At 39.6% G+C, this 241,403-nt stretch overlaps 1 protein-coding gene across 9 annotated transcripts; it reads right to left on the reverse strand.

Annotated features, from left to right (window-relative positions):
- Positions 1 to 49,772: 49,772 nt before the first annotated feature.
- On the reverse strand, positions 49,773 to 201,978 carry celf6 (CUGBP Elav-like family member 6). Of its 9 annotated transcripts, XR_015125278.1 has the most exons (14): positions 201,656 to 201,978; positions 190,793 to 190,875; positions 100,527 to 100,575; positions 86,498 to 86,626; positions 80,918 to 80,997; positions 71,850 to 72,023; positions 70,805 to 70,952; positions 68,222 to 68,371; positions 67,010 to 67,072; positions 66,362 to 66,442; positions 62,417 to 62,560; positions 56,829 to 56,978; positions 52,698 to 52,777; positions 49,773 to 50,395 (listed from the first exon to the last, which is right to left on the reverse strand). XR_015125278.1 is itself a non-coding variant. In XM_086265611.1 (13 exons), the coding sequence occupies exons 1-12, from the start codon at positions 201,903 to 201,905 to the stop codon at positions 56,851 to 56,853; spliced, it is 1,476 nt and encodes a 491-aa protein (XP_086121737.1). In that variant the 5' UTR covers positions 201,906 to 201,978; the 3' UTR covers positions 49,773 to 50,395; positions 56,829 to 56,850. The 9 variants fall into 9 exon arrangements, 8 of the variants coding, with proteins under 8 accessions (XP_086121737.1, XP_086121819.1, XP_086121897.1 ...); XM_086265611.1 differs by lacking the exon at positions 52,698 to 52,777 and having other exon boundaries at positions 86,498 to 86,623; XM_086265693.1 differs by lacking the exon at positions 52,698 to 52,777 and having other exon boundaries at positions 86,504 to 86,626.
- Positions 201,979 to 241,403: the final 39,425 nt, after the last annotated feature.

Below are 241,403 nucleotides of genomic sequence, written 5' to 3' on the forward strand. Positions count from 1 at the left end.
GTGAAGACAGCCCACTGAGGCTGAACCTATGAGGCAGAGAGAGAGCCAGACAAGTCCTAACTACTTTCAGCTCAGTGTATTCCATGGTGCACAGTAGTACACAGGCAGTATAAACTCACTGCGACTCACACAGGCTTTATGGTGAGGCTAATTCACAATGGCATGTGTATTATATTAGATCCCTATGGTAATCAAGGAAAAAATAAGGAACAACCAACCCCCACCCCCTCACCACCACCTCCACTACCACCACCACACCCCCCAATCCAACTTCAAAGTATCTTCTATTACATGGATATGAATCGTCACTGAAGTATCAATAGTTTGATTGTATCCATGGAATTAGATTATTGACTTTAAAAAATCCCACAAGGTGGTAGAGCTGTTTATCTTTGTAACCATTCCAGACAATGCAGGAGGCACGGTAGCAAATATCTTTCTTGCCTTTTTTGTAACCTAAAAAAAAAAAAAAGATGGGAGAAAGGGAAGACAGAGGGAGGAGGGAGGGTCTGTAGCGCTCACCACCAAAGTGATCATTCTGTTGTTTGGGAGAAATTACCCTCATCAGTCATACAGAGATGCACAGCTGCCTAAGGGGATCTGGTAATGTTACTGCATAATAAACTGTGTTTGTGTGTGTGCGCACATGTCCATGTTCAGTGAAAATGAGACGAGGCACGAAAGAAATGCAAGAGGGCATGGGGTAAAAGAAGTCTGATTTAACCACAGAGAGGTTAAAATTGATGATAAAAGCAGCTCTATAATCATCCCTCCTTACTACACGTTGTTGGCATATCATTTATTGCTTCTCAGTTTAGCTATAGGAACCCATTTTCTGGTGGGAATGTGATAGATTAAGCAACTCAGCTTCTGAGTAAAAAGGCAGGGTTCTGAGTAGTGTCTTCAGACACATATTAAAAACATTTTCGTCTCCATCGAAGAAAAAAAACCCCTCTTCTCTGGATGCCTAAATAAAACCATCAGAGCTTTGCAAAAGTGTTGTGTATTGACCTTTTTGAGCAGAGCATTTTTCCTTTAAGTGGCTTCATTTAATGATGGGTAGAGGCGATGTTCATGCTTGGTCACTCACTCCTTCACACCTCCTCCACAGAGCTGGCCTCTGCCCCTGTAGCTCTCCAAGCACTTACTCCTCACTTTATGTGACCTTGGCTGGCATCTGTGACAGTCCAGGAATTCTCCCCTGCACTCTATCCTCCCTGTCTTCGTTTGAACAACCACCCTCAGCTTTTTCTCCTGACCAACAGAATTTAAGTAAAGATAAACAAAGACTGTGACAAATGGTAGTGATTCTCCCACTTTTTATGTACTTCAGGTGTCGAAGTCGGTTGCTGTTACAAATTGTAGGGCTGTCTCTTTGTTGTTTGTTACAGCACTGCAGAGTCTAGTTGTAGAGAAGCTTGTTGTGCTGTTGTCAGGGCTGCACATAAGCGCAGTGTCTCGCTGTGACAGCCGGTCGCTCACTTTACGTTAACCGCAAGTGTTTTCACGGTCATCAACCAATGGTGGCCTGGAGGCTGTCATTTCACTCTGTGTGGAGCTCGCCCGCGGCTTGGTTCTGCCCCACAAACTCACAGCCAGCCCTGGTGGGGGGACAGAGCAACACACACTCATGCATATGTACACACTTAAAGACAGACACACACCCACTGGATAGACACACACACACGCACACACATACACACACACAAAAACTATATGCTCAGCATAAGGCAGGCTGCTGGAGCAATTACAGAAACATGGCAGAACACGATGAAGCAGGCCCCACTATCAGAAGGGAAATAGAGTGAGTAGAGGAAAAATGATGATGCCATTAATAATAGGGAGGCACAGAGGCTCACAGGGAGGTGGGGGTGGATGACCCCGTCTGTGATTTCCCTATGACAGCACTTTGAGATGCAAATGGTTGTGTTTGTATTAGATTTTGGCCGTTTAAATGGGCATGTTTTTGTGTCAAAGAAAAAAAAAAGAAGAGAAAAAAGTAAACTGGGATACTAAATGATGTTTGAAGTGATATTTTCCTTTCACTCATGCATCCATTATTTTTGTAAATGACAGATCACGCTTCCTTATTCTCTCTTTTTTCCTCTTTACACCTTGGTCTAAAGCTATTCATATGTACATTTCTTCTACTCCAGCCATCGCTTTCCCCTTGGTACTGCAATGCAGATGTGTCTCACACAGTGGCAGAAAACTTCCACTGAAGACAGTTATGAAAGAGGAACATGAGAGACTGGAAGGAAGACCATGAAAAAGATAGAAACAGCGGTGGAAGGAACAGAAGTTTACATATATATATACTTATTGTCAAGTTTAGAAGCAAAGCATTAAAATATGAACATTTTAATGGAACTGGGTGGAGCTGAACCCTATTGCTCTATGCTTTTAGGTGTACTGTTGTTAGGGAAAAAGCAGGCATGGCAACATTTGATTTATGAGGCCTGTCTACAAAAAAGGGGTGTCTTCAGCTTCATCAACTAAACAGCATTGCAAAGCTATCATGTCACCAAATAAATGCAATTTAGATGCTTTTGAAATACCACCATGATATAAACAGCTGCCTTTTCCCCCCAACATTTAATGGAACTGGGTGGAGCTGAACCCTATTGCTCTATGCTTTTAGGTGTACTGTTGCCCACAGTTTGATTAACAGCATTGTCGCCAATTTAAATTGGCAACAGCAGTTGAAAATAGCATTTGTGTTTGGTACTTCTGTTTTGTGTGGCCTCCGGGTAAAAATTAATGGATTTCATGGAAAAAAAAAGATCAATTACATCAAGAATTAATTGGCCATGTTGAAACAAATGCAAAACCCAAACAGATGCCTCAGAGGAAGTAGATTTTAATTTAGGATTCTTGTGCTGCTTACTGTATATATGTATACAAAACATTTGGAATGGGCGATGTATGAAGAATGGCACCTGAGTCGTCAACATCAGTACCAAAGATTGCTTGGGTTGATGATGTGTGGTGGTGTTTCTTTTTTGTCTAAAAATATGAACCGAAATGTTTCAACATGTGTACAAATTGTAATGTTTTCAGATTCATATAACCCCATATTAGTATCTACAGAATGTACAACAGTACAGCTGTAACTCAAGGTAAGTGAAAGATGCCTGTCCATGCTTGTATAACTCCTGTGCACGTATGTTAAAGTTTGTCTTTGAAAAGTAAAGTGAACATTTTCTAATCCTGATGGATTCAGTGAAAGAGCAGCCCAAAGGATTTAAGCCGACTGATGATAATTAATGGCCTGCTATAAGACCAAATGCTGCTTATCCATTAAAATCAAGACTCGCCAAATTTTATTTAATCAGTCGTATGTAGTATATTTATTGAAACTGCACTAGGATCTGTAAATTTAATTAATTTAATTAATTTACTTATTTTTATTATACAATTTTTTTGTGTGTTTCATGTTTTTTTTAGTGGTTTAGTGTTGAGAATATATTAAAGTTGAAGAGGACAGGCGTGAGTTTTTGAAATTATAACTGCAGTAGAAAGTGTCTGTGTGTCTTGTAGTAGTAGTAGTTTTGAAAAGACCAAAGTCCAGTGTTGGCTATCAAAAGCATCATATTTCAAACTGTTGTTGAAGGACACAATAGCTGCTGAGATTTAAATCTGCTGGCTAGTTTCATTTATTATCCATTTTGAATTTCTCTTAGTGTCTCTGGCTTCTTTTAGTTAAATACAACTTCAAAAAAAAGAAATTATAATTCTAACCAATACATAACAGCACAGTGGTCTGTACAACAGTGTCATTGACAATCAAAGAACTGCAAAGTTCGGACATAACCTTGATTAAACAGTGTTACTGAATGGTATAAAAGATCTCCATGGGATGAATGTGTTGTGTTATTACCATTGATGACCAAGGTAGCCAAATTAAAATTACTTTTAAAAAGGACTTCATATTCTCATTTCTAGCTCTGTACTAGAATAGCGTCGTGAGATTCACCGAAAAAATAAAAAATAAACAGGCAAACAACAAAGCATGTTTTTCTTAAACTGGTCCTTAAGGCCCCCTCTCTAAAAACTTGCTTCCTTCTGACTGGCTGCCCCTCAGTTGGCTCAGTTGGGTTTTAAATAAGCACACCTAGCTTCTCTGTCAGAAGAGTCAAGCCAGTGCCAAGTGCCTGAAAACCTACATTCTGCCTGAAGGCCACCAGATGGCAATGGCTATGGTTGCAAAAAATACTTGTATTTATGGTGTTATGGAAGTCTATAGGAGAAACGCTTACTGTCTTGGCCTGTGTAAACATTTTCCTGCTGAGTTTATGGGCTCCGTCATTCAGTTCTGGTCATATTGAATGAAAACTGAAGTTTAGTTTTCAAATGTTGGTCATACCAAGTTTGAAAATTGAGGTATAAAACTGTGCACTCATTGGCTAATACGTTATCAGTAACTGGCCATGGAGTCACTGGCTAATAAGTGTGCAGTTGCACATTCAAACCCGCCCTTCCTCATCACATTAAGGTTTTGCAACCAAGATGGCAATGGCAGAAAAGCACAACTGCCTTCAGAAATTTGACTTTAGGAACCACTGGGTCCAAGTTTTCCAATAAGTTTTAAACATATTGGAAAGAAGAATGTAAACATGTACATTTTATTCATTATTTCTGAATATTCACCCAGTTGTCTTTGGAAATCAGTTTTATTTGTTGTAAAAACTCCCTGAAAGGCCTTCAGTTGATCCAAAATGGTGCAGCACGAGTACTGACCGAGCCTAGAAAGAGAGAGCATATTTCTCCTATACTGGCTGGTCTTCATTGGTTCCCTGTTAAATCCTGTTCCTCACATACAATTTCTTGAATAATCAGGCTAATCTTAAAGACCTTATAGTACCATATCACCCCATTAGGGCTCTTTGCTCTCACACTGCAGGCTTACTTGTTGTTCCTAGAGTATTTAAAAGTAGAATGGGAGGGCGAGCCTCCAGTTTTCAGGCCACTCTTCATTATGTCTTTGTCCTGTCTTCATCCACTCACCCCCAACCGGTCACGGCAGATGCCGCGCCTCCCTCCCGGAGATTTCTTCCTGTTAAAAGGGAAGTTTTTCTTCCCACTGTTGGCGAAGTGCTTGCTCATAGGGGGTCATATGATTGTTAGGGTTTTCTCTGTTTTCTTTGTATTATAGTAGGGTCTTTACGTGACAACATAAGGCGCTTTGAGGCAACTGTTATTGTGATTTGGCACCACATAAATAAGACTGAATTGAATTGAATAAAATTTTGTGCTGTCTTGCATGTAGATCACATTTGCGATCTCCCGGAGATTTTTAAAGCTGTTCAATTTAGGGAAACATTGAACTTATTATTTGTAATTCTTGAAGTATTTCATGATGTGTTATTGCCGGTAGCAACAGTAATCATGGTTTCATATATTTCTGGACACATCTAATGTGGTTGGAACTACCACAAAGGCAGATTTAAGTACCTTGGCAGGTTTGCATATGTCTACTTGTCTATGGTGACACTGTACTAGTGAACTAGCATAATAACAAAATGCACTCAGTAGACATCAAAATGAAGGTAGTGTTTGATTTTGGTTGCAGTCTGAAGTCTCTTTAGTGTTGAGGCTGGTGTGAGACACGCTCCACCCTGGTTGAGTAGGTGTTCTTTCCTTATTCCTGCTTCTCATATTTGGTCATAATGACAAAAATTAATTTAAAAGAAAAATCAAGACTCTTATCATTTGTAGTCTGTAGATAATGATTTTTGTGATGAAGTTCTGGAAGGGCATCACTTTTTCAGCTCCTTTGGAATCATATGGATTTTCAATTTTTGCAGAAGACTGAGTGAAATGGGAGAAATAAGACAAAATTTTTGGGTTTTAATGAGCATGTTAAAATTTGATGTATCAAAAGGGGTATGCATCAGATTAAATGGAATGGTTTCCCCACTATTATGGGACTTGATTACAGTCCTTAAGATGATTTTCAAATCTCATGAGAAAAATTAATGATGATAAACTTTGATAAAGTTTAAAGATAAAGATAAAACTCTACAGATAATTTTAATGACTTCTTATGGAAGTTGAAAACTATGCTTATTACTTTAAGTGCAGCCAAACCCTTTGGAAGCAAAAATCTCATAAAAGTCCTATAACAAATGATCAACAAGGTATTTCTTCAGCTACTCCTAACCACCACTGGTATGACTTATAGAACCACAAACAGGCTACTGCCACAGTTCTTAAGCATATAAATTAAGAATGGGCTGAAATGAAAGCTGTCATGCTAGCTTAACATGCGTTCTGTCTTCAGACTTGCATGACTCTCTAAACTTAGCACCACTTGTAATCTAGCTGAGATTGAAACCACCCACTCTCTCTCTCTGGCAGCAAAACCGAGCTGTAAATCCACATCAGCAGCAGAGGTAGTGGAGTGTAGGATGAGATAACTGATAGCAAGTGATGTCTGTGTTCATCGTTCTTCTTAAACTTCACTCAGTTGTTTCATGCCAGCACATAGAAAAAATCCTGGATTCAGATATGTTGTTAATATTTAAACTTCAGATTTGTTTCGTCATTAAGATCATATTATTATTACTTAAACAGTGTTTTTGCACATTGCAGACTTTTGTCATTTCACACACATTCAATTTTAACTAAAACATTTTCTTGGTGATGCAGATCTTCTGTTAATTTTCTAGAGTTGTTTTTAACTGCCATCACCAAAAGACATTTCAGATTACAGAAACTGTAATCAGGCTTCTATTATACATGCATTTTCTTCTTTTCTTTTTCAAAACTTTTTGATTTAATCAGATGTACAAAATAACTTAATGTGCCACAGGTTTTTATGTTTAAATAAATTTTCTGTTTACAAATAATCTGAGAAGTGCTGCTTGGAAACCGTTTAGAAAATTGCAGGAAAACAAAAAGTCAGCTTATCAAATCAAACAAATCATCTGTCTGTTGCAGCTCAACTTTAAGTACTCATATCATAGTACAGCAACATTTTAAGTGCCGAAGAGGGAAAACAAGCTCTGAAAGTGCATAACCAATGTAGCTAGCTAGGTACATGGAATTTCAATAGATGATTATTAAAGTGCTTAAAAGTTGCCTGTACTCACTTTCAAACAATACTTGGCAGCAACTGGATAAATCAATCATAGTATTTGGTATTGATTTTAACTTACCTGTACACTCTCTTGGTCATTGCATTAAAAATCAGGAATTAAAACTATGGGAGGGATTTGAATTCTGGGATCATATTCCTATCCAACCCTAACTAGTCCTATTGCTTCTAACTGGGAACATTTTAATAGTATGAAGGTTTAAAAAAAAATTATTTAAAACGAGGTGAGAATCTTTTTTGACAGATTTTTGTGGACAAACCAGCTTTGACTTTATTACTGACTGGCCCAAACTGAAAGTGACACAGCTTGAAGCCTGGCAAGGTGGATTTTTTCATGATCACAATCATGAAAATACTGTTTCACAAGAATCCAGAGGCCTTGTGAGTGTTTGATAATTATCAAACACTTGTATATAAATGTAGCTCCGTGAAGGTTGTAATGGTCTGTGTTCTAGAGGAAAACCGTATTAGTCTTCAGTGGTGTTGATGTGTTGTATGGAGGGTTGCTTTTGTTTTTTCCTGCGCTGACATCCTAGTATTTACAGCTTTGCCTATTTCTTAAATGACACTAACCATTTTATTGAAGAGTTTTATATCGTCTTCTTTAGAGTCCCAAGCCAGCCTTTAAACAACCCTCCAGTGGCTCAGTGGCATCTGTACAACAAAATGAGACAAAGTAGACTGTGGATCCTTGTTCCCCCTAGTCTCTCATAAACACCTTCCTGTCACTGAGTTTCCAGATGGCCACGCTTCTTTGTATCTCACAGTTCATAGCGCTAAACTTCCTAGTGCAGACATTTGCATCGGGTCACTGCTCACTCTGACACACTAGAGGAAGAAAAGCACTATTCCTACCAGCATGCCTCCCTGGAAATGCCTTCATGGCACATGGTTGTTTTTTGTTATTTTTATTTTTGGCTTGTTGCAACCATGTGCATTCCTTAAGGGTATTGTTACACATATGGGGTTGGTGATCAAGAGGTATAGCTTTTTGGACAAGTGACCTCCTTAACAGACTTGGTTTAGATTTCGTGGCTGGTGGCTGGCTGTTAGGAAACAGAGCAGTGAACTTTAAAAAATCTGTTCACAGGTCTACACCAGCTTTATTCTGTATTTAATTGCGTCGCAGAGCAATCACTCTCTGCCCTACAAATCCTTGGTAAAGCTGTGCTTTACAATAGAGCCATAATTGCAGGAGTTTAATTGCCTGCCAATGTTCTGCTCCCACTGCCTGCTTACATTGAAGAGCCCAATAATTAGAAACAGGGAGAAATTAGGTGGCAATTTTGTCTTGGCAATTATCATAATGCAAAAGAAGTGCCATTAGTATTGTTAGCCCCACAGTACATAATCCTTTGACACTGTCAAGTCCCTCTCTTAGCTGCTGGGTACAACAACTCTTGATTTCCCCGTAGCCTTTGCACTTCCTCAGTCACTACTTTAGTCATCAGCTATCCAGGCCAGGCAGTCAGTCTAGCAGACTGAACACATCCACGCCTGGAGTGCTGGGGGGGATTAGAAGCTACAGCATTAGCAGTCTGTTTCCTTTAAAGGTATATAAATTGGATGTTAATCCTCTTCCACCATGTCAACCATAAAATTGTGTTTTATGTAACAGAAAAATTAACACAGTTGACATTTGTACCAAACTGACATTTCGTTTTGTTTCACTTGATTTTTTCACTTGAAGTTCTGCACCTGATAGTTTTAGCAAACGGGCAATAGCAAGGGAATATAAGACGTGAATAATAGCTCCTCTAAAATCAAAACTCAGATTATTTTTTAAGATTTGCATAAGAACTATGATTTTATGTTTCTTTGAAATGTATTTGAACAACTCACTATAATATAGTACAATAGAACACATTTCAAAATAAAGGTGGACTAATAACATTTAGTTATTAGTCCCCCCCCACCCCCCATGAATTTTCAAAAGTCATTTTGAAAACTTTACTTGATATTGTAAAACCAAAGCAGTAAAAAAAATGAACTTACTCTAATGCAATTACTTTCTTTTCTGTGTGGCATGCACTAGAGTTTGATTAAGACATTGGCCCAAAGCCCCAAGTATGTTGTACTAAATAAAAGAGGGGTTTATTAGTGTCATGGAAAGGACAGTACACCTGCACAGATGAAGGAAGAATGGAGGTACTGATCTCTTTGCCAGCAATTATATATAATATATACATATACAAATATATATTATATTTTATAATATATATTATATATTATATACAAATGCAGCTTTGGAACACCCTTGTACTACTTCTACATGTCTGGTACTGAAAGAACTTCGTTCCAAAAGTTATTCCTTGTTTGTTGTCGTAATGATGGTGGTAGAGAGCATTATGTTTGTGTTTTCACACTCACTTCAAGTGATCTTTCCAACTAAAGAGCAAGTCAGTTGAATTATTGTTTATTTTATTTACTTTGCACATTTAATGAGTCAATTTCGTTACATCAAGGCTTATTTTTCCACATCATGAGTTTTATTTTTTCTACTATGGAAGTAACAAATTAAAATCATCCTCAAAATCATTCTTAAATTATATTTGCCTAATTGGACCCTTGTTGGTGTTGAATATATATTTGGTGTCACAAAGAAGCAAGCAGCAAAGCAAGGTGGAGAGGATCGGAAAGACGTGAGCCAAATCTAAAGGGACTCTAGTAAAATAGTCCTTTAAATACCACTTGATGTGTCTTGGAGTCAGTGGAGGTATAAATAAATAAATAAATAAAAAAAGTGTCTCATGATTTCTTTTAAAAATCATTACAGCTCTCTATAAACCGGATGGGGTAAAACACACAAGGAGCCTTTGGCTCATTGTCCACTTCCTGCTGTGACAAAACAAATTTCCCACGTGTGGGACTAATAAAGGTTATCTTATCTTATCTTATTTACAGTAACCACTATGTTTGTAATTGAGTAGGCAACACACTGAAACATGTAATAATTAGAATCAGTGTTCATAATGCAATAGCAGCAATAAAATGTGCCAGAGATGCAAAATTAGGGCTTTCAAAGCAAACTGTTTCCCTGTGACTGGATATATTTGGCTAGCTTCTCCTGTCTAGCAATAGCATCTGTGTACTAAGATGTACAGTCTTATTGAAACTTTTTTTTTTAAAATCTATCCTTTCTCTAGGCCAGAAAATGATTTTCGGAAATAAAATAAAATAATGTCAAATATTGACAAAGTGAATAATTAAACATCATCATTTGTTATATAAAAAATATGTGATAACAACAAGAACCTTCCATTAAATTTTGACATAAAAATTCAGCCTAAATTTGAACCCAACATTATATTTGTGTCGTTGGGTGTCTTCTGCGATAACTGTGTTGTATGAGGCAGTTTAGTAGCAGGGTGTTATCGCTGCGTGGAAAACAAGAGGTACTAATACACGCCTGAATAATGAAGAGAAAATTACTTTGGGAATCAGGAAGTCCTTCACCATTAATGTTGAACAACTCTCAGTGGCTCTCAAGCAATCAAGCAATGGGATTTACAAAAGATTTTAATTTGGATGCATTATCCAAACTCCTTACAGACCAAAAGGCAGGCAATTGCTTTGACAAAAGATATGCATTGATAAGTTTGAAGGTCAACAAGCTGCTGCGGTGGAGATATCAGCAGCTGGTCTGTACAACTCGCAGTCAGTTGCTGTAAAATGCAATACACACTTAACGTATATGCACACATTAGAGGGTGACCAGGTGGTTAAACACCACTAAAGAGTATACAATTAGCCTTCTTCAGTTCTCATCAAAGTTTACGATGAGTGAAATGCTGCTTTTTCATCACATATCTGAAACTCACATGAAGCACAGCTTACAATATCCAAATGCTGGAAAGGAGAGCAGCTAATGAGTCCCCATGTAGAGAATAAAAGGGGGATTAATGAACAACGCAGTTTAGTGTGAAGAGACTAGGCACCCCTCACCCAAACCCTTTACAGTGTATGCATATACTAGGTGAGAATATTCCGAGGCTTTCACACGTTGCTTCAGTATTGAATGGTCTGTGCCTCGCTTGGAGGAGCATTCTGCTGATGGAATCAAAACCCCTTTCACAGATTCAAATGAGGTGCACTCAGCTGTGATTGGTATTGGAAAAGCATTTGTCGGAACAGAGGCTCACAGAAGGCTTCTTAAATACAAGGCAATCACAGTGTCTAACGCAGAGACGAGGCGAGAGGTGTGCCCGGACTGCAGAGTGGAAAACAGGACAAAGGATTATGATGGTAATAAGCAGTAAACCAAAACAAAGTCATCCCCTGATCCCTAATTCTCTCTCCCTGTCGCTCCCTGTCTGTCTATCTCCCTCACACCTAAATCCGCTAACATACTCTCTCCCTTCTTCTTTCCCTGCCTCGCACTCACCACATATTGACAAGGCCCATTTTTTTCACTGTGTCTGAGCTACAATTTAAAACTCATTTCTCATTATTTGCGGTGAATCCCTACACACACACAATTTCTAATCTGTCGAGGCCGTGATGGCTGTGCGCAGAAGCACAGGCTCTTTTGCAGATGCCTGACTGTACACCTATACGCGATGTCAACTCTTGCACACCCGGCTGGGCCTTATTTCATTACAGGCGTCAGCAAATGTGCATGCCGTCAACTGTGAACTTTTGTGCTAATGTCTTTTTTTGCCCTGCTTTAGCTGAGCTCGTGGTGTACACATTGAAGGCATCTTTAAATCCCAGTGACAATGTGCAAGTGCAAATTAGAAACTATTTCTTGCTCGCAAGTTTTAAAAGATGTGACAGAGCAGTGATCTAGAATCTGAAAGCCTGGGACACAAAGGATAAAAAAGAGGTGGATGAGTTCGGGTAGCTGGGTTGGGAGAGGTTTTACAAACCTCTAATTTGGCCTTGTTAATGAAAGGTTGTCAGGGCTATACTGTATCCCAAAGTGGCTCCCCTCCTGCTTTTCTTCATACCTTTGACGGACATTGGAAGGTTGTGTGTGTGTGTGTGTGTGTGTGTGTGTGTGTGTGTGTTTTGTGTGTACGTGCATGAAGACGAAACTGAGAGAGGCAGGGGATAGAAGGAGCCATTATTATGCCTGCAACAACAGGGGCTGGCAGCAGAGAAAAGAGAAGAAAAGAGAGGAGAAGATTGTGTTTGGAATTGTCCAAGTGTGGCAGTAGTGGTCCTCAGTCACTTTATCAGTGCCACAGCAGCACGTTTTCCTCCCATCTCTCTGCTCAGCGACTACTCTTCCACCCTCTTAGAGCAGGAAAAACACTCGCTCTCTCACCACGGATAGTGCAGCACAATAACCAACCTTTTCTTCCCCCACCTACCCTGCTCACGCTATCTCTTCACTCAACATCGCTCTTTGTCTAAATGCTTTTTTTTCTTTTTCCATTGCTCAGCCCCATCATATTTGTAGAAGTGCAGAGTACTGAAAAATTGCCACACTTCACTTCGTCTGCACATTCTATTTCTATCTGTTCACTTAACATCAGGGTTAGGGTGTAAATACCGCACCGTGTCTGGTTACTTGGAGGATTTCTTAGAAAGGGTTTAGGGATTTTACACACAATATAAAACTCTAGAATTTTATCTGGAAAACAGATTACGGTTTTGGGATGCTGCATCTGTCAAAAACTAAATTGTCTGACCAGCAGCGTTCTTCATCGTAACACTTCTTGATGTATGCTCAATCATCCAGGTAAGTAAATCTCCAAAAGTTGATTCTATTCATCTGGACGCAGCATTTTCAGTGGGAGAAACATTTCGTCACTCATCCAAGTGACTTCTTCAGTCTCAGCTGACTGCAGGTTTCCCCAATCTTATAAACAGAACATTTGCATATAGACTGAAACCAGCCCACTGAAGGAACTGGCCTGGGAGGTTCATCGTAACACGTTTGACTAATTGCTTTGCCTAAGAAGTTGTTGTTTTCTGTCAGTCTTTTCCTATCTGGACCTACTTGCCAACAAACAAGACAGCAATTGCAAACCAACTTCCTTCAGCACGGTGCCTTTTCTGTATTAGTTCTATATTTATTGAATTCGTTTAGCTGTTAATGATCATTTAAGTCACCACTGCCATGTGCTAATGTTTTTGATAAATTCAGAAAACCTCAATATCAACACCAGCTTTGTAGGGCAAAGTCAGTAAAGAATGAAATCCTAGTTTCTAATGTGTAGAAAATATGCTTAGCTTATCCACAAAAGAACAGAAGTGTAATGCTTGGGAACGCACATCAGATTATTAGAAAAAAGAAAATTCTAAAGGGGCTCACTTTTGATATTCGCTCTTCAATTAAGTGTTTTACTGTTAGATCAAATGAACCTTATAATCATATCAACACTGCATGTCTTAGGCATCTTTTAATTCAGACACCTCATTGTCACTTCATGTTTCTACGCTATAGCAGTGCTTGCATTATTATATATTGTGAGTAAATACTACTAACAGAAAAATATCAACATGCATATATAAATAAATGAATAAAGACCTCTGTATACACAGAATTTAAGAAGCTAAAGAGATTTTCAGTGCCAATCAGCATTCAACAGTTCAGTCATATATTATTGAATTTGTAGTACTATTTTTTTAGTACTATTAAGACTAAATACCAAATATCAAACCATTTTAACCAAGAAGCAGCCTGGTGGAGTCCATAATCACTATGATGCACCAATCCCACACTTAAATAGGATTTTAATCCTGTGATTCTTCATTGCTGTGAAATTCTTTTATAATATTACAGCCTTTGTGCTGGAATGAAACAGCAGAGCAATCTGCAGTTTTTGAGGGTTAAAGTTATACATCTTGCAGGGGATGCGAATGTAACGGTTCAAATATCTTGGATATTTGTGCTGACGTGTGGGTACGTGTAAGGTTTATAAGGTTGTGACTGTTTCCACAATCAAGTCTTCATTTTCCTGGGAGGTTTCATAACCCCAGGAAAATGAAGACTTGATTGAATGGTGTTGATGGTGTCATTATTCTATAGCCACTACACTGTGAAGTCAGCGTTTTCTTCGTCATAAATTCAAGTGAGAAAAAAAATGCATGTTGGCAGAAACAAGTGAGAAATATTATTTTTAAAACTTGTATTTATGATTAAATTGCAGTTATTGGCATAATGATTATGTTTAGAGGCATACTTTGCCTAGTCAAAGACCTATTTTGGCAAGATAAGAAACAAACAACCTGGTGGGAGGAAAAAAAAGGAAGTGACAGGTTTTTTTCCCCCAACACGCCATAGATGTTTGGACAAACACAAACAAATTATTCTCTAATCTCTGGATCACACATGAAAAGATGGGTGCTCTTTCTTTGTACTTTCTGAACACTGAAATACTCAAGAAACTTCAGAGTCTGAAGAATGATTTTATGGCCGTCATCAAAAGGTCACTTTAGAAAAAGAGAGACCAGCATACAGAACAGATAGGTGTGCTCATGTTATGGGAAAACGAGGACAAAGTCATTGCTGGCCAGAGAAAATATTCATCTTTGTTGGTTAGTATTGTGGTGCTGCTACTGCAGACATCTGCTAGTTTAGGTCATATAGAAATGTAGTGTATTTGTTAGCTTCAGATTTTTCTCCAAACAGTTTCAATGATATTTACTCATTAGCCAATCACCAATTCATACGAATTCACAAAGCAGAATGACTTTGAAAAGTGTGCAGTTTGACACATTATTCCAAATGTGACCCCAGAGATGTGTTGTTGGCCTAAAAGTGAGATTTGATCCCACCATATATATTTGTTTAATATGAAGTAGCAGCTATAGGAGTAGGCGATAGCAGCTGATTTGTATTGATAGTGCGATAAGCTATGTACCTTTTAGTATGGAATCAGATTTCTTTGTATATTTGTTTTTGTATGAAACAATTAAATCTAAAATAGCTGTTTTCCTCTGTTTCCAGTGTCCCTGCTAAGCTAACCTGCTAGTCACTGTAGCTTTGTATTGAAACAACAGCTATGAGAATGTAGTCAATTATATTAAAAGACCAGTTTAGTTAAAAATGTTCACAATAGGTATCCTTTGGGTTGTTTCTGCAAACATGTAGCACTTTTAACACTGCAAACGCTTAAATGCAAATGCAGGTAAGTTGCGGGTTTGAAAGTGTAAACGTGCAGAACTACTTGTAAAAATCTACCAAGCCACAGTAACTAGTTTGTCATTATTGCACACAGAGGCACACCAAAACAAACTAAACTGAGAGTGTGATAAGCTTCAGTGGATAATTGATCAGGTTGAAATTACTAATGGATTTCTGCAGAACTTTCCCCAGAAAATCTATTGTGCTTCAGGTCATCTATTGGGAATCATAGAGGTATGTAATACAGTGAAATGGCCACAGAACACAGCGCTAATAATTTGTTTACACTTCAACCCCATTCTTTCGATTTTCATTCACGGCACGAACCACCTGACAAGTACCACCTTCAGGGACTTTAGTTAGTTTAAAAAGCAGCACAGACACTACAAAAGGAACAATAAAACAAAACTTGTTATACTATTATATATTATACTTCATGTTAATGTGTACTGCATTTATTGATGGTTGTTTGTTTTATTGTTAGTATATAGTTTAAATGTAAATCTGAAATTTACTGTGCATGCATATACATATACCTTTACATCTGTTTTAGGGTCTACATATATCCACGATTTCATGTTTTTTGCATGAGTATCAGTAGTTGCAGTAGTAACGGAATGCTAATAATAAAAGTAGCAAGATAAAATAAGTATCCTTTATTTATCCTATCCTGGCAAGGAAGGGTTAGCAGGTGTGCGTGTGTGCATGCATTACTATCATATAATGATGTCACAAAAAAATGCTGTTTTTCAAATTAATACTTTGATCCTTCTTAGCACTGAGCAATGTATATTTGTAACATATGAAAAATATATCCTCTTTATAACTGAAAATAATGATTTGTGTATTTGTATTTGTTTTTAAACCAGTGAGGTGCGCAAAAAATGTTTTAGTAAGAAACAAACAAAGCATTAGTTTTGAAAGCAGCAAAATACACTGCTGTGGCCAACTATATATATATATATATATATATATATATATATATATATATACACATACACATATACACACACACACACACATATGTATGTATGTATGTATTTTATAAAAACATGAAGATACAGTCATCTGCTAATTTTTATATGTTAAATTATACACAGTAGTCAATCTTTTTTTTTTTTTTTGATAAAACCATCCCACCAATTATAATTAATTCACAATAAACTTGACGTTGAACTCTGTGTGTGTTTGTGTGTCTGTCACAGGCAAATTTTATATCTCTGCACACTTTACCTTCTTAGGTTCACCTACACCTTCTTTCATCCACAAGCAAGCCGGTGTGTATTTATGTGCTTGTGTGTGTGTGTGTGTGTGTGTGTGTGTGTGTGTGTGTGTGTGTGTGTGTGTGTGTGTGTATCTCGTTGCAGCTCTGTCTGTCTGCCTTTAAAGAGGCTGTGAATGATCTTATTTAGTGTGTACTGATTGCTGCTTTAACCTGGCGGCCACGCTGGCTGCTGCTGCATTAATAATCACGGGGAGCCAGGAGAGCTGGCGAGGCCCGCACCTTGTTCACCGCTCGCTCTCTTGCTATCTCCACGGTACCAAGGAAAAAGCCAGCAAACAGCAGGGGAAGTGTGGCGGAAAATTACAGTCTTCACATGCCAGCCAGGAAGGCTGCTGCTACTGCTCGGTGGGGGCCAGTGCTGTGTGAAGAAGACAGAGGAATTGGGAGGACGTTTTAGTCTATAATGCCTGTGTGGAGGCAGAGGGTTGGTTTGTGTGTGTCTGTGTGTGTGATTGTGTGTTCCTATACTTTTGTCTGCGCTTGAAGAACTTTTAGCATCTCATCTCGAGGGGACTGGTTTAGAATCATGTCTTTTCTTTCTGGTTTGAATTAAAATATGGATTCAAAATTTAGCAAGTGCATATGAGCATATGCATTTTCCAGCACATTATTATGTCTCTTCCATATTTATAAATTGATTTTATATGCTCTACTTTCTTCCAGCAATACAGAGATGTGCATGTTAGATGAACTGAAAACTGAAAATTGGCTGATGGTGTGAATGTGAGCATTTCTCAAAGACAGGTCCAGGATTGCTTATTCATGTTCTGGGACGAGCTCCAAATGACACAACCCTGTCCAGGGTAAACTCGGGAAAAGCACAGGTGAATGTTTTAATTGTTGGTTTGTGTTCGCGCTATTCAATATGTGGTGTTTGAAAGTGAGCAAGCAGGAAAGAAACACAGAAAAGCAGAGCATGGGAACACAACAGTCGACCATCAGATCTCCTTTATGTCAATATTAACTGAATGGGTTGAAACTGCTGCCCTTTTTATGTGTGGCCAACAAATTTCTCTTTCAGTCCAGTCCAGACGACATTTTGATTGGTTGTGTGAAGATTAAAGCTTCGCACTCTCTGCCAGGGAGAACAGTATAATTGATATTTCAGCTCTGGGCAAACTTGCTCTCGCAGGCCAGTGGCTGTTTCAGCAGAAAATTAATGTTAGCACAGCTCGGCGGCAGAACCGTCGGCATGTTTCAGGAAATATACTCTGAGTTGGGTCTCTCTGGTCCACTGGTTTCTGCTGCAAGTCTCAGTGCAAGTGTATAAAATGAACATCCTGTGCTAGGAAAGTGGGTGTTGGCTTTGCACACACCGACACACACACTCGCACACATAGACACGCACAAGATTATTGCAAACTAAAAATTTGTGCTAATGGTAACACTATGGGGGTTGGATACTATATTTCGTGTAATGACAGTTAAACATCTAGAAATGCTTCTTTCATGAGACTCACTTTCGCCCTTGATATTATGATGCCAAAATGTTGCCATAAATTTCAAGAAGTCAAGCACACTTCAGAAAAAAATGCTGCGAGAGCGTGAGCACAGTTTGATCGGTCCTAGTGCTTCTCAATGCTATCAACATGCTCAACAATGAGGAGAATCTCTTGTCTACTTCATTAGCACATGTATCATTCCGCTGGTGTGAAGAACATAAAAATTGACCTAGCATGAAACAACGCTGGAGTCATTGTACCGATAGCACCCGCATGGTGCACTTGTCCTGAATGGGCCATTTAAGTGGACACAGGGGATTAGGCAGATGATGGCAGCCAAGGTCCTCATACTGGTGCAGTGTGACTCGGACCACATTAGCACAACATTAGTCTCATTTCCATTCTGATGGCGTGTGCTTCCACACAACAGTGGAGAGTGCGACCAAAATCATTGTGACCCTCACGCTCCAGCCTTTCATTTCCTGTCGCCATTCAAACCATCCTTATCTCTCTCTCTCTCTCTCTTTCTGTTCTCTCGCTTTCATTTTTGCCCTTTCTTTGCTGTTTCCTTTTTTTCTGTCCTTGCCCCTGCACACCCCAGTCTCTCCCCTCCATTTCCTCTTTTTCTTTCTTTCCTTCTTGTTCCACATCAGCGCCTGGGTGAAGCTTCTCCTCGTCACGCTTGGCCGCACTCCCCTTAATTACCATGTATTCTTCTTTAGCTAATAAAAAACGCTGATGAAACTGATTACATGGCAGCAGGGCTTTGTGTGGTGTTGGATTTAGTCACGAATGGAGAGTGAGAGGAAGAATAGAGCAGGAAAAATATATTAAAGGACAGAAACACAAGGGTAAAGAAAATTCTAGACAAAGGAGTTTAGTGAGATGCGGAGAGAAGGATGACTAAAGAAGGAGAAATAGGACTGGCGGATGAAAACAAGAAAAAAAAAATAGCAACGGTTTGGGCAGTAACCCGTTTGTTGTCTTTGTTGTTGTTTGGGTCAGAGATGCTTTAAGCCCTAAGGGAACTTCCTCATCTTATCACAGAGAGCAGACGGCTGGCACATCTTTCTCATTACTAGCCTCTCAGTTATAGATTACTCCTGCCTTACTCCTCTCCCCAGCCACAGGCAGTCTCTGTTACAGTCTACAGAGCCATGCTTGCACCAAGCGTAGTTTGAACTCCTGAATATAGACTTTGCCTTTTTCATTTCCCTTTCATGAGAATTAAGTCACTCTCTCTGTCCATGTAATTGTAGTTTGAACTAAAACCAACTGTGGCATGGAGAAGAAAATGAATTAGGGATTCTTGTTTGATTGAAAAGCCTTCTAAGAGGAGTTGAGTAGCTGGGATATGATACACTCTTTCTGTTTGCTTTATATTGCATTCCTGCTCAGCTGGATGGAGTAGTGCTTGTTGAGTTTCACACTCAGTGTGTTAACACTTGATTGTAAGACTTTTAGTTATAGAAGTAAAACTGATGTGAACATTTTGTTTGTCATGTCAGTTAAGATACAGAGGATTTGGTAGATATCATTTATGAGCATGAAAACCTTTGTTTTACACATTTAAAGAGTTGTGTTTCAATATTGTGAGGCTGACTGTTACAGTAAATTTATCTCTTATGTTAAAAATGAATGCAAACATTTAGACACTTCCTGGGAAACTTCTGAGAAGTACATTATTCTGAGTGAATGGTAATAGGTGACTTTTTGTAATTATCTTTGTGAGAGAGAAAAACTCGGATTTTCCTAGTCAACAAGTTAGAACGTAAACTAAGACCTCTGTGCCTACCAAAAGTGCAATTTTCTGTATTACTATCTATGCCCATTAGCAACAGAATAGTGCTACACAACAGCTGTTGATGCACACAGATGCTTCGGAACAAGCTGTGCCATTACTGGTTTGTTGTCCTATTTCATGACCCCTTTTCAATAAATACGGAAGCCTGGTGAGCCATTCTCCACATTTACATGTTAATGTTTGCAATTTGTAAACATAAATTGAAAATGTCAGAAGCTCAATAGCTAAATGGAGATAAGTAAACACATTATTTAAACACTGTGGCCACTTAAAGTCGGACACCCATTCCATACAAAAGGAAAAAAAATTATCGGGAGGAAAGGGATGAGGAGGAGGAGGTGGAAGAAGACAAAGAGGAATAAGAAAGCGAAAAAGAGGGCAGGGGTGCTTTAATTCGCACAGCACGTACTTGCCGAGGGGGTGAGACGATTAGGTTTGTGATGAGAGGCAGCAGTGTGACGGAGAGGGCATGGGGGGTGTCAGGATGAGCGAGGATGAGGGAGATGAGAAAGAGAGAACTACTATCTCGCCGTGCTTTTAAAATCCCACACACACATTTACACAAGTACACATTTATATGTAATAAGTGATACGTACACAGGCAGTTACATCTACTTCTGCACTTATAATGTACCCATATGCACATAATGTCAGCCCTGTTTATCAGTTTCTGTGTCTCCCTTTCACAAACACACATACATGCACAAAGACAGTGGAGTGAGAGAGTCAGTGCAGTCAGCCCTGGTTCTCCTCACTGCACACACATTCATCACTCAGTCGCAGTCCTGACAGAACCCTCTGCCCCACAGGCCACGGGTCCACACATACACACAAGCATACACACACCTTTACACCTACATACAATCACAGACAAAAGAGGTAGAATGAAGAGACACCAGTGGTACCATGAAGTCCTAAAACTGCCCACAGGCTTCGACTTGCTTATAAACATGCTTACTGTGTTCTGCTCCTTTGGTACAGTGCAGTAGTGCTGTCACCTCGGTGAATGTACGGTATGACAAACTTTTGTAACTATCAAATAGAGGTGCTGAAAAGTTTGTGCTTATTGACATTTTGCTGAAGTGGTTAGGCACATAATTACACTAAGGTATCCGGTTGTTCAGTCTGACGTCACTAGCCATGTCTGGGTCTAAACTCCGCTGCAGGTCCATATATCAAACAATCACTGTGGCATTACTGAGAGTTGAAAAACTGTCTAAAGTCTTTCATCTTTAATAAAATGATCAGCGTTCTGCTCTACCAGGTGTAACAATTGAGTTTAACATCCAGGCATCCATGAAAACGGAATTTATGACATTTAACGGAGTTAGAAGTTAGCAGGGAGTTAGCTCGCTAGCTTCTATCTAAATACAATATAGCATGTCCTGACTGCGGGGTTTTGGAAACAAATTAAAACGTACAGCTTTCTTATCACTTCCAGCATAAATGAAGACAGAAAACTAAACAGCAGTGACGTTTGTAGGGTTACTGAAGTTGGGCTAGCTGGTATATAATGATGTGCTACGTGACCGCTAGCGACATAGCTATGTTAGCATAATATAAACAAGCTAACTTTTTTTTCCACTCGATAAAAGTTAACGTGAGTGTTCTCGGTGGTCAGAAACAAATGTAATCGCATGGCAGGATGCTGTAAAAGGACCAAACTTCAGCCAGGAGAACAACTGAGATAATCCATCCACAATACGAGGTTAGTCATTCATATACTGCTGCATGGGCTGGGCTGTAGTTACATCCTAAGGTTTTAAAAACTGAGCTTAAATAAATGATTAGCGGTAATAAAAGCCGAGGGAGGTCAACAGGGATCACTGACTGTTTTAGGAGCTTTTTGAGATCAAATAGAAGAAAATACATAACATTAAACATGTTAACAACACAAAAGCCATATTAAACGCAGACTACTTTAGACCCGGAAGTAGGATTCGTCGCGTCATCACTGAACAACCGGATAGTGGGTGCAGTATAGTATTTAGAGGTATGGTTCTGTTCATTTGATTAGTGTGACTCACTTTCCTCATTTGGAATTTTACTTTTAGTGACATCCACAATTTCCCAAACAATTTTCCAGTTTGTCTACAGCTGCCCATTCATAACTGTATCACCTTGGGGGGGGGGGTCATTTTTTAGTATTAAGCTTATGGATGTCAAATATGGTCTATTAAAAGGGGCTGTTCTGTGTTTGTTATTGTGTGTTTTGATAATAGTTGTGTTCTGTTAACCTTAATCTTTAGTGAAGTTGTGATGTGAGAAACATGGATTGCTATTTCTCATACAATTCTGAATGGATTAAAAAATGTGAATAATATATATATATATATATATATTAGGGGTGCAACGATACACAAAATTCACGGTTCGGTTCGGTTCGATACTTTGGTGTCACGGTTCGATATTTTTTCGATACAAAAAAAATGTTCATGCCTTTTTAATTTGTCATTTATTAAAATTATAAATATATCCGGTTGTTCAGTCTGACGTCACTAGCCGTGTCTGGGTCTAAACTCTGCTGCAGGTCCATATATCAAACGATCACTGTGGCATTACTGAGAGTTGAAAAACTGTCTAAAGTCTTTCATCTTTAATAAAATGATCAGCGTTCTGCTCTACCAGGTGTAACAATTGAGTTTAACATCCAGGCATCCATGAAAACGGAATTTATGACATTTAACGGAGTTAGAAGTTAGCAGGGAGTTAGCTCGCTAGCTTCTATCTAAATACAATATAGCATGTCCTGACTGCGGGTTTTGAAAACAAATTCAAACGTACAGCTCTGTTATCACTTCCAGCATAAATGAAGACAGAAAACTAAACAGCAGTGACGTTTGTAGGGTTACTGAAGTTGGGCTAGCTGGTATATAATGATGTGCTACGTGACCGCTAGCGACACAGCTATGTTAGCATAATATAAACAAGCTAACTTTTTTTCCACTCGATAAAAGTTAACGTGAGTGTTCTCAGTGGTCAGAAACAAATGTAATCGCATGGCAGGATGCTGTAAAAGGACCAAACTTCAGCCAGGAGAACAACTGAGATAATCCATCCACAATACGAGGTTAGTCATTCATATACTGCTGCATGGGCTGGGCTGTGGTTCCATCCTAAGGTTTTAAAAACTGAGCTTAAATAAATGATTAGTGGTAATAAAAGCCGAGGGAGGTCAACAGGGATCACTAACTGTTTTAGGAGCTTTTTAAGATCAAATAGAAGAAAATACATAACATTAAACATGTTAACAACACAAAAGCCATATTAAACGCAGACTACTTTAGACCCGGAAGTAGGATTCGTCGCGTCATCACTGAACAACCGGATATTTTAACTCAAAAGTACAGTTTTTAAATTTAACCCTAACCCTTGTGCGTGTTTTTTATTTGACAACGAATGCGCACCTGCGGACCACTTATGTGCAGCCCTGGTTATTTAGCTCGTCATATTGCAGCCACAGAAATTCTTTTGTCCATGAAACCATAAAGCTGCACTATTTTTTGCCTTATAGTCTGATTTGTCATAACTTCTCCGTTTTGTGGTAAGCTTTTCTTTGGCTGTCACTTCTTCACCCTGACCTGTCTTATTTGGCTCAGCAGAACTAAAATATATATCGTGCTGCTTTTACACACACACTCACATAAGCTCAGCGATTCTCTGCGCGATCAACCTCTCACATGTTTAAGCTTGCTGCAGGAGATTTCACTTGTCATGTTTGCATAGTAAGCTAACGATTAATAAGACGATGTCAGAGGAATTGGTGCACAAATTATCATCACACAGATCAGTGCTGTCGCTCTCTATACACAGTTAGCACGATTGCAAAGTGAAAGCAAAAAAACAAGCGCAAATTCAAACGTGATTTCAATATGTCACATATTGACAGTGGCTCACCGATGCCAATGACATAATTACCCAGCTACATTTCTGAAAGAATGCAAAAGCATTGACATATATTTTTCCTTCCTACAATACCCCGACGGGCAGGGCAGAGATAGATTTTGGTAGCCCGACTGAAAAAAATCGCTAGCCCCAGGACGTCGGGCTAACGATATTGCAAGCCCTGTATCTGATTGAGGAATCACTCATCTTTGGAAAAGAGAGTTTATTACAGAGAAATGTCTCTTTCCAAAATAAAAGCTATACTATCCGCTTCTTCTGGGCTATATTCTCAGCAGCATAAGGAGAATCATGTGCTAACAGCTGTCTAAATGACTCGGCTAAAGTTAGTAGCATGCTTGTTGTTTTTGTCTTTGCACTAGGATGATGTCGGCGTAAATGTGCAGTCATATTCGTTGTGTTCCCACTAGTGCTTTCAGGTTGATCTCGTTGAAATGACCTTAACGCCACAACACGGCAAATCTCCGTTAACGAGCTACCGCCGATCGCCCCGTGCATGGGGCTAGACGGCCAACACGTTAACGAGCTAACTGCGCTAACACACTAGTTCCCACCCATGTAATTGAGCATTGCGTGGCACATCCAACATACTGTTTTACTTTAGTTCATGACTCGCTTACCTTCAGGGTCATACGTCACATGAAAACCAAAATAATTCCAAACGCCAGATCTGAATGTTACAAGGAGAGCTTAACTTCTGTCTTGCTAGCTTGCCCTGCGCTCTTCCTTCTGACTATGCTGTCTGTGTTGAGCGCTCAGTGGATCTGCGCTCGACAGTGCAGCCTAGGCGGAGTAGTCGAACGCAGATTCACTGAGCGCTCAACACAGACAGCATCGTCAGAAGAAAAGTTGATAAAATAAATTACAAATGTTGTATTGTTCGATACATATGCGTACCGAACCGAAAGCACTGTATCGAACGGTTCAATATCGATACGAATATCGTTGCACCCCTAATATATATATATATATATATATATATATATATATATATATATATATATATATATATATATATATAGTCAATTTTGTTGTTATGTTACGCAAACAAAAAACATGCAAAAAATTAACATTAACAGCACTAACAGCAATAACTGGCTGACAAAAAAGGGCACTTTGCAAAACCGCTAGTGCATTCCATTTGTACGTCCACAATCTACTTCATTACAGTGGCTTTCATTGGTAACATTAAAGAAGAGAGACTGTTCTCTGCTACAACATTAATAATAACACAGCAGTGTCATTTCCATATAGACAATGGACTGTAACATGATTTTGACTTAATGCTTTCGCAATTTTACTTTTTGGTTAGAGTCACTAGGAAACTTTGTGGCCTTTGGTTTATTCAACTGAGAATAGATTCTGATTTAATAATTCGTTTTTTCATCTCCTCTTAGCAAGGAAAGGAGAAAGGGTAGTTTCTAAATTTTTAAATTACTCTTTTAGCTAGGATGTAAAGACTCGGATATAAAGGCAGAATACATGAATGCACTAAACTAAGCAATTAGCAGTAAAACAAAAAAGAAGAGTCTTAGCATTGTAGCAATACACAAAAGTTTGGTTTTCAATATACGTGAAAATGGCAGTGACCAGGGAATAACCATGACAGCAGATGTAATGTCTTTATTGTGCTGCACCAAACAACTAGGCACAGAGGTTTTTTGTGAGAAAGTGGCTGCAGACACTCAGCAGTCATCACAGGAGGCAAATGTCATTTCACAACAGAGAAAAGACAAGTTGTTATTACTCTGAAGACTGGAAGATTGTCTTATAGAGAAAAACTGTCAAAAAACAATATCGCTGGGCCTTGCACCATCAAAGGCCATCCAGAAAAAGGCAAGAAGTTTTACTTGAAAACATATTTTTCGTTAAAGATATTATTATCTAATATTAATATAAATATATGACAATGTGCATATTTTGAGTAATTGCAAAAACTAAATTGTAGTCATGGTAAAATAAAATAAAAAGTGCACCATGTTTTCAATTCTCAGGTTTTACATAGACATAATTAAATCCTTGCTAGGTCTTAAACTTGGCAAATATAACCTTAAATTAACAGATGACCTATTACGCTATGTCAGTGTGGAGTAATTTTGGCCCATTCTTATTTACAGTGTTACAGTTGAGGACTCGATTGAAAGACTTTGATTGTGCCATTTCAGCATCTTGATTCCCTTCTTTTTTTCACTTATTCTGTTACAAATTTGCTGGTGTGCAGATGGCTTCACATTTAACTCTAGAATATCTTTGTAAACAGAGGATATCATGGTCAATTCAGTCCAAGGTGCAAGGTGTCAAGCTTTCATGGCTGCAAAACAAGCCCTAAACAAGGCATATTTGTCCAGTCTTTTTTTCTATTTGTACTATCACCCCTAGTGGGGGACTATAGCAAAACATACAGGAATATCTGATATCTGAAGAGGTGGAATGCATTCATGAACCTAAAGAAGAAGTTCAGCTGCTTTCAACTCAAGTGCTAAAGACAGCCATGACTGAGACATGACTGCATGACTGAGAAGCTGCACAGACATTAGCAAACCTGGAGGAGGAATGGCTTACCTAATTTGAATTCAAGTGGTGATTGCTTATTGGACTTTTGTTTGAGTGTGTATGTCACCTGGGTGAAAAGATGATCTTACCTATCCACAACTTCATCAGCTCGCAGAAGAGGATGCTGGTTAGCTCTGGTGCACCCCAAACTCATGGAGAATCTTGAGGAGGTACAACACATCTTCAGCTATCTGACAGAACTTGAGGGAAGCTAGGAAAATCGAGTTCCATCAGTCCTTGTCCCATATCACTATTGCAGAAGTGACTCTATTCTGCAAGTCTACAGCTGTTGCCATAAGGTTGTTGGTGAAACATCCAACTGTGGCCATTACAGGTAAAGGGAGCTATCTAAATGTAGGGGGAGATGCATTAAGCTGATTAGCTTGTGGGATTCTGGAGGCAGCTGATATATATTGAAAGGTCCAGCAAAGTGTAGTTGTAGCAGTGGCTGAAGCAAAGGACAGGTGTGAGAAGAGTTAGAAAAATCTTCTAAATCTCAATACTATGTCTTCGATCACTAAGGCCTATCCTCCCCAGTGGCCCTGGGCTACCCAAGGCTTGGAGTTTTGGCTCAATTTGTCTGGATTGGACATCTGGGTGATGGTCACCATTTTTAAGAAGAGAAAGCTGAGGTTATATCCCCCTACTTCAGAGATATCATACTCCTCAACCTCCTTTTTGCCAGTGGTTTGGAGACGAGAGATGGCTTCTTAGTTGGATTCAGGAGGAAAAATGTGGTTTTCATTCTAGTTTTGATCCTAGTTCTCAGACAGCTGACCTTGGCCTTTACACTCTTGATGACACTTGAGGGAGCGTAGGAGTCTACATTCACTGTGGGTTATGAACTATTCCAACACAACCCTATCTATCTATCTATCTATCTATCTATCTATCTATCTATCTATCTATCTATCTATCTATCTATCTATCTATCTATCTATCTATCTATCTATCTATCTATCTATATTTACAGATTCATCAGTCAGTCTTTCTTGATTTATTGTTTTACAAGTGTAATTGATTTTCACTGATCAATCATTGTGGTTCTGGGGAAAAATTAAAGTCCTCAGTAAACTGTAAATTATTCATAGTATGATAGGTGCAGTGTACAAGCAAATTCCTGTTATTACACACTGCATTAGAATTGTTTACTATAAGGACATTTCTATGTAGAACAAATTCAAATTGTGTCACACTCTTATTATGCTGTATGTGCTAAAAGAAAATTAGTCTCCCTTTCATCATATTTTAGACCTTTTCTCAAAGAGCAACTTCAGAAAATTGGAAAATATATGTACAGAAAGCTTCGCCTAGAGAAATGCATACGCGTGTCTTTGAATGGGCCCATTTGAACGTGAGCTTGTGTGTGTGGATTGCAGTATTAATGGACGTTCCAGTACATTTGGTCTGACGCCAATGGGCCCAATTGCTTAGCATGCCTGCAGGACATTAATTGATGGCCGGGTTACGCTTCCTAATAAGTGTCATAAATAACGGTTTAGCAGGACGAGGGGAAAATCTCAAAAACATTAAACACTGCGTTGACATCTTAATGGAGATTCAACTGAGATGTGATCAAGTAGAATCCGTCAAGTAGGAATTCATTAATGTGGGGCCAAACCCTCCACTCTGGCAAACTTGTGACAGCAATGACAGGGATGGAACAGACCAGCTTTACCGCTGCTCATGTGTCACTTGCAGCTTTAATGGACAGTCTTGTCAACATCCTCATCCCCACTCACACATGGCCCTCCACCAACACAGCTGTTGAAGATCTGTCAAACCTCCGTGTCAGAGAACCACACACACACACAAGCACACTTTCCAAAGTCGCTGATGGAGCCAGTAAAAACCACAGGCCGTTCAATGGCAGCATCATTGATTTTATCCTCGAATTATTGTTGAGGACGCACCATGCCTTGCATACCAATGGCAGGCCTTTCACAGGCAGACAGGCAGGAGGGTCAAGTTAGCCCCAGATTGTCACAATTTTTGTTGAAGGAAGGAAGGTTGGAGAAAAGTACTGGCAGCTCTTTTTGGCGATTTGTTCTTGAGCTCATGTGCACACACACATACATAGATGCACATACAGAAAATATATTCATAAAAATTCACCCAGATGCATTTTGCCAGGTTTTCCCCCATTTTCGGTATGTAGCCAGGAAGCTCATCAGTGGAATTGCAGGTTTAGCCAAGTGAAGGTTTTTCTGTGTAACCAAGCCTCAAATGAATGGTAAGAAATCCCTCTGAGCTCTCACAATATACTGTAAGTGAAACTGTAGAGGTAAAAGTATTAGTCCATTGCTAGGGCTATGTTAGGAAGCAGTGTGTTTATTCGAATGCATGTGTGGGAGAGAGAATGCGCATATACACCGGGGAATGCTCTTTTGTGGGGGTGTTTAAACATGTGTGAATGGGATTCTAAATGTATGCAAATACAAGCTTATTTGAAAATACAAGGTTAGCATGTGTGTATGCCTGTCGACAAAAGCTCCATAGACGTCTTTTCCAAAAATGTCAAATTTATACATTTATTCCTTTTTTCAGTTTTCAGTGCAAAAGAAGACTAGCACTCAAACCAGTTGTACCTCAACAGAGAGTGTTTTAAATTAGATATATGAGAAAATTAGGTACTTTATTTAAAAAGGATTTTTACATTATACCTAATTACCATATATAAGATTACTCAAAGAGACAATGAGTTTACCTCAGTAAAATATTTTATTATCCTTGCTGTCAATCTGATTGACTAGAAACAAATGTACAATAGCACTGCATATGAAGTGCCATGCTCAGCTCTTTCAACAGAGTAGTGGATGTGGTCTATCATTAGCCTACATACTGTCTTGACAGTTGCTTTTGTTAAAGGAATCCCCTTAAGTGTATCAACTAGGTTCTCTGAAGTTTCTATTGTGAATGTGCCAGTTTTTCTGAGGTAAGTAGAACTGCTGCAGTGACAGCCACCGTGTGTAAATGTGTGCCTGACGGTGTGCATGTTTCTGTATGTGTGCTCGCATGTGCATGGAAATGTCTGCTGGGGCCTGTGGGGTGACAGTTCTGCTCTCGGCAAGTAGGTAATTAGCATGCATTATTCAAATGAAAGACGGAGGGAATGAGGGTGGGGACCTGTCCACCTGGTTGTCAGCATTGGAGCCCGTCTCGTTCAGCGCCACTTACTCCACACATTTAGAACATCAGAACGTCTCGTCAGTATATTACCCTCTTCCCTAGCTTGGATATAATACACTTTTACAAGGTCCCATTAAGAGTGAAGATGTGATAGAAGTAAAGCCAAAATTAAACAACATTTAATCTTTCGACTAAAACAGAAATGCCCATGTTAGACATTTGTATTTAAATCATATTACATCTATTACATTAGTACAGAAATGTCAGCAATTGTGAGCAAATTTCGGCAAAAAAAAGGCAATGTGACCCACTGTAGTTCCATTCAAAAGTGTACCATATGAAAAGGTCATAATTGCCTGAAATCAAGCTAAACTTCTTAAAAATAATATTTATGTTGTTTATCTTGTAATATAATGACCTTGAAATCAGTGACTTTGACTTTAATATACAAAGTCAGCTATTGAATTTTTTCCCTCTTGCCATGGCTGCTGTGGTGGTCTCACAAGGTATGCTACTTCACTTTCTTCAGGCCTGTCTGAACCTGCAGACATCCTATATCAATCCTATATCAATCCTATATATGTATATATGTGTGTGTATCTATCTATCTATCTATCTATCTATCTATCTATCTATCTATCTATCTATCTATCTATCTATCTATATATATATATATATATATATATATATATATATATATATATATATATATATATCATTCACATGAAGTAAGTCAATATGAAGATAGACACAGTGTAACAAATGCTTTAACTGTGAGGTTTAGATTGTGTCTGTCAGTTCAGCTGCATGAGGTGCTCCTGGCTGTTTCACTCTGTGTCATGAGTGATTATTAAAGTTGCAGCTATTTTTTGCCACATACTTAATTTTATCTAACATGACTTTAAAGCTTATGTTAAGTGTCTGTGGGAGCATTACACTTACATTACACAGCATTACATTACAGCATTACACAACATTACTAACTATGTTCTCCTTTTTTTGTTTTGTTTTTTTTAAGGGAAACATAGTGGAAAAAATATGAATAGGCTTGAAAGCAACATACACATTTTTAGTGATACTTTTGAAGGCATGTTATAATAAGCTACTCTATCATCTTGCTATTGCAATGTTAATTTTGTTGTTAGAATATAGTGGGAAAGATTTGAAGACTTATTGGACCGAGCCATCAAAATTATGACACCAGTGTGTAAATATTGTATTCTAGTTGTTGACTGATGATGGAGGATGCCATCCTTTGGACTGACATTTCGTATATTCCTGGCTAAATACAGGTCAGAATTAATTAACAAACAAACAAACAAATAAACAGAAATTTATATAGGAGTTTCCACTGCAGTTCAGTCTTTTGTAAAGGATAAAGCATTTGTATAAAAAAAAAAGTTTCTCTTTGTTAGTATGAATGAGCCAAATTACATTTCTGCAGGAAGTAAACTGGCAGTAATACAAGTTGAAACAATATGTCTTTGTGAAAACATAAGATGTAAAAACAAATCTATGGAATAAAAATCATAAAGCATCTCATATGTGCACCTAATGGACCAGTGCAGCATTTATACTCACATATGCAACATATCATGACTTTTAGCTTTGTTTCATATATTCACATATTATACCAGTCACCAGGTGTTTCTGTCTTACCACTGCCGTTTCTGTTGCATTATCATCTTCAAGCTGATATTTTAGGCACAGATGAGTCATTAGCACCTTATCATGCACCTATTCTCTAACCCCACCACACCACCCCTCCAGGAGTGGACTGTGTTTACTTAATTGATCAATTAGCTGCTTGAGAAGGCTTCTACTCCTCCACACGTCCCATTTAGCCAACATTTACATGTGCCAGTTTAATTGTGTCCCTATCTCCTCTCCCAAATTATTTACCTACTCACTCACCCACACTGCAAAACTCCCATTGTCCCCTGGTGACTGGTAGTCTGACTGGAATGGCAATGTGCTTCCTTCATCATAATTTTACCCTCTCACTGGAAAATGATAAACAAGGCAAGAAGTTAACTAGATACAAGTTTAACCTACACTACAACAATAGGTTTTGTGCTAAGTACACAGCACACAATTTTTATCTGTAAATGGCAGTGTGTTGTACAGTTGAAATGTTTAACACAGTACTGCAGTAAAATGAAAAGTCAGTAATAACCATCAGCAGACATAGAGCAAGAGTCCAATGAGATACTAAAATGAAACCTGTGTGACAAAACATTTTGCAGGAACAGTGACTTTGTGTTGGTGGTTGACTTTTTACAAAGGATTTGCCCCCCATAACAGTTCAGACATGGGGTCTGCTGGCCTGAGAACCATTTCCAGTGGGTTGACTGGGCATGAAATCAAACTGGCATAACCCTCCTCTTCCATAGTGGATTTGCACGATTTACATACGGCAGTCTTTTGATTGTGCTGGACCACCAACTAATCCTTTGTTCCCAGGAGGGCTTCAACCTAACATCACCCAATTTGGGTCTGTTATAGACTTGTACTGTCCTCCAGTGGCGGAAAAGCAAATTACATCTTGGTATAGAAAGTACACTATTCGTTGCGGCTGATTCACATTTATGTCAACTATGCAAATCATTTTTATTGCAGACTACTTAAAACAGCATAAAAGACAGACTTATTATTATTATTATTAGGATAATAATCATGCATGTATGCTATGTATAATACAAATAATTGAATTGCAAGATTTTTTTCTTGTCCTATGGAATGCCCTCCATTTCTATGAAACATGCATGGAAACATTTAGTTAGCATATTATCACTTTGAAACAGCATATTTGTTCAATAGGTATATGCATCTTTAGGTGTTTTTATGACAGTAAAATATATCTTAAGTTCTACCTCCAGTAACCACAAGGTGGTGATAAATCACTGACACCAATGTGCCTATTTCTTCTTTACAAAATAAGAATTCTGAAACATGTATTTTTTTTATTGAAATAGATTTTTTTAAAGCAACATTTAAATTTTCAGTCCACATGCACTATTTTATTTTTAGTGCTTCATCCTAATTTTAACTTGTCATTTGGGCTCTGTCTTCTCCATCAGCTTAACAGACAGGGGAGAAAAGATGAGTTGCTGTTATATTTTCTGGTAAAACAAAAAGCAAGCAAGTAAGAAAGAAACATTTAAAGAATTATTTTAAAAGCAAAATAAACAAAATGGTAAATACCTTTTTTTTGTATTTATATCCAATGAACAACAAAAACCAATAAGACTATATATTTAGGCTTCAGTGTTAGGCATTCTGCACTAACACTAACAGCTTAAACGAAAAACACTTCTTTTCACTTTGTGCTATGCTAAGAACAGTTTATCCTTTAAAATTGAGGAAATATGAATCTCTTGAATTGCACTGGCAAATAAAAAATAATGAAGAGCTATAAAATTTACTTTTTTATAAGCTTCGAAATCAAAAGAGTAAAGTGAACAACCAGTAAAACAGACCACTCAAATAACTTAAAACTAATTAAAGGAAAGTGTATTATAAATAAAAAAATAAATAAAAGATTAATAACAGTGTTAAAATAGTATGCATTTTTCTTTTTACTATACAATGTGATGGAAAGTTATATAGTTATAGAAAGTCATATAGTGAAAGGTTTATTTTCACTCTGTATTGTTAACATATATACAGTTCATCACTAATAATAGATGGTGTACAAAATAAGTACAACGAATAGTATGATTTGTATACGGGTTAGAATTTACTATGTGTCTGATGTGTGTAGATCTCTGTGTGCGTAAACAATTTACATAACATTCCCTCATATAGCTTTGGGAGATCAGTAAGGGCTTAAAACTTTATCTGCTTGGTATGCACTCAAGGCAGCAGTATGGCAAAAATTAGTGTGTGTGTGTGTGTGTGTGTGTGTATACATGCTCATACATGTGTTCATCAGTACTCTCTCTATCGAGAACACTGGTGAGCTAATGGTACAGACCTCTGTCAGATTCAGGACCCCATCACAAGCATCCAGCCATCAGGGTTCAACCTATCCGCCCATTAACACAGAGGCCTGAGGATGCTGACTAACCACACCAAAAGAGAGAGTGAGCCTGACATAGATCAGGCCTCTCTCCCACAGCGTGCTCACCAGCTTGCACTTTCCAAGGACATTACTGCTCCATTCCACCGGCTCTCCGGTGGCAGGCTATCATTAGTGCACTTGCGAGTGCCCAGAGAGGTGATAGCAGGGGAATTGTGGGCTTTCATATCCACAAGCTGGTCCACGGGATGCCAAGGAGAGTGTGGTAATTTAGCTCAGAGGTGATGGAAAATAGTGGGTTAGTTTAATGACAAGTTTGTGTGGCCATGTAAAAGCACTCATCAGAGAGTGGGTGATGGAGAGAATGGTTGAGAAGCACCAAAATGAAGAGGGGAAAGCGGAATTTTTCATAGAGTCACTGTGTTTGTGTGCTCATTTCTTATTGGTTTCTTTTTTCTTTACTAATAATGTGTCAACTTACATTTGCATGCAAACATTGGGGCAAACCTGGGAAAATGGTATATTTTGACATTTTAGGTGATAAGAACCAAATTATGTCCTAAACTGTCAATACATTGCTGTGCTAATATGGCACAAAAAATTTTAACATTGCACAATGTACATTTATTTCATTTACTTATTGTCTATGTCTTGCACAGTCAAAGGAGCAGTTCAGGACACATTTCTCTGTGTGTTGTACTCGTATGTGACAAATAAAAAATCTTAATTCTTGAATCTTGAAACAAATAGACATTAAAAACAGCCTGTCTTTGTGTTAATACACCGTAACCTTTTTTCATGAACTTTAAAAGTAGAAAAAACTAAAACTTGAATTGTAGCATAATTGAAAGAACCTTTCATCTTGTTCAGTCATGTAAATGCATTTTGCTTTACTGACCTGCTAAATTTCTACGGCAAATTCTATGGTTTTTACTCTAATGTTTTATTAGTTTGCAGATTCATCTAAACCTAAATCGCATGTATTCATTATAAAAACGGTTGACTAATAGTATAATTTATGCCTGTATTTAATTCTAGTCAAATTATCTTAAATACATGTATTGCCACCTTTAATATATACACAGTACATTAAATTGTCATTTGATGATTAAATAATTTTATGGTCAACAAAGCTCCATAATTTATCTATATTGTTATAAAATGAATAAATGAATGATGTTAATAGATAGTACTGACAGCATCGTCCATAAACAATTAGTGCAAGAGATCTACCAAAAATAATTTTACATGATAAAAATGTATTTGTTGCTCATCTGTTGCTAATCTTTATTGATCTATATCAAGGTAAAGCTCAAGGATTAAACTGTAAATGAATAATGTCACCATTCATAAATGTTAGTGTGCCTTGTCTGATGCATTTTTTATTCATGTATCTAATTCACTTTGAATTTTATCCCTTAAAAAAAGAAAAAAGGAAAACAAAATCAATCCTCCATCTCTGTCTCCCTTGGCAACAGGTTATAATCCATAGTTACGAGGAGCTGTTGCTAGGTGCGTTGCTGAGATACAGACCCTTCTCTCCACTGGCACTACGTAGGAGGCCACCGGGTCCTTGATGATGGCGGATAGATGAGGGACGGGTGAAAGGATGACAAGAGACAGGACAATGAGGATAGGAAATAGACGTACACACCTGACAGAGCCACAAAGAGAGCACAGAAGAAAGACTGAAAATGGGAGCAGAGAATAGAAAGTAAACACAAAAAAGATAATATAACAGTCTAAGTGGGCAATCTGCACACCTCCATTTGCCGCAGCTGCATTTTTGTCTCCATGTGTGTGTTTGCATCTGCTTCAGAGTGATCCGGGAAAAAAGGGAATTTGAGGAATGTATTTATATACATATATGGAACAAAAAAGAAAAAAGGAAGACAGAAAAAACCCCGAAACTTAAATATAAAACCAGATAGACGTGTTACACATCCTCTCATTTTCCCACAGATGTTGCATATGGATATGGAAACAGTTCTGTTTATTAGCGCTCACGGCCATATAACAACCTAAGTTAGCCAAGCTGTCATTTTTTCCTAAGGCTGATTCGATTAGTGTGGTGATGATAGAAACCCAGGGGAGTACTTCCTCCTCACGAGTTTCCTTGTTGGTGGATAGAAAGAGTGCTCTTTGGTGCTGAAGCTGCATGAGCCATCTGCCGCTCCCAGCTCCGATTATCCCTAGCTTCTCCCCCAGGGGGCAGTAGCACCGTGCACACAAACACTTGGTAGACTTAACTCTGCTCTTTCCCCGAGATCAAAGGCACAGCGCTTCTGCAAGCCAGAGGCAGCCACCACCATCCCGTCTGCTTTCTATTGTCTCGGAACAAGTTTTGATATACATATTTAAATTAATTTATTTATTTATTTTTAAGGATTTTAACATGATGTAATGGTATTAGAAAGCAACCTCGAATTCTAGGCTTCTTTTGAATAGGTATTGAGTGTTTGCCTAGCGAAAAAACACATTGCTTAACACTCCTGACTTTTGGTTTCAGGTCGGGTTACTTGGTGTGTTTTATTAATATTGTCTCATCTCCTGAGGGAGCAAATATCAGGGTTAGCTGGTTGTTAGGTCTTTGGTATATTTCGTGAATATTACATAAACTTTATATATATATATATATATGTATATATGTATGTGTGTGTGTGTGTGTATACTACTATATCACTAGTTGAAACATCAACAGTCTTCAGTTATTGACTTATAGTGCTTTGCAAGAAACAACCCCCCACCCAAACTATTATATTTTTACTTCACGACGACCTAACAAAACATCTTTTATTATAGTTTGTGAATTTCCCATCTGCACCCTCATGTCTGTGTTTTACCTAATTTTTTCCATGGCTTAAGTTCTTGGAAATCATAATAAAAGACTTGTAAGTAGTCCTTAAAATGCTCGGCAATTTATAATTAATGAAAATTAATAAATTTGAAATCTCAGTAGTTGGCTGCCTTGTGCGATTACTTTGATGTCTTGATGTACCCAAACAAAATCCAAACAAAAGAAAAATAAAAAAGAGAAATTAATTAAGTGCCTATTAGTTTTTATTTGTACCGAAATGATGAAGAAAATGTATACAAAAATACAAAGGTGTCAGAAGGCTGCGTCAATAAACTGGTTTTACTTTATATTCCTGTGTTACAATGCATCATATTGGTTTGGATTGGATTAAACAATAGATGGGCCTCTGGCACACTGTCTGTCCTTCAGTTTAGCAGCCTCTTCAGGCTTTGCGTTGAGGAGGGACTCCTGTTTGTTGATTGGAATGACTTTCCTAATTGGATTCAATTCCTAATTGAAATGTAATAAAAATGCATCAGTAGACGTGGTGCCAACAATTACCTCATGCAAATCTCTTGATGAATTGACGTGAGGGGCGTAATTGCAGCTGTAAAAAAAAAAAAAACACCAAGAAAAAAACTGCATTGATTTCTCCTGGAATAACATCAATTCAAATCAGTTCACACATGCTTCAACCTGTGTGTGGAAAACATTTGTCATCACTCAGTGCTCCTCTTAGCAGGTATACAGGAAAAAATGGAAACATCTGTATCCCTTCACAAATGTATGTCAGTTTGATTGGGCTTGCGAAACATATCCTGTGGAATACATCTATGCATATGCAATTAAGTATTCTCCACACTTCAAGAAGGAAAACAAAAGAAAAATAACTTTGCTATTGTTTTCATGGAGGTGGCGCATTGATTATTTGACTTCTTTTGGATAGAGCAAAAATATTCTGCTAGGGATATAGCAAAGAAAAACACAAGATCTCTTCTCCACACACATGCGCATGCAAAACTGTATACTTAGAAAAGCAATATGAATCCTCTGATTCTTAAATTCACCAAATGTTCTGAATATTATCTGCCTGTTGATTTGGCGTAGCAGTGTAGAGTGAAAGGGTTAAGGCATCTTCTGAGTTATTGCCTACTGCTGTAGTCATAGCAACAGGTTAATAAGTAGCTTCTGGATCGTCCTCTGTTGCTGCACAGGTTGCTAAGATACAAATAGCATTCTGGACTCAGTGGGCTGAACTACAAACATCTTTGATAAGAAAGAACTTTAAACATTTAAACGTAATATGTAAGGTAAATAGTCATATGTGCGCTCAGGGTTGCAAGAAAAGGTGTAAGACTCCACGATTTCACCTACAACCCCAGTGATTGCATCTACTTGATTTGACCTACCCATGCCAAAAAAAAGGAACACAGCAAAACAAAATTGAACACTTGCTAAATCCAGCTACCTCATACCTTGGAGGCGAGTGGTTGGCCCATGTCTAAAGGTAAACGGGCCAATCAGCTTTGGAACAGAGTGGCTGTTCCTAGACGCGTGTGCGAAACCAAGGGCAAATTAAAGCATTGCCTCCGAGTTGCATCATTCTCCCCTCACAGCTCTATTAGTAGGCTAGCCACAGTGTCTCTTTACGAGAGCTACTCTCAGAACAGAATTAGGCACACTTCCCTGCAGTGATATGTCTTTTTATGAACCACATTGGCATCATGTGTAACAGTTCTTACAGGAACAAACCAGTGTTGAATTAATGGGAGAAATACATGTCTGGATGCCTTTATTTCCAGAGAAGATGACATAACATGACATGACATTTTCTGACTTCTTTGGATTTAATTAATGTTTTGGATATTTTGGCCATCTGAATAGTGATTTTAAAAAATGACAAATAGGCAGTGTCCTCACCTCCTATTATTATCTTAACTTTTCCATCCTTGGCTCATCTCGTCTCCTTTTAATGGAAGCTGAAATAGCATTGATTGAAGAAGATGGACTATCCACACAAACACAATAAACAAACAACAACTTGACTGGAGGAAGCTGTGAGGCCACAGTAGGGAGTACTGGAGTCATTTTTGATAATAATGCTTGATCCTTCTGATCTCTCTGTCACCAGGCTTCATTCTTTCACTTTAGCTCAGCTATCATTCAGCAATAGCTACTCACTCAAGTGGTTTAGCACACATGTACCCTAGTACACACACACACACGCACACACACGCACACACACACTATACAAAGTTGCAGGCTTGTGTGCAGGCTTTGCATAATTATTCAAAAGACTAAGTGATGATTGTGTATCTGTGTGATTAAAATAATTATCAGAAAGTAATAATATATGTTATTTATGAGAAATTATGAAATTTCATATACTGAAAGGTGGCAGGTTGTCAAAAACTGAACTGTGAAAAACCAAGTAAGATTTAAACAAGTTCCAAAGTTAATGCTATGCAGAAACAAAGAGGCTGTATGTTGCACACCCACAGGTTTTTTGGATAGCATAAGAGACCTGGGGGTCATAAAACTTTAACAAAGGAAATTCACTTACTGTTAATAGGTAGAAAAAAAAGTACCCATCACAAGAACCTCTTGGTTTATTAAGATTTTACACTAGATTTTTTCACAGATTTTGACCTCACAAGGCTCATGAATAAATTTTCATTTCAAAGTGAGAAAAGCATCATCAAGTTTTCCATTGCGTGGTTTCAGCCACAGCAGTTTTATTCTGTGTACATCTACAGATGAAAGCAACACTCACTCCAATACTGATTAAAGGCTGATCTCTCCCACTGGGCTCCATGCTGGTTTTGGTTCATTCAATCTAGGCCTTGATTACTCGATTGGACTCATTGATTGAAGGGGAACTTTAATGACCTATTATCTCAAGTGTTAATCAGATGTTGACGGACAGCTCTCTGTGGGACTGGGCATAGCTGAGGACGAGAATGGACGGAACTTGCTGGACTGCTGCTGCTCAGACAAGTTAAGGGTCGAGCAGTAGACACGGTGCAGGCACAGCGCTTGACAAGCTTTCCTCTGGAGCACAAGCTGTGCAGTGCAGTGACATCATCTTCACTTTGCCCGGGTCAGCCATGACTCAGATGTTTTGATGCCTTCTTTAGCTGTACTTTTTCTTCCCTTAGAGTTATAGTTACAGTTTTACCACCCTATGAACCACGATGAAATGAGAGAGAAAGGGACACGGTATATAAAAGTCAAGGCCTGAGACTGTAATGGTGGTGTTCCAAGTTCCATGAATTCAAGAATTGTTAATCTGAAATGATGGAAAAGCCTGATGTTTGAACATGATTTAGGTTTTTACTGAGTTACTGATTTAGCTTAGTTTGAAGCTACTTTCCAAATGTGCATAATCCAGGCTTTCAGAATTTTTTCATAGGGGTGGCCAGCAGGTTTTGGGAGATGTGTTTCTCTACAGTGGCTTTATTAAGAAATACAATTAGATTTTAATTAATAATGAGGAATCTTGTGAAAAAAGCATTGATGAACCTTTAGGTGCTCTGTTGAGCAAGCGAGGTTTGTTCATTTGTCTCCCTTACTTCCTCACATTGCTTACATTTTTCTCCCAAACATAAATTTTGAACTTTGTATGTTAACTCGTATTTTCCAGGACTTTATCTGGACATTTAACAAACAGACTTAGCTGTTGTTGTTGGCCTTCTCAGGCTGCTCTCGGAAAACAAACTGAGAAAACTGTTAAAATAATCAATGTAATCAATGTTACTACCAACCTATTAATGTAAAAGAAAACTGTAAAAGTATAGATACGAATACATTACTCTTGGTTTAAAAGCTTCCTTTGATTCAGGAGAGATCACATGGACATGTGAGTAAATTATTTTAATGATGTTTTCGTGGAAAGCATTGTAGACAGAAGGCAACATACCCAAGTTTCCACCTTATATCTCCAACTTAAATCTCTTTTGTCTCCACCTTCGCCATGTCTCCCACTGCAGCTCTCTCTTTAATTATCTCCCTTTTCAATCCCAGCATCTTCAAGTCTCATCAATGCTTCTTAATTTCCATCAATAACGCTGCAGCCTAAGCTCTTCACACCTGTCCAGTCGCCATGGCAACCTCACCTCTAACAACAAAGAGCTCTGTAAGACATGGCATGCTGTATTCCCCTTGATTAGATATTGATTACGCTTTTGTAATACATAATAGGATCAAAGGGATTGTGCAGCTTTGCTTGCCCAGGTCTTCTTCACACTTTCAGTTAGTTTTAATCTTTTGTTATTTAAGAATCTGCATGTTAAGAGGGATGCAGCTGAAACTTGCCACACTTAGTCACAGCCAATGAGAGCCTCATTCAGAGGCTTGTAGATGCACGAAGAAAAAGAGGGAGAACAAATGTAAAACTACAATTTAAAAAGTGTTGACAACAGATTCAGCTTTCTGGGTGGCATAACTTGTGCCTAGTGTTTGCAGCATGTCTCCCATTAAGGGACATGCTAATAGGCCCATTGGAGTGTGCAGAGGCTCCTGGATGGTTGAGTGTCCCTAATGGATGCATTGATAGATTAATGGACGATAAAAGTCAGATGCTAAATGCATGGTAAGTGACAAGAGATAAGTCAATATGGTAAATATTTGTGTAGGGCATAGTTAAGACGTTGAAAGGCTGTTATTCACAATTACCTGCATATAAGCCTTTCCTTGGTATAATGTGACACATGACATAGATTTAAAAGCTTTTGAAAGTAATGGTCTGGAGTGCTTTTCTGTAAATTACATATTAGTGTCAGCTGCAAAACACACATGACGGAATTGTTTCAATTTATCATAAATCCATTAATTTTGTTTTAATGACATGTCCCACATGAGGAAAAAGGGCAGTCTTTTTTTATCTTAAGCTTTAACTGTAGTTTAAGGTGCATTTTGAAAAAAATAAATAAAAAGAACAACACAAACAAAAAATAAGCTTTATATATGCAATAGAATTTTGACTGTAATATCTGAAGCTTTGTTGTCATTCTTCGGTAAACTGCAAGAAAAAAAACCCCCGAACTGCATGTGCTGTCTGAAATAGCCAATTCAGTTGTACAAACTGCACTTCTCACTTATAGTGCATTTATTGATGTGAATGATGTGATACTCAAATCCTGAAGACACTTGCTTGAGGACACTAGAAAGATCGAGGCTAATCTTTTTAGCACCCGTTTTTTTTCTTATCTGTGCTTTTGCTGTCAGCAACGATATTTGAGCTTCATAAGACCACCCCATCTCAATCAGAATCACCAATAAAGTAAATACACAGAAGAAACACTCCAGCCAGACAGGAGGAGGTTGTGTGTTTGTCAAATTTACACTGAAGACTTAGAAGGATACAAGGCTGAGAGAAGTGCAAAAAACGATTTTTCTCTTTCCGTACTGAGAGAGAAGGGCAGTCAGAATTGAGGATAAACCAAAGAACTGCAAAGAGCCATGTTTGGAACAATCTGACCTTTTTTTTACAACTCAAACAAGGATAAAGACAACAAAACGTAATAACTTTCCCCTATCCAATCCATACTTCATGATTATCCCTCACTCCAAAACATTGGGGGAAAAAAATGGAACTGTCAAAAGGGTCTTGTTGTTCCATTTTCTTTCCCTTGGCCCCCCTCCTGGAGACAAACAAACAAACCCCTGTTAGCACATTTCATCAGCTTTAGGGGTTACAGAACAGATTGAGTATCGACAACGGTGGCTGTCGAGGCTTATGGCTCAAAGGCAACAGTGGAGGAAAATCTCAGGGGTAGGAGATGCAATCGAAAGGACCAAAATAATTCAGCAGGACTCACTCAAGGAACAATCCAGTTTGTCATGTGGAATCATGGAGTGTCTGCTGCACAATGAGTGCAAGTCCCTGGAGAATCAGCACGGGAGTCAGCATGTGAAAAGCCAAGAGTTAGTGCCCCAACTGGCCACTCTTTGCCTTTTTATCACCTGCAAATTTAGCAACCATAAATCTGTTTCCACATGAATGCTACTGCACAGACACAGCAAAGAGACCTATAAACAAGAAATGATGTTCGGTGTCATGGGATGGTTTGGTCATTGATGGCCCCTTGGGTGTCGTACTCTTTTCTAGGAACAATTACTGTCACAAAGTTTTGACGTTTTCCTTCTGCTGTGATGGACAGTTGTGGCTGCTGGAAATTGCTGAACCATGTTGATCTGCAAAGATCTATAGTCCACTGGGGGGTTCAAGTTAGTTGCAATATTGTGTGGTATTTTCATTTCATTGTTATAGGTTCTGAGGCACCTGGTGACTGCTGGGTAACTCTGACAGAGGAGGGGCCTCTGAGTCATAGAATGGACCCTGGCCATATTCTTTGTCAATAAAAAAAAGTAGCATGAGAAAAGCCTCTGATTAATGGAATGACCACCTGCTTCTTATTCACAGATGATAACTGGTACCACAAATTGCACCTGATTTTGTTTCTACTGTAACACCTCCATAAGACAAGGACTGAATATCCATTTCCTTTTAATCAATTCACAATTTATTCCTCTCCCTATTCCAATCTCCCTTTCATTTATTATGCATTATTCGCCCTTTTTAAAACGATTTTCTACTAACCGTCTCATCTAATTTGGTATTCGGATATGGTTAGTGCTGTTAGCTCAATTAATACAATGACATGTCCTAAATGCATTCTCTCCACAATCCAAGTGACAAGACGACACCGAACACTTCACATCTTTGCAAACGGGGTCATGCATTCACATCATGCTAGATCCAAACATTTAGGAGTTATTTAATCGGGCTATGTATATGGATAAAAAAGACAAAGGAGCCTCAGTCTTCTACAGGACTGTGCTTTATTTTAGTCTAAGCAGAATATAATGAACTAGAGAACTACAGAGTTCAGGAGCACTATGGGAAATATCATCCTGAATCAGGGAAACGGACCAGAGCCAATGCTAATTCAAATTACATCTCTGTTTCAAACGAAAAGAAAGAAAACAGTAACTCAGATTGTTCAAGACAAAAAAAACCAACAAAATAAATGAGTTTTTTTTTTCATTCACTGTAAATTTAAATACTTAAATAGATTGTGAGTTTTTATGGCAATGAATAACAACAGTGAAATTAGACTGTGAAGCTGGGAATGCAATGATTCATGGTAAAAATCTTCATGGTGCAAAATTGCCTATGACTAAATACGAACACTTTAAAGGCTCTCATTTGAATGCTTGATTGGAGCAAACTTCTCAGTTATCTGAGTTTGTTTACATTTTGGTCCTTGTAACCAATGGAAATGGTAATGGATGACCGCATCCTTATTTGTGTCAGAATGAGCTTGAGGCAAAACTGATTCTGGCAGAGTGTTTGTTTCGAAGAACATTTGGCATCCCCAGAATACAGCGTGTCTGACCACTGTTCACAGGTAGTACTGTCAGAGAGAACAGGCTGGGTTTAAGGCAGAATTTCCTCCTCGCATAACAAACCAAAAAACTGGAGAAAAGCAGCGTGATCTACTTTTGGCACAATGTCTTCAGTGGATGGTGTCACATCAGATAACAACCTGTGGAAGAACTGTCCCATGAACAAAAAAAGATATGAAAATCAGGTCAATAAATGCAATTAACCCTTCAAAATACAAGGCAAGAAAAGGACATAGAGAGAACTTCATTACAGGAAAGCAACAATGGCTTAAACATAATGACATATGGCAGCATAAGTCCCCAAAACAATCTGATGGCAAAGTTTGATTTTTTTTTCTTAAAACAACAAAAGGTCCAAAAAATAAAATTGCGTTTGAACATACAATTCTGATCCTTTTAACCTCAGTTGTGCAAAGAACCCTTTTTTCTGAATCCACAAAACCAGTACCATCAATCATCCTTTTACAGTGCAGTTTGCTAATTCTTGTATTGATGTAAGAGCTTTCATTGAACAAAATCTCTTTGAACTTTCCAATCCACAAGGGATTTTACACAGGGATTGTGCAGCCAAAAAAATTAAATGGAAAAAAAAGAACAATGATCAAAGCACATCTGAATAAACCTCATGACAATGGGTCTATCCCAGCTTCAACCGATAATAACAAAACAAAAGAGAGAAAATAAAGACGTATTTTCAAACATGAGTATAAAATCCCATTTCTGAACATCCGTGCTTCACTCTACAAGAAATAAAATCATTTTATCTTCTGTTTTTGATAAATTATTTCATAGGTTCCTTTTCTTAGTTTCACTGAAATATATTAACTATTCTTTCTTTTTTTCTGTTTGAACATGATCTATTGTACGGCCTATAAAGAATGTTTAACAGAATTGAAAAATAAGCTATATTGTATGTACAGGTGTAATGCAGCTGTGTGGTCAGGAGAGCAGTGTCAGACTGGGTCAAGCAAGCAGGGGGTTCTGCTGGGATCAACATAGTTCTCTTGTTTGTCCCCTTCCTCTAAACCCAACCTAACTGTGTTCGTATATTTTAAACCATGTGTATTAAATGTTTGATTCCAAAATGGTTTATGTACATGTTGAACACGCTGTAACCTGGAGTTTTATTTTCTAAAACTAGCGTCTTAAATGCTGTAAAGCCTCAACTTTTACTTCCAAAGAATTTAAAAAAGAGTGGTGCTGGCTGATGGTTTTTTTCACACTGTCAAGCGGAAAGCATGCAGATGGATGAACTCTACTGTCAGTGTCATATCTGTTCATCAGCCCCAACTGGACTAATCCAATTACGGCACAGGCAATCTTTCTTCTGTCAGAAAAATCATGACATGTCGGTGTACACAGAATCTTAATTACCGGATCACTTCAGGGCCATGGCTTAGGTTTGACACTAAGTCAAATACTCTCTAAGCCTTGGCCAGACACTTAGAGTTGTAGGATGCATGTTCACAGCCCAAACCGAAGGGGCTTATAAGGACTAAAACTCTCCTAAATCCCTGCACTGCTGTGGATACATTTTATATTGACATCATTGTCCCACAGAGTTGGACTTCTCAACACAAGTTGCTGTACACCCTTCCTCTGTTTTTTTGTATTTTATAGTCTATTTACATTAAGAAATTAAAAAAAGTCTTTGTCTTCATTTCTTTCAGACATGTTTCTGAACATAATTTCATACCTTCAGCAAACCACTGTGCAGTGTTGGGTTGATAATGGCATCTTTTGTGTTTCTTTGTTTCTCTTTGAATGGGATGGTAATACTATAAATCCAAAGCACAATATTAGGTGGTTCATCAGCCCTTCTGCTGGCTCAGGACACCCCACAGTGACATGTGATCGTACAGCTTCTGCTGTCCTCATATTTATCTACTCAAATGCCTTCAGGATAAGGGGTAAGGCAAGGCTCTGAACCTCTCCACTAATCATGACATCATAGTCCCTGATGCCCTGAGTATTGGGAGTGATTTTGTGGAGTTTCAGTTAAGCACACAGCACCCCCACCACCCAGTGCCTGCTTCCACTATTTCCATTGCTACCTTTTTCAATACAAAATCTCATTTCCACAGCAAACCCTCACTGCGTTAAACCAAGATGCTGAAAAAGCTTTCTCCCAAAGCAGCTATTAAATGAGAAGCATTAATTTCTTCCCTCCTGTCCAACAGGTTCCTTTAATTATCGCTCCACTTTCAGTCAATTACATTTCACTTCCTTTCCTTGACAATCACTGCTATTTTAGGGTGAGTGTTATGCACCCAGGGGTGGGAGATTCATTCTCAAACAGACTTGTGCTCTGCCCTGCCATTGGCTGGGAACCTCTAAGGATACATGCTCCTTAAGCAGACAGATCTTGTGAAAAGTGGTGTAGTGGCAACTGAGGAAAGGGGCTTACTTCATACTATATAACCTCCAAATTTTTAGGTGCATAAGCCAGAGGCAAATGGTTTAAATGCTCACAAAGAACTGACTATACCTAAGTATTACTTTTGCTCATCACTGATTGAAAAATGGCAAATAAAGGCAGTGCAGTATGAGAAGATAGAGAAGATAAGCTTTACCTCTTTGGAGATATTTATACTTTTTCATGTTCACATATATATTTTTTCTTTTGCCTAGCATGCTAAATATTATATTCTAAGAACTTATTCAAATCTTATGTATTTCTTTTGGCAAAAACGCTTAGTTGCATTTTCTTTTTGTAAGCTGGACGACAAATATCAAATCACAGTTTGGCAACAGCTTGGTAGTGTGCCTGCTGGGTTGACATTTGTCTGTGATTTTAGAGGTGAAACATAGCCTCAGTCTGCTCTTGTCTCCAGTCCAGGCTAAGGGCAAATCAGGCAAGAGCCTCTTTAATAAATGGTAATGAGAAGATCTATTTTCTTTCTATTTTTTTCCTCATTTTGGTAGTTTCAGTGCAATTCTAGTGTTTCACAGCTATTTCTGCTTTTAATGCACAACACTTCAGCAACATTCTCCCTGGAGTGTAAATGTAATAGGAGCACCCGTTTTAAAAATGTTGAAGTACTGATTTCACATTGCCTAATTTAGCCCTGGCATAGCAGATATGCTACATGATCGCTGCACTGTTAGCCAAGCAGACAGCAGGATACTAGGCTAGGCTGAGTTTTGGCTCACTGGGGACTCAACCTGCCATTAGTAGTGGGAACTAGTACAGCATCTGGTATAAGACAGAAAAGATTACAGGATCAACCATGCAAGGTTCGTGTTGGAAATGTATTCTAGAGATGGCCAAGACAAGCAGAGGATATTGCATTGCTCATGGAACATTAGATTTCCCATTGATTAGTTCAGCTTCACTTAAATAATGAGCATAAATGGTTTGTAGAACATGGCTTTGTTTTTACTTACTTCACATTAATTCACAAAGCTCCTTCTATCAGTAACACATGTCAAATGAAATGACAGAGGGAGGGCTGGGTTTTATCTTACAGTATTTAAAGGCAATCCTTAAGAAGTCCTTAAGAGCTGATATATATTCAACCATACCTCATTCAACCATCTATATAGATTATATATATATCTATATATATATATCTATATCTATATATATAGATATAGATATATATATGAATGAGGCTATAACTTGCAGGCATCATCTTCTGAGATGCAGTGTTGCTGCTGAAAGAAAATTCACAACAACAGGCCTCACTGCAGCTGAACAGTAACAGAATTGAGGATTTCTAGTAAAAAATGTTGGATTTGACCCAGTTTTAAGCAACTATTGCTGCAATGTTTGTGATAGAAAACAAAAACTAAATCAATTTTGCTACCTGCCCTTCTCTTTTAGTTTTTGGTCAAATTACTCTGGAACATTAAAACCTTGCTATGATATGGAAGGTTTTATCCCTCATCCTGCATTGCCTCTTCGGTAAATTCGGCTACATTATTGGTGCCAGGTCAGCTGTCACCAGCCTTGCCAGGGAGTAGGCGCAAACATAATTCTCCCTAATCTTCCTTCTGTCATCCATGTGCATGCAGGGGACCATCTCTCCCGTCATTTGGTCCAAGTGATTATCCCAGTGATTTTTCACTTGGTTGCTGCTAATGTATAGAGGCTGATGATTACAGTGTGATTAGGGAGAAAGGTGAAATAGCATGTCTAATGTGGTGCAAGAGATAATTGAAGGGTAGTGAGCACAGGCATTAGGTAGGTTCGAAAATGCTGCTCCAACGGGAGAGCCGCTAAACAATTGTGCCGTGATTTAGAAAGGCATGGCTGCTCTAAGGACGGGAGAAAAGGAAGTGCTACGTGGAATGTTAATATCAAGGGCTGAAATTAGTACCTTCAGCTTTTTTTTAAGTGGCAAAGGCAGTATATTAAAAACTATGAAATCTGCTGGCACATTTAATCAGTCCCTTCTTTAGTGATTTGGACCAATTCTGGTCTGATTTTCTAGTTCAACAAAAAAGAGGGAGAAGAAGACTCTCATTACTTAACATGAGCTCGTTGGACTGGTGCCTAAAGTATTAACTTGAGGTCCTACTTGACTGTTTAATCTGCTTTTGAAAGCATATAACACAGATTATGATTAGATTATGTATACTGTTTGCCACCAGAGCTTGATTAGGGTTTCTATTTTTTTTTTGGTTAAATCATGTGGCATCACCTACCAGCATCAGCTTAAAGGATCTCGGTGTGATGAGTTCTTGACTTCCCCTCTTCTCCCCACTCTCTCCTTGCTTCTGTCTAGCCTTGCCAGCTGTCAGTGCTTAGAGGGCTGGTATATGGATTTGAGCTGGTGTTTGGCGGAGAAAATTGGGAAGTGCTCGTGGTGACTGAAACAGCATCGCTCCTCCCCCTAGACTCACTCGAAACATATTGATCTGGTTTTAGAGAGGAGCCTGCTTCCAGAGCTGTAAATTGTTAAAAAACAGAGGCTACAGGACTCTAAATCAAGACACGACACTACTGGAGTGCCTGGCATCAGTGTCAGTGTAGCTAAAGATGAGTTGAATGATTTTAAGAGTGACTGTTAGAATTATCTTAGATCGAGGCCATTAAGCTCTACTTTTTTTTTACCGTGGACTTTATGAATAATGTGTACATTACGCAGGTCAGGGAGCATGTTAACAGTGGAATTAACATTACACAGGTAAATGTGCTCTAAAAGCCGGCACTCCTTTCCTGCAATACAGAAGTAAATTGAATTCATCTTTAGAGAAATTTGCCAACAGACAAGAATGAATTTTTCTCAGTCTAGAGTTTTGCAGCAGCTTCAGTGGACACACACATATCCTTGACATGTCATTCAAATTTGTGACTGCTTATGATGGGCATACTTTGTTTTTTTGAGAGAATGCTGATACCACAAGAGCCAATTCATTACTAAACCAAATACATTCTGCTGGCAGTTACAATAGCTATCACTTTTTTCTCCTTCCCTCTTTACTCTTTCGGTCATGACCATCCATTTGTCCATCTCACTTTTAATCATCTCCTTTTAGAAGTTTGTGGCTTCATATTTCACACTTCATGTAGCAATACAAAAAGGCCAACAACAAAAAAAAAGACACCCCATGTCCATTTTACTTGGTCTTTACAGTGGATTGTCGCTTGAACACAAAGGCCAGTGAAGCCTTAAACATCTGCACCCCGTCCAGCACAGACATCAGTAAAGTCAGTCTTTTTTTTCTTCTTATTCTTTTGTTTTCTTCCAGAAGATCATCTCCATATCTGTCAGAGAGTGCGGTGACTTGTACATAATGATGAGCGCGATATCCAGTGGCTGATACGTTAACATCCAAGAGAAAGAGAGTTGTTGCGTTTAGGGGCAGATGAATGCTTCCCCCCACACCATCCCACCCCTCTTTTGCCCCATTTTCATTACAACTTCAAGTATTTTTTTAAACAACAGCAAAAGTTAGCAAATCTACACTTTTTTTTTTCTAGTCTACTCTACTACTCTACAACCTGGTGCTAAATCAGCATCCAGAGCAAAAGATCAGCCCCTATACTACGTTTCCATGTCTTTTTTTATACATTATTTCCATGTTCTTTTATTCATACTTACAGTAGGCCACTGGATATTGATTTAATGTTTTTGTTTTTTTGTTTTTTTACTACGAGTAAATTGTAATACTTGCAGCTACAAGGTATGAGTTTTTAAATATATATTTATATATTTATATATTTATATTCTTTTAAAAAGCGTTTAGTCCTTTGGTCCCTATTTCCTAAGGAATGATGCATGTAAATTATCCTGGATTCTCCACTTTTCTCCTTTTCTTCTTGTTTTCTTCTTCGATCCAGAGCTTGCCCTGTCACAGAGCACAACACCTGTGTAGGCACAAAAACCAAAATGGCAGCAGGCTGGTGTGTGTGTTTGTATGTTTTGTGTGTGTGTGTGTGCGCACACGCATGAGTTTGCTTCAGTTCTTGTGTTGGCATTTGCACTTATTTATACATGTACAAAGTTTTTTTTTTCCTTTTTTTTTCTTTAAGTGTAGCATTTTTGAAATGTGTATGTTTGATTTGTTTTCTGTGTTTATCTATATCCTGTGTCAGTATGCATGCTTTGAGCATAATGAGTCTATAAAGGTTTTTTTTTTTCCATCATGTCTAAAAAACAGCAGCAAAAAGTTGGTCTCTGCAAAAAATCTTCTTCCACAGACGCCAAAGCAAAAGAGGAAAAAAAGAGGCATTTGCGAAGAAAAACGAAAATAAATAAACAAACAAAAAAACCCGACAACTCTGGGATCCTTCTCTCAGTCACCCAATCTTTCAGCGGCTTTCCAGGAGGATCAAGGGACCACCCTTCCTTCATGATATGTAGCAGAGCAAGAAGTCTTTGTACTTTTACTGCACTTGTGGAAATAAGGTGTTGTGGCCCTTCATCCTGTGACACAGAGAAAGAGAGAAAGGAAGAGAAAAAGACAGGAGAGAATAAGGAGAGTGGATTCAGTGGGGCTGTGGCAAACATGCTCAGGGTTGCTGGCTCCTGGTTATCACACAGACTGACAGGCACAGCCAACAGCATGAGAAACAGACGGGGAAGAGGAAAAAAAAAGAGGAGCGTGTCAATCACAACCAGAAATAAGTGGGCTAGAGGTGGGGTGGGAAATTTGTGTTTTAACCATATGGAACAGACATCTACACTGTGACAGCACTAATCCAGCGAAGGCCTAATTTAAACTGACTGCATCTCCCTGATTGGAAAAAAAAAGTTGCCCGAGATGTTGCTGCCATTCATCTTTTTGTTAATTCATTACAAACAGGCTACTAAGGAACAAGAAGGAAACATAAAGAAAACGAGACAAGTGTGTGTGCAAGTTCTAATATTGCAATAATTAGAATCACGTAATAACTGACAGTTGTCCATTATGAAAAAGATACATATTTCAAGAACTAACCTCTAATTAGGATAGCATGAAAAACAACTCCCTTGCCTTTGTGCTGGATTGATATGCTGCACTGTTACTAAATGTGTCTGTGCTGTCGAGCTTTGGGTTGATAAAAGATCTAGTTTACAGCCTATCATCCCTAATATGTTGTGAGCTATGATGTGGGTGAAGAAAGGCTATGAAATCACAGCAAATCACTCTCTGAGAGTGAACATGAAAGGGTCTGACTTTGTGACGAGAACATGCGCCCAGACGCTCTTTGTTCTACCTTTCCATTCCTGTAAATGAGCTTGTTACCATTTCATAATAGATCTGCTTTTTAGATGGGGGAGCAGCGATTCAAACTTATTTCTTATGTGTGCCAAAGCGAGCCCGGCCATTAGCAACATAAAGCACTAACAGTCCCAATTACAGATGCCCTATTTTATAAGCCATTCGCAATTCTCCCTATACATGTAGCTGAGTAGAAACACACAGTGGCTTTCAAATTGATCATTTTTTCCCCAAGTAAACAGCTTCTTTGAAAACATCACAACTGTTTCATGCAGTAACTTTGTCCAGTAACAAAGAATTCCTTTCTTTCTTTTCCCTTCACAAGCTTTTAGTCCTAATATTATGCCTCCGCACACCACCACCTACTTGGATGGCTCCATAAATGACACCTGGCAGTTAGGAGGCATAGCTGATGCCAGAAAAACCTTATGCCCCCTGGCGTGCCTGGCTAGACACCCCCTGAGTTCACTGGATAGACTAAGGTTGGGAGAGTCACCTGCAGGGCTTCTGAAATAATAGGGTAGAATGTGCTCAATGAAAACTACTAACGCTTATCAGTCTTGGCCTTGAGGGTTGGAAACAAACTCACTTGCAAAGAAAGGACCTTTTCACTATTAATTTGTATGCTGCTTTTTTGTACACAGAGCAAAAATTGTACTACATACAAGCAGCAAAACCGAATACCTAAATTATGCGGAGCTAGAATCACACTAAAAATATAACAAGCAACAGGCAGCCACAAATAATCAATCCAGGTATTTGTATTTCATTCTATCTTTTGTACCCTACTTACACCTCTCTGTACAGTATGGTGTATGGTGGACGGATTTTGGGTACGCGGGTCTGTAGTGCCGCCAGCAGCTTTTCTATCACTGTGTAATTGGTTTGCACCCTCATAAATAAATAAATGGGAAGTGATTCTCGTGTTAGGCAAACAAAACAATCTTGCTGAAGTACTCCCTGTGCAGATGGAAGTAGACTGTCAACATTTGCCTGTGCTCTCTGTGTGAACGTTAGAGATTTAATTGGCTTCACAAACATAGGGTCATCTTGGCCATCTCTCAACTAAACAGCTGTCGAACAGAGAGAGAAATAGGTCCTTTTTGAAAATAAGTAGACTTAAAGAATAAAAGTTTTCTGGAAGAAAAAACGCTTCGTGATGTGAATGTGAAGAGATAGAGAAATCGAAAATACAGTACATCCATACACATGAACCCCACAAGAGAAAGTAAAACATCACAAGGGCACACATTACAATAGCACAAAGGGTTAAAGGCCACTTCCAATTATAATCAACCAACAAGTCAGCACGTCAGTTACAGGTACCAGCCATGAAAGGCATCGATTACTGCACTCCACAAACTGCCAATATACAATATACAGTATATATAAATATATATAAAAGTAGGGCAGAATATAAAGAGAGAGTTTAGAGATATCAATCAACGCCACGTCATGCAACGCAGTCACAGGCCCACCACATGACGTCATCCAAAAGAAAATGACACCATGGGTTCAACTTACAGCTGAGGGAACTTGGCCCCATGACAGGTGTGGGGGTGTGTGGCTATAGCGGAGAAAGGCCACCTCACACTGTGATTGGCCTTGTCAGGTTGCCAGGTTGGTAAGGGTGCAAAAGAAGGAAAGAAACAATGGGATTTTCTTTTCCTCAAGTCAGAATTCAAAGCACCCCATCTATTTGTTCCATACTCACTTATTCTGCCTGACAAATCAAATGAGGTCATTATAGTTATTACCATAAAACTGAAAAAAAAAAGACAAGTAAAACAGAAATAACAGAGCAAATAATCTTCAGTGCAGCACAGAAAAAAGCCTCTTTGTACTTTAGTGTGGTGGTGAAATATTATTGGGTTGACAACATCTGCAGGTTAAAGGTTTGAATTGATGTTTTTATATTCGCAAAGATAACCCTTACGGCAAAAATGCATATTTCAGAAACTTGTCCTGTCTACAGTAATTGGATTTGCCTTGCATTGTTTGCTATGAGGGTACAGTGAGTGCTTCAGGTTTTTTGCATTAAGTTTATCTTTAAGACACAGAACGCAATTTCAGAGTAGCAGGGCTCCTGAGACCAGAAAAGGAGAATGCTGTCTGATCGTGTTTTTAATTCAACTTCAAAGCAAAAATTTTCAGTGTTACAGAAAAAAGGCCTTCTGAAGTTATCTACATATTAAAGTTTTTACCTATAAGGAACACACACATGCACACACAGAAAATCATCATTCAAGTTTCATCAAAGTTTTTCATCATAATAACGCATTAGGGTTGGAATTTAGAAAATTAAACAGTTGAACTTTATTTACTTTAAGCCCAACAAGCCAATGTACTCTCTCCTGCTATAAATAAATGTTTGTGCAATAATTTAAAAGAACATACCTAGAAAATATACACTTTGTTTTTATCGGCCATGATTTTTAGGAATATATTAACCTAATTGCTCAAATTGACTTCAAAAAGTTAATGCATTTATTTCCTTAATATTTCAATGCTTATTATTGGTCTGTCTATTAGTTTAAAACAACCAAAGTGGTGTAATTACATAAGCAAAACACAAAGATGGCACAATGACAGAGGGATACATTGAAAAAACAAGTACGCACACATACTGATTAAGTGACATAATGTCATTATGGGAAACGTGTTTTCTTGGAGCCATTCTGAAAATATTTCAATGACTGTCATGTCATTCAGTGCTGTTGTATTTTCCATTTGCTCCTAAATCAAATTCACTCACTCCTTTTCTCTTCTTATGGTATCTTCTTAATTAGCGAGGATAGCTCTATTCAAATTATATCAGAGAACTGATAAAGGGAGCTGTATCAGTATAGGATACCACCTTCTATGAATGCTTTTTAGTAGAATAGAATAGAATACCAGAATAGAATACGTGCCTGTGTAATTGTAATACAAAAGTTTCCAGGCAATTGGTTTACGATGTATTTATATTGTCTTTTCACTGACAACTGTAGTTTGTATTAGATAATTATTTGAGACTAGATGCACTAATCTAACTTTTTCCAGGTACAATAGGTATCACCCAATACAGCAGTCCTATCTAAAATAAAGAACTTTATTCCACCTAATTTTCTTTTAATTAAAATGTAACAAATAAATGTATGTCATTTTACTGACTTTATGACCATGGATTAATTTGCACTAGTCTAGTTTCAGCAAGAGTTATTAGACTGTTGCACGCTAGTTTCTCCTAATCTCAGGACAGTACATTACACCTCTGTAAATGCAATAAAAGCTTTCCAATAAGTGTAAAATCAAATATAACAAGACAGAGAGAGACTGAAAAGCTTAAAGCATTCTTATTAAGGATTGGCAGTCATGTAAACACATTTGACTACAGTTTACATTGAAGTAAAAGCCAACCTTCAAACTTCAAACCTTTGGTTGTTAGGTTCCTCAATGTTATATAACCTCCTATGTTTGTAACTATTGCCATTCTGCTGAAAAGGGGAATAATGAACACAGGCTAATAGAGGACTGAACTGAATAGATGAGCCTCACAGATCTGCTTGTTGTGACTAATACCTGATCCAGACTTTCAGTCAGGATTGGCCCAGTACCCAATTTAAATATCAGATCGATGCATCCCTATATGTTACAATGGAGAATTATTCTATTGAGGCATGTTGCTACCTTAAGCAATCTGTATTTTTATTGATTTTTATTGAAGCTCTCACATTTTAAGGTACCTAATAGGGAGCTGTTGACAGAAGATTTCTTGCGGCAGATACACTAAGTGTGAAGACAGTGGCACAATTTTTTTTTTTTACATTTTGCCTCTATACACAAACACAGTGGACCTAAAATCAAAAAATGAGGTGTGTTTTCAAAACAAACTAACATATACTTTAATAAAAGTATTGTTTGTAATACTTGGATGACTTGGATAAAACTTGGACATTATCAAATTCTGTGTTTCCTTCCTTGAGATGCTCTGCCAGGCCTTTAATAATTTCAATGGCCTCTTTCACTTCCAGTGACAATGACGCTCTAGACCTTTTATTGGGAGTTCAAGTTACCAAGTGGAAGTTCGGCACTTATAATCAACTACACAAATACTTAATTTTTTATGCAATAGCAGGAGAATAGGCCTCATCTGGCCAAGTGTTTGTCAATCAGCTGTCTTTTGAGCCTTTGAAATTGGGGGACTATGTAAAAGAATGTCATAACAGTGTTACTATGCATGCAACTATGCATCCGTGTTGTTGTGGAAGCATTAAAAATGACATTTCCATGTATGTTAATTTCATAATAAAATATACAACACTATTTTCACTTCATAAAACATCTCTATAACCCTTGGTTACAACTAAATAGTTACAATAGAGCAGGATTAAGCTAAAAAACAAAAACGATATCTTAGATTAATAATTGTTTATAAGTACAAGTCTTTGAGTGAACAAAGGCTTTTACATTATGGTTGTCCCATACATGCTGATGGCATGAATCACTGATATCTATGGATATATAGAAAGGCCAGTTTTCTGTATCCTTTAACACTGAACACAGTGTTGCATTCTAGTGCACCAAATGCAGAATGCCACAATGGGACTGACAAATACTGATAAATATAGAGCACAAACATTTAAACATGCTGCACTTACTCTTAATACTCATTAGATGTCTGAATTGACTGTATAATTTTTTTTTCTTCGATAAAGGATCAGCTTGTATATTGCCAAATAGCTGACATAAGTCTAACGCTATTTGAGGAGATAAATTATTGCTTTTGGAAATTTGTTGCTAAACAACTTGTATCGATTTCCAGTGGAGTATCCAGTAGACAGGTAATTATGCACAGCTAGGTATTGATGATGTCATTTATTTGCCCTAAAGCATCCTGCAGGTCCAAGTTAGGCTAGGCTAGACTAGACTCCCAGAAGTAGACATAAAACAAATCTGTGCAGCAGGGAAACCTGGCAGAAATCACCAGAGGTTTTTGTGAAAAGGTCCTGTAAAATCTAGAAACATTGACACTTCTTGATTATCTTGATTATAGAACTATGTTTTTCTGACTGTAAGTAGTTGACACATTTTGTGGACTAATTTGTCTGGCATATAGATGACTCTGTAAATTTCAGTATTTTATTCAATGATGGGATTTTTATTTGGTGGAATAACGGAAGGTTGAGAGTTTATTTTCTTTTTGCTAATCTCAGTACAATAACCCCCCTGTAAAAAGCAGCCCACACTTTCACATTTTTTAATATTTGAAATGAGCAGAGAAATTCACAAAAGCGAGCTTGGGAAATGTTATTGTGTAGCTCATTTCATTACATTCGCAGTTCTTTATTTATACAATTTTTTAATTCATTTCTGCATTTCTGCATTGAAAGTATACAGTATTACTTTATAGTTGCTCAGATAATAAGTTTGAATTTTAGGAGCAATCAACATTTTCATTAGAAGTTACAATGAGATTTGCAGGAGTAAGTTCACAAACATTCTAGTCTTCTGTATTGTGTCCTATGTACTGCACTGATAATATTGTAAATTCAATTCAATTTTGTATAGCGCCAAATCACAACAGGAGTTACCTCAAGGCGCATCCATACCTTTTTGAGTGAAGTAAAACGCTTTTGAATGGCATGGTACATTATAGCATGGGTGTTACTGTACCTGGGTATGAATAGCAGACGAGTCAGTAAGGTCGGTTGGCATCTTTTGGCCGCTTTAGCTGCACCTTCAGCCTCTTCATGCCTATCTGAAAGCCATTCATGGCCTGGATAGCGGCTTGAGCACTGGATGGGTTATCAAAACTCACAAAGCCTGGGACAAGTACACAGAACAGGAGAGAGATGGGGGCAGAAAATGGGAAAATGAAAAAAGAAGGAAGGAAGAAAGAAGAATAGGGAATATGAGAGAGACATGAAAAAGAGAAAGGGATCGGTTAAGGAACAAAGAGGAAGACAGGTGAGATGAAAGAAGCAAGAGAAGGAAAAAATACCCTTTTTAACTCCCAACAATGGCAAAACAATAGGTCTTTGTTTTCGCTTTTCAGGCGATTAATTGAAAATCTCCGAATTAAAAAAGAAGATTAAACAAAATACCAGAAAGGCTAATAACGTAATAACACAGATATAAAAAAAGCAAAGGAGTACCATTAGAAACTGGGTGTTCAACTTGAACAGAGAACAAAAAAGAAAAAAAAGGTGTTCAGAGATATGAAAGAGAGAAAAGGAGTCTTCTATTATGTGTAACGCAAATGTTGCGCCTGTAAAAGTAAACTGTGTGTTGAGCCATACAACTACACCAGTGGTGTGTGTGTGTCTGTGTGCATGTGTATACATATTTTCATGTATGTGACTGCATCTAAGTAAGGAGCAAAGGGCATCGGGGACGTGACGAGATGCTAGGAGCAAGGTGTATAGGACAGAGGTGCCTGCTGCTCTGAGTTATCACCTGGGTGTCGAGGCGGAATGAGCCCACAGCTTTCCACACTGGGACTCCTTGCCTGGTCTTATCAGACACCTATGTGATTGACGGCCGGAATTTTCCGCCTGCCAACTGATTTGATCACACTGCTATGGGTCCAATTTAATTTGGGGGGAGAGGGCAGGCTTTTGTCAGTACGGGTGAGATAAGGCTGCTGCTTTTACAAACCCTTTAAACAAACTGAGCAGGGAAGGGCCTGTCAGTTGGTAGTGATCCCCCTCCCAATCCTACAAACACATCCATGCCTACACTATCCCTGGCTTTAATGAATCTCCATACCTCACATTTACATCCACATGCCAAATAGGTGATAGGATTCTAGGGGTCAAAGTAAAGTATAAAAGGACAAAGACTACCCTGCAAACTCTTGAATTCAGGCACATAAAATAAACAAGGATAAACAATATTTGAGTGTGCTCCTGATTTAAACTGTTTTCTTGAGGTTGATGTTTCATTCCTGTGATGTGGCATGGAGTGTGTGTTGCAGTACAACTCAAACCCCAAACACTTCTACCGCTTGAAGTACAGTTCTTCCCACAACCATCCATATCAGCAGAATGCTGCAAGCTTTGTAATGTTATACATTTCTAATAAAAACACACATTGAGGAGCAACAGGGAAAATCTAAGTCGAGGTGCCAGGTTGAACAGATTAGATTACTGCAGGAGTGAAGTCTTACATTCCCCCCCTACCCCCCACCCACCCAAAATACTGAGATGACCAGTAGACTCACACACAGTTGTGGCGTGCAGTATGCAGTAATGATTTTTTGGTAAATTAGTTTATTTGCTTATTTGCTGTGATGATTAGTTTATGTTCTTAGGTACTGACAAACTATCTATATGTCCTTTTATTGAACATATAACATAGCTGTTTATGGATGTAAATGTACTATATGTGCACTTTCGAAGCAAACAACAAACATGCAGAGGCAACTCGTCTTGATTTAAAAATAGAAAAGAGGTATTAAAAGGCAAAATAAAATGGCAAAAAACAAACATGTAGAAAGGGTAAGATGTTTCCGGTGTTCTCTAGGTTAGCTGCATCTCCTTGTTTTCATTTTTGCACCGTATTTAACGTGCTTCCTGTGCGTATGTGTTACGCCATTCTGAGAAGACCTTTTGAAATGTATTTTTAAGCTAATTCCGCCTAATTCCACTTAACAAGGTAAGCTTTGATCACATTTTAAAAGTCAACAGCGAGTGACTGAATGCAGAGGATTAAGACTAATTTTGTATCAGAGCCCAGGGTTAAAACCAAACATAATAATAACCATAATAATAATATAGCTCTTCATCAGTGGATATATATGGAGTTTACAGATTACCCTTAATATATGTTTTATTAATTTCTGAGACTCAATAATTCATTAATGATTTAAAAAAAGCTTGGTAAAATTATGTATTTTATAGTTAACAATTATACCAAAGTATATTACAAAAGACTGCACATGCAACTGTAGCATGCATCTGTTGCGATTTCTTGTCATCTTATTGTTTTAATTGTTTTGAGGTGAAATATTCCATCTCACCTGCACAAGTGTTTAATATCACACCACATTGCACATTGATATCCATTTTTTCATACTGCAAATAAATGCACTAAACTAAATAGACTAAATTTACAGTTATAAATCCCTTACGAGTATACTGTTCCAGGTTACATCCTTTAGAAGTAAGCATATTCTTTGAGTGTGCCTCCAGTGACCTCCTTTTTTATCACATTCAAATTCTCAAGCTTCTCTGTAAACACTTGGGTAAGAGGACGATCTGTGATTATCTTCTCACAATATGCCAAAACAAAAAAATAAGGTAACACATGAATACATATGGTATTTCTGTTCATTTGCTTACAAGTAGCCTTCTGCCCTGACGAGCACTTGGAGAGAAAAAAAAACAGGAAAAAATCTTGGCTAACTAAATGTCATCTTACAGACTGCTTTATTTAAATGTTACATATATAAATAATTAGCCTGCCAAAATTTGAATACACACCACAGTGCTTTGAACATTTTCTGTTTAATTAACAGTAAGGTCACCTAGTTTAGATGAGCGCTTCTTATTTGGTAGCCACTGTAATTGTGCTTTGCATAATTAGATAGCTAAGTATATTTTCTTCTTCATTCAATAGACTTCATCAGACAATCAATCTATTCACTGTGATACAGCTGTGTACAGTGTGTAGATGCACATATAATGTATTTACACATTTCCAATCATTAACCACACTATCAAGACTAAACTCACACATTTTTAAGATTAAGTGTTCCAAGTTCTTAGATGCATAATAACGTATCTCCCCTAATGCACAGCATCTTCTGCCTAATTTGTTAATGTCCTACAAAAGAGCCTTGGGGCTCCTGCTATAAAAAGGAGGGAGAAATTACTTTTTTTTAAAAAGCCACAAAAGAATCATGGGTTGAATTGATATTTTTCAGCTAAAATCTTAATTACTTGCTATGAAAAAGAAGCTGGGGAGGCTGATGAAGTTGCCGCCCCTTTGTCCTTCTCCCTTGTTGACTGACAGATAGTGATAGTGAGAGGCATATGTTTATAGGAGAAGACACACAGGGAGCTAGTCTAACAAAGAGGGAGAGATGAGAGAAGAGAGGAAAGAGGAGGAAGCCTCACAGACATGCCATGGTGAAGTGAAACTGAAAGAAAGCCAATGCTGGAAATCTCTCTCTCTCTCTCTGTCTCTCTTGCTCTCTTTCTCTCTCTCTCTTTCCCTGTCTCCTGAGTGCTGCTGTCCAACTGAATCAACAGCAAGGCCCACACCAGTCTATTATTATCTCTTTAAGCCCATGGATTCCACCTGCACCGCCTCCACCCTGATGAACTGGTTTGCTGTGTGGGAGGCGAGAGAGGCAAGCGAGGGGTGGCATGATGCTGCTGGGTTGCCCAGCTGGAGGATTGTGGGAGTCTGGGAAAATGCTTTTCTCTTGGGTAAAGGAGGCTTGTAATTGTAAGAAGGGGAAATAGATACTAATTGTCTCAGTAATGGTGTGATAGAGAGGGTGATGAGCAATGTTGGGCAAGTTACTTTGAAAAAGTAATTAATTATAGTTACTAGTTATTTCTTCAAAAAAGTAACTGAGTTAGTAACTGAGTTACAAGATTCTAAAAGTAATTAGTTACTTGAAAAGTAACCATTGCGTTACTTAAAAAAAAACAAAAACAGTTTAACCCTCTGGGGTCCAGGGTATAATTGGCCATTTTTTAACTACTTTTGATGTTTCCTCTACATTTCACCTTTAAAAACGATTTACTTTGCCTTGTTTGGTATCATCAGCACAACCTCATGTGTCTGAATTTACAGCTATGTTTTCATTTTTACATACTGTATTAACACAATTGATCTAAAACATAAAATCAGTGTAGAAAAAGTTAAAATTTTACTGTAACAACCACAAACATGTTTAATGAATCATATTTCATAACTTGAAATGCAAATATAAATTGACAATTTTAAAATGATATGCACAAGTTTTGCAAACAATACAGTTATTTGCAGCCATTTACCTTTTACCCCTTTTTAAATAACCATTTCAAACTATTTACGCAACAATCACATGTTCTGCATTAAATAAGATGCCACACAAATTATTTGTGCCACTCCAAAAATATCTGTCCACTATAAAGGAGAACATCATAGCCTGACCTGCACAGCCTGCAGGTCTGACAGCAGCAGGTGTATCACTCCTGTTTCTACCTGGAGACAGTGGTCGCCTCATTGTTCTGACACACAACACAAAACTATCCACAACACTACACACTAACTACACAAGACAACACATTAACTACACATTCCAAACACGCTAAACGTCACAAATCTCTCCCATCTTAAAACTCGCTCTCTCTCTCTCTGTTGTCTTTCTTTCTCTCTCTCTCTCTCTCGCCATCACTCTTAAAACTTCCCCCTCTTCCTAAACAACCAAATGTCCTGTTGCCGTATCATTTTTTGATTGGTTGAAATGGTGCATTTTTCCACCAACACGAACGGGCTGTTTTTTATTTTAGTTTTTTGGTCATAAGCAGAGAGTGCTTGCTAGCTCTATCCTTAGACAGTAAACGTGACGAAAGTATTCAGAAAAAAACACCGCTTATATATTGTTTATCATGACTCTGGTTTTAGTTGCCCTCTTAGCACAATTTAAAAACTGGTATATATCACTTTATTGCTTTGTCATCTTGAAGTGGTCATGTGATTGGCTTACCACGACTACTATATTCTTCCTCAGCCAAACAGCAGCACTCATGCCATTGTTTTCCCCCCTTAGCTCCAGGTGTTGTGCCAAAAACTCATCGTTTGCCAGAAAGTGATTGCCGTCCGTGGGAGCTTGTAACGCTGTTATTCCCATCACTGATGACACGTAATGTTGTGATCAACAGTGTGATGGATACATGTGTGAATGAAATGCCAGCTGTGGAGAGACACTTGGGTCAGTGGCTAGCTCACCAATTCTAGTGAGCTTTTGGCTTTTCTATTACTAAGACCACTATCTTTTTATGTCTGTGTGGTAGACTCAGGGAGCACTGTTCCTTGATCTCCCTCTCTGCTCCCCTGTGCAGTGGCATGTAACGACACTTTTAAAATGTTAATTGCAGCTTGATTAGTTCAGACAGTGGGAATAAAAGCAAAAGCATACACTAATTGCAGGGAAGCAACAAGAGAAATGAGAATATTACCAAACACAGCCACCTTGCAACATTCATTTCATTGGATCATTGGAATTCTTTTTCCCTTCTCTTCATAAGTGATTTTTGACTCACCGAAACATTTGCTCTGATTAGTCGCTCGGTCCACAAACACTTTGGCGGAGATGACGTTGCCAAAAGGTAGGAACATTTGCATGAGCTCAGCATCTCCAAACTCCTGGGGCAGGTGATAAATAAACAGGTTGCAACCTTCTGGCCCTGGTGATGAGAGAAAGACAACAGAAGGGTTATGTGGGAGTGTAATGTGCCCGGTGAGAGAAAGACTGACCATAATAACATGGGTGGAAAAAAATAACTATAAGGCAGTCTTGACAATAATCCAGTAATGCAGGAACCTTGGAAGCACTTCACTCTGTTTATTTTATCGGTGGCACAAATATTGGCTTTGTTAAACCTGGTTATTGTGGCATTTGCGGCGTACACAAAGCCTAATCCCATTTTTTCTAGTGTTATAAGGTCAAACTGTATGTTCAGGTTGTTTTTGTGGTTTCCATTTGAATCTTTCTAAGAGCCCCATTTCATACAATAACTGCATAAAGAGGGGACACTTCACTGAATCAGATTATAACGGTTAAATTTGACTTTTGTGTGAGTACATGTGCTGAAAATAGCAACACACAGACAGGTAGAAGCAAAAATAGGAGAATGAAAAGAAAAGAAAATAGCCAGATTTAACAACATAACCCCAAAAGAAGTTGAATTAAAGTAAAAGACTTAGACAGCTATACTGGGAAAAGTGAAGCACTGAGACACAGAAAAACAGAGAAGAGACAGAGCACACATTAAGACATAAGCCAAGTTTTTGCCCCAATTACTGTGTGACAGTAGGACTGTGTTCCAATCTCTCTCCATCCTTCACACTCATCCAACCAGCTGCCACATATTGTACAGGCCAATCTGGATAAAGGAAGGAATGAACTGGAAAGAGAGTGAGAGAGGGAGCCATGGACACATAGAAAGAAAGAGAAATGTGATGGACTCAGGGACAGTAAGCTTGCAGCTGGCTGCCTGGCTAGGTTTCTTCCCTGTCTCATTGCTCAGGGTGATAGCATGACGAGATGAGACTTGGTCTGGTGAGAAGGCTGATAAGAGGGCTGCAGTGGTGGCTGGCTGCAGTGCTACTATGCCTCGTTGAGATAGAGAACACACACACACATATTGGTTGACAGAGTGAGAATTTTTTTAAGCAGTTATACACTGTATCTCAGTTCTCTCTGTACAGATTTAGGTGCTTCACATAATGTTCACATTAAATTCTTGCTTGCTTGAAAAGCTTTTTGTTTGAAAGAATAAAATACTAGTGCATGAGGACTTTTTTCACATTTGCCTTACAAATATAATCCCCCGTTGTTTTTGTTATAATCAACTTCAGTATGCTACTGCATGAGCATGTAACTAATGAATCTTTATGTTATAAAGAATACACTTAAACATTAAGGCCTTTTTTTATGCTTTAGCACTACGAAGTGAAGATTAATTGCACAATGCACCGACTAGAGAATAATGGCACCATCAGGATTTACACTTGTTTCATACGAGCCTGGCTCTTACTCTGCCATTCTTTCTAGCACTAGGTACAAAATCTCCTCTGAAAGTAAAGGTTAACTGTGCACAAAACAGGAAGGTGATAGCACATTTATTTTACCCAGAACAATTGAAGTACCTCTACCTGGCAACAGAAAAACAGCCAAGTTGTCTGAAGGTGGCAAAGTAGGTATATAGAGAGGGATATAGGAAGCGCAAACTTCACATTCACTTCATAGAGAGAGCTATGGGACTTCAGTTGGTAATATTTCGGCTAGATCAGTGGGTAACAAAACATGCCAGATTATTAGCTTAAGAAAAATGAGTGTTTTAAAATAGAGAGCAAGTATCTGTGACAGCAGATAAAGGTGGCGGTGTGTCTGTGCCTTGGTGTCTATGTTGTTCTTCGTGTCCAAAGTATAAGATGATGATAAAAAGGAACATGCCAGTCTCCTGTGGTGATCTAATACTCCTTAGTACTGTCTCATACACAGTTTCTAAAGGTTCACATTCCAAGGATGCCTAATAAAGTACTCCACGATCCAAGACACCAGAGTAACATTAGAATGTGTGGCAATCACCTAGGTGTTTGAATGGTGGATTAGGTATATGATGGAGAAGTTGGGGGTGTCCAGTAAAGACCTAACTAGTGCCTTCATGATGCTATATAAATAAAATGCCATAACCTGTAGCCACTGACTTCCAAGGGCCATAAATTTGAGGTGTGGTTGCTTCTGGGTTACTGGCCATCAGTGTTTTCATTTTGAAACTATTGGTAAAACAACTGGGACATGGAGCCATGGACATGTTGATGTTCCCATCTACTGTTTGATGGCTAGGCATGTAACCAGTAACTTTCCTCATGCCTCTCCAGACCTCCCTGGTGTCACTCTGCTTGTCCCTCTTCAGGTTCAGGGGAGTAGTGTTGTAAAATAAGGAACGACTTCAATTGACGTCACTTAAAGCATTATTGTTTAGGCTGAACAACAGGAGTTAGTTGTCATTTCACACTGATGTTTTGCACACAATTGGTAGTTAAAGATGCATTAAGTGTTATGTAGGTACCAGGTGTTTGGATAAGTATGTGGAACTAATCGATATCATGTTGGTAATACTGAAAATCAATGATATTTCTAGAGAAACATATACCACAAAATAAACCACTTTAACGTTCTAATTTTGTCAGATTGATGCACCAAACTCTGGAATATAAAACAAAACAACAACAACAACAAATCTCTTGTTTTGACATAATAGAGAATTAGTTGTATACTGTGGTTAAAATTTGAGGCATTTTTATTTATCCTTGTGGTTGATTTAACAGCAGTGTAACAGTGTATTGACATAACATATATTACTGTCAGTGTGTTTTGCAATACTGAATTAAATAAAATACAATACTGTGGTGCCTAACAGGCTAGTGTTGATATTGCTGGATAAAATTATAATTTTGAATTTTGAAGGACTATTACTGTTGACATATCACACACACACAGCTAGACTGAATCCAAATTGCTAGCCTTCAGAGGAAGGATGAAGCTGAAGTTTGACTCTGCCTGTGTATTCAGGTTTAAATGTATCTTGTTAAATGGAAGGGCTGCAGACTGTGGCAGTGGCCCGAGACAGGCTGGGACACCAGCCAAAACCCACAGGAGACCAGAACTCAGACAGGCCACTGGCTAAACCGAGAAGAGCTGTGTGATAGTGTGCCTATGAGTCTGGCTGTCTGTATTTGCATTAATGTGACTTCTATGATTCTTGCTAATTATTAAAATGTTCAAATGCATCACTGGGAGATGTTAAGTAATTGCCTTAACGATTCTATGTTTCTTCTATACTGTGGAATTATGCCAGCATGCAACTTGTGTGGATAAGTATGCCTGCATTCATTTTCATTTGTACAGTTCTCCACAGTGACCCTGTCATGCGCACACACTAGTGACAAAATATGAACATAAACTAACTTTTCCTCCAGGCAATGCTGGAAACACTCAGTTTCAAGTCCATATATTGATTATTCATACCACTCTACGCTGTCTCATATAATCATATAGATGAATAATTGAGACTGACAAATGGTGCCAAAAAGAGTGATTTACCGTCACAGTATATCCTATACTTTATTATATCTGATGCTGTGCCATAAGAACGAACACTACACTAGGAATGGTAATAAATGATTATGCATGCAGCTAATTAATCTGATGAATATTTATAACCACTTAAACACATTGTAATGGACTGATTAAGCAGTCCAGCACTGCGAGTTTGAATTAGTGCAGTTTTTGAATAATGACAGAGTAACTTTCCATCTCACTGCTAATGTTCTTCTCTTTAAATGGGGAGCCTTTTTCTCATATTTTCCCCAGCCAGCTTTTTCCCTCCCTCGCTAATTCAAAGCAGCGCAGCTACATTAGAATGGAACATGGCAATTATCACCTTTTATCTTGGGTGGGCGCGCTTGCTCGCTCTTACCTTCCCTCTGTTGCTGGGGAATGATGGTTGGTTGCTGGGGGAACGCTTGGCTGATTGGCGCATAGGCGGCAGGGTAGGCTGCTGTTGCAAAGGGAGAACCAGAGTGGAGTTTTTCACATCTCCATTTTCATATTTGACACAACAAAACTCAAATCATTATTCCATTGTTCATTTGTGTCCTCTAGACATTGCATAAATAAATTGCATGATGACTGGGAGCCTGGGCTCATTTGGCTGGCAGATCACTTCACAAAGAGAATGGTAAAAGGGGAAGTTCAAGTAAGCAGACGCATAAAGAAAGGGAGTAAGACTAACACCATGTTAATGAGAGCTGATGTCATGCACAAAGCAGTGCTCACGACAGGTCTGTGTCATCTCTCATCCAGGAGCCTTAGGGTAGGTTAAAAATCTCAGCTCTTGGTGTACTTTTAGAATTAGGGTTTTTGTGTGGGTGTATATCAAGTCAATTAAAAATCTTCTTTGCAGTTCTAATGTAATGTAGCCTGATCCAAGAGGAAACTGGCAAGTCATCTGGCAATCGCTACCTGTCATGTGCCTGCTGATGTGACAAACCGAATGGGAGAGGGAAGAGGCAAAGGGACAGATGGAGGAAGTGAGGGAGTAGTGAAGGTAGGAGAGACAGCTCACCTGCGTAGTGCTGGACACCAGCATAAGCCTGTTGGAGAGGGTCGGTCACTGTTGGACTCTGTGCTGCACAGAGACGAAAAGAAAGACAGACAACAAAGAGCAAAATTAAAGTAAATGAGACAAAGAGAGGATAGATGGCGGTCAAGACGGACACAGACAAAGAGAAATAGAGAGAATGTTAAACAGCACGACAGAAATTGTGGTTAGTTGCAGAGAAACATCGGGGGGTAAGGTCACACAGGGAGTGAGAGAAATTTGGGTTGTCATGTCTTTCAGTTCTTCAAAATGCCTGTTCGTCCCAGATGTTTGCATCAAATATTAACTACATGCCAAACAAACCACTTTGTAGTTCATTACAATTGCAGCTGCCTTTGCATAATGCAAAAGTGGAGAGTGAATGTCTGTCAATTTTTCAGGAATCAGTCCAAGGCAACATTAAGAAGCTGAGAACAGACTGAGACATATCAAATTAGCCATAATTGACTGATGGATGAACTGATGGATTCATCATGATACTGGGATGGCTTCTCAGAAATCTGTCAAAGATACTGTTGATTGACCCTCAAGCCTTAAATGCTTCAATTCAGTTGAAAAAAATATGATCAGAAAGTGAAGTTTAAAAGAGCCTTTTGAAGTTTTAGTTTTACATGAACTAATATAAGTTGTTACAGCTGACAACTTGCATTGTAGCTCTAGTATGCACCAACATGAATATTTTTTTCTGTGGTAAATCTGGTGAGCTGGCCAAGGACTTTAAGAAAATTCCAAAATCGTGGCTGATCACAACTTTGAGCAAAATTGAATGCTCAAAACTTATAACAAAATTTGGTTGATGAGTGAAAGGTAGAGAATTTCAGGACATTGGCAAGGCTAAAGAAGACAACATCTGGTTAAAAAGAGTATATATAAGCGGATATATCTATTAATAGATATCTGTTTAAGAGGTATTTCTGTTTATTTCAAAAATGCATATACACACACAGAAGGTGCTTGGTTTGAATTTTATCTGAGGTGTGTCCTTTTACTTTTCAACCAATCTTCAACCAGTAATTGTTAACATTGTTTAGATGTTTAGGCAAATTTGTTTTCAGCTGTTGCTGGGTGAATGTACAACAGAAGCATAATAAAAAATAACACACTGTCAGTGCTAACAGCTAACAGTGTCCAGGCCCAGAACAGACTCAAGACTCAGCTAAACCTAGATATTCTCACCTGGGTAAGGGTGAATACCATTGGTGTAAATGGGCTCGGATGTGGGCTGCCCATTGCTTTGAGGTGGGAGGGCACTGAATCCATTGACCCCAATAGGAGTGGCTATGCTGGGCACGGCTGTGGCAGAGATGCCTGGGGGTGTGCTGGTGCCTGCAAATAGATACAGAGTCATTATGAAAACTGCAGGGTGTAGGCAACAAGCTTAAAATTTGGTCCAAGAAAAGTATATTCTTGTAGTGAAAAATACATGTTCTCACCTGTACTACAATATAACATGCATCGAATGGGTACAGATGTGTACATTTTGACTAGGGCTGGGTATCGTCACTGATTTCTAGAATCGATTCAATCCGATTCGATTTGAATCGGGTAAATTTTGCCTCAGACAGTCAGAAATATTATAATTCTAATCACGTATCAGTACATTTCCATATTTTTATTTCTATGAAAAGAAAGCTGACACTTGCGAGACTTTATCAAAGGTGTAAGCATCACAGCAGATACCTTTGTGTCAAAGTAGCCGAGGAGAAAACACAGAAAAGCATGAAGGCGACTTTCCTGGCCTGGGATTTTATAGCAGATAACCTTAAAAATATTCTCCAGTAGATCAAAAACAAAACAAAACGTAATCAACATATTAACATTACCTAATGCTGCTGAAGTGAAGCAAAGCAAAGTTACAGAGGTTTTATTAGAGACACGGCTAAGCCTTTTGCAATTTTGCATAATTTTAAAAAGTTTAAATTTGTTCAGTAGCCTATTGAACAGCAGCAATGAGGCTTGTGTCAGTCAGTACCATAACATTGACTCCGCCATGCTCAACAGATGATGTAGTATGACTTCCTGGCACTTTTCTCTTTCCATCATTCTGGTAATCTTAGTTAATCTAAGATTTTTTGCAGAGCTGTGTAGGCTCTTCTAAATGTTTTCTGACAAAGTCAAATCTGGTCTTTTTGTTCATGAGTGTCAACAGTGTTTGATAAAGGTGTCTCTTTATTGTAGACTTAATTATATGGCTCCTTCTTTAAGAGCGTTCCTGACTGTACAAGATGATGTCAGTGTTTTCCTTTATCAAGGAAGGTTTGGCTTGGTTTGACTGAACATTCAGTTTTCAATTTAAAAAAAGCACTTAGTCTAGATGCACGCTCAATCATCCAGGTAAGGAAATCCCAGAAAGTTGTTTCTGTTTATGTGGACTTTGTGTTTCAGTGGGAGAAAATGCAACATTTGCCACTGAAAAAACAATGTTCAGCACAGAGTCATATCCTTCTGGGAATGACTGTTGATTTGGCCACTCCTAAAGTTTTGCTGTATCAGTTTGTTTTGGGAGTTTTTCAGATTAGTGAGTATTCCTTTGATTGCAATGTCCCTTTGGACCTTATTTTTGGATTTCTAGTAAACAGTTGCCAAAAGCAACTTTAAAACTTGGACTCAATCACAGATCTTTCGTCTGTGTAATTTTTCATAGAAAAACAAGGAAATATTCTCACCTGGCCACGAAACTGCTTGTTAGTCAATTATCCACTTACATTTGAGCCTTTGGAAATGGGGGGCTTTGTATACAGAATGGCTGTAATTCATAAACAGTCATTTAACAATATTTTAATACAAATTCAAATTTGTATCAAAGCTGAAATTCTGTATTTCACTCACATCTTGTTTTTTTTTTTTATTTGTGTACAGATGCAAAATGACAAAAACTGTTTTTGTCCAGATACATATAAACCTGCAAGTCTACTGGATGTAGAGACCTGTGTCTTTTTTTTCATACCAACTTTCCTCCTTGCGATGATATTCCAAGTTTGTCACCTTGTCGGTGCATTTTTATGCTGATGGATTTTTATTATTTTTCTTATCTAGGTGAAGGGCATTTAAGTCATGTAGGATTATGTTTTATAGGCATTACCTGGAATATGTAGGCCTTGTGGATTACAAATGCCAGGTACAGTGTCAAGCCACTTTATTTAATACATTTGCAATGACCCTGTCTTCAGGCAGCCTGCCTACTTAGTGTCGAGCCATCAAAGCTCCTCATGACAAGGGCCAAAATGATAGTTCAGACTGGGGTCCAGGATTATCTCACACAAATCTTTGCTCTTATATTGTATAAGCCAAGGACTCTGCATCCAAAGTCATCGGATTGGCTGAGTTCCCAGAAAACACTGTCATAGAGACACAGAAGGAAGGAGTGACAGACAGAAAGAAAATGAAAGATAATGTGAGAGAAGAGGAGAAAGAGACTCTATAATGTGGCTGCCAATGAGTGTAAAGGAATGCTGTACATCTTCTCCCATCATGCCTCACTCAGTACAAGGCTCTTCTTCCTTTAATTCAACAATGACAGTGTCTGCCTTAACCCAGAAAATGGGACCTATATCTTAAAAAATGTAACAAGGGCAAAACTAGAAAGGCCTTGAATGAATATATTACTACTGCTTCTATAATTCTTGCTAATGATGAAAATGTTCCAGGGCAGGAGTGAAAAATGAAAAGAAAAGTCCTGAATGGCTGTATATGTGTGCTTTTGCACATGCCTCTGCTCTTGCACCCTTACCAGCTAGTAGTGTGTGTGTTAATGTATACCTGAGGAAGGTGTCATGGGAGTAGCCACCAGGCCGTTGACATTGAAAGCTGCCATTTGCTGCATTTGTGCGGCAGCGATGGCTGCCATAGGGTTCAGGTAGGACCCTTGTGTTGCTGCCATCAGGGCTGCTTGCTGTTGCATCATCTGCTGTAGGATTAAAGAGCAGTGGGGAGAGGGCGAATGGTGGGAGGGATGGAAGGAAGGACAGAAAAGGAAAGTAGGGTGAAATAGCCGCAGGATCAGAGCATGTTTACTCTCACATCTCTGTTTGCTTGGCCAATGCCTTGTTCTTGAACAGAGTGGTTTGTGTTGCCCTGCAGCTTTGCTTCCCAGCTCCTGTAAAACTGCATTGGCCTTGTGCTTATTATACAGAAACAAAAGGGTATGTGGTGAAATGAGTTTGAGAATATGTATTTGTATATGTACTGTATATGTATAAGTGTGTGAGAGGAAAAGAGGGACAACAGTGGCAGAGTTAGAGGAAAGATAGTGAGTGGGCGATTCTCACCTGTCAGGGTGAGCTGTTAGCTACTGTGTGAGTGTAAAATCTCACAGACTCCTAACTCAGGCTGTGACTTTCATGTGTGAATATGAAATGGGGGTGGGAAGGGCTGACAGAGAAAGGGGTGGGGTGGGGGGAATCGATGTGGGATGTTAGTAATAACGTGCACCTCTGTCTGGGTAAAAAGAAATGTGTAAGAAGACGAAAATGTTAAAAAGGCAAGCTCGCATTTGCAGTCTAGATTCACAGGCTGAGTCAGAAAATGCAGGAATGAAAAATGAATATGTATGCAAGTAAAACAGTGTAGTGCTGGGCATATGTGATTAACAGCTTCCCTGGACAAACAAGGGGATAAAAAGACAATATAAAAAGCAGCGCTGGATTTTTTCTTAAGCCACTTTAATTTGGGATTCTTAACAGCTATTTGATAGTGTAAATCACTTAAGGAACCATTCACTGGGAGTGCCACATGCCTAGTGGGAGAGAGTGTGAGTTCAAACCTCAAATCACAACAGTTTTTGTTTTCTTTTTTTAAAGCTCACCGTCTCCTCCCCCGCCGGGCTGAGACTTACAGCATGAGAGTAGGCGCCATAGGCCCCAAACTGGATGGTCATAGGACTGAAGATGCCGAGCTGGCCTGCCATCTGGTGCATTCTGCGCAGGGTTCTCTCCTTATCAGTGTCGGCAAATTTGACCACCAGGCTCGACGAGGCACCCTAGAGGGGAGATTTACAAGGTTGATTAAATAGTCAACTTTGAAATTAAAAATACTTTTGTAGCTATGCTTTGATTTTTTTTACATTTTATTTTGGTATGCACCCTATTGTTAGCCAAAACTCGCTGTATAAATGTTATAAATTCATGATAAACTTGAAAAGACAAAAAGAACTGCAATTTTTTATATAACTACAGCAGTTCAAGAAGTCGTTGAACTGCAGTTGTTTTTAACCTGGAACAGTTTTTACCTGGAACAGTTTAAATATGATCTGGGAACATCTGGCAACCCTTAAAAACAAAGTTTTCAATCCCATATATTGCATTGTCATAGTTCATGATACTTTTTTAACAGTATTTGTTTCCCATGGGGAAATACCTAAAAATAAAAAGTACATTTTAATAAATGTCCAAACCTTTTTTCAATTAAAACACGAGTGTGGATTCCCTGTGTGAAACAAGAGAACTGGTGCAACTCATTTCTGTCATTTAATGTCCAGTGCACATCATACTCAAGCCTTTAAGAACTCATATCTCTAAACCAAGGAGGCCACTGGAATTAAAAATTCCCCTCATATGACTGCAGTCATTTAGCTGTCAGCATTAAATGGAAAAGAATAGTGAGTGATATTTGCTTTTGTGAACTTTCTAACTCTGCTGTATACACTGAAAGTGAACTGTGATCCTAACCAGATCCCACAGGAGTCCAAGTCCCCCACTGGTGAAGCTCCACTGAATACAGCACCGGGTAATTAGGTCTGACAAAAGCCTTCGGCATGTGGAGGGCGAAGTATTGACTAATGGCTCTGCCTTATGGCAGATATAGTTCTGTATTGATGTCCGCGCTCCTGAGTTTGCATCCAATTAAATCATTTGAGAAACAGAGACCAGAGTCAGTTCCTCATGCGACACTCAGGCAAGAAGAGAGAGAGAGACTGGGGAGGGGGGGTATGTCAGGCAAAGAAAACAGCCACATACACTGTCAAGAGAACTAGTCTCCTATTTAATTACAGGCAGTGCATGCTGGGAAAGAGCACGGAGTACCACCAGGACAGAAGGACAGAGACAGCCAGGGGGCAGTCAGGATATGATTAGTAAGATCATAAAAGCAAAGTCGCGGTGAGAAAAGGACTCCATAATCACAACTTGGATTCATCTTTCACAAAATGTCTCATCCTGACAGGGTCAGTACAAATTCGGGCTTTGATTTAAATTTCCATATTTTCTTGAGTTATAGAAATCAAAAATGTGAGCTGCATAGGACACACAAAGATAAGGTTGATCAGGGTGAGTGATGCTGCGTACACCCGTTTCTTGTAAATGATTTCATGGGACTTTTTGTATCATATACTGAAGTTGACAAAGGTAGACCAAACTGTTCTAAAGATTCAAATTTAAGCTTAAGGTACCATTTACAAAAGGAATGTTTCCAAAGCAGAGCTACACCAACAGATAATCATAGAAATAAACAAAATTCCATCTCGTGTAGGTGAATTTTGCAACTATATAGTACAAAAATGTTTATCTTGCTGTAGTTGAGCTTTACTCTATGCTATTTCAAAGCAATTCATGCAAAAAGTGTGTCCTATTTTTGTAAGTGCCTCATGAAATTTTAAACAGTAACAGATAAGCGATAGTGCCATTGAGAGGGCAGTTTGCCAGGGTTTTCACATGCTTTCTTTGGTCAGTTATGACTGCTGAAATAAATCTTGCATAATGCGAAGTTCATATATTTATCCAGCCTACACGCAACATTTATTATTGATTTTGTGCAATTCCCTAAAGTCAGTCACCGTTTTCTTAAACGCTATCCTCCCCTCGGCACTATTTCTTGCCTTTGTAAGTCTATAATTTTCTGTATAAAATATAACTAATATGTACTGTAAATATCTATTTAGGAAATGCAAAATGAAATAAGTTCTTTTTTTTGTTTGTTTTCTTTGCAAACTATTTGAGGATGTTAACATTTTCCTATAAACATTGTACAAACACATCCAGGAGAAAATGTTGGCTCCAGCTAACTGTGAGAAAGAGGCTGGAATGGTGGAAGGAATCAGCATGGACCCCAGGGACAGTACATCTCAGATGGGATCCTATCAGAGCCAGCCAGCACCCTACCTCAGGCCAGAGGAGACCCATCTGGTGTTTCTCCCTTGATGCCATTTCAATTAGTTAAATCAATACGCCGACATGGCGCCGTTAACGGCACAGTTTTTCCCTTTCTAATTGCATTTCATTCCACCTTCTGACCTCTTTCTGTTCTTTCTCAACTTTGTGGGCCAATTGAAGGGACTGGGCTGTTGGATTTAATGAGGCTGGCACTAAGCAAACATCTTCCTCGAGCGTTGTTGCTCAAGTTTGCCTACAGCACAGGGGCTTGGCATTTAGATTACATTCATTTTCTGCTTTGTGTATCTGTGTATTCTTATATTCATTTAATACCTCATGAAGAATGCATTGTGATCATCGGGACTGTGAAAGCCCGAGGCTCCCTGTACTCACTGCGCCGTGACTCAAGATGAGGCGAGTTTGGCCTGGTCTCGTTTCACCCAGCACAGTGTTTTGTTATAGACGACAGCACGGGAGGAGAACCACTCTGCAACGTCTGCATAGTCTGCGCGTAGCCTTGGCACTGGCGTTAAAGCAGTACAACAGCCTCTGCAGGTGTTTTCATTTCTGCCGCTCATGTCAGAGCCAAGCATTTCCGACTTTCATAGTATAAAAGCCAAGGAAAAAAAAAATCTTACCCTCACCTCTGAACAGGAGAATTACATATCCTCACATCTCAAGGCAACTAGATCCAAGATCTAATCAAAAAGGCAGATTTCAGTGTGATCCCTTACAGATTAAGAGTGTCTGTCTACATGAAGAAAGAATAGTATCTGGCCAGGTAATGAAGGAACAGGTGGTGGCAAGCAACAAGCACTGGATGCAAAGCAGCTACTCCTCACTGGTTGCAGAAAATCACAAGCTGACAAACAAACAGAATAATAACCTCGACCAGCATGACTCCTTTACCTGGAGAGAAAATGAATTTTCCGAATTTGATAAGGGCCAACAGGGAGCCTTCACTTTTGACAGGTACAACTAAGGAATTTGTCACAGGTTCAAAAACGAATCTAATTTCTTGAACAATGCACTTGACTTGTGAAAATCTCCTATATTGGATTTTGTATAGGTCACAAAATGTGTAGATGGAAAAATACACAATGGTAATTGAGGGATTAGAATGCAACTACACCGGTGAAATCGCATTATGCTTTTATCTCTGCATTATTGTGATACAAAGACGCCAGTGTTAAGTGTCTACAAAAATGGAAAAAGACACATATCGTCAATCCTTTACAGACACTTGAAAACAACAATAATAACAATGCAGTATAAAAACAGTTTCAATAAAGGGAAAACTGGAATTTCAAAAAGCACTGTAATGATTGGCCACTAACTCACTAAGAACCATTTTTTCTTCACATTATTCACTAATTTTGAATAATAAGTAAGACTTTCACAGTTGTCTCAGCTTTCTACACTTGTAACTGACTCAAAATTATGAATTGTGTATGTAAAAAAAAAATGAGAATAAAAATAAGTAAAAACGCTAAAAGAAGCTTGTTTGGTAATTGGATGGACCTCTGTGGGCTTTACTGTATGTGGCTGGATCGGTATGCACATTTTGTCCATAAATAACAATTTTTACCTTTCATTTGTAAGGAGCACAAAACAAAACTGCACCAAATGTGGTACAGTATGTCAGTTACAAGGGTTTTTACTGTGGATTTTTGTTTCAAGCTTTCTGTGTCGCAGGGACAGTGTTTTCTGGCTTGGTCTTATCTCTCATTAATCCAGAACTACATTATAATATCATACACATGCACACTCTTGTTTCTGCCAACAGTACCGAGCTCCACAGGTTCTGTCAGCCACACTGTGATACCAAACATGACAATGTCTGCAATTTGCTGGGTGTTGTTTGCCTGCCCCTGGCTTTGCCATTTGAAGTTTTGCCACCTGTGTCTCTGCAGCCTTCTAGTAATTCAACAGCTGAACCGACGAGAATGCCAGTTCTGTGCTCAGTCATATTTTAACTTAATTTTGAGAGCACCTGCAATCTGCAATGAACATCAATTAAAGCTATGATCCAATCTATCGGCAGATGCCCTTAGGTGACATCCCTTGCCCTTAAGCTTCATTAAAGCCATTTGTTTTGGGCCAGTGTTTTTTGGTATTATTTATAGCACGCGTGTGTGTGCCAGGTAACACAGATGCTGTAGTGAGAACATTAAGAGGAAAAGGGAGACAGAGTGAGAGAAAAATCTTTGTTCAAGGTTCATCCAGACCTCACAGCTGGCAGGAGGCAGTGAGCATAGCAACCCACTCTCTGAATCCTACCTCCTGTTAGTTAGTTGTTGACGACATGTGGCAGTAATATTATCCAAATTAACTGCATCCCCCATTGGTACCAAAGCCTTAGTTGGATACTAATGGCCACCTTGCCTATTAATCTGAGAGGAAGCTGGATTTGGGCAGAGGCGGACAACAGGTGCAGGGATAGAGGGAGAAAGATATGGATAATATAGATTATTAATGAACAATTGGATCTCTTGATCTGCCCCAGGTTTATTTGGGGCTCCATATGTTGCCTTGGACAGTTTATCTGCAACAGAGCTCAGGTTTGTTATTGACATGGTCTAATGCGGCTGCATTTGTGAAACAAAGTAGACATCACACACAAACTGTGCAAAGGTAGCCAGCACGAGTTAAACTTGTTGAAAAAGAAAGAAAAAAAAAACATCCTATTGCTACAGTCAATTATGTAAACTTTCTAGTTTCTCTACAAGATATTTTAAGTAAAGACAAATATTTTGATTAGAATCAAATTTCAAAAACAGTCCCAATATAAGTGCAATTGATCAATACGCAACATGACTTTTTTTGGCTCTCGACCCGCAACCCAGTGAATTTTGACACTCGATATATATATGCCACAATGTTGGTTGCAAACTATATTCTCACGCAAAGTTAAAACATCTCCTCCACTTATTTCCCTTTTTCACTACTTCAATGTAATGCAAAATGAGGATGCATCAAAAAGATGTGTAAATTAAATCTGGCTTCCAAGACACTATCTGGCTGCCAGGAAGCATCCGTAAATATTTATGGCGGAACATCAGTGAAGTGTGTGAAAGTGCGGATGTCTGCCAGAAAGTGTGTGCATGCTCATGTGTGTGTCCAGCTGTGTAGTACCCAACACACACAGCACTGGCAGGGAGGTGCTTTGTAATTCGTCATTTCTTTTACTTAAGCGTTTTTTGGTAACGTTGTTCAAACCTAACAGAAGCGTATCCAATTCATAATGAACTGCTGTTTGACAAGAGTTACAGGTTTAGTGGTCTCATTCTTCAGCTAAAGAAATAAACACCAACTAATGCTATTTCAGACATTCATCAAACCAGTCTCCCACATTTTACCCAGTATTTACAATTCCTCGCATAGTCACATACGTGGTAATCTATATTTCAGATTACTTTCTATCCGAAGGATGCAAGGTCTTGCATTTGATGTCAGCAACTGTTGTTCTTTGTAATGAGTCAATGGGTGTATTGAGTGTTATACTTATGTAGTTTTCCTATTTCTGTATAATTTTCAACATCAAGTTTTTTTTGATGATTTGATATAAATGAGCTTTTATAAACCTACACAAAAAATAATCTCTCTCTATCCTCATTTATGACCCACAAGACGTTTAGGCAGTTTAGTCTGAAACTGTAGTTAGCCAGCAGTGCATAAAGTGTGATTGCGGGACTCTATAAAAGCATAGAGACCAGTTATAATGCTGTCTCTTATTACATGTCATGTTAAGCCAATGTAATTCAGTTTTGTTTTTACAGCAGTACCTCACAACAACAGTTGCTTCAAGGCATTTCATACGTTCAAGGTAAAGACCCTACAATATTAGACAGAAAATCCCAGCAATGAAGTGTTCCTCTACAAGCACTGGACAACAGTGGGAAGGAAAAACTCCCTTTTAAAAGGAAAAAGGAATCCCTTTAAAAAAAAGTTCTAAGAACCACAAGACTGCACCTGAGAGCAAAATGCTCTATTAGTATAATATGATGCTGTGAAGTCCTTAAGATATGATGGGGCCTGATTATACAAGACTTTGAATGTGAGGATTAACTTCTGGATTTAACAGGGAGACAGTGAATATGAGTGAATATGAGAGAAATATGATGCCTCTTTCTGCTCCCTGTTAGTACTCTAGCTTCAATATTTTGGATCAACTCAAGCCTTTTCAGGGATAAGGAACTACAAAAGTTTGATGTATAATTAACAAATGCATGGGTTAGTTTTTTGGAATCACTCTGACACATAGTGTTTAGAATTCTAATGATAATGTCTAGATGAAAGAAAGCAGTGCCACATATTTGTTTAATGTGCATGTTAAAGGATACATGATGATCAAAAGTTACTCTAAGATGACTTGCAGTGAAACTTAGTTTCTTGGTTTATTTGGTGATTTGCGTCATGTGACTTTATATATCAATATAAATGGATATCGTCTGTATAGCTACGGAAATGTATGCAAAGTTTTCTAGTACTATTACCCTAGAGAAGCATATATAACATAAAAATGCTTCAGTCCCAGCACAAAACCCTGTTGAACTCCATGTCATTTTATGTGTGAGAAAAAAACTCCTCGTAACACATTGCTTTTAATGCCAACAGTGTATTGTAGTCAATGTAGAAAAATAATGCGAACACCAGTACTGAATACTGCACTGAGATCTAGCAGGACAAGCACTGAGACAAACTCTAAATCCTTACTGAAGCTCTTCAGATAAACTGTTACCCTGCAAATGATCACTTAGTTAATTTAAAACAAATCTTTTGAGAGCTTTCAAAATGAAAGAAAGACTGGAAATCAGCCCATAATTAGCTAATTCAGCAGGATCAAGTAAGTTTAAAAAAAAAAATTAATTCAATTACAGCAACTGTGATGCATAGCCTGTTAATAAAGATAAATTGATCATATGTAAAATCAAAGTACTAATTAATAGCCAGCAATTGTCAGCTGAGGATTGGACTGCCAGGGCTCCGTCTCAATCACTACTGGGATCATCTGGAAACCTAAACCCCTCCAGAATTATAAGGTGGTGATTTAGAGAGATTGGGTGAAGGGCTTGGCCATTTCAGAGGGCTCATCCAAATCGAACGGTGCCATTTAAGGTGGTTTAGGAATCTGACTGAAACTATTAATACTAAGAACTAAAGGAACACAAGGCTCAACATGAAAAGACACTGAAAAGACACAGTACAGAAAAGCAGAATGGCTCCTGGTTTCTTGGAATGACAAATAGTAAAATTTCCTGCCTTTATGGAAGTAGCAGTCTATTTTTGCAGGCAATATAAACTAGTGGAATGTCATTTCCTCTTTAACATATGTGTTGTGTCCTTTAAGGAACAGGTTTTCTAAATAATAATAATAATAATAATAATAATAATAATAATAATAATAATAATAACTTTATATATTTATTAACAATATGTTTTATTTATTTTAGCTTCTGCAGATAAGCATGGCTACATAATTGTACCTTAAAATGTAATGCTGCTTCCGTTACTCTCTAGATCTCACAGCCACTGCTGCTCCTCTTTGTCTCATGCTGGTTGAGAGAGGAGGGACCAAATTTAAGTATTATTTTACAAAAGTAACCAAATATATTTCTGCTTTTTACATCTTTAGGCAATTTGATCTATAAATAAGCTTGGAAGGTGTATTATTATTGACAATGTAACGTGTCCGCAACCCTGTACTTTGATAGATAATACCCGGGGTTTGATGAGGAAATGTAAAGCCAAAAGTTAATGGAGGGGTGATAAACTGTAAGTGTCTCACAATATTATAAAGGACTTAATGCTGAAATGTCAGGAAGCAGTTAAGGAAGCAAAAGCAGCTTATTAATCTGACCTCATTTTGAAGATCCATCCTAACTCTAGGGTGCTTTTCAATATTATTGACTTACTTGTTAACCTCCCTTCTAGTCTCTGTAATGAGGCTTTCCATGATAAGTGTTTTCAAGTGTTTTAAATATTTAATATTCTTTAACAAAAAGTAGTCCCATGACAGGGACCAAGCTATCACTGTTAATAATTTGAGTTTGATGAGATGTTTTCAAGACATTTCTCCAACACCGTTTAAAGAAACGGACTTTAATCTGTCCTGTTCATATTACAAATGATTCCGTAATCGGTGCATGCGTTACATTTTTGCGGGCAGTTTAACCCTCTCAAGGCAGGCATTGCAGATTTGCAACAGTTAAAAGCTAACAACCTGATTACCCCACATACATATTTTATGAGGTTTTTTTTACTCAGAAGTACCACTGCAGGTATTCTTTTGTGCATTAGCAACAAAAACTTAATTTGAGCCTGAGAGGGTTAACTTGTGTAGTTTTTTTCCCCTTTGACTACAAAATGTTCACTAGCACCTTAATAATGGTCCGTGTTTTTTGAATGCATGATAGAGTTTACTACTATATAAAAAAAGAAAATGGAAATATGCTCGGAATTGAGTTTCAAAAGAGGTGCACATTATGCAGTGGGAGTAGTCATGTGGAAAAGAAAAAAACACTTAGTCAGTGGCTGCCTCTTGGCAGGGTAGAAAGTGTCAACAAGTTTACCAGTGTTGTTGTTTTAGACTAGTCTGCCTCAGTGATTTTATAGAACTCAGACCATAGGCAAAACAGAAAAGAGTAAATATGAACAACCTTTGGAAAACTTTCACAGAAAACTGCTCACATCAAGTGTAAAACACAATTGCATGCAACTGTAGTAAATGAACATGACAACTCATGGCAGCAATTATGACAGTACTTGTTATGAGCTTGTTACTCACAGGCATAGTCTGACCACCATGCAAGCTGTTGATGGCGGCCTGTGCTTCTGCATGGCTGGAGAACTTGACAAAGGCACAGCCTGCACAGATAGAAAGAGAGAAAGAGAGGAGAGGCGGGAGATCAGCAGGATGGCCTTGAATACCATCGTTTTCATGTTATCTGGTTTGTAAATATATTCTGCCACTTGTGTGTTGAGTGCATAACTGAATAAATCAAGCTAATTGTACTAAAGGCATTAGCTGCTTGGAACACCCTGTCTCTTGCCCATTTCTAATTTGACCCCCACCACTTTAGAGCATGGAGCCAAGGCATTTACTATCATGACTTGTTTGTGATTATTAATCTGTTTAATATTTACACATTGTGATTTGTGTGCAGTCACTCATAAAAGAGATTATGATGACAAAGGCATAGCATTATAATCTGCCTATCTAACCGAATCTTTCCTCGAATATAATTTCAGATGAGGGGGTGCTTTGCTCAAGGGACATTCAAATCATCTTAAATCTGTTTTGTAGTTAATACACAAAAGAAAAGTCAACAAAAAAGCTGGCCAGAAGACAAGGAAGCAGGCTTTGGTAGCATTACTCTGGAGCCACATTGCATTAAAAAGTCAAATAATATTAAAAATAATTGAAGTAGATAATATTGCATAGTATTACAACGTGAGTTTTGGAACGCTGCACGACTAAAGCGTATCTGTTAGTATGGTCTCAGTAAGGACACGCATTATATTAATATCATAAAGGGAAAGATGGTGAGCTGAAATGCAGTGGAACTGAAATGTGGTAATTTTGCAGAAAGCCATTAAATGAAACAAGAGCTATTTCTCTAAGCTTTATGGTTGTCATAGACTGCACAGGGTATTCTGTTATGTCCTATTCTTATCCTTGCCTTCAGGTAGCTCATGTGTTAAGTCAAGAGATACCTAATTAACAAACTCATGGATTAATTCTCCCCATTTTTTATTAATTGAGTAGCAGCAGTGTCAAAGAACCAGTCAGGCTTTTCCTGGGTTCAATCCCTGGTTTCTTGTGAACTGCAGATATCGGTTTTAAAATAGTTACACACATTCATATATTCATTCTACATGACCAAAGGAGTGATGATTCTTTTAAACTACAAACACTAATAGGTAGGCTCAGGAGCTTTTTTGTGTCTGGCAGCAATCCATTCACTTCTACCTCTCAGGAGTCAGCTTTGCTTTCCCAACAAACAAATTAATAATTTACTGACAAAATCAAATAGATAGAACTGTGGCAGGACAATTTCCACGTTTACCTCAGGCTTTGCACACACTTTCAAGCCATACAATAAATTGTTAGCACGTGAAACTGTTATGTGTGAAAATGTGGTGAGTAGTAAAGGCCATGTGTTCTGTACAGTCAGTGTCCTCAAAGCTGTATAGATCTACAGAGGCAAAGTGATAAGTCAAACAAGCCCTTGATTCTGTCATAGCATTCTAGCACCCTTTTATTTCACTTGAACCCCCCTCCGGGAAGTGGCAGGAAAGGTCTTCATTTGTCCAGCTGAAATACATCAACTTACTGTGTACCATTTGACTGTAGCTCTGTCTTTTGGAAGAATAAACACATTTAACCTTTGTAGCTTAAATAAAAAGGGATCAGTTTTTTCTCGAAAAAGCCTTCTAGTTTTCTAAGGCAAGATAACTCGCTGCTTGTTCCCTAACAAGGCCAGCATATATTGTGCCAGGGTCACAGTGATCCCGGCAACGTAGCCCAGACAGACCAGACTCTTAACTGCGGGGCTTGCATACACCATCACCAAAGTCATGCTGAACATACAATGTTGTCAAAATTTCCCATCAAAAAATAGTCTGTAGCTTTGCTTTTGCTGACCTAAAAAAAAGTAAAGGGACACGGAGCACAACAACTCGAAAGAACTGGGAAGTGCTACAGCCTCAGAAATTATAGTGCACTGTTGGGTTTTTGAATTTGATGGCTCAGAATGAGTTGGAGAAAAGGGAAAAAGAGAGATTGTATTGCTTTCAAGCGAGAGGATCTGCACTGCCTTTTGAATTCCCGGGGTAATAATATGTATGCATGAATTCCATCCCTCTGGATGGGTGACATTTATAACACAACTTAATTATAGACCTAAAAGCCATCTCTCTATTATTCCTGACAATTCGGGGCTCTATTCAACTCTGGCAGCAAGTGTTGCACTTTGAAAGTACTTTGAGGAGCAGCGCCATAGAGAGATGGATGTTAAACTTCTCGGCCTTTTTATTGGGTGAAGAGGGGTGCTGAAAAGCCTCTGAGTAGCATAAATTTACATCAACAGGGGACAAAGCCTCTACCATGGAACAGATAGCACTGTCAATTTCAAGGTCTGTCTCATTCAAATTACGGGAACCTCATCCCGAGCGAGGCGCCTGGCAAAATAATTTGCCGTAACATCCCGTAATGATTGCATAGGACTGTTGCACGGTGACTGATAGGCCCAGATACCTATATATGAGACCTTTGTCTGGTGGTGGCATTCATAGTTAACATTACTTTACAGTTTCCATTTCATAGCAGTGAAACTTGAAGAGAAATGAATGATCAAGTCTGTGATAATAGAGACAAATAACAAAGCGGGAAAGTATGGCATGTGAAGAGAGACAAAGAAAGAGTTGAGGTGTGGGGTGCAGGAGGGTGAAAAGAAGTGAAAGCACGAATGAGGGAGAAAACTAGCTCCTGTCTGACACAGCAGCACCGGCCTTATTTCATTTTATGTGCTGTCAATCAGCTTGAGGCATCTGAGCAGACAGAAAGAGAGGGAGTCAGATAAGAAGAAAGAGACAGCAAAAGAGGAAACAAGGCAGGGAGAAGGAAAGGTACTGGGCTGCTGGGGCAATGCAGAGCAATAGACCCGGGATTAACAGTGAGGGGAACAGATGTAGACACAGATAGGTGTGTGGTTCAGTATAGCCAGGCTTTCTCTTTGATATACTCAGAAGGCGTTGCAAGATTATCATCCTCTCTCTTTTGCCTTCCCACACATCTCTCACACACATTCAGAAGCTTCATGTAGAAGAATAAATCACAGTCAACAAAAAGAAAAGATGGTAGAGGTTCAGCGCAATATCGTGGGCTTTATTGCTCCAAATTTGGCTGTGAGAGCGAGAGAGACCCATCAAAATTTGATTAGGAGCCTTTTGCACTCTGTGAACAATCACACCTTCATCACATATTTTACAGCCATCTTTAATTTGAACATGCTCTGTTAACCAAATATCATATAAGCCACGGACAAAAATGCATAAGCTGTTCCCGAATACAGGCAAATTTGCCGCACAGTGAGTGACGGCAGCAAAACCCAGAGCCTGGCTGCTTTATTTACAGTAGGGCATTATTGTCCAATGGTGTCTCTGGGGAGGGATGATGGGAATGTGGGAAACAAACATGATTACACCCCTCTGCTTTTCAGATAACAGGACGAACGGGAGGAGGAGAGGGGTGAGCAGAAAGACGAGGTGTTGTGTGATGTATTTGTTGAGTACAAGCACAGGGTGGAGGGAAGCTGCCGTGATGAAGAGACAACATGAGAAGAAGTTCGGGGAGGAAAGAAAAAAGAAGCGAAAGGTGACATGAGGACAAAAGAAAACAAAATACAAAAAGTAGTGAGAAAAAGAACGTGGGAGGAAGGATGTGTTGAGGCACAGTGACAATGATGCATGAAAGGTACGCTTGCGCGACATATAAGAGAGTGGGGAAAAAAACCAAAAAGGGAGGATTATAGACAATGTCAATGAGTGCACCATGGGTGAAGCATGGTGCTAAAAATGTAAAGAGCAGAGGTGTGGACTCGAGTCACATGACTTGGACTCGAGTCAGACTCGAGTCATTAATTTTATGACTTTAGACTTGACTTGAAAAAATGTTCTAAGACTTGTGACTTGACTTGGACTTTTACACCAATGACTTGGGACTTGAATTGGACTTGAACCGGTTTACTTGAAAAGACTTGATATTTTACCCCAAATATAAAATTTAACATGCATATTATATAGAGATTGAAAATGTGACGTCATTCACGGGTAGAACCGCAAAGGATTCTGGGAACTCGTGGCAAGAGGTACTAGCGCACGCAGGCTTTCAATTAAAATCAGTTACACAGCGATAAAAAGAAACACAAAAATGGCAAGAAGCTGTTGTATCATTAACTGCAATAGCCGGTCGCATGACAGCCACGGGAAGCCGACGGGTAAAGAGATCGGTTGTTATCGGATTACGTCGTTGAAGAGAAATTGTTCGAGCCATGTTTCCGAAGTAACAAAGACGCGACTGGATTGCAGCCATTCAAAGATCAAATATAACGTCCCAGAACCCTCCAGCTCACAGGTTAGTCTGCTCCAAGCATTTACACGAAGGTCAGTGTTTTTTAGTAGTTAATACGTCATTTTCATAACATAATTAGTGATATAGGTTACAAGCAAGTCTGGCGCTGAACAGAAATTGTCGCGCTATGCTCCTTTATTTATTGTGCATAAATAGTGAATTGTCCTGACACAATATTGCGTTTCGCTTCTGTTATTATGGTACATTGACAAAAACATATACTTTTATTCACAGGATAAAACAGGTTTTTTGTATCACTAATTGCCCAGTACGATTACAGCATACAATATTATTGTCACTGCTACATTTCTGTGATGGGTACCAGAAATTATTTCCACTGCTAATTAATTACCGTTGAGCTCAAAGGTCCTATTAATAAACGGTTAATGAATGTGTATTTATGAAGACGATTTGTGAGACTGGTAAACTTATGATACGTACGATGGTCTTTCGTTCTACACGGTGCATTTCAAGGTCCTGTACCCATCCGTCGGTAAACTGTACCTGGGCTTGTTGCAGTGACCTGAAGTTACTAAACTTCATGAGTGTATGCACTCACTCCAAGAAGCGTATGATTATAAATATGCATATAAATATGCTACGATGAGATAGCTGACTTCATCTAACTAGCAAATGTTTTCCAGGCTACGTTGGTGATACAGTTTTTTTTAATGTGTATGATATTTTTGTCATGCGATTTTAAAGCTGGTCCTACAACCGCATCCAAGAATAACATGCAGCTTATCTCAGAACTGTCGGTGAAAATTATTCTTGGAGCTAGGTTTAATTGAGCTGCATTTTAAAGAGGTGCAATTTCACAATTTGTGTATATTTTCTAAGTTCACTTTTGTCATGTGTTGAGAAAAACACAGATTTAAAATTACAAAATTACATGGTCTAATATTTACATTTAGCATATAACTGCAACATTATTTTTTTGTTGTTTTTTTTTTTAAAGACTCGAAAGGACTTGAAATTCAAAGTTTCAGACTTGTGACTTGACTCGGACTTTTACACCAGTGACTTGAGACTCGACTCTGACTTGCCTGACATTACTTGAGACTTGACTTGAGACTTGAGGATAAAGACTTGAGACTTACTTGAGACTTGCAAAACAATGACTTGGTCCCACCTCTGGTAAAGAGTAGAAAGTGAAATAGAACACAAAGACAGAAGGACTAAGAAAAACGGAAGAAGGGGGTAAAAAAGAGTTGGAGGTGTGTGGGCTCTGACCCTTACTGGCCCCATCAGGCCCTCGGAGGACGGTGCACTCCTCAATCTGGCCGAAGGTCTCGAACAGCCGCCGGACATCATCCTCACTTTGCTGCTTGCCGAGCATCCCAACAAACAGCTTCCTGTCTTCTAGATAGGAAGAGAGAAAAGGGAAGGAAGAGGGTCGAGGGAGGGTGGAATAGAGGAGAGAAGAGAGATATGGTACAGCTGATGGCACCGTTCTGCAGAGCTGAAAGGAACTTGTGAAACTCAAACCCCCCTTTTATCAGCAGTCTGCCGTGTTGTTGTGGCTGCTGCTGCTGTTGTTATTGTTGTTGATCTTATTGTTCTGTGGTGTGCTACCCCACCCTGGTATGAATGAGATATATTCTTGTTTCCAGTGAGCTATTCAAGTCTGCCACAGTGATGCTTGATACAGATGACGCTTGGAGCGGTGTGGGTTTCAGGTAGAGGTAGAAAGAGAGCAGGAATGTTTTGCTCAGCTAGAGAAACTGTCAGATCGCCTGGTTGCAAACTTGAAAGGGAACACGGAGCAAGAACACGTTATTACATTTTCTCATCACCAAAGCCATAAGAATTATATTACACATGAGTAAACTATGTCAAGGGTCGCCAATGAATAATATGAAATTTTTTTTATATTTTAAAGGTCTTTCTTGAAATCCAGTGTATTAAAAAAAAGTGTTTTTCATTGTGCACTATTCATTGTTTTCTCTACCAGTTCCTGTTTATTTGTACTATACTTAAAAGAAAAAAAATGACAATTCAGCTCATGATATTTTATCACCATGAACGATTCTTAAGTTTGGGAAGCTAAAGCTATGAGACATTAAGAATTAAAAAGAATTAAATGAATAAATAAGATCACATTCAGTGATAGTGCCCATTAAAACAATGGCAGGTGTGATTTAGTAGGATTTTATTGTGAATAATTTGAATCACAGGTTCCTATATTTGCCATTTTTTAATTTCATTTAATTTCCCACAAATAAGAACTAGTACAAGATAAATTAATATAGCACAATATATAGACAGAATTGGTCTCCTTAAAATGAATGAACACAGTACTAAACACAGCAGAAAGTACTGAAAAATATTTCTGTTGATGCTGTTGTGGTGCAATTAAATAGTCTCCTTCATATTACTGCCCAGCGTCAGCTGGGATAGACTCCAGCCCCCCACGATCCTGAACTGGATAAATGGTTGAGAAAATGGATGGATGAATGGAAAATTAGGAAACTCAAAAAGACCTATGCCAACTGCAGAAAAAATCAAGCTATCATATCAGCACTAGACATGAATCCTGGAAAGATCAGGGCATCAGATCTATCAAACTGTTTGTACAAAGTCAGAAAAAAGTCCTGTGTGAATGATAATAATAATAATAATGTGAAACAATCCTGACTGTACAGTCAAAACCTTAAATCAAGCACGATTTAACATCTTTATCATCAAACATTTCCTCAGCAAATTTATTGGATTCTCCTTATTACATTTGAAGGGCAACTTCACCTAGCAGTCTCACTGTGCCCTAGCTGATATCCAGAAGGAGGCACTCACATTCACATGTATAGGCTCTATACCACTAAACTTTAGCCAGTCAGAAAGCTGGATTTTTCTAATTAATCTTCCTGGTGCCCTGGCATTAGACAGAGCATTCATCTTCTTTACATCTTTTACATTATGCATCTCCTATTCCACCGTGTTGTGGAATGAAATGGCTACTAGCAAGAACCTATCGCCAGAACTGATGGAAAGTGGCAGGAAGAGGAAAACGAGTTTATTGGAAATGACACTGTTGATCTTCAACGTGAGTCATTTGACTGGTAGGGGGCGGGTGAGGAGCGAGGAGGAGTGGAGGGTGAGAGCATCACCTGGGCCTCAACAGATGTGACGCCTCCTGTACCTGCCAGGCCCCATTAGACGCAGCTGTTCTAAAAATAAAGCACCAGGGCTTCCTTTTTGCAGCGGGGAAATCGGATCCTGTTCCATTCCTGTAAAGTTCAAATGAGACACATGCCTGCTAGCCGCTTGGCCACACAAATGAGCACCTGCATAATCAATAAGGCTACGGTAGCTGGTCTCCACTGCTGGTGTTGTAGCAATGGTGCCAGTTCATGTTCCTATAGTCACGCCTTGCACAGTAGGATTTCTTAAACCCACCAGCTGAGTCTGATTTTTTTTACTGTTCATTAATGTGTCTCCCCTGTTGGACCTCTAGGGTCGGAAATGAGAGACAGCCCTGAGGAGATCACCACAACGACTTACATCAACTGAAATTTAGCAATGACCAAAAGGCGTAAAGACGTCTATGGTTCTGGGAATCAGTCAGTCATTGCTGAACAGGTGGTAGAGAGTGAAATGGGGTCAACTCCTGTCAATGGCACCAAAGGTGAAAGTGGTACACGTCCAAGAGACTTTGCCATGTGTGTCCCCTCCATCTTTCAGGTTTTTACTGAGGTGTCACTGTTACAACTTAAATGGGCAGAGTGCAGTTTTACAGGCCTCCTGCAGTGTGTTAATGTTTTGGGACAAAAGTCTCATCTCGGCCCTGGCCCGAGGAGATCTAATGGCGGCTTTACAAGGCTAATTAACAAGCCATGAGCGAGGTAATGAACTTTCCAAATGTGCTGGCAAACGCAAAAATAAATTACACCCCAGTGAAGGCATTAAAGGAAGTGTGAGTGTACTTCTGAGCCTTCCTTTGGGAGAGCCACAGTGAGAAAATGAATTTGGAGCTGCTATCTTTTCATTGCCTGACCTAAGTGTGTCTCAGTCGGCCCACTGCATGCCCTGGCCAGTGTATAGATTGCTATTAATTAGTCCACTTTGCACCTGTCTCCAAAGCAGCTCTTATTGGATTTTGCAAGTTCCCACTCATCTCCTATGGCCACTCGCAAGCCTTAAATTGGCATTTTATGAATATGAATAAATATCTCGTAATGCACCCTCTGCACAAGGAGATGATTCCATGACTCTAAATGAGTCCAATGAGTTATCTGTTAAAAGGGGCAAGCGGAGGAAAAAAAAATACTCCTGTGTAGTAGTCATGTATTTGCATTAAGAGGGTCAAGGACTTTCCTATGGAATTGACTGAGATGACAAAAGTGGGGGGAAAAAATCATTACACTGACTGACCTCTTTGTATTATCTCTCATTGAGAGTGGCTCATCTTATCCTTCTAACGGAGATGAGCCACACAGCTGGAGAACATTTGTGCTCTACAACACTTCTCTGCTCTTCTATGAAGAGACCTTTGTAATCTGTTCTTTAAACAACTACTTTAATATCTTGTACAAATGCATGCATTGTTATTAAGACATGTATTTACATAATTTAAATCACATTTAAATAATATTAAAACACGTCTTAAATGGAAAACTAGATTCACAGATACATATTTAGCACTTTTCCACATGCTTGTTAGCATTCTTGCCCTTTTGGCGTATGTGTATACTTGTTGTCATGTGATCAGAGGTAAATTGATGTTTAAATGAGTCCACTATGAGTGCTTACTTGTGTCCTCTAACACACACTGTCATTCCATACATTTCTGTTTTCCTTTTTCACCCCAACACTTGACTGGAAGTGGGAGCAATTGTGTGGAAAATGGCTCCATGTCAGTCTCCAGCCATGTCCACAGTAAGGTGGCATGTGGACAGCTCCATTTCATGAATGCAAATAAAAAGGGAGATGAAAAAAAGTTATCAAAACACTACTGACATCTGACAATTGCTTGTCTCAGGAAGCCTTTTCATTTCAGCACCCGGTATATTAAAAATTAATGGATTTTGCACAGATGCCATATGCTGTCAGGACTGATGCTTCTCTCTCAGGAATAAAGTGCTACTTGTGTTGTAGGCTGCAGTATATGCATATAGATTTTGTCTTTTCCCCCTTTGTCTCTGTTGCTCTCCGTATATATTTCTCTTTACCCTTTATTGTCATCCCTCACCCTTGCCTGTCTCCCCAGGCAAAGAATCAGTTGCTCTGAAGTCTACTTTTCAAAAGTTTCTGCTTTTGTTTGCCAATAACGTGAATATTCTCTTTAAAGAATTACTCTCTTGCTCCTGTGTAGTGGTAAATATTTCTTTTTTTTCCACAGTTCTATCACTTATTGCCCGTTGGCAGTATAGTCAGGGAAGCTTGCTAGTTGTAAGTGTTCAGAAAGCATGGACAGCTGCATCCAACGATAAAAGATGCATGCTAGTCCGCTGGGTGCATTTCAAATGCAGAGTAATGTTCCAGGCAGCACAACAAAGAAGTTGTGCTTCTTATGGACTCATTAGAAAAGCCTGATGCTGGTACGCTGCTGCCTGGGAGGCCTGCCACCAGACACGCTCGCATATGTAGGCGTGCAGACTGGGTGCACAAAATGTTGGGAACTGCTGCTTAGTATAGAGTTAGACTTGGTTTGTAATCATCTGTGTATTTCCCTGTTGTGTAAATGCTACTGGGGCATGCCTGAAATCAAAATTGGCCATTTGCTTTCAGAATAAGCATTTTAGATTATTAACATTAAATATTTATAGAACATGGAGGGAAAAAAATCCTAAATAGTGACTTGTTAGATACATTCACTGTTGTTAAAGGTACCATTTTCTTATGTAGCGGTGTTTTAACTCTCTAATAATACTTTTATACCCTTAAAAGACTGAATTTCCCTTGAAGTTACATAAGGGACTAATACAAATTCACCTTCTACAACTTTTCTAGTTACTTAGTAGACCTGTTATTAAAGAAAAATGTATAACTTGCAATCTTATAGAGATAAATCAACGTAAGTAAATAGGCATGAATTTTAAAAAAATACAGGCGAAATTGCTACACATCTTAGAGCTACAGCTAGATCTTCCTATAACATGCTGCCAGGTGATATAAGGCAATGTAACTTCCCCCACCCAAGATTACAATTACTAGTCTTGCTGACATTCCAAATGTTTTTCAGTGTTATGGATATACTTGCATTTTAATAACTTCCTATTTTTTAGATGTTACATACTTTGCCTTGCCCTCTTCTGGATTTCTTGTTATGGCCGTTCATCCAGGTCCCGAAGCAGCAAAGAAGCCCCAGACCATCTTATTACCGCCACAATGTTTGAGTTGGTTTGGTGTTCTTTTTATGAAACCCTGGGTTAGTTTTATGCCAGACATACTGTAACCAGACACAAACCTTACAAAAAGTTCAGCTTTTGTTTCATTAGTCATCAGAAGATTTTTCCAAAACTCTTCGAGCTCATGAAGATCATGATGTGTTTTGGCAATTGTGACAAATGTTTGTGTTTTTTGTCAATTCTTTAGATGTTGTTATGGATTCTTTTGTGACCTCCTAGATGGGCCGTCAGTGCAGTCTTGGAGTAATTCCTGGGAAGGTTCACCACTGTTCTGAGTTTTCTCTGTTTGTTCATAATGGCTCTCACCGTGGTTCACTGGAGCCCCAAAGCCTTAGAAATGGCTTTGTGACCCCAGATGTCAATGACTTTCTTTCTCAGCTTTTTGTTTTAGATTGTGGCTTGATGTGTTTTTTGGGGTCTTTTTTTTTTAGATCTTTTAACCTACTTCAATTTGTCAGATGGGTTTTATTTAAGTGCCTTCTTGATTCAAGAGATCTGGCAGTAAATGGGCCTAAGAGTAGCTGGGGAAAATGAACTCAGCCATGATTAAAATGTGGTTAATTGCAGTTAATTCATGATTTAACAAGGGGGGGGGCAGGCAATTACTTTTTCACATAGGTCACTTAGCGATGGTGGTGACTCTCAATGTGGACCCAGTGAAAGCCTAGTGAGAATCAATGAGTAATCAAACCAATAGGTGAAATCAATGATAGAATCAGAATTGCTCAATTCTGATCAGTTCTCATTCCTATTGTGCCACATAATATCATTAAGGAATTACATAAGATACTTTGCATTTAGAGGAACAAATTCAATTAGTTAAAAAAAATTATATACAAAATTAAAATTAATTTAGAAAAAAAAGAAGAAAAAAAGTGTTTTGTAATACCATAAAACGTGGAGGTCTGGAAATTTTAGATTTTAGCTGCTAAATAACTTATTTTAAATTAAAATGATTAATGAGTACCCAAAAAACAAGCAAAGTATTGAGTATTTTCTCCTGTTTAATGTGGTTGAAGGTATTAGATACTTCTAAAATGTTATTTCTCTGTTGTTAAGAGTCAAATTAGGTTGGCAAGGTTGCATAAACAAACACTAAAAACTTGGTTATTTTGCTTACAAGCACAACTTCTCCGTACACAGGTACTTAATATGTAGTTATGACAAAACAAAAAACTACATGCTATATATCATAAAATCTAATATGTGTTAAAGTTGACTTTTAACTCCTGCAGGTGCCTGATTTATCTCTGTAGATAGGAAAACTTTAGGCTAGTAATTAATTTTCTCCAATAATGTTGCTTTTGTTTGCTTTAAAGCAGGTTTCTGATGTCAATACCTTGGTTTTTTCAGACTGTTCCACAAAATCACCTAGTAGTGCTTTGTATTCCTCCAAATGTCACTTATATGTCCAGTCATTGCAGAAGAATCAGATTATTTATGTAGGTGGCATAACCCAGAGTTGCACTGAAAGTCTGAGGTGTATAACAGGAACAGCACAGTCCCTTGTGGAGCTGCTGTACTACACATCACTAAATCAGACAAAACACTGGCCAGTCTCACATACTGGGGCCTGTCTGTCAGGTAGTCAGTAATCCACAAGATGTGGGGAAGGTTGCTTGACATTTCATGTTGCTTCCCCCTCAGTAGCTGCTACTGTAGGAGAAGATACAAAAGTTACATAAAATGTGTTGAACACACACACACACACACACACACACACACACACACACACACACACACACACACACACACACACACACACACACACACACACACACACACATATATATACGCTTCTTCTGGGCTATACTCTCAGCAGCATATTAAACATATCAGGTCCCCATAAGGAGAATCATGTGCTAACAGCTGTCTAAATGACTCGGGTAAAGTTTGTAGCATGCATGCTTGTTGTTTTTGTCTGCTTCCATTTGTCTTTGCACTAGGATGATGTCGGTGTAAATGTGCAGTCATATTTGTTCCCATCAATTGAGCATTGCGTGGCACATCCGACATACTGTTTTACTTTTGTCCATGACGCGCTTACCATCAGGGTCATGCTTCACATGAAAACCAAGATAGTTCCAAACGCCAGATCTGAATGAGGGTGGGGGTGTGTGTGTGTGTGTATGTGTGTGTGTGTATTACCTTGCCTGTGACATAGATCCAGTAATGTTGCTACCTAAGCCTTCCTCTTAATGTGAGTGAGAGATACATAACTGAAGCCCATGTTGACGTGGATGTTTGGGCCATTAAGGAATCAAGATATACTGATAAAAAGTAGACTACTGGAAGAACGCAAACATGTACAAGGACTGTCAACATGGACTTGATAGAATGCTAGCATGCCAGCTGATCCAGTGAGACAGGTTATAAGGAACACATGTGAGAACAACGAATGAGCAGAGAATTAACACTGACACTTAAAATACCAAGAAACACTTGGAAGCTCAGTGTAATATTATCATTCAATGAATGTTAATATCAGAGCTGGAGATCCAGGGGCTACAGTGCAGTGGGAACAACAGACAGCTTAGTAGAAGAGAGCAGTGGAAGTGAACTAGATGATGCCCAGCCCCTTGCAATGACAGATGCATCTACTGAGCTGAGGATGAAGATCATTGCAGAATTCAAAGCTATCAACTCAACCTCAAAATATCCACCCAACTAAGAGTACAACACCCCTGTCTCACTAACAAAGTCCCATCAGAGGAAAAACTTGCAGATGTGAATACTCCCCTATGCACCATCTCCACTACCAGTATCAGTGAAACCAATGGAGCTCATATATTCGTCTCCCACGGTAATCTTAGGAGCACTTGGAGCACTTACACTCATTAAGGATGTATGTAGGAGAAAGCAACCATAGAGGGGGAAAAAAGGCTGCATGCCAAAATCAGGAAAGGCTGGAGGAAGAATGTTAGAGGGTTAACTGAGGTGCAGAAAGCCACCATGAGTGACAGATCCCTAATGAAAAAAGAGGTACCACACGATTGGAGGCTCTGGAAACTACCAAACAAAGGCTCAAAGTCCACTAGACGGAAGAGATTCACCAGAAAAGAAGAGGCCAAGAGAATAAATGACCTGTTCTCCAAAGAGCCATCCAGGGTGTATTCTCAGCTATAAGGGAATAACATAACAAGTGTAGACCCACCCACCAGTACTGTTGAAACTGTATAAGCAATACAGAAAGAAAATCTGTGCGAAAGAGATGGCACACAACACTAACACCAAGTGGCTGGTGGATCTAAGAGCAGACTTAAGAGCACACCACAACAACCTGCCAGAACAAGAGCCAGTCCACATAACAAAGAATCCTGATCCAAAGGATCCCAACAAGGGCATGATACCATCAAACTGGCCATTTAATTGTCTCTGTACAATATGGAAGCTCCGCATTGACCAGGCTGAGTTGGCACTTGAGTCAATTGGCCACCCACCAAAGTTTGCTGCCCCCCACGTCCACGGATAAAACTGTTTTGCATAAATGTGATGGCGAATGATTATTTTTGTTTTGTACCTGCAAATAGTTGGTTTTGAAAAAAAGGAAGGTATCTGTGTGGTATTTGAAATTTCAAAAATCTTATTTCCAGTGAAAGGACTACTGACCTAATTACTTGGTAATATTTGTTTACCATATTATTTACACGTATTTGATCCATATCATGTTGCAGAATTGGGCTGGTGCCAATCCCTGGACAGATCACTGGTGCATCTCATGGGCAACATAGAGACAGGCAACAGTTCACAATCTTACAATATATAATTGTTACTTGTCTTTCTTCATTAAGTTTGCTGTTAAAGTTAACTCCATTCTAGGAAAGTGAATCTTAAGCTACTTCTGCTCAGCTCTGCTGAGAATCATTACAGCGATGGTTGGGACTTCCAGTCAAGGAAATTAACTACGTACATAATTAACTATGTACATATTTATCTTCTTTCTGTCTCTTTGCCATATTCTTCAAGTAACCTATATTTGACAACAGCATAATAAAACTGGAAATTCTGTTTTTGGTGTGCCACCCCAGTGTTTTTGGGGACCCCTATAAGGCCACCCATATGAAAGGAATTCTGGAGGAGCTCCTGCCTGGATTGACTACAGGAAAGCCTACGACACAATCCCCATACATGGATACTTTAGAGGCTTGGGACTGTACAAGGCTAATGCACTGATAACATTCACCAGGACCTTAATGGGACTGTGGAAGACAACACTGGAGGCTAACTCTAGAGCAATTGCACAAGTTATCATTAAGTATGAATACAGATATAGATTCAGGAGTGGAGTAACCATAACCCAAATCCGGTACATGACCCATGCTTTACACCAGAAGTGAGACAGTCATCAACTCACTGATGCACCTCACCAGGCAGGATCAGTGATATATGGACACACCTGAAGCCCATACATTTCTCTTAACTAACTTTAGGACATAATAATCTTTAAGGTAAGGTTATGTTAGACTAGATGTAATTTCCTGTATTATTATATTGCAAGAAATTTAAATATTTAATGTGTGAATATCAATATGTGAATCATATTCTGATTGTACATTAAGATTTTTGTCAGACTTCTAATCAGCAGAAAAATTTGGGGTTTGGGGATTTTGCATAAAGGGATATACATAAAGTATTAATATATAGAATGTCAACAACCTGAAAATGATTCATTTCACCTTTCGCATTTCAATGTTGATGATGTGTATGGAAAAAATGTCTTTCTGAGGTTTTTGTTTGATGGGATTTGATCATATTTCTATGTCAGCATTAGGGTTAAATGTATTTAGTTGTTTTTTGTTTTGGTTTGCCTATTTGATATGCCTATCTTAAGATTAACTTGGACCAAATCTAACAGCCTAAGCACAGCCCAATTTTCAGAAACCATAAAAACATCCATGGATATCTGGCACTTAATGGGAAAAACTCAAAAATAAATTGAACAGCCAAAAATAGCAATCCCACATGAGGCTTGAATTTCTCCTCTTTGGGCATATTTCTTAATTTAACAACATAATATTCTGAAATGGTACTCTCCACATTGGAAAACGATGCTAAATGGATACCCAGTATGTCACAAATATCACAACAAACATTTCTAACCAAGCATCGGTGTCTGTTGAGATAGGGAATATGCATGCGTTTACTTCAAAGGCCTCATTCTATTTCTGACACGTTTCATTCCTACCCGGTTACCAGACATAGTTAGACCCCATTCCAGAGCAAAATAATGTGGAACCACACACTAAACCTCTCTGCTGTTGGTCCCTATTTGATGTGTACAAGTGGATTATCCAGTATAGTGAGGTACTAAATGGAATAATCAGGGGAGAACAAACATCTAAATTGTCAGCATATCAGGCATGATGGTACATGATACAGGCTTTGTATTTGTGAACACATTACTTATGCCACTGGAGCTGTCACATCTATTTAACTGATGGGGGTAGGGAGGGTAGCTTTAAATGCCATTATGCATGTTCAAAAAATAACACAGAAAACCTGAGAGAAATTAACTGTATGCAGTATCCTAAAAGCTAGGCCATTCAGTTGGTGCCTTGAAACCTAAAATTAAAACAGAATAACTGACTTTGATGGAAATCCCACACATTAACTGCTAACAGGAATCTTTTTTTTGGCACAATTCTTTCCAGAGGCACAGGGGGATCTTTTGGGTTCATTTGCATGTAAAGTGGTGCATGTTCCGTCTGTGGGTTTGAGGTGCCTCCAGACTCCCCCTCCCTTGTAGCCTGCCCGACTGACTCAGTGAGCAGCCCTCACTCTTCCAAACCTGCTGGGCTGGGGCACAACAGCGCAGCACAAAATATCTTAAGGTCCTGTCAATCTCTCCACTGGCCAACTGAGGACAGCCTTCTGAAGAGCAGCAGGTTGGCAAAGACAAACACGAGCCATTCACAAAGACTCCCCTCAGCCAGACAGACAAAAGGCATGGACAAGATATTAAAAAGGTTCACATAGGGTTGCTGAGTATTAAGTGCAGGGGTGGAAATTATTCTGACACTGTATAAGTTTCCAATATGAGAAAAGTATGGAGAGCTAAGATGTGTAGACAAATGTACTGAGTGGCACTTTGTGAAAAAGTCGATGTTGATGGATGTTGATGGAGGTTGCTGGGCATTTCAAGAGAGTGTTGAAACCATCTTATCAGAGTTAATAAAAGGAGAGGGTGTCGCTGGATGACCCATCATCTTTCTTCTCATCAGTGTGGTCTCCAGTCTCACAGCAGTGGCTAGAGGAGTGGGACCTGGCTCGAAGATTGTGTTTAGATAATGGCCATCTCCAATCATAGATAATCTGGCCCCATCTTTTCTTCACAGACACAGCAGCAGACAAGGTCAGGGGGAAAAAGATTCCTGGCGAGGCAAGGCGGAGATAGGGATGGGGCGGCTCTGAGATGATTTACTGCTGAGATTCACTCAGCTGCCTCCATCACCCTCCGTTAACTTTCTCATCCTGTCGTCTCTTCCCCTCTTGCTCTTTTTGTCTTCCATCTCTCACTCTCTTGCATTTCTCTGTGGGCCTTGTACTGAATCCCCATTTCTGTATCACTTGCTTCTTCTCCTACTTTACTCTGTTTTGCAAATGGTAGATGGACAAAGAAAGGGTAAAGTGGTTATATGGAAAGATCTATTGTAGAGATGCATTTTTCATTTTGGATTTTAAGTCAGTTTTCTTAGGTTTCAAGTGCCTTTTCCTCCAATGACCACAGACCAATTGACAAAAAAACAAACAAACAAAAAAACAGGGTGCCGAGTACATTCAAAGTACACTGAGTAAATGTTAAATTGTCATAGTTGTCATAAGAGACATATTAAAAGGCAGCTAAGCTCCCCTACAATGCTAAGTTCTTTCTTGAAAATCTAAGGAAAATATAAAGTAGGCATGAGCCATTGTAATAGACAGCCAGAGAATGTGCTCTATGATCCACAGCGGTAGCCTATTGGCACTATGGTGTGGTGCTATGGCCCCCTACCAGCCATTCTTTGAGCACTGATTTTTATTTCTCCTCCTGACACTCCCATATCCCCAGGGAGAGGACGTCTCTCAGGGACACTGTGCACAAAAGAAGTGCTACCAGAGTCTCCAAATGGAGTAATGGGCCCTAATGTCTGCACAGGCACGTAATCGAGACCCTTCCACAAGTTCCCATGACAGATAATTGCTGATGTCTTGGTAGTGATAAATGTGACTCCATTCTAGAGGTGCAAATGTCCTGGTTCAGCCCTGGATTTGACAGTCTAAAGGCCCCACTGGGATTGGTGTACCTGACTGGTCCTGAGCCTTCCACAGATGACTCCCTCGCTACTTTCTCACTTTTAGTCAGCCCTAGCAGGGCTGTCTTTTCCTTTAACCACAAGCCTTCATAGTAAATCTCATTTCATTGTCAGCCATGACTGTGGTTTACTTCCCTGGCCTGTCTGCTGACTTCCTGTTGCCATTAACGCTCAATATCTCTGTTGGGGCCTGTCTGCTCAGTCTTATTTCATTCTGTGCTGTGTCCTATCCTGTCCTCCTATATAGACAGACTAGCAGGGGCAGCGTAAAAGCCTTCTGTATTTCATTCAGACTACCTGTTCATCTCCCTTCTCTTTCTGCAGAGAAAAGGGTAGTAATTGATATTGGGACCCATCCATCCTCCCCTCTTAAGCCGAGAGATCCAATTTATCTTGGTAAGAATGCCGATTGGCTCTCTCCCAGGCCTTGTCGGTCAGACTTTTCCTGTTTTTAGATGGCCGTTAATTAAAGTGCTGCCATGACAAAAATAAGATCTGCATGGGGGGGTGTATGGCAATTGAAATGGCCCATCAGACTAACACTTGACCACATAAATCAGCAAAGTGACTCAGTGTAAACTGACCTAGGCAGTCTAAATCACCACTCTGAAATGAAAGCACGGGGCTGACACAGACCTGTTTGGTTAGATCAAATTCAGCCCACATAAATCTTTTTTTTTAACTTAATCTGCATTATTCTCAGTGATGTTAGTCAAAAGTGACATTAGAATGATCTAGTCAATCACCATGAAAGTCAAATTAGCGATGATAGGAAGCTGTGCAAAAGAATCTGCACAATGTTAAAGCAGAATGTGATGTTTTGATATCACAATTCGTTAATTCATACCACAATTCATACCTTTTTGTACTAAGCAAAAGACATATCCATTGAGTTCTACTGAAATGCTCACATCAAATAATGGAAATCATTGAAAATTACTTAATTTAACTTTACATGGTTCCATTTATCAGTGCTATTATATGCTATTAATGAGGCAGATAAATTGATAGGAATATAGACAAGTAAAAAGACAGGTTAGTGAATAGGTAGGTAGATAAGTCTATCTGAGGTAATGCAGAGTTTTCATAGAGTGATAGAAGGTGTTACTATCAACTACTGTAGTCATGCTCTTATTTTAGGATAAAACACATTATGGCTATACCACAAATGTTCCAAACGTCTTAGATCATGATACCTCAAAATGGTATTCGGTCGTAGTGCTGAGCCAGTTGACATGTTTTTAAGTTCTGACTCATCTATGTATGTTTGGACGATATTTTCCTCTTAATATTGACTTTAAAATCAGGAATAAAGATTATTCCCTCCCTATTCTTTTCTATTTTCTCAATATTTTATTTTGTTCCATGTCTTTCTATCTTGCCTTTGAACTGCTCCCAGTGACTATAAACCTGAGAAAGCCCCTCTGCTGGCACAGACTGGAAGTCAATAGAAGCAAGTGACCTATATTACAGGCTAGTCTACTAACTCCTGGTATTTTCTCAAGTGAGAACAGACTATTAGGGATTACATGAGTGCTATTTCAGTGTATTTGTGTTTTTACATGTGTGTGTTTTCTAATGGGGGGGTGGGGGTGCAACAGAGACCAAGAGAAGGTTAATTACCTCCTCGTCCTTCGCTGTCAGCAGGTTTCACCTGGATGGGCCGGTTCATCTGGAGAGAAAGGGAAAGAAGTAGATGGAGAGAAAGAAAGAGTGAGAAGAAAGAAAAGGGAAATCCCACGTTAGCTGGAAACCATATAAGGTGCAAGATGTTGCAATGTTCCTGGTGTTAATGTCCTGAGTTTGTCCTCCTCTGTTAGCTAAACACAAAAATCAAATGGTGAAGATGGCATAAAAAGAGATAAATCTGTCCAGTACTCCATGCCAGCATGTTTAATTAATCCAGGGCACTGCCTCTAGAGATGCCTGAATTCCCCTCACAGTTCAGCAGAATTAGCACTTTTCAATGACGGAGCCACACTGGGTGTCAGATGGCACTTGGAGATTAATGCTATTACATCAGCCACTCCCAGCCCCACCGGGAGAGGTCCTTTCTGGCTGGCCCTTGCTCTTCCTGTCCCCTCCTGGCTCCAGACTCCCAGTCACCAGCTATATCCTGCTCATTCCTGACCCTCAGCAATCCCTCTTTTCTGCCTGCATCCCCTCCTCCCCTTTCGCATCTCTACCCAGGAGCCCTTTTGTGACTTACAACCAATATGCTACTGGTCTGGTCAGCCAACTCCACCCTTCCCAAGCACCCTCCTTGTGCTAGAGCCTCCGAACGGCATAGCTATGAGCTTCTGAAAGGTTAACAGTAGGGAATTAATTTCATAGTGTGGTGAAAGTAAAACATTGCCAAGCTAACATGGGAATATAATATATATATATATATATATATATATATATATATATATATATATATATATACACACACACACACACACACACACACACACACACACACACACACACACACACACACACATATTAAAAGCTGCCTGCCATGAATAACCCCAGGTTTTTTTTCTCCCTGGAGTTTGAATACTAATACAGAAAATCACTTGATCTAGTGTTACAGATCTCTAAAATACAAATAACATCCCCCTATTCCTCTGTAAAAAAGGTGAGTGGTTTTAAGCCCTCGAAGACCCTTATTTATTGAGGCTACCTACGCACATAATATTTGGCATTGTATTGTATTTTTATTTTTGGCGTTGGGTTTTCTGTTTGTTTTTTTTGTTTTTTGTTTTTTTTCCAGACTTCAGTTGGCCATCTTTCTAACTAGGCCATGCAGACAGGTCCAACATGAGAGTGCCAGTGAATGGCACAGAGTACTGCCCACTCAGATCAGTCAGCTAGGGCAGGATAGTGGGTGTTGTGGCCCTCAGGCAACACAGCACTTGACAGCAGTTGACATGAGCTCAGACCTTGGTTGAATATAGACTTGGTGGACCCGTATAGACAACTGTATACATGGTGACACTCCTGGGACGTAATGTGCTCTCGAAGCAATATGTTGCGACACTGGAACAAAGCTTTGTAAAATGACAGAGCCATCACAAGGCTTGCCCATGGAGCTGTTCACAGATGCACACACAGAGAAAACAGAGAGTGAGCGAAAGACAGAGACCAGAGCAACCAAATAAATATGTTAAGTTGTTGCTAATTGGAATAACAAAATTTCATATTATATATTCATGGAGTATGCGTTCCTCCTGGAGCATAGCCATCCAGCAGATGGCCAGAAATGCAAAGATCAGTTTTTACTCACTGCCCTTATGCTTTGTACTCACTTTTTTCAAGTGTTGGTGTGAGATAATTTGATAAATCACTGAGATAATTTTCACTCTCTCTTCTGTTGACAAACGCAGTCCCTCAGCATAAATGTTCTCAACACAAAAAATATAATTTTCTTCTTCTTCTAGGCTACATCCATTGTTCTGTGGGAGCCTGGTTCACTGAGACTCTTCAGTGAAGGAATAAATTTGGAATCCTGCAATTTTGTGTGATAGGAGCCCATGTGAGTCCCCGTGATTACATTCACATGTAAATCTTACATAAAGTTCAGGAGAGGTAAAGTATTGATATGCGAGTCTGCTATTGCCAGAAAGTTATTTAGAGTTAAGATAAGGTGTGGTGTGTACATTTGTAAGTTGTTGGAGGTGAGGTTTTGGGTTTTTTTGAGGGCAGAAATGGTCTCATATAAGAGGTTTAGGGTAGCCTGAATTCCCAAGATCCACGCCCAGTGATCAGTCATCTTCCAGGTTTTAAATGGAAGCGACTGGTCAGGAGGCTTCATTAGTAGCCCCTGAGCCACTGCAGCAACAAGAGTCATTAAGCAGCCCAAAGTACACTTGGGGTTGCTAGGAAACCAAGTGGAGGTGGCCAGAAGGCAGGCAAGGCAAGCTGGCTGTTGGTCTGTAGGCATTTAGCCAACCAATTGGCACGCTTTTCTTTCTTCTTATTATTTTTTTTTACTTCATCCAAGGAGGTCACAGTAAGAAAGGAGGGGAAAAAAGAGATTTCTCAACCCCCACCTTCAAGCATGCCCCACTTTCATGTCCCTTTTTAGTGACTGTGACAATGAGTTTTCGAGGGAGTCTGTTGCAACTTCTGCTCCAGCTCCCTGCCAAATTATGGAATTCATTTTTTTTTTTGCCAAACTTTGGGGTTGTGAGTGGTGCTCACTTGCATATGGCTGGAGTTAAGATGTTTGCTTCTCTGAGCTACTTTATAGTGTCATCTGCATACATTTTCTTGAGGAAAAACAGAATGTTTCCAGCTTGCTACACAGAAATTGTAAAATTCAACTTTACTTTAATCTTCACTCTCTTTCTCTCACATACTGTGACACACACACAGGAGCACAAAAGTCTTGGGGCTCAATAACAGCAGGTGGCTTAGGTGACATTTTAATCCCTTATTACTGAGTGCAGGATTAGCCAACAGATCAAGGCAGAGTTAATTATATGAATTCATCAGAGGCTGGGCGAAGAGGCTGCCTGCTTTCCCCTTGGGCCAAGACCCACCCACCCCCACCCCACCACCCACCTTTTGCGTGCACACACACACACGCGCACACAGACACACTGAGAAAGATGACAAGTGACGTTCTGTATGTCTGAGAAGCTTGCTAGTTCCTTATTAGCATTGCAGTGGCAGGAAGCTAAGATAACACATACAGTGGAGCCTCCAGAGATGCTGTAAGACAAATGATATCTACTACCTTCCCATTGGGCCCTGTGAAATGAACTGCGTAGACTTTCGAGACAAAGACTACAAGCTTTCATCCTGCAGACATGTGGCTGCTGAGGCTGAAAGGAGTTCAACCACCCCCCGTCTTGCTTTATCTTTGTCTCTCCCTGCCCCTTTGGCCTCCAAAACCAATATGCTTCCCACCACAGCCCCTTAATGGGTTGATCAATGCTGACAAATAGGCAGCTCATGCTGACTTGCCTGGGAACTCACAGCTATGTGCCTGTGTGCTACTGCACTTAGAGAACCCATCTCTCTTTCTCTTCATCTCTCTTTTTTTGTCTTTTTCTGTTACTAACTTTTTTCTGTCCATATTTTCCCATTTGTCCATATTTTCTTTCTGTTCATATTTTCTTTATGCATAGAGATTCATTGTTTCAGTTCTAATCTCCAGGAGTGAGTCATACTGTTATGATGAGTAAAAGTCATCTGGAATCGCAAAGGGTTGGACCAAGTATGGAAGAGAGAAACTTTCTTACATTTTTTAACTAAAGGACAGTATATTTCAGAGTGTACACTTGTGTATTTGTGTGTACATTCACTTAAGAATACAGTATCTGTCTTTGGCCGGTGTGTCTGATTGATAACAGTGCAGTGGGAGAAAAGACAGACAAGGACACCACTGGCATTTGACCATGTTTCACTATGGTATGTGAATACCACAGCTCACAAAGCAGCCAAGAATAAATTCTATCTATCAGATGCTCTACATACAAATATTGCTCTCTTGGAATAAGTGCTCACACTTGTAATAAGTGCTCACACTTGGAATAGTGTGAACACTTAAACACTTCAGCCATTCTTGAGTCCCCTTGACTGATTCTTTAACTTCTTTCCTGGTTTTTAGATAACTAACATTACCAGATATTAAGAGGACGTCTGATGAACATCTCATCTGTAAGCTGAAATACTTTATCTCAGTTGTTACCTACAACTTAGGCTACTAAACAGCTGGAAAGTATCCAAATGATTAATCGTCCAACTTTGATAATTTGATAAAGACATTCTAATCAGCTACGAAAACCTAAACTTAAACATCAACATGATGTAAAACTTTGCGCACCAGACAGAATTAACTACTCAAGTCACAAATTTAATCAATTCCAATTCTTTCTAATGAAGAATGAGTGTTAGTGTTGGCTTAAACTCCCAAAAAACGTCCTTATAATGCAGCTGGTGTAATAAACAAAAAGTTGCTAAACAAAAGGCACTTTGCTGAATCCATAAAATGAAAGTTAATTCCAAACTATAGTTTCATAAGGCTGCAATGAAATATTTTCATATTGAGCTTAATTTTAATGATACATTTACAACACCCAGTGGAATCATTGCGTCATATACACATGATGCAAAATGAAACCAGATCCAGGCACACCTGCTCGTTTCGTTCTTCAGTAAGCATCCACGCTTGACAGTTGCTTTGGGTGAATTGGGATATTTATAGGAGAAGGTGTGGTGATGAATCATTACCTCTTCAGTCAGTTACATTACTCATCTCATAACTTTTAAACAGCTGTGCCAATCACGGTGGCACTGATGAAAGTGGCTCACCAAATGAAAGGAAGAGTCCAGACCGAAAAAGAAAAATCTTCTTGTCCAGAAGGTGCAGAGTGGCAACCTTATAATAAATGCAATTCATCTTCATATTCAGGGTGCAAAGCCCAGATGATAAACCTCTATTTGATTTTTTTTTTTACCCTTTATAGAGATATCGACTGACGGTTCATTATTTTTTCAATCTGTCATAAAAGCACAGTTGTATTGTAAAAGAGACACTGATCTGTTTTATAACCAACCTGTATATACAGTGTAAAATGACTTGCATTGTCATTCTGGTTCTTTTCACTTTGTTTGATTTAGAAAATTAACAAAGTTAGACTCATTTAGTTTTGACTGCTTCTGAATGTTCTAAAAAACCCACAACTGCCAAAAGTGTGATTGAGCATTGCCCCCTTTAAGCCGTACATAAACGAGCAATTTTCCACAAACTCCTGTTTGCATGACTTTTACTAGAAAATTGTGCAAATGTTTTCCTGTCTAAAACAAATAACTTACTTTGTTAACTAAAACAACAATTACACCCATACTTCTGCTCTACTACATTACATTGTTCATCACATCTACAAATCAAGCTCGATTGCGTTTTTAATGTGTTGTAAGTGCATAAACAAAAAGAAAAAACTGTAATACACACTGACCTGTTGAAACTGGAATAACTGTATCATTCAGGTATTGTCTCACTGTGACATGGTGGATTTAAAGGAAGATCTTTAAAGAGGATCAGTGAGAATTAATGTAGTGTCTTATGACACTTATGACTGAGTGTCTAAGTGTCTTAGTAAGATATTCGGCCAACATGTGCTGCCAAAAAAGATTCACTGTCTTGTCATTGATTCTGCACGTATATCAAAGTCTAATAGAGAGATGGAGCACCTTTATTCCAAAAGATAATTCCTCGTTTGGTTTGTTGATGAGTGCTGTCTGACACGTCAGTCCAAAAAGTAGTTTAATTAGAGATCTGTTGATTGGCAAAGACACGGCACACAATTCATAGATTTTTCATTTTTATCCACCCATTCAGTGAGGTCTCTTTGCCTATTAGAGAAGGTTATGCAAACCTGCAAGGGACCACTTCCATTAGGACAAAAATATTTGGGGTTGGCTTTTTTGGTCTTTTTTTTCCAGAGGACAAAGAGATTCACTCAGAACAGCTTTGTATTGATTTCTAAGCAGGAAATGAGTATAAACCATGCAAGCTAAAAGCTCCACATAGTATAACAGAGGCTGTACCAAGGTTTCAGGGTTTTCCTTAAATATGTCCCCAACATAGTGATTTTTTTGTTCTTGTTTTTGTTTTTACTATTGTTCATGCAACAACTGCATAATGTCAAACCTCACCACAGTCAAATGTTACAAATGAATAACAAAATAGAAAAAATAATATTGACACTGGTTAATTAATTTGTCCTTGCTGTTATTTCATCTCCATTCAAGTCATCAGGGATCATTATCTTGATAAGCTATCCATTGTTTGATGCCTCTCATTATCATTCAGCAGTTTCGCCGTCAGTGAATTCATTGGAGCTGTTGATGCCGTTTACAGCCTTTTAAGCTCAATTAAAGATGCTTAATGCAGACTGACTTTTCTTACAGAACCCACAAAGAGCCATAGGCACTGGTTGAGACAGAGGCTCTTGATTACAAAATGAAATGTACAGACCATTATTAGGCCGATATATATGCCCTGTCTTCTGTCATTAATATTAGTGCCTTTTGAGGTTCAGAGAATTGTGGTTAAGTAATCTGTTTCAGTGAGTGGAACTGACATCTCTGTCAACAGTGTGGTTTTGTTTGTTTGTATGTTTTCTGATTTTTAATAGATAATTTTTTCTTCCAGTATGTGCTCTGTGGAAGCCCTAATGAAAACTGATATTACACACAAGACAAAGCTAAAATTAAACGTCTACATATTTAATAGTTTTTACATTCTCGGTATGCATTATACTAACGTTCAAAGTCCTCTTCTTCACCTTGAATTACAAACATTATGTCACTGTAGGCCTCATTTTCAAACCAGATCTTGCACTGGCTGCACTATACCTGCCCAAATTACTGTTTCCATCATGCATCACTCACACGTCAGGACATTCTGTCTGTGTGGAGGGAAAACAGGCCCAGCACAGCGGGAATGATTCCTCTCTTAAATTGGAGTTCACAGTGACCTCCCCGTGAGGCCAGTGAGCCAAGAGAGGTTGGTTCTTCCTTGTGGGTTGGAGGGAGATGGGTTAGAGCTAAAGTGATCACACCCTGCCTGTCTCCCTTGAAAACACATGAAGGAGGGCTGTGTCTGCCTCACTGTGAGGACGAGGGAGAAAGGGTGCTGACAGCTGAGCAGAGGGTTGCTGGCGGTGAAATGTGGCCTATTTTTAGCTTTGAGTCTGAGCTCCTATTTAAAGACTAGGTACTGAGGGTCAGTTTGGGAAGAAAAGGGGGCATCAACGGCAAAAAAGTTTCTTCAATCTAGCTGACACAGTAATCCCTGGTGTTATGCTGCAGTATCTTAGGAAAACATCTTTGTATTTGTGTTTTGTCTCTGTAATCTCTCTCTAGTTCTCCATAATTACCTGGCAATTGATTCTCTCCTGGAGCGAGGTTTTTGCTTTTAATTTATCTCTATGAATCCGGTATTGGCTCTTTGGTCCTGTGAGAGGCCCGGCTGAACATCTGAACCAATCTATACCACACTTCCCTGCTTTGCCTGGTCCAACCCAATCTAGTCTTGGGGACTGTAGCCCTGACAGCATTCATAATAGATCTATTCTCCTATTCTGTTTTTATGTTTTACCGTATCAAAAGGCCTCCTCTGGAGCAGGGACAGAGGTAGACACAGACAGAAAGTGGATGAGAAATCGAGCTATCACACCATCCTCTGCTCCATAAAGCCACTGTTCTTCCTCTGACTGTAGATGGATTGCTGTGTAGATCACTCCAACCAATGGCCAGTACGCTATATTACATTTATTCCTCCACCTTTTTTCCTCTGCCCGTGGATTTAGGGGGGTGGAAAGAAGGACAGGGGGAGTTGGCTAGAGGTGCATCAGAAGGTGGGGAGTGGGGGGTGACAATTCAACACAGTGAGACAAGACTAACAAATTAGTCAAAGTGACAGGGAGTTTTATGAGGTCTGCTCTTGTGAGGCGACTGCTGCTCTCTCCCCTCTCTTTCCCTCTCTCTTTCACTGGGCTGCAGGGACATTACCGGGGCCATATGTATGTGTGTGTGTGTGTGTGTGTGTGTGTGTGTGTGTGTGTGGGTGGGTGGGTGGGTGGGTGGGTGTGGTACATACTGGAGCATTTCAGAAGGAAAACAGTAATGAAAAAAAAAATGGTGAATGAGGAGAAACTAGAAACATAAAAGTTAAAGAAAAAGAAAAAGTCAGAAATAACAGACTTCTAAAATACAAAAATACTTTCTGTTCTTTTGCATAAATAACTCATTGTTAGGCTTTAGAAATGTGATCATTTAAAGTCAAAACTGCAATTTTGCCAGCACATAAAACTACTGTGGTGTCAACATGAGGGAGTTTTAATATGTTGGGCTTTTAATCTGTTATTTTATAACAAAGAGGGAACTTGTGTTTGTCGAAAATGTAAGAAAAATTGTTCAACTTGTTATTATTGTATCCTTTGCATTGTAAAAATCTCATCAATTATTTTTTTTAATTAACTCAGTGTAATTAGAGAAGTTTGTCAGGTAACTAAATATCCAATGAATTACTTAAGTCATAATTAGGCTATTTAGAGACACTGTTTAATACTGTGTTTCTAAACACTGATTAATTGCTTATACTTCCCAATACGCATTGTATTAATGTGAAACCAACAATATGCACAGAAGAGTAAGATAGTGTTTTCTCTGACAAAAATGAAAACAATAACAACCATAATTTTAGCCATAATTATGTAAAGTGCCTTCATTTTCTGGAAATTATAATGATAAATATTTTTTCATAGCTTATTGTGACTTTGAGTTTTAAAAGCCCTGCCAATAAGGTTTGACACAGTTAATAGCATGATTAAAATAAACATAAATATAAACATTTCTGGATAAAGCTTGTAAATGTCTTCTCTCAGAAATTAGGAACAAGAAGGAGAAGTTTGGTTTCACTCTATGCTTTGCCGATCTTTTAGCGTCTCTTAATTTACCTGAGACTCTAAATTTACCTGACACTGTGACACTACTGATAACAAGATGCTGAGTTCTTTTTTCAACAGAAATATCTATTTGGAACTCCTAATTCAGTCAACATTTGTCTATGCACATGCACAATTGCAAAGTAGTACAATCTGATAACAGCACACATACTGCTGCCAGTACAGGCTCCAAAGCACGGAAGGTTAAATGCCCTGATTCAAGCACACAGAGCCAAGGCAAGAATCACAACAATAACCTGGTAGCTTCCCAGGAGCATCTGTCACTCTGCAAGGCCACAGCACAAATGTTTGTGAGCCAGCCTGGGAAAACAGCTAAAGTAGTTCACGGTATAAAGAGGAGCAAGAGAATAATAATAAGTGGAAGGTAATGACACACAATGCATCTGTCAGATTTATGAGTGTATATCCTACTCTGCTCCTCTCGTATACCTGCCGGTTGGCTCTGCACTTGAGGCCACACAGTCCACAATGCTGTTGAAAGAGTCGGCAGTGAGAAATCACAGAGCAGCAGGGAGAATAGTGCCGGACTCTTGCTCTGCTACAACATCCAACAATCAAGCCCCAGAGTGTGCATGGACACAAACATTTCAAAATGGTCTGTGGATTTTTTCAAAATAAAACAAAGGTTTCAACAAACAGGGAGTATCTCCAAAATTTTTGTTTATAGGGAATCCAAAGTTGAGCCAGAGGAGATGTTTCTCTTGTTCTTCATTCAGTCATGCTGAATTTCCAGGTTAGCTTTTGTTTTACTAGTGTGCAGTGAAAAGTTGACAAGAAAACACCAATATGAATGATGAGGAGTTCTAAATGATTTGCAGATGTGTGAGAAAGGTTATTGTGAACAAAACTCTCATATTTGTATAGTTATGGTTGCTTTGTGATTTACATGTTGAAAACCTTTTTTTTTCTTTTGTGCAGTATGTTTTTAGATAGTTATTTCATCATCGATATAAACCTAATATGAAGCACATGTGTCAATCAAACAAGTACATATGAAAGTAAATATATGTTTTAAATAAATAAAGCATGTTTAAATAAACAAAGCATGACATCTTAGCTACCGATATCTTCTAGGAGAGGTATTTCCAAATGGTGTTCCTTGAGGCAAGTCCAGGGGTGCCTTGGGATTTTGAGTTAATTATACAGTGCAAATGCACATTAAGTAATGAATAAGATTTAAATTTCCTATATTAGTTCACAATGAAATATATAATTGATGATTGACTGCTTTGCTGTGTAGTACAAGCTAATTAAATTGTAGGATACATGCTAGGTCTAAATGCTTCAGATGATAAATAGGCTATTTTCTGCAAATATGGATATAGGTATGAAGAAAAACTGATTCACATCAACAGTGACAGACAGAGCAGACAGACTCTGCTGATATAAACGTAAGAAAAGGGGCAACCATGTATCATGTAAAAATATAACAAAAAAAACCCCCAACAATATAGCGCATACAAGGAAATAATTTGGATTTATGATTTATAAAAACTACAAACACCCAAAACCCAAAATATGTATTTATTTTAGGCTAATAATATATATGTAAACATGTGTTTACCTAAAAAAGGATATCAGGTTTTGAGTATGGAAGAATAAAGTAGATCAGAGTAGAACAGAACAGAAACGGACAATAATGCTATCATCAGTCTTAAAAGCAGAGTAATATCGCCAATGAACACATTTATTTGTCTTCTTATTTTCACTATGTGGATACGGTGATGCATTGAGCTTAAAAGTCACAGGAAGCTTCCTTTGATTGTTTTGCTTTTAAGGATTTTCTTTTCAATAAAAATTAAAACAAAATGACAAATTATTGAATGCAGCAGGACTTTTAGCATTTTAAGATAAAATCCTATGCCATGCTTACACACAAGCTGCTTATGATGCATGCTTTACATTCAACCTATTCTCTTGTCAACACACAAAAGGGCACTGTGTATTCATGAAAATCCACTCACACTCACAGGCTGTGCATAATAATAGAAGACAAAAGCATGAGGTTGCCCATTATGCAGACACCCATATTTAAATGGTCTCATACACACAGAACAGAACAAACACAGAAAAAATAATACTAATAACGGAACAGAAGACCTATTGTTTTAATAATAAAGAGGAGTGTTATTACACAAACAAATGCATGCATGTGGATATCCATTTACATAGAAACACAGACACCAATATCTCCTTGTTCATTGCACACATTCATTTACACACGCTTATGCTAGCGGACTTCTTTAGAGATGCCTTTAGACACAGACTAGCGCACACACATAAGCACACAACCCTGTAAGTGTGTTTCAAGATGCCGTTAGGACAGAAGGTTGTTTGTGAAAATGATCACATCAATCGAAGTGATAGATAAAAGACTGGGAGCAATTGATAAAGTGCCACAATTATTTGGAAGATGAATGGCTGAATTTGCTTTTGAAATTGGACTGGATCTCAGTGCAATGGAACAGAACTCATCATCATCAATGAGCCTGCCGTTAGATTGCATTCTGTCACAACCCAATATCAGCCCGGACAATTGGATCCATCTGCCAAATGGGATCAAATAGACCTACTCACACAATATCAAAAGTGATGTATAGTGACCATGTGCAAACCATATTAGAGTGAAAATGCACAATGCATCACTGTGTATGCTGTTGCATGTGTTCACATATTACATTTGATATCACCACATGTGAGTATGCTCAATAGAAATTATTAGGAGAACACATGTACGACACGGAAGGAAATGATACAACCAGCAGTAGGGGGATGCTTGATGCTTAAATGCTCCAAACGAACCCATCAATTCATATAAAATGTGTGAGATGGTTATAAAGACAAGGTATAGAGTGAATAGCTTGAAAGTGATGTGCAGTTACAGGCCGCCTTTAACAGTTGGATGAAGTAGAAATCACTTTCTTTCATCTTCTAACTCCCCAGTTCCTGTTTTTTTTCTTTTATTGTTATTATTTAAAAGAATATTTGCAAAGTTGCAACTCATAAAACTTGCACTATCGGATCACATAATTTATTTAAGCCTATAAATCCTTTGGCTTTTGCAGTTATACGCCTCATAATGATGCATTGGTTAACACGGCCTGAATATTTGAGCCACATAAAAAAGGTAATAGATTAAACCAGGGGAGTGTGTAGAGCCGCAGCGTGTGTGTGACTGCGTGCGTGTGTGAGCAGAGCTATCGGTAAAGAAGTATTACTGCAGCTTACACAGGCCTTTGCATACAGAAGGGAACATCAGAATGCACTGTATCGCCACTGCATGGACACACACAAAGCAAAAGAAGAGGGACAAACCAAAAGGGGCTGGAGGGAAACACACTAAGTAATGTATTGTGCTAGGATGATAGGTGACACGGTCTGATGATAAAGAGGAAGCGTGTAAATGGGCCTCTATTAAGGGAGAGGAAGGTTGAAGGATTGTTTACAGCCACAAATCTGCCCAAAGAAAACATATTACACCTGAAATTAGTTCTTTAATTTTTCAGTCTGCGGTGTCTTCAGAGATATCTATAGCATCTAGTATGTCTAATTCGCAGGGACTATAAATCACATACACATCTGCTTCAACCTGTAAATCTGTCAGGTATAATGACATTGTAATTGTAATCTTTATTTGTTGTATTATTTAGTTCTTGGCTTATTTTTCTTCTTATTTTCATTGTTTTCTATTCTGTTGAAGTCCAGTCTCTGGGGAAACTATAAAGTAAAATATTGCTGTCTAGAGCACTCGCAGGCAAAAGTTAACTGAAAGGTAATTAAACTTTTCCGGAGACACACTCATACACAAATCTACACTGCACCTACGTTTGCAATAAAATGGTCTTCTTTCTGGTTGTATGTGAAGGAGTATGTGTACACTGCATCCTGACATAGCTTTCACCATTCCATCTTGTCTTTTTTCCTTTACCCTCGAGCACACAAAATACCCCCATGGAGTCAAAGAGAAAAGTACGCATACACCGTCATGTGCACTCATAGTCCCCCACACACACATTATTCCTGTGCGGTCAGTGTCTGGGGGAGCTGTGCTGTCAGAGAGCAGACCGTAGTGTTCCTGGTCCCTGCTCCACCTGCTGTGACAGCTAATTAGGCCTGGCCAAAAAGCCAAGCCTGTCTGGGTGCTGAAGTGGGTGTCATAGCATGACAATGCTATGGCAGGGCAGGGCAGGGCATGGCATGGGATGGCACAAGGATAGTGTCGCCAGCTGATAAGATGCCCTACCATGATGTCCAGGGACACACCTTACCTGGGAACACCCACGACCACAGTGATGTGTCCTCGTCTTCCTTAGTCTCCCCTTCAGTCATTAATTACAGTCACGCACTTCTATTAGTCCTCCATTTAGACTAATCAACAAGCAGGGTCTCCGCTGACATCATTAGCTCTCATAACAAGCACCAACACACTGGGAGGGGCATTCCAGAGCCTTTTGTGAGCATTAACCCTTCCTTGACAGTAATGAGTCTTCCTTATTTTGTGGGTACATCAGGGCCGTTTGTCCTCCTCCAGTTGTCCAACACCCCCGAGCCTGTTTCTCTCACACTACCCTGTCATTAGGAGACAGCAGAAGCTAGCACTAAAGCTGTGGATGCTCCAAGCAGACAAGGAAGCTTAAATAGCATGGCAGGATGTTACCACTGCAAGGGGTGTGTGTGCAATGTATTTTTGGGAGGGTTAGGGATCAAAGGCACTGAGGAAATGGGATGAGACAGGACAGCCTACGCCTCTTGGGTAAGTGTGTTTTTTTGAGTGTGTATGTAACTCATATTAGATATGAGGAAGAGAAGGAAACACAGGTTAGAGATGATGACAGGGAGCTCAGACATTCCCCTGGACCAGCAGGGGAGCATGGAAATAGAAAACAGTCCCCTGAGCGACAGCGCAGCCTCCTGAGATTTGAGCCATTTGGACATAATATTAAAAGCACAATACAGACATACGCATAATTCTAAATGCACAAACTGAGTATTAAATCCTGCTAGTTTTACAAAAGAAAAAGAAACAAACTTATTACTACCTTTTACTATATTACTATTTACTTTTTACTTGTCATGCATATGTACACAACTGTGCAGCAGATAGTGTTAATTGTCCTCCATATAGTCAAATTTCTCAAATGAATTAATATGTAAAAAGAAATAAAATCAGTTAGATGTGTCATGCAAGCCATGTGTGTGAGGTGTGGCTTAATGGAGCCAAAGAATTTATCATAATTCATCACAGTTTTTTAGAGCATGTACTTGGTGAGGAGCTTTCAATGGGTAAATGCAGAACGTATGTTTTAATATGTCATCCATTGCTTTAATATATCCATGGTAACTGATTGTCTGCAGGGTAAACATCAGAGCAAAGCACTTAGCAATCACAACCAGCTTTGCAAACCAAAGAACACATTCAATAATGTACTAGATGAGAACACTTGAGCCATACTGAAAATAAGCACAAAGGGTGAGAAAAATACAACAAAGTTAGAGAAATCTTCACGTGCACAGCTTCAAGTTGACTCCAAAGGCACAATCCTAGCCAATTACCACATTCCAACTTGCGCTGAGGGCAATGGGTAGGTCTTTCTGTTCTTTACTTATTAATCTCCACCAGACTGTCTGCATGGTGGTTTGACAGACTGTTCGCTGTGAAAATTCATGTAATCTCATCTTCTTCTTCTGTCTCATTCACCTTAGTTTCAACCATCACTGACCAGTAACTGAATTTTATTATTGGAATTTTCTAAACTGTACTTTATAAAGGCATGCATGCCCTTCTTCCCGCTGTGTGTTAATGAGCCTGAACCATGTGAAAAAAGAATTTAAAGTTGTTTTTTGAATACTGTAGCCATACTGGTAAATCCTATAACAGAACGATTGGAATAAAAAAAGTGTGGAGAAGGAAAAGAACAGCTAATGATCCAAAGCATGCCACTATATCCATCAAACATGGTGGAGGCAAACTTCGCATATTTGGCCGCCAATGGATATGAGTCACTTGTGTTTACTGACAATGCGACAGAATGAATTCTGAGGTGTATAGAACTATGCTCAGACTGAGGTATAGTTTGCAAAACTGATTGGTTCCAAAGGCAAATGTAGATACTGCAAAAGCAATAGTAGCAATAGTAACAAAACCTATCCGGTAGTTAAGTGATGACGTGACGAATCCTACTTCCGGGCCTAAAGTAGTCTGCGTTTAATATGGCTTTTGTGTTGTTAACAGGTTTAATGTTTTGTATTGTCTTCTATTTGATCTCAAAAAGCTCCTAAAACAGTCAGTGATCACTGTTGACCTGCCTCGGCTTTTATTACCGCTAATCATTTATTTAAGCTCAGTTTTTAAAACCTTAGGATGTAACTACAGCCCAGCCCATGCAGCAGTATATGAATGACTAACCTCGTATTGTGGATGGATTATCTCAGTTGTTCTCCTGGCTGAAGTTTGGTCCTTTTACAGCATCCTGCCAAGCGATTACATTTGTTCCTGACCACCGAGAACACTCACGTTAACTTTTATCGAGTGGAAAAAAGGTTAGCTTGTTTATATTATGCTAACATAGCTGTGTCGCTAGCGGTCACATAGCACATCATTATATACCAGCTAGCCCAACTTCAGTAACCCTACAAACGTCACTGCTGTTTAGCTTTCTGTCTTCATTTATGCTGGAAGTGATAACAGAGCTGTACGTTTTAATTTGGAATACTTTTCTTAAAACCCTTAAATTAAAACTGACAGAGTCAATTACATCATGATTGCTTGATTTAAAATCCAACATGACTGGCGCAGCAGGGGGCCGGCGGAGCTCACGGGCGCGTCACTGCAACTCCCCCTGACTTCTGCTCCGCGGCTGCTGGGCGAGCCCTCATCTGGGACTCTCCTCAGCTCTTACTGGAACAGTGGCGCGGCTGCCCCTCTGTTGGTCTTCCATGGTCTCTTGTGTTCTGGGGGCCTCTGGATGTCTGGAGTTTTGATCTCCTCCATACCCGCTTCACACTCTGGAGGACGGGGCTGTGGCCCCCCCACACTCCCTAGCAGATCATTACATGGAGAAACCTTTGGAATGCAAGCATGCTGATCCACACAGGTATGCACACATGGGTATTCACAGACGCGGACTAAAGCTTTCTTGGCTGCTGCCTCAAAGCACACTGTGCGCTGTCTATCTTGCGTGCTGCACAATATCGTTTATTATTTAGCTAGTTTATTGTGATGGTGCTTTGTTTTCTCTATTATTATGTTGCTCTTTGTTGTTTGCTGTCTCCTCTGTTTGTTTTTTTTGTTTGTTTTTTTTTTTTCTCCATACAGGTGACCCAGGAGTTCTTTTTTTTTTTCTCTCTCTTCCCCCCCCTTCTCACCGTCTCTTCTCCCCTTTGGTTTTCTTTCTTTCTCTCCCCCTCTTTCTCTCATTCATTCCCCCTGTCCTATTTATTAAAAAAAAAAAAAAAAAAAATGACAAAGGATGAACTGAAGCTCTGCCATCACGTAATGTCGCATACTGCTGTTTCTGATGTCATTTAGAAAAAAAGAAAAAAAAAAAAAAAAAAACTTTTATCGAGTGGAAAAAAGGTTAGCTTGTTTATATTATGCTAACATAGCTGTGTCGCTAGCGGTCACATAGCACATCATTATATACCAGCTAGCCAAACTTCAGTAACCCTACAAACGTCACTGCTGTTTAGCTTTCTGTCTTCATTTATGCTGGAAGTGATAACAGAGCTGTACGTTTTAATTTGTTTCCAAAACCCCGCAGTCAGGACATGCTATATTGTATTTAGATAGAAGCTAGCGAGCTAACTTCCTGCTAACTTCTAACTCCGTTAAATGTCATAAATTCCGTTTTCATGGATGCCTGGATGTTAAACTCAATTGTTACACCTGGTAGAGCAGAACGCTGATCATTTGATCGGATGAAAGACTTTAGACAGTTTTTCAACTCTCAGCAATGCCATAATGATCGTTTGATATATGGACCTGCAGCGGAGTTTAGGCCCAGACACGGCAAGTGACGTCAGACTTAACAACCGGATAGCTTCTCAAAGCAAAGATGTGTCATATTCTTCAATGGCCAAGTCAGTCACCCTGTCTCAGTCCAATTGAGCAGCCTTTTAAGTTGACAGTTAAGACAAAACTGAATGCAGAAAGTCTCAAAAACAAGCGCTAACTGAAGGTGGCTGCAGTAAAAGCCTGTGAAGTATCTCAAGGGAGGAAACACAGCATTTGGTGATGTCTACAAGTTTTAGATGTCAGGCAATCACTGGCTGACACAGATTTTGATCCAAGTTTTGAAAGCAAACCATATTGTTAGTTTGTCAAATTGTCCTTTTAAAAAATGGGGAACTATATGTTTGTATACTAATGTTTGTAATACCTAAACTCTTCAAGGAATACTTTTCTTAAAACCCTTAAATTAAAACTGACAGAGTCAATTACATCATGATTGCTTGATTTAAAATCCAACATGACTGCACATGGCCCATAAAATGTGGTGCAACTGTTAAGGGGTAAAGACATTTTAAAGTTGCTGGAACAGAACAATTATTCTACCATTATTCTGAAAATGTGACGCAGAACAGCAGAACACAGATGCCATAGTTAAATACATTAGTGCACCCCTATTTGTTTGTTTTCAAATGATTTTGTTGGTTAAATTTTCTCATTTGCAAACCAACAACAAACAAGCTCATGCACATCTAATTTATTTCAAGAGGGGTTTGGCATGAAAAGGGTTAACACACTATTTTCTAGCTCTTATCGGTGCTTGTAAAAGGATAAGGAGAGGAAAAGTGAGAGATAGAGGGAGGGGGAGCGAGAAAATGCCATTTGGGGGGAGAGCCAAGTGGGTCTGCTAAACGAGTGGATTCTTATGCAAATACATGCTAATTTATGCGCACAAGGCAGTGGCAGCGCCCGAGGCTGCTTTGATTGGCAGTTGCAGGTCTGTGTGTGCTGAGGAGGGACGCTTGGCTCCGAGTGCTTCTGTAAAGTTGGGCACGGCTGCCTCTCCATGTTCTACATGCTCTGGATCCACCGACTGCACACGGCTGTAGCCTAGCCTCTCCACCGGACTAGTCCCAGAGACCAGCAGGGCTCCCATCCAAAAAACTCTCTGCACACCAAGAGCTCAGCTCAGCCAGCTCCAATTCCTCCATGGCTGGAAGGAGCCAGGGCATCATTATAAAATCAATGCCCCAGCTTCATCTTGCCTGTCTCTGTGTGTATGTGGGCAGGAGGGATAGGATTGTTTGTGTTGATTCTAGGGGGTGTTTGTGAGTGGCAGAACAGCAGAGGTGCCGATGCAATGCTCTCCACACTCTCTAATGGGCTGACAGAGAGGCTCTAGGTCAGGGCCTCCCATTACTTCAGGAGGGAAACTGGCAAAATAAATAGGAACGTGCACCTAGCTACCACCCAGAGGAAATGTAAATGCCATTTGTTTCTGTGGCAAGGTGTTGTCATGCAGAGCAGTGGTACATCTTGATAATGTAAACATAAATTCCTGAATACAGCGATGCCAGAGTAATTGGGTAGCTGCTATTTATCATTTTTTTGGCAGTTTTTTTTTTCTGTTTTTGTATTTGCAAGACACAAGGAAGAAAAACACATTTAGCCAGGCGACGATGAAGCCATTACTCTGTCTATTACTCATTCACACAGGCCCCCAAGCCAATAGAAAAACACTTGGAAATCACCAACATAAAATAGAATATGTGCCCAAAAAATATAGTGCATTTTATTATACCTCATAAATATACTCTGTTGTGATGAGGTTTCTTGGAATGAAACAATGGAAACATGTTTTTCATTACTGTTCCTCCACATTAATATATATATGTATTGTAGTATTCATGCTACTGTGTTATGAGCTCTCGCATTCTGTTCAACCATGCTTGTCTCACACACGTAAACACATGCAAGCCACATGTTTGCATACCCCCGTGACTGGTAATTTTTACCCTCCCCCTTAAGCTTTTCACACATGCCAGAGCAGAATGGGTATTTTAAGGTCTGCAATTATACCCTCTGCAGAGAGCAGACAGTGAAATTACTCAGTTGGCACCCCCAGCACCCCAATCCCACACTCCCTGTGCACCCCATCTCAATGGGAAATAAAGCAAAACCAGTTAGACAGATCTGGAACAAAACATCCAAACCTTTTGTTTGTCACACCTGGGGACTGCAAATGGATTCTCATCATACAGTAGATTGAAAATGTATGCTTATTTACACCACCATTCCTCTCTTTCTAAGTATTACACTCATTTTCCCAGCAGCAAAGTGGCCCCCAAACTGCCCATGCTTTCCTCTCTCAACTAATCTGCCACTGCCAGCTTTTGATGACACAAGAGTCACGATGTGACGTTCACTCATCACCCGTCAAACGTCGACCAACATTGGCTTTTTGAAATAGCACACGCGCCCTATGCATATTTCATCCACCCCTCCGAAACTGTAGAACCAATGAATAATACATCTTTTATTATATTATTGCAAGAGATTTGTAACACTTGAAACAGAATGCAATATGCAGTTTATCTCTATGCATGGCGAACACAAGGTGCTTCCGTAGTGTCTGTATGTGTCACGAGGCAAGAGGGGAAGAAAAGAGAACAGAGGAAACAAGCTCATGTGACTCCTGACAGTCCATCAATGTCCCAGAACAATTATTCTCCCAGCTGAGGAGTTGGATGTTGACGCTGGTGACGTCCTTTGTGTGTGTCTACACAGAAACTGTGAAGAATGTCTCATTTTTAAACATGCCTTTGTGCTTTATGTTACCTTTCAGCACAGCATACTGTATGCTGTTATGAGCTCATGGTTGCACAGATGTAATATTAAAATCAGTGGCCAAAAGCCTAATAAGCTTATGTTACAGTATCTTGTGTGTTCTCATACACAACAACAAAGCATCAAAAGACATTGGATGATGGTAGCTTCAATAACTCCAGATAGCATCAGTGAAAAAGTTTATGCTCCATACTTTTTGGGGCTTTTTGTTCAATTCTCTAACCTTTCGAGACCTGGATATTATTACATTCATTTACCATATACTCCAGACCTGCGTAGAAAATCTGGCATTATTAAAATCCACCCTTAATCATCAAGTGCCTTTGTTTTGCTGCCGTAACCACGGTCCATTTTGAAATTTAATTTCCTGAAGTAGAGGGTCGAGAGTTGATGCCATTTTATATGGAATAATTGAAGTGGTTTTTCCCCTGCATGTGTGCGCAGTGGTGTTTGTCATCAGCCTGCCTTGTCCTCTTACAGATGGAAGGGTGAAAGCATGCCGAAGGCTCGCAGAAAGCCCTCCAGTCTCTATCGTTTAATTTGACGAGGAGGCGTTAGGTGAGCTGGAAGAGGAAATACGTCTCGCTGATGCTGTTTGCCACTTGAGAGCTCATTCACTGCCTGGGGCTGTTGACCACACCATGTCAGGTTCTATGCTAGAAACACGTCCCCACACAACACTTAAATTACATTCGGACCTTGGCTGGGGTGAGCAAATGCCTGGCCGGAAATCAATGGGAGGATACAAGCCTCAGTGGACATGGCAGGGCGTTAGCTTTCATTTCAACTATTGATCAGTGCCAGGTACATTTCATCAAACTACTGTAGCTGACTGAGTTTTGTACACATGCAGAATTTGAGCTAGAGTAGTTGCTTTGAGAGATGATAAGTATTCATAAAGATAGACGTTTATTGTCAACACACAGGTTGTGACTTCAGTGTTCTTCTTTCAGTAGCCAAGCACTCATCAGTCTAAGAAGAAACTTGAAGGGGAGCGCGGTAATGTTATAAAAGAATAAGTAGATGGATAAATAAATATTGTGTCCCAGTTTTGCTTCGTTGATCTGTGACTAAATGGATAGCCATTAAGGTTTAAAAATCTCACAGTGTGAAACAGACTGGAACACATTGAGCTTCGGCTCAGCAGAATAGATTTTCATTTCCTTAATCAACTTCCTTATTCATCCTTTTTTCCAAGGAATTAATATAGATCAGTGTTAATGGGAGCCAAATACGTGAGTGGCAGCATGTGGGGAGCAGGCTCAGTGGAGGAGAGCAGGCTTTTCTCCTTCACCAGGAGCAGCATCTGTTGCTCCTCTGCTCCAATGCTATTTACAGATAGCTGCCATTATTTATGCCTGATGAGATTCTATCCAATTTGTCAATCCATACAGTTCATAAACACATGGACAACATAAGCACTTAAAAAGGAAGTGGAAGAAGTGAGGCTGTGTATGTGGCTTCCAAATCAGCATATATTGTCGCCATTAGTCACCATTACCATTCAGGAGAGGCAAGCTAACATATACACCCGGGTAAAGATACAATATGTATACTGAGATAAGGATTACACAAAGCCCTTAGGATGAAATTCTCTTCTCAGGATATAACAGCCCCCCCTTTACAGAGCACATTATAAAGCCCTAAATACTGTGCCTAAACCTCAGATGAATCCTTGGAAAGTTTGATTTGCCAGATTTCAACTCTAGGTTAGGTTAGACTGTTATTTTTCAAGTAAAATAATGTGAAAATCTGTTCAAGTCAGTTTTTTTGTGGATTTTGAAAATCATATTCTCTCTGACTTTAGGGACTTCACAAGGAAGATTTATTTATGTCTGTGTTTGTGTGCGCTTGTGAATTTGGGTGTGTGTGTGTGTATATGACGGTGTGCAAAAGACAGGAACCGCGAGAGAAATGACAAAACATGCTGCTGAGAGAGGAAGTGACAACGAGACGGAAGAACAAGGAAAGACTCAGCCAGAGAAGGAGAAAGTGACAAAAGCAGTGAGAAAATGAGGCAAAAGAGAGAAATGACATAAAAAATAAAGGCATTTTGAAAGTAAAATAATAGAAGAAGAGAAAGAAGAAAACAAACGTATGGTGGACACACAGTATCAGACAGAGAGACAGAGAAACTTTAAGGGGATTGGCTGTGGCAACAAAAATGATCTCTCTATGATTGCTGTTCGCTCTGCAAATAACATATAGTGTCAGTTTTAGTCCGCTCCAAGCACCAGATGGATGGGTTTTCCACATAAGGACAATTCAGATGCCAGAAGAAGGAAAAAAGATACTAAATTGTCAAGTGTAAAGAAATAAGTTGACTTTTCAAACGCTCTAAACTGTCATATGTCAACCCATCAGACTGCAAAGAGATTAAAACAAAACAAATATTTGGCTTTTAGAGGCATATATATGGGTGCATATTGCAGCAGTGACATCCATCAGTGTTGCCTGAAGAAATGTCAACAAAGTCTTCCACTAAGATCACACCAACACTCCCTCGCAACTTTTGTTTAAATGTCTAATACAGCTGCCCTTCAAGAACACAGCCGATAGAGTTAACTGCAAGTAAGTTTGAAACCTAACTTTGATCATGTCAGTCTTTGACCACTGTTGAAACAGCATGATGATTAAGGTTTTTGGTTTGCACTAAAATATTTGCATTCTCACAAGTAATTCATCCCTCCGTCCACAGATACACAAATGAAAACAACTACTAAGGAAACTTGAATAATAATAATAAGAACCAAAAGGCAAACATGCACATAAATGCACAAAATACATCCGTCTCCTGTTGCTAGTTGATAACATGGTGGTGTTACACCTTTGCAGGGACTATACAGACTACACAGCTTCTTTTTGGTCTGTTAAAGAAAAGCATTCCAGTTTGGTAGATTACAGTCAGGTGTGATTAAGATCTTTGCCCTGGTAAAGCAACGGCCATGCTTTACTTAACTTAAAAATAATTGACTGATAAATGGACAGTAAATAGTAAATGGAATAGCCTTATATATTGTTTTTCTACTCAGCTTGAGAATTCAAAGCGCTTTATCCATCAAGCCTCATTCACCCATTGACACACATTTATATAAGCACTTTTTTCTGTCCTTAAGTGCTTTCTAACTAACATTCACACACATTTTCACTCCAATGGAGACATTGGAGAGTAACGTGGGGTTCAGTATGTTGGCCAAGGATTTTTTTTGAAATGCAGACTACAGCAGCCATGGATCAAACCACCAACTTAGTAGATTAGTAGATGACCTGCTCAGTCAGTCAGTGTGTTTTTTGTAACCATCTCCCTCACCTTACTGCTTTGATCTCTTGTGTGTTTGTCCTTCACTCTGCTATTTTTACAGTCAAGGCATTATCAATAAACTGTTAAACCAAATGTTGATTCTCATGCTATATGACGCTTGAACAGTTTATGTATGTATGTCTGTGAAGGTTCTCAGTCATCCAGGTCATCGTAGTCAAAGGAGCTTGCAAAGAAAAGCGTCTGGACTTCTTTAAGCAACTTCAAGCAACTTAAAGAAGTCCAGACGCTTTTCTTTGCAAGCTCCTTTGACTTTATGTATGTATGTATTTATTAGCACTACAATGGGAGCTCTGATGCTGTTGTACTTGTTCTAAGTCAGCCTTTGTGAATGCCTAAAATATCAATTTGTGAATTTCCTTTCTCCACAGATTTTATTAAAGAGTTCCATTAACATCTCTTTTTTTTTATCATTTTCATTTAAGTATAATATAGAATATACAAGCTAGTTTATGGTCTACACAACAAATAATAAAGTAAGTATTCCATCAGAATCTGATTATTTTAATCTTTTTATTCTCTACACAGTATAATGTTGTAATGTGTTATAATGTAACCAGTGTGTATAACATACTGTGGTTACACTGGAAAGGTATATAAAGTAATACAAATCACAGAGCTTGTTTGTGATTATTGAACAATATATTTTTAATGAAATCACAATCAAGTGGTAAAAAAACAGAGTCAATAAATGTGGACTGCAGGACAGGGACCAGCCTGCACATTTTGTAAGCTAAGCTACACACTAAAGTAAAGAGCTCAAGTTTCCCAAATGTCCCTGCTGATTTTACTGATCCAGAACTGTTTAGACCCCTGCTGCAACGGCAGTGGCTAATTTAAGTTATGAGTTGTGAGAATCATGTTGGAAGTGTTGGAATCAAGCACTTTGCTGTCACAGCAAATTCTTTCCCAACATCAACAGTCCTTTAAAAACCACATAGTCTGACTGGGGATGCTGAAATATTCAAACCAAGAGGCAGAGTACTCAATTCCCTTGATATCTTAGCCCCTACCCTGTGTATTTATATTTTACCAAGATATTTAAATAATATGATATATAACAAAATAATAAAAAGCAAAAGTGTAATAAATGCATCGTCCAACACAAACAACTGAAATTGGTGCTTTACTCTGCTTTCTGTGTTCAACATTATGATTGCAAGCCAAAGCAATTTTAACCTAAGGTGCCTAATGTCATGAGGTGATTACTGTGCTCTTCTGAAATGTCACTGATGAACCAGTGGATGCTTCAAATCACAAGTGCTACTGAATGATGTCCATAAGTTGCACTAACAGAGGCTATTGTCTCTTGAACTCATAATGCTGACTAGGAGCTTTTAGGATTACTATGAATCAAGCGGAATAATTTCAGTACAAAAAAGAATAATCAAATCTGCTCCCTTTCTCAAAGTTCCATCACTTTCTTACAGACAGACAGAGTTTTGGTAGACATTACATCTTCTAGGCACATTCTTGAAAAGAGCGAGAGAGAGCACAGCAAAATAAAAGGTCTGTATGTGGCTCCATCTGTCTGCTTGCTTATTGTGCCCACAAAACACAAATAATCACCTTAACAATTCAAGTTGACTGGTGTTCAGTGTTAAAAAAAAATGAACAAACAAACAACAAAAAAACACCACAACAAGAAGCTGGTTATTAACTCGTGACTTTTAGTTAAATAAGATTCTCAGTGCATTGGAAAATTAAATGACTTGCAAAAAAATATCAACGATGAAAAAATATTTCCACAGTGCTTTCTCTGTTTGTCTCCAGTGCCAGCACTCCCTTTGCTCATCTCTCTCAACTCGAGCAGGGAATCAGCCATATGGCAAAGCATCCCCTTATTCCTGCTTGCTTTCCATCCCACCTCCCATCTCCACTGTTTTCAATACACACTCAGCCATACAGAAAAAGAGTAGAGTAAGCCACAGGGATGCTATGGCTTCTGGTACAATAGGGCATTGCAGGGTGGGTGACCATAGCAGATGTCTCTCCCTTTTCCTTTGTTGCTCTCTCACCCAGTCCTCCCGGCGGTGTATGATGTCAACCCATGCCAGGGCATTACTCTGGGCTCTGTGGTGATCCACACTGACTGAAATGTATTCATACAGAAGTTGTCTGTGGAGATTAAGCATCTCTGTGGTTTCGGCAGGACGGGGTCAGAGTTGGCTGGTAACGAGGAGCGGCAGCACCAGCACAGGGCAGACAATAAATCTTTCTTGTGTGCCAGCAGACTCGTGGACCTACAGCTCACTGAATGCTTTGTTTTTTTAAATGAGCTGAGTTGACCTTAGTGTTGCAGTAATGTGCATTTCAGATACAAAGATATTCTCTTACAGCAGAAAGATGGAAACGAAGACACAAAACAACAACAAAAAAACAGGACAGGACAGAGAGAAGATCGAGAGTGTTTACTGTTATGACTGTTATGACTGTTCACCTTTTTACCCTGGCTGCAGAATTAATTTCAGATTTATATGGTAACACTGATGTTCGGCTGAAAGATACAGACAGTGCAGTGATCTCCAATAAAGAGCTATGAGTACTTTACAAGGGAAGAAACATTGCCATTTGCTGTAGGAGGCCCATTGGGTAACTAGCTTAGGGCTTGAAAAAAAAAACAGTGGGGATTGCATAAGAAGATGACAGAATAGCATTAATTCATAAAAGATCTGCCGTACTCAGAGCGAAATGATGAGTTGTTTATGCTCCACCTTGAGTTCAAATGATATGCTCTCTTGACAAAATAAAAAGAGACACGGAGATGAAGGCAGGAGAGTTGTCATAGTGGCTGCAATGTCACATTTTACATGTGAACATATACGAGAAAAAAAAAAATATATATATATATATATATATATATATATATAATTTAAAGCAGCTGGATAGCGTAGTGGTTAGACTACACGCCTTTGGAACAGAGGATCGCAAGTTCGATTCCTGCCTGGGGCGTCTGTATCCAGTAAGGGTCCTAAGGCTAGACCCCCTATGCTAAGCAAGCCTACCGCAGACATGAGCGAGACAGATAAATATGAAGGCATGCCGGCTCGGACGTCGCCCGGATCAACAAGGTCCGCGTCAGGTGTTGAGGAACCAGGGCACCCTGACGAAAAGTGGGCTACTGGAACAAGAAGGCATCGGTGGGCAAGAGACGAAAACAGGGCATTGTTGGAATGCTACTACGCAAGTAACCCTGGCGGAAGGGGCTACATGAATAGGATGAGGGACCTATGGATTCTTCGATACCCAACATCCACAATGACGGCGAAACAACTAGTAGCTCAGTGTTCCAACATTCGAAAGAAGGGACTGCTCTCACAGCTAGAGATTGACGAGGTACAACACAAATGCTACGGCAAGGAGGAGTCAGGACGCCAGGTCAGGGGGGAGATATCATCACCCGAGATTGGGTACATAGCCCCAAGTGCGATAGGAGAAGGATCGTTGAGTGCGAGAGGAACTGACCTGAAAAATAGGATCATGGCCAAGCTTGAAACCTGGATCCCCCGTAGCCGGTTACCAAGATTACGTGAAGTACCCTCAGAAGGTCTGCTAGATGATGTTAATGCAGCACTACGGGCAATACCTACAACCACGATTACCGACACTAACAAGCTCATCTACAATACAGCAACAGTGATCAGTGAGATGCTTGGCTACAAGTTGAACAGCGACAAGGGGCAGTACCCTCCATGGAGAAGGAGGCTAGAGGGCAAGATCAAAGTAGCACGGAGGGAGGTTAGCCAACTAACGGAGTTGCAGAAAGGTGCGGCAAAGAAGGTGCATAAGAAATACAGCAAGCTGTCCATACCTGAGGCCTTGGAAACTGCCAAGCAAAGACTCACAGCCTTGGCCAGCCGCTTGAGGAGGTACACCAGAGAGATAGAAGGCAGGAGAATAAACCAGCTGTTCTCCACAGAACCAGCCAAGGTGTACTCTCAGTGGCAAGGGAACAATAAGAGAACAGCACCACCAAGGCTGGAGACGGAGCAATACTGGAAGAGCATATGGGAGAAGGATGCAACCCATAACGGCAATGCTCAGTGGCTAGAGGATCTGAGGGCAGACCACAGCGACCTCCCTGAACAGGGTCCAGTAACCATCACAGTGGCAGATATCCAAGAAAGGGTCTCCAGTATGAAGAGTTGGACAGCACCAGGGCCCGACATGGTTCACGCCTACTGGCTGAAGAAGCTGACTGCACTCCACGAGCGTCTGGCAGCACAAATGAACCAGCTGCTAGTTAACGAGAGACACCCGGAATGGCTAACTGAAGGCCGGACGGTCCTGATCCCCAAGGACCCCAAGAAGGGACCGGTCCCCTCCAACTACCGACCAATAACCTGCCTCAGTACTACATGGAAGCTCCTGTCAGGCATCATATCGGCTAAGATGAACAGGCACATGGGTCAATACATGAGCGGGACACAGAAGGGAATTGGCAAGAATACCAGAGGCGCAAAACACCAGCTACTGGTAGACAGAACAATCAGCCGAGACTGCAAGACCAGACTGACCAACCTGTGCACTGCCTGGATTGATTACAAGAAGGCCTATGACTCAATGCCCCACAGCTGGATACTGGAATGCCTAGAATTGTACAAGATCAATGGGACCCTAAGAGCCTTCATCAGGAACTCAATGGGGATGTGGCGTACAACACTAGAGGCCAACTCCAAGCCCATAGCACAAGTCACCATCAAGTGCGGGATCTACCAAGGAGATGCTCTGTCCCCACTGCTGTTCTGCATAGGCCTGAACCCCCTCAGTGAGATCATTAACAAGACTGGCTACGGATACCGACTACGGAACGGAGCAGTTGTCAGCCACCTCCTGTACATGGATGACATCAAGCTGTATGCCAAGAGTGAACGAGACATCGATTCACTGATCCACACTACCAGGCTATACAGCAATGACATTGGAATGTCGTTCGGACTGGAGAAGTGTAGTCGGATGGTAACAAAGAGAGGGAAGGTAGTCAGAACTGAGGGGATTGAACTACCAGAAGGCAACATTGCAGACATAGAGGACAGTTACAAGTACTTGGGGATCCCACAGGCGAATGGGAACCATGAAGAGGCCGCTAGAAAAGCTGCAACCACCAAGTACCTGCAGAGGGTCAGGCAAGTCCTGAGGAGTCAGCTGAATGGTAAGAACAAGATCCGGGCCATCAACACGTACGCCCTGCCCGTGATCAGGTACCCTGCTGGGGTAATAGGCTGGCCAAAGGAGGAGATAGAAGCCACTGACATAAAGACAAGAAAGCTCCTTACCATGCATGGAGGGTTTCACCCCAAATCCAGCACCCTGAGGCTGTACGCTAAGCGGAAGGAAGGGGGCCGGGGACTGGTGAGTGTCAGCACCACAGTCCAGGATGAGACAAGGAACATCCAAGAATACATTGGGAAGATGGCCCCAACTGACCGAGTGCTCAGTGAATACCTCAGGCAGCAGAAACCCAAGAAAGAGGAGGGAGACGAGGAACCATCATGGAAGGACAGGCCCCTGCACGGTATGTACCACCGGCAGATAGAGGAGGTGGCTGATATCCAGAAATCCTACCAGTGGCTGGACAAAGCTGGACTGAAAGACAGCACAGAGGCACTAATCATGGCAGCACAAGAACAAGCTCTGAGCACAAGATCCATAGAGTCTGGGGTCTATCACACCAGGCAAGACCCCAGGTGCAGGCTGTGTAAAGATGCCCCAGAGACAATCCAGCACATAACAGCAGGGTGCAAGATGCTAGCAGGCAAGGCATACATGGAACGCCATAACCAAGTGGCCGGCATAGTGTACAGGAACATCTGTGCCGAGTATAACCTGGAAGTCCCGAGGTCAAAATGGGAGATGCCCCCAAGGGTGGTGGAGAATGACCGAGCTAAGATCCTGTGGGACTTCCAGATACAGACGGACAAAATGGTGGTGGCTAACCAACCGGACATAGTGGTGGTAGACAAACAGAAGAAGACGGCCGTAGTGATCGATGTAGCGGTTCCGAATGACAGCAATATCAGGAAGAAGGAACACGAGAAGCTGGAGAAATACCAAGGGCTCAGAGAAGAGCTCGAGAGGATGTGGAGGGTGAAGGTAACGGTGGTCCCCGTGGTAATCGGAGCACTAGGTGCGGTGACTCCCAAGCTAGGCGAGTGGCTCCAGCAGATCCCGGGAACAACATCGGAGATCTCTGTCCAGAAGAGCGCAGTCCTGGGAACAGCTAAGATACTGCGCAGGACCCTCAAGCTCCCAGGCCTCTGGTAGAGGACCCGAGCTTGAAGGATAAACCGCCCGCAGGGGCGTGCTGGGTGTTTTATATATACATATATATATATATACACACACACACACACACACACACACACACTAGGGGTGCAACGATACACAAAATTCACGGTTCGGTTTGATACTTTGGTGTCACGGTTCGATATTTTTTCGATACAAAAAAATGTTCATGCCTTTTTAATTTTTAATTTATTAAAATTATAAATATTTATTTTAACTCAAAAGTACAGTTTTTAAATGTAATGTTGCTGAAACAACAAAATAATAAAAATAAATAAATCTATCTGATCGAGAAATCACTCATCTTTGGAAAAAGAGAGTTTATTACAGAGAAATGTCTCTTTCCAAAATAAAAGCTATACTACACGCTTCTTCTGGGCTATATTCTCAGCAGCATATTAAACATATCAGGTCCCCATAAGGAGAATCATGTGCTAACGGCTGTCTAAATGACTGGGGTAAAGTTTGTAGCATGCTTGTTGTTTTTGTCTGCTTCCACTTGTCTTTGCACTAGGATGATGTCGGCGTAAATGTGCAGTCATATTCGTTGTGTTCCCACTAGTGTTGTCAGCGTAAATCTCGTTGAAATGACGTTAACGCCACAACACGGCAAATCTCCGTTAACGAGCTACCCCTGATCGCCGCGTGCATGGGGCTGGACGGCCAACACGTTAACGAGCTAACTGCGCTAACACACTAGCTCCCACCCATGTAATTGAGCATTGCGTGGCACATCCAACATACTGTTTTACTTTAGTCCATGACGCGCTTACCTTCAGGGACATACTTCACATGAAAACCAAAATAGTTCCAAACGCCAGATCTGAATGAGGGTGGGGGAGGTTCAATTTGCCATGTTGCAAGGAGAGCTTAACTTCTGTCTCGCTAGCTTGCCCTGCGCCCAGTGAATCTGCGTTCGACTACTCCGCCTAGGCTGCACTGTCGAGCGCAGATCCACTGAGCGCTCAACACAGACAGGATCGTCAGAAGGAAAGTTGATAAAATAAATTAAAAATTTTGTATTGTTCGATACATATGCGTACCGAACCGAAAGCACTGTATCGAACGGTTCAATATCGATACGAGTATCGTTGCACCCCTAATATATATATGTATATGCCAAATGTCCATCCTTCATTCAATCAACCATGCTTACATAGCCCCATCAAGACTTCCTTGAAAGGCTGGGAGCTCATAAAGTTGGGCAAAACAGAATGACAAGATGAAATAAGGGATGAAGGGGACACCAAAGGAGCACTAGCCGGGGCCATAATATCCTTTATTTGCCACACAAACTCTCATGATGCGAGGCCAAGGTCAGACAAGTAGGCAAGCACAGCTTGGCGCAAAGACCAACGCATCCCAGCAGCAAATGGCCAGCCTTTGATCAAGCGTGTCATTTCTGTCAGGAAGGTGACCCAGACACTCACTCCGCTTCGACTAGCCAGTCTCTGTGTCCGTGGTAACGAATGACGGCTAACAGTCATTCTCCCTCCCTCCCTCTCAAGTAACACTAGAAAGACAGAAAAACAAACAAACACAAAAGCAACTTCATTTTGTGGCTATGTCGGCCTAATAACATGAGGTCATGCTCTAACCCAGATCTGCCCTTCTTCTATACCCCAATATCTACTTTCTGAAGGCTCCTGACAAAGACGGAAAATCAGTAACAAACTACGCTCACAGGGGGTAAAATGAGCAAAGAAAAACAGCAGTTCCACCCACAATATTGGTGCCCACCACAGTAGATTTGGGTACATCTCATGATCCCATGTACCACATTCCCTTTACCCTCCTCCACCTCCCTTTCTTTCCCTTTTCAACTATAGGAAGACAGGCTGACACTCAAGTTAATTAAGATTTTAATCCAGGGTGAGAGTGTCAGTGGAATACCACACAACAAAAGAAAACTCAGGCCTATCAAGACAGCACAGAAAAAGGGAAAAGAGATTGGGATGTCCGCTACACAACGTGCACTGACAATATTCACCCATCCTCCCAGAGGTCAGATGGAGTCAGTCACTTTGTAGAATGATAAAAAGTACTTGACATCTAGGTCCATTTTGCCATGCTAAGGGCTCAAGTCAGTGCTATCTACAACTGAACTGATGAGTTCATTTCCAAACACAAAATATATAATCAAAAGCCATGTCTGATGTTGTAAACATGAGGAAACAAATTACTCACGGTGGTAGGGGAGCGACAATCCATGAATGACTAGAGGAAAAGAAGGATGAAATTGACTTGGAGACATTTAAATGCCTCTCTTTCTTAAAAAAAAATCTCTCACAACTTCAAAACAGGACAGCTTGCTACAGTTGATGTGTTTGGAGATGAAATATGAGCTTGCACAAAGGCTGATTCATTCTTCATGTATTTCCACTTAGTTCTGAATCTGATTTGAGGACCTTTTGCTATCAATGTGCCCCTGAGTTCAGTATAGCCAAGAATAAGATGCTCTGGGAAATGAAGTTGGAGTGAAAATGTAAGCAAACCTTCCCACTGGCCTGATATCAGATCAGGCAACAGACTGCAGGAGAAGCAGGGCCTATCCCATATTAGGAGGGTTCAACTACGTGGCAGGGTGTGTATGGTGGAATAAGTGGGACAACTCCCAGCAGGCTGTGAGAACACTGGCCAATAAATGATAAAAGAGCAGGACTAGTCCCCATGCTGCCTTATTGAAGTTTACCTTTGTACATTTTCACCGAATCCCAATTTACCATCCCTGCCCCCCCACCCCCAGCCCCTTTTTCTTTTTTTTTAATCATACTATCTTGCCTCTGGAGGGGACCATCAGACACATCTAGAACACTTCTGTCTGACTGGCCTTTGTCAGTGAAGACAAATAAGATCAAACTGGTGCAGGATAACTACAATATCCAGAAGCTGCTGCTGATAAAAATAAATAAATAATGAACCTTGAAATAATCTTTTGTCTAAAAACAAATAAGTCTGTAAAAGTTATTTACCAGACAATAACATCCTGGTAAGTTCTTGAAGGCAAAATGAAGACTGAAACAACTTAGTCAAAGTCAATACATGAGCCAGGCAGACATTTTCAAAAAGTCTGGAAAGAAAACCTGCCTCCTTAGTATAAACCACTGAGGTACCTTAGGCCTTGACCCCTACAAGCACTAATGGGTCTAAGATTAAAAGAAAAAGACTCAGTTTAATCACAGTAGATCAACTGATGTGACATTGCTTTCACCTGCTAATAACATTCTCATTTAGCACTGATAAGCAAAAGTTTAATTATACTCTTATAAAGGTATTCACAATCTCTTCCACATCACCTACATGTCCAATAGTGGTTGCAATTGGAACGAAATAATTGGTGTGTTTTAAACATTCAGTGTGGACAACTGCTAAGCATAGAAAATTAATTTAAAGTAATTGCAATTATTTGCAATGATAACAAACAATGCAGAGGCACAAACTATTTCCCTGATTTTGTCTCAAGTAGTTTGGTGTTTTCAGAAAGTCATTTATAATTATACGATAGCAGATGACTTTTGTCGGTGCATTCTGAATTTTCTGTAGGTCACAGAACAACACTGAATATTTATACCGTCATAAAGACTGATAAAGAACAGAGCAAGACAAATATATATTTATTCATCCATTTATTGAAGAAAATGACCAAATATTAAATTTCTGTGACTGGAAAAAGTATGAGAATATTTGTTTTCAGTATGTAGTGTAAAGACCCAGTGTGCAGCAATATCTGCAACTAAATGTTTCAGGGAACGATTGATCAACTTTTCACATCAACTCCATTCCTCTGTACAAAACAGGTTCAGCAGGGGACGTGAGCTGCTAGCTTCACCTCCCTCTATAATCATTCCATTGGATTACATCAGGACTCTAAGATTATTCAAATAATCTAAAAACATTACATTTATTCATCTTTTATAATTCTTTTAATAGAATGAATTGTACATTGATTCTCATAATATGTGACACAGTTTCCCTTATCATTCAGTTCACAGACTTCCTTACATTTTGCTTACAGCCTTGCTGTTGTAATTTAAAATTCAGTGCTCATCAATGATGCTTGGTTCCCTGTCCTATATACATAAAAATGATGTTACTCAGACCCCATATCACAAGTGAGATAGGTTTCTTTTACTGGAATGTAGTGCCTTCCTTTCTCTAATCATATCATTTTTAATTTAAACTAGAAAATTATATTTTAGTTTTTGTAGCGATTATAGCAGTTTTCCATCTATGGGAGTTGATGATTTCATTGGCACCCAGCCATGCCTACCATTGCCTTTTGGTATTCTTATAATGGAATCATGTAAGCTGACTTAAGCCAATCTGACACAGGCATTTAGATGCTTAGAAGTTACTCTGGGTTCCTTTGTAACCTCTCATGCCCTCACATGCTCTCACGTGCCCTAGTCTTTGTTGGTTGATTCTGGAGGGCATAGAGTCAATCTATCGGATTGTGATACAGTGGTGCCATACATATTCTATGAGTAGTTTTTTTAAGTCAATAGCATGATTGGTCATTTGTTTACTTCTATGCCTCTGAACGAATTCAGAGGCATAAAAGCTGGCACGTGTGTCCAAGCCGTTGCTGCAGCCTTGCATGTTCATGACAGCAGATTGTTTTAGGTGAAAATCTGACTGTACAGAGGTACTGAGATGAGATACTAAAACCTGTATTTCTGTGATTCTTGTGAATAATTTCTCCTTGATAAATAAATTGCTAATTATACAATGCTTGTCTCATTGTTTAATTAGTCTTTCTGTATCTATTTGTAGAACTTGTGTGAAAATCTGATGATGCTTTAGCAGGGCCTTTGCAAACCTTTAAGGACCACCGTACATCCATTGTGAATGAGAAATGCAGGAGATTCTTAAATATGCTGTAGATCACTGAAAAACATGGGCAAACGTGGAACTTGGCCAAATGGAACAACTCAGTGCTAGTTAAGTACATGTTCCTCTGCTTCTTTAGACCTGAACAGACGTAAGCCTGATAATACTCTGACCCACTCAGCTGACCTGAAAAACTCTAATCATATTTGCACTGATTCCCAGACATAAGCACTTTAACTTTACTTAGATATGCAAATATGCCTTCATAACAGTGTCTACAAGACAAACTCTCAGTGATGTGTTTTTTACTGTTCCATCCAGCTCAATACCTTTCCACTTAATGTGCTGCCAAGTTAATCAACGTTGGTTGAAATCCGAGAGATCACAGGCACTTTAGCTGCTGATGCGCCTGGTGTTCCTCAAAGGCAATGGCTGATGGATCTCCTGTGTTCATTATGGAGAGAAAGAGTTCTCTTTAATCAGCCTGGGAGTCACTTATCATAAGGACGCTCTACTACACATGCATGCATAAGCACGTGCACATGCGCACACAGTGATCCGTGCACACTTACATATAGACAAGCCTTCATGTATAAAAGATGACAGTTATGCAGACACTGAGGTACCTCATCACATGTAGGTGGGTTATCCACACCAAGCTTACAAACGAGGAAGACTGGCCCTGGGTGATCACAGTGAATACATGTACAGATACAGGGTATATGTATCACACGCTATCAGACAAGTGTGTCTTTTAGAGCCAATCCAGCAATACAGAGCAATTTAGAGAAATATATACATCAATAGCTCTTATAAGACTTTATGTTTAATTACACACAAACACAGGCAGCAGTGCATACAGCAGCTTCGACCAGTTTTCAATGTGACACGCAGAGAGAACGTGATCTTGTGGCAGACCATGTTTAAGACTGAATAAATATTTGAGAATTTGTGTTCAAATGCTTGTCAGAGATGTAGGTAAATATAAGCGTCTGGATATTTGGGCCTGTACTGTGTTACTGTGTGTAAGTGTGTGTCTGTTCAAGTGACTGCATGGTTGTTTTGTGTGTGTGCGTATTAGTGTGTGTGTGTGTGTGTGTATGTCAGTCTCGTTGGATTGTGGACAGGCATACACTGATTTAATCACTCCCCAGGCAGAGTGTGGGGGAGGCAGCGGAGGCTGTGAGGCAGATAGGAACAGACAAACGCGACAAGGCGGAAGAAGGAGAGAGCATGCTTGCCCGGCGGGCCAACTCTGCTGCACAATAAATACCGACTTGTAGATATTCTGCAATAAAGGTAAACTTACATGGAAACATAAATACAGTGCATGTGTGGATTTACTTACTTACTAATAATCTTACTAATAATCTTGCTGATATCCTATAGATAATCAGTTGCCTTTGTATATTTGATTGCATGTATTTTGTGTTTAAGTACATCTCTGTGTGATTTATTACATGCAACCTTGCCTTTGCGTGGATTCATGTCTTTGTGTCAGCCAAATGCAGGTACTGTATACATTTAGTCCAGACAGAGGTCGCTAATGGAGAACGGGGTGGTAATGGGCCCAGTGTTCCAGGTCGTTCTGTAATCTCATCACAATTAACTCAATAAGGTAAAGGGTAGTCTGCCCCCAGTAAACTCCCTGTCCCTGCCTTGACCTGCTAAGAGACGGGCACTGCACTACAACTTCAGGGCCTATGATTGAGACTGCATCAAGACTCATTTAGTTGCAAACTCTCTTTGAAGCTTTATCTCATTGTTCTGGTTTTAAAGCTGCAAAAGGCAATTTAAAGCCCAGAATACAGCAACAGGTACACACATGCAATTTTATCAAAAAGGTTTTCATCCCAGAGAATAATAACGCAAACAAACAAACAAACAAAAAAAGACTCTGGTGAGTTTAGTTTTCTTTATTTGCTGCATTTTAAGAAATGGCTTTGTATTAACTTGCTGTGCAGAGAAATTTCACTTGGGCATCAGCCCTAATTTCAGGGTGATGTTATCTATTTAAGCTATACTTTGTTATTTGAACTATCCATCCATCCATTCGCTTCCGCTTATCCTTTTTCAGGGTCGCGGGGGGCGCTGGAGCCTATCCCAGCTGTCATAGGGCGAGAGGCGGGGTATACCCTGGACAGGTCGCCAGTCTGTCGCAGGGCTAACATACAGGGACAGACAACCATTCGCACTCACTTTCATTCGCACATTCACACCTAGTGACAATTTGGGTTATCCAATTAACCTATCCCCACTAAGTGCATGTCTTTGGACGGTGGGAGGAAGCCGGAGTACCCGGAGGGAACCCACGCAAACACGGGGAGAACATGCAAACTCCACACAGAAAGACCCCGGCCTGATGTTGGAATTGAACTCAGGACCTTCTTGCTGTGCGGCAACAGTGCTAACCACCGTGCCACCGTGCTATTTGAACTAATGAACTAGTATTGTCTTTGCATTAAACTTATTCAATCTACAGCATCTATACAATTAAATTGCCAGTTAAGAGATGTGGGCAGTTTATTTGTTCTGAGAACCCATCCTTTTTCTCGCATGTATAGTTCATTCTTTTTACCTCTCACACATGCCAAATTAACTTTGCTCTCTCACTTTGTTTTCTGCTTTTATACCATAGGCTTGATTAAACTGTCTGAAACATTTCAAAACTTTTTTAAAAATTCTCCTAAACAAAAAAGCATATTTGACCAATTTTCAAAATAACTGTGATCTATGGTTAACAGTGAAATAAAACAAAAAGGTATAAAATCAATAGGGAATTGTTCTCCTTTTGACTGCCTGCATTTGTCCCTCACACCCATGAGCAGGTTGGTACCAGTATTTGACAGAATCAGACCATGTGATCAATCAGAGTACAGCTGTGGCAATGAGGACCAAAGGGTGAAAAATTACATACACACACACACACACACGTTGGAAAGCTGAGACTAACAGCAGTAATTAATCCAGAACTTTCCACAGCATGCACACACACGCACGCACGCACGCACACACGCACACACACACACACACACACACACCACAAAATGGATGAAAACTTCAGCAATTGAAAGGTAAACTGCTATAAAATAAGAAAAATGAAAAAATACATTCAAATAAAAAAAAAATTATTTTCATCAGGAGTCATGTCCCAGAGTTTTCTAACATGGCAGACTTCCAAAAAGAAGGAGCATGAAGAGTGACCCGGCAGTCTCCCAGGGAAATGCCTCTAATCAGTCTCAGAGGGTTTAACATCCTCTCTGGGCTCTGGCTGAATAGGAGCCGGGGGCAGGCAAACGGCAACTCTGACTCTCTTTCCAGAGATCAATATCCAGACTTCTTTTACAAATGTGACATGTTGAGAGGCAGACGAGGAATTCTGCTACTGAATTTCCAGGGAAGAGAGTTTTTTTTTCCTTTCTTTCTTTCTTTCTTTCTTTCTTTCTTTCTTTCTTTCTTTCTCTTTCTTTCTTTCTTTTAAATGTGATTTTTCTGGTGAAATTGCCTGACGTAGTAAGTGTTGGACATCAGTATATGGTTTTGGATGTTGTGTTGCTTAGGATTACATCAGCCTTATCTTCATCATGGAGTGCGAAGGGGATGGAATGTGCATGTTCAATATGTGCACAAATAATGTGACCCGTGTGTCGACTAGAGTCAAATGCTCAATAAACCAATGAAACAGTGTTTTAAAAAGAAAGGAATTTTATATTTTTCTGTAAAAGAGGCCTTTTCAAGTTTTCTGTAGAGACTTAATGCAAATTCAAACACGTTTACCTGTTTAATAAATGTCTAATACCATACTAATCCTCTCTCCCAAAACACAATATACCGATGCTACCGTGTGGGGTGTCTGCCTGTTGGCAAAAATAACTCTAAAGGGGTACCAAGTGTGTCAAAATGTGACAGCAAGGGGTCCTGACCAAACATCAGTATGTTTGCTGGAAGACCTCCCTGCAGTAGTGAAAAAGCCAATGTTGACTGCAGCTACACAAAAGCAAACAACAAAAATGATTTAACACTGTAATCCTTTCTGTTCTATTATAACTTTCAATGGGTGTAATGTTTATGTTTTGTATTTTCATTAAATATTATTTCTTTTTCTGTATATAGTAGAGATGGCACGATACCACTTTTTTATGTCCGATACCGATACCGATATCATAAATTTGGATATCTGCCGATACCGATATGAATCCGATATAGTGTTTTTTAATCAACAAAACAGTTTTTTTAAATATCTTGCTGCATTTTGTATAAGTTCATACTCAAGTTTAAAACAACAACTACACTAAAGCTATTCTGTTATACCTGTATGCAAAAAAAAAAAATTTCATAGTTCAGCAATACTGATCAATCTAATAAACTTAAACCTACACCATCCTCCCTATTCTGGTATTTTAAAGAGTACTTAGCATAAATATTAAGCAACCTAACTAATAGGGTTCCAACTCCCAGCAACAACAAAAATAAAAAAATAAAAAATAGGGAACCACCCCTCACACTCCACCTCATGATGCTTAATCAACGTAATCAACCTTAATTTGATGCAGTGTGAAAAAAAATGCACAGAAATCAATTATTTTTCAAGAAATATTAAATAGATTCAACATCTTTCTTCAACAAAATTGCAGACTGCACAGATGGTACCTTCCCAAAGGAAAAAGTACTATAGCTTACTAGGGTATATATATTAGACTTAATAGTCACTATATACAGTAATTGACTTCTATTCATTTTACATCAAATTAAAACTTTGGGTGTAAGATTCGGATAATTATTTATTAAAAGCTAGACATTTTAAATGAGAATAAGAAAGAAAAGTATGTCTTTGTGCCCCCTTTTCCCTGTTAATGCCCTATCGGCCCCCCTGGCTAAACTTTGCTAGATCCGCCCCTGCACAGTTACCAGCCGTCAGCTACGTAGAAAAAGATCCTCAAGTAGAAAGTAATAATAAATAAATTCTAACAACAGCTGATCAAGCTTAAACGTGCTGCTGTTGTTCAGCCGCTGGTTTCCTCTTTCTGGTGCAAAGTGGGCCAAAAACAAACCAGAGAGACGGACTCGCGACAGAAAAGCTGATCAGCTGATCATTAAGCAGTTTCATGATTGAAGTAGCAGCCAGAAGAGGCAGTCGCTCCATATATCGTTTGTTAAGCTTAACGCAGGAATGCTTTACAAACATTCAGAGATGGACTTACACACTTGCTTTACTTCTCTCGGGGATAACTTTGTCGGAGATGAAATGCCGGGTTGCTAGCGAAGCTCCAAATGCTATCCAGACCACCGACAGGTCCTGCATGCCACAGCCGCTCTATCACGTGATGCATACTGCTCCAACGTGCTAACGTTCTGAGGTGAGTTACGGCGTGTTGCAAGTTTTGTGAGGTGCTTTCGTGATATTTAATGGATCGGATTACATTTTTTATTTTTCTCCGATATCCGATCCAGTAATTTAGGTCAGTATCGGACCGATACCGATACGTAATATCGGATCGGTCCATCTCTAGTATATAGTAGCTCATATGCCAAATTTGGTATTGTAACTATTGCTTCTCATGCAAGCTACTCAACCTTTTTCTTGTTTATTTCAACTGAGGCATTCTTGCTGCTTCAATAGCTGTGAAACAGATCGCCTGTTACAGGGGATGTATTCTTATTCTTCTATCTTGTAATTGCAAACTCTAACTTTACCCAGCGACATAACCTGCACTGCAAACTAATGTGCACCTATCTGGAGATGTAACTGCAGATCCCGTCGATCTAGCTCACAACTAGTGTGATTGGCCTGTAGATTGCTCTTTACCATTTAAGACGATGCTTTTGCTTTAGTTTTTGAATTTATCATTAAGGTAGTAATAATAATAAGTGCCTCAATGTAAGGACCCAAAGAGGTCAGAAAATTCCTGGAAGAAGACATGAGGGAGAAATATGTATACCTCTAAAAATTAAAAAAAGACACAAAAAAGTGGGAACCTTGAACAGAAAAACTCCCAGCATTTTCTTTGTGTCTATCATGGCTGGAATGTAAAATGCTGAGACCTAACCACAAGGTAATTAACACATAAAACATTACACAAAAACATGCATGCTGTTAATTATGCCAGCCGCTTACATAATTTACAAACTTGGCTCTGCACAGGTTCACCACAGAAGTCTAAGGAAAAAGTATGCATTCCACAACAGGTTGGCAAATGGTTGCTAGCATTTGCTGGCATGAAATTGACTGCAAACAGGTATACAGTGCTGCATCAGAAATCTCCTTGCAATTGTTTTAGTCATTAGCTGCTTGCCATAATTGCCAGTAGTCACCATGGAAGATGCTGACATATCTGCAAACACTTGCAAAATACTTATCAAAGATTAAAAGAAACTGTGAACAGCTGGATGCAAACCAGAAATTGAGAAGATTTATGTTCAACATAAAAACTGTGCCTTACTGCTCCGACCAACACATTTTAAAAGCTGCAAGTTTTACTTTGAAGGTGAATACACATTTTTCCCTAGTCACCAGTGGTTGCCAGATGGTCACTAACCAGTCTCAAGTTTTTCTATGACTGATGCCTTAAGTGGCAGAAAGTCTTTGACTCTAGACATGAGTGCTAGATTAAGCTTTCATATACTTATTATATATATTGCAGTTGATCTTTACATCTTTAAATGTGCAACTTTTATTCATAATATTTGAAAAGTGTTTTTTAAAGCCCTGTGAGAAAATATAGTGTGCCGTGATTCATTAGCCAATCAGCAGGTGTTTCAAAATTCTGACAGTTTCCTTTTTTTGTTGTTGTTTTTTTCATTTATGTGGCAAACAAGCAACACCACTTCACTTTCCCAGTTGGCAAATTTTTGAAAATCCTTTGCCAGTACCACCTGATCCAGACCAGCATGTTCCCCTGCATAACTATCTCTGCCATCCATCCCATCTGACATCTGGCACCGGCTGACTGGTCACAGCTCAGTCCAGCTCGGTTCCATAGCTTTAGGGGAGGTCAGCAACTAGGGGCTGAGCACTGGGGCCGTCAGAGAGGTTGTTCTGCATACTGAGCAGCCTGATTAGGCAGAGGAGCACAGAGGGGCTCCAGCCCAAGAGGGCCAATAGAGAGACAGGCCTAACGGCACACAGCTCTGTAGCTTCTTGCCACCAATGACCAGGTAACCAGTGCCAACTCATAGACCATCTTCCCCGATAGGTGAATCAGGAAAAATCAGGAAAAAACTGCACCTCTTCTCCTGTAGCGGGTTACTGCCACCATCGTTAAGAAAAAAATATACACTTAATACTCAGTAAGAACAACATTGATGGTATTAAGTTATAAGAAAAACAACTTTCGGGTTTGTATCATATTGGTCACTGTGGCAAATCACAGATAAATAGATGTCTTATCACCGCATGAGGCGAAATTGCAAAAAGCAAGAAAATGACCGTCTATTAACGCACATATTTGCATACTAATAGAGGACATGGTGTACTTTGCCTGTGAGTTATTCGTCTTCTAAATCACTGTCTACTCACAACTGTCTCTATAAGAAGAGAAAATTGATAATGATAATGAGCCTATGACAAGGCTGGCTCCCATTGAGCTCAGCCCAACACAGCTGACTGCCCAGAGCAATGCATCCTCTGCTTTGCCTCCATGGCCTGCACCAGTGTGACAGATAATTTGTGCAATACCGCTCCATTCCATCTCACCCTACTACTCCATCTAATCGCACCAACCTGCACCAAAAATCATCAGCGTTCACATGGAACATGCCCAGGTGCATTATGGTAACTGATGAGTGTTATCATGGTAAAAAATAAAATCAGAGGGACGTAAATCAGCTGATGATTGGGGAAATCATTGCTGCAACACGGGCATAGGGTTTATGAAGCATCCCTGACGCACACTGATTACTTTTGATTCTCTCCACTGTGTCCTCTTTTCCCAATGAGGTGAACAGCGGAGGTGGGGGATGAGGACTTGTATATAATGTCTGATGTGAAAAATAGGTGGGCAAGGGATGACTCAGTGGCTTTCTCATATGATTCCCCATGGCTCATTGTTTGTGCTTTGTTAGATTGGCCTGTCATGCACAAGCGTGTGCACAAACATGCTCACGTAAACAAACGTCTGTGTTTACATGCTTTTCTTTAGGTATACTCCTTAACACACACATTAGAGGAAAAAAGGAGCCTTGAACTCACAAGAGCAAGAGAGGTAGAGGGGTCAGCCATCCGCTGAGATGATAATGAAAGAATAATAATAGAGTACAGGATGAAATTACTGAGCTTTACCCCACAATATCTTCTCTCATTAGTGCCAGCACTAATGTTGCCGTTTATGCTTGTGTTCTACACCAGCTCCCCCTAATTAGGCGTGGGCTTCTAAAAATAAACGGCAAACTAAATAGTGGCGTGAAAGTACATGCAAATCTGTTGATGTACAGGAATAATGGTGGCAGGGTGGGGGGGAGGATTAGTGGTGCGCTGCAGACTGAAGTAATTGAGTTGGGTAGTGTTGACACCCAGGCACAGTCATTGCCCATGTTGTGGAACGTGCTGTGAGCGTGTGTGCTACACGGCTCAGCCGGCATTTGTTTTGTGTGGTTGGTGTCATGGTAAAGGTTTTAGCTCTGGATAAAGGCTGGGATAAATGCAGAGATACTAATCCTTGCGTTACTTAAAAAAAAAAAAAAAGAGGAGCATGGTGGAATCTTCCTCCTGTGAAACAGCACGGACAATCTGTTGCAACACCTGAGCAGGGTACAGCACGAACTAGGGCGCAGGCCTTAGCACTGCAAGGGCAAGGAATTGTCAGGCATCACTCAGAGTGAAGGCGGGACAAGCTGAGATTTCATTGCAAACACAGTTAGAACTTTACAAGTACTGCACAGAAAGGACGAGGGCGTCATCTTATAACATGGGGGACCATGCTTACCACCGAGCCACTGTGCTGCCCTCCTGTGTAATTTTAGTGAGATGAATTTACCATAACAAAGACTTTGAACCCTTACAGAAAAAAAAAGAAATTAAAATCAGTGGTTTTCAAATAAAATCCTATATAAATGAGAATAGGAGAGAAAGTTGATACTTTTATTTTTGTTATTTATGTCAGATTCAGGTTAGAAAACACAGTGACTTACAGCAATTTTCACAGCAAAATGGCCGGGGCAAAGTAGGGCCAGGTTCATCTTGATCATTTTTTTCTTAGCATTGTCATTCCAGCTTTTCAATTTAAAGAAAAACCTTGACATTCTTCTTTTGACATTAACTTGCTTATGTTTTTCTTTTTTTTGGCATCCGTCATACTTTATTCACCTTTACTGAATTTTTGTAACCATAATAATCTAAGCAACATTCAGAATAATATGTTTTCATGAACATTTCTGGTATCTGGGGAGTGTGTTTTTGATTATCATGCACGGGTTTCTGAAACATATGACAGTGACATCAAGACCAGTAATGTGCTACTTTTACCAAATGCTGTTACTGTGAATAACTTTTACTGTGTACTATTTTAATTATGTAGTTTGCCATGATCATAAAAATCAACATGAACATATTTCTTCATTAGATTAACTATAAGTAGATATAAATTTAGGTTGGCCTTAGAAATGCAATATTTAATATCTTCCTACCTTCAAAGCAGTTTAGTAAGCAACAATAATAAAATTCATGTAGTATGAGCAAAAATCTTAAGCTACTCCTTATTTCTTTATTTTGCCATGAGTACCTTTCAGGTATTGTTCATCTGCCATAGACCCAACACATTACTTTTTGTCTTACACTTACCTTAGTTTTATTAAGGACACACTACACACCACGCTGCGACATATGACGTGTTTTTCTAATAGATCTTTGGAAATCATATTTTTGGTGCAAAAATACAATTTTGTGCCTGTCAAAATGTGTTATATTTGGCCTTTTTCACAGATTCAACAAAGAAATGGGAACAAATTATATGTTTTTATGTGACAGGCTGCTAGTAACAAAGATACAATTTAAAATTGCTTGTTTGTCATGTGTAAAGACATGTTAGGTGCCTTTTTGTGCTTGAAGGATTTATAGATCAGTGTGGATTAACAAACAGACAAAAATAAAGCAGTTTTCTGAATACAGTCTAGAAAAAAAAAGCAGTCAATGTCCAAAGAAAACCTTTGAAAGACCTTCAGAGAACCTGTATACATTTACAATTTTTTTTTTAAAAAGTCTGACTACTTGGAAACAGAATATAAAGAATTGAAGGGTGGCTCCAGGATTTTGCACAATGCTTTAGATATGCATTTAAAAGAAACTATCCAAAACCTAACAAGGGGTTAAATTCTATAACGCTAAAAATATACCTTTGAAGATTGGAAGGAAAAAAGAATCAATATGGACGTTTTTACTCATAAATAAAAAGCTATTTCACTTCACCAAACTAAAAGTTGCAAGACCTGTTAAAATGAGACATGCTAACTGGAATTACAGCATGACGTTGAGACTGTCACTACTCTGGTTCTCGAGAACTTTAAGAGGCACGTTGCTGTGAAAATAGTTCTAACCCAGTATGTTTTCCACCTTATCTACTGCATATCATAAAGCTGTCAACATCCCAGCCAGTTCTCATTTATGTTAGCTGTTATTTGAGAGCTATTGAGTTTGAATTTGTTCTCTGAGCAATGTCACCGGAGGACACCAAATCTTTGTTATGGTAATTACAGCGCAGTGAAATTATGTAGATGAAACAAATGAATGGGCCAAAGTTTGAGCAAGCAATGCACTTGGGGAAATGTTGTATTTTTCAGTAAGTAATCTTAGAGGAGGGATTACAGCTTGATCAGAATTCAAATCAATGCGACACATTATGATAAAAAAATGAATTCAACTAAAACTGTTGTGAAAATCCTCCAAGGGAAATGAGTGACATCCCAAATGTAGAAGAACTGAGAAACTAACACATGTGTCGCTTGATAGACTATATGTCCTTTCACCTAGAGGAAAATATTTTATGGTCCCAAAGTATTCTATCTAACAAAATGATAAAAAAAAAAACATTTTGGTTCAAAAGGTAGTGAAACCCTAAATTCTGGAACTGTAGTATAGATTTATCACTAGCATTACTCATTTCTGTGTGTGAAAGTAGTAGCACTATTGCGGTGTGTTCAAAGAGAGAAGTGTGGTGACTAATTTCTGACTTGAATGCAGTCCATTTGGCCTTGTTTCCTCAGTCCATTACTGCAGCTCTGAGTCACAAACCTCCAGACCTGAGGCTGTCAGCAAGAGTCACTCTAGCTGAGGGGGTGGGGAGATTTTTTTATTTTTTTTTATTTTTGAGGGGAGCGGTCAAACACACAGACAAATGAGCCCACATGTACTTGTGTGCAAACACGTTCTGTCTCCTTCCCACATCATCACACCCATGCATAGATTACATCTTTTTCCCTTTCTTTTAGCCTGTCTGATTCTATCTCATACATCTACACAACACAGCCTCACTTCCCCAGGAATCTGATCTTTTTATAGAGCATCTGTGTGTTGGCGTGGGCAGTGGTATGGCCGTGCTGTTTCACCCAGCTCAGACTGGATCTCAGATCAATATCCTGTCCCCTGCCGGCCAGCTAGTTCAGGCCAGGCAGACCACTTACGAAAACCTGTCCTTGTGGTTTAACAGCTGCTGTCTCTTATAAAAGTAAAAGAAAAAAGTCTCTTTATTTACTTACTCCTTAAAAATAGCAATCACACCTAATATTGTGTATATTTCTTTAAAACAGAAAAATTTTGGTTGGCATGGAGCTGTGATATTAAACCACTTGCAGAACAGCAAAATGTTGTGCTCTTGTGCATACTTACGTAAACATCCAAGTAACAAAAAAAAGTTCTGAATGAAGAACGCAAAAAGCAGCGGGCTTATTGAGCTTGTTATGTTTGCCAATCTGGCACTTGGTTTTGTTTTCTTTGCCTTGGTGCTGTTATCGTAAATGTGGAAGTGATCCATTATTCTGTCTGCCCTGTGATGTGTGGTAAATTATGTTTTGCTTTTTTGCCCCTTCTTCCCATAAATTATATTATAACATGAACATGAAACCTTACTGGGAAATTTTGGATATTGTTTCAAAAATCATGATCTTTTTAGTCGCACCAAAAAATGATCAGATATGACATCACAGTCATGCTGGGGTTTTTTTTTGTTTTGTTTTTTTGTAATCTTTATTTCAAGAGCCAAATCTGTCTTGGCTCTAAGTTCTGTGTAAAGAGATAACATCACTGGGAGAGCTATGCTATTCCACTAAGATAAAGCTGGGGAAGAACCAGGTTTTATTCATTGTCATATAATGCAGGTGCAAATGCAGTGTAACTATGATAACCATGATTACTTGAGAAGGAAACCACTCATAAACTGTTCTTGAAATTTTCCTTATACACTAACCTTGAAATGCCAGCCATAATGTTCTCCATATGTAGACCATATATCGGTCATTCATTGGCTTGGATTGTTTTGATTCTTTTGACTAGAAAAAAGTATTGACAGGAAGAAGAAGATATGGACTATGCCCAATGTCTCACCACTTTAGAACCATCACAGTAACAACACAAAACCAAGCCTTTCCATCCATCTTCTTCCACTTATGCGGTTCAGGGTACTGGAGACTATCCCAGCTGCAATTAGGCAAAAGGTGGGGTACACTCTGGACAGATCACTGGTCTGTTGCAGGGCTAACACAAAGAGACTATTTTTTTGGGACTATGGAAGGAAAAACGTACACATAAGCATGAGGAGAACAGGGAAACTAGGGCCACAGGTGGATTTTAACCCAGGACCTTCTTTCTGTGTGAACTTCTTAATGAATTTGGCACAGATACAAATTATGCAAAATAAGCTTTTCAGGTACTCTTTAGTGAAAATACATTTTTCAAGATGTTTCACGACTCATATAGTCAATAAATTGGCAGTTAATCCAAATTAAACCCAGTAGCTCAAAAACCAAATAACTTTAGTAGAGATCATACAGTTGGATTATTCTACATACCAAAACAACAATTAACAATTTTTAAAAATATATTTTCTGGCCTTTTACTGTCTTTATTAGACAGATACAGTGAAGACTAACAGGAAAGCAGAGGGAAAGACATGCGGCAAAGGGCTGCAGGTCAGACTCAAACCTGGGCCGACTGCTCTCAGCCGTGTGGCCTGCTCATCCAACTCAGCTAAACCGGTGCAACCTAATTATTTTTTTACAATTTCTAAAGTACATTTCTCCAAAGCATTTAAGATTATCAACACAGCATCTAAGTATAAAACTAGAATCTCACATTCTACAGTTTGAAATGGGCTAGGTAGATTGTGCAACTCAGCTAGGTTCAGTGATCTCCAAGACTGGTTGGGCCCTTTCGCATCGCTGTCAATCCCGACTGTGCTTCATGATCAAGGTGACTTATGGGGCAGCATTTGGCACTATGATGCTCTGGTCTGGATCTCATTCCCTGACAGATTACAGTGTTGGACAAGCTGCCACTCGCAGCAGTGTGGCTATGATGGCTCTGATAATTGAAGTGCTCAAAGGTGGATGGCTTGGACAGATGAAGCCCGGCCAGTCAATGGATCAATAGTGTAATCGTGAGCTCCAGTTGCTGGAGCTAAATGGGCAAGGTAGACTGAGCCCAAACAGAAGCAAATAAAAAAAAGAAAGGTCATGATGCCTTTTATGCCCAAAGTTAGTCTTTTTTTTATATATGTGTTTCTCACCCTAAAAAGGTTTACCATTATGAGAGTTAACACTTCAGTCCTAAAGAATCCCATACATGCACCGGGCATTTTATGTGATGTACAGAATACTGACAGCAGAAAATATATACCTTTACAAAGTATATGACAGCCAATATCTTCTAACTATTTATAAGAGCATTGGTAGGGGTTTAGCCTTAAGATTTGGCTGTTATTGTTTTATATCCCCAGTCCCATTTCACTGATATAACCATCTATTTGCCTGTCTTCTTCCGAGCAAATAGACAAACAGACTGCTCTGCATTCACTCTGTGGCAGCGAACAAATTTCATAATCGTCACTTGCTTTGCTCGCAAGTCAATAGCTATGACTTATCACCAGGAAAACACACAGATGATTTGTTCATGGACTTAATTGAATAGGAATAGCTGAGTCCCAGCATCATGCACGCAAAGTCATTTTCATATCGCTCAAATGTCACCAGCAGAGAGGGTGACAGGATCATCTGGCCACCTGTCAAGCCTCCCTATGACAAGAACCACCGAGGAAAACACCATGAGCACAACATTAAAAACACACTCAGGCACAAAAATGAGCATCAAATGTGTTATTTTTTATAAAAGCATGTGTGTTTTTCTATATATGCATATGGCACTGACAAAGCACCATCAACTCCCATAAGAAGACAATGGCAAGATATTACAAACGGAAGATTAATTTATTGAAGCAAACAGTGCAGGACATCCACAACATTACACATATAAACTTTACATTGCAAACTGCAAAACACAGAGAAAGATGAGAAATCTCAAGGTCTTTTGAAAATGAGTGGAGCAGTCACCAGTAGGAGATGTGCCTAATCAACTACCCATAGCCCTAACATACATCCCCCTGGCAATTTACACTTAGCCGTGCCATGACTGAGCTTGTATGAAGGTGAGATGCACTACTCCTTTTATAAGAAGCAGATTTATCTCTGTCTTTAGTCATAAAGAAGACACTTAGGTGAAAGGACAAAGGGATACATTTAACCTTTTACTTTTACCCGATGTTCCTAGCCAGGACCACATATCAGAAATGGCTTAATTTGTTATATCACTAATATGACAAGCAACTGATAATGAGTGCAGTACATCTGAGGGTCAGAAGTATTGTGGCATGGCTACAGTATGACAATATAAAAGAGATGTGCTAGAAAATTAAATAAAGAGGTAGAGGAAAAGAGAACTGACAGGGTTAGATGAAGATAAATGTCAGATGCTGGAAGCCAGAGATGTTTTTAAGCTCTACAAGAAGAAACCCAAAAAGTAGGGAGGAAGGAGTTAAAAAAAAAAAGAGAAAACGATAGTCTGTGAGTGAGAAACCATATCCATGGTGGATGGGGAGCAATTCAGAGGCAGACAAAGAAAGGCAATTCATGGAGGGGGTAAAAAGTTAAAGCAGAAACAGGGAAGTAGCGAGAAAGAGAAATAGCCAATTAGCAGGAAGCCAGCAGGTGTGCTTTCTCTCTTGAGCCCCCCTTTCCTTACCCCCCATCCTTGGTATGGGGTAGAGGGGTGGGCTGATGCTGTGCGGGCCTTAAAGAGCAGGGAGTTGCTATGGCAACCGCCTGGCACGCTCTATCTCCAGGGAAACGGAAATGTCACAGCTTAAGAGGTCTCAGAGAAAGCAAGTGAGGAAGAGAGAAGCAAAGAGAAAGGCAGGAAAAAAAAAAGGTACAGGTAAGTATGAGGAAATGCATCAGCAAGATTGATTCATTACTCCTTATCTTTTTTACAAGGCCGTCATATTTTCCTTGGAGTTTATTTACGATCAAATTAATCATCTGGCTTCACCCTGCGATCCACCTGCTAACCCCTTAACTTAGTTTACAGCATAGATGTTAATTCTGAGACTGTCCCTTAGTAGGAAGCTGAAACCTGAGTCACCACCTGAGCACAATGCAGTCTACTGCAAGGCTTCTGAGAGCTAATCAACCTTCATTTATTGAATCAAATATTTACTGTCATAAGCAGCCGAGGGGCCCGAGGGTGTGGTAGGAAAACTCGAGCCTGCATTGGCAGCGTGTGGTGAGGGTGAATGTGACCGGTGCTTGCTGCTGAGCTATGGGCTGACCCTCCAAATCACACATTAGCCAGGGCTGACTAGCTGAAAGCTCATTAACCTGAATGGCCACTGATTGCTCCACTATTAACACAGTCTGACTCCTCTCCTCCAGGGCTGTACCCACTTATACAGGTGCTTCAGTACCCCTCAAGGTCTTGGCTTAATCAGGGTAAACAAATGTTGTTTCTTTGTCATGGTTGTGCCACTTTGTTTGATGTATGCCACACACTGCAGCTATGGTTGTTCCCACTTTTCTTCCCCAGTTTTTTAATTAGTTTAGTAATTGTACCCATCTGGCATAATTGACCTTTAGTCTGCATCCTGTAATAATTTAGAAAGGCTGTTTCACCTGTACTGGAAAGTCACAGAAGAACTGAAATGTATGCGTCGGTTTGTGTCATCATAAGGACAGTAGGTTCTTGAGGAAAGGAGGTGGCCAGCTAAATGGAGCATTTCTCCAGCATTCTGCTGCATGCCTGAGAGTGTGGCCTGGCCATGCCTAATTTATTTCCTCTTTTGTCGTTGTTGTCTCCATTCCTCGGTTGATTAAACCAACCTCATGCAGCTATGCTCAACAAATAGCCTAATTGAGTACGACCTTGGCAAATGATATATCAGCCCTATCCTCCAAAAACACCACCTGCACCAGACGCCCATCTCACCAGCCCATCGCTCTGCGGGCCGCCGCACCAAGCACAACAAACATAAACAGGGGATTCGCCTCCTCAGCCAAAGTCATTTCTTGCACGACCTTTCCCACAAATCACAGCGATGACACAGGGCTGGATGGATCACTGAAATGGGACACATTTGTATCACTTAGACCTTTCATCAGATGCAAGCAGATACTCATCTATTATTCCCCCTTCCATTTGCAACTTTCACCCCACAGCCAGCACATGGAGGGTAAAATAAGTGAACGTAACATTCCTATCTGTGCTTCATGCAGCAGCTGCAGCAGGCTTAAGCAGCACAGAATTCTCATTAAATTTCCATCCTGTTTCTGTGTTTAAATGGGAGCTGGAATGAGGGAACGAAGGGGGGCTAGTAGTTTGTGTTCAAAGGGGCCTGCTGTAGAAGATCTGATGGCTCTCTCAGTGCAGTCTCTGGTGGGATCTCTCACAGGATACAGATGCCTGCTCTGAGATGGCTTCATACCTAATGAGTCTGAGCTCAAGCAGTGCTGCACACAAAGCAGCGCTGCCCTCGATTCTCTGTTTGTTTGCCACCCCCAGCCCCACCCTCACTGTCTAGCTCACTCAGCACTGAGCGATGTGCCTGCCCACAGCCAGTGTGTGACACTGATGTGTTTCTCAGGAGGGATGCGTATCCTGCAGGTAAACACCTGGAGGCTGAAAAATCACCCTCCAAAAGCAGGCGACACGGGCTGTTCTGTACCCAGGGACTGTTAACAAAGTGAGACTCATCCCTCTGCCTGTCTCCATGCCTGCACCGGTCTCTGCACCGAGGCACTGGACCACAGGTTCTGAGCGGTGTGTCGTTGCTGGTGCTCAGATTTGGAGTGTCTTCAAGATTTATTTCAGTTTCCTGTCAAGACTATATAAACTTGTTGCAAGACCATGTAAAAAAGGACAACTTTGATTCTTTAGCTAATTTTTTTACAGCTTTTTATTCAATATTATTATTTCAATTTGTATTATGTCTAAATGTCTACGTATATATGTGCGTATATGTATATATAATAGATACATTTTCCAACATTTATTTTATGTTGTATAAAAGCAACAGAGCACAATTTTAAATTGATTTTCTATCTATCTGTCTATCTATCTTACACCTTGACTGTAAACTCTCCACAGCTACTTCCAAAAAAATCCTAAATGTAACAAAAGGATGCAGGGACAAAGAATAATAAAATTCTGCTTGTCAACCAAACAGAAGTGCATCTAAAACAATTTGTGTTGAATTCTCATACATGTCGAGAAGCCATGTGTGTTATATGAATCTATAAAATGATTAGTATTCTTGTGTCTGTGTGTGTGTATGACAGAACCCATGCTGTAGTGACCTCTACTAGAGACATGGAGGGGACAGCAGACTGGTAAACTGCAGATCTTTCTTCCCTGTCCCTCAAAGGGGTGCTGTTTCTGGCCTAGAGGTGGGATAGGGAAGTGTTGATAAAAATAGGTCAGACTGCCAATATACCCCCTGAGGATGGCAGAGAGGTTACCACAGCAAGGAGAGAAGGGAGTGGACAGATATATCTGTCTGTCCATCCCTCTTGGCCTGCGAGAAGATTAGAAGACAGTTTTTGGGAACAATAAAGAAACAAGAGAATTTTGTTCTGCTCTGGTACAGAGGTCAGATGTTGTTTTGAACTCTGCACTGTCGATAATTTTGGTGACAGCATCCAGAGGCATCCACTTTTAAAATCAAGTGGAGAAAAATCACACTGGGGGGTTATGCACACTGTAGCTCATTAAATTTTCTTAACAGATCTTTGACGAGCTTCAAGCTCCAAGACAGCATGCCGTTGAGGACTTGTGAGAATAAGTCCCTTAAGGCCACTTACGTAAGACAAATTGCAGGCAGTGTCTATGTTCTCTGCCATCCAGGTGATTAATGCATACGTCACTGAGGGCTCCATACAGTCCACAGTCCTCATGGCATTATAAGTCTGCCTGGAATGAGCCGTCACCTTATAGACGTTTGCTGTCCCAAGGCAGAATGGCTTTAATCAAAGCCTGTGAGGAGCCAACAGTCACTGGGGACAAGTTTCATTGGGAGTTAAGTTATAAGAATGAAGACGCCGCGCAATCTCAACTCCTTTTTAAATGGGATGAAGGGATTAAACAGTGAAGAAGTGGCAAAGATAAATAGAGAGAAAAGGACATTTCTACATGCCTCTGCCCGTCTTTACCTCAGAGAGCTGTCATGATAGTCAGCCTGACCTGCTTATTTATTGAGAGCTTTCATTCACACCTGGGCTTCTACCCCTTGGCAAGTCTTGATTAAGCAGGGCCTCTTTCATATCCATAAATCAGTTAATTTTATCAGACATCTCGTGCCAGTGACAGTTCACACCAGCAAGCTTTTGCCAAGAGAAGGCCCTAAAATATATGTTCCTTTCGCTACAGCCGGGCAAATATGCTAGGGGATTTATTTTTAAAAAAAAAAAAGTCTCATGGTTTACAATTTACATGTGGCCAATATCACAAGACTTCATTAAATAAATAATCTGGGATCACATCTCTTCTCAGATGTTTGTAAATCCAATTACTGCTTTATCAAATTGGATTCAACGGTGATTATTTTTATTTTTTCAGGGTGTTGTGCCAGGCAGTAGGATGATGAAACTGGTGCAGTTTAATATCAGCACTGCTGATAAATGTGTTTGGTTTCATCACTGCAGCTGTAGACAGTCCAAAGGGCAGGCACAGTGCTCTGGAGCATGGGCCACTGCTGGGACGACTTCTGCGTTAATCATATTACAGCACAGCTTCAAGGTGTGCAGAGGACATTTGCACACAAGGAAATGTGTGTAGGACAAAACTGGCAAGGCAGCACCCCAAGTCATCGTAGAGATGCTAGCTTACAGTCTTGCACAGACAGAATAGTTGTGTTTACTGTTTGAAGATGCAGAGAAGCAGTAACTTTCTATGGGGAGCGTAATTAGCTGTGAAGCGTCAAATAGACAACAAAGAGCACAACATGAAACTGTCTCTGATGCATATCCCTGAACTCTCCAAGAGGAGATGGCATCTTTACAGAACAAAAAGATCCCACATCGTTGCCTCTCATGTCCTCTGATCACTTCTTTTTACAGCACCTTCTGCGTGTTTTCAAAATAAAAACAAAGACATTGGAAGAGCAAGGATTCTCTATGGGGCCACTCTGATAAAATATTTCCTTGTGAGTTTTCCCAAGAAGTAGAAAGAGAGTGGCAGTCCCCAGAGTTCCTGTGTCCACTCAGAATGACACTCCAATGGCCACGCTCTCTACACTGAAAAAAGTCTAACATGCAGTCATTCATTCTGTCTAATAAGTGCCATTCAAAACAGAATAAAATCATTGATTTGATTGTGAAACCCTTTCTTTTTGCATTTTAAAATACCACTTTTGATTTGGATGAAACTAAATATCTGTACAAAGGACACAACGCAAAGTTTTTGATTTCTCTCAAAACATATATTTCTTTTCATGTTGAACAGATAATATCTTTAATTTGAGTCAAAGTGATTTGCACTTGAACACGCCCACCAGAAATAGACCGGGACCCATTTTTATTCTGTATGGCTGCTGGAAACATCATGTCACATCTTTGATTAATTTCATCTGAAAATAAACGTAAGTAAAGCCAAGTGTGTTACAAAAGCTTTTATAATTTGTATTGCCAAAATTGCAGAAAATAACCCCATTTAAGCTGGGTCGACAGCCACCCCTAATTTTTGCATGATTGTAGCTGCTAGCTACAAGCTAGCTAGCTATCCGGCGCGACGTTAGAACTGGTTACCAGAAACCGACCATCACAGTCAGGAATGCAAGTTAGGCAAAAAGCCGTTTTTTACCAGTATACTAACTAGCTAGCGTTACCACGATGCATCGGTGGTGGATACAGCTAGCTAGCATAAGTTCATAGTACATAACATTCATAGTATAACTCCGTGCTCCGCTTCGTTTGAATTTTTCTGGTGAGCGCGCGGTTTCTAGACACAAGCTTGTGTTTGTGCGCGCACGTTTGTCTCTGTCTCTCTTCATATAAATATCTGTGTGTTATGTGTGTGTACACGGAGCGCAAAAGATAATTATTAATGTGCATGATTTAGAGACAGAAATAACAAGCCAGCATATAAGATCAGTGACATAAGACTAATTCCTTCAATTGACTTTCAGGCGCGGCTCGGAAAAATGTGCATTTTCTGAAGAAATTGTAATTTTAACAGCAAAAAATTGACCCTATGCCAAACTTAGTCGCTAATGGCTGGTCTGTAGACTGTTTGGTATGTCATGTTACGTAGTTCTTGGTTTTTCTATGTAATGTGTTTTATAGAGAAGTAACATTATTCTTTTTTTCTGTATGCTTTCAGAACCACAGATCGCTCCATCCATTCCATGGCTGAAGCATACATTTTCATTTAATCTGAACAGGTATCATTTTGCATTTACACTGCACATCCTTTTTAAACATTTCATAATAATCTAGACTCTCCCTCATTATCCTCTCATTCACCTTGCTGATGTGTTGAGGACTTGATAAAAGAATACATGGTATGTCCATATCTGTTCTGTCTCTACATGAGATGCAGTCTCTTGATGTAAATTTGACAACTCTGCTATTAAATGCAGTGATTAATGTAGGACAGCAACGATTAATCAACTCATCAAGTTAATATCTTAGGGTTCTGTATTGTTTTCTTTTTTTTTTTCTTGGGCTTTGTGGAACATTTATGAAAATGTTCCACCATTGATTTAATTTAATGATTATGCAATTCACAATCTGATTAGTCAAATAATTGTTCTAATAGTCTGTGACCAAACAACTATCAAAATAGTAGTTTATTATGGTCAAAGATTTATCAGGTGTGCCAGACTTCAGTTCTTCACTTGTACATTTTGTTCCATATTTTACCTCAAGATATCCCAGAAAGATGAAGCTGAGGAAGAGCTGCAGAGTACCACCATGGCACTCTTCGTCTTCAGGGACAACTCAAGCCTCCTACATCAGCCTCGAGACATCGGGATAATCATTGATGGTGTGGAAGTCCTGAATGAGTTGCCTTCTGTGGCAGCTGGAGTGGCAATGGTCTTTGGACTCTGTTATGCTCTTAATATGGAATATCCACGAGGATTCAGGTTCACCTTTGAGGCTCTTCAAAAGATTATGATGGAGCTTGACTTTAACAAGATGACCTCTAAGATTCGCAAACTTAATTGTGAACTTAACACTGCACAGTAGTGTGTTTGCATGCATGTGTGCATGTGTATGTGCACATGCATGTGCATGTGTGCTTGGTTATTTTGCTTGGTTGGCCTGCAGTGGTATTCTACATTCAAAATTTATAAGAACACCCATTTGAAAGGGAGATTTAAGTTGATTTCATTGATACATGTGTAGATTTTTTTTTTTTACATTGTACAGGCACAGTGCACATATAAACATTTTTGAGTACTTGCAAATTGGTTTAAAAAGAGTTTTTATAATGGTTTTATGCCAGTTTTAGACAGGTTGCAGGTTTTATACTGGTTTTCAAAAGATTGCAGGTTTTATAAAACAAACATTTCTCTAATCATTTCTGCCGTAGCACTAAATCTGTATATTACTAATCCTCTCTATTGATTATAGTTAAAATGGTTTGGAACAATAAATAATTTTGAAATAATTGGTTGGCCAACTGTCTTGTTTTTTATAGGAAATGCAGAGCATTTTTGAACTGAAATAAAATGAAATGTAAAAAATATAGTTTGAATATATGTAAATCAATTACCTGGCTTCAACACAAACATATTAGTTCATGTTAATTTGGTTCGATGTGAATACATTAGGTTGGTTAAATTTCAATATATTAGCTTGGTTCAATAATTAAAATATGGTTCTATGTAAAAAAATCAATTTGGATCAATGCAAAATTTAAAGTTTCAGTCAAGTCTAGTAATATTGTTTATATCAACATAAAAGTATCAGGTCATATCAAGTGACTCAATTTGGATTCTATAAAGCCAAATATTTTGGATGTGACAACTGGACCATTTTACGAGGCACAGGAAAAGCCAAGATGAAAAATCATAAGAAAAGTAAAAACACTCTCCTGCTTTGTTCTCTTCTCTCATCTTTGATGCAAACCTCGAGTTACATTTTTGCTTTTAACAACAAGCAAATGAAAACATGTGAGGGAAAGCAAAGGAAAAATTAGGCACCCTAAGGTGGAAAGAGAGAGGCTGGATTCTGAACAGGGAGCTGTTTTTATAAAAACAGCTAAGCCCGGAAAGTGGAACATTGTGATAATGTGCTGCCTACAATACAACCTTGTCCTAATATCTAATATTCCCCAAAGATTGTGATTGTGTGCTCGGTCTTGCATACAAGAAGTGCATTAGAAGAAGCTACTTAATGACCCATTCTGACCTATGAATGAAAAACTGTTAGAACAATTCAACTAGAGACAGTAAATGGAAATTAATCTTATACAGTGGACAAAAGGAAACAAGGTAAATAGACACGAGACTTGGTTGACTCTTGAAGACTAGTTAGCTAGAAATTACTATGACTCCAAGCTGTTGATTCTTATGTTCTTTTCCTTAACTGCCCGAAAAGTTCAGCCTAAGAAATAAAATAGTAAACGGCAGAGATGGTATAATTCAGTTAAGAATGCAACCGTAGCCCTCTAGGTCCTTTTTTTCATTTGATCACTGTGTATTTGCTCACACCTCTTGTTAACGGTTGTACTATTTACCCAAAGCACAAAAACTGGATTCTGCTAATGCAGAAAATCTTTAACAACTCCAAAATAGTGAAGAGGCAGGCTAGTTAGCCAAAACAATATCAGCAAATCCTTATTTGGATTAAACAGGACCACAAAAATGATTGAACAGGAAGCAAGTAAGTAAAGTAAAGTAAATTTTTATTTGTATAGCACCTTTCAAGATAAAAATCACAAAGTACTTCACAGAAAAGCTAAGACATAAAAACAGAAATCAACCAAAAGCAAATTTAAAAAGATGAGTTTTAAGCAGTAGAAGAAATTCTCAAGAAAGAGACTGTATCTACTGCTATTTGTCACCTACTTGTGGTTTTTGACATCTAGCTATGCTGCCAATATTGCAGTCGGGAGTTTCACATCCACTGGTAAATGTGACACTCCCACAAATATTCAGAGAATAACATCAGTATGAATACAGTCTGTGGTCTCAGACAAAGAGGGACTGATTGGGGCGTAAATGTTTGTATATTTTGTGTCCAAAGTTACAGCAAATGACCAAGATATTGCACAGGTTCTCCTAGCTTCCTTAAAATGGCTTGCATTTAGATTCCATAACAAAACACACAAGTTAAACTAAAAATATTACCACGCACAAAATATGCCAGAACTACAACCTGTTAAGAATTACTCATGCTATGATGGTGACATCCATAAATATAGACTTGTTTTTCTATCTCCAGAGACTTCAGGGTGTTTATAATATAGGCACTCTAATCTATATGTGTCGTCTCCTGCTATTGAAATGCTAGTTGTAAAGAACAAGGTAGAAATCCGCTGTGTGCCCAGTAGATGCCCCTATATTCAACCCCTTCTCCTTGTCCTCCTCCTGCCATGCTGTCGACGCCCATACGTCTTTTGGGCTGCACAAAACATTATGTATGTTCCTGCTGTTTCTGTGCCCTGTCCACTACCATTATATATTTATTCTGATACTGAAAAATAAAGAGAAATAAAAAAACACACATTTTTCATTATTTTTCTTCATTCAAGTGCTTTCCAGCTGACTAAAATTCATATTTATGCTAATATGCGGCACCTCTTTCCGCCTCAGCCTCACATGGGAGATGGGAGCCAGGCTAGAATTAATGACATTGCATCGGCGGTAATGTTTGCCGCGTTTCATTAGTTGGTATATCTTTAATTTCCAATAAACACGGTAATTAGGGGAGGTATCCACGGAGACAGGCCCTGGCAGGCTGCTGCTGTGGTAACAGCTGTAACTGAATCTGCACAGAGGTAACAGCAGTCAAGGAGGACTTTCAGCTTAACCAAATCCTGCCTCGCAGTGGGAAGGGCCTCGATTCAATTATATGAAAATGAAGCCCACCACAGATATCGTTCACAGAAAAAGTGAGAGGAAGGGAAAAAACATGGAAGCACCTGCACATGGGTATATACAGATAGATAAATGGAGCTATGAATTTGAATACATGAATATATGAAGAAGTATTATATGCATAAATGCAGCCATATATCGCTTATCATCATGTCACTTCTTTTTGCTTAATAAATCAAACGCAGACATTAATAAAGACATTTAACATTTTTTCTTCAAAACTTTCAAAGCAGTATCTTCCTTTAGTTCATATTTCAAAAGCCTACTCTTTCAAAGAACACTTAGGAGGGAGGGGAAAACATTGACAGAATGTTCTAAAAAATCAGCCCCTAACATATTACACAGTCTCTTGCTCAATGTGAGCACAAAGGGCAGGAGAATGTATTAATCCTACACATTATAGTCAAAGGACTAGTGAGACTCATGTACAGAGAGGCAATTTACCATCCTGACCTTTCAATCTTTAAAACGCTCTGCATATCCCTCCCCTTCCCTTTCACACATACTTTTGAATTCTCTCCTCCAACGCAAGTGCTGCGATCATCTGAGGATTTCTTCATCTCAACATGTCTTGATGAACACAGTGAGATAAAAATGGAGGAAGAAGGACAGACTAAAAGGATTGGCTGGATAGGAGAGAGATATAATGACGGAGACAAAGAAGTGAGAATTTCTCCTGAAGAAAGAATACAGGCAGGTAACTGAGTGGCTGCGCTGTAAAGCAGAGTGGAACTATAATGAAAGCTGACACTGCTGCATTTCCAGTTCTGACCTCCCAGTCAGAGTGTCCTGTTTATTTAGAGACAAACAAATACTGAACCACAATGAGGTAATAGGCTCTACTTGGTACTCAAACTCAGTCCCCACAGTAAGGCAAGGATTCTCAAAACAAATTGAATGGCACCACACATTTGATTTATTACCCAACTATATACCACATTCGTAGAATGAATCCTTTAAAGAATGTAGGGTATCCGGTGACTTAATGATGAAGCCACATGCTCCATAACCATGATATAACCACCACTACCACCTCATTTCCACTGTGTTTCTCTATACTTTAAAATGCAGGCAAAACAACAAACAAACAAATAGACCTTTAAAATGAAATGAAGAAATTAGTATATTTTCTTACATATTTATATTTAAATGATATGCCCAGCACAGACTTTAATTTAATAATTTAGTTATTTTGCAAATTTTTTCATTATTGAAAATACACCAGTGAGGATGAAACCTTCATTAATGTCAGTAAACTTGGACCGTACAGTTTGTTTGGAGCTGATCCCAAATTTATTTTTCACTGAGAGAGAAACTAACTAAAGCCCTGAATGTCTACTCATGCATGGCAAAAAATAAGTCACCAACAAATCCAGTTTGCTCCTCAAGGGAAAATCTGCCCAAAAGCAAATTTTTCAGAAAATTACTAAGAATAATTTTGTAGGTTTTTTCATGAGATTTGCTTGTAGTTTTGTTGACTGCTTTTTCTTTGCTACCTCCAGGCTACACAGTTCTTTTTTTCCTCCTTTGTTTCACATCTTATTGTCAGTTCTAGCACTATAATTCCTTTTTTTCTTTCTTTCTCAGTGTTGCCCCTGTTCTGCTCCCCCTCCAAGAACTACAGCCCTTACTAGCTTACCAGAAAATGCAAAGGACAAAGAAAGGTCCTTGGAAGCTAGCCTTTCCCACTACACTACTCAAGGACCAGGTTATGTGTGGCGCAGAGCACTCTTGCTTCCTAGTGGGTTTTCTGAAGCACCAAACCCAGTTTGATGCCCCAGCATGCATTATCCATTATGTTAGACATCTCCATATCCCCTGTAATAACTAGAATAGCCTGGGACTGTGTGCTGGCCATGATTAGCGACAGTGGTTCACCAGTCCTGTTAAGGCTTCGCACAGGAGAACAATAAGAATTGACATCCCCATCTGCTGCCGTGAATTACTGCTGCTGCCTTCCTTCACTCTCTTCACTGAGAGAAATTCACAAAGATGGGAAGAGGGGCTAACTTGCTTTGGAAAAGCTTGCACCCCAGGTCAGAAAGCAGTGGGCTCAAGCTGTGCCTCTTCACCCTCCCATCTCAGTTGATCTTTGGGTGAGCATATGGCCTGAGAGTCGACAAAGTGCAGCGTCTCGGCAGGCTGGATTAGGGATGGAGTAACAGGCTGCGAGGGAGTGGTGATGGGTACTTTGGCGGGAGCACGCCGTAATCTACCCAGCAAGGCAGAGCACAGATGCTGGGCCAGGCAGGGAGGCTCACTCCTCGTTAAGGGTCCATTATAGAAAAGTTCTCGTTAAAGAAATACCACTGCGAGGAGAGACTGTCCGATAGATGAGCAGGAATGGAGAGTAAAACATTTAATTAAATAATTGATTAATGGCCCCACCATTTTCAGTGCGATCATGTCTCCATTTTCCTCATTAAAGATACAGAAATGAGGTTTGGAGGACCAGCTTAAATTTAAACTCGTATAGGTTTTCCCAAAAATATGTTAGATATGCTTCTGTTGATTTTTGAACCTTATATTTAACTGCATTTTATCCATATGTATGAATTTATTTCCTGACTATCACTTCTGAAATGCCGATTTAAGAAAACATTTTTGGTTAGCCAAGTAAAGGGATGAGATGAGGTAAGAGACAGCAAGAGGAATTCTGCTCAGTTGAGCACTGGGGAGGTTAACATGGAGCCCTGGAACCTCTGCCAAAATTAGTTAGCCTTACTTGATATTTCAATGCTGATTAAGAGACAGAGACGGGAATAGGTTTCAGCTCTGTTTACAATGTGAGCAGCAGGTGCACACTGGGACAAGACAGCTTGACAGTGTTGAATAATATCAGTCCATACGCTAAAATATATCTCTACCATGCCTGTATACAGCTTGTTTCAATGCAAGGTTTCTTATTTTGGGCATTCTGCATTTCTCAGTCAATTGAGTGCTTTGATTCTGACAGTCTTAATAATATAAGGCATCATATGACTGGATATGTATGTATCTGTACTGGTAAATAATAAAAATAATATTTATATGAAAACCAGCTTATCACAGAGATTTTTTTTTTTGACATTTAGATATATGCATCTATGTAAACACATTCCAGTATTAACTAACAACCCAAAAAATCGAATTTTGTCACTCTTGTTTAAAGATGCATGTGGTCATGCCCTATGTCAGCTCACTATGAAATTTTGTTTGTGAAAAAAACAATAACTCTACAAAGCCTTTTCACTGGCAGCTGGACTTTTTTGCAATAATAATAATCATTCTGTCAGCTTTTCACAGAATAAAAATCCTGAACCAACTGAAACGATTGCATTAGCAGTTTAAAATTATGTCACTCTGAAATCCAGTTGGTTCACAACAATAACATTTTAATGATCAAGTGCGATTCAATAACATCTCATACAGATATTTTCACATTGTGGAAGCTGAAAGAAATTCTCTAGAGAAGCACGTAGGCTGAACTGATGTAAGGAAGATTTTTCCTCTCGCTTTTTTCACTGTAACAACCTCCCTGAGCATTTCATAGCTGCATATGCTGCTGCTTAAAGCACCACTGAGATTTATGCCGTTGTCAGCTCACAAGGGTGCAATCAGGAATAAAGATCCCATAAACCCCTCTGATGTGTCCACAGGTACAGCAGTATTAGGTTATTGCTCATGGTGGATAAAAACCACGTAGCTCTAGGTTTCTTTTTTTTTTTTTTTTTTTTCGATCTTATTTGACCTGTGAGCTTACATAGTTTTGAGAGATTTTGTGTGAATTTCATGACCCGTTGACATTTGCAATGGGAATAAACCCCATGGGACAAATTTTACAAATACAATGACGTCAACAAGAAAGTTTTGCATTCCCCTTCTTCATCCAACAACAGGACTGCCAGTTAAAAAAGAAAGAATCCATAAAGATTTTAGAGTGCCAGAGAAAGGAAAAGAGATTAGGATGGATGGAAGAACATGCATGTCTCGTCAAAGCTTTAGGCCCTTTTGTTTTAATCCTAAGTAATGCTGATTTCCTCTGGGTTGCTGAGGTTGCCAAGATTGCTTGTGTGTGTCTGTGTGTATGCATCTGTGTCAGTGAATGCATATGTATGTTTATTTAGATTGTTTGTCCACTTGTGAAGTCAAGCCAGGTTGGCATCTGCTGCATTGTGAGCTTGCATGAATGTGGTGAGTAACGCTTGAACCCTACAGATTATCCACTATGTCCCCTGTCTGTGATTTTGTGTGTGTGTGTGTGTGTGTGTGTGTGTGTGTGTGTGTGTGTGTGTGTGTGTGTGCGTGCACGCACGCCCTCTTGGCTATCTCTCAATGGGTTATATAAGTATGTGCGAACCCTTCAGGGGACTCCCTAGCTCTCAGTCCAGCTGGCACAATGCTCCAAGTTTTGCCTTTCAAATCCATCAAACAGCTTACTTCATTTATCTTTCACCTGTACAAAAATGTTTTCTTTACTTTACCAGCATTATTTGTTCCTCAGAAAATCTTCACTAGGGTGACTAACAGGCCTTAGCTGATGCAAGCCAGTACTACTGCTGAGACAATTCACTTTTTTCATTCTGTATTTTCATGGTGAGATTATCTGTTGTCTAATGACTTGCTAGATAGTATCTACAGAATCCTATCTGGCACAAATATGTGGTCAAAACTACACTGTCAAAGGAAAAAAATATCTTTAACTGTCTCCACACCTGTGCAACTTGATGACTGCTGGGAAGAGTATTTGCGTGAAAGCTGAAGTGTGAGAGCTGTCTCAGAACTGTCTGTATGAGATTGCAGAGTAATAATCAAAGAGGTGGCACAGTGTCATAGTCATCCCCAGGCAGTTTTTTTTTTTTTTACCCAGGGGCAGACAACACCAGTTGGGCAATGCTTGGACATCTCGGGCTGAGTTGAGGTATGCAACCACGGCCCCCCTCCAAACTCCCTCTGGGCTTCTCAAAGGCCGTCTATCCCACTCCATCGCATTCCCATAGCGACAGCTCTCACTCGTCTCCCTATCAATCCCCTGGCCAGTAGCAGCTTCCCAATCTCACTGCCAGCTCTTCAGCCAGTCAGCAGCTGCCCAACAACACCAGGCCTGACAATCGCTTACCCTGCCGCCTTCAAGGCTGTCAACCCCGCACCTGTCAAATTACTGTCAGCGTAAACAGCGGGGCATGGAGGGAAGGAGAGAAATAAAAAAGAAAGAGGAAAAGTGGGAGGGAAAAGAGTGGCAAGAGAAGTGTGGGGTAAGTTGGGTGTGATGAGACTGTCACATAGGACACACAGACACACATGCACACGAAATGTGGTGAGGTGCATATATATATATATATATATATATATATATATATGCACCACATTTTTTTCTGATACTCATTCCCATCAGTGTCCCCCTCCTCCTTCTTGCAGGTAATTCCCTCAGTCACATCAGTCCTACTCATCTCACCCTGCTTTTACTCCCCCCCATTTTTCCCTTTTCCCCACACTCAAAGCACCCGCTCAACATTGCTTTGATTCAAAAACGGTGAAAAGAAGAAAAAAAAAAGACGAAGAAGGAAAAAGTAATGGGCAGAAAAATGAAATGACTTTCTGGGCCCTCACGTAGAAGCATGGCTCGTTCTTCGAGACAGGCAATATTCCCTCAATTATTGCCACTCACAGAGCCCTCTTTGCCAGTGGATGAAGTTTTAATTCCAAGCCTCCAATAAAATGGATGCCCTAGATATAATGTGGAAATAACTTCTCAATGTTTCAGGATCAGCGTGATAGTGCACTCCACATGTGAGTACTACACACATGCCTTCCACATATAAGTGCGTATGTTCTCACATAAATGAGTAGATGATTTGAAAGCCTCATATTGATCTGACACTAGCCGTGGGCTGTGAGTTGGGAACTTCAACCTCTTTTTTCCTTTTTTTCCTTCATAAATAGTCTTTCAACTCTCATTAATTTACATATTCAACACCACCTCTGTATAACAATGTGGCCTGAATAATCAATAATAGATTGATCAGTCTCAATTCGTGCAGCAAAGGAAAAAATTCATGAACTAAATATTTAAACAATACGTAAAATCTTTGCTTTTATTTTGGCTAACCATGTGCAAGGTTTCCTCCAGAAATGTTATTAGTCCTCACCAGTGACATGCCCAGAAGGGGTTGGGATTTTCCTAATTGTTGGTAAAATTATTCAGCCACCATAACACAGAACTGCATGGCACAGATGAACCATGCATTTTACAGAAAACAAGAAATCTATAGATCAGGAAATTCTGAGAATTATAGACACAAGGACTTCAAACACAAGGGAACTCAAATATAGGATACATCGTGAGAGGGATGACACAACAAAGGAGAAGGGGAGACTGAGACAATAGGAACAACAGAAGAGGAAACAAGTGGAGAACACAGCAGAAGCTAGTCACGAAAGACAAACGAGAGACAAAAGACTACCAGAAAATATTAACATACAAACTTGACACAGAAGGATGCAGGAGAAAGCTAAGAAAATAGCAATAAACTATACAAAATAGGGCTGGGCGATATGACCCAAAATTCATATCTCGATATTTTTTAGCTGGATGGCGATATAAGATATATATCTTGATATATATTTTTAAAGCCATAAAGTAAGAACAAAAAGAGAGTTCTTAGTCAAAGCTGTGTCCCAGATGTCACACAGGCACTTTTATTAACATAGAGCAGATGTACATAAAATTTACTCAAAAATAAATTATGAGCATTTATTAAATAATAATGCTCCATAAATAAAAGAAAACAATGTTGTTTTTGTGCATAACAAAAAGCTCACAATTGTACAGTCAAAATGTAAACTAAAAGACGCTGAGCACAATAACAAAGACAGATTTCACAGCTGCTCTGTTCCCGACTTGTACTGCGTGACTGACAGCCTGGAGTTTGAAATCCGCTTCGCAACCACATCTCTTAACAGGTGCCATTTATGGTCCTTATACACACTAGGGTAATATTACGTTGAAGCACAGTACGTATCACTCCGCGAGGCTCAGCCGTAATGATCCGACAATCCATCAAGCGGTGCAGCTCCGTAGCTTACCAAAGTTGTACTAAAACATTTTTTGACAGATTGCTGAGCGCCAAGCACAACCAGAATTCATACATAAGGCGCGCTGTCAACTTTTGAGAAAATGAAAGGATTTTAGTCCGTGCAGCACCTCTGGGCTGCATGGCGTTAGCGTGGTTAGCTCGTTAGCGTGGTTAGCTAGCTAACACATTGACGCCGTCCAGCCCCACGCACGGGGCGATGCGCAGTAACTCGTTAACGGAGATTTGCCGTGTCCATCTTGTCGCTTCCTGCAGGTGAAGCGATGGGGGAGGAGGGGGAGTTGTGTTCTAGTTCTTCTTTCATTTACAGTTTCTGCTATCTGGTTGTAATAATTCTTGTTAAAGTCTTACTTCTGTCTATAATTGTAGTTCCAGTTGTAGCACTGCATTGTAGATTGTAGCCTGTGATACAGTGCTAATTACATGTGCTAATACATGGGTTTTGCTGTAGTTGCCATTTCTTTTTTAGCTCACATAGTAATTATAATTCTTGTTATCTTTTTTTAATAGCTATTGCTCTCTGATGGGTTTTAGATAAAGTATTTCAAGCTCGTCTTTATTCAAGTTCATATTTTATTCATCCTTCTGTTATTTCTAACTTTATATTTTAAGTTGTAATTTTTGGCAATTACTCCTTTACTTGCTAACATTGCCTTCAACACATTGTCACATAATTAACATTTAACAAACACAAAAAACAGCCTCACCAATCCCCATTCAATCATTCTATTATAAAATGTGGAAGTTTGAGGAATTTGAGGCTACAGTGCCAAAAGCTTGCTTTCTTATTTGTTACCTGCAGCAGAGTATTTCACTGCTAGCTTTGCGTTAGCGTCTTGTCTTCGCAGATGTTTAAAAAGAGTTGATGTCCTGTTAGCAGTTGTTTCTGCCCTGAGCACAGTTTGCACTTTACCATCACTTTGCTGTCCATTTGTGAAAAAAAGAAATGAAAAAAAAGAAGGAATGTCCATATCACACGTCTCAAAAGTTGTAGACCCCCTATGCATACAAGCTGTCTGTAGCAAGTGCTGGAAAAACAAGCACTTTTCACAAGTGTTTTTCCATCAACCCATCACACAGATCACTGCAGAACCACAGATCACTGACAACTGTAACTGTAATGTGATTACTGAGTTTAGTACAGTAATGCATCACATTACCACGTTACAGAAAAAAATAATGTGATTACCCACCCAGCAATAGAACTAACAATGCTAAAAATGGGAATTGCAGTGTGGCAAAAGGTATATGTCGAATTCTCGATGTAGCTCAAGCTGCAATAATGTTCATCCACTTTCCCCAAACTGCTTTTGATTTTGTTTTGAGATGCTGGACTAATATGCCATGGTAACTAACCTAAGGCAGTCAAATATCTGATTGGTCAAGGGAGGGGAGTGGTCCCGCTGTGTATAGATGAGTGCTCAGATAATTGGTTGAGAGAATTGGGAGTCGTCAGCGGCCACTCTAACAGAAATGGGTCTAGCCAGCTGAGCTCCCAGCTCCTTAAGTGCCATTTTAACACAGTCCTTCCCCATGCCTTTTAATTGCAATCAGACTTGGAGGGCATAGACATGGCCCTGACCGTCCATCATAAACACATCTCGTATGCTCGTCAAAGTGAGAAAACATGCGCATTCAGTAAAAAATGTGTTAGACCTATGCCAATGGTCTAGACAAGACACACACATATTCACGTTGACAACAGAACAGACATCTTTCAGATCCACACTGCTGACACACCAGAGGGAATAAACCTGGCAGAGAATTCAGCTTTTACTCTGACTCACTCAGAGAGAACAGGGAAGACAGAAGCTTTGTCTTGGGTGTAGCTGTGTGGCTGTGAGGATCGATAGATTTAACCAGCAGGGGCTTGGGTCTGTGGAGCCAGAAGAGACACAGGCAGGAGGTTAGGGCTGGGCTGAACAGCCTGGAAATGTTTTATCACCACTACCGGCAAGGCACTGTCTCCCATCAGGGGCACAAGAAGCTTAGGGACTTGAGAGCCTGTGTGCATGTTTGTGAAACTGTGTGCTGTGCTGGGATATGTCAGTGTGAATGCATAAACTGTGTGTGACAAATATTACATTATTGTCCTGGGTGTTTCACTTGCATGCTGATATTGTTTGATTCAATTTGGCATCTGCAAAAGACCTCAGTAAAGCCCACTGCTATTGTTTCTGTTTTGTTTGTTTTCTGTTTTTGTTTATTTGTTTTTTGTTTGAAGAGAAGAGAAGAGATATGATGACCTGTCACACTACTGCTGACAATGGCGTCACCCAAGTCAGAGCAATAGTTTGCAGCTTGGTACAAATTCACTATTAGTATCTCAGGCGTATCACAGACATATCAGTTTCCAATGTCTCATCAGTGTCTTCTGCATATTTTTGTTGTGGAACACAGCTGTGTATTGCTGAGTTTTAGATAGGCGAGAAGATAAGAGGACGTTAAAGAAACTCAGAATGACAAATGAATGCTATGTGTGTTATTCATCTCAAACACAGACAATTTTGGTCTCTGACAATTTCATTCATTAAGCTAGACAAGTCATACAGTAATTGAGCTGAATATGTTGGCCTAATGTCTTAGCCCTCCAAACAAACAGTGCTGTCGTAATTTGTTTTTAATCAGATTGCTTTGTTTTGGCTGATAAAATATGCTAACTTGCATTATTATGAGTAATGAGAGAAGCAGAACTTACTGAGCAGCAGTACTTCCCACAGACAGCAGAAAAAAAAAGACACCAATTGTGTTTGTACAGTAGATGCAAATCAGCCTGTCTTGCTGCTGTTGGTTGATTTAAAAGACACCATCTGATATGAATGTTGTTGTCTTTCGGTGTGGTTTTTACCTTTCACCCGAATCAGACCAGATCTGTGCTGTGATCCCAGGACTTTAATTAAAATGCACTTCTCAGCTCAATATTCGGATTAGCTGAGGTTTAAGCGCAGACTGTGAAATTTAATTTGGTGTTATTTTCTGGTACAACAAATGAGCAGGTAAACAACTACAGACCTTTAATATAATCCTCTCTATTGCCAAGTTGCATTTGGGTTGTTAAAGATACCTTCAAAGAAGTATTTATTGTATATGTGCAGTGCTGTGTATATTGTGACAGGCCACATATCTTAGTGCACAACACTTATGTTGTTGTTTACAGGATATCCATATGTAATCTGAAAACTTGTACTGTCTTGTAATTATAACGATTCTAACATTTGTTTGGTTAAATAACCCGATAACTTTGTCAAACTGTGTTTCCATGTATCCTTCTAAATGCTCCTTATTTATTTGTACACCATTTTTAAAAAAAAAAGTACTTTATTGATTTCAAAATTTTACTATTATTATTGTTATTATTATACTTAAAGTTAACCATACACAAAGCGACATTTTAGGTGTACCTTTTCAACCACTTGTTAATGGGAATATCTAATCAGCCAATAATATGACAGCAACTCAATGCATTTACGTATGTAGACACAGTGAAGACAACATGCTGAAGTTCAAACTGAGCGGCAGATTGGGGGGAAAAAGAGATTGTTTACGTTACTTTGAACATGGCATGGTTGTTGGTGTCTGAGTATTTTAGAAACAACTGATCTCCTTGGATTTTCCCACTTAACCATATCAGGGCTTTGCAAAGAATGGTCTGAAAAAGAGAAAATACCCTGTAGGCAACAGTTCTCTGGAATAAAATGCCTCGTTGACGTCAGAGGAGAATGGGCAAACTGCTTTGAGCTGAAGGGAAGGCAACAGTAAATAACCACTTGTTACAATTTAGGTATGCAGAAGAGCATCTCTCACTCACAGGATGAGCTACAGCGGTTACTAGGTGAAGACCACACCACTAATATCAGATAAGAACTGTAACTGAGGTTACAGTTCACTCAAGCTCATCAAAATTGGACTGATGACTGGAAAAATGTTGCCTGATCTGATGAGTCTCAATATCTGCTGTAACATTCGGATGGTAGTGGTTCAGGCTGGTAGTGATGGTGTGGGGGATACTCAATGGGTACACTATGTGCCCACTATTACAGGCTGAGTATTAGTTAAAGTGGACATGAAACACAACATCCACAAAGGTTAATTTACACCATGGAGCCCTACTCTAACAAACTGTTATAGAGTTAACACTGTCTGTGAAACTGGATTTAAGAAATAAGTGTACTGGCAGCATCCTGTGCCAGTACAAAACATGTTGGGTTTGTTGACTGGTTGCTGCTAAACAAACTTATATTACTTAGTTAGCTAACTAGAATAAGAATAGGTAACTCAGTGAAAAAAAAAATAGGGCTGGTAGGTGATCAGTGGTATTTTATGTAATAAAATAGTCTTTTTTTTCCCCAAGAACACCTCAACAGTTTACAGTGTAACAGATTATTACATGTCCATCACACCACAAATAGGATTTTTTACCAAAGCACCATCCGGAAACAGATTGATGTGTGCCAGATTGATGTGTGCCACAAAAAAAAAGGAGACTATTTTATTGCATGAAATAGTGATGATCGCATTTTACCAGCATTTTGTGGGACGGCAGTACTAGCCTGATGAGAAAAAAATCTGAGTGTCTGACTTCAGCTTGTTGGTCTGGTGAACCACCGGTGCACCTAACTCAGACAAGCTCTCCACACGGTCCTCATTCAAAAGTGCTCTACAAACACTAACATTAAGGATAATAGGTGGATTTCCCGTTTCAGTTCAGCTAGCCAAGTGAAAAACCACTTACCGGTACTGCAAAAGAGACAGAGAGTACATGCGTGTTTTTTTTAACAACTCTTTTTTTTTTTTAACTCATTGTTGCATCCAGGGGCAGTAGAAAAATGACTCATGTGAACTGTTTTGGAGTACTTGAATAGGGCTTTATAAATGTCGTTTTTCATGTATACCTGCCTGCACACCATGTTCCCCCAGGATAACACGTCACAGATCTCACATAATATCGAACTGGTTTCTTGAAAACGACAATGAGTTGACTCACTCACTCCAACAGAGCACTATTGGGATGTGGTGGAATGGGAGAATAGCTTCATGAATGTGCAATCAACAAATGTACAGCAACTATGCTATGCTAATATATCGTACTAGCATGATGCCTGTAATAAAGTGTCCAGAAAGCTTGTTTTGCTTAAGTTATGAAACACAAGTATTGCCACAAACATGACCCACAATTTATTTTTTGTTAGTGTTTGTCTCTTTGTTTGTGTGTTTTTAAAACCTCTAAAAGTGTAAGTGGATGGAAATGGTATCTCTAAAGCTGGGTCGAGCAAACACTTCATCCAATTTGCCATCTGTGTAATTTCTGTTTACATGGTAATAGTTTTGTCAGTTTGTGTTTGCATTGGTTCTCAGGGTGGGAATATGAAGGTGCATAAAAACAGCTTATCCTGAATAAAAACAAAATCAGGAAATGAGCTTTACTTAACTATAACGCTCCAAAACATAAATTGCATGTAAGTACACTTATGAAATTCAATCCCTTTCCCAATCTTTTTTTTAAAATCAGTCCATGCTGTAAAGGAAATGACTAAATTAGTGCAAATCAACAGGTGTCTTTACTGTCAAACCTGCCTCAAAACACCAGGAACCTACTCAAACACTGACATGAATGACTTAAACAGTTTGTACTCTGCTTTAATTTTCTTATTTAAATCTGTGGATAAAATAAAAGGATCAACTACCAAGAATTGTTCCTGTCCATTTTAAATAGGTTATTTGTGAACATGGCTATTATAAAAAGGCGTGAGGATCTGAATCCAATCAAATCATTTTGGAAATTGTGTAAAGAATTGCTCCAACGAATTAATCACGCATCAGAATCACAAAAAAGCAACACAAAAGTGTGTGTGTGTGTGTGTGTTATTTCATTTCATATCACTCTTATTTACAATAAGAAGGCATATGGTCTGTTTAAAACTCCATGTCAGTTTTCCAGCATGGTGCAACCTGGTGTCTTAAGATCTGCTTCTGAGATATAATAACCCAACACTTGATGCTGGTATAAGTACTCAAAGCTATACCTAAGCACTCAGCTCAAACTTCACATTTTTTTACATAAAAATTAAACTCAGCTAATTAACAAGCTCAATGAAGAAATTGGATGATAATTGAACCTTTTTTTATGCTTGAATACTTGAAACCAAACTAAATCCATATCTAAATAACCCACAGGCAAGGCAGAGTTGGGACACAAGCTGCTTAAAAGACCAACAGTTTTTACTTCTTTTGTAAGGGCTACGACGAATCTCAGGCAAATGCAGCTTTGGATTCCAAGCACACCTCTGATATGTCAACTCTGGGAGAATGCTATAATACTGGACATAATGGCATAAGGAGGATTGCTGTTGGAGTGTATGTGTGTGGAGAGGTGGATGTGGTGTGTTGCTGATAGACAGGAGTGAATGACGGTAGAAAAATGTCTGCAGATGGATGCTGAAACAGCCATACATCCTCGTTAGATCCCCTGTCTCCCAGCGGCCGGAGCAGTCCCCTCATCTTACACACACACACACACACACACACACACACACACACACACACACAGATTCATGCTCACACAGGCATACAAACACAAACATCCACATACTATAGTCCAAGGATTAACTACACATACTGGATTGTTGTCAAAATTGCAGCCGTTGCAATAGAGAATTCGTGCTCAAATGCAAGTTGAAACAACAGGTACAAACACTGGGATGAAACTAGTTTTTGCCTTAAAAGTGGCATTGCTGCTAGAACATGATAAGCTTAGCTTCCCTTTTCTTTAATTTGATATTTCTAACTATAACTGTCTTCTATCCAGACAAAGTTATTACACAGCTGCTTTGTGACTTGACAATATTTTTAAAAATTCTTTTAAGACTTTCACTTATTTTCTCAAAGAGGACTGAATAGATAAGGCAAAGGGGTGTTTTGTGACAAATGCTAATACTTCTCACATAAGCCCAGTGACAATGGGACAATTGTCACTGGTGATTACTAGATACAATGTTTAGCCTGTGCGCCATCATACTCAAGCATGTTGGGTGAGAAAGTATTTTGATATGTCAATAATGCTAAACACTGACGAGCTGTTGAAGGTGTACCTTGACTCTCACCCAGTGTCAGCTGGGATAGGCGCCAGCTCTCATGTGACCCTGAAATATACATGCATTAAACAATGATGACCTTTGCAAAAGTTGGCAATATATCTGACAGTAGTTGAGATATCCTAGTCTGGACCAAAGTGGGTTACTAATCTTAAAAGGAAACAAACGTAGAGAACAATACCTTCTTTTCATTCTTAGTAAGTCCAAAGTTATTAGTGGCAAATCTTTATCAGCACCACATTAAACTGCAACAAATGGTAAAAGATTCTATTCACCACCATCCCTGCTCTACCCTCAAGGATACCAGTTCTGAAATCCTGAAGAGAGCTGGCAGATCTACAATACAAGTAAAAAATGAGGCAAACAAAGAAAGAAACAAACAAATGGCTGCTTGCGTCTATATTCACTACCTCTCATTTTTGTAAGCTTCACTGTGCCATCACACCGGCCTTCAGGGCTCACGGCTTCCACAGTTGAGGCAGTCAGAGGTCAATAATGAATAAACATGTGTGGTCTGCAGCGTGGATACTGGGATAAATAGAGCGAGGGAGGAAGATGAATATTGAGTTAACGTGCTGAGCACGGTAGGGCTACATTCCCAGTTCCCAAGTCACAATGTCCTCTGCTGTTAGTCTCAGTCTGGCTTGTGAACATAAATATTTACATGGCTGTCACGATCAGGATTTATAGGCTATCTCTCTCCTCTCCCCGTAAGAAAATATAAAGTATACTCTATTCACTCTTTTCTTTCACAAAGGTAAGCTTCCTTTTGCACAATGGCAATGAAATTCCTGTTTGCTCTGGGATGTCTATGCAGCCCTGTGTTCACTGTATTGTCTACAGTGCATGAGGTGTGAATATTGTCTCATTATATTGACAGTTCTCGTCCTTGCCAGTTTCAATAACCAACATCCAGCAAAAGAAGTGCTGTAATATAAACAGCGGATATTTCCAACTGGTGGGGTGGTGAAGTCAGAGAAAGGGAACAAAAGCAATAAAACACAGACACTATACTTATTGTCTTTCTTTGTAATACTGGATGCAATAACAGCACTGCAGGCTAATCTGTCTGATATGCTTGATGCTTATTTGTGGAAGTTTCTCCATGCAAACTAAATGTTTGTTATCATTACTAGAAAATTCTCAGTTGTTGCAGCACCGATGCCAACACCCCTATTTTTTTATTTTGTATTTATTTTTTATCAATGCTTCTTCTTCCTACTGATTCCATCTTTGGCTGCCAGTGCCAAATCTATTTTGTCATGTAACTCTTGTGATAGGTTGGCATGTAATTAACTCTTTGGCATATGCTGTGGGTTGTCATTTGCTAGGCAATAAATCTCTGCTCCTTACTGTAGGTGGGGAAGCCATTCAATACTGTGTGCTCAGCTTCAGCAAATATCTTTCTCTAACACCTAATCACCTCCCTTGTCCCCAACCTGTTTGGTCCAAGAGGCCTAATTGGCCTTCTCATATGGGAGCAAATGTTAACTAAATGTGTTTAGTTTTTATAAACACATTTAAAAGACTGCTGTAGCAAATGCAGCTTTCGGATAACTGACTACTGTTAATCTGATTGTGTATTTTGAAGCCTTGTTTTTCTTTTACTTATTCTCACAAGCTCTCAGTTATCCATTTCAGTCATTTCCTTTCAACCACTTTACGAGTTATGAGGCTCATCTTTCCTGAAGATCACTGGTGTTCACCCAACTATTGCTTACATACAGTGTGTCTGCCAAAACCAGAAGTTAGATAACAAGTAAGAATGTGGTTGTCCCTGAGTGCACATGCGAAGTGAAGAAATGAGGGGTTCGGGGCAAGGTAGGGCTGGGCGAGTGGGATGGGGTGGGGTGGAGGGGACTGGGCGGGTGAGGTGATTATATGTGTGTGTTTTTAGAGATGGATGAACAGAGTAAAGATTGCACTCATCTGTCGTGGTACAGTGCTCCCATCAAGTCTAATGAGTGTGCCGGGGTGACCTCAGTCTCATAGGTTCACTGGCCTGATTAAACATCGTCTCAGACTCGGCTCAGGGGATGCTAGGCAGACCAGCGCCGTCTCTCCTCTTCTCGCTCCCCTTTCTTGCTACCCTCCGTCGTTCTAATGGCTCCTTCTGATCTAACCCCATTTATCTCTATCACCCCCCACCACCCTTCCCACCCACCCACATACATACACACCCTCACCGTCCATGTTACTCTAACAGTGATTCTACCTTTGTTTGACTGTCATCTATCTTTATCAATATTTGTTCTCTCTGCATGGGTTCGTAGCTCATATGTCTGACAGCTGTAGGTTTTTACCGTGCATGCTACTTATGAACACCCTAATCCCAACCCTCACATTTACTTCAACTACCATCTTTCTATGTTTATTCAGAGCAAGTAAGCCATAATGAGGCTGAGGCTGAAGGATGATGATTAACTGCAACAGGATCTGGAACTGGCATAACTCATGATAAGACAGCTTTCTGTGGAGACTTTGATTTATTTGGCTGTAAGGTGAGGAATATCAGCCGTTTCTCTGAGCTAGAGGCCATGTGGGGTCACAAGTCGGAGACATGCGGTTAAGACGCAGCCAGCCAGTGCGTTTTAATCTTTTTCTCTTCACTTTGATCTCAGTAACTTCAGTCGAAGCCTGTTCAAATCATCACCAAGACATTTTAAAGGGTTGCAATTAGGGCCAAATAGCCTGCCATTTATCAAGCTCCTTTCATGTCCACCATTTTATTTTATGAAAGCAATCGATTGTCTCTGTGGCATGGAGGCGCAGCCCAACCTCTGTTTGTGCTCCTAGGTGAAAGCGATGAGCACTGCCAGGCCATTGCTCCAAGAGTGAGTGATAGAGGCGATGGAGTAATTTGGCTGGCTAGAACACCACGACCAACACCTTTTTCACATTAACAGCAGAGTAATCAGACAGCTTGGTGTGGTAAAAATATAGCAGCTAGTCAAAATGCCAGAGGCGCCAAGCATCTGTGTTTGTGCTTAGGGTGGGGCTCGATAGTTTGGAGGGGTGCTGAAGAAGAGCTGGAGAAAAACAGACAGAGGTCAACAGAAGGAGAGAGAGCGACAGAGAAAGTAATGGCATTACAGGGGCAAACAAAGCTTGAGAGCGTGTGGGTTGTGTGTTGTTTGTTTACAGTTTTGTGTCATTTACATCGGTGTTCGAGAGCATTGCTCAGCTCCTTTCCAGACAGACGGTGGGGGAAAGACATGTGGCTTAGGCTTAGACAAAGAAAGAGGGAGAGTGCCCACATACAGCAACACAAAGACAACCTAGATTTAGCAAAAGGTTACTCGGTACAATGTAAGCAACATTCATCAATATTGAAATGGTCAAATTATTAAATTAAACATATTATAATGATCAAATTGTATCGATTCCTGAAAGACTTTCTTGACAGAAGAAAATGCATTCTTACAGTGCACCGTAATACAACAGTCCTTGGATGCATATTTATTAGCAGTCCCTATTAAGGGATCGTTGAGAACAATGTTCACAACCAAAGCAAACTACAAAATTATCTTATATCCATATAGTGTGTTCTTCCATGCACACACACAAGCACACACTCACTAAGACATACAGAAGCAGAGCAGAGCTCCAACCGTGCAGGGCAGGAGAGGAGGCTGCAGGGCGCTGACCACATAATCATCCCCTAGAGAGTGATCATCAAGGCCTCCAACATCACTGCACAAATACACCAATGCTGGACCCCCTGGCATGAGCGAAGGAAGGAGGGGTGAAGACAAAGAGAGTTTACAGGAAAAAGGGAGGGAGAGAGAAAATAAAAAAACAGGAGAAAGGCGGGGGAGAAAAGGAAATTAAAAAGTAGAAAGCAGAACAAGAAAGGAGAGATGGAGTCTTGTGTTTACGCAAGGAAAATAGGAGGCGAATAAACAGTTAAGGAGATAGAAGGAAACACGTAAAAGACAGAAATGTAAAAAAGAGAGTGAAAGACAAAAAGGCTGAAGAAAGAATAGCTAGACAGGGGAAATAGAGAAGAGAGATTTGACAAAATTTGCATTATGTGGGGTTAGGGACAAAGGAGGAAAAAAAATTGTGCAGGTTAAAAATTGCAGGGAAAGTCAAAGGTGCAGGACAGGTGTTTACAGCAGAGGAAAAAATGATAGAAAAGAAAATAGCAAGAGAGAGACATGAACAAAGACAGGGTGAGTAAAGAATTAGAGGTGAAAAAGGACTTTATTGACAGTTCAGAGAAAGAAGAAAAGAACAGGTCAAAAAGAGGTAAAAAGAAGCATGAAGAGAAAGCCAGACATAAGGGAGACACTGTATGTTTGCCACGCATGAATGTACAGCTGTGTTGCCCTGGAAACGGTTGCCGTTTGGATTATGAGCTGATTAGTTGCTCTCCTCTTTAAAGCCCCCAACAAGACTACCTCAACTCAGGAGGGTGCATGCATGCTACCTGGGACATGGTCTAGTGAACAATTGCGCGCGCACACACACACACACACACACACACACACACACACACATCCTCTTTCAGACACATATACATACAATAAACTCAGCCTTTACTCTTGGTTGCCCATTGTATTCACTGTAGCCAATACCTTTCCACGTCAACATCTCAATCTTTCACCCTCCGCTGGAGTCAGCCTCTCTGCCTCTCTGTCTCACTGTGTGTGACGTGGCAGGGTGCTAATCTTGGCCCTTATCTTTGCCTGCAGCTCTGCTCACATTCCCTTCTCCGCAAGCACCTTATCTACCATCACTGTCAATCAGAGCAGATCAGGCTACCTACAACTGAATCCGCTCAACCCCCCTCCTCACTTTGCCCCCACCAGCCAGTCTCCCTACACGTCCATTACCAACATTCACACCATGCATCCCCTGGCCTTGAGTATCTTACACACCACATACGCAAGCAAGTAGACATGCAAACTTGAAAAACGTCTTTTGTGTAAGTATCTCTGAGTGTAGCTTCTGGCAGCTGTCTTACACAATTACCAGCAATGATCTCTTCCTTTGTCAGAACGGGATTAGCAAATTTGACCATTAAACTCATTTGTACAAGCAAATTATCAGATATGTTCTTAAACATTCTCATAGCACTGATTGAAACTTCCCTATTGGGAAAGAAATGAAAAGTGCTACAGTAATTCAGTGAGAGCAATGCACTAAAGGGAAACCTTTGCAATTTGCAGTGTACATTATTATTATTGTCTCTTTTAGATATATGAATTGGAAGAATATTTTATATTTTAAGTATATTTGTTTTGTTTGTTTTATAGCAATGGCCCAGATGAGAATGAGAAAACTTTTAAATTCATTTTGTTTGTTCATGAAACATTTTTTTAAAAAGGAAGCAGGTTGAATAAATAAGTAGAATACATACTACTTTTGTCATAGGTGTGTAGTCATTGCATATGTACACAGTCAGTCAAATAAATATGCAAATTAACACATACACACACAAACACACTCCAGCCTATTGGCATAATAATACAGAGCCACTGACCCCTCTCCTGTGATCCCACTGGGAAACTCAGCCATCTAAATACTGCGCACACAGCTCACATTCACAGACCCGCTCACTAATCAGAAGCATTAATCCAGACTGTTGGCATTTTGGTTCACAATCCTCACTGTGAGGGCAACTGCACTGCAGGTACAACAAAAGGAGAAAAAAATAAAATAAAATCGCACAAATCCCTTTTGGGCAGGTTTAATATTTTTAGGTGAGGGCACTTTTATGTAGGGGCAGGTGTGCTGTGGCTCCCTAATGCTGAAGTAATTGTAGATAATGGAGTTTTAAGGACAGCTGCTGATGCAGGTTTAAGTAGGATTTGTGTAGAGATTTATGACGGAGTGAAAATAGGTGGACGGCTGGCAAAGTTGGAGAGGTGCAAGTGCAATGGAGTGACGGAGGAGGTGAGAAAGGAGACGTAGAGGTGAGCGGAGAGGGTTGTCTGCCTTAGCTTATCATAGTACAAGAGAGAGGAAAGTGAGTGAAAGAGAGAAAAAAAGAATATGGTCCATATCTTCTTGTAGAAAAAGCTCTGGGACTAAGAGGGTAAGAAAAAAATTAACTCATCCATAGTATAGTGCAAAACGAGAGCCCGTCTGGCCTGGTGCTTCTTGAGAATAGAGGGTTATAGAGGGCACAAGCTGGATGACTAATTGGGGAGGATATGAAATGAGGCTTGACTCAATCTACACCCTTGAATCAACTCTGCCCTACAGTATGCATCAAATGGGCTCCCTAAGTGGTGCTTTTCCATTGATTATACCCTTTCAATGTTACGCTCCAACTCCTTGTTGGAGAAATTTGACAGAAAAAAAAGGGGGAGCGGGAATTGGGGGGGGGGGGGGGGGGGGGGGGGCAGTTGAAATACCGGTCAATACTTAGCAGGGGCAAACTAGAAAAAATAGGAAAGCAGAAAGTGAGTAATACCATATAAACAGATAGCCATGAAAGCGATTCAAGAGAAAGAGAGGGAGAGGGCAAAGTGTGTAAAAAGTGTGCTTGGCTCACCGTAAACGCAGCGGTGCGTGGCACTTCGCCTGGCATAGCACTCACACTTTATGAGGTATGGAGAGGTCGTCTCCCTCGCCTCTCTACCCGTTTTAATGATACAGTTTAAATGGAAAAGCTGGAGCTTCAGTCAGCATCAAGGACTCCACTCCTTCTGGTCCACACACACACTAACCTGAATAGCATGCATAAAGATATGCTCACACACATGACCTGAGCACACACATAAGCTTAAATGGGGTTTTTTTTTAGTGTGAGCATGTGTTTATTGATATAAGTAATCTAATATCTCACCAAATATATTCTAAAGTCTATTAGTTGTAAAATAAGCAAAACCATAACCTAAACATTACTTTACACTAAAATAAAGAGACTTTAATGTGTACATGTAGTAGCTGTTGCATGTCTTCAAGTATTACCAGAAAATTATAATTCGTGGACATCTAATAATCAAAAGGGCAGATGTTTCCATACGAAGAATACAAAACTTTGTAGGACATTTACAAATTGACCATAAATCAATATTGCTCACTGTGTAACAAGCAAGCATGCTTGAACACACAGACACGCACTCTATATACCATACACATGCTCTTTAAATGATCATAGGCTGTATCCAGAAGCCTTGGATGAGACAGGAGAGCGACAGCGATGAAGCTGGTAGGTGAAACTCGCTGTCAGAGCTGTGAAGTCTCCTCAGATCTGCCCCATGTGCCTGGCCACTGTACAGACAGAAGAGACGGTTTCTACCCACACCCTTCACCTATCACAGTAACCTCTCAGAGGAGAACATACTGCAGTAATGCAATATTGATTTGAAAATGTAGTGTGTGTGTGTGAGAGAGAGAGACAGAGAGAGGAGAGAGAGAGGGTGTTGCAGCACAGGTGTCTTTGTATTTTGATGAGCTCTATGCTCACCAGCCTTGTGTAGTTTCTTGATAAGTGATGCATTGTTTGTGCACCTGTAGAGTGTGTGTGTCTGTGTGAGTCATAGGGAGGTGACTATGGGAGTCGTGTATTAATAAGAAAAAGGTGAGGTGTTAGCGTTGGTGCTATTTCTGACACCTCACAGAGTTTTCCCAGTTTTTCAGTGGGGGTGACTGAATGGAAAAAAGCAGGAGCCTGCAAACCCTCATTTTACCTTGCACCTATATCCTTTTTTTCATTATCTTGCCTGGCTATGTAGTCTAGTCTGATGAGAAAATATTATATGAGTGGTACTTCCAGTTACAATTACACCAGAAACTTGCACAGTATGGGAATGCTATCAGGAGTAATTTTCATTTGCTGACTTCCAATTGTTGTTCTAATTGTTAGCAGATTTGCTAACTCTTTCATTTGAAGCAAATCTAGTTCATTCTCTAAAATAATTTACCACCATTGAAATTTAGCATTTATTTTACTGAGGATTTCTTTTTATTTTGCTTGTTTATTGTTATTCATGTACTTTACAATTTAAAAAAGCATTTTATCCCTAGTCATTATCACCGTTTCCACCAAAGTGGTTACTGAATCAAGGTAGCAAAAGAACAAAATCGTTACTTGTCCAGTCTACCTTCCATTACACAAAGCTCAAGTAGTGTGTATTTTTTATATATAAGATAGAGAACATAGGTATCATTAAATGGTAGAAGAGAAAAATTATATTACTCCCTTAAAACTGACTGAAAGCGTTTCTTGTCTTGTAAGAACTATTTTTGCAAAAAGGTTGGAGTCTTCCCTTCAGCTGAGACAAACACTCATACCTACAGCCAATTTAAAAATCACCAATTCACCTGACATATACTTCGGACTCTATGAAGTGAGCAGAGTTTCTGCATCAGAAGCACCCCAGGCACGGGGAGCAACATTCAAACATCCACAAAGAAACTGTGACCCACAGGTTGAACCCAGAATCTTGATGCACCATCCATCTGGATATTTCTACTGTTTTCAGGTTATTAAGCATAGTTGTAGAAATTATCTTTTTCTGGCTGTGGAGGAAAATTTTAATTTCAAACTAAAAGGGTGTGTCCTATCCTGGGTGTGTCTACAAGTTTGATACTATATGATACACATTCAGGTACAGATGTTACATTTAACAGCCTTCAAGCTGTATTATACACTGAATCTCACCAGCTCACCAGATTGTGTCAGAATTCAGATTGGACTTTTTATAACTTCACTAGAATGTTATCACACAGAGAGTTGGAGCTATTTGTGATGAAATAAAAGAAACCGCTCCCCTGCAGTGATGCAAAAGCAATAATAATTTTAGGGGGAAAAAACACAAAGTGAAAGGACTTATGAGAAACGTGGCTTTCATGTTGAGAAACTATCCACAATAGAACCAGTGGTTTATGATAGTTTAGAGTTCCACTGACAAGAATACATGAAATACTTCCAAATATAACTCCCTTCATTCCAAACCAAAAAAGAAGAACATTAAATTTCCCCCCTAAATAAGCCGAAATATCTCTACATAAATGCCTTTACTTCTAAGGTCTAAAATTCAGACGAGTTCTTGCCGAAAAGGAAATATAAGAACCCTCACATGCACATCAAACAGATACAGAGAAAGTATAGTACATGGACTGAATCACAGGGGCCCACAAATAGCAGTTATTCCCAGTGCAATAAAACAGGCAGACTAACTAATGGAACCACCCACACACCAAACATACTTTTTTATCACACACCACTTTCACAAATAAGCATACACGCGCGCACACACACACACACACACACACACACACACAATCTTTTTTGTCCCAGCCCACTCATTGCTCGTTAGCTGCATCAGGGTGGTTGTTTTTGCATTGCTGCCGTGACACAGCCTGGCTGCAGCTCGCCGTATCTGCTGAGAGTGCACCACTAAAAATACTCCACTTAACAAACTCTACTGATTACAGTTTGACTTTCTAACTGTCTCCTTCTCTCTCTCCTGTCTTTAATCAGCATGTAAACAAGCACAAGGTCATTTTCTTTCTTAAACGAAATAGGGGAGATAAGAGGAGCGTGGCGTAGTTAATCCTTTGGACACGCTGATGGAGGAGTTTGTCCTGGTGATGGTCGGGTGTTAATTATGCAAGAATGATTCTCTTCTAGTGGTTGTTCTCTCTCGTGATGACACATCAGTTTATCTGTTTCGTCTTTTGCTTTATTTTATATGTTTATTTTCCATGTTCCTTGGCTGTCTTTCATCTGCTCCTCCAACAATTCCCTCCTGGAAATGTCAGTCGCTCAGTTCCCTAAGTCCTAAGGGCTGCTTCCAGATCGCCTATGTTTGAGTGTGTGTTTGTGTGTGCATGTGTGCGTGTGTCACTGTGTAAAGAGCCTTTTAAAATCAGTACAAGGCTTATACTTGTCCACGTGTGATTAACTGCAGTGTTTGATTACTCTGCCAGAGTGATTTGCTGAACTCAGCAACATCATGTTTTCTTTACCCCATGTTTTGTCTTTGAACAAATGCATGTAGATTGCCTGCCTGTTTTTGGCACATAAGGAGAAATTAAGGACAAGGCAGGATAACCAGGGAAAGCAAAGGAGAAAGGAAAGGATTTAAAGTAAAAGGCAGTCTGCTCCAACTCTAACTCCAAAAAGATTTTCAGCAAGATGAAACATCACGTTGTCTGAAACGAGAGTGAAATCTCTCGATGAACTTCTCAAACTAAAAACACGAGTTAATTAACTTTATCCACAGAATTTCTATTGACTTTTCAGTAAAATACATAAATAAAGAATCAGGCTCACATATTAATTTTTAGTTTGTTTTTGATTTCTTTCTTTCTAGCTGTTATTGCCAAACAGTCCGATCTTGATGCAACACAAACTTTGATGTTTAATTGGTTTAGAAGATGTCATATTCTAGCTTGCAGCTTAAGTAAGAGGCAGCGATCCAGTCTAAGTAAAAGACTAAAAGCATCATTTTTTGAGGTATGACAGCACCCAGGCCTCATTTCCATCCTTCTCCGCTATTTGTCAGACTTCTCCTCTTCCCCAGTGAAGCAGCAATGTTAACAATGCTGTCCCCACATTTACCAGTTCTGCCTCATTACAGCTAAAGAAGCGGATAAATTAGTGCAGGAGAGCATGCACGGCCGAGTCCAACTCCACCTGTCAGAGAGGGAAAGATAGTGAATGTGTCGAAATGGAGGAAGGGTGTGAAAAAACTGCTCAGCCTTCAGCACGTATTAAAACAAAATCTTCCCATTAAGGAAGACTCATCGCTCCAGAACCATTACCTGAGGTCTATGATTCAGTATTTTAGAAACTATATAGGGGAATCATATTTATGTCAATCATAGATTTCTATTACTAGACCTGTAATTTTCAGTCTGTCTATAGACAGTATAACATGAGTTCTATAACCTGTTTAATTTTAATCTACTGTTTTAGTATATGCATTTGTTAATAATGCATTTATCTCATGGATAATCGTGTTTCCACTCTGATTTAGAAGACTAGAATTATATTTCACAAATCTTGCTTTATTTTGGAGGAAACTTGTGAACTGCTTTCTTTCTGCTACTTTATACATAGACTCCTCTCTTGTTGCAAGAAGAACAAGAAGTTGCATTTTTTTCCAAGCTGAACAACCTGCGCCCTGACCTGTACTGCAATATACTGCGTGTTCAAGATCAAAAGGACAAATGGAGCTGGTTGTCGCCATCCTCTGAACACCAAACTCTCCTGCCCTGCAGCTTTTAAAAATCACTATCTCTCCTGCTCATCTGTCCAGTGCCTCTGGCTTACCATCTTTATGGGCTGGTTAAGGGCGCTTTTACAATCAACTATGTTTGTGCCCTGTCCACATTTGCCTGTAAAATAGCCAGGCATTCCACAATGTCCACCCGCTTGCCTGCCAGGATTAACATTTTGCACTCTCCAAGGTTGAAAATCCCATCAGATGAAACCAAATTAATTTTGCACAATATTCAGGGCCACCGGCCACATAATAGGTGACAATACCAAGTGCATCCCTCGATTGTGATTCTATTCACTCCCTAATCAGCAGGATGGCTGCGTATGGTGCCGCAGCGTAGTAAATGCTTTCATCCCAGGGGGATAAGAAAAACAATGGCCCTTTTTAATTTCTTTTCTAAAGCGGGCAGCAGAAAGAAAATGATATAGACGTAATTGATGATGAGGAGAGTAAGGGGAGCCTTAGCAGAAGACTCACGTCCAGTGGCCAGGCCTTTTTTTTTTATTTTGTGCTTTATAATGGTAACTGCTCAGGGGCACTGGAGGTTGACAAATCTGGCACAGAGGACAAATTGATCGGCAACAGAACACAATTTGTCCCATTAAAAGAATGGGTAAAGCCCTGTGTGGCCTGAGTAATTAGTTTAAACTGTAACATTTCAGTCCAGGAGTGGACCTGTTGGAAAGGGGCTCAGCGCGTCTGCTGATAAGACACTTTAACACTCCAAATATACACGCAACACACTACTGGAATATTCCTCATAAATCCATTACTACTGAATAATTTTTTGTTTTGTTTTCATAAATGACAATATGAGTATCCACATATGTGCATAACTTGTGTCTCTTGCTAAATTTCCTACTAACTTTCCAGTAAAAAGAAAAAAAAAAAGTAGTAATAACAAAATTACAGGAAACGCATCTCTTTTTTTTCTTATGTTCAAACTCACTGCCCATGTAAGGTATGTGTGATTTTGTTAGGATGAAAAAAAATCCAGTTGCTCATTCTCAGCATGCACTGAGACTCAGACAGAGACATACGGCTAGTGTATGGTGGGCACGTCTGTGGTGTGACGTGGGGAGAGAGTGTGTCAAAAACACGGATGCGCTGATCCATGGCCCCATGGCGGTGTGCTTAGTGACACATAATACTGGTATTGCACAATCTGCTCCTGACCCATTTTTGTGTGACACATAACTTTTCATGCATAGAAGGAGAAAGAAATACAAGAAAATCAAGGATCTTTCTATCCACTTTGGCGGAAGTTGATACCTCAAAGCTTACCCTTTCATATTTGAAGTGAAACACTTCTGAATGAGTTTGTAACTGTTTTCATATCTTCTCCACTGTTGTGCTTGGTTGCCTTGTCAATACAGGAGGCTGATGCTGCTGGTACTTTCACTCAGAAACCAAGAAATGAGGATTCTTCAGCTGAAAATTGTAAGCAAATAACAAGTGCTATGTAGGGGTCCGACCCCACCGTCCCATAGTTAATACACATATATTCTACAAGTTCACATTGTTACGACTGTTGTTGTAATTATAATATGTAAATTTGAGTGTGCAGGTGCTCCTCCGTGATTGGTGCATCCAGGGTGGATGGATCGTACTGACTGACTAACGACCGGGAGGCAGCGCATAAGAAGACACAGTCAGGGACTGCCAGGTCATTCATCCTCGGCCCAACCCAACCAGCAGACCGTGTGTTTCACTATGTTGGTTTAATGTAGGAGCATGTAGGGGTGGTCCGCCGTTTTGTTTGATTAGTTTCCTCCTGTTTTTGTTAGGTAGGGAGGAAAGTAATTGTCGTTTGGTTTAGTTCTTTTGACTAGGTAAGTTGTATTTACTCCTGAGATAGGCTACTTTTTGTTTGTTGTTTTGGCCTTGGGTTCACCCCGAAGTTATAATTCGCTCCCTTCCTTTGTTTAAATTCACTCATTGTAAATAATTCCCTGTCACAAAGTATTCATTGTGTGACGTGCTGCTTGGGGTTGGACGGGGATGGATGACCCTTTATGTTGTGGTCTGGCCGCGCCTAGACGGACCATAACAACATACAGTAAAGGGAAAACAGTAGTGAGTGTGATAGGAAAATGAATGGTGAAATGAACAAGAAACAGAGATATTTTTTTGCCTAGAAGTTTTTAATTGGCATTTGGGCTTCAGTCGCACCCAATTAGCAGGCTTGTTACATGTGAACACTAAGAGCTAATTGGCCTTATAGGTGAAAGGAGCACTGCCCTAAAAGGAGAGCACAAGGCTCACTTGAAAATTCATAGTTCCAGTAGGACTATGTTGGAAGGCTATTTGGCAAAAAGTTGTAAATAACACTCTGCTCCTGCAAGTATTATTTATACTTCCTTGCAGCCTTTATTGCCAGATGCATAACAAAGACAGAATCATGGCCGCTATAAGCTTTATGGGCAATCAGAGAAAAGTATTTGGTCATCAGCATTTTTTTCTGTAATCAACAATTCACCTGTCAACAAAAATTGCATTGATTTAAAAAAAAAAAAAAAGAAAAGAAAGTCTTGAACTATATTTTAACAGTGTAGAAATCTTCTAGGAGTCAATCAGATCTGAAGGGAAATATCCCAAATGTTGTTACCCTATTAAATGGCCGTTCTCAGTTGCATTAACTTCAATAGATATGACTAAGAGAAAGATGTCCAAATTACAAAGATGACCACTGGCCTTCTTTGTATAACTGCATGTAAAATTTACACAGGCATTGCCTACCCAAAGCCTCTAAAAGACTCACTAATAATCTGTTGTCCTAACTTACTGCCTCAAGTAGACGTGAAGAGAAAGGTTCTGTGTGACAAATTAAACTTAAACTGCTATCTTTTCCAAAGACTAACCAGACGATTTTGGTGACCAAACAAACCAAAGAAATAAAAACTGCAAAGCACTACAATTTGGCATCACCACCATAAGGTAATAACAGCCTGTTGAGACTGATGGTGGTGTAGGTGATCTCGTATAATTCATTGGCATAATAACAACTGATAACAAAGAATTAATGGGATAATAACACTGGACTTATGTAAACATAATCATTCACAGGAATAGCCTAACCGGTCTACATTCAGTACTATCCTGCCTTATACTGAGGAATATGCCGCATGTAAGTGCAAATACAACAGCACAATGAGCTCACCAAGGGCAAGAGACTCAATCTCTGATTACATTTACTATACAAACTGTAACAGCAGGATCTGTTGCACAGGACATCAAGAGCTCATTATGCTCTTTACATGCAATTAATCAAACAATATAAACAAAGATCCCTTTAGCCATAGATGACAGAGCCCGATTCCCCAGTGGCAACTGATGTACAGTGAACACTACAAAACTTTTTTTTTTGAAAAATGTAAAAGTCATCGTTAATCTTAATGTGATAGTGGTGATACTATGCAATATAATCTGTTCCTCCTGCCTGTTCACACTGTTACCTATAATCTTCTCATGCTGAAAAATGCAAAGAATGTAGTGGCATGAAAATATCTGGACTTTTCTTGTAAAATAAAAGAAATATGTTGTGTGGTAAGATAACAGCGCATTTAGGACAAGTATGCATTTTGTTATCTTTGTAAATATCCATTACCCCTTTAAATTAATAAATGGGCTTTTAAGTTTACAACACGTGTTGGGAAAGCCAGCCAAGGCTATAGCGTCCACTGCAGCAATCGGCTATAATAAAACAGTTATTGATAATATTTACTCAGTCTTCTTCATGAATTATGCCTGCGACATTACCTAGTCAATGTTGTCTTTCTGTTTTCTTTTTCTTTCAGCTAATCATCCTTGAGCAAATCATAAAGTAGCCAATAAAAGCAATAAAAGGAGAACTCAAGGACTCATTAAGAACTGGGAAGCTCTTGTGACCTGTGCGCTCTGTTCACTTGGGACTGTTCACAGGTTCACAGATGCAGATGCCTAAAAGATTCAAATTATGCTCACAATGTTCTGGCTTCATTTTTTAATATTGTTTTTTAGTTTGCTTGCTGATTTTGTCATTTGTGTGTTTTTCTAATCATGCAGAATTTTACAGAGAAGTATATTCACTTTTAGATCTAAATAAGGAAGCCAACCAAAGACTTGGCAATGCAGACTATACACTGCAAACTATACACATCTATAAAAATAGATTAACATAATTCATTAGGTTCATGGCTGTCAGGTCACATTTCAAAATAACAATGCAGTGGTTCCTCTTGCAAGTGTCATTTAACTAAATTATAAGCTTCAATATCTACACTATTTGTCCCATATCCATCCCTGTGAGATAGAGAGTAAATTGACTGGTTCTTATATAGTGCTTTTCTACTCTATTAGAGCACTCAAAGTGCTTTACAACTACAACAGCCATTCACCCATTCGCCCAAGCACTATTAATATAACATCCACAGTCACATTCTAATGGATTCGGGGTAACTCAGGGTTCAGTATTTTACTCAAAGACACTTTAACATGACATGCTGAGTAGTCTATCAAGCCTCCGATCAGCAGATGACCCTGAGTCACAGCTACCTTTTTTAAGCCACATGTCTCATATGAACAAATTTACATTTGGTTACCTGACAGTAACATAGCCACTGCTGAAATGAGCAATCATGGCTGTAGCACTGTGGTGAGACGCCACTAAAATGGCAGCATTATACAACTGGGCATCTCAAACCATCAGGCCATGACAGTGACAATGAGGCTTGTCCAGAAGTGTCACCTCTCCCAGCCTCTGTCTGTCTTTGTTTCTCTTGCATTATTATTTCCACCATTGTCTCTTTCCCTATATCTCTCTCACTTTATGTGTCTCATACACACATGGGCACACACACACACATGTACAGAGAGAGAGGCAAAGACAGGGAGAAAGAGAGCGAGAGAGAGGAAAAGACAGAACGTCTTTATTAGTCCTCTGTATGCAGTCTGTGCTCAGCCTGAGATTGCAGGACTGACCCCTCACTGTGAGCTGCACAGGGGAAATGTTTACTCAAACCCCAAAGAACATGCCATTAACCTCTTTTTAGATAGAAGACAAACAATAATGTCCCTCCATGAGGGCAATAAAGACAGAACACCTATCCAGGACCATCATGACAATCATCTCATTATGAAGCTGCGGGAGGTGGTAAGGAGCCAGGGAGCCCGGTCTCCCAGGGATACTTTCTCTACAGTATACCAGTGTGTCTAACATTCAGTAAGGTATTTATGATATGCAGTCAAGCGCAAACAAATTGTTAACCCAACAGAGTTAAACCATTGCAAGCCTGACCCAAATGCTACAACTACTGCTTCCCCCCAACTTGATAAACCATTCATTTTGCTTACTTTCTTCCACCTTTCCTTATTGTGTCATCTCCTATAGTGTCTCTTTACCTCTTTTTCTCCCTAGAGATTGAGACGACAATCCTTGGGCTCTGATTAAAGCCCCAACCTGGGAGGACATTTTAGTGTTGAAAGTAAATGAGGGGGGGGGGGGAGTCTTCTTCTTAGGAACACGCAAGCATAATTCAGTCACACCTTGATATGTGTGAGTCAAAGTCCCCTTGCACGCATCAAATAAAGAAAGACACCACAAGCTCACACTCATCCCAGATTGAGGGTCTCCTCCTGGGTAGGCTTAAGAGCCCACTACTGGGTACCGTTTACCTGTGTCGTTTGAAGAGCCCATTATTTTAATTGAAAAAGTTACCTGCCCGCCAAAGGCAAACAGTGAAAAAAAAATGTGAGGAGAGTTAAAACAAAAACACCAGATGGTGATATACATGATAAAAATGATTGTTTATACTTACTGTTTGATTATATGTGATAATGAGAGTGGGATTCCTCAAGGCAATTATTGTCTGTGGCAGCCATATTGTGAGAGGACAAGAGAAGGACGGCACGGGCTGGTATGAGGAAGCGCTTATCAAATATCTCCGGCGGGGTGATTAGTGTAATAAGACACTGCAAGGTGAGATAGGCCACTCACACTCTTTTAGTATGTCTGTGCAAGTTTGCGTGTGTAATTAAGCGAAAAAGAATGGGTGTTAGAATGAACAAGAAACAGAGCCTAAGAGGGAGTCTGAGAAAGTATGAGCGACTCCCTTCATCTGTTTTCCATATCTGCGTGTGTCTCTGTGTCTTAATGTATACCCTGTCCCCATGTGCCTTACTCTGGTGGTGTGTGTGTGTGATATAATTCCTATGTTAATGCAGGTTCCCATGCCAGGCTGGCTGCCCCAAGGGCTATAGCCTATGACAGAGGGCAGATTGGGGGCACTTACCCCTGGCAGAGTCTTCTGTTCATGGAGGGCGCTCTGGGCCTTCAGTGCTGACTCTCTGGCACAGTATGTTAGAAAGGCACATCCTGCAGTATCAGGAGACAGGAGAAAGAAAAGCTTATTACACACCACTGTTAATGTTTAATGAAAGGAAGGGGGGAATTACAGTAACAGAGAGTTTTCAGATTTAAAGTGCACATGTAATTGCAAGTTATGTTTTTTATTGTACTTAACTGTCTTGAGAGATCAAAACACAAACTAAAAGCTAAAATCATATGTCATTGTGGTGATTTAAACTTTTTGTGCATGTCAAACATTTGATTATATTGCTATATATTACATTAAATAATATTCAAATATGATTAAATGCATAAACTACAAAAGAAATCCATCTCATTCATCACTTAAAACACCCTAGAAGAGATTGGTAACACATTTGTCTGTAGAGACCCAGTTTCATTCTTTTGCTCTTTTACAAATGTGCTGGTTCAGTACCCAACCAGTAACAGCTTCCAGAGTGTGAGGGTTCAACTGAAAATAACATAGTGACCAGGTTATATCACCGACTTTGTCACTCTCTTTTCTCTCTTTGTCTGTGATATGGATGAACCAAAGCTGGAGTTTGATGAGTTTGTTTCACTAAGGGTGGAGTTGAGGTAGACACACAAGTACAGCAGAGAGCCAAGAGAGGACAAAATTGAGCGAGCACTTCAGCTGTATGCAAACAAAATCTGGAGAGTCACCTTTCCTTGATTCTCTTCTTTGTTCTTGTGAATACTTTTCAAAGTTTTCACTGTTGACTTTACAAATAGGAATGACAATTGTTTCATAGTACAGTACACCTCTGAAAGGAGAACACTTGACTTGTATTAAGTCATTCAAGGTGAGCAGAAAAAATGCTTTGCATACAAAAGTGAACAGAGATTTGTTACAAAATGTAACTTAAATACAGATCAGCTTTTAATTGGATAACTCAACTGTAGTCGCGTTGTGAACAGGTGACACCAGCGTAGCGCCTAAGTTTCAGTGTGTAAATGTTACAAATAATTTAAAAATTCGCAGGAGTAGTTTCATTGAATATATGGCAAAAATATGACACCTAATATAAGACTTACCGTGTTATTATATTAAAATAGAATTCATATATCCTGACAGTTAAAATGTAGCACTCTAAATTAAGCAGTTCTATATCCTTGGACTCATTAAATGCTGAGAAGATTAAAACTTTACTTTTTTATGTGACAACCCCTTTAGATTAGATTTAGTGAACTTATGTCATCAATGTTTATGTCAATAGAATGTCTGCCACGTGGCTTGTGTTTTTTAGTGTTTTCATCTAATTCATCCATTATTGCCCCATTTTAATTATGACAAAGTACACAGGACTAAGCAAAACAAAACGGCAACATTGTTAATGTGCATGTGTAATGTGCAAAGTAAAAAAAAACCCATTTACTATTAGAAAGCATATGTAATGCTTTCTAATAGTAAATGACCACTTTCATAGCTACTGAAGCCCACAACAGAGTCCGTACATTTAAGGTGACAAGTGATTATAAAACTCTGACAATGAGCTGGAACTGTAACACATATTTGTGGATACTTTTGAGTCAGAAAATTCAGGAAAACAGAATATAAATAAATAGTAACTAGTAAGTAAGTCTCCTAAAAAATGTGACAGCTTTCATTAAAGGGTAAGTTGTTGCTCTGTTACGCGCTTGGCAGAGCTGACAATGGGTGACCCCCGTTCAGAAGAGGTTTTGCACTGTGCAGCATAATTTCTCATTACTACATGTCACACCTACTGCCAAGGATCCCCATGGGAGAAGACACACACATACACTCACACACACACCTACACATACAGATGATACCCGGCATGCCTAGCACCCATCATCCCCAAAAGCCAGAAACACACTCTGGCACCCAGCCAAGAGAGCTCCCTTTCACGACAACCTTCACCCACCTCCACAACTAGGTGGTTACTCAAGAGGAAAAATCACCTAAACGACACTGATGAAACAGCATGCCACACAGCAAAGCAGAAAAGTTTGGGAGCCTGGGGAAACACTCTTCATCCTTTATGGCATTACAAAACTGTGGAACATGAGTTGAGGACTCCTGGGGGGAACGTCCTGGCAAAGGCTTATGGGACTTGCAGGCTCGTGCTGATATTCTTCTATCGGTGCCATGCCATCTTTGACGTAGTTTTTAGTGCACATTTTTTCAGGAGAATGGCATAATTTTTATCTTGATGTTATATCCCCACAAATCAGTGAATCAGTGATGCAGCTGTAAAAATCTATAACTAAGGTCTTTTAATGTCAACATTTTAACAGACATTTAATTTACTTATTGTTTAGCTTTGTGTGAAATAGCTTAACTCCACACTTCAGCATATGTTAATAACTAAGTAAATGTATACACGTGTTGTTATTAAATGCAATTTAATAGAAATGACTTTGTTATACTTTGGTTCCCAAAAAGTTCCCAAAAAGCTGATTCTGTTCATCTGGAAGTAGCGTTTTTAGTGGGAGGAACATTTTTGTCACTCATCCAAGTGGCTTCTTCAGTTTTGTACTTTGGTTGGTTTTTGTTATAAGATAGTATAGAAATCATTACAGTTTCTGGAAAATGTTTTTGGTTTACGTCACAACATTTATTTTGCAAAATATCTCTATAACACAGCATTGTTCTCTTCATGTCTTTATTATCTTTTATAATGATTATAATAAATTCATATATTAATTAAGGTGCAATATCAGAATGCTAACACTGATTACATTAATATTAAATGTCTACACGTTAATGTATCAGTGCATTAATATTGATCATATATTATTGAGTATCATTTGAGGCTTTCCCGCAGTATTAATACTTAATAAATATTACATAATATATATGGAAAAATAATGCATTTAAATCTAAATAACAATCATATTAATGCTATTGTTTAAGTAATTGTGTACTTATATTATATTGTTGTTGCTTTACTGAAATAAAATTTAAAATGTGGAACTTTACTAGTACACCTGTAGTAATTAGGGGTGCAACAATACACAAAATTCACGGTTCGGTTCGATACTTTGGTGTCACGGTTCAATATTTTTTCGATACAAAAAAATGTTCATGCCTTTTTAATTTTTCATTTATTAAAATTATAAATATATATTTTAACTCAAAAGTACAGTTTTTAAATTTAATGTTGCTGAAACAACAAAATAAAAAAAATAAATCTATCTGATTGAGAAATCACTCAAAGAGAGTTTATTACAGAGAAATGGCTCTTTCCAAAATAAAAGCTATACTATACGCTTTTTCTGGGGTATACTCTCAGCAGCATATTAAACATATCAGGTCCCCATAAGGAGAATCATGTGCTAACGGATGTCTAAATGACTCAGGTAAAGTTTGTCGCATGCGTGCTTGTTGTTTTTGTCTGCTTCCACTTGTCTTTGCACTAGGATGATGTCAGCGTGAATGTGCAGTCATATTCGTTGTGTTCCCACTAGTGCTGTCAGCGTAAATCTCGTTAAAATGACATTAACGCCATAACGCGGCAAATCTCCGATGGCCCCGTGCTTGGGGCTGGACAGCGTCAACACAAGCTAACTGCGCTAACGCACTAGTTCCCACAAATTGAGCATTGCGTTGCACATCCGACACACTGTTTTACTTTTGTCCATGATGCGCTTACCTTCAGGGTCATACTTCACATGAAAACCAAGATAGTTCCAAACGCCATATCTGAATTAGGGTGGGGGAGGTTCAATTTTGGGTTGCGTTGAGGCATTTGCCATGTTGCAACGAGCTTAGCTTCTGTCTTGCTAGCTTGCGCTGCGCTCAGTGGATCTGCACTCCACAGTGCAGCCTAGGCGGAATAGTCGAACGCAGATCCACTGAGCGCTCAACACAGACAGCATTGTCAGAAGAAAAGTTGATAAAATAAATAAAAAATGTTGTATTGTTCGATACATATGCGTACCGAACCGAAACCACTGTATCGAACGGTTGCACCCTAGTAGTAATGCTACTTTGTCATGCAGGTACCCTTAGAAAAAAATGCATTTGATACTGTTAGTTTAAATAACATATTAAAGTGGGCTTCTTATGCAGTGTAGCCTTTAATATCCATTCAAAATATGTATCTGTCTCAGATTCCTGACAGCTGTTGAATATCTGCAAGACTTTGGGAAAGCTTTATACCCAACAATGTTGGCTCAGGGAACATCTGTAGCCCAAAGGATTCAGTGAGTGGGAAATCCAGTTGTGGAACAGATGAGCATTCTGCTTGGAGAACATGAATGACGGAGAGGAGGTAACAATGATCCAACAGCTGGTAGCAGGTTAGGCCTGTCATCTTAAAAATCTAAAGTAGGTAATTGGCATAGGATTACATATAATCGTTGGTATTATATTCAATGATGTAAAATGACTTGAAAAACAAACGACTTTTACTGAATATGCAGCAGAAGGTGCAAATTTATTACATATATACAAAATATTACAAAAAAACATCACATTTACACCAAATGAATACATGTTGTTTTGAATTATGTAAGAAAACAGAGCAAGGTTTAAGGATTTGGCAGTAATGTATACTACATGTTATTAAAAAACAGATAAAGCACAATTGCTCTGTGCATCATGTTGGGTTTTTTTGTTGTTGTCATGTTTAAGATGTTTCTGTTTTATCAAGTACATCCACTAACATTTAAATTGACACATTAGAAGTTTGACTTAACTAAATAATGACCAGCAATTAGGAAAATGCAGTAACTTACTGGGATTTAATGTGAAAAAGAAGATGAGAACATGTACAATGTTCAAAGATTAAGGGTAAGCACTGGCGATGGTTCAGCAAAAGAACTTGTGACTTTCTGTGATGAGCAGGTTAAGTGGGGTGAAAATAATAGTTGGGTAATCAAACACAATTTACCACACTACATTTTCAGTTAGGGACAAAAGTTCAACCGATTGTATTTAAGGCAAATGGAAAAGTAAACCCTGAAAAGTGGTTCAAAGAGAAAGCAGAGAATATGAAATGAGTCTTTTCTTTTGCAAGGCACATTGTGGGTAATTACTTAAAGAACTTTTCCCCCTGTAATGCTTTTTTCTAACAATTTGTTTTAAAATGGAAATTAGTATGTGTGAACAACTGCATGCATTGAGGCATAAGAGTGAATTGTGATTTTTTTTTAAGGCATCAGGCACCTGTAATTGAAATAACTCCAGAACAAATTTGTATAAATTTTCAATTCATTAGCTGTGAATTTATGAATCATCAGCAATTTGCTCCTCACATATGTCTCATCCAGCAATAATCATTAAACTGGAAAAAGAATGCAAATTAATTCCCAACAAGATCTCGGTGCAAAGAAATAAAATAAAATAATATAGTGAAACAACTGAATCCTGCCGAATGTGACAGCCTGACCCTCTGGTGAGTACTGAGACAAAGATGATGTGAGGATTCATCCACTTCCTGCGTCTGTGTTAAACATACTGTTACCTGGAGAGCATTTTTCCATCTTTCCGTTGTTCCATCCATCTACATTCAGAGCTGGCTCTTCAGAGCCGTTAGCTGTCTGGTTCACACACAGCCCCTTTTCTAATGATCAAAGAGGTCATCTGTAGACTTAAGCTTTACCTGTCACTCAGCTTACACAAACTGTCTATCACTGTCCAACACTTGCTCTACAACACTCCTACTGTAGATAAAATCCCATACGTGTATGGCTCTGTAACTCAGTGGCCATTACTAGAAGTCTGAAGGACTTAATTGACACAAAGCCACCAATCTGTCTCTGAGCTGAAAAGGATTTCTTGAACTCCAGGAGTATTGTGCAATTAGATATTACTGCCCCACTGTAGTTTACTTTTGGTTATTTCAACGCCTAAAAAGCTTTTTTATGTCAATTTGGCAGGCTATTTATAGCCAATTTCACTGCATGGACCTACCGAGGAGAGGAAAATGGATGAGGATATTTAACAACTCTTTGTATCGCTTCTTCCTGGCTGTGTGGTGCACCTCAGAGTCTCTCCTCTCAGCATCAGAGACGGATTGATAAATAACGCTACTCAAGCAAAAGATTTGCCCCCCACTAACATTCAGCATGTCTGAACAATGCATGCATTCTGGCACTGACACTAAGTATTATGGTAATGTAGTGCTCAGCGAAATGATGGATGTTAAACAGCACGACCTGGCTGCACTACACACTGGCGATCACCATGCCCGCAAATAGTGTCAAGTCATCCCACGCACTGTATACAGCTCCCTGACGACACACAAACTATCAAATCGGCATTAAAGGCAACAGTCTCTAGCAGCTATAAGGCTGGATATAATTATCTGTTAAGAGATGAAAAAAAATGTTCTCTGAACAGACTAACCATTCGGTTACACTCCTCTACCCAACTGTACAGGAAATCACAAAACAGAAAATTACCAGGATATTTAAGTCCCTGGAGATGCCCTAAACGCTCAAAGTAAGAAAGCACATAACATCTGTTCAAATTGTTGCAGTGCAATCCACATGAATTAGTCATGAGCTAATCTGACATATTTTGATCAGTTCTTAAATCCATAATTATGGTGCAATTTTTTTGTCATAGGCCTCGAGCTGTGAAAAAAGGCAGTGCTGCAAATCATCCATTAGGCATGTTTTACTGATTGACGCCAACAGTTATATGCATCATATATCTGTAACAAGTCAAATCTTTCTCACCCACGAATTAGACATGAAGAGGAATTTCAAACTAAAAGTCAAATTAAATGTATTGCATATTGCAAAAATAATAATAATGTTTTCAGGTATCATGGAGGCAGAGTTTTTATAACATCCTCTGGTTCTCTGATACCGTGCTGTGAAAAATGTTTATGTTGTGGGGAAAAAAGAAAGTTGATTGAATTTCTGATGATGTTACAATATTGAGAGCCTTCCGGGCCTCTGACATAAAAGACTGCCAATATACATTGGCATGTTGTGCATTGTTGTGAACGAAGCCTGTAAGCTGCTTTATAAACCCCTGTGTAATATGCACGCAGCTGCCTTATTAGGCACAAGTAGGTGTTGCTTCAGCTTTATAATACTTCTTGCACTTTAAGTTTGTTGTTGTTAAACTGTATTTAATTCAATAAAAAAGGTGTTTGTTTGTTTTGTTTTAATTTAGCTTAGCTGCACAGATTGAAACAGGGTCAAAATAATATCAACATGTCTCCACATTAAATAAATAAAGGAATTGTTGAATTATTAAATTAAATGCAATGCCCCAACTGCAGTCTTCAAAATGAACACAAAAAAATTGAATATTGAAACTGTTGCATGAGTATTGTATTATGTCACATTAGCCTAAGCTCGATGTTCTCTAAAGTGGTAACTGAGTGCATATACTGTGCACTAAAGATTACAGCAAAATATTATATTGTATAGAGCCAAGTAAACGACTCAAGCTACAGCGTTGACAATGGTTACACAGTAACAACACTTATCTATATTGATTAATACCATTTATATCAGCAGACAATCAACAGGCATAAATAAAACTATCTATTGTGGACTGTAGTAGATAAAGATTACCTCAGGGATTTCTACTGGACAGCAGTGAGTCTGGGATTCATGTGAGTCTAACATCTACCAATTATTTCTCAAATGACATCCCAGATGAGTCCATACTTGTAAAACTTACATACTAGACGTATTTTGGCCAGTCAGTGTTTTGGACAAATACGTTATATTACAGAATTTGCACTGCTAGACCACCAAACTGCATTGCACTGTTTAGAGACCTTCATTATTAAACCTGCATTTATTTATTTAGTTACTTATTTATCCGACACTGTCAGCAGTGAAAAACAAACCTGCAGGATAAGACATATTATTTGACTTTAAGTTGATTTGAGACTCTTGGTATCACTTGATAACAGTTTTGTTGGTTTGTTTGTTTTGTTTTGTTCATAGATCTATCCAGCAGACTAAGAGCGTTAGCTTTCATTTGATCTTATTTTTCTCTGAGCCTGATAAATGGGAACTTATTTGCGTTGCATTTTCAAAATGATTCTACTTTAAAAAAAAAACTTAAAAAAACAAACAAACTGCCCACTTCAGTCAAAATCAACATGAGGACAACAGCAACAGTGAAGCAAAACAGTAAATTTGAAACCGCCCCAAAAATAAAAGAGTCAATCCTAAAATCTTTTACAGGGATCCACAGAGCTGTAGAATAAGGTGATTATTTTTTGTGCATGTATTACTCCTTGCATGACTCCTAACTTGTTTTAAATGTTTTAAATACAGAAAAGATCAACTAGACATACTGTACAACAGTACATATAAAATATATAATAACAATGTGATGGTGTTTGGATCAATCGCATGTCACCTTTTATTTTGGCAGGTAAAAAATGGAATAATTGCAGTAAAACTGTTTTTCTTTCTTTCTATAATTTTAATTTCAAATTCTTTTTTTGTTGTTGTTGTTGTTTTGTTTGTTTTTTTTACCTATTTTTTTATTTGATACATAACAATTAATTTATAATTCAATTCATTTAAAACATGGAACTTAATTAATGACAGACTTAAGTTAAACATGTCTTGTTCACTGTGTTGTTTATAGGACACTTTGTCTTGGAAAACCTGTAGCCCTTCTTTCAAAGTTAAGTAATTCATTTTACCTTCGGTTCCCCTACAAAAGCTTCCAGTGTCAGAATGATCAGTCTGTTTGTAGTTTACTCTTTTCTCCTTGAGTGACACAGCTGATTTTACACTATATCTACTTTGTTTTGTTAATGTCACTAATCCCATTTTCTCACTCTTGTACTTTCTTGCTTCAGTCTAGAGATGTCACACATTGGCACAGCAGGGCACATGAGCATGGTTTAGATGAGTGGCCAATAAGAAAAACTCATCCATATAATGCATTGGTAAAATCTTATTAAAAGTGCACGCCTGTGCTCCCAAAGTGACTTTGAATGTCACGCGGGATGAAGTGGGCATAATGCGAACATCAGAGTGGCCTTGGTGGAGGATGATTTGAACAGGCATACAGCTTTGGAACAGGATTATCCTTCCCGAGGCAACTATCCTCCAGAGTGTTGACATTCAGGGATGGTTAAGGACAGGCGTAAACAACACGGATATCAGAAATATTGTTTTAATCGATCATCAGGCTCCAAAGAGGAAAACCAGAAAGACAAGAAGCAGGTTGAACACCAGCAGCTGATGGCTGGAGAAACAGGTGGTGCATGGAGATCCTCAGGGCTGCACACACAAGAAAGTAATGGTGAGCCTTCGCTCATTTCTCCCACTAGAGCGCCTGACCAGTCTAATCAATAAGATCATGAACTACTGCCACTGAATTACATATCATACATAATTTTCCCGCCTGGTGAATTATTTTTTGAGAGTGAATTGCATGTGAATTCAGCACCAGTGGTGAATATGTGAATGTGTGTTATTTGCCTGTGTGCTGTCTCAGTGCAAGTGTCTGTCTGTGTGCACACGTGCATGTGTGTGCGTGTGTGTGTATGAGAAAGAGAGCAAAAGAGATAATTAAAGCATAATCCAAAACTATATGTATGTATATAAATTGTTTCTCAATACAGTGCTCTTTAACTTAAACTGATTTCTGGTTATATTTATATAAGTAATAATAATCCTACCAAATAAACTTAATAAGTACGTAATATGAATAATAATAACAATAATAGTAATAGTAGTAGCAGTAGTGCAAGTAGTCTCACAATAAAGATAAAAAGTTATACATTTTTATTGTAGCTTCTTAAATAGATTACTAACTGAGAAAATAATGTATAATAAAAGACTTTAAATATATGATAATGATCAAAATTTTAATTTTAATAAAATGTTTTGAAATTGTTGCAATCACATCAAGTTAATGACAAAATTTTATAGCAACAGTACAGGAAGGAATAAGTTGAACAAGACTTAAACTTTGAATTGTGGACTTAAAAAAGAAGAAAAAATAATTTAAGCTTGTCTAGAAATACAAAGCCGAATTGCACACTGGCATTCATTACTATCACTGTAATTAGAACCGATCGATCCGTGATTATCCGTTACGTGTCTGACTAATTACTAAGTGTACACAGATCCCGCTCCTTTTGGACAATAAGGGTTCGGGGGTGAAAAGAGCAAGCGAGAATGCAATGTGTGCTGGAGCCGAGCCTCTACTATCATCCTGCTTTGTACTTCCTGACTGCAACCCGCCCACGGAGCCCCGTTACAATACAGCTGCCATGTAAGTAGTATTTTCCACAGCTAATGACGTCCGAAAAGTAGAAAACATATCAGCCCGCTGAAAGGTCAAAGCAGCTTGTCAGCACCACGTTAATCGCCGATTTTGATTGTCTGATAATGGCTTACATTTTCAGCTCCCCGGAAAGTATTTACTTCTCGCTGATAATATACAGCAAATGTGATGGATTTTTTAAAATGGAATTTATGCGCCTGCACAGCTGCCTGTCCCGTGTCCCGCCCCCTTAACTGGCCTTAACGGGGATGCTGAGCACATGATAGTAAATGTAAACACACAAAGGCATTTTCAGCTGTAGTATTCACGTGGATTGTCTGGTGGCGGTAACAATTAACCCTGCACTTCCAAGCCGTTCACTTCCACGTGTTCCCCCTCTCACGCCTCAGACGTAGTTGTGTGTGTGCCTCTGCGTGTGCGTGTGTGCGTTCGAAGCCACTACGGGGCTCCCACACTGTCCCAAACATCTGCAAATTAGCACACTTTTCATGCCCTCTGCCCCAGAACTGAGCCGGGACGTTCTTTGTCACTACTTTGCGTAAACCTTTTCTCAATCCCTAAAGCACCATAAAAGTAGTCAAAACAACCAACCTTTATGCATTCCCGTAAACCTGTCTTTCAGAACAGTGAGTTCGTATATCTTTCCGAATTCCTCAAACAGGGGTTTCAGGTCTTTTTCCTCCAGGTTTCTGGGAATCTGCCCGATGAAAAGCTTGATGGCGTCGTGGTCCTTCATTGGAATGGTGTTCTGGCCGATGGTAAGCCCGTTCATCCTGCCGGCGCTGTTCGTGGTGCTGAATCCATTCTCTTGCTGCACTCCGTTTGCAGTGACTGTAGCCATCTTTCCTCAATGGGCCGGCGGGCTGCTCTCTCTCTCTCTCTCTCTCTCTCTCTCTCGCTCTCTCTCTCTCGCCTCTGTGTAGTCAACTGCACATTGCACACTCCCCCCCTCCGTTATATCTTCCTGTCTCCCCACTCCTCCTCCGGTTCTCCCTCCCTACCCTCTCCTGTCCTTCCTTTACAGGCTAAGCCGCTTTGTTTGGAATCAGTGTTATTTATTTATTTATTTATTTATTTTTCTTATTCTTTATGAGTTTTTATTTTTTCCGCCCCCCCCCCCCTCCCCACACACACACTCACACTCCATCACCACCGCCACCCCCAAGCTGCCACTCTGTCCCGTGACGTCAGCTCATACTCTTATGAATACACCACGCCCACCATCTGATTTGCATAATGAGTTCGACCAAGGCGAATGGGAGAGCAGGTTGACTAAGGACCCCACAGGGCAGAGTAAGAACTCAAACATTTGGGTAGAGTGTAAAGGTTGGGACATTTAAATGATGCAAATTCAACATTAGTGCTTCTTCCCCAGCTTATCTGCGGTGGTTTAAGTTTGTCTCGGAGAGCAAAATTTGATGCTCCTTTTGGCGGAAAAATATTGACCTGATTTTAAACTAGTTTGAGTTCATCTCTAGTTCGTAATTTATTAATAATAGAAATTAATCAAAATCTAAATTGCTTTTAATGACTTAAATGTTAAGAGAACCAACCCTGCATTTTTGTGTTTTGTATAAAAGAAGATTCACGATAGTTACGCGGTGTTACTAAAAATGCTGTCCTCATAACCCTTCTTTGGTGTGGTGAACGTATTTGCCAATGTTATATATCCCCTGAGGTAAATAATGTGATTTATCTGGTATACTGGGGTAAAAAAAAAAAAGTCTATGAGATGTATAGAAAGAAAAGCAGGAGAGTTGTATGTCTTAACACCAGTATTGAAAAACACTCTTATGAACCCTTGTAGAAATGATCTTTACACCAGCAGTTCTCAGGAGACAGGTCCCTGTTGATTTTCATTGTAACCATCTAACAAGGACTATTGTACGCCTGGGACACCCGGTGAATTCTACTGGTGAAGCAGAAAAACAACACGGGTAGGATACATAAAAGCTCATATCTATGCTTTGGTCTACTAGTCTACTGTTCAATATGTATTGGTAGAGTTCTTTAAATAGAAGTACCAATGACTGCACGTTTTAATACGCAATACAGTCATAAGTCTACAATCATGCAGAAATCTGAAAAACTTAGTGCAAGGTCATTTAACTTTGAATGACCCTGGAGGCTTTGAGATTTTACCCAGATGAAGAATTACATTTAGTATAGTGTTTGTGGACACTTCAGTATTTTTTTTCTAAGACAAATTCTTTCAAGATTTCACCCTCTTAATTAAAAAAAAGGACCTATAAAATATTGAAAATTTAGATTACTAAATTGGCATCGCAAGTTATGCTCCAAGTCTTCATATGCGTTTTGACATTTTGGCTTGTTTGTTTGTTTGTTTTTTAAAACTGTTTTCTTCAAAATAGCAGTAGATACTCTGCAAGCTCACTAGATAATTTCAGATTCTTGGCATATTTATCTTTGATTTGAAACTATAGCTGATTTAATAAAAAGGTGATTCTGAAAGAAACTAGTAGCTTTCCAGGTGTTAGAATCATCTGCAATGTCTGAGTGAATAACTAAAAAGTTTGCCACAACCTTCGTGGTACAAGAGTTTTAATAAAATAAAACATATTTTTCTTTCTCACTGAGATAAAGGCAAGGAGGTAGCGAGAAAAAAGGTGAAGAGAATAAAATAGTGTTTGAAATAATGTTAGCTGAAACCTCTGGATTTAAAGCCGCTGTCTGTCACTGTCCATGGTGCTGAGCCAGTGCTGCCATTCATAGACCGTGAAATAGATTGGAGCTACAGTTTTAACAGTACGTTTGCACTACAAATTCTCCATACATTCTATCTAAGTCCTATGAACCTTTACGAACCTTTCAGGCCTTTTCACGATGCAGAGAATGATGCATTCAGCACCACTATCCATACAAGAGCCTTCCTCTTCATGCAAATAAGCATGTGCATGAGCAGTGTTTCATAACTTGCCATGTATTTTGTACAGTGAAACCTATAATTGATGCACATGTGAATATGAAATTCATGCAAGGCCAGTCAAGACCATATTGATATAGATAATTATGCTTAATTATGCAAACTGGCATTTATGTAGATCCTGCCATGCATCAATCGTTGACTGTATCTGATAAGTTCAAGAGGTGAAGTTCTATACCTGACCCTGGCCTCTGTTCCTCTTGTTATATTCTGGGAAGAAAAAAAAACAGTCATTTGGGACCAATATAAAATCCCTGAAAACTGCATGTTTACTGAAGTGTATTCACCAGACATGCTTAACCTCTGTAAGGTCAGAATTAATTGGGTACTAAAAATATGTCGTTAAATAATAAAGATTTCTTTGTACTGCTGCTTCTGCTAATTAGTACAATAATGGATCTTCACAAAATGTAACATTTTCATTGCTCTATCTATCTATCTATCTATCCATCTATCCATCCATCTATCTATCTATCTATCTATCTATCTATCTATCTATCTATCTATCTATCTATCTATCTATCTATCTATCTATCTATCTATCTATCCATCTATCCATCCATCTATCTATCTATCTATCTATCTATCTATCTATCTATCTATCTATCTATCTATCTATCTATCTATCTATCTATCTATCTATCTATCTATCTATCGCTATCTTTACATAGATTTTTAGCCCAAGGCTATAATCTGGCATATTTACATTTGTTAAAATGTTCATTAATATGTATTTCCCCTCTTTCTAAAAATAAATAAATAAATAAATAAATAAAAATGAAAAACAATATTGTAGAGAAAATCAAGAAAAATCTCTCATGACAAGAAAACGAACTGACCAGTTACTTTCTCTCTGATACTGACGCAAATTTGACATTTAAATGCCTTTTCAGTGAGTTGCTTAGTGTTTGTGGTACTAGAGGAACAGTGTTATCTATCAAAAATAGAAAACAAGGTGGTCACCCCTGTAAATAAGTCATATTACAGCACGATAAGAGCATATATTTGCAGGGGGTCATCCCAGTGGGAAGTGCCACAACGTAGCCAGTGAACTTTTTTGGTCACTAGGTGGTAGAGAAGTCAGCTTTGATGGATTATGTGCTGTTTGCTTTGTGTGTGTGTGTGTTTGTTCAGCCCTGATGTCTGTCAGAGTGAGTGGTCTTTAGGGATAGTGGTATTCCGAGAGCAACACTAACATCTGGTACTGCATTGTCTTTGTTATGGATACCTATTTATTTTCTATTTAATTGCATCTTTTTAGACAATCTAAAAAATCATGCAGTTTTTCTCTCTTTTTTTCTGCTGTGAATGGGGATCAAAACACAATGGGTCTCCCTTGTCAGTACCATCAGGACCATTGTTTCCCAGAAAGACAGAGCTAATTTAGCTTCAGTGCTTCTTATTGGCTTTGTGATTTTTGTTTCCTTGTTTTTGTCATTTCTCTGCGGGATAGTTTGACTGCACAGGTGTGGAGACTTGGAAACTGCCTGGCAGGAGGAAATGCAGGTACTGTATGATCTCTTCAATTATGCCTGTGTGTAAGCATCCTCTTTGTTTGACGACAGGCAAGCATATTAGAAAGGTTGACAGGGTTCTTCTTCTTGTCTGTGCCAAGCTCAGCACCTGGATGGTTGCACAGGGCACCTCTCTCGATTGCTCTTCTTTCAGACAAAAGAGCAGTCAGAATAGTTCCAGCTGTGTTTGTGAAGTGAGGATGAACGACGCAGACACAAAGTAATCCCTCAAGGATCTTGCACTCCAAGAAACACTTTTCACTCAAATTATTTTCTTATTATTCCTGGATGGAAACTGCATTTTCCATTAAAAATGAGCGAGGATTTTTTTTCCCCTCACCAGGCTAGCAAGAATTGGAATCAAGGGGGGTGTGAACATTGCAAACGTGTCAGCAAAATCATTTCCAGACTAATGCAAAAAATATTTACCCAGAGTATTTCACACAGTACAACTGCTATTTTCCAGACCAGAGTGAATGCCATTTCTTTTTATTACCCAAATTATTCACACCACTGTCAAGGTGACTTGTTGGAATGTCACTGGCACACCACTTGAAACAGCTACCAAAAATATAGTCCCTTGAAGGAGCCAAATCAGTGACATAAGTCATGCATTGTATATAACAGCTTGGTGTCATGCAATATTCCTTTATACTGCGTGTTCATTATCCCATTAAACTGGATATATGGAGTGGCCCAGGTGGAACGTAGTCATGCATGAACATTTTTCACTGTCTGTTTTGTAGAGTGAGTCCAAAAGGAGAGCAACCATTGATATTCATGGCACAGCCAGTATGAGGTGTGGCAGTATTTTTTTGTGTGTGCGAATCTGTGAGTGTATATGGTAATACCAGAGCAGCCTCAAACCTCAACTGCAGTCGGGGTGGTGGAGGGTGGGTGGGTGGGGGGGATTCACTGTTCTCCCCACACAGGCTCTGCAAGATAAAGAACCACTCACTCAGAAGCCATAATTTTCTCTTAAAACACAATTTCTTGCCAGTTCATTTGCTTCTGTGCTGCAGGGAAAATGCCGAAGTGATTGTTGGTCTAGCCTGAACAATGTTTTTGCTAAATTAAGTTTTGCCCATTTTTATTTTGAAAAGGTGAATTACATGTCTATTTTCCATTTATGGGCGGTGTTTCATTTGTGCTGCTGTTGATGTAGCATGGAATGATAAGCAGGCATCTTGCTGCATGTTTAAGTTCACTAGTGACGCAAGGTAGGAAATAAATGAGAGAAAAACAAGAAAGAGGTCAGGGAGACCACTGTGAGTCATCTTCTTTCTGGCAGCTAATGAATCCACATTGCTGTGTGCAGGCCTCCCCTGAGTACAGTCACATGGATTTCACTTCCATTGCTATTGCATGTAAATGCAGCATTTTGCTTTTTGTTAGGCATTCACAGTGAATCACTATGTATGTTATGTGTGGAAAGTGAGTTTACCTTTACCTGTTCTCCCAGACTAGATGAAAAGTTTTGCCAGATACAGACTTGAGGCCATTGAGGTCATCTTACAATCTTTAACTATGTCTGATTTGCCAGTCTGTCCTAAAACTGTGATTCAACTATGCAACTCCATCCATCCATTCATCCATCCATCTTCTTCTTCCGCTTTATCCGGGGCCAGGTCGCGGGGGCAGCAGCCTAAGCAGAGAAGCCCAGACCGCCCGCTCCCCTGCAACCTCCTCCAGCTTATCCGGGGGAACACCAAGGAGTTCCCAGGCCAGCCGAGAGATATAATCTCTCCAGCATGTCCTGGGTCTGCCGCGGGGCCTCCTCCCAGTGGGACATGCCCGGAACACCTCACCCAGGAGGCGCCCAGGAGGCATCCTTGTCAGATGCCCGAACCACCTCAGCTGGCTCCTTTCGATGTGGAGGAGCAGCAGCTCTACTCTGAGCCCCTCCCGGATGGCCGAACTTCTCACCCTATCTCTAAGGGAGAGGACAGCCACCCTTCGGAGGAAGCTCATTTCTGCCGCTTGTATCCGCGATCTCGTTCTTTCGGTCACTACCCACAGCTCGTGGCCATAGGTGAGGGTAGGGACGTAGATCGACCGGTAAATTGAGAGCTATGCAACTCAGTGGTGTTAATATGCTGCCAGTGTGGTTTGTGAGACTGTGCCTACATGCACACTCACCCTCTCCTCTCACTCCCCTTCCCTCAGGCTGTTGTTCCAAAACTGATGTCACTTATCTGTCAAGCTAGATATTCCTGATATGGATTTTAAAGAACAGTACCTAAGGCTGTTTGAGCACATTATCTATAACGTTCAGAGTTAGTGTGTTTATAATGGCATTTAAACAAAAAATGTTTTTTTTTCATTCATCTCTAAAAGAAAACTTCAGTGGAAATTGTGATAATGTGTTAGATGTTTATTATATCATTGTAGTCTGTCTTTTTGATGTAAAATGTATCAAAGCCATTTTCAAAGCCATGCAGAGCTGGGACTGTTTCATGGCCTTACTTGGTAAGTTGATTCAGTTGTTTTATCTTTAAAAAAAAATTAAACACAGTGCACCAAAAAAGAAAGAAAGAAAAATAATTGCTTGCGACTACAGAAAGGAATACATGTTTCAGCATCCAGGAGACAGTTGTAGTACCATTACATTGCACTTACCAGACAAAGGCTGTACTTTAGCAGAATTAGAGTGGAGGAGATGATATTAGGTAATGATGGAATCTGTTTGACGCAAGACTCTGGATATGGCTAAGATTTCAGTTTTTGGTATTCAAGCTACCCCCATGGTCCCTCAGCAGAGAAGACTTTTAAACAAGACAATAATCAATAATAGTTAGAACTTGGAAAATCAAAAAGAACTTATTTTAAATTATAACCAACGTTATAAAAGAGAACAGTGTCGTAGATAGCTCTGTCGTGAGACCAACACCGCTCCTGTGGAATAGCACGAGACAGCTACCCTGGCTCTCACCAAAGGTAACAAAATCTGCTCACTAATTAAAACAGTATATCTCATTCGCTTAATACTTAATCGGCACAGAAATCAGAAAGTGTAAACACAACATGTTGCGGTTTTACGGGGGTTATGCATCAGGCTATTTTTTCCCAACTACGATTTGTCATGTTTTCTATTAACAAACGAGTAAGTGCATGTTAATTAGCAAGTTTTATAAGGCTTGCCGAGAGAGTTTACCTTCAGAAAAAGCCAGGCTATTTTTTTCTCCCTTAGTAGTCTTTGTGCAAACTTAAGAAAAGAGGGTGCCAGCTCCAGCTACATATACAAACATTAAAGTGGTCTTCTCTATTAAGTCTCAGCAAGTAAAAAATGAACATGTACTCTGAACATGTTCCTTTCCTTGTCTAGTGTTTCATGAATGTGGACATGTGCTCGTTAATAATTCATAGACTAGAATAATTCCAAATATATTGAGTGGTCCCGGTAATCATGCTAAGAATGACCTTTACTTGACTAAATAGACACCTGAAGATTAAAAATGTCTCTCTTTTATTGACAAGGCAAAGACAACATAATGACTACAGACTATAAAAGTTATTGTTATTTCACCAGCTTGCAAAGAGAAGACTTTTCAAAGCTGTAGTCATAAGTGCCTTTAAAATAAACACCCCTCTGTGCTTGTCATTACCAACAATAACATCAGCACAATGTCATCAGTGTCTGAAAACATCAGAGCGAAATTGCTGTTTCAATTTGCAGTAGCATGCGTTGACAGATGTTTTTGTATATATAAAATAAGAGTGTTGATGTGCTGCAGTGTCCTTGGATTTTGAATCAACTTTTTCTTTAATACCTAGCTCGGGAAGGGCCACTTGGAGCATGGACGCCATTAACATGATGGAAATTACTGGTAGTCATCTGTTCATAATCATCATGACACAATAAAAATAATAATAATTGTGAGAAAGCACAACTGAATGATTAGTTTAGTAATATGTCATTAAAGGGCCTGTCCTCACACTTCAATGGCAAAAATATACAATTCGCACTAACAATAATATTATTATTAATAAATGTAGACTGCAAGAATATGCAATTTAGTATGAAGTTCCATTGGAGGTTCGTTGCAGAGACATCTATAAGTCACAGAGACACATCATACTTTATGTATAACCAAAAGAAAGAAAGAAAGAAAGAAAGAAAGAAAGAAAGAAAGAAAGAAAGAAAGAAAGAAAGAAAGAAAGAAAGAAAGAAAGTCTGTTTTAGAGAACAGAATGCAAAATTCTCAAAATATTTGTTTGCCAAGAAATAAATAAGATTACGCTAAATACGGGACAGAAATGACAGAGGTATACTCTCCCTTACAGTTGGGTGAGGTACTCGCTCCTCTGAGGTCACCCACATCTGTTAGGCAGTTTCGCTATCAGTGATGATGAGACCAGTGTGCAGCTGGTAAGTTGGACTATTGTGCTTAGTCAGTGGTTGTGCACATAACAAAGTCAGTACAAAGTCATCATAAAAGTAAAGCCGCACATACAGTTATACACATAAACCAGCATGTAATAAGGTAGAAATACAACAGTTATTCATATTTAAATTTTTATGTTTTCCATAAAAAAGTGAAAAAACAACCACATATTTTAATTGAAACTACATAGTAACATAATACATAACCCACATCTGTGGACAGACTATGCAATAACACAACTTGTCTATATGTGTATTTTTTGTTGTCATCTTATATAACAAAGTCTTTTTTAAATTAGTTTGTAGTCTTTTTTCTTTATGGTTGACCGGCATCTCTTTGGTTTCATCTTGTATATCTGCACCTCTGCTCTTACCACCCCCATTCACCTTTCTGGCTCTACCCTAGTCTCAGTACCTCTAATACATTTGCAACCAACCCTCACTGCATGGCATCATGCCCTTTAATTCCCACAGAGTTACCCATGCAGACATGCAAATTCAAGTCAACCCTACATTCCTTGGAGTCAGACAAGGACCTTCACATTGTGTGACTCGACAGAAAGAGCACAGGGGAGTTTACACGGCAGTCATCCATTCTCAAGTTCATTTCTGCACCTTGCACCAATAGTCTGCACTCCTTTTCCATCACATGTGGCAGATGTGGAAACGTGTTAGCTATTTTAGCTTATATTAGCAAAAATAATTGTATTCCTGTTAGGGCTGTTCGATATAATGATATATATCGGATGACGATATAAAAACGTCTATCGTTTCATTTTACGAAATGCGACACCAGTTTGTTTCGTGGTGTCGCAAAATAAACTGTTTACGGCAATATTTTTTTATTGTTTTGATGGTCACTGTAGTGGCTATATTAATTTCTTAAAGTTCTCTCTTTCTCATATATTTAATATAACCACACTACAGAGGGACTAGCGCCTGTTTTTATGCGTTGTGGTTAGCAACAACAACGGTCACAGCATCGCGTGTCCGCTTGTTTATGTTCCACATAAACCTTTCACAATAAAGCTCAAGATCCTGTTGAGACTTTTCAAAATAAACTGAATCACGTGAAAGAGCAGATTATTAACGGATGAGAATTAAAAAAGAGCTGCCAGGTGCTAAAAAATAAACCTTAGACTCAAACGTTAGAACAGGCTTTTCCCCGCAGCACGCCGTGTAATAAATACTCACAAAGAAAACGGCGGCCGTTACAACTTATGTCTAAAAATGTATAGTTTCATACATCGGTTAAAACACTCAACTCCAGCTACATGACGCGCAGCTGGAAACACTCCCCGCAAGATGAGCTGCCCGAGATTCACAGAATTTACAGAAAATGTTACATTTTTGTGATTTATATCGTTATCGGACGATAGAATTCTTATATCGGGATATGAGATTTTGGTCATATCGCACAGCCCTAATTCCTGTTATATGCAGTATCCAGAGTTTGATCAAAGTGGTTAGCTGTTTTTTTTTTTCTGCTGTAGGCTTTTTCAACAGCTTGAGGTGAGCTGGAGCGCCCTTGGCAGCATGAGAAACACACATTTTTAATGGGCGTCTTTATGTCACAGCAGAGTTGCCATCACAGTCTATTTTTATTTTGGTTGAGGCCCGGCAGGATCAACGGTGTGGCATTTGAAGCTCTTGCCGCTGACTCACAAACAGTGTTGCTTCAGAGAGCCTACACAACTAGTTCACAAGCTGTTATGTCGCACATGTTGCCTTCCATCACGCTGCTTTGGAGAGACTGAAATAAAGTAACACTTTCCCTACTAAATCTATTTTTCATTAGCTTTTAGCACTGTGTTGTGCAAGCTGTTTGATTTCGGCAGCACTGCCTTTAGAGCTTTGGCTCAACACATCAAAACTCCTACATCTCCTCACAACTCCTAAAACCGTCGGAGGTTCCTTTCTGGTATTTTAGCCCAGAAATGGGAAACACAACGTATACACAAGCAAGCACATATGCCAAAGAGACAGTTTGATAAGGAATGTGCATATTTTAGTTTACAGTTTAAAAAAGAATTCACAAAATTTTGCGCTGTGAGTTTTCTGTAAAAGGTAGAGAGACATTAGAAAATGATTAATAGTAATAACATAAAGGAACACAATATTCTTTGAGTATTTTCTGCACCTGTAACTATCCTTGCTCCTTTGCTTGTGCTGAATCCCTTTCAATGCGGTACATATATTGAAGGCACAGTTTTCATTTGAGTGTGTGTCCATACATGTGTGAGTCTCTATATGATTCACACAGCAGCTTGAGTATGTGGCAGAACAGAAGCCCTCCTCTCTTAAGATGTCTGAGGACCTCAGGGGCTCAATATAATATTGTTGTTTTCTACTTATTTTCTAAGAATGTTTCGTTCCCAGTAGTATGTTTCCATCCAATATAATGCTGTTTATTGTGCTGGGAGGACAGGATATGTTTGTTTTGCCATCTAAAGGATGTTTTTTTGTGTCTCCAAGCACTCAAGGTTGTACATTGAACAACTCATAAGTGCGCTGGCAAAGAGTACAAATAATGGTCCAACTGCGAGATGTTTCAGCTAGTAAACTTTTTATATATGTTGCTCTTTATGAAACATTTTCATAAATGTTTTCTTTAATATGCTGCAACCCAGATGAAGACTGCCCTGCAGAACTATAGTGGTTTATTATATAACTCTATTTGCTATACCGTGTTTCTGAATTACTTATTGTTTTTTTGTTGTTTTTTTTACTTCTCATCTTGAAGCAATTTGCTTCAGCGGAATATTAGAGACAAATTGCTCCATGGAGTGCTCCATAAACGAATCAGTCAATGTTAACCTTAGGCTAAAACTACATTACAAATAACATTTATTTACAATTATGTTTCTTGAATGGATACAGTTAACAGCTGATATTCATTAATCTGTAAACAAGTTGATTTGTACTCTGTAGTAGTTTGCAGTTGCAATTCATTTTGAATAGATACATTTTTTCCTTAATTTATGTCATCCATTCATACAGGAGTTTTCCCTTTTCTTTGCCTGCATTTCTGAGCCTATGAAACTGCAATAATGTTCAGTAAATATCCAAACCAAAATGGGTGCAGGTAAGGACGGTGGTTGTGGATCATTCGTGGTTTGTGCAATATGTAGAAGATAGAAGTATCAGTGTGATTTGTAATGCTATGAAAAATGCTATTACAGCATCATAATAATGAAAGCTATGGGATGGAGTTGTATTAGATAACTAAGAAAAAGAAAATGTTTCAGGTAACCCTTTTTATTTTTTATTGCTATTTAGTTACGTTTTTGCATAATGATTTCAAAGGTATTAGGTAACTCCGTCAGCCAGAGAACAAGATTGAATCCATTGTTCTCCTCTGATGGATCATTTGCAACAATCCAGAGATAAATCTGCTTTCTATTTTTGGGATCTGACAGCCTCTACCTGTATCCAGCCGCCTGCTAGCCCCCACCCAGACAGTGACTGGCCTAATGTCTGGTCGCAGTGGCTTCCTCGAAGCGCTCCTGCAAGTTAATAAATTCTGGGCCATCTGTTTCCATACAGCCCCTTTCCATTACCAGGTCCCCCCCCTCCTTGGACTTCTATCTAATTAACTTTCCTCTCTCTGCTTCTCTTTGTGCCCACATTCGAACTGGGGAAAGAGAAGCAAGGACAGCGAGAGCGAAAGGTAAATTTGTTTAACCTGATGTTTTCAGGCAAAGTAAACAGTGTGGTAACCTAGTTAGCTGCAGTGCTTTTTTGTATGATTTAACAATGATGTTATTAATAACCATGTGAGTCTGAAGGGTACTTAACCATGCAATAAAGAGATGGGGCACTGAGTGCCACTGTTCTGCCTTCGCTTTGGAGAGGAACACTAATTGCTAGTCGGGGAATCTAATGAAAACCCTCCAAACAAATAACAAAGCAGACATTGAAGAGTGTATGAAGTAGAACAAAGGGAGGAGAGCAATGCAAGAGAGAATATATGAAATAATTATAATAATAATAATAAAAAGTATTGCTATAGCTATTAAAAACAGTAAATGCGTGTCTGTGAACAAATAATAATTCAAAGTCACAAGGAGAAACAATAAATATGCCAGTTGCAGATTGAAAAAAGGTATTAGAAATCAGGAAAATACATATTTATAGTAAGAATAAGGCAGGTAAAAACAAATAAAAAGCCGTTTTGAAACATATTTTAGGAAGAGATTTAAAAGCTGACACAAAGGTCATTATCATTTGGATGGGTTTTTCTTTATCAGATAGAAATGAGCAACATGGTTTGTTCACAGATTTTGTGTCCCTTCTTTTGGATCAATGCTGTTCTTGAGAACAGAAACGGCTGCAGAAAGAAAAACAGCTCTCTGACACTGAAAAGACTAGCAATGCCCACAGCATATAACGCTTTTAACTACTTTTTGCTCTCACAATCTAACTGAAAGCATCAACCATCAAAGCCATTAGGGTGCCAGAGTGCCCCTGTGGTTTTGCCATTAGCCCATAATATATTGGCAACAACATGCCACAATGGCACTACAGTATCATCATACATGCACTGAGGAAAAATATGGCACATAAATGGCATAGCCAAAAGAGCACAACGCTCCACACAAGGATAGGAATTCCTATTGTGGAGGAAATGTAAGTTATGTGTCTACATTAGGCTGTAATGTTTTTGGAAAAGATGATGCTACTTTTTTATGGTGAGGCTGTTGACTATTCATGAAAATCATGAAGGTAGCTGTAGGAGATTAGATACCTGCTGTTGCAAGAAGCCCACCAACCCACCAACTAGTAATTTTCAGATTTCTACCTGAGCTGTCGGTTTATATTGTTCTTTATAGGAGGTGCCAAGACCCCAAGGCTCACACTATCTATTCAGGCTACAATAAGGATGCATGATTGCTAGCATGAAAATAAGGCTGCTTTTTAAAGATACAAGGTTGTTACCCACTGGCAGCGATATTTCTGACATGTGTTTCAGGCATTTCTTCATTTGCATGAATCCTATGCATATTGCATCGCTCGACCTGTTGGCTATGGGAACTGTCATCATTGGTTGCAGGCAATAAGAGTAAGTTACTGCTGCATGTAACCACCATGCCACCCTGCTTTGGCCATAATTCATTGGCCTATGATGACTGTCTTCTCACATGGGAGGCATTATGATCCAAGGATCACATAACCTCTACCAATGCAATGTGAACTAAAACCTGGCATATGCCAATAATTTCCTTTTCAAACGGTAATTTCAGGGGAATTTCTTATATGCAGAGGGAAGCATGTGGACTTTCCTACTTATAAACTGTGAGTAAGAGGAGGCTCCATAGGAAATTTGCATGAGAGTGACCTGCATGGTTTACACCTCTAAGGAGCTTGTCCAGAGGGCATGTCCCTCATTACAGCTGTTTGAGGAGAGGTCTCGTTTTGCCAGCACGCACTCCTCTGCATGCTCTACCTACAGCAGGTCAGGGAGGGAGGGAGAAGTCTCTGACATGACCTCCAGTGAAGTGAGCATGTCGGGGACCGCTGGAGATTGGGGGGTGGAACCAATGCTATAGAGGGAGAAACACATGCCTCTCAATCAGCCATGAAATGCAACCTGGCACCAACTGGACTGGGCCTGCAGGGAGTCTCAACAGACCCAAGCCTGCTGAACAACAGGGGGAAAGAAACGGGTAGAGCTGAGGATTGCAAGGGAGGGGGTGCTGTTGGGTGCGAGGTCATTGTACCACATAGGGTGTTTTATTAATGTAATTAAACACGGCCGAGCTCTCTGGCCCTGCATCATAGCTGACCTCCAGAGAAGAAGAAGAGAGGGAGGATTGACAGGAAAGGGAGGGTGGAGGAGGAAGCAGAATAGAAAGGGAGTTTGCAGGAGAGAGCGGGGGGATAACAAGGACATGAGATTGGCAGGATAAGGCAAGATGAAACAAGAGAGGACAGAGCTAAGCAATAGGGATAAAAAGAGATAGATGCAACATGATGCATGAGTGGGAGGGGAAAATGTGAATTTCGTTGGAGAATTAGTACATAGGACAAGGCAACTGAGCCATGGAAGAGTCACAGCCAGGGCATGTGAGGAAAGGGAGGTCAACATCAGGGCAAACAAAGGCCTCTGGGCCCAGTACGAAATGTGAGGAATGTCATGTAATCATATTAGACACACTTCACCGCTCTGTCTAAACACAGAGCTGTGCTCTCTCATAGGATAATGATAATGTTTTACACAATATTATTTCACCACACACACATTCTCTCACACACATGCACAGACGCACACACACAGACGCTCTTACACACACACACACATACAGTTTCATTTATCAATTTCAGAAAATTCTTCCACAACAATAATAAATATAATCTTTCAGTACTCATTCGATTTGTCTCTAAAACATTCAAAAAGGTCAAAAGCAGGACCGGGCGCAGACAAAGTAATAAATTCATAATGGAGCCTCTGTCACATCTTTCAGTCAAGATGGTTTTCAGAATATCTTGCAGGATATTTGAAAAAGAAATACCTTACATAAATTCCCTTAATCAGGAGCTGCATCTTGTTGTTTAGTGCGCTGTATAGACAGACTTGTGGATGGGTCTAAAACTTGTGTTATGAGCAACGAAATGTGTGCACAAGCTGTGCTGTGAAGAGGAGCCAAGACACTTATGGGATACAGCCACAGACACCACAATGATCCCTGCACCAAAGTGGAGATAAACAGGAAAGAGCTTACAGCACAGTAACATTGTTAAGAAACAACAGACTCCCAGACAAAGGCAAAACAGAGCTAATGAGTATATTCCAGGGCTAGTGTTAGAAAATATCTTCTTCTTTCACTTCTTTAGAGGTCACCACAGCAAATTATCTGTCTCCTTTTCACCCTATTCCTAGTATCCTCTTCTGTCACACCAGAATTCTGAATATCCTCCATGACTACATCCATAAACCTCCTCTGAGTTCTTCCTCTTTTCCTCCTACTTGACAGCTAGATCTTCAACATCCTTTGTCCAGTTTATCCACCATCCCTTCTCTGCACATGTCCAAATCATCTCAGCCTCGCCTCTCTAACTTTGTCTCCAAACTGCTTAATCTGAGCTGTCCCTATGATGTGCTAATTTATAATCCATTCCTTCCTGGTGAAAATCTTAACATCTTTAATTCTGCCACCTCCAGTTCCAATTTCTGCCTTTTTGTCAGTGCCACTGTCTCCAAACCATACATCAAAATAGGTCTCACTGCTATCTTGTAAACCTCCTCTTTTACTCCTGCTATCATTCTGTCACAAATCACCCCTGACAGTCATCTCCACCCACTCCTCTGGGTATTTAAATTCATCTACCTTCAATATCACTACTCCTTGTATGTATTTTGCACATGTATTTTGTCTTGGTTCTACTGATTTTCATTTTTCTTCTCTCCAGAGCATACCTCCACCTTGTCAGGCTCTCTTCCGCTTAATATCTACTACAGATCACGATGTCATCAGCAAATATTGAAGGCCATAGAGACTTCTGCCTGACCTCATCTGTCTACCCGTCCATCATTATTGCAAGCAAGAAAGGGCTCAGAGCCAATCCCTGATGTAATCCATCCCCACCTTGTCATCTGTCATGTCGCACCTTGCCACTGTCTCACTATCCTCATACATCTCCTCCGCCAGCCTCAGATATTTCTCTGCCACTCCTGACTTCGTCATACAGTACCGAAGTTCTTCTCTTGGCACCCCATATGCTTGTGCTAGATCCACAAAAACACAGTGCAACTCCTTTTGACCTTCATAATACTTCTCCATCAACACTCAAAGCAAATGTCTCTCTTATGTTTAACAATCACCACCTCCTCAAAGTAGGAGGTGGTGATTGTTAGCTCCTTTCTCTCCTTTTACCAATCATAGTCTTTACATTTAAAGTGGCTCGTCTCACCACCGCTCTCCTCTAGGGGTGGGCGATATAAACGATATACGATAGAAACGATATAAATTTGGCCAACGATAGAGATTTTGACTATACCACTCTATCGCGATACCGCATGTTGATGATGTCATCAAGCTGCGCCTGTTTTGGTTGAAAGCATCGCAGTGGCTACAACCATTATCATCTGCAAATTATGCCGGGCGACAGTCATAGCAAAGAGATGAAGCACTTTTGAAATATGGGGAAAGCCAAAAACTGCGCGTCCTCCACTTCCGTAACATTGATTCATTAATGTTGAATTCTCTCGCAGCTGTTCTGTTCCCATGTTGTTGCAGTATATAAATAACTAACCTTGGATTGTGGACGAATAATCTCAGTTGTTCTCCTGACTGAAGTTTGGCCCGTGTATAGCATCCTGCTATGTGATTGCATTTGTCCCTGACCACCAGAATCCCTCACATTAACTTTTATCGAGTGGAAAAAAAGTTGGCGTTCATCCTCCAGCTTCACTGTGCTAATGTTATGCTAACATAGCTGTGTCGCTAGCAACAACATTATATACCAGGTAGTCCAACTTCAGTAACCCTGCAAACGCCACTGCTGTTTAGTTTTCTGTCTTCATTTATGTTGGAAGTGGTAGCAGAGCTGTACATTTTAATTAGTTTCAGAAATCTCTCAGTCAGAACACGCTACATCATGTTTAGGTGGAAACTAGTGAGCTAACTTCCTGCTAACTTCTAACTCTTTTAAATTTATTTGTTGGTTTGTTTGAGTTTGGGATCTCAAGCAGAGTTTGGACCCGGATTACTCTGTGAGGCTCCTGACTATGGTAGTCGTAATGCTCCGACAATCAATCAAGCGGTGCGTCTTCGTACTAAAACATTTTGTGACAGATTTTTGAGCGCCATGTACCACATAAAATCGGTTAGAGGTCAGTAAGCACAACCAGAATTCATAAGGCACACTCTCGATTTTTGAGAAAATTAAAGGATTTGAAGTGTGTCTTATAGTGTGGAAAATACGTTATACAGAAGAAAAGAATATACTGCGATATATATTGTTACCACATATGCTTCAAATTATACCGCGATATGGATTTTAGGCCATATCGCCCAGCCCTACTCTCCTCCCTTTCCTCCTCTCACACCATTTTCCACCAACAGCACCATTGGTGATCATTGTCAACCCTGACTAACCCAGTACCTCATTCACATTTGTTTTGCAATGATTTCATGTCAAATGCCCATCCTGATGCTACATTCCATACATTTATCCAGTCTTGAATTAAGAGTATAGCGGTACACTAGCTTGTGCTCAAACTCCACCCATGATTGGAGGATTGGTTGTTGTTAGGTGATATTATATAAACATTGTCAACAAATGTAGCATCAGTATTTTAGGACCCTATTTAGTGTAATTAGTGTAAAGAACTTTTTTTTTACATGCACTGGAAATAAAAATGTACTTACACCAAAAGAAAAATCTGATGTAAGGCATAGCTCTTGACATTATATCCACTGGCACTATATGAACAATGAAAATAAGACTTGAAAGAAATGCTTTTTGAAATAAGAGTGCAAAGAAAAGTCATGACAATAAGAGTTTGGTGGCTTTTTTTATCATATGAAATATAAGGGCCTTGAAACAACACAAGTCTTGAAAGTCTTGAAACAGCAAATGCATAAAGTCTCTGTTTGTTTTCTATCCTCCATTTTGCCACTTAAACTTTTCTTATCCGGTCGTAAAGTCTGACGTCACTAGCCGTGTCTGGGCCTAAACTCCGCTGCAGGTCCATATATCAAACGATCACTATGGCATTGCTGAGAGTTGAAAAACTGTCTAAAGTCTTTCATCTTTAATAAAATGATCAGCGTTCTGCTCTACCAGGTGTAACAATTGAGTTTAACATCCAGGCATCCATGAAAACTGAATTTATGACATTTAACGGAGTTAGAAGTTAGCAGGGAGTTAGCTCGCTAGCTTCTATCTAAATACAATATAGCATGTCCTGACTGCAGGGTTTTGGAAACAAATTAAAACGTACAGCTCTGTTATCACTTCCAACAAAAATGAAGACAGAAAACTAAACAGCAGTGACGTTTGTAGGATTACTGAAGTTTGGCTAGCTGGTATATAATGATGTACTACGTGACCGCTAGCGTCACAGCTATGTTAGCATAATATAAACAAGCTAACTTTTTTTCCACTCGATAAAAGTTAACGTGAGTGTTCTCGGTGGTCAGGAACAAATGTAATCGCATGGCAGGATGCTGTAAAAGGACCAAACTTCAGCCAGTAGAACAACTGAGATAATTCATCTACAATACAAAGTTAGTCATTCATATACTGCTGCATGGGCTGGGCTGTAGTTACATCCTAAGGTTTTAAAAACTGAGCTTAAATAAATGATTAGCGGTAATAAAAGCCGAGGGAGGTCAACAGTGATCACTGACTGTTTTAGGAGTTTTTTGAGATCAAACAGAAGAAAATACATAACATTAAACATGCTAACAACACAAAAGCCATATTAAACACAGACTACTTTAGGCCTGGAAGTAGGATTCGTCACGTCATCACTTAACGACCGGATACCGATGTAATACAATACTAATACTAAATATTTATATTAAATAATATAAAAAAGCTATAAATTGTTACCATGTTTACACATAAAATAACACACTTTCCTTTTTCGCCACTGAAGATGAACTTGGTGACACAGAGCAGCTGCTATATGAACATATGTTTTGGAATACAAACTACAAAGCCATGCACTGGGTGGGGCTTTAAGGAAAGGCCGGTGAGAATTCACCACTGCATGTGACAGCTTGAAGCACACCCTGTCACAATTCATTTTTCATCCCCATGGCCTGCGTTAGACACCTTGTCACAATAATTAGATTTCTCTTTATTAATTGATGACTTATAATGAAAATAAGAGCTGTCAGCAAATGTATCAAACCACAGCAACAATAACAGCAAAGGCAATAAGCAAACAAATATCAAATGTACAAATGAGAGCAAGTATCAGATGTGATTGATGAGGGGACCAAACCCAACCACATGCATGCACACTCACACACTGCGTATGTGGTAAGAGACTGTGGTGTACATTTGACATGTTTTACGGTGACTGTGTAAGTACAGTATTAAACAGAGAATGTAAGAATTTGGTTGTATTTTATTTTGGTGTGGGTCTTTACGAGCATCTAGTTTTCACTTTTAGTAGGGACTAGAGACTCTGCTTGGAGGAAATTATAACAACTAATAGAGCAGGAATGAGAAATTTGTAATCCGTGTCAGAATTGAATTACTATCCAATAATGCTTATTCCAGTACACAAAAAGACATAATCCCATTCATCTGTAAGCTTTCCTTTTGTCAGCAGTGTTAACACAGCAGAATATCAATGCAGAAACCCACAATCATTACATTATTGATATGAAAACGCATTCGTCCTTTGCCCTCTAAGTTCAGCATAGCTTAATGAGGTATATCTGTCTTTTTCAGGTATAAATATTTACAACTGCTGCATAATGGCTATGCGCATATCATTAGAATGTATGCTGTGCACAGGAGTAATGAACTGAGAAACCATCAAACACAGTTAACAATACAAGCACAAAGTGTGTCCATGTATGCAATTAGTGAAGCTACAGTCCACTGTAACTGTCTGCTTTGACATGTTTTTTTTCCCGCTTTCTTGGAAAAGCTTTCCAGCTGACACATGAAAAGTCAGTCTAGAGGTTTGAAGGATAAACAAACACTTGCACGTATCATTCAAGAGGAAGCTTGACCTTTTGCCACCCACTTAAACACACACAAGCTGAAAAAGTCATGCATCAATGACTTTAGAGGACATTACAATGACATTATATAGGCACACATTTATTTCCTAGAGTCTAACTCTAACCTTAACCATCACTTATACGTGACATTATTATGGGGACTGGCTTTAGGTTCCCATATGGAGGACACACCCTCATATTTAGGTCTGCAAAACATGAGTAATAACTGGGCCATAAACACACACATACAAGCCAGCCTCTCATTTTCAACTTCATGTTTCATGTTACATTTAACTTGCTTTAACTAAATGTCTTTGTGACAAGGCTTTGATATATGGGCGGAAATTGCATATCATATTTTCAGTGTTCACTAAAGTCTGCAACAGTGTTTCTGTTTCATGCTAAAAACTTGTTTTTCTCAACTGATATACTAAAAGGAGAACGTATAAGGTGCCATTTACAATCATATAGTTACTCTGTGCTTGTAAGTGCCATAACTAGGACATAATATATTTACAAATTGAGCGTTCCTAAAATTATGTCAATTATTATCCATGAAATTGTACTCTAAATTAAATCAGGACATCTATTGATTATAACCTTGACTCAGGAACAGCTAAATTACTTAAACTTAGAGAGCTAAGTGTCCTCTGAGGACAAAAAGGGTGTATATATGCTCCTATTTTATAACAGGGAAATAACTAAGGTAGAGCCAATATTTTTCATATATAATCATTTCTGTTATCAGAACTTATCATTTTGAGTAATAGCCTTATAGTGTTGGTGAAGAAAACAATGCCAATTTAGCAATATCACAAGCTGCATGATAAATTAAACACTCTTTTGTAACATGCTCAAGAATGTATCCACTATAGTCTTGCTATATTTCCTCATCTGCTTATTCTACCAAATGAAAAATTTCAACTATTTTTAGGACTAGTCTGTCAATAGGCCAACAGTGCCCTTCAGACCAGATCACAGTCTAATGTGGATGCCATATGTAGAAACAGCACAGCTTCACTGCTTGGTCTCGCTGTGTGTTGATGCAGCAAGATACAATATTGTGAAACCACTGTTAGTGATGATGATGATTTCTAGTTTGATGGACCAAAATAGACCAAAAATCTGGCATTTAACATAGTCAGCCGCAAACTATAAATAAATAGTCCCCTGGTAGTGGCTTTCACTTGGAGAAAGAAGTAAATCATCCAGGATTCTAGGATTGTCCAATAGATGTGAAGGTATTATGACTGTGATTATGTTGACTGCAGATTGTTTTAATGACCCATCCCTACTGTCACAGAAGCTAAGTAACTGAAGTAAGCCTTCTTTTGACAGCTGAGCCGTGCACGGGTAAATTGTACCCACCTCTAAGGTCAAGACCAATTTGATGACCTTCCATGAACTGGCAACCATCAACAAATGGTCAAACAAAACAAAAGAACAGCTCGAGTATAAACAAAAATGAGAGACTGAAACGTTTCATAATGCAACAATAATTTAGTTCCATTTGATTTTTAAATTTCTTTTTCACTAATAGAATTATCAAGACTCGACCATTTTTGCATCCTCTGAGCCCAAGCCCTCCCAAAATATCTGGAACACATCTAGATGAAAGAAATGTGTTTTGAATAAAAAGCAAATTGAGCCCACACTAGTCATAACTTCACTGAATAAATTTCTGGGAATATTATCAACGGGACTAGAGGAAAGGCTCACATGTGACACAATCTCTGTGAGAGTATGCAAAGAAATCGGCCCAAAGCGATTCAGCAAATTAGGGAATGGGCAAGGGAGGTGTGCAGCAGAAATGAAGGGAGTTGGAGTGATATTAGCCCTTCTTCAGTCTGAGCAAACCCAGGGAAATATTTCAAGTCTCTTTTCATGTCTATCAGATAATGCAAACATTTTGAAGCAATTTTGGGGTCTCGGTGATATCACAAGTACTCTGCACTCTGCCTTCTTGGAAATTCAACTCCATGTGTCATAGTGTATATTAATGACAGGGAACTAAAGCTTCCTCATGGTAAGTTACTGCCTCGGGTCAAACTTAAAGGGGTAGTTGTTGTTCTGAGAGAAGATAACAAATGCAAGCTGCAAATATGTGATGATTCACAGGCAAATCATAATGGTTTATGCTAAATAATATGTAGGGAAAATGTATTTTTTTCAGTTAAACTTCAAAACAGCACCCAAGAAGTTTAAATATTATCATTAGCGCTGCTGCAATAGGAATGGTTTTTTTTTTTTTTGTTTGTTTGTTTTTTTAAATGACATCAGAAACAGCAGTATGCGACATTACGTGATGGCAGAGCTTCAGTTCATCCTTTGTCATTTTTTTTTTTTTTTTTTTAATAAATAGGACAGGGGGAATGAATGAGAGAAAGAGGGGGAGAGAAAGAAAGAAAACCAAAGGGGAGAAGAGACGGTGAGAAGGGGGGGGAAGAGAGAGAGAAAAAAAAAAAAAAGAACTCCTGGGTCACCTGTATGGAGAAAAAACAAAAAACAAAAAACAAACAAAAAAAAACAAACAGAGGAAACAGCAAACAACAAAGAGCAACATAATAATAGAGAAAACAAAGCGCCATCACAATAAACTAGCTAGTCATAGATATCAATATTTACTAAATAATAAACGATATTGTGCAGCACGCAAGATAGACAGCGCACAGTGTGCTTTGAGGTAGCAGCCAAGAAAGCGTCTGTGAATACCCATGTGTGCATACCTGTGTGGATCAGCATGCTTGCATTCCAAAGGTTTCTCCATGTAATGATCTGCTAGGGAGTGTGGGGGGGCCACAGCCCCGTCCTCCAGGGTGTGAAGCGGGTATGGAGGAGATCAAAACTCCAGACATCCAGAGGCCCCCAGAACACAAGAGACCATGGAAGACCAACAGAGGGGCAGCCGCGCCACTGTTCCAGTAAGAGCTGAGGAGAGTCCCAGATGAGGGCTCGCCCAGCAGCCGCGGAGCAGAAGTCAGGGGGAGTTGCAGTGACGCGCCCGTGAGCTCCGCCGGCCCCCAGCTGTGCCTGAGTGACCGAGCCCCAGGCCGAGAGGCCGGGGGCACCCCACCTCCAAAGGGGCCCGAGCGAGCCCCAGGCCCCAGGCCCCGACAAGCGGCCGCCAAGGAGTGAGCCGGTGTGTACCCGGACGCCCACCCCCAGACACAAAGAACCACCAACACACCGACACCTGAGGGAGTCCGCCACCGGCAGGGGAAGTGGTGGTGGGTGGAGATAGGCCTCCAAACCTTGGAATTTTTACATCAGCATCTGAAATGGTTGCAGTGCTTTGTTTGAAATCGAGACCACGTCATCTCTGCTGCTATTTATGAAATAGCCTATCCAGATGATTCACTGTATCTTCGTGTTGAGTGAATCTGTATTACATGATTTGCATCTATTTATAGAATTCAGTTCCAATGTATACAGGTATTTACATCAGTTTTTGCCTGCGGTTGTCTTTGTTCCATCCACTCTCTTCTCACGTCAGACCCTGCGACTCCTACCTGACAGTTTTCTGACTAGTTAATCATGTGAGTTGACTTTTCTCCATTCACCTGCAGCTGCTTCCCAACTCAACCCTTCAGTACTGCTAGAGGACTGTGGCACTGCTTTTCAGCATTCTTTTTACATACTTGTACTCTGCCTGACTCTTGTGCCTGTATGTAATCGTGGAAGCTCCCTCTGTCTACCTTGGTTTTGCACCCTTTCAAGCAACTTATTCGATCCAAGTAAACTTGTATTACCTTTATCTGCTTATTTATTGTGCTGGGCTTTTTGGTCCTTTAATCTGAGCCCTGACAGGTACTCTACCTCAAAACAACCTACTTCTGTCTCGGGTAAAACACAGTGTAGTTGCACTGATTGCATCTTCGTGAGTCAGCAAAATTTGAGAAACTCTCTTATGTTTACCACCAAGAGTAGAGCTAACATTATTGATATTAGGATAAGGTTTGCATAAACACAAACTCAGAATGTATTGAACTGAAAACAATATTTTGCTGTAAATTAGATTTTTTCTCTCATACACTGAAAAATGCAAGTCTTAGAGAGAGGGAAGGTGAACCTCTTGGGGCAGTACAGGTCACTGACCATGGAGCGATTTAGGTCAAGACGCACAAGGTTTGTATAAAGCAATATATACGTTCACTGAATACCAAGCACTGTCTTAGGGAGCTCAGACATATCGCTGCACTGTTAACATATTTAAACTTGATAATGGGTCATTTGTCATTGCTAATTTGATATGCATTTTTTTCCATCAAGCTTTGTAACAAGATTAGCTTGCTTGAAGCCAAGCAAAGGCCATAAAGCACTATAATTTATTCTTTGGCTCCTTTTGTTATTGAACATGGTCAATACCAGCTAGTTCGCAAATAGGAAATACTCATGTATCCAATTATTCATTTTCTTAACTTGCAGTAACATTGTAATTAATTGTTAAAGTCACAATTTGTGAAACACAATTCGAAAATTTTAGGATGTCCATGGCATCCCAGTCTTCATCTAGCAGGTGATGGACCACATTATGACAAAACAAATTTTTATCCTATCGGTAGATGAATGATAAACAAATGCTCTTTGCTTTTAGCACTGTTTCAGATACCTGAAACTATCACCTTACCCGAATGAAAATTCAAGTAGCACTATTCCCGAAACCCTGCCATACAATTGGGAGACTGCAGGAATCAATATTTACATGACGAAAATCCATTTAAAAAGAAAGATCTTAGCAGGGAACACACAAAACATGTAGATGGAGTTGGCTTTTATTACAGTACAGGAGGTTCACCACAATAAAAAACAACAACATTTATTTATTATTACACCATTAGCGCTGCATGTTTGCCTCTAGTGTTAGCGCTGGTTATATTTTGTGTTTACAGTTGCATCTGTGCATTGCTTTCATTTAAATTACTTATTGCTGCAGGGAATAGCAGTTTTATAATATGTTAAGAAAATGACACATTTGCATGGGGTGCATATATTTTCTCTATAGGCCTATACTCCACAAAAGAATGGGAGATGACAAGTTAGTGAGCATCTGGAAGGACGAAGGCAGCAAGGAGACAAGTTAGGAATTATGAGGGCATCTGTTTGGCTCTCCTTGCTTCCCAACTCTCTATTGGAGCACAGGCTCTCCTTCTTCCTTGTTTCTGGCATCTTTATCCAAGAAAGACAGATGGATTCAATTCTCGCTGGATACACAGTAAATCAAACACACACACGCACACACACACAGTAGGCCCATAGATGCATGGATGCAAACACACTTATAGAGTAACTCAAAACCAAAGGCACAAATAACTTACAGATCGCAGCCATAGTGACTTTGACAAACAAATAGTCTCCAGCGGGCCCACACTCATGCACTCGGCGCTTGGGAAATGGACAGCTGCGCAAATACGCCTGGCCCTCATTCTTGGGATCTGAGTGGCACTCCAACTGCAACAGCAAATATTTCCCCTGCTGTCATCTTCTCTATTTTCTCTCCCTTATTCATCAGAAGCGTGCCCAGGAAGTGGCAGGAGAGGTTCAGCGGCTTCACTGTACAGCCAGGAACGATCACATCTCTCTTTTTCCCCATTTCCATCTTCGTCCTCCAGGAGCCAGATGCTGATTGGGGCGAAAAGTAGTGGTGAGGTGGGACCCAACCTGTCCCCTGGGGAAGACGAAATGTAAATTTTGCGACGTGGGCTCATTTGCTACAGTCTGGAGCTGTCTGATAGGACATGACTGGAGGCTTATTTGATTAGCTTAATTCCATCGTAGTGTGGTCCACCGCAGCAATGTTCCTGGGACATTTGTTAGAGCATTAAGCCCACAGTTAATGAACAATTTGTTCCGTTGAGCAACGAACCACATGAGCAATTGTGAGCTGTCCACATATTCTCTGAAAAGGTTTTCATAGTTGTGACACCTGCCCAAGAAATTACACTGGAGAACCTGCGATTGTAAAAAGTACAGGCCTATTAATTTTTCTGTGCTCAGATGATGGAAAAAACAGCCTTGTTAATTTCTCTGTGCCTGGATGATGCTTTAATTTGATGACTTGCGCAGGTTTTGGCTCTACTGTGGATGTTGTTACTTGTGTATGTATCACATGGTGTCCATTGCTGTGCATGTAAACTGAATTTCCTCCTGGGAGAGTAAACAGTACTTTATCTTACTATATATATCTCCCATAAAAAAGGTTTGTTGGAGGGTTGAGGCTGCAAAACCTTCTCAGCATGAGCTTAGCCATTACTTCTCACGAACTCAATACACATTCACCTTACATGGGGCATCTTTCATATCCTCTCCTCAAGCTACATTTCAGATTACATCTTTATGTGAGGAATAGTATGAGTCATAACATTATATGAGCAAGAATGTTCATACATGACTGAGGGAACAAAACACAATGACAGTCCCACAAATAGTCTCAATAAAAACCAATCATATTGACAAATATTCATAAGATTGCTGTAACTACATATGTATGTGTATCAGTATTTGTAAAAAATACTGTATTTGTATGGTGACATTGTATGGACTGTGCAGTCTCCCACTGACAATGCCAATACTGTTAAAATTCCTGTCAGCAAATAACATTTATTAACCCTTTAAGACCTACCATAGAACCAAGTCCACCAGAGCTTATGGCGTAGAGCCATTTTTGGGAGAATTTCAAGTTGCTATACATCAATACAACCATTACAGCCTAGATTGTAATAATATGTCTGCATTAAGTGCATAGTAATTACATAAATTGCAAAAAAGTGCAATAAACTACAAAAAAATTGAAAATCATTTTTGTTTTTTTAACATACATTTCTAGTTAGAGAAATTTAAGAGGCTTATCCCTCAAAACTGTAAATACAAAAAAGTTGCACAAAATAGTTTCCCACCACAGGAAATTTATTTTGAGTGTCTTCATAGTTTTATTTTTGAAATACACCAATTTTTATACACTGTAGGAAAAACGAAAATAAATATTATAGTGCAAATTTGCAAAAAAGCAGCAAGTGCATCAAAATAAACGATTTCCAGCAGTGCAATATGAGTCCTAAGCATCCCAGAAACGACACAGAAAGTCAAACATAACTTTTAAAAACACCAGTATAGGCTCATGAGGCCCTGATGGTAAAAAACTACATTTCCGCAAAAATGACATCACTTTTGGTTTCGGGCAGGTCATGGCGGGCATGCGATAGTTCGCGCTGACGTCTATTCCAACATAGGAAGTGTTATGAACAGCTGATCGGATCAGCAAAGCGTGTTTCTGGAATATTATGTTTTTGTTGCTGCAAGTGCTTTTTATGCAGTTTTTGCAAAGCTAAATGTGGAAGGAAACTGTGACCTAGGACAAGCTGATGGCATAAGATGTCAGTACAACTTCTCCGGTTTCATTTGCAAAAAAAATGATTGCGCTAGCTTACATGGTTGCAGTGCTACCGGGATTTAAAAGTAGTTGTGCAAAACAGAGCGTGCCCACTCTGACTGGTTTTAAAGGGTTAATAAGTCATTATGCAATGCCAATTGTTTTTGTTATCTAATTATCCTTTCTACTTTCACCAGCCTCTTTTTCTAAAATTATTAGAAAAGCCACCCATTTAAATTTAGAAGTTGCTGATGATTTGGATTGACAAGTCCAAATCTTTAATTGGATTTCTTCAAGTCCAGTTACTTTTCTTTCCAAACTCCATGACCTTTTATTTTATTTTTCCCTGTTCCGTTTGGTTTTTTAGCTGTCAGAATTGACAGAATTGACGTCTGAAAGCTAACAAAGATACCCAATGGATTTACTTTGCCAAGGGGATCATCACAGCCTTGCCATTTTGGTCACATGCCATTATAAAAGGTGTTCTTTTTTTCTACTACAACAGCAAAACTGTAAGTGAGTCGTCAATATTCCAGAGAGAGCAAAAGAAACGACGCAAACTACCTGTGTCTATGAAGTGCTGCATTACTTTTAAGAAAAGTGGTCCGTGTAATATGTCTAGTACGTTACTTTTTTTCAGTAATGACCCAAACACTGCTTACAACAAAGAGGTGAAACATGCACAAACATTTGACCTCACAACATGTACTTAATTTGCATGTATGTAATGTCTTTGATGTGCTGCTTAGAGATGGTGGTGACTCTCAAAGCGGAGCAAGTGAGATATTGATAATGGAACCTGAATTGGCAAAGTCTTATCAATTCCCATCACTAACACAGAACCAGCTAATGTATTTCTGGGGTAACAGCTCAATCCAGATGGCTAACATGATCAATGTGCCTTTTTTTAGTGGAATACTTGAAAAGAATGCACAATAGTTTATATTATGGATACACAAACCAAGAAAAATGTTAAGTGCAGACATTATTTCTAAATTTGAGACTAATGGACTAAAGCTTCACTGTATTTTAACAATATTTAGCTGAAACATCTTCTACTAATGAATTATTTAATTCTGAAATTGTATTAATGGTTAAATTTGCACCCAACTGTTCAGATCATTAATGAAATGCGATTCAGAAAGTCACATATCACACATCATAATGAGCATGATATAAAGAGAAGAATTACTTGTCTGACATTTACCTCTTTTCAACTGACATGCTCTCAATCTTGCCTTGCTTTAACATAAAATAAAGACCCTATTTTTATGTCACAGCCATTTCCCTGAGTCAACATCCATAATAGCAGATCCTCGGTCACAGGGGCATAATTAACATTCTAAATTACAGCTGAGTTTATCCTGTAGTGATTGCTGCTGTTGTCTCTTTGTCCTCAAACACCACTCTGCAATTAATCATTAGTTATTATTTATCTCTGACACTCTTACACATCGAGCTTTGTCTTGTCTCTGTCCCATCACCCCCAACCAGTTGTGGCAGATGGCTGACTGGCCCTGAGCTAAGTTCTGCCAGAGTTTTTCTTCCTGTTAAAAAGGAGTTTTTCTTTCCCCCTGTTGCCAAATGCTTGATCAAAAGGGGTTGTTGGGGTTTATTTTTTGTATTATTGTAGGGTCTTTACCTTACAATATATACTGCCTTGCAGCAAATGTTGTTGTGATTTAGTGCTATATTAGTCAAAATGTAACTTAATTGAAATAAACTGAATTGAACTGAATTATAAGAGTGCATTTTCATGAGTTGAAAACCATGACTGACAGAATCTGTGTGCTGCATCTTCAGATCATCCATGGATTTCTTGCAGTGGGCTTTCAAACAAACAGTAATGTCACCTGTTCCAAACTGCAAATTTGTGCTAATGCCAGCTTTTTGGCACAGGCTGTGATCTGTTTTCAGGGAAAATTAATGGACCTGGTGCTAGATTAGGCACGGACTCGCACCACAGCAGTGGAAAAGAGACAATTATGCATGATAACTAAACGTACATTTCATATTCTGTGTAGAAATTTCACTGGCAAAATTATTATTTACATTGTGTGGAGGAGCTGCGCTTTCTGATACTTTTCACTGTCATAGACAACAGGATGATCCTGCATATAGAAACTAATTGAAATTGTCACAGGCCACAAAACGTACAACAAAAATACAGGTTAGTGTGCAGTTTTATTGTGCACACTTGTGGAACAAAACAATTTGAGTCAATTCTAGATTGTAAGCCACTAAAAGTAAGCACAGTATGTCAGCTGCCACCCAGATGCTGCTTGATTAAACAAGCATTCAATCATATTTATCTGCCTATAACACAGTGGGAAACAGCTGTAGCAATAACTAAAAATAAACCTCTCTTTCTTATTCCTAACTCTATTCTGCTTTTTCCTCATGTAACTCTTCATCTTTTTCTTATGCTTTTGTGTCTATCTCTCTCTCTTTTTGTCTGTCTCATTCTCTTACGCTCTCTGCTTTTTCTCCTCTGGCCTACCACATTTTCATTTGTCACATTTACAATGGAAACATCCAAATTTACAGATGCTATCAATTAATCACCTCTGCTCTAATTACAATCCAATTAACCTCTGTTTCCACACGCCATGCTGCAGGACGGCCAGCGCTCTCCCTACTCAATCACACAGCTCAGATAGAGATAGGCAGCGAGACAGAGAAGAGGCTGACCAAAAAGTAAAGTGAGATTTAATAGAAGAAAAAATATGCATGAAGGGCAAAGATCTTGTAGATAGACAGATAGATATGCTGTCGGCCTAAAGGTGTGCAGAAACATCAAAAATGATGGAAAACCACTTTCTATTCAGCAACAATAGTTTGGGGAAGCAGGTTTCCTGATTCCTGCTATATAAAGTAAGATCTGTGAAGCTATACTGTTTGGTGTCAGAGCTGTCAGACTGACCTAAACAGGGAAATGGTCTCAGCTCCATCACACAAATTTGGGATGTACTGGAACACCAACTGTGAACTTGCCACACACACACACACACACACACACACACACACACACACACACGCACACACACACACACGCACGCACACGCGCGCGAACAGGTATAAACACACAAATAAAGACAGGCAGTTGTGGAAAAAAATGAGAAAGACAGAAATGCTTAGAAAAAATGACGCTCAGCTCAAGAGCCGATGTCTCAGTGAAGGATCACAGGTGTGACTTGTGCAGAGACAAAGACAGAAGAGAAACCTAGACGATGGGAGAGGAAGAGAGACCGAGGAAGAGGAAGAGAGGGAGAGATGCTTCTGTTTGCTTCTGTTGTCAGGAGAATTGAAGAAAGAGGAAGGATGTGTCCATTACAGGCAAGACTGTCCTCCTGGTGCTATGGGAAACCAGGCTGTTACCATATTATGCCTGTGCATAATATGCCAATGTTACCACTCAAACATGCACACACATTTTAATGTCTGTGCTAACACAAACATGTGTACAGTAGTATATACTTGCACATGCACTTACAAATAGGCACTAGTTAAGATGTTCACACACATACCACAGATCCATTAACATTATGTATATGTGTCTACTTAGTTTAGAGGAGCACAAAGACAGGCACACACACACACACACACACACACACACACACACACACACACACACACTCACCCATACAGCTCTAACACAGATGGATATACGCCATGACTATTAGCAGCTCTGGATTTACAGTGGCCTGTCAGCCTTCAGTTTTTAATGCCACGTGGGGCCTGTTTTACAGCTCTGCCCCAGGGCCCCAATCGGCTTTCAATTAGCAGGTGAGCTGCAGCCCTATTCCCAATCAATAGTCCAGCACAGGAAGGCTGGAGGCACCCTGGGGCCCCCAGCTTGCAGAGAAGAGAGGGAGGGTTGGAAGGGTGGGGAGCTGGCAAGAAAGACTTAGATGGAATCATGCCATGCTACTGGGCAGGAGGGCTTTTTGAGAGGTGCCTGTCACTTCCTGTCTTTCTCTCTCATACAAATACACATAGCCAGACATGCATCAAGACACAATTTCTCTGCAAATTCAGTGGTCAAATTGTACTTTTTTGCACATCGTTGGCAACTGTGAAAGAGGAAGCTTTGTATCAGTCCAAACTAAGAAATTAAAAGTGTGTTTAGATGTGTCTAAAGAAGGAAATCTGAATAAAGAAATACTCTGAATCTACAGTTAAATTCTAAATTGGATTTAAATGGATTCATTTGTATAACAATTGCACTTCTACCCGACACATACATGCAATTTATTGAAAATTATTTGCAATGAATCACAACAGGGAACAGAGGGACAGACCACAGGAAAGTGACAGGTCTATAAGGGCTGGCAAACTTTAAACTACAGCAGTGGCAATGTGCAAAGTTTGCAGAAGGAGAGACCCGACCTTACTAAGAGGGCCTGACGTGACTTCACTCACTCCTCTGGAAAGTGGGATGCATGATTTCATTTCAATAAACCAACAGACAACAACAGAGCCAGTCAACAAAAATAAAGAGGAATTGGGGAAGAGGGGAAAAAATTAGATGATGGTGAGTAACTAGTATAACCCCAATTCCCCAAAAAGTTGGTACATTCTGTAAAATGCAAATGGAAACAGAATGCAGTGATTTGCAAATCTCATAAACAGATGTTATTCACAATAGGAAAAAAAACATAGAAAAGAAAACGTATCAAATATTTAGACTGAGATATTTCACTGTTTCACAACAAATATTAGCTCATTTTGAATTTGATGGCAGCAACGGGTCTCAAAAAAGTTAGGACAGGGGCAACAGAAGGCCGGAAAAGTAAGTGGTACTAAAAAGAAACCGTTTCGTAACTAATTAGGTTAATCTGCAACTGGTCAGTAATATGACTGGGTATAAAAAAAGAGCATCTAAGAGAGGCAGAGTTTCTCAAAAATAAAGATGCATAGAGGGCAGAGGGCATGCTGGGAAAAATATTACTTGTACTTCCTGACCTTGTTCTCTGTCATTTGTGGGAAATGCACATGAACCTGTTAGCATCAGAGATGTAACAATTTATTTTTCGGCAAGTGTTTGCAGATTAGTCATCAGCGTTGTAAATTACATTTAGTGAGCCAAAGCAAAAAAGTGGTCCTCAAAAGACAAAGGGCATGACTTTCTACTTGAACAGTGTTTTCAGTAACATTGCTGAGCTCAAGTCCTGGAAGATTAAGTTCTGATGAGTGAGTAGTTTGTGTTTTTGTGAAGTATTTATTGTGTTTAACCCTGGATGTCAAAGGATTGGAGACTGCAGACAACTAAATTGTTTCTTTATCCTTCCTGCAAGCTTGTGTAAAGAAACATTTTTATATACAATATATTTTAACATATTAGAATAATATCAACACTTAGCAATAAATTCTGGGATAAAAACAGATATGTGTATGTAAATATTTTGGAGTATTCTACCCCAGAGTTTCCATAAAAACTCTGGCCACCATTCATCTGTAGTGAGAGTACCCAGAGAGCAAAGTCACTCTGGACCAGAGTCTGGGTAGGCTGTCAGTTCACTTTTACTTCACATTCCAATGTTGTGTGAGAAGCGTCCACCACTATTTAGTCTGGAGGAAGTTGTAAGACTGTGTGAAAGCAGTCTGATACAAGTCGATGAGTCAGTGACGTCAGTATTGTCATCAAATAGGAGTTAGTTCTGTTAGCTGCTGTTAGCTAGTGTTAGTGAAAGTTTTTTTTGAAGTGGACACTTAGCAAATAAACTGTCAAACAAAGTGAGAATGTAATCAAACAATTTATCAGAGCAAAATGGGACTTTTAGGACACTCAAGCCTGACATTAGCTGGCATATTAGCTTATAACCAGCTGTTGTTGTCGATTAGCTGGCTCATTGTCAGCTGTCCAGATACAGAAGGGTTGCACGTTTAATCTGCTGACAATAAGTAATATCAGGAATAAATAAGCATGCGTCTACACGTTTGCGTACGTTAGTGCTATGATTTCAGTTTAGGAAATGATATTTAACCTGAGGAGGACGTTTACGTTGTTTTATAAGACTGCTGCTGGTGGTGTCACATCATTTAACATAATGGTGATTAATACTGGAGGGGTCCTAGTATTCCAGTGCCCTAACAGATACTAGAATAGCCACAGCCTTAGAACAATCTGTCTTTAATGTGTTCCTCAAAACAAGAGACAGTCTTCAAAGAAAGCAATTACTCTGCCTATTTCAAAGAAAACATCAGTTAATACAAGAAAGCACTTGAAAGTGAGTCTGTTGCATTAGACACAAGTGAATTAGTGTCACATGCTGTTTTAGTGTGTAAGATGACTGCTTTAAGCAAAGATAATAGAATGAAATAATACGAGATGGACATTTTGGCAGCATATCTCTTATCACAGGATCTAAAAAAATCGTACTTCTTTCCAGGAACGTCAATAAGACCAAAATGACTTTAAGTCAAACTTAGCTGATAAACTGCCTGACAAGAGCACTGCAATCTGCACACTTTGTGGTCTGGTCATTTAATGCTCCTGCACTGCAAGTTAAATTATTTATGACTATAGGACTGAATACAAATTAAGTGACTTATTAAAATGGGCATTTTTACAGTGTGCACGCACACATAAACACATCCTCTAATATGCATCAGCATGCATCCACAGCTGTCAAATCCACACTCTCATCAAGACTTGGTTCAGTCCAACTCCACAGAGGAGTGGAACCAAGTGAAACAAAATTGAGGGTTTTCAATTCTCACCCACCTCTCTTTGAAAGACCCAATGCATGGCAAAATAGCCAAGTCATTTTAATTAGATTCAAAGTGCACCCCATGCTTTGGTCCCTGACTCCAACACATTAAAAAGAAAAATCCCACTCCATGTAGTGACAGTGGAGAGATGGGAGTATCTGCCAAAGCAACAAACATGGCAAAACATTGGCATTCACTGTATCACTACAGAATTACATTTTTTACATCATGCTGCACTGATTGTCAGAAGAGGAACACCCATCAACTGATTTTCTGTCTGTATTCTCCTATTTATTTATTTATTCATTCAGTCATTTATTTATTTCTCCTGTGTTTTTGGTAACCTTGTGGAAAAACTGGTAATAAAGGGAACGTGATGCAGGGCGGAGCGGCTAGAAGACTGGAAAGCACAACAGATGCAGAAGAAGAGGAGAACAAGCGGAGATGCTACAGCGTTACTAGAGTGACATGGGTGTCTTTGAAGGGGGCAGGGTGCTCAGCAGAAAGAGGAGAGGTGGGAGCGATAACCAGGTCCCATCCAACAACCTGCTCTTCTGTCTCTCTACCCGTGCCAATTTTATCCCAGGGGCGCGATGAAGGTCTTTGAAGGCATCCCAGCAGGAGCTATGTGATTGTGTGTGAGCATGTGTGGTTGTACATTTCATATGCGAATAACATCATCAGTACAGATATATATGAATGTTAGAGTACAGGTGTGTGTATGTATGTATGCACAGTTCTGTTCCTGTATATGTTTGTGCTTCTGTCCCGGCATGTGCAATGGTAGAGCAATCTGCTACAGTACAGCTCACTCTGAGTAGTGGAGAGCCAGAGCTAGAGCTGCTGGAAGGCGGAGAGACAGGCAACTCTTCCCTCCACACATCTCTGTTCAAAGGCGCCATCAAAGTCTGGCAGAAATGTCAGTGCTGCAGGCAGGGGACTGGCCTCTGAATGTCAGTCCTTCTCAGGTCAACACCGAGAGCCAGCCTGCCTCACACAGACGTGGTGGGGTGGGAGGGGGTAAGAGCAGATGAAGATGAAAAGGAAAAAGCACGAGGACATTGATTACGGGAACATGATAAAATGAAGAAGAAAAACAGAGGGAAGAAAGTGATAAGAGACGAGACAGAGATTGGAGGACAAAGACAATAATGGAGAGGATAAGAGAACAAAATGTTGGGTTTGGTCATTTGTGGCAAGACTGAGTCTCTTCTGATCTATCAGTGTGTGTTTTTCTGGGTGCAGCAGGATGTCAAGAGACTTTAGGCCTGAGATTTAAGGGAGGCATTGAATGGGAGAAGTAATAGGGAAAGAAACAGAAAAGCAGTGCATACAACACAAAAACCATCCTTGCTTCTGCATGCATCCAAAATGCAGGAATGCCCTCAAAGAGACAGACATAATAGCAGACACACACACACACACACACACACACACACACACACACACACACACACACACACACACACACCAAATACAATAGAGGGAGAGAGAAAGAAAGAGAGAGAAGTGCACTTATATAAAAGACATGCACAGTCATACACGCACACACTAGTGATTGTCCCAGTGCAGGCCATGAGGAGCCTGTCAGATTACAGGAGGGTAATTGAATGGTAACGGAGCAGACAACACATCTAGCACAGCCGGACTCCAGAGGCAGCCGCCACCATACCAGAGCTCAGGGGAAATTCAGGGCCCACTTAATAGTGAATTGGAGATGGGGCATTGTGTGTGTGTGTGAGAGAGAGAGAGAGAGAGAGAGAGAGAGAGAGAGAGAGAGAGAGAGAGAGAGAGAGCGAGAGTGAATGAGAGGGTGTTCTTAGTAGATGTGGCATAAAGGGAAAACACCCATGGCAGTGGTGGAAATGGTCAAAGAAAATTTGTAGAAGGCAGATTGAAGAAATTATACATGACATGCAAAAAGAAATCAAGCCAGAGAAAGAAAGAAAGAAAGAACAAAAACCCGAGTGCCCTCTTGCCATTGACCATTTCAAAAAGAAAAGAAATCGACAAGTGAGCGTTGTGACCGAATCAAAGAGGAGCATGTGCAGCATGAAGGTGTATGCGTGTATGTGTGTGTGTGTGTGTGTGTGTGTGTGTGTGTGTGTGTGTGTGTGTGTGTGTGTGTGTGTGTGAAAGAGCGAGACAAGCAGGTGACTTCTGTTGGTTGCCTCTCTCTATAGAGCCAGCCGCTGAGTAGAAACTAACAAGTAACTTCACTCTAGTGAGAAACACCATACAGGGAAGGACACGGAGAAGCAGATAGAAAGAATCAAAATGAAGAGCGAGATGCGTATGAACAAAAGGTAGAGAGAGAGAAAATTAAAGCAAGGTGGAAGTGAGAAAGTAGACAGGAAAAGAGGAGAGAAAACAAGAAGGTCTGCTGGGTGTAAAGTTTCCCCTGGATATGATATGTGGATATGGGGATGTCATCAAGCCTGTGAAGTGGAAATAATAAAGAATTAGGATTGTCTCTGAAGACAGGGGAATTAATCCAAAATGAATTATGAAGGGGTGTTGGGGGGCAGGGGGAAAAAAATCAACATCAGCTATTTCCTTTTCCTCTGCTTCGAGGCAGATAGGGGGCGGTTTGCGCAAGTACTGTGAATCCCATAAAAATTAAATTAATAACAAAGGGAAAAAACACACACACACACACACACACACAAATAGAGGCGGAAAAATTAGTAGTACGGGGGTGGAGAGAGATAGTCGTACAGAGAGCAAGGGTACAGATGGAAAAAAAAAAGACGAGAGAGATTTGAGGGAACTGAGGGTGGGCACTGTTGCTGCCAGATTGCACTGCTCTTTTGTTTCCCCCCATCTTTCTGGAAAGGGCTGCCAGTGTTAAAGAGGAGATGCTGCAGAGGCCATTGTAATAAATGCCACTTGTAAATTGCGGAGTGGAATTATACAGCGTGCAGATGGATCCATACGCCTGAACAAAACGTGGCCAAAAAACCGGGAGCGATAATTAAGACTTAGGGGGTGAATGACAGAGCCATTTGTGACGACGGAATATGGCGTCTCCTAGCTCTCTGGGAAACAGAAGGGCTCGGAGAGGCTTGGTGTCACAAAACATTACCCACACAGCTGTTGGCTTTATGAGCAGCAATGGTGTGCTCCTTTCCTCCCCTCTCCCTCTCCCACTCATCCTCATCTACACTCTTTCTAATGCCACCCTCCCACCCACCCAACATGCTCGCACACCCTTCTCCCATTGGTGACCACACAGTGGTGCTAGTGTTTTACATTTTGTGATATAAATCCCCCCCCCCCAAAAAAGGGAAAAAGACAGGGACAGTCACCATGCCATCAGCTTTTCATCCATTGTCACTCTGTTCTTCTTCTTCACCTCACACCACCATCCTTGTATCTATGTGAGACCAGACTTGTACCCCATCATTCATTCCCAGGCAAGAAGTAGAGAAGGCACTCCACAATGCACACAAATATAGAGTAACACCCAGGCTGAAAATTCGATAAAAAGCACTGACACTGACAGTGCTTGGTACTCTTTTGAATGGGAGTTTGGGTTTACTGGGGCTCTGGGCTGACTGTAAAGTAGGAAAATCGAATTCTGTTGTTTTTCTTCTTTCTCTTTGTGTTTAAAAAAAAAAAGTGTTTGTATGCAATCCCTGCATTCACAGCATCCACACAAGTCCGTGCATGCTGTGCTGCTTGTAATGTACAAGAATCATATCCAGGCTTTGTTCATACTGTGGCTGATGCAATTCTCTTCAAAATCATTAAATACTGACTCTCTTGCAGTTCTGGGAACTCTCCACACCTGCTCAACAAGTGCAACCACACTGTCATGTGCTCAAATACCTCTTTTGCTTTGTGTCACTGCAAAAAAATGTTGCCATGTCTCTGCAAGAACACGACCAAGAGAAATTCCTGCACATTTATCCTACTTGGCCAATAAAGCGATTCTGATTCTGATGTGTCCCCCAAACTCTGCCCTCTAGTCTCTCTCTCCCTCGATCTTAAGTCTATCTATCTCTCTGCCTGGCTGGCCATCCTGTCTTCTGGTCTAGTCTACCTCTTTGTCTCTGTCCCAGGGGCCTCCACAGCGTGCAAAGTAGCCTGCGAAGTCTTAACTCAAACGAGACCCCTTCGCGCCCCGTTAAACCACCGACCTTCTCTGTCACTCCTGTCGCCCGCTGCTGCCGACGACGGGAGCCTGAGCTGCAAGCTAAGAGACCCCGAGCTCAATAAAAGTGTGGGTGATTAAACAACTCCCTTTAATTGCTCCTTTTGTGCAGGAATCAAACGGTCACACTTATTACTGAGGCAAGAGAAAGGGAGGCTGGGAGCAGTCGTTTCCACTGAGGGCCAGACACCCTCAGTGACCCGCTGCCCTCCCGTCACTACTCCTTTATCTGACCAAACAACGACTGCGTAGTGTGTGTTTACCTATGTGTACGTGTGTGTGTGTGTATGTGTGCGCGTGTGCTAATGCCCTATGTGTATTTACCCGTGTGTAAATTAAGTATGCAAAGAAACCTGCTGAAACAAAGGGAGAGCAGAATAGCACCAGAGCTCCCCTCAGTGGTCAAAGCTTAAACTACACACCAAATCCCCTCGGTTGGATCGAAGGGATTTGGAGTTGTGTGCCATCAGCCAGCTGGCTTTGGTAATGGGGGAGAAAGCCAAACCAGAGGACCATGTCCAACATGAGGGCCGGGTTTCAGAGATCATAGTAACACATGAACCATACACATCATCTGCAAGTCACACACATATATACAAATATCAGTACAAGGGCCCAACCACAGGCCCTGTCAAATGGGTCAGCTTACCAAGGGGAGGGGCCCAATTACCTTAGCCACAAATACACACATAAAGTGCCTTTCAAGGGTCCATGAGTGCTTCAGCTTCCCTATGATTATACCCACTTTCTACACACCCAGCACTTGTCGTACACATACAGCACATCCAGAGCCAAAACAGCCATCAGACTGGACTTTTGCAGCAAAGTAGCAATGTGCTGTTTTCAACTGGTTTGAAAGTAAAGAGCTTTCTGTGGTCAGACAGAGCAAGCGAGACAGAGAGAGGGAGAACAGAGTGAGCATTTGGCTGATCAACAAATATTAGTGATCCTCTCTGAGAGGGAGGCATACCCTGCAATATTTCGAGGAGGAGAGATTAAATTTAAAAGAAATCAATAGCAACTTGAATGAATTTATGATGCCCTGAATTGTAAACATTTAGATGTTGTAAGTACTTTTGCACCGGCATGTCTGTATACTGGTATATTGCACTACTATTTAAAAAAAACTAAATCCATTGTTTTTAAGAAGCAAAGTTAGTTTCAATGGTGGTGTTTAAGGTCAAAGACTTTGTTTCTAACGAAAAAGAAACATAACACGAAATTTAAGGAACGGGATCGCACCGGTAGGCCTATGGCGCGAGATTCTGCAAAATATATGCCACTCAAGTGCCTATTCACTTCTGTTGTTTTTATATCAGCATAGCGATGTGTGATGTAGTTTGCAACTGTATGCTAATTCATCACCTATATTTTTATTTATTTGCAGTTGTCGAGTTTGGTCTTCCTGTAACTGCATAAAAACGGCAAAAGTAAATGTCATACAAACATCTCTTTTGTGTTTCTTTAGGTACAGTTTAGTATATGTTGATTCGATGGCTTCAAGCTTCTCTTTTTTGCAGCATTCTTGCTTTTTACACGATAATCATCAAAGACTGACACATTAATGACTC

Source organism: Aulonocara sp. 'chitande type north' Nkhata Bay, linkage group LG1 (genome assembly GCF_057382095.1).
Source record: "Aulonocara sp. 'chitande type north' Nkhata Bay isolate Kocher_YH1m ecotype deep benthic linkage group LG1, A_spYH_male_GT1.1, whole genome shotgun sequence".
In the NCBI taxonomy this organism is placed as follows: Eukaryota; Metazoa; Chordata; class Actinopteri; order Cichliformes; family Cichlidae; genus Aulonocara; species Aulonocara sp. 'chitande type north' Nkhata Bay.

Coding starts and splice junctions, on each gene's coding strand:
- celf6 (XM_086265443.1), bottom strand. CDS start 201,905: ATGGCTACAGTCACTGCAAACGGAGTGCAGCAAGAGAATGGATTCAGC. Junction 72,024..80,917: donor ATGGTGGTCAGACTATGCCT/GTGAGTAACAAG, acceptor TCTCCCCTCTAG/GGTGCCTCGTCGAGCCTGGT. Junction 68,372..70,804: donor TCCCATGACACCTTCCTCAG/GTATACATTAAC, acceptor ATCTATTTGCAG/GCACCAGCACACCCCCAGGC.